Genomic DNA, 274,607 nt, shown 5'->3' with positions numbered 1-274,607 from the left:
GGAATTGCATTTCTTATGTCTCCTGCATTGGTAAGTGGGTTCTTTACCACTAGCGCCACCTGGAAAGCCCAGATGGGTGGTGTGTGTGTGTGTGCTAAGTTACTTCAGTTGTGTTTGACACTTTGAGACCCTATGGCTTGTAACTCACCAGGTTTCTCTGTCCATGGAGATTCTCCAGGCAAGAATACTGGAGGGGGTTGCCATGCCCTCCTCCAGGGGATCTTCCTAACCCAGGGACTGAACTCAAGCCTCCTGTGGCTCCAGCACTGCTAGCAGATTCTTTACTGCTGGGCCACCGGGGAAGTCCCAGATGGCTGATACATTTCTGAAAAGAGGAGGGTGGTTAAAAACACTTACATCAAAACAAATTTTCTGATGGAAAGTAGCAATATGACCTCTTGACATATTAGCCACAAACATAATATCCAGCAAGTTCTCATCGAGTCATGACACTGGTACAAATGCCCAATAGGATTTTTCTGTGATAATGGATATGTCCTAATCTGCGCTATCAATGCTTTAGCCACTAGCCACATACAGCCATCCAGGACTTGAAATAAGGCTAGTGAGAATGAGGAGTTGAATTTTTAATTTTATTTAATTTTTGTGAATTAAATTTAAACATGTGGTTAGTGGCTACCACACTGGACAGGAAAGACCAAGAAGATGGGAGTGGATTTCTTATCCAAGCAGGTTGATATGAAACAGAAAAGAATTTGCTCTTATGTTTGAGGAAGCTTAGAAACAGAGAGCAACTTCATAGAAGTAAGTCCTGATAACATGAAGGAATTGGGAGAAGTTTTGGAGAGAAGCTATCGCTGTTATTTCAGTCACTAAGTCATGTCCAACTCTTTGCGAACCCATGGACTACAGCACACCAGGCTTCTCTGCCCTTCACTATCTCCCAGAATTTGCTCAAATTCATGTCCATTGGGTTGTGATGCCATCCAACCATCTCATCCTCTGTTGCCCCCTTCTCCTCCTGCCCTCAATCTTTCTCAGCAGCAGGGTCTTTTCCAATGAGTCAAATTTAATTAGATCGCCAAGCTGACACCTAGGTTTCACTTTAGTAAGAAATCTTCATCATATCTGCAGGATGTTTTTTTGACTCCAGTTTCCCTGTTTGAAAGGTGAATGGCAGTGATCCCTTTGCCATCTTCTTCAAATGACCAGTGAACTCCATTTTGAGTTTGATAGTAAAGCTTTTTGCTGCTTCATCATTTGAGGTCAAGCAGAAATTGTCTTCAGCTTTAGTGTGACAGCAACTCACTTAATACCCACTTTAACTAATGAGCAGTTTCATACTTTACTCTTGGTGGAAGATTTTTTTTGAAAAGGTCAATTACTTTTTGACAGCTAAACAGTTCAGTACTAGTAGACTGGCTACTAGTCTATGAAAATAGAACCTCAGTCAGGCAGGGGCAGTGGAGTGGGGAACACCTAATTGAATGATCAGAGAAAGAGATGAATTGTTTTAAGGTGCTTTAGGAGAATGTGAAAAGGAAAGTCTGGTAGAGGGATCTGGAAAAATCTGAAGGGACTAACACATAATAAGAAGGTGAGTCTTGAAATGCTTTCCAATCCTACCTCCTAAGAAAACAGCATAAACCATTCATTATTTTAAGAAACTATCAGAATTCTTCCTTTCCCCCTAAGAAGCAAATTTTTACAACCTTGGACTTTGTGCTATTATATTTGACAGAGATGTTGACCGTGAATATTGCTGCAAGAAAGCCCTGTAATATCCCATGATATTGGAACAAATGGTATCAGTAGGAGAGAGGAAATGAGTCACCGCGGAGGTGCTCATTAACTTTTACAGCCAGTCTGGAGAAACTCTAGTCTTGACGACATAGAGTTTATGGCCACTCAGCCCCTGCTGTAGTGGACAGGTGGTACAGTGCAATCTCCTCTTCTCCACATTTCCTGGGCAAAATGTTGTCTATACTTGTGACAAGCTTTGCCAGCTACAAAGCATCAGTTGATTTGCCCAAGAAACACAATGGAAGTTATGCCACTGAATTGTAAATTGAAAAGTCTGTATATCATTAGCTCTCATCTTCATCCTTCAGTGTGTTCAATCCAGGCTTTATTTCCTCTGTGAACTCTACCCTAAATCAGCCTCTCTTTTGTAATAAGATTTCCCTTACTGTATAGAAATTATTTATTTGTGGGCACAGATGCCACTCTCAAGAACAGGAATGTGACTTGATTTCTATCTGTGTATCTGGCATTTGGATGGCGTTCAAAATGTGTTTGCTGGACCAAACTCAATATATTAAAGTCTCCAAGATTTTTGGCACATAAAAGATACACAACATACATTAGTTTCCATTTTCTATATTTTCTGAATAACGTATGCATACATAGATATGTGAAAAGATTATAATAATAGCAGGCACCCCCTGGTGGCTCAGATGTTATAGAGTCCACCTGCAATGCAGGAGACCTGGGTTTTCATCCCTGGGCTGGGAAGATCCCCTGAAAGGAAATGGCAACCCATTCCAGTATTCATGCCTGGAGAACTCCATGGACAGAAGAGCCTGGCAGACTACAGCTCATGCGGTGACAAAGAGTTGGTCACAGCTGAGTGAAAAGATAATTCATTTTTGAGGAGGGGAGGTTGTATTCAAACATATTAACTTGGGGCTTCCCCGGTGGTTCAATGGTGGCGAATCTGCCTGTCAATGCAGGAGACATGGGTTCGATCCCTGGTGTTGGAAGATCCTGGATGCTGCAGAGCAATGAAGCCTGTGCGCCACAGCTATTGAATGTCTGTTCTAGAGCCCAGGAACCACAACTACTAAACCCATTGCAGCAACTACTGAAGCCTGCACGCCTGAGCTCCACAGTAAGAGAAACCACCTCAGTGAGAAGCCTGCACACCACAGCTAGAGAGTAGCCCCTGCTCACTGCAACTGGAGAAAATAAACAACTAAAAAATATTAAAAATAGGCATTTCCTTGATAAGAAAACGGGGATGATAATTAAGACCCTTAGGATTTTATTTTTATTACACCCTTAGGTGTAAACATAAAACATATATAGGCATACCTTGGAGATATTGTGGAGATATTGGTTCCAGTCCATCACAATAAAAGCAAATATCACAATAAAGTGAGTCACGTGTTTTGCAGTGTATATAAAAGCTGTGTTTACACTACACTCTAGTTTATTAAGTGTACAATAGTATTATGTCTGGAGAACAATGGACAAACCTGAGTAAAAATACTTTATTGCTAAAAAATGCTCAACAGCATCTGAACGTTCAGAGAGTCATAATCTTTTTGCAGGTGGAGTGTCTTACCTCAATATTGAGGGCAGTAGACTGATCTGGATAATGGTTGCTGAAGACTGGGGCTTCTGGAGTAATTTCCTAAAATAAGAAAGAATGAAGTTTGCCACACTGATTGACTCTGTCTTTCATCAATCATTTCTCTGTAGCATGCAGTGTTGCTTGATAGTATTTTACCCACAGTAAAACTTCTTTCAAAATCGGAATCAATTGTCTTGAACCCTGCCACTGTTTTATCAACTAAGTTTATGTTACATCTGAATCCTTTGCTGTCATTTCAGCAATCTTCATAGCATCATCTTGAAGAGTAGATTCTATTTCAAGAAACTACTTTCCTTGCTCATCCAGAAGAAGCAACTCCTCATCCATTTTATCATGAAATCGCAGCAATTCAGTCTCATCTTCAGTCTCTACTTCTAGTTCTTCTGCTATTTCCACCACATATGCAGCTACTTCCTTCACTGAAGTCTTGAACCTCTCAAATTCATCCATAAAGATTGGAATCAACTTCTTTCAAACTTTCATTAATATTGATATTTAGGCCTTTTCCAATGAATCACAAATGTTCTTAATGGCATTTAGAATTGTGAATCCTTTTCAGAAGACTTTCAATTTACTCTGCCCAAATCCATCAGAGGAATCACTATTGATGGCAGCTATAGCCTTACAAAATGTATTTCTTAAATCATAAGATTTAAATGTTAAAATCACTTCTTGATCAATGGGCTACAGAATGGATTTTGTGTTAGCAGGCACAAAAACATCATTTATTTCATTGTATATTGCCATCAATGTTCTTGGGTGACCAGATGCTTTGTCAATAAGCAATAATATTTTGAAAGGAATCTTTTTCTCTGAGCAATAGTTTTCAACAGTGTGCTCAAAATATTCAGTAAACCATGTTATAAATAGGTCAACAGGCTCTTGACCTATCATCCAGGCTTTGAGGTTTCATTTATAAAGGAGAAGCAGTGGAGATTTAATATAATTCTTTTTTTAATTTAGTTTTTTATTGAAGGATAATTGCTTTATAGAATTTGTTGTTTTCTGTCAAACCTCAACATGAGTCAGCCATTGGTATACATATGTCCCCTCCCTTTTGAACCTCCCTCCCATCTCCCTCCCCATCCCACACCTCTAGATTGATACAGAGCCCCTGTTTGAGTTTTCTGAGCCATACAGCAAATTCCCATTGGCTATCTATTTTACATACAGTAATGTAAGTTTTCGTGTTACTCTTTCCATACATATCACCATCTCCTCCCCTCTCCCCATGTCCATAAGTCTATTCTCTATATCTGTTTCTCCATTGCTGCCCTGTAAATAAATTATTCAATACCATTTTTCTAGATTCTGTATATGTGCGTTAGAATATGATATTTATCTTTCTCTTTGACTCACTTCAATTTGTATAATAGGTTGTAGGTTCATCCACCTCATCAGAACCAGCTCAAATGCACTTTGTTTTATGGCTGTAATATTCCATTGTGTGTATGTACCACAACTTCTTAATCCATTCATGTGTCAGTGGGCATCTAGGTTGCTTCCATTTTCTAGCTATTGTACATAGTGCTGCAATGAACAATGGGATACATGTGTTTTTTTTCAACCCTGGTTTCTTCAGGGTATATGCCTAGGAGTGGGATTGCTGGGTCATATGATGGTTTTATTCCTAGCTTTTTAAGGAATCTCCATGCCATCTTCCATAGTAGCTATATCAGTTTACATTCCCACCAACAGTGCAAGAGCGTTCCCTTTTCTCCACACCCTCTCCAGCATTTAGTGTTTGTAGACTTTTTGATGAGGGCCATTCTGATTGGTGTGAGGTGATATCTCATTGTGGTTTTGATTTGCATTTCTCTAATAATAAGCAATGTTGAGCATTTTTTCATGTGTTTGTTAGCCACCTGTATGTCTTCTTTGGAGAAATATCTGTTTAGGTCTTTTTCTCACTTTTTGATTGGGTGGTTTGTTCTTCTGGCATTGAGTTGTATGAGCTACTTGTATATTTTGGAAATTAATCCTTTGTCAGTTGTTTCATTTGCTATTATTTTCTACCATTCCAAGGGTTGTCTTTTCACCTTGCTTATAGTTTCCTTTGCTGTGCAAAAGCTTTTAAGTTTAATCAGGCCCCACCTGTTTACTTTTGTTTTTATTTCCATTACTCTAGGAGGTGGTTCATAGAGGATCTTGCTTTGATTTATGTAATTGAGTGTTCTGCCTATGTTTTCCTCTAAGAGTTTTATAGTTTTCAGTCTTACATTTAGGTCTTTAATCCATTTTCAGTTTATCATTGTGTATGGTGTTAAGAAGTGTTCTAATTTCGTTCTTTTACATGTAGCTGTTCAGTTTTCCCAGCACCATTTATTGAAGAGGCTGTGTTTGCCCCATTGTATATTCTTGCCTCTTTTATCAAAAATAAGGTACCCATTGGTGCATGGGTTTATTTCCGGGCTTTCCATCTTGTTTCGTTGGTCTATATATCTGTTTTTGTGCCAGTACCATACTGTCTTGATGACTGTAGGTTTGTAGTATAACCTGAAGTCAGGAAAGTTGATTCCTCCAGTTCCATTCTTCTTTTTCAAGACTGCTTTGGCTATTCGGGGTCGTTTGTGTTTCCATATGAATTATGAAATTTTTTCTTCTAGTTCTGTGAAAAATGCCATTGGTAATTTGGTAGGGATCACATTGACTCTGTAGACTGTGTTTGGTAATACAGTCATTTTCACAATATTGATTCTTCTTACCCAGGAACATGGAATATCTCTCTGTCTATTTACGTTGTCTTTGATTTCTTTCCTCAGTGTCTTTTAATTTTCTGTGTACAGTTCTTTTGTCTCCTTAGGTAAGTTTATTCCTAGATATTTAATTCTTCTTGTTGCAATGGTGAATGGGATTGATTCCTTAATTTCTCTTTCTGAGTTTTCATTGTTAGTATATAGAAATGCAAGTGATTTCTGTGTATTGATTTTGTATCTGGCAACTTTGCTAAATTCACTTATAAGCTCTAGTAATTTTCTGATACTTTCTTTAGGGTTTCCTCTGTATTGTATCATGTCATCTGCAAACAGTGAGGGCTTTATTTTTTCTTTTCTGATCTGAATTCCTTTTATTTCTTTTTCTTCTCTGATTGCTGTAGCTAGGACTTCTAGAAACTATGTTGAATAATAGTGGGGAAAATGGACACCCTTGTCTTGTTCCTGATGTTAGGGGGAATGCCATCAGTTTTTTACCATTGAGGATAATCTTTGCTATAGGCTAATCATATATGGCTTTTACGATGTTGAGGTAGGTTCCTTCTATGCCCTTTTTTCTGAAGAGTTTTAATCATAAATAGGTGCTGAATTTTGTCAAAGGCTTTTTCTGCATCTATTGAGATCATCAGATGGCTTTTATCTTTCAATTCATTAATATGATAGATCACACTGATTGATTTGCCTATATTGAAGAATCCTTGCATTCCTGGAATAAATCTAACTTGATCATGGTGTATGAGCTTTTTGATGTGTTGCTGAATTCTGTTTGCTAAAATTTTGTTGAGGATTTTTGCATCTATGTTCATCAGTGATGTTGGCCTATAGTTTTCTTTTTTGTGTTGCCTTTGTCTGGTTTTGGTATCATGTGACGGTGGCCTGATAGAATGAGTTTGAAAGTGTTCCTTCCTCTGCAATTTTTTGAAAGAGTTTTAGAAAGATAGGCAATAGCTCTTCTCTAAATGCTTGATAGAATTCTCCTGTGAAGCCATCTGGTCCTGGGCTTTTGTTATTGGGGAGATTTTTCATCACAGCTTCAATTTCAGTGCTTGTAATTGGGTTGTTCACAATTTCTATTTCTTCCTGGTTCAGTCTTGGAAGATTGAACTTTTCTAAGAATCTGTCCATTTCTTCCAGGTTATCCATTTTATTGCCATATAATTATTCATAATGGGCTCTTATAATCCTTTGTATTTCTGCATTGTCTGTTGTAACCTCTCCTTTTTCATTTCTAATTTTGTTGATTTGATTCTTCTCTCTTTTTTTCTTGATGAGTCTGGCTAAAGGTTTGTCAATTTTGATTATCTTCTCAAAGAACCAGATTTTAGTTTTAGTAATCTTTACTATTGTTTCTTTCATTTCTTTTTCATTTATTTCTGCTTGGATCTTTATGATTTCTTGCCTTCTACTAATTTTGTTTTTTTTTTTTTTATTCTTCTTTTAACAGTTGTTTTAGGTGTAAAGTTAGCTGTCTATTTGATGTTTTTCTTGTTTTTTGAGGTAGAATTGTATTGCTATAATCTTCCCTCTTAGGACTGCTTTTGCTGCATCCCACAAGTTTTGAGTGGAGTATATCTCTCTCCACAGATACATCAGGAACACACCTTCAGACACAGAAGTGCTTGCAGAACACCAGCTTAGAGCAGACAGGAGTGACTGACCAGCAGAAAAAAATATATAGACCCAGGCAAAATTTGACGGAATCTTCGTTCCTGACCAGAGATCAAGCCCTGAGCCTTTGGAGTGGAAGCACTGACTCCAAGACCCTAGACTGCCAGAGAACCAACACTAGGGGGTATCAAATAGTGAGAACTTTTTGATAGGAAGAGTTCTTTGATATGTTTCCACAAAGGAAACCACCGGAATACAAGACCTGGTATTACCCAATCACCAATAGCTCCCTGTGCAGGATGTCTCATCTAAACAGCAAACAAAACAAAAATACAAACCCAATCATTAGCAGACAGGATTAGTACCTCACTCAGCCTTGCTCATTAGAGGAAAAACAAACAAAAGAAAACTCAGAACAAATCTCACCCTATAAGAAGCATACGCAAACCATTGGACCAACCATAGAAGGCAGAAAGCAAAAGGAAGAAAGAATTCAACCTCGAAGCCTGGGAAAAGGGGACCTCAAACACAATAAGTTAAAAAAAAATAATGAAAAGGCAGAGAAATAGTACACATATGAAGGAACAAACTAGAAATACAGAAGTCCAAATAAATGAAGAGGAAATAGGCAAACTACCTGAAAAAGAATTCAGAATAATGATAGTAAAGATTATCAAAAATGTTGAAAACAAAATGGAGGAAACACAAGAATCAATTAACAAAGACCTAGAAGAATTAAAGAATAAACATGCAGAGACAAACAACACAATTACTGAAATTAAAAATACTATAGAAGGAATCAATAACAGAATATCTGAAGCAGAAGAACAAATCAGTGAGCTGGAAAATAAAATGGTGGAAATAACTTCTGAAGAGCAGAATAAAGTAAAAGGAATGTAAAGAACTGAGGATAGTCTCAGAGACCTCTGGGACAATATCAAGTGCACCAACATTTGAATTATAGAGGTCGCAGAAGAAGAAGAGAAAAAAGAAAGTGTATGAGAAAATTTTTGAAGAGATTATTGTTGAAAATTTCCCCAACATGGAAAAGGAAATAGTCAATCAAATCCAAGAGGTACAAAGAATCCCATACAGGATAAACCCAAGGAGAAACAGGCCAAGACACATACTAATCAAACTAACAAAGACTAAACACAATGAAAGAATATTAAAAGCAGCAAGGGAGAAGCAACAAGTAACACACAAGGGAAACCCCATATAATTAACAGCTGATCTTTCAGAGAAACTCTGCAGGCCAGAGGGGAATGGCAGGATGTATTTAAAGTACTGAAAGGGAAAAATCTACAACCAAGATTACTGTACCCAGCAAGGATCTCATTCAAAACTGATGGAGAAATAAAAAGTTTTTCAGACAAGCAAAAGTTAAGAGAATTCAGTACCAGCAAATCAGCTTTACAACAAATGTTAAATGGACCTATATAGTCAAGAAATAGAAGAGAAGAAAAAAGATCTACAAAATCAACCCCAAACAATTAAGAAAATGGCAATAGGAACATATATATCAATAATTACTTTAAATGTAAATGGATTAAATGCTCCAACCAAAAGACACAGACTGGCTGAATGGATAGAATGAGAAGACCCATATACATTCTATCTACCAGAAACCCACTTCAGACCAAAGACACATATAGACTGAAAGTGAGAGGATGGAAAGATATATTCCATGCAAATGAGAAGCAAGAGAAAGCTGGAGTAGTAATCTTCACATTAGACAAAATAGACCTTAAAATAAAGAAGATTACAAGTGATAAGGAAGGATACTACACAATGATCGAAGGATCACTCCAAGACAAAGACATAACAATTGTAAATGTCTATGCACCCAACATAGGAGCACCTCAATACATCAGACAAACACTAACAGACATAAAAGGAGGAATTGACAATAACACCCCACTCACACCAATGGACAGATCATCAAAACAGAAAATTAATAAGGAATCACAAGTCTTAAATGATACATTAGATGAGATGGATCTCATTGATGTCTTCAGGACATTCCTTCCAAATGCAGAAGAATACACCTTCTTCTCAAGTGCACATGGAACATTCTCCAGGATAGACCACATCTTGGGTCACAAGTCAAACCTCAGTGAATTTAAGAAAATTGAAATCATATCAAGCATCTTCTCTGACCACAACACTATAAGACTAGATATCAATTACAAGAAAAAAAGTATAAGAAACACAAACACATGGATATTAAACAACACGTTTCTAAATAACCAATAGGTTACTGAAGAAGTCCAAAGAGAAATAAAAATATTTCTAGAAACAAATGACAATGAAAACACAATATAATTCTTAAGGGCCATAGGACTTTTTGAATGATAAATGAGTATTAGCTTCAACTTAAAGTCATCAGCTTCATTAGCCCCTAACAAGATTGAACTTATCCTTTGACGCTTTGGAGGCAGGCATTGACTTTTCCTCTGTAGCTATTAAAGTCCTATGTGGCATCTTTTTCCAATACAAGAAGATACAAATACAATACAAATCTTAATTGAAAACCTCCTGTTTAGTGTAGCCACCTTTATTAATGATCTTTTGCTAGATAACTTCTGGGTAACTTGTTGCAGCTTCTACGTCAGCACTTGCTGCTTCACCTTGCACTTTTATGTTATACAAATAGCTTCTTTCCTTAAACCTCATGAACCCACCTCTGCTAGCTTCAAACTTTTCTTTTGCAGAGAAGAAGGGAACATAGTTTTCTGTGCACGGCTTTGGCATGGGAGATTCAGGATCTCATTGGGCTCTGCTTTTGTATCAGCTGAGGGTCTTTGGGTAGGTACTTAGTCTCAAGAATACTGTTTTTTATTTAAAAAATAAGATATGAATTGTATATCTACCATAAGAAAGCTTTGAACATTAAATGAGATAAAGAATGCAAAGAGTATTGCACAGTGCTTGGTACATGGTAAGAACTTAACAAATATCAGATTTTTTTTTTAATGAACACCTTGTAAAATGTGTTCTGGGTGAGAATTATCTAATGAACAGTCAGTCCTTAGTGTGGCTGGCATGATGTGGATGGCAGTTTCCCTCATTGAGGGATCTCCAAACAATTGAAATACCTCACTATCACAAACTATTTCAAACATAAAACAAAGTGAAAGACTTTTACAAAGGTGGTATATTTCTACCAGCATGCTCATCACTTAGATTCTATCATTAGCATTTTACTAGTGGCTCAGTGTTAAAAAAAAAAAAAAATCCCCCTGCAATGCAGGAGACACAGGTTCGATCCCTGGGCTGGGAAGAATCCCTTGAGAAGGAAATGCCAACCCACTCCAGTGTTCTTGCCTGGGAAATCCCATGGACTGAGCAGCCTGGTGCACTATAGTCCATGAGGTCACAAAGAGTTGGACATGACTTAGACACTAAACAACAACAACAAAAAAAAAATTAAAGAAAAACCCTTGCTTTATCATATAGCTATACATTTATACATCTCCCAATTTAGCTATCAATTCACGGGTCTTTTGGGGTATATTTCACATCATTTTGCCAACAAAGGTTCGTATAGTCCAATCTAAGGTTTTTCTAGTAGCCATGTATGGATGTGAGAGTTGGACCATAAAGAAAGCTGAGCACTAAAGAATTGATGCTTTCGAACTGTGGTGTTGGAGAAGACTCTTGACAGTCCCTTGACTGCAAGGAGATCTAACCAGTCAATCCTAAAGGAAATCAATCCTGAATATTCATTGGAAGGACTGATGCTGAAGCTGAAGCTCTAATACTTTGGCCATCTGTTGTGAAGAACTGACTCATTGGAAAAGACCCTGATGCTGGGAAAGATTGAAGGCAGGAGGAGAAGGGGACAACAGAGGATGAGATGGTTAGATGGCATCACTGACTCAATATACATGAGTTTGAGCAGGCTCTGGGAGTTGGTGATGGACAGGGAAGACTGGATGGTGCAGTCCATGTGGTCACAGAGTCAGACATGGTTGAGTGTCTGAACTGAACTGAACAAAGTAGTTTGTAGACATCTGTATGCTTCCCTCTAAATATTTCAACATACATGATCAGTTACTAAAGTTTAATATTTATTTACATTTTTAAAAATTTTGAAGGAAAATTTATACACAACAAAGTGCACAAATATCTAGTGTACATTTGCAGAGTTTTGACAAGTGCATACAAACGTGAAAATCAAATCCCTCTGAAGCTCTAGAATATTTCCATCATCCTGGAAATTTCCTTGTGTCCCTTCCAAATCAATTCCTAACCCCATCCATAGGCAACTGTTGTTCCAATTTTTTTCCATCAAAGATCAATTTTAAATTCCAGAATTTCTATCAATGGAATTAAAGAGTATATATTCTTTTGTGAATGACTTTTTCAGCTCAATAAAATGCTAAGGTACATCCTTGTTGTTTTGTATAACTTATTCCTTTTTAGTATTCCATAGAATGAATGTATCATAGTTTATCTATCCTATTGATAGATAACAATGTTTTTAGTTTTTGTTATAATAATAAAGCTGCTATGAACATTCTCATATAAGTCATTTTGTGGGCATTTGTTTTAATTTTTCTTGTATAAATACCTAGGAATTATTGAGTCATAGAATCGGGAGTTATTTAGTTTTATAAGAAATCTTTCAAACTTCTTCCTGTAGAAGTTATATCATTTTACCTTCCTACCAATAATGTATGAATAGAAGGAAAGTTTTTGCTACTCTTGAAGGGATTTCTCTATGTATATGTGTGAATTTTTCTGTCTGGGGACATGGCTAGTGACTTCAGAGGCATAAGTATGGAATACAGGGTCACTTTCACCACCACCATCATCCTGGACTCCAAGGAGGAGGTCACTTGGATAAGAATCCAAGGACCAGCATGGGTTCCGGTCAAACCAAACAGCATTCAAGTGATTAGCACATAGGAGACCCTAGAGTCACTGGCACGGAAGCGTCTCAGGATAAATCATAATATCTGTGCCTATCAGGGCAGGTACACACAGTCTCTGTCCCTTCTTGGTGATCCTTGAAGATAATGATGGTCAAACAAAATAACATCATATCTGAAGAAACTCAGGTCTTGGGAAGATTTAAAAGAGGAATGTTTTTCCCCCCAGTTACATTTAAAAAAATAGAAGAGAAGAATGCAGGCTTAATGCCAAGAAGCAATGAATTGGCACCAAATTTAAGCCTCAAGGTCACAGTGTAGAGTCAGAAGGAGTGCTTTGGAAAAGGCCATCAGTTGTTTTTCCAGAGAAAATATAAGTTCTTTGTTTATTTTTCTCCCTGATATAGCCCATATGCTCACTTCAAACCCCTGAATGAGGTCCTTTGTTCAACCATTCCCTTAACATTCTTTAGATAAGAATTTTATGGCCATCCTTCATAGGGTTTGGCCTTAAAATCGATAAATCTATGGTTTTATTGCAATGTCTTGCCTTTGTTTCCTTTTTGTATGACAAAATCTATAATATGCACGTTTGCTATCTGCCTCCTCCCTTTATGCACACGTCAAATGAGCAAACATTTGGTCATAACACAGATGGTCATGGAGTTGCTTCAATGTTTGTGAGTACAGCAACCTGAGAACCTCCTATCTGAAACAGCCCTAGGAATGCCTGGGCACAGTAGAGAGAAGGTGTTCAACTGGCTACTTTAGGATATGCGCTTCCAAAATCAAAGTGATTGAAAAGGAACCAAACTTACAGAATGTCAAGGCCATAGGGGAATTTAGAGGTCATTGTTCCCTCCTCCTCATTTTATAAGGGAGATAGTGGAATCAAAGCAGGGATCAGACTTGATTCCTGCAGTCACAGTTCATTGGAGACTGTGTACAGTTGACGTTTTATTTATGATGGAGAAATCATCTCCAGCCAGTTCAAATTCAAGTGGGCTTATTGAAAGTACAGAGAGTATCTTGCATAAATAAAGCATGGCTAGGCCTTGTGGTGGAGAAGGCAATGGCACCCCACTCCAGTACTCTTGCCTGGAAAATCACATGGACGGAGGAGCCTGGTAGGCTGTAGTCCATGGGGTCGCTAAGGGTCAGACATGACTGAGCGACTTCACTTTCACTTTTCACTTTCATGCATTGGAGAAGGAAATGGCAACCCACTCCAGTGTTCTTGCCTGGAGAATCCCAGGGACGGCGGAGCCTGGTGGGCTGCTGTCTATGGGGTTGCACAGAGTCAGACACGACTGAAGTGACTTAGTAGCAGCAGCAGCAGCAGCAGGCCTTGTGGGCTCGCTGGGGAAATGAGGAGCCATTAGTGGCTGATGCAGATACTGACTCCAGGGTCGTCCAATGGTCTGCGGTTCCTTTGGGCATCTTTTGCTTCTTCTCTTAGCTTGACACTCTTTGTATGCTCCTCAACACATAATTGAACATGACTGCCCCAGGCCCAATGCTACCTGACCCTTCAGGGTCAAATCTGAAAATGGCTTGCATTTTATAACATGTCTGTTGGAATGACCATTGCAAACCCCAACACCCTGACTCCTGATTAGTGATTTATGCTGAATTTTCTTTTCTGAATGTGAGCACAGATGGTGGGAGAAATTGGACTCAGTCTTCTCAATGCTAAGTCAGGGATAGTACTCGTTCTACCCTACAGGGTTTGCTGATGACTAAACCCATCCAACACATGTAAAATGCATAGAACAATGCCTAGAACGTATATTAGTACTACCTAATGTATTAGCTGGTATTCTTCTGTTGTTTCACTCTCATCATCACCACCATTTGCTCTCCATGCATCTCTGTCCTGCTTTGTGACACTGAAGTCTGCTCTCCTTCAGGATGCATGCCCTGGACTCCCTTGTTTGCAGGCTCTCAGTTAGGTTTGGCCAATGGAAGGCACCAGAGGGAGGCTGGAAAGTGAGAAGAGAGTGAAATCAGTTTACCCCTCTCTTTCCCTGCTCTGGTACTGAGCATCTGACAGTAGCTGCATCCTTCTGTTATTACAGTGGCCCCTCTTCCCCAATCCCAACTCTCAGGAGGTCTGTGTAGCGGTATTTATCTGTTTCTTCGCCTCCCACCAGGGCATTAAGACATGCATGGATGAGAAGAGCACTGGTATCCAGAACAAGGCCTTGTGGTTGTATTGTCCGTAGTCTGGAGGTGATGGTGGGAGATGCTAGCACAGATCTGGCTTCCAACATCCATGATGTTGATGGGAATAATAGGGTTCTAGAGGAACACAAGACAGGTGGAGGCACTTAACTCCCTAGAGACAAGGTGGGAGTACCTGCCTGCAGGGACAGGGATATGTGGTGGTGATTAATCATCATACAGTCTCTAGGAGCGAAATAGACAAGAAGCCCGCTTCCAGGTAGCACTAGTTGTAAAGAACCCTCCTGCTAATGCAGGAGACATAAGAGATGTGGGTTGGATTCCTGGGCGGGGAAGATCCCCTAAAAGAGGGCATGGCAAACCACCTCAGTATTCTTGCCTGAGAATCCTGTGGACAGAGGAGCCTGGTGGGCTACTGGAGATCTATAGGGTCACAAAGAGTCAGACACAACTGAAGTGCCTAAGCAGGCAGGCACTACTTCAAAATGGTTTGATTTACATAATAATTAGAAAAACTCTGGCTGAGGAACAGCAACCTGATTGAGTCACTAAAGGGGAATCTGTGACCTCTCTTCCTGTTCTTGGACTTGGAACTCCTTGACTGAGAGGAGACAGTTTCTCTGAGAAGGAATGAACTCCATAATGCAGCCACAAATGTACACTGTAAATCTTCCTCCAGGCCTTCTGCCGAGGGCTGTGGCTGTTTAGTTGCTCAGTCACGTCCAACTCTTTGCGACCTCATGGACTGTAGCCGGCCAGGTTCCTCTGTCCATGGGGTTGTCTGGGCAATATTACTGAAGTGGGTTGCCATTTCCTCCTCCAGGGGATCTTTCCGACACAGGGATAGAACCTGCATCTCCACTTCTCCAGCGTTGTAGATGGATTCTTTACCGCTGAACCACCAGGGAAGTCCATCTGCGGCCATTTCCTGAGGTGAGTGAGGAAAGACAAATACCCAGACCTTCTAGGGTTTATTCAATTCTGGCTTTCAGTAATGCAAGCATAGGAGGATATGTGGTGGCTATGAAAATAAGCCACTCATGTTTCAAGCTGCAGAAAACATAACTAATCAGCAAGCCCAGCAAATGTCCTCTAAATCCAGAGCCCTGACGTCTTCCCAGGTTCAGCACTAGCCCATGGAAAGAAAGCATTTTACTTCTCTCCAACCGAGCACACATTATGAAGCTGTAAACTGTTTTCCTACGGTAACTCTGACTTTTCTCTCCAATCTCTTTTGTTTCTGTATATTAACTTATTAAGAAGAGAATAAATATTTAGACTCCCATGAATCTTTTATTGACTCTTGCAGTAAGAGAGTGATGTCAAACTTAAGGTGTTCCTATCTACTCTATATCATGTGATTGATTTTTCCACAGGAGCCACATGGTGCCAAATCTGTGTATACTTTCTCATCTTAATAAACCACACTAATTAGCTGAGGAAGAAACAGACCCAATTCAACTCAGCATAAAGGCATCCCTTCCCCATCATCTAGTACTTGTCACCACTCTAAGGTCTTTTTTATTTTATATTTGCTTCATTTCCTATTGTTGCATAACAAATTACCACAAACTTAAAGCTTAAGCAAAACTATTTATTATCTCACAGTTTTGATGGGTAAAAAGTCCAGAAATGGGTTAGCTGAGCCCTCTGCCTAAGGTCTCATAGGTTAAAACTAGGTTGTTATTCAGGTGTTGTTTCTTTCTGGATTTCTGGGAAAGAACTCATTCCCAAGATCATTTAGGTTGTCAGCTGAGTTTAATTCTTTGTGATTATGGAACTGAGATTTCCATTTTTATACTGGCCACCAGCCGGAGGCCTCTCTCAGCTCCTGGAAGCCTCCCACACCCTTTGCCGCATGCCCCCTCCCTCCAGCAAAGAAGGGGCCAAGAGGCTGTGCAGAGAGGTGGCCTCAAAATTCCATGCGGCTGTTTCGTGTAAATAGTTCACTGAGGGTTAGGCTGCCCCTGTACAGGAAAAGATGGGCTGAGGCTTAGCAGAGAGTGGCTGAGTATAGATCAGAGGTATTTGAGGTCCAGCAGTGTTGGTAAATAATTATTGGAGTTCCTGCCCATCCAGGGTGTGGGGAGATCTCATTAATACCTCATTTACACACCAGGTCGGAGAAGGCAATGGCACCCCACTCCAGTACTCTTGCCTGGAAAATCCCATGGACGGAGGAGCCTGGTGGGCTGCAGTCTATGGGGTCGCGAAGGGTCGGACATGACTGAGTGATCACTTTCACTTTTCACATTCATGCATTGGAGAAGGAAATGGCAACCCACTCCAGTATTCTTGCCTGGAGAATCCCAGGGACAGAGGAGCCTGGTGGGCTGCTATCTGTGGGGTCGCACAGAGTCGGACACGACTGAAGCGACTTAGCGGCAGCAACAGCAGCACACCAGGTACTCACCAGAAAGGCTGTACCTTAGTAATAAGCACCATGCTTTAGAATAAAACCCATTCTAGATTAGCCTTATCAAAGCTTAAAATAATATTCTGCTAAATTATACACTAGTCAAACAACAAATCACAAAAAAACTGAAAAATAATTCAAATTTAATGAAAATAAAAACACAATATACAAAAATTTGTGGGATCAACTAAAGAGGCACCTAGAAGGAAATATATAGCTTTAAATGTTTATGTTAAATATAAAAAATATAAACATAAATAAGAAAGCTTTAAAGACAGTGATGTAAATTTCCATCGTAAGAACATAGAAAAAGACAGTCAAGTTAAACACAAAGAGAGTGGAGCAAAAGAGATAATAAAGAGCAAAAATCAATGAAATCAGAAATAAACAATGGAAAAATCAAAAGTTTGGTTTTGGAAAAGATGAACAAAAGCTGGTAAACAGCTAGCAAATTAATCAAGAATTTAAAAGGTGATAGATTCTGTATATACTAAAAGGATAAAAATTACAATGAACAACTTTATGCCCATAAATGCAACAACAGATAAAATGGGCAAATCTCTTGAAAAATATAATTCACCAAAAATGACCAGAGAAATATATAATAATAATTTTCCTCTGTATATGAAAGAGGTTACATTTATAATAAGTAAAAACCTAAAACAAAATGAAATCCATGCCCAGATGATTTCTTGTTGAATTCTCCCATTTATTTAAGGAAGAAATGATATAAATATTATATAAATTATTTCAGAGAATAGAGAGAGAAGAAACTTCCTAACTCATCTATAAGAAAAAACATTATACACAATTATTTCTCAAACACACATATGAAAAATCCTTTACAATTATTAGCAAATCAAATCCAGACATATATGAAGGGTATAATAAGTACATCCAGAACAAGCCTGATTTATCCACTATTGCAAAGTTTGTTCAACATTTGAAAACTAATCAATATTATTCACTCTATTAACATAATGAAGTAAAATGTTACACAAATCATTTCAATAGATGAAGAAAAAGCATTCAAGAACATCAGAACTCATTGATACTTTTAGAAAGATACTCTCCACAACTAGGAATAAGGTGAACTTTCTTCAATCTGACAAAATGTACCTATGAAGAACATACAGATAATACCATGGCTAAAGATAAAGTGCTGCAAGCTTTCCACCAAAGACAGTGAACAATGTAAGGATGTCTGTGATCATCACATCTACTCAATACTATTCTGGGGACCTTAGCCAATGGGGAAAAGTAAAGAGAAATAAAGGGCTTCCCTGGTGGCTCAGATGGTAAAGAATCTGCCTGCAATGCAGGAGACCTGGATTTGATCCCTGGGTAGGGAAGATCCCTGGAGAAGGGAATGGCAACCTACTCCAGTATTTTTGCTGGAGAATTCCATGGACAAAGGAGCCCAGCAGGCTACAGTCCAGGCTGTTGCAGAGAGTCAGACATGACAGAGTAACTAATGCTTTCAAAGAGAAATAATATGAAATAAAGCGTGGGAAATGAAATAAAATTGTCTGTTTGCAGAAAACAGGTATATAGAAAACTCTAAGAAATCTTAAAATTATTAGTATTAATTTTTAAGTTTATCAAGGTCAGAAGATTCCAAGTCTATGTACAAAAAATAAAAATTCTCAACAAATAAAGAGATATAACATGTAGAATAAATGTAAGGGGACTTTCCTGGTGGTCCAGTGGTTTAGACTTCTCCTTCCAATGCAAGGGGTACAGGTTTGATCTCTGGTCAGGAAAATAAGAATCTAGATGCTTCAGAACCAAAATACCAAAAAATATAAAAGAGAAGCAGTTGTGTAATAAATTCAATAAAGACTTTAAAAATGGTCCACATCAAAAAAACAGAAAAACAAAATTAAACTAAACAAAAAGAAAACTTGAAAGGCTTAATTATTATCAAATTGTTGCTGTTGTTTAGTGGCTAAGTCGTGTCTGACTCTCCCCATGGTCTGCAGCCCAGTCTCCTCTGTCCATGGAATTCTCCAGGCAAGAATATACTAGAGTGCATAGCCATTCCTTTCTTTAGGGGATTTTCCTGACCCAGAAATCGAACCCAGGTCTCCTGCATTGCAGATAGATTCTTTACCCTTGAGCCAACTGTGAAGCCCAGTGTTATCAAATACATCCTTTTATTCTTTACATTTCCTGGGTGTCCAGTGTTAGTTGAAAAATGTGTTCCTAAGTCACCATCATAGATATACTTTCTTAAATTTTCTTGAAAGTTTAAAATTTTTAAATTAAAAAATTTATATTTAAGGTTTAAATCCATTAAGAAATTTTTTTCCTTTTGAGTGTGAAGAGGCAAAGCTCTCACATTATTTCCTTCCAGATAAATAGATATCTAATTGTGCCAGCATTGGTTATTTTTTCTAAATTATATTTTCTTACTGATTTGATATGTCATTATTACATATCAATTTTTATAGACTATGATCTACTTCTGAGTTCTCCATACACTTCCACTTACCTACTTATTTATATGCCAATACCATGCTATTGTTCTTTTTAGAAAACTAAAATATTGTTGATGTACAATATTATGTCACTTTCAGGTACACTACACAATGACTTGACATTTACAAACATAATGAAAAGATCACATGATAAGTCTAGTAACCCTCTGTCCCCGTACAAAGTTAGTACATTGATACAGACAATATTCCTTATGTTGTACATTGTATCCCTGTGACTTATATATTATATAATGGAGCTTTATACTTCTGAATTTCCTTCACCTATACTGTCCATCTCTCATTCCCTTCCTTCTGGCCACTACCCATTTGTCCTCTGTATCTATAGGTAATATTTTAATTTTGGTTTGTTCTCATGTTTTGTTTTTTAGACTCCACGTACAAGAGAGATCATGTGGTATTTGTCTTTCTCTGTCTGACTTATATCACTTAGCATATCCTCTATATCTGTCCATGTTGTTGCAAATGGCACGATCTCATTCTTTTTAGGGCTGAGTCATATTCCACTATATACATGTATATACATCTTTTCTTTTTTCCTATTCATCTATTGATGAATACTTAGATTGCTTCCATATCTAGGCTATTGTAAATGATGCTGCAATAAACATTAGAATCTATATATCTTTTTGAATTAGTGTTTTTGTCTTTTTTGGATATATATATATACCCAGAATGAAATTGCTGGATTACATGGCAGTTCAACTTTTAATATTTTGAGGAAGCTCCATCCTGTTTTTCACAGAAGCTGTATCAATTTACAATTCCACCAACAGTGCACAAGAGTACCCTTTTCTTCACATCATCATCATCAATACTTGTTATTTGTTGTCTTCATGATGATGGCCATTCTGATGGGTGTAAGGTGGTATCTCATTGTGGTTTTGATTTGCATTTCCTTGATGATTAGTGATGTTGAGTATCTTTTCTTGTGTCTGTTGGCCATCTTATGTCTTCTCTGTAAAAATGTCTATTTGAGTCCTCTGCCTGTCTTTTAATTGGGTTGTTTATTTTTATGTTGATTTGAATGAGTTCTTTGTATATTTGTTTACGTGTTTGTTTTTACTTGGAGGATAATTGCTTTCAATGCTGTGTTGGTTTTCGCTGTACAACACAAATTAGCTATAATTTTGTATATATACCCTCTCTCTGGAGCCTCTCTCTCTCTCCCTTCCCACCCCTCTAGGTCATTTCAGAGTGCCAGGCTGGGCTCCTTGTGTTATATATAGCAGCTTCCCACTAGCTCTCTATTTTACACATGATAGTGTATATATCGTGCGGTCATCCTCTCCTGCAAGAACACCAAAATCACAACTAGCTGAACAACCATCGACAGGAGGGTGTTGGAACCCACACACACACACACAAAGATATCCCACATCCAAGGACAAAGGAGAAGCTGAAACAAGAGATCTGCAGAGTTCAACAGAATAGCAAGGAGAGATAAGAAAGCTTTCTTAAGCCATATGACCCAGCAATCCCATTCCTGGGCATACACACTGAGGAAACCAGAACTGAAAGAGACACGTGTACCCCAATGTTCATCACAGCGCTGTTTATAACAGCCAGGACATGGAAGCAACCTAGATGCCCATCAGCAGATGAATGGATAAGAAAGCTGTGGTACATATACACAATGGAATATTACTCAGCCATTAAAAAGAATACATTTGAATCAGTTCTAATGAGGTGGATGAAACTGGAGCCCATTATACAGAGTGAAGTAAGCCAGAAAGAAAAACACCAATACAGTATACTAACGCATATATATGGAATTTAGAAAGATGGTAACGATAACCCTATATGCAAGACAGAAAAAGAGACACATATATAGAACAGACTTTTGGACTCTATGGGAGAAGGCGAGGGTGGGATGATCTGAGAGAACAGCATCGAAACATGTATATTATCAAGTGTGAAACAGGTCGCCAGTCCAGGTTGGATGCATGAGACAAGTGCTTGGGGCTGGTGCACTGGGGTGACCCAGAGGGATGGGATGGGTAGGGAGGTGGGAGGGGGGTTCAGGATGGGGAACACATGTAAATCCAAGGCTGATTCATGTCAATGTATGGCAAAAATCACTACAATATTGTAATTAGCCTCCAACTAATAAAAATAAATGAAAAAATAAATAAAAATAAAAAAAGAAAGTTTTCTTAAGTGAACAATGCAAAGAAAAACAGAGGAAAACAATAAAATGGGAAAGACTAGAGATCTTTTTAAGAAAATTGGAGATACCAAGGAAACATTTCATGCAAAGATGGGCATGATAAATGACAGAAATGGCAAAGACATAGGAGAAGCAAAGTAGATTAATAATAGGTGGCAAGAATACACAGAAGAACTATACATAAAAGGTATTAATGACCAGAAAACCACTTTGGTGTGGTCGTTCACCTAGAACCGGACATCCTAGAGTGTGAAGTCGAGTTGGCCTTAGGAAGCATTGCTATGAACATAGCCAGTGAATTTCTAGCTGAACTATTTCAAATCCTAAAAGATGATACTGTTAAAGTGCTGCACATAATATGTCAACAAATTTGGAAAACTCAGCAGTAGCCACAGGAATGGAAAAGATCAGTTTTCATTTCAATCCCAAAGAAAAGCAATGCCAAAGAATGTTCAAACTACCATACAGTTGTGCTCATTTCACATGCTAGCAAGGTAATGCTGAAAATCCTTCAAGCCAGGCTTCAGCAGTAAGGGAACTGAGAACTTTAGATGTACAAACTGGATTTAGAAAATGCAGAGGAAACAGAGATCAAATTGCCAACATCTGTTGGATCATAGCAAAAGCAAGGGAGTGCCAAAAAAATCTACTTCTGCTTCATTGATTATGCTAAAGCCTTTGATTGTATAGATCACAACCAACTGTGGAAAATTCTTAAAGAGATGAGAATACCAGACCACCTTACCCGTCTCCTGAGAAACTTGTATGCAGGTCAAGAAGCAACAGTTAGAACCAGACGTGGAACCAGACATGGTTAAAAATTGAGAAAGGAGTATGTCAAGGCTGTATATTATCACCCTGATTATTTAACTTATATGCAGAGTAAATCACGTGAAATGCTAGGCAGGATGACTCACAACCTGGAATCAAGATTGCTGGGAGAAATATCAACAGCCTCAGATATGCAGATGATGCGACTCTAATGGCAGAAAGCGAAGAGGAACTAAGAGAGCCTCTTGATGAAGGTGAAAGAGGAGAGTGAAAAAGCTGACTTAAAACTCAACATTCAAAAAACTGAGATCATGGGATCCAGCCCATCACTTCATGGCAAATAGATGGGGAAAAAATGGGAACAGTGACAGACTTTATTTTCTTGGGCTCCAAAATCACTGTGGACGGCAACTGCAGTCACAAAATTAAAAGACGCTTACTGCTTGGAAGAAAATCTATGACAAACCTAGACAGTATATTCAAAAGCAGAGACATCACTTTGCCAACAAAGGTCCATATAGTCAAATCTACAGTTTTTCCAGTAGTCATGTATGGATGTGAGACTTTGACCATAAAGAAGGCTGAGTGCCAAAGAATTGATGCTTTCAAACTGTGGTGTTGGAGAAGACTCTTGAGAGTCCCTTGGACAGCAAGGAGATCAAACTAGTCAATCCTAAAGGAAATTAACCCTGAATATTCATTGGAAGGACTTCAGCTAAAGCTGAAGCTCCAATACTTTGGTCACCTGATGTGAAGACCTAACTCATTGGAAAAGACCCTGGTGCTGGAAAAGATTAAGGGCAAGAGGAGAAGGGGACGACAGAGGATGAGATGGTTGGATGGCATCACAGACTCAATGGACATGAGTTTGAGAAAACTCTGGGAGATGGTGAAGGACAGGGAAGCCTGGTGTACTGCAGTTCATGGGGGTCACAAAGAGTTGGACACAATTGAACAGCTGAACAACTGCAACAAATACTACTTTGGGAATTGTTTTCCCAATTTGGCAATGTATATATGTATCTCTTACTATATTACTTGTCCTCATACTATAACTTACTATTAACACGATAAACCTCCTTATTTCTTACTTATTAAAGTGCAGATTGCTTATTTTTCCAGCCAATCCTCTGAGCCTGAAACTGAAAGTAAGTCTTTCCGCAGACTATAAATCTCTCAGCAGAACATGCAAATGTCAAATATTCATTTTTTATGGCCAAGCAATATTCTATTCTATCTATCTATATGTCTGTATACATATTATATTTATGTATATGTACCACATCCTCTTTATCTATATATCTGTTGATGGATACTTAAGTTGCTTTCATATATAGGTCCTTTTTAAATTTAAATTTACATTTAATAGCATTCATTCATTATAAATGTATGATTCAATGACTTTTAGTAAATTCATAGAGATGTGAAACCATCACCATGGTCCAGTTTTATAATATTTTCCTTACCTCCTCAATTTCCCTCATTTGATTCTTCTGCAGTCAATTTCTACTCCTTCCCCAAACCTCAAGCAACCTCTGCTTTCTGTCTATAAATCTTTTCTGTATGTTTTGTATAAATTGAATAAGATAATATAAATTCTATTACAAGTGGCTTCTTTCCCTTAGCATAATGTTTTTGAAGTTCATTTATGTTCTAACTTGTATTAGATTTTGTTGCTTTTTATTACTGAGAGGAATTCCTTTGTATGGAAATACCATATTTGCTTATCCATTGATCAGTTGATAGGTATTTGAGTTATTTACAGTTTTTGGCTCTTATGAATAATGCTTCTTTGAACATTCCCAAACAAATCTTGTGTGAACCTATATTTTCATTTCTCTTGAAGATATTCATAGGAGTGGAGATACTAGATCATTTGGTAAGGCTACATTTGACTTTTAAGAAACCGTCAAAGTGTTTTCCAAAGTGGATATATCATTTACATTCCAACCAGAAATGTATGAGGGTCCAGTTTCTCACATTCTTAGCTACACCTGGTATTGTCTGTCTGTTTTAAAAAACATAACCCCATTAGTTGATGTAAAGTGATATCTTAGTGTGATTTTAATTTGTACTTTCCTAATAACTAGTGCATCTGCAATGCAGAAGACATGGATTTGATCCTTGGATCAGGAAGATCCCCCGGAGAAGGAAATGGCAACCTGCTCCAGGAGTCTTGCCTGATAAATTCCATGGACAGAAGAGCCTGGCGGGCTACAGTCCATGTGGTTGCAAACGAGTCAGACATGACTTAGTGACTAAACAACAACAACTAATGACATTGAGTACCTTTTCATGTGTTTTTATCCAAGCCTTCTGCTGATCTTTAAAACTGGGTTGCTCCTTATTATTGAGTTAAAATAATTCTTTATATTTTGTACATAGAAGTGCTTTGTCAGATAAATGGTTTGCAAACATTTCCTGCCAGTCTGTCATTTGTATTTTCCTTCTTATAATGTTTTTTTGAAACATAAAAGTTTTTAATTCAATGAAGTTCAATTTTTTTTTTCTATTATGGCTTATGCTTTTGGTGTAGTGCCTTACAAATCTTTGCTTAACCCCAAATCACAAAGTTTTTCTCCTTTGTATTTGTTGTTGTTGTTTAGTTGGTAAGTCATGTCAGACTCTTTTCAGACCCCATGGACTGTAGCCCACCAGAATCCTCTGTCCTTGAGATTTCCCAGGCAAGGATACTGGAGTGGGTTGCCATTGCCTTCTCCAGTGTATCTTCCTGACCCAGGGAGCAAACCTGGGTCTCCTGCATTGCGGGTGGATTCTTTACCACCTAGCCACTTGGGATCCCTATTTGTATTTACTGGGACATTTTATACTTCTAAAAAAGAGTTATGTTTCTGTACACCAACAGTAAACTACTGGAAAGAGAAATCCTTCATTTGGAAAAACATGACTGAATCTAGGGGGCATTACACTAGGTGAAAAGAAACACAGAGATATACAAGCACTATACAGTATGACTAATTTGTGAAACATAAAACAAAATACCATAGTCATAGAAACCAAATAGCATGGTGGTTGCCAGGGGCAGGGTAGAGGGGAAAATGGGTAGATATAAGTCAAAGAGTATAATCTTTCAGTTATAATTAAAATAAGTTCTGAAGATCTAATGTACAGCATGGTGAACATACTTCATAATACAGTATTTTATACCTGATATTTGCTGAGTTGCTTGTAGGCATTCAGACTCCCTTAAAACAATTTAACTATGTGAGATGATGGATGTGTTAATTATTTGATCTTGGTAGTTATTCTAAAATGTTTATGCATACAAAAGCATCACATTGTACAACATAAATATATGTTAATATATTTGTCAATTATTCCTCAATATGGTAGGAAAAATGGTTAATATGATATATCACAGTTGAAAAATTTTTTTTAATTTACTAAGGTGTAGTGCTAAAGAATACACCTGCCAATGGCAGATATATGGTTCGATCCCTGAGTTGGGAATGGGGAAGGAACTGGCAACCCACTCCTCTTGCCTGGGAAACTCCATGATCAGAGGAATCTGGTGGGTTATAGTCCATGGTGTCACAAAGAGTCAGATACAACTTAACAATTAAAACAACAGCAATAAAATATCTTTATAGTTTCTAAATAAATCCTTCTCGCTAACTTCAATTTCCTGATATTCACATAATGCTCTTTTGATAATGTCATTACAGATCTGTAATATTTTAAAAAGTTCTTTTTTAAGTTAATTAGTTTATTTTTAATTGAAAGATAATTGCTTTACAAAATTGTGTTGGTTTCAGTCAAACATCAACATTGTTTCCCTCAATTTGTTTTTTGGAAAACTGTAAAATAATAATACCTACCTCACAGAGCTATATTCAGGACTATCCACATTAACACTGATGAAGTGCTAAGAACATTGCCTACCACACAGTCAAGTCACAATAAATGGTAACCACCATTATCAGTATTGCAGCTATAACTAAAAGTGCTTACTTTTTAAGGACAGTTTCTGATGGTCAAACTTGATAAATGTTAAAATTATAATCACAAGAATGGGGTTATCTTGGTCTTTCGCCCCTGAGTAAGAAGAATCCCCAAGTAGTCAGGACTCACTTTTTACCAAGAACCTGCCATGACATCTTTAGTCAGAAGAACTATGTGGCTAAGAAAAGAAGAGTCTGAAGTGGGGTATAGTTGAACTGCAGTGCTGCCTGGGGAAGGATGAGCCCCATGGAAGCTAAGGGAACAGCAGGAGGGTTCAGCCCAAAACAAGATCAAAACACTTCAGCTGTCAACGGGCTGGGATGATGACCAAGAGGTGGTCACTGACTCCTCTGAAGGGGCCACCCAGCCCTCCTCTCCTCCCAACCAAAGCACCAGGCAGAGGGGTGTTTGGAGGCAGACATGGGTGTACCTGGGATGAAAGGTGTTCCTCACTGCCCTCTGCTCTCTTTAGGGGTGTGGCAAACCTAAGGCCAGATATCCCCCAGCACATATTCACAAAAGTCTTGTCCCTGCAAGCAGAAACCCAAAGCACAGACTTCTGTTAAGGGTCTTGCCCATAGGATACTGCCAGGTCTTGTCATCATTTGTAGACTGTGGTACAATGCAGGAGTTATGATAGATTGAGATGTTATGGTTGAGATGTTATGTTATGGTTGAGATGGCCCTCAACCCAACTGAGGCCAATGCAAACACCGAGCCAGAAACCTGATTTCTAAAGAGCTACAGTGAACCACACACTCACTGTAACAGAGGAAGATCCTTAACTGAGGGACTCCCCTTGTAAACTATCACTTTATATATATATATAAAATATGGCAATCAATATTTATAGATCAGTGTGGAGCATAGACACAGATGATTTTTATTGATGACAGTGAGGGAGGCAGAGGGAAAGGGAGACAATGGCTTTGTTTGCTGGGATCTGAGAGACAGGATTTTGCCCTGATATCCACTGTAATTCTATGAAACTCACAATGCGAGTGTTCAGAAAAACTCCTAGGGCATTCTTTTAAGGATATTCAAAACCTGGACAGACACTAAAGGGAAAGTGAAATAGGAAAGCAAAATGCATTGATTTGATTCCAAATGAAGAATACAATTTATTTCCTTATCAAAACCTCAAAAAATTAGATAAGATAACTTGAAAGAGGAATGAAGATTGGTTTGGATAAATGAGAAGCTTGTTCAATTTATGACCATGTATAATAAAGGTAGAGTGTCAATTGCCTGATTACTTTTTTGGTGTTTTTCTCTTTTTCTGCCTTGTTCTACTCCAGGGTTAAAGGGTGGTATTTCTTTCTCTTTGGATTAGATTCATATGATTTTCCTATAGAACACAATAATCATTGAGATAATTAAGAAAATAAGGCGCATTAATATAAGAATCACAACCTGAAGAGAGATGGGCATGTTTGTCCTTAGTGGTCCTGGAGGCCCACTGTCAATGCTTCCTCCATATCCTGCCTCCTCACAGAGCGGAGGGGCCCAACCATACATGCAGTGGCAGTTTCTGTTACTGTTGCAAACTCCTCCGCGGTTGCACTTAGCAGGGAAACAGTAAAAATTCAGGACTGAGCTATTCACACAACTTCTATTAAAACATACCCGCTCCTTACCACAGGAGGTACCATCATTTATCACACCCAGGTCAGGTAACCCCATAGGTACCATGGCTAGATGATAGCCAATGCCCCAGCACATGAGATTTTCTTCATGCAGATGAGTGGATATTAGGATAGTATGATCTGGCATATCAGGGAGGGTTTTGACATTTATACACTGGAGCCTGCCACATAAAGACCTTTCTTAGGGACACTGCTCATACTCACGAACTCCTAAAATCCCACAGTTCCCATATTGATCACCTATTACATTAACTGCATCATAGCACTGATGAGGAGCCCCCAAAGCATCAGCCCCAAAAATGTTTTGGCACTGCATAGTCCTGGATCGGCAGCCCTTTCTGACACAACGGGACCTGTACTTGCAAGGGGTTCCGTCCTGCTTATAAGTATCATTTGGACAGAAAGCTGAGGTCCCATTGCAGTACTCTGCAAGGTCACATTCATTTTCTTCCATCCGACACATGTATCCAGATGGACGAAACTGACACTCATGACAGCAAAGTCCAGTGCTACAGTTGGCTCCTTCTTTGAATCTACAATCTGGTTGACAACACCTGTCTTCTTCACACTCCTCTGTTGAACCACAATCACATTCCTCATTCTCTTCCACAATTTTGTTTCCACATCTCTTAACCACAAAGCCTAGGCCTGGGAGATTATTTAGACAGTTTAATCCTGAACTTACATGTGAATAAAATTCGGCATAACTACAATTACTAAACCCACTTCGTCCAGTGCCCATGATACAACTATGCCTACCCTTACACTGGCAGTATTCATAATCATGGGTCATTCCCACACTATGGCCCAGAACATGAGCAGTCCAAGTGGCGGGTCCAAGGATGTTTCTATCTAGCATAGAACTTGTAGATCCTGAAGGCATCATACTACATACACTTCCCCAGTGATGAGCAAGTACATCCTTAAATGTTTTGTGAAGGTATAGGTGTGCCCAATCTGCTGGAATCCGAAGACGTAGGTCACGTGATCTGTACTGCACAAACTGGCCTAAAACTTGTGATAGGTGTCCGAAATTAAGTCTTATTTTGTCTCTGTCTGTCCATACTTCAACAGCTAATAGTTGTATTCTCATATGGACTTCTTGAAAGTAAGAGTCTGCAATTGAAGTCAGAAGAATGGCATCATTTATGACTTGAGTAAGATTGGAGTTCAAATATAAATACCTACTGTTATCAAAGACCAGGGCTAATTCCAAGTACTTTTGGTGCACATATGACTCAGTGAAATCTGGAGTCCTAGCCATGTTCTCATGCTGGGCCATCTGCTCTATTGTTTCATCATTAGTTAAGCCACAGATCTGATTAGGAAATTCCTCCTCTTTCTCCAGGAGGTATACCACGTGTTCAAAATTGGAAGGAGCCTTGCGGGGCTCAATTTGGTAATAATTGGCAGCAATTTTCAGGATGCCCCGGAGACCTCCCATGCATGTACTTATCGTAGTTTCAGAATCCTGATTTCCTTCAACCAAGCCCATATAGTTGCAGTCACTGGGTATATAAGGGTGATCTTCCAAGAGTCTCCCCTGTTCTGTGAAGGAGAAAACCTGCAGATTCCGAGGCAACAGAAACCTCTCGGGCCACAGGTGGAGGACGCGGTTCTCGCCTTTTACCTGCAGGAGGTAGGACACGTGCCTGGCCGTCCCCTGCACCCCTCCACTGAAGCTCAGCTTCTTGGGAATGGTGATTTCATAGGAGTCAAAGCCCCACTCCGGGTGAAAAATTAAATCCTTGCCAAGAGAGTCAACCAGGAGCACCGCCAGGAGTAGCGACCGGCCCGGGGAGAGGCAGGGCCTCACTGACCTCATGGCACAGCCTGTCCCTCCGTGAGTCAGTCCCTGCCACTGTGGCCTTGCGAGTCAGCCTTCCAGGGACCTCCGCTAGAGGCGCGGGCAGCAGTGCGTGGCGTGCGGAGCCCGCCGGTGCGTGGGAGCGCAGCCCTGGGCCAAGCTGGGTCAGGCTGAGGCTCGCTGATTTCCCCTGCAGGTGCACGCCCCGCCCAACGCATCTAGTTCATTTTCTGGGCGGTGCCGTTGGGCGCACGTGGACGAGTCCAAGGAAGGTGCGTGAGAATTACATGAGAAGCCAGGCTGCTTGCAGGCTGGTGGGAGAAGGCAGAGAGCAGCTTGAGAAAGGGAAAGGGACTAAAGAGTAAGAAGAACAACAGAGAACTTGACAAAGGCTCACCGTATCTTGGGCTATTTCTTTTGTTTCTATTGGCCTCAGGACACGCCTCATTTTTCCATGGGCTGATTCGGCTGTTTCACAGGTGCTGTGCCCACCTCACCGTTACACCATTTTCAGTGTTCACGGGGAGTCTCTTGCAGCAAAGAGGATATTTGGAGTCAACTAGAGGACCACCAGAGTCTGAGAAAATCAGATCTGACTCATGTCCCCCCTCCCCACCTGGCTTCAGGAAAGTGGATGTTTCTAAGTTCATTTTGCCAGGTGGTTCTTTCTGCTGTGTGTCCTTAGGATGCCAGGGATCGGCATGCTTTTTGGTGTGGGTGTGCTTTGGATATAGAATCTGGGAACAGTCAAATACTAGGAGAATCCGGAAGGACTAAAATCAATTCCAGCTGTATTACAGGGAAAGGTCAAAAAATAGGATGGGGCTTGTATCTGGGAGATTAGTTAAGATTATCTTGTAACAATCCACACAAGTGATGTTGTCTATGGAACAGAAAACGGCATGCAGTTCCATAAAATACACAGTATTTCCGAAAGGCTTATTGTGTACCCTCCACTCTTCTCAGCTCTTTTTATGAATCAGTTCATTAACTCTTCACGAAAATGCCTAGTGTGCACATAATGATAATGCTTATCATCCATACTTCACACATGAGGGAGCTGAAACTCTACTTTTGCTCTGATGGTGTTACTATGTGGCACTGTTCCACACACAGCCCCGTCCGCCTGATCCACACACAACCCGTAATGTTTACCAGTTGCCTTTGCTGTCACTCTGGGGAGGGACAGAAGTGGACAGCTTCAAAAAATAGGAATAAAGCAGCCTCTGCTTGATTTATATGATTGAATGAATTCTCCTAAATGAAAGAAGCAAGAATTAAAAAGAATATTCCCATTTCTGGCTTCTGTATTTTGGTCCTGACACTCAAGGAAGAAGAAAATGTCAAAACAAGTTGACTTACCTATGGAGGAGAAATATGACAAGCTCTTCTCAGGAAATGGAGATTTTTAAGGTGCCATTCTCCTGTGCTGTGAGAAAGCGCCAGAACACAGCCCTGCTTAGCTTCCAGCCGAGGATGGGGAATGCCTTGAAATGGCCTCCCTCAGGGTGTGGCAAAGGAGGAGGCCTGTGTACTGTGGAGATGACCTAGTTGGCAGGCAAAGCCCTGAGTATAATTAGCAGACAGTAAGGGAGGGCCCCTCTAAAGGTTTAGGTTCCCAGTCAAGTCAGTTGCTGAGCTGAGAGGCAGTGGAGGTAAAGGCCATGAAGAAGGGGAGAACTCAGCAGAGAACTGACTTGGGATAAATGAAAGTTTCACCTAGTGTGTTGAGCTCCTAATTCAGGTTGGGAACCAAAAATCACAGTTTCTTCAGCCTGTCAATCTGATTGATGTTCTTAAGTGCGCATCACCCTAAATTTTGGAGGACAGTTGAGATCTATCTTCTATATTCATTCTATTTTATCATTATTTTCATATGTATACCATTTACCTTTAGGCCACTGGAGTATTTCTTGATTGAAACACTAATTCTGAAGCTCCTATTGCTACAGTATTATCTTGGAGCTAAACTCTGAAACATCTGTTAACAAAAAGCTTTGTGGAAATAGCCTGCTTTGTCCTGTTTCTTCTTATTTACAAAATTGTACATATGTATTGTAAAAGGTGGAAACAATCCTAGGTGAAATAGAGTAGAAAATGCAAGCCTTTCCTTTATCTCCAACCTACATGTGATTTCAATAAACTTATTCTTTCCCTACAATACCAAGAAAAGTTGATAGTTGAGGGTTTTCTTCCAAATAGAAGACATCATGTGTATAAGCGTGGGGTTTGGTGTGGGGGCTGAGAATTTTGGAAGGATAAGCCCTCTGATGAGAGAACGTGAATAGTGATGAAACAAATCCCATTTTCATCTTCCATGCAGTTCACTTCATGTTCATTTGGGGAGCAGATGTTTTTAATTGTGTTCTGGAGTCCTCACAGAGGTATTTTGTTGGTTTGTAGTGGGAGAGGCAGTGTCAGGGCTTCCTAGTCTGACATCTCATTTATGACTATGGTCTCTTGGAGGGATCTTTTTGCAATGATAGAAATGTTACGACTGTTCAGTATTGTAGCCACTAACCACCTGTGTTTATTGACCACTTGAAATATGGCTATTGTGGCTGAACAGATGAATTTCAACTCAATTTGAAATTTTAGAGAATTTAAATTTAACTAGCCACATGTGGTTACTGGCTGCCATATTAGCACAGCTCAATAAGGCCTTATTTCTACAACCTTTCCAGTAGTGTTTATTATCCAGTTCATTTGTAGACTCACTTTAGAAAAAGACTATAGCTCAATTGCATTCTGGTTATTAGTGAGGTTGAACATATTATACTATCTCAACCAATCCACTTAAGTTTCTTTAATATTCAGCAAAAACTGCTGTATAACATTATAGTAGTTTCAGGCATACAACATAAAAATTCAATATATGTATATATTGTAAAACCATCACCACAGTAAATACAATTAACATCTATCACCACCCATAATTATAATATTTTGTCTTATGATCAGAACTTTTAAGATTTACTGTCTTAGCCACTTTCAATACACAATACATTATTCAATAATTCTCACATTTTTCTGTTCATATCCATTGCCCATTCTTCTATTACCAACTTTGCTCTGCTTTTCAATTTAATGGAGCTACTTATAAATTAGAAATCAATTCGGCCAATCTGTTATTTATCACTTCACTTTTTAGAGTGTCCTTTACTATACAGAACATTTTAAACTTTTCTAGCTTCTGAGTTTCTTGTCATTTTGCTTTCCTTCCTCACCCTCAGTTCAGTTCAGTTCAATCACTCAGTCATGTCCTACTCTTTGTGACCCAATGGACTGCAGCACGCCAGGCCTCCCTGTCCACCGCCAATTCCCAGAGCTTGTTCAAACTCATGTCCATTGAGTCAATGATGCCATCCAGACATCTCATCCTCTGCTATCCCCTTTCCCATGCTTTCAATCTTTCCTAGCATCAGGTCTTTTCTAATGAGTCAGTTCTTAGATTCAGGTGGCCAAAGTATTGGAGCTTCAGCTTCAATATCAGTCCTTCCAATGAGTATTCAGGACTGATTTCCTTTAGGATTGACTAGTTTGATCTCCTTGCTGTCCAAGGGACTCTCAAGAGTCTTCTCCAGCACCACAGTTCAAAAACATCAATTCTTTGGTGCTCAGCTTGGTTTATGGTCCTACTCTCACTTCTATACTGACTACTGGAAAAACCATAGCTTTTACTAGATGGACCTTTGTTGGCAAAGTAATGTCTCTGCTTTTTCATATGCTGTCTAGATTTATCTTCCAAGGAGCAAGCATCTTTTAATTTCATGGCTTCAGTCACCATCTGCAGTGATTTTGGAGCCCAAGAAAATAAAGTGTGCCACTATTTGCCATGAAGTGATGGGATCGGATGCCATGATCTTTGTTTTTTGAATGTTGAGTGTCAAGTCAGCTTTTTCATTCCCCTCTTTACTTTCATCAAGAGGCCCTTCAGTCCCTCTTTGCTTTCTGCCACAGGGTGGTGTCATCTGCATGTTGTGTATTGTGTTGTGCTTAGCCACTCAGTCATGTCTGACTCTGTGTGACCACACAGACTGTAGCCCACCAGGATCCTTGGTTCATGGGGATTCTCCAGGCAAGAATACTGGAGTGAGTTGCCATTCCCTCCTCCAGGGGATCTTCCCAACCCAGGGATTGAACCCAGGTCTCCCACATTGCAGGCAGATTCTTTACCATCTGTGCCACCAGGGAAGCCCAAGAATGCTGGAGTGGGTAGCCTATCCCTTCTCTGGGGATCTTCCTGAAATTGAACCAGGGTCTCCTGCATTGCAGGTGGATTCTTTGCCAGCTGAGTCACTAGGGAAGCATATCTGAGGTTACTGACATTTCTCCCATCAATCTTGATTCCAGCTTGTGCTTCATCCAGCCCAGCATTTTGCATGATGTACTCTGCATATAAGTTAAATAAACAAGGTGACAATATATAGCCTTGAAGTACTCCTTTCCCAATTTGGAACCATTGTTTCATGTCCATTTCTAACTGTTGCTTCTTGATTTGCATGCAGATTTCCCAGAAGGCAGGTAAGATAGTCTGGTATTTCCATCTCTTTAAGAATTTTCCAGTTTGTTGTGATCCACACAGTCAAAGGCTTTAGTGTAATCAATTAAGCAGTAGATGTTTTTCTGGAATCCTCTTGCTTTTTCTATTATCCACTGGATGTTTTCAGTTTGATCTCTGGCAATTTCCTCACCCTATGATTGTAAAAATATCTGTGCAATATGCACTTTAAAATTATTGTTTAGTACCTCTCTCTTTTTTGTAGGAAATACAATGCTGTCTTCCAAGTGTGCTATCTTTCTGTCCTATCACTGAATCAAATAGTAAGTAATCCTATAACCAACACAGGGCATTATAAATATTAATACTTCTGACAAATCAATGAGAAAAAGAAGGATAATCTTTAAAAAAAAAAATGAGCAGGTAACTTGTATAGATACATCACAGAAAATTCAGGGAGCCAAAAACATAAATGGAAAATTCTCAGCCACATTATTGAAAAGAGTATTGCCAGTTAAAGCTTCTATCTGAGGCTACACCTATCAGGTTAGCAAAGATTTAAGAAATTAATAATATGAAATCTTGATGAGGCTGTAGAATAGTAACTCTCTTACCTAGAGTGGCAATGTAAATCAGTAAAACCACTTTAGAACCATGTTTGTCATTAGCTTACATAGTTTAAAATAAGCACTATGATCCAGAAATTCCATTCCTAGGTATGTATCCAACAGAAATGTATACAATTGTACACAAGTATACATGGACATAGAAATACACTCCAAACTGGAAACAGTTCTAAATTCCACCAGGTGACTGTGGCAATGGAGATAATGAATCAGAGTTATATGCCACATCATGGATGAATATTACAAACAAAACCAAAAGAAAAAGGAAGAAATTAGGTAAAATTGAATTTTATTTTTTAGAGATACATACATAACTGATAAATATAATGAAAGGAAGTGATGATGAGAATTGTCAGGAGAGTTGATATTTCTAGCGTGAAGCCAAGGGGATATAATCAGGAATGGATGGTAGAGGGGAAGGTTATGATTTGTGTAGCTTCCAGGGGACTATGGTGCTGGTAATATAATTTTTAAGCACTAGTTTTGCTGTACATATTTGTTAAGCCATTCCAGGGCCCTTTATGCTCATTTCTGTACATACTATATTTCACAGTCAAAAAAGTAGAATCACAATTTTTTAAATCTATTTCTAAGATAAGACATCTGAACATGTTATGATTGATCTTTAAATTAAGAGATCAGCAGTTTAAAATGATCACATGTATATATAGATTGCTATATATTAACACCATGGTAATGACAAACCAAAAATCTATAACAGGTACATACACAAAACAACAACAATAAAAACCTAATACTAAATACAGTCATTGAATCACAAGACAACAAAAGAAGAAATGAACTAAAAAGACCAATAAGACAATCAAAAAACAATTACCTTCCCCAGTAGCTCAGCTGGTAAAGAATCCACCTGTAATGCAGAAGACGCTGGTTTGATTCCTGGGTCGAGAAGATCCCCTGGAGAAGGAATAGGCTACCCACTCCAGTATTCAATGGCCTTCCCTGGTGGCTCAGATGGTGAAGAATCCACCTGCAATGTGGGAAACCTGGGTTTGATCCCTGGGTTGGGAAGGTCCCCTGGAGGAGGGCCTGGCAACCCACTCCAGTATTTTTGCCTGGAGAATCCCCATGGACAGAGGAACCTGGCAGGCTATAGTCCATGAGTTCATAAAGAGTTGGACACAGCTGAGTGACTAAGCATGGCACAGCAAGATTGCAAGAAAACATACATATTAATAATTAAATAAAAATGAACTAAATCTTCTAATCAAAATCTATATAGTGGCTGAATAGATACAAAATTGAGAGCTGTATATATACCACCTACAGGAGATTCACTTCAGGTCTAAAGAAAGATGCACACACAGATTGAAAGTAGGGGGATGGAAAAGGTATTCCACACACATGGAAATCAAGAGAAAGCCAGATTACTTATATCAGACAAAATAGACTCAAATAAATTCTGTTAAAGAGACAAAGAAGGACATAACCTAATGATCAAGGGACCAATAAAAAGAACATACCATATTATGAATATATGAATATACAGTAAAGAAAAGACAATCTCATCAATAAGTGCTATTGGGAAAACTGGACAGTAACCTGTGAAAAAAGTGAAATTAGAGCATTCTCTAATACCATATGCAAAAATAAACTAAAAAAGGACTAAAAACCCCTTTTAATCTAAGGCCAGAAAGCATAAAACTCACAGGCATAACCCTCTTTGATATAAATCAGCAATATTTTTTAGTAACTGTCTCCTAAAGCAAAGACAATAAAAGCAAAAATAAGCAAATGGAATCTAATTAAACTTAGAAGCTTTTGCACAGCAAAGGAAACCATCAACAAGAAGACTACCTACTGAATGGGAGAAAATATTTGCAAATGAGAGACCGAGAAGAAGTTAATATCCAAAATACATAAACAAGTCATAAAATTCAACATCATAAAACCAACAACCCAATCAAAAAATGTCCAGAAGATCTGAACAGACAAATTTTTCCAAAGAAGACATGTAGATGGTCAATAGGCTCATGAAAAGTTACACACTATCATTAATCATCAGAGAAATTTCTTATTAAGACTATGTGAGATATCATGTCACACCTGTCAGATTTTCTGTAATTAGAAAAAGACCACAAATAACAAATATTAGCAAGGATAGGAGAAATGGGAACTCTCCTAAACAGTTGGTGGAAATGTAAATTGGTGCAGTCACTATGGAAAACATATGCAGGGTCTTCCAACAACTAAAAATAGAACTACCATATACTGTAGATTTCTATCCTGGGTATTTATTTTTTAAAAAAGAAGGAAAAGACTGAAGTCAAAAGATACAACCACCCCAATGTTTACAGCAGCAGTATTTACAAATGCCAAGATATGGAAGCAACCCAAGCATTCATCAACAGATGAATGGATAAAGAAGATGTGATGTACATAGTAATTTGGAAAATTCACCAATGGCCATAGGACTAGAAGAGGTCAGTTCTCATCACAATCTCAAAGAAAGGCAATGCCAAAGAATATTCAAACTCCCATACAATTGCACTCATTTCACATGCTAGCAAGGTAATGCTCAAAATCCTTCACCCTAGGCTTCAACAGTACATGAACCGAGAGCTTCCAGATGTACAAGCTGGATTTAGAAAGGTAGAGGAACCAGAGATCAATTGCCAACATCCATTGGATCATAGAAAAAGCAAGGGAATTCCAGAAAATCATCTGCTTCAGTGACTACAGGAAAGCCTTTGATTATGTAGATCACAACAAACTGTGGAAAATTCTTAAAGAGATGGAAATACCAGACCACCTTACTGAAAAAACTGTATGTAGGTCAACAAGCAACAGAATCAGACATAGAACAACAGACTGGTGAAAAATTGAGAAAGGATTACATCTAAGCTGTATATTGTCACCCTGCTTATTTAACTTCTATGCAAAGTACATCATGCAAAATGCTGGGCTAGGTGGATCACAAACTGGAATCAAGATTGATGGGAGAAATATCAATAATCTTAGATATGCAGATGATACCACTCTACTGGCACAAAGCAAAGAGTAACTAAAGAGCCACTTGCTGAGGGTGAAAGAGGAGAGTGAAAAAGATGGCTTGAAACAACTTTCAAAAAAATAAGGTCATGGCATCTGGTCCCATCATTTCATGGCAAACAGATAGGAAGAAAGTGGAAACTGGCAAATTTTATTTTGGGGGACTCCAAAATCACTGCAGATGGTGACTGCAGCCATAAACTTAGAAGACATTTGCTGCTTGGCAGAAAAATTATGACAAACCTAGACAGCATATCAAAAAACAGAGACATCACTTTGCCGACGAAGGTCTGTATAGTTAAAGCTATGGTTTTTCCTGTAGTCATGTATGGATGTGAGAGGTGGACCTTAAAGAAGGCTGAGTGCAGAAGAATTGATGCTTTTCAATTGCGGTGCTAGAGAAGACTCTTAAGAGTCCCTTGGTCTACAAAGAGATCAAATCAGTCAACCCTGATCAACCCTGAATACTCGTCAGAAGGACTGATGGTGAAACTGAAGCTCCAATACTTTGGCTGCCTGATGTGAAGAGCTAACTCATTGGAAAAGACCCTGATGCTGGGAAAGACTGAGGGTAGGAGGAGAAGAGGGTGACAGAGGGTGAGAAGGTTGGCTAGCATCACCAACTCAATGGACATGAGTTCTAGCAAACTCTGGGAGATAGTGAAGGACAGGGAAGCTTGACTTGCTGCAGTCCATGGGGTTGCCAAGAGTTGGACATGCTTAAGACTGAACACCAACAAAAGCAAAAATACATATTAAAATATACAATGGACTACTACTCAGCCATAAAAAGAATAAAATGTCATTTTCAACAACCTGAATAGACTTGGAGGGTAATATGCTAAGTGAAATAAGTCAGAAAAAGATGTTCTCTTATAGGTAGAATCTGAAAAATATACTTAGTGAATAAAACAAAGCAGAAATAGACTCACAGATAAAGAGAACAAACCAGAGATTATCACTGGGGGAAAGAAAAATTGGTGGTGTGGTGGGGGGTGAGACTGGGGACAGGGATTAAGAGGTAAAAACTACTATATATATAATAAATAAACTACAAGAATATGTAGTACAACAGAAGAAATATAGCCAACCTTTCTAATAACTACAAAAGACTGTAGCCCATGAGGCTCCTTTGTCCACAGAAATCTCCAGGCAAGAGTATTGGAGTGCATGGCCATTCCCTTCTCCAGGGGATCTTCCCAACCCGGGGATTGAATCTGGGTCTCCTGCATTATATAACTGTCTGAACCACCAGGGAAGCCCATAAATGTACTATAACCTTTAAAAATTGTGAATCTCTATGTTGTACACCTGAAACTTGCATAATATTTTAATCAAATACATAGCAGTTAAAAAGAAAGAAAAAAGGAAAAAATAATTACTAACTATAACAGGAGATTGAAATAACAAGAGATTAGCTATTAAAATATAAATAAAATCTAAATATTTTGTAGTAGTGTAAGCAGCTTTTGGTCAGAAAGAGCTCTTTGCAGGAAAGGGTTCTCTGAAAGAGGCCCCTCTCATCTTGTCACTATAACCTTAGCATATCTTTCCAATCTTTTGATCACAGATTGCTTTGCCTAACCTGTTGGTTCTTTCCATAGATCAAAGAAGTAGAAATAAAGAATAGGTAATTAGCATGACCAGATCTCTTCCCTAGTTTCTCTTCAGCAAACCTGTGAACAAACTGTGTGAACAAGCTCTCATCTAAGGAAAGATCACAAGAAGTCAACAAGCTTGCACGTACAAGGGGCTGGTGAGACTCTGAACCCCTACCTCAACGATTAAATGAGATTACTTCCCTTTTCCTCTTAAAAGCTTTCATGGCTGAGCAGACTCTTTGGAGTTGGTCTTGGGATGTGAATCCATCTTCTCCCAAGACTGCCAGCATTCTGATTAAAAGCAGTGTCCCTTTTTACCACCATTTGCTTCTCTTTCAGGTATTGACTTTTGAGCAGCAAGAAGCTGGACCTGAGTTCAGTAACAGTAGTGGGTACTGTTGATATAAAATGTATGATAAAATATATGATTTATGATATAGCCACCACCCGTAGGGGTGAATTTTAGCATCCATGGCCAGAAAAGTTAACCTCTGCTTAGGACTGAGATCCAGGTCTTCTTGGAGGGCACAGCCCAACTGAACAGCAGAGAAATCACTGAGAACCCCTCCAGTGGGTCTTGCCAGAAGTTCACCATCTAAGGTCCTGGGGAAAGCTGGTCACAGGAAGGTGTCTCACTGAGGCACTGCAGGGCACTAGAGAAAGTTGTTCATGGGAAGGTATATCCCTGGGGCATTCCAACATGCTCTACTACAGAACCACCTGGGGAAATGTGGGTTCCTGGAATTGCTATTAATGCTAGTTGCTGGATGCCTCTGGCTGCCTACACTGCAGACTCCAGACACTTTAGAGGCAGTCTACACTTCAGGTGCCTGGCACTTGGGAAACTACTTACTTGGCCAGAGGAGGCTGTGTAGGGAGTCACTGGAGCACAGAAAGCAAATCTCTCTTAAATTTTCTCTCTAGCACCTTCTCCTGAAAAAGGATAGCATAGTGCCAGCTAATAAAGCTAAGATATTTAAAAGCCCAGATCCATTTGCACAGAATAGGCAGAAAGGGTGATAGTAGAGCTAACTGGTAATAAATTGATAATCTACACAATCTGCTCTAAAGAGTTTTATATTTGCCAGTCAGGACAGGCAAGATTACAGAATTCAAGTTAGAGCTCAATTTGCTCTCACCAAAATATTTGAGGCTGGAATGAGGACTGCATGCTTTCAGGGTAGTTCTTCCTGAGGCACAAGTGGAATAGTTGAAACCCATTTTTTTTTCCTCCATCAATGTTCTTCCCTAGGTCAACAGAGATCTCCAAATCCATACCCCTCAAAAACCCAGTTTTTCTCACTTGACATGGGTAGACAGACTCCAGTACTCCACAGCCACATGTAATGTCCTTCAGATCTTACTTAGATTTATCTAAACACCATAAGATCACAATTTTTAAACTTTATCTTCTCCTTGTTAACGGCAGAAAGTTCTAATAGTCTATACTATCTCTTTGACTTTCTGTGTATATGACCAGATGGTCTATAAGTAGTGATTGTCATTGTTGTTGTTTTGTTTTCAGGGCTAAAACTAGGACTTCCAGGTCAAGTTGAATAGAACATATGTGGTTGGCATCTGTTTTATACCTATTTATAAGTTCATCATTATTATTTTGCTGTAGATGGTGGTAGATACCATTTATTAGTTTTGGCAGTTCCTCTCTTTTCTAAATTGATGTGAGATTTAATAATTTTTATCACGAAGATTTAATTTTACCTCTTACTGTCTTGAGTCTATTCACATGATTGTATCAATCTTCCAAAGGTGATGCCATCTATTCATTGATTTACTAATGTTAACCATTCTTATATTCCTGAGGAAGAAAAATCCTGTGGTCATGATGAGTTTATATAATATTCATTGCTAGTTTCAGCTTGGAAATGATTTATACATTTCCCTCTATGTTTATAGATAAGATGATATATAATTTTTCTTACTTGTGCTGTCCCACTAGGAATTTTACTAACAAAGTCATAATAGGTTCATAAATTGAACTGAGATGTATTTTCCTCATTTTTAATTTTCTGGGGGGTTTATGACAGGGACTATCCTATTGGTTCTTTCCAGGTGAGGTGATGGATGTGTTAATTAGCTTGATCTTAGTAGTAATGCTACAATCTATGCATATTAAATTTTCATGTAGTGTACTTTAAATATGTTTGTACATTCTATCACAATTAAAAATTTTAAAACATTTATGTATATTAAATTTCCATGTAGTACACTTTAAATTTATATATTTGTACATTTTTATCACAATTAAAAATTTAAAATTATGTTTAAACAACCTTATGTTTTTAAACAAACTCTCCTCCCTAAATTCAACTTCCTAATATTCATATAAAGCTATACTGAATAATGTCATTATTAGTTATGTGATCTTGAGCATTTTATTTAAATTCATTGTCCTCAAATGTGCTTTGAAAAATGAGAAAATGAAAAGGTAGGTACCTGAGGTAGGTACCTCACAGAGTTACTTTTAGGACTATGCACATTGACACTGGTGAAGTGTGTGGAGTATTGCCTGGCCAGATTGAACATTCAGTAAATGGTAGCCAACATTATCAGTATTATAGCCATAGTTTTATCAGTCCCAAACAGTCAAAGGGGACACTCTTTTTCATGAACCTCCTACAACTTCTTTCCTTAGAACTACGTGGCTAAGAAAAGAGTCTGAAGTGGGGTATAGTTGACCTGCAGTGCTGCCTGGGGAAGGAGGAGCCCTGCAGAAGCTAAAGGAACAGCAGGAGGGCTCAGCCCAGAACAAGGACAAAACACGGGCTGTCACAGGGCTGGGATGATGAACAAGATATGGTCACCGACTCTTCTGAAGGGGCCACTCAGTCCTCTCTTCCAGTGAAAGCACGAGGCAGAAGGGTACTTGGAAGCAGACATGGGTGTACTTGGGATGAATGGTATTCCTCACTGCCTTCTGCTCTCTTTAGGGGTGTGGCAAACCTAAGGCCAGATGTCCCCCAGCACATATTCACAAAAGACTTTTCCCTGCAAGCAGAAACCCAAAGCACAGGATTCTTCCACCAGGACCCTGCTGGGTCTTGTCATCCTTCGTAGACTGTGGTGCACTTCAGGAGTTATGGTAGATCAGAGTGCTGGGCTTAGTCGCTCAGTCATGTCTGACTCTCTGCAATCCCATGGACTGTAGCCTGCCAGGCTCCTCTGTCCATGGAATTTTCCAGATAGAACACTGGAGCAGGTTGCCATTTCCTTCTCGAGGTAATCTTCCCAACCCAGGGATCAAACCCACATCGCCTGCACTGCAGCCAGACTCTTTACCACAAGTGCCACCTGGGAAGCCCCCCACTGAACTGAGGTCAATCCAAACAATAAGTCAGAGACTACATGTAAACGGAGCTGCAGTGAACCACACAGTGACTATAGCAGGGGAAGATCCTGAACTGAGGTCCTTCCCTTGTAAACTGTGTGTGTGTTAGTTGCTCAGCTGTTTCTCTTTGCAACCCCATGGACTGTAGCCTGCCTGGGATTCTCCAGGCAAGAATACTGGAGTAGATAGCCAACCCTTCTCCAGGGGATCTTCCCGACCCAGGGACTGAACCTGGGTCTCCACATTGCAGGCAGATCCCTTACTGTCTGAGCCTTTTGAACTATGGCTTTCTATATATATTTTAAAAATGTGCTAGCCACCATTTATAGATCAGCATGGAGCACAGACACAGATGATGTCACTGATGATCCTGAGGGAGTCAGAGGGAAAGGGAGACTATGACTTTGTTTGCTGAAAACAGACACAGGACTCTACCCTGAAATCCACTGTAACTCTATAAAGCTCACAATACTAATATTCAGAAAGCCACTAGGGTGTTCTTTTCAGAATATTCAAAACTTGATCAAAAACAAGAAAGCTAAGAAAGTAAAATGCACTGATTTGTTTCTAAACTAAAAATACCTTTTATTTGCTGATCAAAACCTCAAAGAAAATTAGGTGAAGGAATAGTAGGAAGAAGGAAGAACTCTATGGATAAAGGAGAAGCTTGTTTCATTTATGACTCTGTGTAATAAATAGTGACTGTGTATTGCCTGAGTACTTTTTTTGTTTCTTGACATGTTTTTGTCTTGAATTATTCTGCTCCAGCATTAATTAGTGATGTTTCTTTTTAGATTCATAAGCTTTATAGGATTTTCCTGTAAAACACAACAATCACTGAGATAATTAAGAAAACAAGGCGTGTTAATATAAGAATCACAACCTCAAGTGAGGCAGACACCTCGTTCCGTAGTGGTCCTGGAGGCCCACTGTCAATGCTTCCTCCATATCCTACCTCCTCACAGAGCGGAGGGGCCCAACCATACATGCAGTGGCAGTTTCTGTTATTGTTGCAAACTCCTCGGCGGTTGCACTTCTCGGGGAAACAGTCAAATTTCAGGACTGAGCTATTCACACATCTTCTATTAAAACATACCCGTTCCTTACCACAGGAGGTACCATCATTTATCACACCCAGGTCAGGTAACCCCATAGGTACCATGGCTAGATGATAGCCAATGCCCCAGCACATGAGATTTTCTTCATGCAGATGAGTGGATATTAGGATAGTATGATCTGGCATATCAGGGAGGGTTTCAACATTTATGCACTGTAGCCTGCCACATATTGAATTTTGCTTGGTACACTTTCGAAATGCACGTAGTCCTGAAATCCCACAGTTCCCATATTGGTCACCTAATAAATTTGCTGCATCATAGCACTGATGAGGAGCATCTTTGGCATCAAGTCCAAAAATTTTTTGGCACTGCATATACCTGGATTGACAACTCTGTTTGAAACAACGGGCTTTGTACTTGCAAGGGGTTCCATCCTGCTTATAAGTATCACTTGGACAGAAAGCTGAGGTCCCATTGCAGTACTCTGCAAGGTCACATTCATTTTCTTCCACCCGACACATGTATCCAGATGGACGAAACTGACACTCATGACAGCAAAGTCCAGTGCTACAATTGGCTCCTTCTTTGAATTTACAATCTGGTTGACAACACCTGTCTTCTTCACACTCCTCTGATGAACCACAATCACATTCCTCATTCCCTTCCACAATTTTGTTTCCACATCTCTCAAGCACGTAGCCTAGGCCTGGGAGATTAGTTAGACACCTTGCACTTGAAGTTTTATATATGTGTGCAAAATAATGGGCATAACTACAATTACTAAACCCATATCGCCCAGTACCCATAATGCAACTATACCTTCCCTTACACTGGCAGTATGCTTCATCATGTAGCATTCCCACACCGTGTCCCAGTACATGAGCTGACCAAGTGGCAGGTGCAAGGATATTTACATCTTGAAAGACACTTACAGAGCCAGCATAAAACTGACTACACACATGTCCCCCAGACTGTGCAAGTAAATCTGAAAAACTTCTTTTAAGATATAGGTGTACCCAGTCTACTGGGATCCGAGTGTTTAGTACACTTGTTCGGTATACCAAAAACTGGCTTAAAACTTGCTCTATCTTTGTAAAATTAACTCTAATTTTGTCCTTATCTGTCCATACTTCAACACTAAATAGATGTATTCTCAGACGGATATCTTGGAAGTAAGAGTCCATAATAGAAGTCAGAAGAATGGCATCATTTATGACTTGAGTAAGATTGGAGTTTGAAAACAAATACCTACTGTTATCAAAGACCAGGGCTAATTCCAAGTACATTTGATGTGTATATAAGTCAGTTAAGTCGGGTGTCCTAGCCATGTTCTCATGCTGGGCCATCTGCTCTATTGTTTCATCATCAGTGAATCCACAGATCTGATTAGGAAATTCCTCCTCTTTCTCCAGGAGGTATACCACGTGTTCAAAATTGGAAGAAGCCTTGCGGGGCTCGATTTGGTAATAATTGGCATCAATTTTCAGGATGCCCCGGAGACCTCCCATGCATGTACTTATCGTAGCTTCAGAATCCTGATTTCCTTCAACCAAGCCCATATAGTTGCAGTCACTGGGTATATAAGGGTGATCTTCCAAGAGTCTCCCCTGTTCTGTGAAGGAGAAAACCTGCAGATTCCGAGGCAACAGAAACCTCTTGGGCCACAGGTGAAGGACGCGGTTCTCGCCTTTTACCTGCAGGAGGTAGGACACGTGCCTGGCCGTCCCCTGCTCCCCTCCACGGAAGCTCAGCTTCTTGGGAATGGTGATTTCATAGGAGTCAAAGCCCCACTCCGGGTGAAAAATTAAATCCTTGCCAAGAGAGTCAACCAGGAGCACCGCCAGGAGTAGCGACCGGCCCGGGGAGAGGCAGGGCCTCACTGACCTCATGGCACAGCCTGTCCCCCCGTGAGTCAGTCCCTGCCACTGTGGCCTTGCGAGTCAGCCTTCCAGGGACCTCTGCTAGAGGCGCGGGCAGCAGTGCGTGGCGTGCGGAGCCCGCCGGTGCGTGGGAGCGCAGCCCTGGGCCAAGCTGGGTCAGGCTGAGGCTCGCTGATTTCCCCTGCAGGTGCACGCCCCGCCCAACGCATCTAGTTCGTTTTCTGGGCGGTGCCGTTGGGCGCACGTGGACGAGTCCAAGGAAGGTGCGCGAGAATCACATGAAAAGCCAGGCTGCTTGCAGGCTGGTGGGAGAAGGCAGAGAGCAGCTTGAGAAAGGGAAAGGGACTAAAGAGTAAGAACAACAGAGAACTTGACAAAGGCTCACCGTATCTTGGGCTATTTCTTTTGTTTCTATTGGCCTCAGGACACGCCTCATTTTCCCATGGGCTGATTTGGCTGTTTCACAGGTGCTGTGCCCACCTCACCGTTACACCATTTTCAGTGTTCACGGGGAGTCTCTTCCGGCAAAGAGAAGGATCCCTGGAGTCAACTAGAGGACCACCAGAGCCTGAGAAAATCAGAGCTGACTCATGTCCCAACTCATGTCCCACCTGGCTTCAGGCAAGTGAACATTTCTAAGTTCATTTTTGCTGGGTGGTTCTTTCTGCTGTGTGTCCTTAGGGATCAGCGTGATTTTTGGTGTGGGTATGCTATTTGGATGGAGAGTCTAGGAATAGTCAAATACTAGGAGAATCCAGGAAGACTAAAATCAATTCCAGTTGTATTACAGGAAAACGTTAAAAAGTAGGACAGGCTTGCATCTGGGAGCCTAGTTAAGATGATCTTGTAACAATTCAGGCAAGTAATGTTGTTTGTGCACCAGAAAAGGACTATGGGCCCATAAAATACATAGTTATTGTGGAAGGTTTACGGTGTATCAGCCACTGTTCTCAGCTCTTTGCATGAATCAGCTCCTTAACTCATCACAGAGAAGCCTAGTTTGCAGATGTTATTGTCATGGATACTCCACACTTGAGAAAAATGAAACTCTACTTTTGTTCATGTGGTGATGTTAGGTGGCACAATTGCCACACACACTTAGGCAGTCACCCCTCCCCACAACCTGTAGTCTTTATCAGTTACCTCTGCCGTCTCTCTGGGGATGGACAGATGTGCACCCTGTGGACATATATGATTGAATGGCTTCTCCCAACATGAAAGAAGCAAGAATTAAAAAGAATATTCACATTTCTGGCTTCTGTATTGTGGTCCAGACACTTAGTGAAGCAGAAACACCAAAACAAGTAGATTTCGCCTACGGAGAATATGGCAAGATCGTCTCAGGAAATGGAGATTTTTAAGGTGCCATTCTCCTGTATTGTGAGAAAGCGCCAGAACACAGCCGTGCTCAGCTTCCAGCAGAGGATGGGGAATCCCTTCAAATGGTCCCCCTCAGGGGGCAGCGAAGGAAGAGGCCTGGGTACTGTGGAGATGACCTGGTTGGCAGGCAGGAGAAGCCCTGAGTGTAATTAGTAGACAGTAATGGTTAAGGTACTGATTCGTTGGAAAAGACCCTGATGCTGGGAAAGATTGAAGGCAGGAGGAGAAGGGGATGACAGAGGGTGAGATGATTGGATGGCATCACCAACTTGATGGACATGAGTTTGAGTAAGCTCCGGGAGTTGGTGATGGACAGGGAGGCCTGGCGTGCTGCATGGGGTCAGAAAGAGTCAGACACGGCTGAGCAACTGAACTGAACGGAAGGGTTAAGCACCAGTCTGAAGGTTCAGGTTCCCAGTCAAGTCAGTTGCTGAGCTGAGAGGCAGTGGAAGTAAAGAAATGAAAAAGGGGAGAAGTCAGAGAGCTGACTAGGAATAAATGAGAGTTTCAGCAAGTGTGCTGAGCTCATAGTTCAGCTTGAAAACCAGGAATTACAGTTTCCTCAGACTGGAAATCTGGTTGATGTTGTCAGTTCTCCAGCAGCGTAAATTGTAGAGGGCAGTTGGGATCTATCTTCTCCATTCATTCTGTTTTATTAACATTTTCATACCTATACCATTTTCATTTAGGCCATTGAAGTATTTCTTGATTAAAACACTAATTCTATAACTCCTATTGTTATAAAATTTTCTTTGGGCTAAACTCTGCAACAGCTGTTTGTTAACACAAAGCTTTATGGAAATAGTATGTTTTGATGTATTTTTCCTTATTTACAAAATTATGCATATATATTTTAAAAAGTGGAAATAGCCCTGAGTTACACAGAGTAGAAAATGCAAGCCATTCCTTTATTGTCAACTTGCATATGGCTCCAATAAACTCTTCCCACACTGAGACAGAAATCTTAGGTATGATTATTTTTCCATCTTAGAAAATTCCATGTAATATAAAAAGTAAATCATATTTTAAAATAGTACATACCATTCATATACTTTTGACATTGCCATTTTCATATACAATATATTGTAAATAATTTTCTAAGCCATTGATAAGAGATGTAGATAATTGCCCATAACAGATACATAATATTCTATACTATTCACATAATTATTTATTTAAACATTTCCTTTATGTATTCATGATACAACCATTGTTTCACATTTTTACATTTTTCTTGTTGATACATATATTCTATTCTGGTGATTAAGATAAATGATTGTGTAAATATATACAAGCACATACCTTCTTTGCCAGTTCTGATGGATTCTTAGAAATGTTAGATCAAAGAAAATGTGTTTCAATTAATTGAGGTCTCTAAAATCAAACAGAACTTAAAAAGTTCTGTATTGGTTTACCAACTATCTGTAAAGCAGTTTGTTCAATAACACAATTTAAACATCAAGGTTAAAAAAAGTAACATTAAATTTACCATCTTAACTGTTTTAAAATGTACGTTTCCATAGTGTTCAGCAGCAGCAGCAGCAGCAACATATATTCACATTTTTGTTTACCAAATCTCTAGATCTTTTCCATCTTGTAACACTGAAACTCTATACTTAAAAATCACTAATGTCATTCCTATTGCCTATTCATAGGAAGAATCTTTCTGTTGCTATGATTGTGATTACTTAAAGTATTGAATATGAGTACTGTCACACTGTGTTTTTTCTTTTGTGAATGGCTTATTGCACTTAGCATAATAGCCTTGAAGTTTCTTCATGTTGTAGCATGTGACAGAATTTTCTTCTTTTTAAGCATGCATGCTCATCTATGTATGTATGTACCACACTTCTTAGTCATTCATCTGTTGGTAGATATTTGGGTGAATAATGCTGTCTTGAAAATGGGTGTCCAACTATCTCCTGGAGATCCTGCTTTGAGTTCTTTAGGACATATACCCAGAAGTTGAATTGCTAGATACATTGTCAGTTCAGTTCAGTCACTCAGTTGTGTCCGACTCTTTGCGACCCCATGGACTGCAGCACGCCAGGATTCCCTGTCCTTCACAATCTTCCGGAGTTTGCTCAAACTCATGTCCATTGAGTCAGTGATGCCATCCAACCATCTCAGTGTCTGTTGCCTCCTCCTCCTCCTGCCCTCAATTTTTCCCAGCTCAATGTCTTTTCCAATGAGTTGACTCTTCACATCAGGTGGCTGAAGTATTGGAGTTTCAGCTTCAGCATCAGTCCTTCCAATGAATATTCAGGGTTGATTTCCTTTAGAATTGACTGGTTTGATCTCCTTGCAGTCCAAGAGTCTTCTCCAGCACCACAATTCAAAAGCACCAATTCTTTGGTGCTCAGCCTTCTTTAAGGTGCAGCTCTATCCATACATGACTGCTGGAAAAAACATAACCTTGACTATACAGATCTTTGTGGACAATGTGATGTCTTTGCTTTTTAATGTGCTGTCTAGGTTTGTCATACTTTTTCTTCCAAGGAGCAAGTTTCTTTTAATTTCATGGCTGCAGTCACTGTCCACAGTGATTCGGAGCCCAATAAAATAAAGTCTGTCACTGTTTGCATTGTTTGCTCATCTGTTTGCCATGAATTGATGGATCCAGATCCATGATCTTAGTTTTTTGAATGTTGAGTTTTAAGCCAGCTTTTTCACTCTCCTCTTTCACCTTTATCAAGAGGCTCTTTAGTTCCTCTTCTCTTTCTGCCGTTAGACTGGTGTCGTCTGCATATCTGAAGTTATTGGCATTTCTCCCAGAAATCTTGATTCCAGTTAAATCATCATCAGTTCAGTCACTCAGTCGTGTCCGAATCTTTGCAACCCCATGAATTGCAGCACACCAGGCCTCCCTGTCCATCACCCACTCCCAGAGTTTACTCAAACTCATGTTCATTGAGTAGGTGATGCCATCCAGCCATCTCATCCTCTGTTGATCCCTTCTCCTCCTGCCCCCAATCCCTCCCAGCATCAGGGTCTTTTCCAATGAGTCAACTCTTCGCATGAGGTGGCCAAAGTATTGGAGTTTCAGCTTCAGCATCAGTCCTTCCAATGAACACCCAGACTGATCTCCTTTAGGATGGACTGGTTGGATCTCCTTGCAGTCCAAGGGACTCTCAAGAGTCTTCTCCAACACCACAGTTCAAAAGCACCATTCTTTGGCTCTCATCTTTCTTCACAGTTCAACTGTCACTCCATACATGACCACTGGAAAAACCATAGCCTTGACTAGACGGACCTTTGTTGGCAAAGTTATGTCTCTGCTATTTAATATGCTATCCAGGTTGGTCATAACTTTCCTTCCAAGGAGTAAGTGTCTTTTAATTTCATGGCTGCAATCACCATCTGCAGTGATTTGGAGCCCCCCGAAATAAAGTCTGACACTGTTTCCACTGTTTCCCCATCTATTTCCCATGAAGTGATGGGACCGGATGCCATGATCTCAGTTTTCTGAATGATGAGCTTTAAACCAACTTTTTCACTCTCCTCTTTCACTTTCATCAAGAGGCTTTTTAGTTCCTCTTCACTTTCTGCCATAAGGGTGGTGTCATCTGCATATCTGAGGTTATTGATATTTCTCCTGGCGATCTTGATTCCAGCTTGTGCTCCCTCCAACCCAGTGTTTCTCATGATGTACTCTGCATATAAGTTAAAGAAGCAGGGTGACAATATACAGCCTTGACGTACTCCTTTTCCTATTTGGAACCAGTCTGTTGTTCTATATCCAGTTCTAACTGTTGCTTCCTGACCTGCCTATAGGTTTCTCAAGAGGCAGGTCAGGTGGTCTGGTATTCCCATCTCTTTCAGAATTTTCCACAGTTTATTGTGATCCACACAGTCAAAGGCTTTGGCATAGTCAATAAAGCAGAAATAGATGTTTTTCTGGAACTCTCTTGCTTTTTTGATGATCCAGCAGATGTTGGCAATTTGATCCCTGGTTCCTCTGCCTTTTCTAAAACCAGCTTGGACATCTGGAAGTTCACGGTTCACGTATTGCTGAAGCCTGGCTTGGCTGACTATCAATTATTATATCTTAACAACATTAAGTCTTCTATTGCATGACCTTGGTATACACCAAATCAGCTACAGCAGTTTGGTATGCCTTTCCATTAATTTGAAGCATCTACAAGTTTTGCTTTTGGGGGGGGAATGTTTTGCAGTTTTCTACTTCTTTTACTGCTTTGGTTCAGAACACTTCTAAGTGTTTTATACTTTTTAAGGCTGAAGTATTATAGTATTTTAGTATAATGGGATTGTCTTCTTAATTTCCATCTGTTTGCTTATTGTTAACATATAGGAATGTCCCTAATTTTTGAGTGTTGATTTTGTATTCTGTATTACCAACTCAATGGACATGAATCTCAGCCAAACCTGGCATGCTGCTGGTCATGGAATATGATCGCTTTAATGTGTCACTGAACTCATGGGGTCGCAAAGATTTGGATACAACTTGGTAACAACAACAACAACTTTGATGAATTGATTTCTTAGTTCTAATAGGTTTTCTTTTCTTTTTTTTTTTTTTTTTTGGCAGAATCCTTTGGTTTTTCTGTATATCAGACCATATCATCTGCAAACAGAGTTTATTTTAATTCTTCTTTTCCATTTTTCCATTTTATATGTCTTTTATTTCTTTTTTATGTCTGATTGCTCTGGCTAGAAAGTCGTATACTGTGGTGAATAGTAATGACAAGTGTGAACATCTTTGCTCAATTGTTCTTGATCTTAAAGGAAAAGTTTTTCCCATTGATTATGATGTTAGCTGCCAGCTTTTTATTTATGACTTTTATTATGCTGAGGGAGTCTTTTCCCTTCATAGTCTGCGAGGCATTTTTGTCATAAAAGTGTATTGAATTTTTTCAAATACTTTGTCTGTGTCTCTTGAGATGCTTATATGGGTTTTGTCCTTTGTTCTGTTAATAGGTATAGTACATTGAGTGATTTCTCATGTTTTGTACCATCCTTACATTCAGCATAAATCCCATTTGGTCATGGAATATGGTCTCTTTAATGTGCTGTTGAACTCAGTTTGCTAGTAGTTTCTTTAGGATTATTGTATCAATATTCATGAGAGATATTGCCCTGTGATTCTCTTTCCTTATCTTTCATCTGGTTTTGATATCATGGTAATGCTGGCCTCATAGAATGAGTTTAAGAATGTCACTACCTCTTCAATTCTTTGAATGAGTTTAAGAAGCCTGAATGTTAATTATTCCTTAAATGTTAGGTAGAATTCTCCAGTGAAACCCAATTTTCTGTGTTGACAGGCTGTTGATTAGTCTTCAGTATCTCACTAGTTATAGATCTGTTTGTATCTTTTATTTCTTTGTTATTCATCCTTGGTAGTTGTCTGTTTCTTTATCTATCTATCAGAAATTTATCTATTTCTGAGGTCATCCAATTTGTTAACATAGAATTATTCGTAGTAGTCTCTTGTAATTCTTTTTTTAAATGTGATGTTAGTTGTAATGTTTCCTCATTCATTTCTATTTTAGATATTTGAGTCTTCCTTTTTCTTACTTAGACTCATTAAAGGTTTGTCAATTTTGTTGATCTTTTATAAATCAACTCGTTCCATTGTTTTTTTTTTTTAAACTATCTTTTGCAACCACCAGTCTGTTCTCTATGTCTGTGAGTCTTTTCTGTCTTGTAGATAAGTTCACTGTGTAATTTTTAGATTCCACATATAAGTGATATTATACAGTTGTCTTTCTCTGACATATCTCATTGTGTTCTCTAGGTCCATCCACTTGTCACAAATAGCAGGATTTCATTTTTTTTTTTTATCAGCTTAGTAATATCCTATCTTCCTAAGCCAATCATCTGTTGCTTGGCAGTGAGTTAATGCCACACCTTGGCTATTGTAAATAGTGAAGTTATCAACATTGATGGGCATGTATCTTTTTTACTTAGTATTTACATTTATCTAGACATATGTCCAGGAGTAGAATTGATGGGTCATATGGTAGTTCTGTTTTTGGTTTATTGAGGTACCTCTATACTGTTTTCCACTGTGGCTATACCAATTTGCATTCCCATCAACACTGTAGGAGGGTACCCATTTCTCTACACCCTCTCCAGCATTTGTTATTTGTAGTCTTTTTAAATGATGGCATTGCTGACCAGTGTGATGTGTTACCTCATAATAGTTTTGATTTGCATTTCTCTAATAATTAGCAATGCTGAGCAGCTTTTCTCATGCCTATTAGTCATCTGTATATTGTCTTTGGAGGCATTTCTATTCAGATTTTCTGTCAGTTTATTGTTGGTTTTTTGTTGTTTTTTGTTTGTTTGTTTTTGATGTTTGAGACATTGGCAAATTTTGGATATTAACACTTGTCTGTTGCATCATTTACAAATATTTTCTTTCATTTTATAGGTTATCTTTTTGTAAACTGTGCAAAAGCTTTAGGTTTAATTAGATTCTATTTCTTTTTCTTTCTTTCTTTCTTTCTTTTTTTTTTTTTTTGACTTAGAAGGCCGATCAAAATTAAAAAATGCTAAGATTTATACCAAAGAGTATTCTGCCTATGTTCTATGGTTTCTGGTCTTATAACTAGGTCTTTTTTTTTTTTTTTTTGGCTTTTCAGATTTTTTTGGATTAGAGTTTTAAAAAGTCACATATTTAAAAATATAGAGTCCTGGTAGATATAGCTATGATAATAATACTAGATTCTTTTTTTTTTTTTTAATTCATCTGTATTTGTTACAACTTTTTAAAGCAGAATGTGACTTGAGCACTGCATTTCCACTCACAAAACTTGCTCCAAGTTACTTTTCCAGCGGCTTTACAACATGCCTGAGCAGGCTTATAAGTTTGCTACTCTAAACAATATTTTTCTTTGGAAAACAAGCCCTATGTACGGACAGCGAATCCAATCAAGTTGGTTCAGCTTAACACACTAACTTCTAGAGGCCTGGCACATGCAGTCATAACTACAGGGGATGGAAGTTTTAAAAAGTATATCCCAGAAGATGAAAACTTGCTTTAACAAGTGTTTCTTTTAAACATCACGGTATATACTTCAGAACACTTCAGTGACAGAAAATTTTGGTCTACTAAAGAATCCGCTTGATAGCTAAACACTTCAGACCACAAAGTTAACACAGGTTACACACACACCTTACAACAAACGTAACTACTTCCATCTGTTAAAATAAGCCAACATGAAACTAGGAAAAAACTAGCTCTGCTTTAGTGCTAAAAGTATCACAGTATCACACTTAGTATAAAGAAATCTTATCCTCCCCTTATGTAGTTACCATGCCATTAGATTCTTATGCTGTTATCTGATAAGAATGTTAATAGGCCCACATTTAGATCTTTAATCCTTTTTGAGCTTGTTTTATATATGGTGTGAGGTAATGTTCTAATCTCATTGTTCTGCATGTAACTGATCATTTTGATTAATAATTTTGACAGTTTGATTATTATATGCCTCAGTATGTCTCCTTGTATTTATCCTTATTAGAGTTTATTGAGCTTCCTAAATTTGTATGTCTATTTTTCTCCTCAGATTTGGGGCACTTTTGGCCATTTTTTTCCTTCAAACAGTTTCTCTGCCCCTACCTCTGTTCTTCACATCCTGGGGCTCCTATTTGGGGACATTGTTTCCATGGATCGTATCTCCTAAGTCCCTTGGACTCTTCATCTTTCTTCATTCTTTTTTTCTTCCTCTGTTTTACTAATGATAAAAGTTCTATCTTTTAATTTGCTGACTTTTGTTTCCTATCTGGTTATGCCCTCTAGTGAACTTTTCAATTAAGTATTGAATTCTTTCTTTCCAGAATTTCTGTTTGGTTTTTCCTCTCATGGTTTTTGTCTCTCTGTTGATATCATTTGTTCACGCATCATTTTCCTGATTTTATATAGCTGTCTATCTGTGATCTCAGTTAATTCATTGATCAGTAAATTTGAATTCTTTGTCTAGTGCCGGGGTCCAGCCCCAGCAGGATCCAGGGGAACCCTCAGGATGAACGGCGTCGGCGAATGAGAGAGAGTGTGAGACAAAGCTCGGGGCTAAGTCTGAAGTTTATGTTTGCACTGCCCCTTTATACCCTTAACAACATCTTTTTGGAGGAAGTGCATATTGCTTACACACAGGTCATCTCAAAACATTACAGCAACTTGACCTTCAACAGAAACAGGATGTCACCCACATACTTTTTCGTTCACAAGAGTCTTTCTTATCATTTGGCCTTCAGGCCTGCTAACATTTTATGGCTTGCACCTGGTGTGACTTAAGCAACTTCAGTAGCCGACCCTGTTTTTCTTATAATTAATCTATTTTCTTTCTAATAAGCGTCATCTCTATGGGAACTAGATAGGATTACATTTTTACAGAACAGAAATGCGAAGGACTGCAGAAACAGCAGATATGGCACAAAACAGGCTCTTAGTCTAAAAGTTAACCACCTGCAAGAAGTCGCCAGCTAATCTCTATCTAAACTATTTTCTATTAGGCACATTTGTGGCTATCATATTTGTGGAGCTTTTCTCACCCTGTGAAGGGGCCTATGCTTAATAGTTTCTTTTGTTAGCATATTGTGCTTAGGATGTTTAGAACAATCAAGAGCATTTTTTGCAATGAGAGCACATATTTATCACACGAGCCAGAATGCCAGCAAAAGGGTTTGAATTGAAGCATTTCCTTCATCGCTGGCCCCTTCATAGGGTACCAGCATCCAGGAGATTTATTAATTAGGGTTTTAAGTTGGTCCTCATTCAGTGAAAGAGGAGCAGGAGAGCTCTCGGCAGGCAACACAAGAATCTGCAACAGGGCAAACAAGAACAACAGCAGAAAAAGGGGGGAGGATACAGGGTGGGGTAGAGGCCGAGGCCAATCTGGAGGGTCCCTTATCCTAGACGGCCTTGCCTGCCCGCTATTTTCTTCATGACCTCGTCACAGGCGGGACCTCCCATAATGGCTCCCGGCAGTCTAGCAATTCATGTATCTCCATTTCTTTAGGTTTACTATCTAGAGATGAAATTCATTCCTTTAAACGTGTTATGGTTGCCTGTGTCTTTGTATGTCTTGTTTTGTTGCTATTGTTATTGTTCTGTTTAAGATTTTGACATCTAAAGCATCAGCCAACTCTCCCAGACTAGTGTTGACATCTAAAGCATCAGCCAACTCTCCCAGACTGGTGTCATACAGATGGATTTTTTTCCACACAGTCAGACAAGACGTTCTGGAGATTTCGTAAGTCTTTTCTCTGTGTGTGTGTTTGATGTATAATGTCTCTGTGCCCTTCTGGGCTTGTGTATGCAATATTGCTGATGAGATCCGGCAGTTTCCGTTTAGGAGCTGCCACTGCAGCACGGAAGCCTGTCTGTTGTGTTGTAGTCAGTGACCAACATGGGCTCCACCCAGTTTCTGCCTGTAGTGCTGCACACCCTGGGGCCTGGTTTATATCTTTGTTTGAACCCCCTTGAACCGGCACCCTTGTTACTGTCGGTATGGAAATACAGGCAAGACAGACATTTGTCCCTTGACCTACCCCCTTGAAAGTCACTTGTACTTACATACGACTCCTTTCCCTGCCCAGGGAGAACACGGGAGTTGAGGGTTTCCTCCGGGTTGTGCTGCGTATGTATGTCTGTGGATCAGGGGATAGTGGGGAGGCTCTCTGGTGAGAGGAAGTGGATCAAGTTGCAAATACTGTAGCCAAATGCCATGAAGATGGCTTCATGCTCACGTGGGGTGATAATCTTTTAACTGGTTTTGGATTTCTCATAGAGGTATTGTATCAGTTTATAGTAGAAGCAGGAGTGTCAGGGCTTCCTAGTCCACCATTTTGCCGATGTCTTTAGTCAGTTCAATGGAACTTTTTGTAATGGTAGAAATGTCATATAGTCTAATACTATAGCCACTAACCTTCTGCAGTTATTGACCTATCAAATGTGACTTTTGTGTCAAACCAACTGATTGTCAAACTTATTTTAATTATGGTTAAATTTAAATAGCCACATGTTCCTACTAGCCGCCATATTAGCCAGCACAGTTATGGAAGGCTCAATTTCCCACATTTCTAGCAGTATTTAATATCCAGCATTTTAATATGGGCTCATTAGAAAAAGATAGCTCATTATTTTAAATGACTTTCTTTGATTACTGAGAATGAACTTACTATAGTAGCTTAATGTCAATCTACTTCTAAACTGAGATATAACTGACAACATTATATAAGTTGTAAGTATGCAAGATATGTGGGTTTCCCAGGTGGCTCAGTAGTAAAGAATCCGCCTGCCAATGCAGGAGACATAAGAGACTCAGGTTCAGTTCCTGGGTCAGGAAGATCCCCTGGAGGAGGGCATGGCAGCCCACTCCAGTGTCCTTGCCTGGAGAATCCCATGGAGAGAGGAACTTGACAGTCTACAGTCTATAGGGTCACAAAGAGTTGGACACAGCTGAAGCAACTAAGCATGCATGCATGCATGCTAAATGTGCAAGTTTGTCCTTGAAGTACAAAATGAAGCAGGGCAAAGGCTAATAGAATTTTGCCAAGAGAATGCACTGGTCATAGTAAACACCCTTTTTCAACAACACAAGAGAGGACTTTATACTTGGACATCACCAAATGGTCAGTACCCAAATCAGATTTATTACATTCTTTACAGCCAAAGATGGAGAAGCTCCTGATAATCAGCAAAAACAAGACCTAAAGCTGATTGTTGCTCAGATTATCAGCTCCTTATAGCAAAATTCAGGATTACACTGAAGAAAGCAGGGAAAAACCACTAGGCCAGTCAGTGAAAGTGAAAGTTGCTCAGTTATGTCCAACTCTTTGTGACCCCTTGGACTGTATAGTCCATGGAATTATCCAGGCCAGAATACTGGAGTGGGTAGCCTTTCCCTCCTCCACGGCATCTTCCCAACCCAGGGATTGAACCCAGATCTCCCACGTTGCAGGCAGATTCTTTACCAGCTGAGCCACTAGGCCAGTCTAGTATGACCTAAATCGAATCCCCTATGATTACACAGAGGAGGTGATGAATAGATTCAAGGGATTACATCTAGTAAACAAAGTGCCTGAAGAATTATGGACAGAGGTTCCTAACACTGTACAGGAGTCACTGACAAAAATCATCCCAAAGAAAAAGAAATGCAAGAAAGCAAAGTGGTTGTCTGAGAAGGCTTTACAGATAGCTGAGGAAAGAAGAGAAGCAAAAAGTAAGTGAGAAAGGGAAAGATATACCCAATTGAATGCAGAGTTCCAGAGAATAGCAAGGAGAGATAAGAATGCCTTCTTAAATGAACAATGCAAAAAAATAGAGGCAAACAATAGAATGGGAAAGACTAGAAATTTCTTCAAAAAAAATTGTAGATATCAAAGGAACATTTCATGCAAAGATGGGCACAATAAAGGACAGAAACAGTAAAGACCTAATAGAAGCAGAAGAGATCAAGAAGAGATAACAAAAGTACATCAAAGAACTGTACAAAAAAAGATCTTAATGACCCAGACAGCCATGATGGGGTGGTCACTCACCTACAGCCAGACATTCTGGAGTGTGAAGTCAAGTGGGCCTTAGGAAGTACTGCTGCCAATAAAGCTAGGTGATGAAATTCCAGGAGAACTATTTAAGTTCCTAAAAGATGATGCTGTTAAAATGCTGCACTCAATGTGTCAGCAAATTTGGAAAACCCAGCAATGGGCACAGAACTGGAAAAGGTCAAGCTTCATCCCAATTCCCAAGAAGGCAGTACTAAAGAATGTTCAAACTGATAGTTGCACTCACTTTCCATGTTAATAAGGTTATGCTCAGAATCCTTCAAGCTAGGCTTTAGCAGTACATGAACTGAGAACTTCCAGACGTGTAAGCTGGGTTTAGAAAACAGAGGAACCAAAGATCAAATTGCCAACATTTGCTGGATCACAGAAAAAGCAAGGGAATTCCAGAAAAACATCTACTTCTGTTTCATTGACTATGCTAAAGCCTTTGACTATGTGGATCATAAAAAAATGTGGAAAACTCCTAAAGAGATGGGAACACCAGACCATCTTACCTGTCTCCTGAGAAACCTGTATCTGGGTCAAAAAGCAACAGTTAGAACCTTATGCAGAACTGACTGGTTCAAAATTGAAAAAGGAGTATAACAAGGCTGTATATTGTCACCCTGTTTATTTAAATTATATGTAGAGTACAACATGTGAAATGCTGGGCTGGATGAGTTACAAGCTGGAATCAAGATTTCTGAGAGAAATATCAATAACTTCAGATATGCAGATGATACTCTCATGGCAGAAAGTGAAGAGGAACTAAAGAGCCTCATGATGAAGGTGAAATAGGGCAGTGAAAAAGCCTGCTTAAAACTCAGTATTAAAAAACTAATATCAATGACATCCAGTCCCATCACTTCATGACAAATAGAAGGGGAAAAGGTGGAAACAGTAATAGATTTCTTCTTCTTGGGCTCTAAAGTCACTGCAGATGGTGACTGCAGCCATGAAATTAGAAAACGATTGTTTCTTGGAAGGAAAGCTATGACAAACCTATACCATATTAAAAAGCAGAGACATCACTTGGCTGACAAAAGTCCATATAGTCAAGGCTATGGTCTTTCCAATAGTCATGTACAGATGTGAGAGTTGGACCATAAAGAAGGCAGAGTGCCAAAGAACTGATCCTTTCAAACTGTGGTGCTGGAGAAGACTCTTGAGAGTCCCTTGGACAGCAAGGAGATCAAACCAGTCAATCCTAAAGGAAACCAACCCTGAATACTTATTGGAATGCCTGATGCTGATGTTGAAGCTCCAATACTTTGGCCACCAGATGCAAACAACCAATTCATTGGAAAAGACCCTGATGCTGGGAAAGATTGATGGCAGAAGAAGAGGGTGACAGAGGATGAGATGGTTGGATGGCATCGCTGAGTCAATGGACATGAACTTGGGCAAACTCTGGGAGATGGTGAGTGACAGGGAGGCCTGGCATACTGCACTCCATGGGGTCACAAAGAGTCAGACACGTTTGGTGACTGAACAACAACAAGTTGTGGGTGCACCACCTAATAATTCTCTACACAATACTCTTCGCAGGATTCCAAGGCCAACAGTGGATGCCTGAAACCACAGATGGTACCAAGCCATATATCTATTTATACTCTTCTTTACCCTGTACATGCATATCTATGGTAAATTTTAGTTCATGAATTGGCACAATAGAAGATTAACCAGAACAACTAATATTAAAATAATTGCAACAATATACTTTTAAGAAAGTTATGTGAATGTGGCCCCCCCTCAAAATATCTTACTCTTTTGTACTCACCTGAACATATGAGATATTGCAGTTCGACCCAATGAGATCAAGTGAGGTGAATGATGTAGGCACTGTGAAGGGAATTTTCCTTTATAGTTGACCGTTGAATGATATGTGTTTGAATTATTGCCTAATAGAAGATTTTTTAAAAATAAAGGCTGTATTGTGTGATCTTTGGTTGGTCAAATTCACAGATGCAACAGATGCAGGACTGGTTCATTCATAAATATTTAAGATTTTTCTTTTTTCATGAATTGATAGTTCATTTCTTTTTACCACTGTACAAAGTTGCAGTTATGTAGGATGAAGAACTAGAGATATAGTATACAACATGATGACTGTAAATAATACTGTATTGTATGCTGGAAATTTGTAAGAGAGTACATTTCATTGTGCTCTCACCACACTAACAAAAAAATGAGTGTGTGAGGAAATGGATTTCTTAATTAACTTGTTGGTAGTAATCATTCCACTGTGTATATGTATATCAAAGCACCGGATTGTTCACCATAAATATGTACAATTTTAATTTAAACAAAGAACACAATCAGCAGAGAGAAGAATCAACTGAAAGAAGAAAATATTTGTAAATCATACATTTGATAATGGGCAAAGAACCAGACTACATAGAGAACTCCTACTACCCAACAATAAGAGCAACAAAACCAAAAACAATCAAATTTAAAAATGAGCATTGTATTGTTGGAATTGGTTTGCCAATATTTTGTTGAGGAATTTTTGCATCTATGTTCATCAGTGATATTGGTCTAAAATTTTCTCTTTTCCATGGCATCATACTATCTTTGTCTGGTATTGGTATCAGGATGATGGTGGCCCCATAGAATGAGTTTGGGAATATTCCTTCCTCTGTGATTTTTTGGAAGTGTTTCAGAAGGATAGGTGTTAACTCTTCCCTAAATGCTTGACAGAATTTGCCTGTGAAGCCATATGGTCCTGGACTTTTGTTTGTTGGGAGTTTTTAATCATAGTTTCAATTTCAGTACTTGTGATAAGTCTGTTCATATTTTCTATTTCCTCCTCGTTCAGTCTTAGGAGATCATATCTTTCTAAGAATTTGTCTATTTCTTCTAGATTTTCCATTTTATTGGCATATAGTTGCTTGTAATAGTCTGTTATGATCCTTTTTATTTCAGTGGTGTCAGTTGTAACTTCTTTTCCATTTTTGATTTTATTGATTTGAGCCTGCTCCCTTTTTTTTCTTGATGAGTCTGGCTAAAGATTTATCAATTCTGTTTATCTTTTAAAGAAACAGCTTGTAGTTTCACTGACCTTTTGTACTGTTTTCTTCATCCCTATTTCATTTATTTATGCACTGATCTTTATGATTTCTCTCCTTCTACTAACTTTGGGTTTTGTTTGTTCTTCTTTATCTAGTTGCTTTAGGAGTAGGTTAGGTGGTTTATTTGGGATTTTTCTTGTTTCCTGAAGTGATATTATATTGTTGTAAACTTTCACTTGCAAACCAAATCCAACAATATATTAAAAGGATCATATACCATTATCAAGTGGGATATATCCCAGGGATACAAGGATTTTTCAATATTTGAAAATTAATCAGTATGATACATGACATTAACAAATTGAAGAATAAAAGCCACATGATCACCTCAATAGATGCAGAAAAATCTTTTGACAAAATTTAATATTGATTTATGATGAAAACTTTCAAGAAAGTGGGCATAGAGGGAACGTATCCCAACATAATACATGCCATTATTACAAACCTACAGCCAATACACTTAATGGTGAAAATCTGAAAGCATTTTCTCTAAGATCAGGAACAATACAAGGTTGTCCACTCTCACCACTTTTATTCAATAGTTTTGGAAGTCCTGGCAATGGCAATCGGAGAAGAAAAAGAAATAAAAGGAATCCAAATTGGAAAATAAGAAGTTAAACTGTCACCATTTGTGGCTGACATGATACTACACAGAAAATCCTAAAGATTCTACCAGAAAACTACTAGAGCTCATCAATCAATTTAGTAAAGTTACAGAATACAAAATTTACTCACAGAAATTGCTTGAATTTCTACACAGTAACAATGAAAGGTCAGAAAAGTAAATTAAAGAAACAATCCCATTTATCATCATATCAAAAAGAATAAAGTATCAGGGATAAACCTACACAAGGAAGCAAAAAACTTATACTGTAAAAGCTATAAGATGGTGATGAACGGAATAAAAGATGACACAAACAGATGGAAAGATATACCATATTCTTGTATTGGAAGAATCAATATTGTAAAAATAACTATACTACATAAGGCAATCTACAGATTCAGTGCAATCCCTATCAAATTACCAATGGCACTTTTCAAAGATCTAAAACAAACAAAAATCTTAAAATATCTATGGAGACACAAAAGGCCCTGAACAGCCAAAGCAAGCTTGAGAAAGAAAAACAGAGCTGGAAGAATCAGGCTCCCTGACTTCAGACTATGCTACAAAGCTATACTCATCAAAACAGTGTGGTACTCACACAAAAACACAAATATAGATCAATGAAACAGGATAGAAAGCCCAGAAATAAACCCATACACCTATGATCAATTAATCTGCAACAAACGAGGCAAGAATACACAGTGGAGAAAAAGCAATGTCTCTTAAATGAGTGGTGCTGGGCAAAGTGGACAGCTACACGTAAAAGAATGAAATTAGAATGTTCTCTAATACAATGTGTGTGTGCATGCTCACTCAGTTGTGTCCAACTCTTTGTGACCCCTTGGACTGTAGCTCACCATGCTCCTCTTTACATGGGATTCTCCAGGCAAGACTACTGGAGTGGGTTGCCATTTCTTCTTCCAAGGGAGCTCCCCAACCCAGGGATCAAACCCATGTTTCCTGTATCTCCTTGCATTGGCAGGCAATCCACTGGGAAGCCTGATCCACCTGGGAAGCCCCTCTAACACCACAATTCTAACACAAACATAAACTCAAAATGGATTAAAAACCTAAATGTAAGACCAGATACTATAAAACCCTTATAGGAAAACCTAGGCAGAACACTCTTTTACATAAATCACAGAAAAATCTTTTTTTCCCAAACTTTAAACTTTTTATTTTGTATTAGGGTGTAGCTAGTTAGCAAAGTTGTGGTAGTATCAGATGAACAGCAAAGGGATTCAGCCATACAAATACATGTATACATTCTCCTCCAACCCCCCCACTTCCCATCCAGGCTGGCACATGACAATGAGCAGAGTTCCATGTGCTACACAATAGATCCTTGTTGGTTATTCATTTGAAATATAGCAGTTTGTACATGACCTTCCCATAGTCCCTAACTACCCCTAAAAAGAAATGATACAAATGAACTTACTTACAAAACAAAAAGAGACACATAGACTTAGAAAATAAACTTAATGGTTACCAGGGGGGTGGGCAGGGGTGGGGTGGGAAAAGGATAGTTATTAGCAATATCTTTTTTGATCTGTCTCCTAGAGTAATGGAAATAAAAATGAAAATAAACAAATGGATCCTCAGTTCAGTTCAGTTCAGTTGCTCAGTCGTGTCCAACTCTTTGCAACCCCATGAATCGCAGCACGCCAGGCCTCCCTGTCCATCACCAACTCCCGGAATTCACCCAAACTCATGTCCATCAAGTCAGTGATGCCATCCAGCCATCTCATCCTCTGTCATCCCCTTCTTCTCCTGCCCCCAGTCCCTCCCAGCATCAGGGTCTTTTCCAATGAGTCAACTCTTCGCATGAGGTGGCCAAAGTATTGGAGTTTCAGCTTCAGCATCAGTCCTTCCAATGAACACCCAGGACTGATCTCCTTTAGGATGGACTGGTTCCTAATTAAACTAAAAAGTTTTTGCACAGCAAAGGAAACCATTAACAAGACGAAAAGACAACTCACAGAATGGGAGAAAACATTTGCAAATTATGCACTTGACAAGATATTAATCTTCAGAATTTATAAACAGCTCATGCAACTCAATACAAAAAAATAACCCAATCAAAAAATGAGCAGAAAACCTAAATAGACATTGCTCCAAAAACATACAAATGGACAAGAGGCACAGGAAAAGATGTACAACATTGCTAACTATGAGAAATGCAAATAAAAACTACAATGAAATACCACCTCATACTGGTCAGAATGGCCATTATAAAAAAATTTACAAACAATAAATGCTGGAGAGTATATAGAGAAGAAGGAACACTCCTAAACTATTGGTTGGAATGTAAATTGGTATAGCCACTTTGGAGAACAGTATAGAGGTTCCTTAAAAAACTAAAAATAGAGCTACCATGCATGCATGCATGCAAAGTCACTTCAGTCATGCCCAACTCTTTGCAACCCTGTGGGCTGTATCCCGCCAGGCTTCTCTGTCCATGGGATTCTCCAGGCAACAATACCAGAGTGGGTTGGCATGCCCTCCTCCAGGGGATCTTCTGATCCAGGGATCAAACCTGGATTTCCTGCATCCGCAGGCAGGTTCTTTACCACTAGTGCCACCTGGGAAGCGCAGAGCTACCATATGACCCAGCAATCCCACTCCTGGGCATATATCCAGAGAAAACCATGGTTCCAAAGGGGATATACACTCCAGTGGCATTGCTGCCTACAAGAGGCAAGTCATAGAAGCAACCTAAATGCCCACAGACAGATGAATGGATAAAGAACATGTGGTATATATAATTTTTTCAGGAACCAAAAAAAGAAAATATAACGCCATTTGCAGCAACATGGCATTTGCAACAACATGGACAGACATGAAGATTATCATACTAAGTGAAATTTTAGAGAAAGATATCATAAGATATCATTTATATGCAGAATCTAAAAACATGATAAAAATCAGTTTATTTACAAAACAGAAACATACTAACAGGCTTAGAAAACAAACTTACGGTTACAAAAAGGGGAAAGATGGAGGCAAGAGGGATAAGTTGAAAGTTTGGGAATGACAGATACACACTACTATATATGAAATAGCCTTCTCTGGTAGCTCAGTTGGTAAGAATCTGCCTGCAGTGAGGGAGACCTGTGTTTGATCCCTGGGTCAGGAAGATCCCGTGGAGAAAGAAATAGCAAATCAATCCAGTATTCTTGCCTGGAAAATCCCATGGACAGAGGATCCTGGTGGGCTACCCATGGGATTGCCAGAGTTGGACATGACTTAGCGACTAAACCACCATATATGAAACAGATAACCAAGAAGGACCTACTGGGTAGCACAGGGAACTCTGCTCAATAATCTGTAATAACCTTTATGGGAAAAGAATTTGAAAAAAATTGATATATACATGTGTATAACTGAACCACTTTGCTCTACACTTGAAACTAACACAACATTGTAAATCAATGATATTCCAATATAAAATAAAAATTGTTTAAAAATTGACAATGGACTTGGACAAAATTTGTCCAAAGGAAATATGCAAATGGCCAATAAGCCCACAAAAATATGCTCAACACCACTAATCATTAGAGAAAAGCAAATCAAAACTACAATAGATAACCACTTTATATCCACTAGAATGGCTATTATCTCTAAACTAGAAAATAGCAAGTGTTGGCAAGAGTGTGAAAAACTGGATTTCTGTGCACTGCTATTGGGAATGTGAAAGGGTGCAATTGCTATGACAAATAGTATGGTGTCTTCAAAAAATTAAAAATAGAATTACCAAAACACCTAGCAATTCCACTTCTGGGTATTTCTGCAAAGGGATAAGAAGCATGAACAGATTTTTGTACATTCATGTTCATAGCAGCATTAACACAATAAGTAAAAGATGGAAGCAACCCAACTTTCCATCAACAAATGAACAGATAAACAAAATGTGGTAATACATATAATACAAAGAAGGAAATGGCAACCTACTCCAGTATTCTTGCCTAGAAAATCCCTTGGAGAGAGGAGCCTGGCAGGCTACAGTTCATGGAGTCACAGAGTTGGACATGACTAAGTGACTGAGCATATATATAATAAAACATAATTCAGGCTTTAAATGGAAGGAAATTCTGTCACCTGCATAAGAATGGATGAATCTTGAAGACATTATGCTAAATTAAATAAGCCAGTAGCAAAAATTACTATGTGATTTCACTTAGATGAGGTACCTAGATAGAAACATAAATTCATAGAGACATAAAGTAAAATAGTGATTTTCACAGGCTGCAAGGAAAAGAGAACTGCTTTTATTTATTGTGTATGGTGGTTCAGTTTTGCAAGATGTAAAGAGTTCCAGAGACTGGTTTCACAACAATGTGAATGCATCTCTAACACTACTAAACTATACACTTAAGAATATAAAGCCTGAAAGTTTAAAACGCCTAGAAAAAAACTTAGGGAAAAGATTTTTGACATTGGTCTTGGCAATGGTTCCTTAGATAAGGCCTCCCAAAAACACAGGTAGCAAAAATCTAAAAAAATTAGAGGGATTACACCAAACTAAAATCCTCTGTACAGCAAAGAAAGCAATCAATAAATTAAAAAGGTAACTTACACAATAGGAAAAAATATTTATAAACCATATATCTGATAAGGGGTTAATATCCAAAATATATGTACTATTCTTAGAATTCAACAGCAAAAAAAGCAAATAGTCCAATTAAGAAATTGGCAAAGGACTTGAATAGATATTTTCTCAAAGAAGACATTCAGATGGCAATAAGTAGTTGAGAAGGTACTCAACATCACTAATTGTCAGGAAAATGCAAATCAAAACCACAATGCAATATCACCTCACATCTCATAGAATAGCTATGATCTTACAAACAAGAGAAAACAAAAACAAACGTTTGTGAGTAGTGAAAAAAAAGAACCCTTTAACACTGTTCTTTGAAACATAAATGGTACAGCCATTATGGAAAATACTATGGTGGTCTCTCAAAAAATTAAAAATAAACCTACTTTATAATCCAGGAATTCCACTCCTGGCTACATACCCAAAGCAAGTTAAATTAGTACCTTCAAGAGATATCTCATTCATTGCAGCATTGTTCACTATTACCTAGACTTAAAACAACCCAGATGTCCTTTAATGTATGGATGGATTAGTAAACCACACACATGTGTATACACAATGGAATATTATTTAGCCAAAAAAATCCTGCCATTTGAAAAATCATGAATGAATCAGGAAAGCATTAACTAAATATCTACACAGAAACAAAGTACTATATGGTATTACTTACAACTGAAAAAAATTTTTAAAGGGACCAATTTGGAGAAATAGAATAGAATGATGGTTGCTAGGGACTGGGGAGAGGGGAAAATGGGTAGATGTTAGACAAAGGGTACAAACTTTCAGTTGTAATTAAATAAGTTCTGAAGATCTAATATATAGCATGATAGATGGAGTTAAATGGTATTGTATATCTGAAATTAGTTGAGAGTTGCTGCTAAGTATCCTTACCCTCTGAGAATTGAAGTATGTAAGGTGATGGATGTGTTATTACCTTGATCTTGGTAGTCACTCTGCAATATATATGTATGTTAAATTATAACACTGCATGCTTTATGTAAATAATAATATTTATACATTTTATCACAACAGAAATGTTGAAAATATCTATGATGTATAAATAAGCTTAAGTTTTTAAATAAATCCTCCTCCCTGAATTGAATTTCCAAATATTCATATAAAGTTACATTGAATAATGGCATCAATTATTAGTTGTATAATCTTGAGCAGGTTATTTAACCTCACTGTCCTCCATTTCCTTTTTAGAAAACAGGAAAATAACAACACCTACCTCATAGACTTATATTCAGGACTATGCATATGCTACCCACTCCAGTATTCTTGGGCTTCCCTTGTGGCTCAGCTGGTAAAGAATCCACCTGCAATGCGGGAGACCTAGATTTTATCCCTGGATGGGGATGGTTCCCCTGGAGAAAGGAAAGGCTACCCACTCCAGTATTATGGCCTGAAGAATTCCATGGCCTGTATAGTCCATGGGGTTGCAAAGAGTTGGACAGGACGGAGCGACTTTCACTTTCAAGCATATTGGCACTGGTGAAGTGCTTAGAACGTTGTCTGCCACAGAGTAAACACAATAAGTGGTAGTTACCATTTTCAGTATTGTAGCTATATAACCACATGTCCTTGCTTTTTTAGGATGTTTTCTGATGATGGCTAAGTTTGATAAAAGTTAGAATTATGATGATCAAAAATTATCTTGATGTTCTTTCTACTCTAAGTTAAGAGGAGTCCCCAAACAGTCCAAGGGACACTCTTTATCATGAGTGTCTCACAACTTCTTTGTGTGTGCTCAGTCATGTCTGACTCTTTGTGACTCTCTGAACTGTAGCCCACCGGGCTCCTCTGTCCATGGGATTCTCCAGGCAAGAATAGTGGAGTGGGTAGTCATTCCCTTCTCCAGGGGATCTTCCCGAGCCAGGGATCGAACCTTGGTCTCCTGAATTGCAGGCAGATTCTTTACTGCCTGAGCCACTAGGAAAGCCCCACAACTTCTTTAGTTAGAAGAACTACATGGCTAAGAAAAGAGGAGATTGGAGTGGGGTATAGTTGACCTGCAGTGCTGCCTGGGGAAGAAGGAGCCCCAGGGAAGCTAAGGGAACAGGAGGAGGGTTCAGCCCAGAACAAAACCAAAACACTTCGGCTGTCACAGGGCTGGGATTATGAGCAAGAGGTGGTCATTGACTCCTCTGAAGGGGCCACTCAATCCTCTGAGCCCTCAACATGACCAAGGCCAACCCAAACACTGAATCAGAGACCAGATTTTTACAGAGCTACAGTGAACCACACAGTGAGGGACTCCCCTCATAAGCTATCACCTTCTATATATAAAATGTGGCAATCACCATTCATGGTTCAACATAGGGCACACAGACACTGTGCCCTATCATGTCCTTGATGACACTGAGGGAGACAGAGGGAAAAGTAGATGATGTCTTTGTTTGCTGGGACTGAAAGAAGCATGTTACCCTCAAATCCACTGTAATGCTATGCAACTAACAATAGGAGTGTTCAGAAAACCAGTAGGGCTTTTTTTTTTAAAGGAGATCCAAACTTCATCACAAACTAAGGGGAGAGCAAGATGCACTGATTTGTTTCCAAATCAAGAGTCCTTTTTATTTGCTGATCAAAAACTCAAAGAAAATTAGGTAAAATAAATTGAAGGAAGAAAGAGCTGTGTGGATAAATGAAAAGCTTATTCAATTTATGACCCTGTGTAGTAAACAGAGTTACTGTGGATTGCCTGATTACTTTTTTGGCTTCTTGATATATATATATATATATATATATATATATATATACACACACATGTGTGTGTGTGTCTGTCTGTCTGTGTGTCTGTGTGTATTTATTTATTTATTTATTGCATTGAATTGTTCTACTCCAGTGCTACTTGGGGGTGTTTTCTCTTTGGCTTCAGATGTGTTCTAGGACATTCCAAAATAACACAAGAATCACTGAGATAACTAAGAAAATAAGGCGCATTACCATAAGGGACACAACCTGAACTGAGATAGGCACCCCTTCCTTTAGTGGTCCTGGAGGCCCACTGTCAATGCTTCCTCCATATCCTGCCTCCTCACAGAATGGAGGGGCCCAACCATACATGCAGTGGCAGTTTCTGTTACTGTTGCAAACTCCTCGGCGGTTGCACTTCTCAGGGAAACAGTCAAATTTCAGGACTGAGCTATTCACACAACTTCTATTAAAACATACCCGCTCCTTACCACAGGAGGTACCATCATTTATCACACCCAGGTCAGGTAACCCCATAGGTACCATGGCTAGATGATAGCCAATGCCCCAGCACATGAGATTTTCTTCATGCAGATGAGTGGATATTAGGATAGTATGATCTGGCATATCAGGGAGGGTTTCGACATTTATACACTGGAGCCTGCCACATAAGGATCTTTCTTTGGGACACTTTTTATACTTACGAACTCCTGAAATCCCACAGTTCCCATATTGATCACCTATTACATTAACTGCATCATAGCACTGATGAGGAGCATCTTTGGCATCAAGTCCAAAAATTTTTTGGCACTGCATATACCTGGATTGACAACTCTGTTTGTAACAATGGGCTTCGTACTTGCAAGGGGTTCCGTCCTGCTTATAAGTATCATTTGGACAGAAAGCTGAGGTCCCATTGCAGTACTCTGCAAGGTCACATTCATTTTCTTCCATCCGACACATGTATCCAGATGGACGAAATCGACAGTTATGACAACAAAGTCCAATATTACAGCTGGCACCTCGTTTGAATTTACAATCTGGTTGACAACACCTGTCTTCTTCACACTCCTCTGTTGAACCACAATCACATTCCTCATTCTCTTCCACAATTTTGTTTCCACATCTCTTAACCACAAAGCCTAGGCCTGGGAGATTATTTAGACAGTTTAATCCTGAACTTACATGTGAATAAAATTCGGCATAACTACAATTACTAAACCCAGCTCGTCCAGTGCCCATGATACAACTATGCCTACCCTTACACTGGCAGTATTCATAATCATGGGTCATTCCCACACTATGGCCCAGAACATGAGCAGTCCAAGTGGCGGGTCTAAGGATGTTTCTATCTAGCATAGAACTTGTAGATCCTGAAGGCATCATACTACATACACTTCCCCAGTGATGAGCAAGTACATCCTTAAATGTTTTGTGAACATACAGGTGTGCCCAATCTGCTGGAATCCGAAGACGTAGGTCACGTGATCTGTACTGCACAAACTGGATTAAAACTTGTGATAGCTCTGGGAAATTAAGTGCTATTTTGTCTCTGTCTGTCCATACTTCAACAGCTAATAGTTGTATTCTCATATGGACTTCTTGAAAGTAAGAGTCTGCAATTGAAGTCAGAAGAATGGCATCATTTATGACTTGAGTAAGATTGGAGTTCAAATATAAATACCTACTATTATCAAAGACCAGGGCTAATTCCAAGTACTTTTGGTGCACATATGACTCAGTGAAATCTGGAGTCCTAGCCATGTTCTCATGCTGGGCCATCTGCTCTATTGTTTCATCATTAGTTAAGCCACAGATCTGATTAGGAAATTCCTCCTCTTTCTCCAGGGGATATACCATATGTTCAAAATTGGAAGAAGCCTTGAAGGGCTGGATTTGATAATGATTGGCAGCAATTTTCAGGATGCCTCGGAGACCTCCCATGCATGTACTTATCGTAGCTTCAGAATCCTGATTTCCTTCAACCAAGCCCATATAGTTGCAGTCACTGGGTATATAAGGGTGATCTTCCAAGAGTCTCCCCTGTTCTGTGAAGGAGAAAACCTGCAGATTCCGAGGCAACAGAAACCTCTTGGGCCACAGGTGAAGGACGCGGTTCTTGCCTTTTACCTGCAGGAGGTAGGACACGTGCCTGGCCGTCCCCTGCTCCCCTCCACTGAAGCTCAGCTTCTTGGGAATGGTGATTTCATAGGAGTCAAAGTCCCACTCCGGGTGAAAAATTAAATCCTTGCCAAGAGAGTCAACCAGGAGCACCGCCAGGAGTAGCGACCGGCCCGGGGAGAGGCAGGGCCTCACTGACCTCATGGCACAGCCTGTCCCCCCGTGAGTCAGTCCCTGCCACTGTGGCCTTGCGAGTCAGCCTTCCAGGGACCTCTGCTAGAGGCGCGGGCAGCAGTGCGTGGCGTGCGGAGCCCGCCGGTGCGTGGGAGCGCAGCCCTGGGCCAAGCTGGGTCAGGCTGAGGCTCGCTGATTTCCCCTGCAGGTGCACGCCCCGCCCAACGCATCTAGTTCGTTTTCTGGGCGGTGCGGTTGGGCGCACGTGGACGAGTCCAAGGAAGGTGCGCGAGAATCAAATGAGAAGCTAGACTGTCTGCCTGCGGGTTGGAGAAGACAGAGAGCGGCTTGAGAAAAGGAGAAGGACTAAAGAATAAGAGGAACAACAGAGAACTTGCTAAAGGCTCACTGTATCTTGGGCCATTTCTTGTTTCTATAGACTTTAGGATACACCCGATTTTCCCATGTGTTGATCTGTGTGTTTCATAGGCTGCTGTGCCCACTTCATCATTGCACTACTTCATCATTCCACTTTTCTGCTGGGCTCACTTGCGGCCAAGGGAAAGAGCATCTGAGGCGGCCAGAGTAGCACCGGAGCCTGAGAAAATAACCGGAGACACGAACTTCCCACCCTCAGCCGTGGTAGCACCTTTGGTCAACAGATGGAATATGAGCAGAGTTCAGGAAACGCTCCATTTAGCAAAAGGAAGTTATGGAGACTTTACTGAGAACTGTTGGAAGGAACTGCCGAGGATCCACATATCAAAAGGTTGTGACGTGAAATGGGGATTTGGAAGTCTAGACCACATTCAGGAAGTTTGATGTGAAAGAGGGGAAAGAAAGAGAAAAAGAGGCTGGAGAGTTCTGGGGAGTTTGGGATTGACTAGTACCCGTGGCTGTATATAAAACAGATAAGCAACAAGGACCTACAGTATAGCACAGGGAAAGGGAAAGTGAAAGTCGCTCAGTTGTGTCCAACTCTTTGTGACCACAGGGACTATACAGTCCATGGACTTCTCCAGGTCAGAATACTGGAGTGGGTAGCCTTTTCCCTTCTCTAGGGGATCTTCCCAACCCAGGGATCGAACCCAGGTCTCCGGGAACTCTGCTCAATATTATGTAACAACCTAAATGGTAAGAGAATTTGGAAAGAAAAATAGATACACGTATTTGTATAACTCACTCTGCTATATACCTGAAATTAACATGACATTCTTTTTTTTTTTTTTACCGTTCAGAATATTTTTTTTTCTTTCATTTTTTTTGCATTTATTTTTATTAGTTGGAGGCTAATTACTTTACAATATTGTAGTGGTTTTTGACATACATTGACATGAATCAGCCTTGGATTTACATGTGTTCCCCATCCCGATCCCCCCTCCCACCTCCCTACCCATCCCATCCCTCTGGGTCTTCCCAGTGCACCAGCCCCGAGCACTTGTCTCATGCATCCAACCTGGGCTGGTGATCTGTTTCACACTTGATAATATACGTTTTGATGTTGTTCTCTCGGAACATCCCACCCTCGCATTCTCCCAGAGTCCAAAAGTCTGTTCTGTACATCTGTGTCTCCTTTCCTGTTTTGCATATTTCTGTTTTGCATCATTACCATCTTTCTAAATTCCATATATATGTGTTAGTATACTGTATTGGTCTTTATCTTTCTGGCTTACTTCACTCTGTATTAAGGGCTCCAGTTTCATCCATCTCATTAGAACTGATTCAAACGAATTCTTTTTAATGGCTGAGTAATATTCCATGGTGTATATGTACCACAGCTTCCTTATCCATTTGTCTGCTGATGGACATCTAGGTTGCTTCCATGTCCTGGATATTGTAAACAGTGCTGCGATGAACATTGGGGTGCACGTGTCTCTTTCAGATCTTGTTTCCTCGGTGTGTATGCCCAGAAGTGTGATTGCTGGGTCATATGGCAGTTCTATTTCCAGTTTTTTAAGAAATCTCCACACTGTTCTCCATAGCGGCTATACTAGTTTGCATTCCCACCAATAGCAACACGACATTCTTAATCAACTGTACTCTGATATAATACAAAAAATTTTTTTTCATAAATAAAAATAATTTTTTTAAAAGAGAGATTGTTAGAGGGAAGGGTCCTGGCCATTCTCAAGCACTGGTATAAAGCTTCCCTCAGCCTCCAGCAGAGGATAGGGAATCCCTCAAAGAGAACCACCTCCAGGGGGCGGCAAAGAAGGAGGCCTGTGTACTGTGGAAATGACCTGGTTGGAGATCCTGCTTTGAGTTCTTTAGGACATATACCCAGAAGTTCAACTGCTGATGGATTCCTAGAATTGTGAGTGTAATTGGCAGACAGTAAGGAAGGGCCTGTCTGAAGATTCAGGTTCCTAGTCAAGTCAGTTACCGAGCCGAGAGGCAGTGGACATAAAGGACATGAAGGAGGGGAGAACCCAGCAGAGGGCTGACTAGGGCCCAGTGACGGTTTCACTGAGTGTGCTGAGCTCCTAGTTCAAGCCAGGAATGACAATTTCCTCAGTCTGTAAATCTGGCTAATGTTCTCGAGTCCCCAGCAGCCTAAACTGGGGAAGGCAGTTGGGATCTGTCTTCTGTATTCATTCTATTTTATCATCGTTTTCATACCTATACCATTTTCCTTTCCACCACTGCATTATTTCTTGATTAAAACATTAACTCTGAAGCTCCTATTGCTACAATTTTATCTTTGGGCTAAACTCTGCAGCATCTGTTTGTTAACACAAAACTCTATGGAAATAGCCTGCTTAGACCTGTTTCTCTTTATTTACAAAAATGAACAACAATGCATATGTATTATAAAAGGTGAGTTAAATAGAGTAGAAAATGCAAGGCTTTCCTTTATCTTTAGCCTGCATCTGTCTTTAATAAACTCTTCCCACACTGAAACAGAATTTTTAGGTATAATTCTTTCTCCATCTTAGGATATGCCATAAAATATAGACAGCATGTTATATTTAAAAATATTACATACTATTCATTTATTTAAGACACTACCTTTTTCAATACACAATATATTGTAAACAATTTTCTAAGTCATTGATAATAACAGATGTAGATCATTTCTTTTTAAGCATGCATGCTCTTCTGTGTATGTATATAACATACTTCTTAGTCATTCATCTGTTGGAAGACATTTGGGTTGACCGCTGTGAATAATGCTGCCTTAAAAATCGGTGTGCAACATGTACCCCAATGTTCATCACAGCACTGTTTATAATAGCCAGGACATGGAAGCAACCTAGATGCCCATCAGCAGATGAATGGATAAGGAAGCTGTGGTACATATACACAATAGAATATTACTCAGCCATTAAAAAGAATTCATTTGGATCAGTTCTAATGAGGTGGATGAAACTGGAGCCCATTATACAGAGTGAAGTAAGCCAGAAAGAAAAACACCAATACAGTATACTAACGCATATATATGGAATTTAGAAAGATGGTAACGATAACCCTATATGCAAGACAGAAAAAGAGACATATATAGAACAGACTTTTGGACTCTATGGGAGAAGGCGAGGGTAGGATGATCTGAGAGAACAACAGCATCAAAACATGTTGATGCTGTGTGTGAAACAGATCAAGTGTGAAACAGATCGCCAGTCCAGGTTGGATGCATGAGACAAGTGCTTGAGGCTGGTGCACTGGGGTGACCCAGAGGGATGGGATGGGTAGGGAGGTGGGAGGGGGGTTCAGGATGGGGAACACATGTAAATCCGTGGCTGATTCATGTCAATGTATGGCAAAAACCACTACAATATTGTAAAGTAATTAGCCTCCAACTAATAAAAATAATTGGGAAAAAATCAAATTAATTTTTTATTACTGAGTTGAAGAACTGTCCTATATATTCTGATAGATGTGCATCTATCAGACATATGATGTGCAATTATTTTTCTCCCATTCTGTAGATTACCTTTTCACTTTCTAGACTGTATCTTTTGGTTTGCAGATTTAAAATTTATCAATTTTTTATTTTGTTACCTGTGCTTTTTAGTGTCATAACCATGAAATCATCCCCAAATCTAGTGTCCTAAAGCTTTATTTCTATGCTTCATTCTAGGATTTTAATAGTTTTTGTTCTTCCAATTAGTTCTTTAATCCACCTTGTGTAAATTTTTGTATATGTATAAGGAAGGTAAGGGTTCAGTTTTATTCTTCTGCATGTGGATATCCAGTTTTCCCTACAACATTACTCAAGAGACTGTCTTCTCCTTGTTGTGTTCTTGACATTCTTGTTGAACATCATTTGGTCATATATGGAAGAGTTTATTTCTGGGTTCTCAATTCCGTATGGTGTATATATCTATCTTTATGCCAGGACTAAACCGTATGGTGTATATATCTATCTTTATGCCAGGACTAAACCGTATGGTGTATATATCTATCTTTATGCCAGGACTAAACCATCATAATGACTATCAATTATTATATTTTACCAATTAATATCTTTCCATTAATTTGAAGCATCTTTGGGGGATTTTTAGCAATGTTTTATGGTTTTATGGTTTCCCACTTTTTTCACCTTTTTCCTCAGTATATTCCTAAGTATTTTATACTTTTAAGGGCCATAGTATTATAGTATTTTAGTATAATGGGCTTGTTTTCTTACTTTCCATCTCAGTTTGCTCATTGATTTTTGAGTGTTGATTTTGTATCCCATAACTTTGATGAATTCATTTGTTAGTTCTAAGAAAGTTTTGTTTGGTCATTGTTGTTTTTTTTGGGTTTTTTTTGGTGAATCCTTAGGTTTTTCTGTACATAAGACCATATCATCTGCAAACAGAGATTATTTAAATTCTTCATTTCCATTTTATATGTCTTTTATTTCTTTTTCATGTCTGATTGCTCTGGCTAGAACTTCCTGTACTATGTTGAATAGTAATGACAAGAGTGAATATCTTTGCCCACTTGTACTTGATCTTGAAGGAAAAGGTTTCCCATTGAGTATGATGTTAACTTTTTATTTATGACTTTTATTATCTTGAGTTAGTCTTCTTTCCTTCCTAGTCTGTGAGCATTTTTGTCATGAAAGTGTATTGAATTTTTTCAAATACTTTGCATCAATTGATATGGTCATATGTATTTTATCCTTTGTTCTATTAATAAGGTATAGTACATTGATTGACTTCTCATGTTTTGAACCATCTTTTCATTCAGTATAAATCCCATTTGGTCATGGAATATGATCCCTTTAATGTGTTCTTGAATTCAGTTTGCTAGTATTTTCTTTAAGATTTTTGTATTAATATTCATGACGGATACTGCTCTGAGGTCTTCTTTCGTTGTTATTTTTTATCTGGTATTAATATCATGGTAATGCTTGCCTCATAGGATGAGTTTGGGAATGTCCCTGCCTGTTCAATTCTTTGGAAGACTTTAAGAAGTCTTGATGTTAATTATTCTTTAAATATTTGTAACACTTTTTAAGTGTTCACTTTTATAAATATTTAAAGAATTCTTCAGTGAAACCCTCTAATCCTGAGCTTTTCTTTGTTGACAGTCTTTTGATTAGTCCTCAATCTTCTCACTTGTTATAGGCATATGTATACATTTTATTTCTTTGTGATTCATCCTTGATAGGCTTTCTGTTTCTAAAAATTTATCCATTTCTGAAGTTATACAATTTGCTAGCGTATAATTATTCATAGTAGTCTTTTGTACTTCTTACTTATGTAACATTAATTGCAATGTTTTCTCATTCGTTTTTGATTTTAGATACTTGAGCCTTCCTTTTTTCTTACTTATTTTCATTCAAAGTTTGTCAATTTCATTGATCTTTTTTAAAAAAAGCTCAGTTTCATTGTTTTTTTAATATTATTTTTTATTCTCTTTCATTTATTTCTGCTCTAATCCTTATTTTCTACTTCTGTCTGCAGAATTTGGGTTTGGTTTTCTTTTTCTTAGTCTAGTTCCTTGAGGTATGAGGTACAGTTATTTATTTTAGACCTCACTTTCTTTTTAAGTGTTCACTTTTATAAATTTCTCTCTTTCTACACCTTTTGCTACATCCCATGAGATGGGATGGTGTGGCTTCATTTTCATTTACCTGCAGATATTTTCCAAATTCTCTTATAATGTTTTCTTTATCTTATTGGCTTTTAAAGAGTGCATGGTCTCATTTCCACATATTTGTGGATTTTCCTGTTTTCCTTCATATAGTTTAAATTTTTAATTGAAAAGTAGAGTTTATTTAAAATATTATATTAGTTTCAGGTATTTCAGCATGGTGATTCAGTGTTTTTATGCAATATACTCCATTAAAATTTATTACAAAATAACAGCTATAATTCCATGTGTTGTACAATATACACTTGTTGCTTATCTCCTTTTATATATAGTGTTTTGTAGCTCTGAATCTTCTACCCTTAACTTACCCCCTTCTCCCTTCTCTCTCCTCTTTGGTAAACAATAGTTTGTTTTCTATATCTATGAGTCTATTTTAAATGTATATTTATTTGTATTATATTTTAGATTTCATTTATAAGCGATAGCATACAGTGTTTGTCTTTCTCTGACTTATTTCACACAGAGTAATAATATCTTGATCTGTCCACATCACTGAAAATGGCAAGATTTCGTTCCTTTAACAAGTGAGTAATATTCCATGGCATATACATATCCCACATCTTCATAAGCCAACCATCTGTTAATGGGCACTTGGGTTGCTTCCGTGTCTTGACTATTGTAAATACTGAAGCCATGAACATTGAGGTCCATGTTTGTTTTGGAATTAGTGTTTTCATTTATTCCAGTTATATACCCAGGAATGGAATTGCTGGAGCATATAGTCATTCTATTTTTAGTTTATTGAGGCACATCTACACTGTTTCCTATAGTGTTTACACTAATTTACATTTCCACCAACAGTGTGTAAATGTTCCCTTTTCTCCACATCTTTGCCAACATTTGTTGCTTGTAGGCATTTTGATAACATCCTGATAGGTATGAGGTGATATCTTATGGCTTTGAATTGTATTTCTGTAATAATTAGCAATATTGAACATCTTTTCATGTGCCGGCGCACTTGCCAATAACGCGCTATCTGCAGGTGTCTACAACTCTTCTCAGACACAACTCAAGGTCGAGTCTTTTCCTCTGTTGTGGCTTTCCCAGACTTAGTGCATCATTGTGCCATGAAGTGGACAGGGTTGGAGTATTCCTTAACCTGGGCCTGGGGATACCAGTGTTGTAGTTAGAATTGAACCATCTGGGCTGCTGTCAGAAGTCAGGGCTGCTTTTATGATACTGTTTGAGTAAATACCAACAATGGCTGCTGCAATCCCAGCTGACCTCTCCCTGGGTCCTCTCTGTCTCCCTGAGTGAATGAGTGAATGTTGCATCCTCAGTTGTATCTGACTCTTTGTGACCCCATGGACTGTAGCCTGCCAGGCTCCTCTGTCCATGGGATTATTCAGGCAAGAATACGGAAGTGGGTTGCCATTTCCTTCTCCAGGGGATCTTCCCAACCCAGGGATTGAACCCACGTCTCTTGCACAGGCAGGTGGATTTTTTTTTTTAAACCACTGAGCTATCTGGGAAGCCCTAGGTGGAGTCTTTATATGTAGTCACTAACCCTCTACAGTTATTGACCTATTAAATGTAACTTTTGTGTCAGGGCAACTGATTGTCAAACTTATTTTAATTTTGGTTAATTTAAATAGCCACATGTTACTACTAGCTGCCATATCAGCCAGCACAGTTATAGAAGGCTCAATCTTCTACTTTCTAGCAGTATTTAATATCCAACTCTCTAATACTCATTAGAAAAAGATGAGTTTCCCAGGTGACTCAGTGGTAAAGAATATGATTCTCTAAATGATACTTTCCACTTACCTATGGGGGATAGATTCCAACACCAGCAGTGGATACTTGAAACCACAGATGGTAACAAGCCCTATATCTATATATACAATGCTTTTTCCTATACATTCCTCCTATGATTTTAATTCACAAATTAGGCACAATAAAAGATTAACCAAAACAAGTAATATTAAAATAAAATAATTACAACAATATACTTGTTGTAATATACAACACTTACAACAATATATGAAAGCTATGTGGTCCTCTCTCTCTCCTCTCTCAAAATATCTTACTCTCTTGTACTCAACTGAACATATGAGATGATGCAATACTGACCCAGTGAGATGAAGTGAGATTAATGATGTAGGCACTGTTAAGGGAATTTTCCTTTAGAGTTGAACCTTGAATACATGTTTTTGAATTGTTGACTAATACAAGATTTTTGAAATAAATGCAGTACTACATGATCTGTGACTGATTGAATCCACTGGTGCAACAGATGCAGAACCAAGGATCCAGAGAGTAGACTAAGGGACTTGAGCATCCAAGGATTTGGGTATCTGTAGTGGATCCTGGAAGTAACTCCCCATGGATCCTAAGGGACAAACTGTAGTGTTTTTGGACTGCAGTTGACCACAGGTAACTGAATCTATGGGAGGTGAAACTGTAAATAATGGAGGACTACTATATCTATATATTGCTAAATGATCACCATAAGTCTAGCTAATATTCATCACTATGCATAGCTATCCTTTTTTCCCATGTAAAAACTTTTTTAAATTTATTTATCTATTTTAATTGGAGGCTAATTACTTTACTATATCGTGGTGGTTTCTGCCATACATTGACATGAAACAGCTGTGGGTGTACATGTGTCCCCACATCCTGAAGCCCCCTCCCACCTCTCTCCCTATCCCATCCATCTGGGCTGTACCAGTGCGCTGGCTTTGAGTGCCCTGTTTCATGCATTGAACTTGGACTGGTCATCTATTTCACATATGGTAATATACATGTTTCAATGCTATTCTCTCAAATCATCTCACCCTTGCCTTCCCCCACAGAGTCCAAAAGTCTGTTCTTTATATCTGTGTGTCTTTTGCTGTCTTGCATATAGGGTTGTTGTTAGCATCTTTCTAAGTTCCAAATATATGTGTTAATATACAGTATTGGTGTTTTTCTTTCTGACTTACTTCACTCTGTATAATAGGCTCCAGTTTTATCCACCACACTTAAAGGTCTTCTACCTTCTGGGTTTCAAGCCATACTTTTGTCCTTCCTCATCCTATAATTGTAAAAATGTCTGTCTAATATGTGCTTTAACAAATTCTTTTAGTCCCTCTCTGATTTTTTTGTATGGAGTACAATACTGTATTTTAGGGGTTGTATAATTCTGTCTTATTATTGGAACAAGTATTGGATAATCCTATAACTGAAAAAGGGCATTATAAATGGTTTTAACAAATCAATTAGAAAAAGATAGATAATCTAATAGAAAAATGAGCAAAAGATTTCTACAGGCACATCACATAAGAGAACATTCAGCTAGCTAATAAACAATTGGAAAGGTTCTTAATCACCTTATTAAACAGAGTACTGCAAATTAAGGCTGCTTTCTGATGCTACACCCATCAGGTCTAGCAGTGACTCAAGAAATTAGTAACATGAAGCTTTGATGAGGATATAAAATGTTAAGAACTATCTTACACTTCAGTGGCAATGAATCAATAAAATCATTTTAGATACTGGTTTGGCATTGTCTTATATAGTTGAAAATATGCTCTATGGTCCAGAAGTTCCATTCCTGCCCTACAAAAATGTGTGCAAATGTACACTTAGGTTAATGGATATAGCAATACTCCCCAAAATGGAAAAAAAGCCTAATTTTCATCAGTGGTGACTGATGGGAAGAAGCTAATGAATCTGGGTTATATGCAACACCATGACCCAACCGTCTTGGGTGGCCCTACATGACATGGCTTATAGTTTCATTGAGATAGGCAAGGTTGTGGCCCATGTGATCAGTTTGGTTAGTTTTCTCTGATTGTGGTTTTCATTCTGTGTGCCCTCTGATAGTTGAGGATAAGAGGCTTGTGCAAGCTTCCTGATGGGTGAGACTGGCTGTGGGGAAATCATCCCTGAATATTCATTGGAAGGACTGATGTTGAAGCTGAAGCACCAATACTTTGACCACCTGATGCGAAGAGCTGACTCATTAGAAAAGACCTTAATGCTGGGAAAGATTGAAGGCAGGAGGAGAAGGGGATGACAGAAGATGAGAAGGTTGGATGGCAACACCAACTCAACAGACGTGATTTTGAGCAAGCTCCAGAAGGACAGGGAAGCCTGGTGTGCTTCAGTCCATGGGGCTGCAAAGAGTTGGACATGACTGAGCAACTGAACAAGTATTTTTACTTCCATTAAAAAATTATAACTCAATGTATTGTGTCCCTCCCTATCTTTTCTCCTAAAAGATAAAAAAAAAAAATAGTTTCAAGTTTTTGAGATGGCTCTTATGATTCCTTATGTCCCTTTGCTAATAATTAATGTAAGTGTTATTATGTGGGTTTTAAAATGCTTCTACATTATTCATATTTAGGATAAAACTAAGCACAACCAGAGCAACATTTATTGCTCTTAGAAGTTACCTTCTGGGACTTCCCTGATGATCCAGTGGTTAAGAATCCACCTGCCAATGCAGAGGGCGCAGGTTCCATCCCTGCTCCAGGAAGATTCCACGTGCCATCCGGCTTCTAAGTTCATGCGCCACAACTACTGAAGCCCGAATGCTCTAGAGCCTGTGAACTACAACTACTGAGCCTGCACCCTAGGGTCTGTGCTCTGCGACAAGAGAAGCCACAGCAATTAGAAGCACCGCATAATGCAGTGAAAAGTAACCCCCATTCACCACAACTAGAGAAAGCCCGTGTACAGCGTGAAGATCCGGCACAGCCAAAAATAATAAGTAAGTAAATAAATAAAAAGCTACCATCTGAGTCTATCAGTCTGGGTTCAGTCAGCGGAAAGAAACTCTACCATAACTGATAAAGGAAAATGTAATGTAAAAAAATTATTAACTGTAACAAGAGAATGGAATGACTAGAGACTGGCTATTAACATGTAAAGACAACTCTAAAGAATATTGATTGAAGAATATTGAGCTTCCCTGGTGGCTCAGATGGTTTAAAAAAAAAAATCTGCCTGTAATGCAGGAGACTTGGGTTCAATCCCTGGGTTGGGAAGATCCCCTGGAGCAGGGAATGGCAACCCACTCCAGTATTCTTTCCTGGAGAATTCCATGGACAGAGGAAGCTGGCAGGCTACAGTCCATGGGGTCACAAAGAGCTGGACAAGACTTAGTGACTGAACAACAACAAGTCAGTGAAGACAAAATTACAGAATTCAAGTTAAAGCTCTATTTGCTCTCATCCAGTTATTTGAGGCTGGGACTAGGTGTGAGGATGGCACTCTTCAAGGATGATTCTTCCTGAGACACAAATGAAAGAGCCAAACCCATTTTCCCCAATCAATGTTCTCCAGCTGGTCCACAGAGGTCTTCTCACCCATACCCTCAATTACCCAGTTTTTCCTCAGCTGACTTGGGTAGATAAACTCCTGAACCCTATAGCTAGAATACATGTAATTTCCTTCACCATTTGGTTGAATTCAACTAATCACTAATAGAAAACATTCTGATTTCTTTAAAAAGCTTTCTTGGTTTTTTAATGGCAACAAGCTTTAAAAATTTATATTAGCCTTTGGACATTTTTGGCTTCCCTTGTGGCTCAGCTGGTAAAGAATCCGCCTGCAATGCAGAAGACCTGGGTTCGATCCCTGGGTTGGGAAGATCCCCTGGAAAAGGGAAAGGCTACCCACTGCAGTATTCCAGCCTAAAGAATTCCAGTCCATGGGGTGGCAAAGAGTCACACTCGATTGAGCGACTTTCACTTTCACTTTGGACATTCTATGCGTATAATCAGGTGGTCTATAGGCAATAATAGTGGTTTTTTTCTTTCCTTGCTAGAATAGGATTTCCAGATTCACTTGAGGTTGAGACCGTATGAGAGCTGGCATCTGTATTATACTTTAAAGGAAATACATTTATACATTTATGATTAAGTATTATGTTTTCTGTATAATGTAGACACTATTAGTTTTAGGTCTCTATTTCTGTTTCTTAGTTTATTCTATCTTGGTTTCTAATTTGCTGTTATAGCCCGTAATTTTTATCATGAAGATTCAGTTTTACCAAATACTTTGTTAATTCTACTGAAATGATTGTATGAGTCTTCCTAAGGTGGTGACATCTAGCAATTGATTTACTAAGTGTTAACCATCCTTTCTTTCCTGAGGAAAAATTTAGTCATCGTGGACTTATATTCATCATTGTGAATTTGTTGCTAGTTTCAGTTTGTTAATAATTGATTTACAATTTTTGTCTCTATGTTTCTAGGTTAGTTAAATCTATAATTTTCCTCACTTGTACTATCCTTGTAGGGTTCTTCTATCAGAGTTATATTAGATGCATATATTGAGTTAAGAAATGTTTTTTAATTCTCTGGAAGGTTTATGAAGGCACTGTCTATTCTCTTAAAGTTTAGGTTATTGTTATAGCATCCAGGACTAATTATTTCAAAACATATTAGAATAGATTTGTTTGTATTCATGTTTATCTACTGTATCTGCCAAAAGATTCTACTTTTATTTCCCTAGTGCTTGTTAGTTGTGCTTTCTTATAATTTTATTTAACCCTCTTTAATATTTTCTTTTAGTTATTTCATTAATTTCTGCTTGCATCGATTATTTTTTACCTTGTATTTCTTTAGATTTAGTCTGTGGTTGTTGTCTAGTTTCTTAAACAAGATGCTATGCCAAAACAATCTTGAGAAAGAAGAATAGGTTTGGAGTGATCACACACCCTGACTTCAGAAATAAACCCATGCACTTATGGTCAGTTAATCTATGACAAATGAGGCAAGAAAGTTCAATGGAGAAATGACACTTTCTTAAATAAGTGGTGATGGGAAAACTAGACAGCTACATGTAACACATGTAATGGAGTAATGGAAATAAAAACAAAAATAAGCAAATGGGATCCCATAAAACCTTTTGCACAACAAAGAAACCAGCAACAAAATGAAAAGACAATCTCTAGAATGGAGCAAAGCATTTGTAAATGATGCTATAGACAAGGGATTAATTTTCAAAATTTACAAATAGCTCATACAGCTTAATATAAAAAAATTGAATCAATTCAAGAGCTTCCAAAAAAATTAAAAAAAAGAACTACAAGAAAAAAAATTGAATCAAAAAGTGGGCAGAAGACCTAATAAGAAATTTCTCTACAGGCCAGCAGACACATGTAAAGATGCTCAATATTGCTAGTTACTAGAGAAATGAAAATCAAAACACTTCACGCCAGTCAGAATGGTCATCATTTAAAAGTCTGCAAATAATAAATGCTGGAGAGCATGTGGGGCAAAGGGAACCCTCCTGAATTGTTGGTGGGAACGTAAATTGGTACAACCACTATGGAGAATAGAGTGGAGGTTTCCTTAAAAGACAAAAGATAGAGTTACCATGTGATCCTGCAGTCCCACTCTTGGGTATATATCTGGAGAAAACTCTAAAAGATACATGTACCCCAATGTTCATAGCATTATTTATCATAGCCAAGACATGGAAGCAATCTAAATGTCCATTGACAGATGAACAGATGAAGAAGATGTATATGTATAGATAGATCTCATGGAATATTAATCATAAATAAGAATGAAATAAGACCATTTGTAGCATCATGGGTGGACCTAGAGATTATGAAACTACTAAGTGAAGTAAGCCAGGCAGAGAAAGATGAATATGATGTGGTTATATGTGAAATATAAAAAAAAAATGACACAAATTAACTTATTTACAAAACTCACAGACACAGAAAATGAACTTAAGGTTACCAGGGAGGATAGATGGGTGGGGAAGGAGTGTAGGATTAACATATATACACTGTGTGTGTGCTCAGTCACTTCAGTCGTGTCTGACTCTGTGACCCAATGGACTGTAGCCCGATAGATTTTCTGTCCATGGGATTCTCCAGGCAAGAAGATTGGAGTGGGTTGCCATGCCCTCCCCAGGGGATCTTTCCGACCTAGGGATAGAACCCACATCTCTTGAATCTCCTGCATTGGAAGGTGGATTCTATACCACTTGCGTCACCTGGGAAGCCCAACAAGGAATACTATATAGCACAGGGAACTATTTTCAGTATCTTATAATAACCTACAACTGAAAAGAATCTAAAAAAGAGTATATATATATATATACATATATATATATGAACCACTTTGCTCTATACCTGAAACTAACACAACATTGTAAATTAACAATATTTCAACACAGTATTTTAAAAATGCTTAGGCTATTGATTCGGCCTTTCTGCTGTGATATAAATATTTAGACAAGAGTTTTTCTAGTTAAAAACTTTGGTTGCTTTCCCCTAAGTGTCCATCAGCAGAGGAATGGGTGAAGACGTGGTACATATATACAATGAAATATTACTGAGCCATAAAAAAAGAATGAAATAATGCCATTTGAAGCAACATGGATGGACCTAGAGATTATCATACTAAGTGAGGTTAAGTCATACAGAGAAAGACAAATATCATATGATATCACTTATATGTAGAATATAAAAAAAGTTTATAAAGTTTATAAAAAATATAAACTTATCTATAAACAGAAATGGAGTTACAGATGTAGAAAGCAAGCATATGTCTACCAGGGGGGAACATGTGTGTGCTCAATTGCTCTGTCGTGTTCAGCTCTTTATGACCCCGTGGACTACAGCCCATCAGGTTCCTCTGTCTGTGGGGTTATCCAGGCAAGAATACCATAGTGGGTTGCCATTGATTTCTCCAGGGGATCTTCCCAACACAGGGATTGAAACTGTATTTCTTGAGTCCCTTGCATTGGCAGGTGGATTCTTTACCACTGTGCCAGCTGGGAAGTCCTCATATGCACTCTACTATATATAAGATAAATAACTAATAAGGACCTACTGTATACCACAGGGAACTCTACCTGATATTCTGTAATGGACTATATGGGAGAAGAATCTAAAAAAGAGTGGATATATGTATAGCATAACTGATTCACTTTGCTGTATAGCTGAAACTAATATAACATTATAAATCAACTATACCCCAACAAAATTTTTTAAAAACATTGGTTTCTTTCCATGCTTCTAATAATTAGCATTTCAAAAATAGTAGTAGTGGGACTTACATGCTGGTCCACTGGCTGAGACTGTGCTCCCAATGCAGGGGGCCCAAATTCAGTCCCAGGTGAGGGAACTAGATCCCATAAGCCACCACTGAAGATTCCACTTGCCACACCTAAGACCTGGCACAGTATAATAAATAATAAAATAAATATCTTAAAAATTGTGGTAGTATTTGATAAGAATTTCTGTGTAGTTACTAAATACCTTCTAGCATATTTTATTAATAACTGATTTATTTGATAATTTTTCAAAGATACAAGGGTGTTGGTTAGATTTTAATTTTTGTTTCTAATTTGACAGATGTTTAGAGATAACTCTCTATATGCTACTGATTCTTTGAAACTATACTAAGATTTTATGATAGATTTATGTAGGTATAGTTTTTATGAATGTTCCGGATATTCTTGGGAAGTTCATTGACTATTATTTTGAGAGTCAGTGCTCAGTCATGTCTGACTCTTTGTGACCCCATGGACTTGTAGCCTGCCAGGCTTCTCTGTCCATGGGGATTCTCCAGGCAAGAAAACTGGAGTGGGTTGCCATGCCCCCCTCCAGGGGATCTTCCCGAGCCTCCAGGAATCAAACCCAGGTCTCCTGCATTGCAGGTGGATTCTTAGCCATCTGAGCAACCAGGGAAGTCCCACTCTGTATATGACACAGTGTTAAAAAGATGTTCTTCCTGTCTTGGAGTGTCAGCACAGGCCTCTGTTGATGTTCCTTAGTCAAACCACAAGGAGCATCCCAGTGAGTCAAACAAAGATGGATTCAATGATACTTTTTGCTGCAGGGAAAATTACACACTAAGGGGAGATGTGGTGTCTGTTAGTGAGTGTTAGGAAGGGCTTGCTTATTATGGGATTTGTTCTTGTGTTAGGGGATGATACTGGGTTTCCAAGCTGGCTCAGTGATAAAGAATTTGCCTGCCAATGCAAGACACACAGTTTCGACCCCTAGGTCAGGGAGATCCCCTGGAGAAGGAAATGGTAGCCCACGACAGTATTCTTGTCTGGGAAATCCCATGGACAGAGGAGCCTGGTGGGCTACATACAGTTCATGGGGTCACAAATAGTCAGACATGATTTAGCAACTGTTGCATGCACAAGCACATAGGTGATATTGAGATAGGTTTAAAAAATTCAGTGTATTAATGAACATTATCAAAGTTACAAGCATAATCAGATATACTCCTGATTTTTACTAGCAGGTGGGAAGAATAGGGCAGAACTAAGGCTTTAATTGATAAACAAGCAGCAGTGACTTCAGTTCAGGAGCCTGGGTATTTGTTACTATCTGCAGCTAGTAATTATTGTAAAGGTTGTTGCCGTGAGGTACGTGTGTGTGTGTTTGCTATTGTAAATGTGCTCTTCTCTTTAATTAAATCCTCAAATTGGATTTTGTTTACAACAAAGGTTTTTCTATAATTTTACACTGTTTTTATTCACTGACTTTCTAATGGTTTAGGTTAGGTTTTTAGTAAGTTTTCTTGGATTGTTTCGGTATACAGTCTTATTAATCTCAGAGGAAGATACTTTCTCTTCCTCCTTTCCAATTCTTCAATATAGTGTCCTGCAATAACTGTACTGATAAGATTCTGATGTAACATGATTATTATTTGGCGTCCATCCTCTGCAGGTCCTTGTTGTTAAATCTTTTCCAGGAATGAAGGGAAAGGGGTGATTGAGGAGAGAGAGAGGAGAAGGAGAGAGAAACATGGGACAATTATTGCAGAAAGATATAACCTGGGTCCTTACATCCCAGTATTTGCTGGCCCAAATTGTCTGAAATAGACATAAGAAGCAGATGATGATTTACAATGAAGAGCTTGCCAATCTCTAATTACAGAACCCAGACTCAACCCTAACAATTTATGCTAGGGCAGCCTGGCACCAGATGGTGTGCCAAATAGCAGTCAAGTTTTAATTATCCAGAATTCCTACCCCCTAGTCAACAGCTGACTTGCCTTGCTCACTTAAGTCATTTTGCAATTCTGCAGTTCCACAGTTTATATAACTGAATTTGAAACTATATTTGCTTCATGGAGTATCTATTGTAAATAACAATGTTGTTCAGCATGAAATAATCTCCACAAATTAAATTAATGAAAACCAGTAACTGAAAAAGGAAGGAGGGAGGAAGAACGGGAAGCAAATGGAATTAGTGAGGAAATATAGGCATATACTGTAAAATATAAAATATTAATGTTTTATAATTTTTAATGTAAAATTATATATAGTTACATATTATATTTATATTAGGTGTTTATACATTTCTGTCAGTATTGTAGATACATTTTACTAAAGTATAACTCACCATAGTAAAATTCACTAATCTTAAGTAAATTTTACATAAAATATTATATATGTATACATTCATGAAATTGCCACCAAAGTCAAGGTATTTCCAGTCTCCAAAACAGACTTTTCTTACTATCTTCTCAGCAAAGACCCCTGTCCCTCCAAAGTACCTTGGAGGTACCTCCAAAGTACCTCCAAAGTACCTATTCAGATCCTTATGAGCTGTTTGCTTTTCTGACTTATATCACGGAATCATACAGAATGTATTTTTAGTGTCTGGCTTATTTTGTTCAACTTTAAGTCAGTGACAGCTCTTCATATTGCTGCATGTTGTTCTTTTTCATTTCTGGGTAGTATTCCAATAAAGGGACAGCACCATAATTTATCCACCCTAACTGTCCTCAGTTTGGGTACTCAAAGACAAAGTGGTGAAGAAACACACTAGTTGATCAGGAAAAGAAGTTAAGTCAGGATTGTCAATACATGATTTTTTTACTTTGTGTTTCTTGCCTTCACATGTCAATGGCAGGCTGTCAGTAGAAGTATTTTAGAGACGTTATCATTGGAACATGGTATTTAATTCAATTACCAGGAAATCAGCTTCCACATGAGCGATAAATATATATTCTTCTTCCAACTTTTTATTTTGTATTGGGGGAGACCTGGGTTGGGAAGATACACTGGAGAAGGAAATGGCAACCCACTCCAGTATTCTTGCCTGGAGAATCCCATGGACAGAGGAGCGTGGTGAGCTACAGTCCAAGGGGTCACAAAGAGCTGGACACGACTGAGCAACAATAACATACATAGCCAATTAACAATGTGAGAATTTCAAGTGAACAGCGAAGGGATTCAGCCATACATACACATGTATTCATTCTCCCCAAATTCCCCTTCCATCCAGGCTGTCACATAACATTCAGTGGGGTTCCATGTGCTATACAGTAGGTCCTTGGTTACCCATTTTAAGTATAGCAGTGTGTACATGACCATCCCAAACACCCTAACTAACCCTTCCCTCCCATCCTTCTCCCCAGCAACCATAAATTCATTCTCTGTGTCTGTTTCTGTTTTGTAAGCAAATTCATTTGTATCATTTCATTTTAGATTCCACATATAAAAGATGTCATACAACAGTTCTCTTTCTCTGACTTCACTCAGTGTGACAATCTCTAGGCCCATCCATGTTGCTGCAAATGGCATTGTTTCACTTTTAAAGGCTGAGTAATTTTCCATTGTATGTTCTTATAAAAAATATAATCATTGGAGGGAAAATTTTTGGATACTGTTGTGTTTTCACCTTCCAGATCCACTCTCTTCCTTTCTTCTTTCTTCTTTTCTTCTTGAATTAAGAGATCTTTCTCCACCAAGATCTCTGCTCCAGGAAGCTGACCTGTATCAACAGTTCAATTCCAACAGACTCCTATATGTTCAGACTTCCACATGGATTCAGCAAATAGAAAGTCCGGGGTGGAAGTGTGGTGGGGAATGAGATCAGGGTGTTCATCTCTTGGCTTCCTTGTAGTGAGGGGGTCTGGGGCTCATGGTGCCCCTGGTAGAAGTCACAGCTTTCCTTGAGTTAGCTCATTCTATAGGACTCCTTCCTTCCAGTTTTCAGTAACCTCTCCCCGCCTTCTCCTGCTTTGGACCTGGGAGTAGTAACAGGTGCTGATGATAACCAGGACTTTTTGCACCACCCCTTAGGCTTCCCCAACACCCCACCCCACACACCCCTTAGGCTTCCCCAAACCCTACATGCATGCCATAATCACTTTGGTAAATAAGCCCTTCTTGAATTAAGTTTGCCTACACTTTGCCGTTGGGACCTGACTAGTGCAAACATTTCAAATGTGTTTTCTTAAGGTCCATTTCAAAAGAAGGAAAAGTTATATTCATTCTGTTTCACACACATTCACACTGCTACAAATACACACCACAACCACACATGCTTGCGCACGCACACAGACACACTTCACATGCACCATCTCTCTTTAGGACTTTTGCAAGCACTTGATTCATATTTCATTTAAAAAATACTGTCGCAAGGGAATTCCCTGGCAGTCCAGTGGTTAGGACTCTGCACTTTCATTGTCACTGGCCCGGATTCGACCCCTGGCCGGGGAACTAAAATTCTGCAAGCTACATGGCTCGACCTAAAAAAAGAGAAAAATACTGTCACCAAATGAGGTGAATTTCCCAACCACCACGCAGCAAGCCTGAGAAAGTGTTTATTGGGAGAACTTGGAAGCAGAAGCAGTAACAGGCTTGTAGATTGCCTAGTGCCCATCACATCACAGAAAGTGTGCAGACATTAAAGATGACTGTTCAGTTATGATGTTCTGAGAAAAGAACTCCTCGCCCCTCCTTTAGCTGTGAGGGCTTTTAGCTACCTGACAGGGAAGCCCAGTCCCTCCTCTGGTGTGACCATGGCCTGGGGTCCAAGTCTACTGGTCCAGCTGTGTGATAAAGCACCCCAAGATATCCAGCCCTCCTCTCCCTTCTTGCATTTCATGCCCAGGAAAGCCCTGGACAGTCCCTGCATGATCAAGCACTAGGTTTCTATACTACCAGCTGCAGGAACAGGATATGATGGACAGTCCAGATCCATGTGGTACAGCTCCATGGAGCAAGTTTTCATTGTCACAGAATCTGAAAGGCTCTGAGAAGCCAGCCTGCAGAGAACCAGACTTGGGCAAGACATTCCTTAGTTCTCAAATTCATTTTTCTTTTACATCATTTCAAATCCCAACATGAAGACTCAAGTGTATTTTATATAAAATTATAGCACTCTCAGGATAACCCCAATATGATACCAATTGTGTTTAAAATATAGTATCAATGTCAAATATTTGTGTTCAAACACCTCACTGGTTGCCTTTACAAGTAAATGTATGAAAGAACTTGGTAATGTGTGTATGTATACATGTGTGTGTATATATACAGATGTATATATGCAAAATATTTTATAGCTGCATATGTTAATCTATACAATATTTAAAGAGGAATAACATTGGAAACTAATGGTTTAGTTAACAGCACAATCAGTATTATTAGTTATAGCCCAAATCTCAATTCTTGCTTTAGCAGGTATTCTACATTTCCATCAGAGGGCACTTGTCCTGAGCCACTGTCCATTCAATGCATGGAAAAGTAACTTAGTCTTGTGATGCTTCCTATTTAGCAGAAGAGCATTTATTTATTCTCTGCCTAGAGAAATAATGAGTGAGTGAAGGTCGCTCAGTCATGTCTGACTGTTTGTGAACCCATGGACTATACAGTCCATGGAATTCTCCAGGCCAGAATACTGGAGTGGGTAGCCTTTCCCTTCTCCAGGGGATGTTCCCAACCCAGGGGTCAAACCAATGTCTCCTGCATTGCAGGCGGATTCTTTACCAGCTGAGTCACAGGTAAGCCCAAAAATACTGGAGTGGGTAGTCTATCCCTTCTCCAGTGGATCTTCACAACCCAGGAATTTAACTGGGTTTCCTGCATTGCAGGCAGATTCTTTACCAACTGAGCTATGAGGGAAGCCCCTTATGGCAGAAAGTGAAGAACTAAAGAGCCTCTCAATGAAGGTGAAAGAGGAGACTGGAAAAGTTGGTTTAAAATTCAACATTCAAAAAATGGAGATCATGGCATCAGGTCCCATCACTTCATGCAAATAGATGGGGAAACAATGGAAAGAGTTACAGACTTTATTTTTTGGGCTCCAAAATCACTGCAGATGGTGACTGCAGCCATGAAATGAAAAGATGCTTGCTCCTTGGAAGAAAAGCTATGACCTAGACAGCATATTAAAAAGTAGAGACATTACTTTGCTGACAAAGGTCCATCTAGTCAAAGCTATGGTTTTTCCAGCATATTAAGAAGTAGAGACATTACTTTGCTGACAAAGGTCCATCTAGACAGCATATTAAAAAGTAGAGACATTACTTTGCTGACAAAGTTCCATCTAGTCAAAGCTATGGTTTTTCCAGTAGTCATGTGTGGATGTGAGAGTCGGACTATAAAGAAAGCTGAGCGCTGAAGAATTGATGCTTTTGAACTGTGGTGTTAGAGAAGACTCTTGAGAGTCCCTTGGACTGCAAGGAGATCCAACCAGTCAATCCTAAAGGAAAACAGTCCTGAATATTCACTGGAAGGACTGATGCTGAAGTTGAAACTCCAATCCTTTGGCCACCTGATGTGAAGAACTGGCTCATTAGAAAAGACTCTGATGCTGGGAAAGACTGAAGGCAGGAGGAGAAGGGGACGATAGAGGATGGGATGGTTGCATGGCATCACTGGCTCGATGGATATGAGTTTGAGCAAACTCTGGGGGTTGGTGATGGACAGAGAGCCCTGGTGTGCTGCAGTCTGTGGATCACAAAGAGTCGGACACAACTGAGTGACTGAAGTACTACTACTTGTTGTGTCAGGGGATGTTTAGCTTTAAGGGATCCAATATGTTATTTTTTCCTTTTGTGTGCCATTTCTCAAGGATTTTCTGTTTCTTATCAGTTCCTGGAAAGCAGGAATGAGCAGAGCTGCATGCAGTTCTCAGGACTGAGATCATGAGAAGGGGCACCTGCTTGGATTCCTTTCAGGGACTCCCTTCAGTGACTGCCTTCAGTGACCTTACTTAAATGTAATCTATTCAGTTATGCCTCTCTTACTCAAGATATGGAATGCTTTCTGGCCCTTTAAAGATTCTTATTTCCTTGGCTCTGTTTTTGCTCAATTTTTTATTTACTGCCTAAAGCTGCCTTTTAAGAAGGTATATAAACATACATTTATGCAAATAAAGCACCCTTGTTTCACTAGAGACTTGGGTCCTCTGCGTCCCTCTTCTCATTGACTCCAGTCCCCAGGTTCCGGCCTACAAAGATCGTGACAAGTGGTGCCCAAACAGGGACCTGGTGAATGCCCTTGGCAAGCGGACAGAGAGACTGTTAGGACCTATGGAGGTTGGTAAGTGCAGGGTTATGGGACAAACGCTTAGAAAGCCCCACCACTTTTCTACTTTACTTCACCATTTGTTTAAGGTTCAAGGACTTTCGGTTTCACATCAATGGATAGAGGTTTGTCTCCAAACAGTGGTTGAATATAATCCCTGGTTCCCCGATGAAGGCAGTTTCAATTTAAAAATTTGGAACTGGGTTTAAAAACCAAAAAAATTAAACAAGCCACAAGACAGGGAAAAAATATTCCAATAGATTTCTGGCCCTTGTGGGCCCTCATTAAAACCATGATCTCTTGCCATTTCAAGGCAATTCTAGCCCTTCTGATATTTGTCAACAAGCAGAACGCTTATTATATGAACATAAATTAAATGATAAGACTTTACAAAAGGCCCAATTAGAGCAACATAAAATGTTTCAAAACTTTCCCACCATCCCTGCTCTGGCTATCCCAAGCGCTCCTCCTCCTCTTGTAATGGACACAAAACCAAAGGTCCCCTAGATTAGAGGACAAGGTAAATCTGATGGTGATTCTTCTGATGCTCTCTTTGACACTAAAGCCAACAATACTTTTTTTTATGGCAATGATAAGCCCCTAACACACACTCATATTTATAAATACAGACGATCCACTTATTCTCCTTCACAACAAAGGCTTTCTGATTTACTAGCTTTGTAATCTCGAGTCTCTGAGGCTGATGATCTTTTTGCCTTTCCTGTGTTAAAAAATGTTAATGCTCAAAGACAACTAATACCTCAATAGAAAGATATTGATTTTTCTCACATACAACAAATAAAAAAGGCTGTAACTATGTACGGCCCTCATTCACCTTTTACTAAAGAACTTCTAAACACTATGACATCTTCTATTGAAAAATTTGTTCCTTATAATTGACAAATTTTGATAAAAGCTCTTCTTAAACCAGGAAAATGTCTTCAATAGATACTATGGTTTCATGACGTGGCCCAAGATCTTGCCAATTCTAATGCTCAAGCTGGCACTCCCGAAAACCAAATTACTTTTAAAATGTTAACTGGTTCGGGACAATTTAATTCAATGGAAGCTCAGGTACAGTGCCCTTCTTTGTTACATGAGCAATTGAAAGAAGTTGTCCTTGAAGCTTGGGATCAAATTACTCCTCAAAGAAAACTTACAGATAACTACACAAAGATATCACAAAGGCCTAATAAAGCCTATGCTAATTTTTTAGCTAGACTGGGAGTTGCTATCTCCCATAATGTTGTCGAAAAAAAAGCCAAAATGCAGTTAGAAAAACTGCTTGCATATGAAAATACAAATCAGAAATACCAAAGAGCCATTGCTCCAATTCATGAGACTGGAAATATTATTGATTGTTTGAAGGTCAGCCTACAACATTACAACCTTATGTGACAGATGCACCCCTTAATTTAATAGGAAGAGATTTACTTATGCAATGACAAACTCAAATATATATTCCACATTTTTCCTAGGGGCCACTGCTCATTTAACAAACAATTATTAAAATAACTTGGAAAAATGACGAGCCTGTTTGGACAAAACAATGGCCCCTTACAAAAGAGAAATTAGAGGCTGCTAAAAAACTAGATCATGGCGTCCAGTCCCATCATTTCATGGCAATGGGGAAACAGTGGAAACAGTGGCTGACTTTATTTTTAGGGGCTCCAAAATCACTGCAGATGGTGACTGCAGCAATGAAATTAAAAGACACTCCTTTGAAGGAAAGTTATAACCAACCTAGACAGCATATTAAAAAGCAGAGACATTATTTTGCCAACCAAGGTTCATCTAGTCAAGGCTATGGTTTTTCCAGTGGTCATGTACGGATGTGAGAGTTGGACTATAAAGAAAGCTGAGCACCGAAGAATTGATGCTTTTGAACTATGGTGTTGGAGACGACTCTTGAGAGTCCCTTGGACTGCAAGAAGATCCAACCAGTCCATCCTACAGGAGATCAGTCCTGGGTGTTCATTGGAAGGGCTCATGTTGAAGCTGAAGCTCTAATACTTCGGCCACCTTGGAAAAGACCCTGATGCTGGGAAAGATTGAGGGCAGGAGGAGAAGGGGACGACAGAGGATGAGATGGTTGGATGGCATCATCGACTCGATGGACGTGGGTTTGGGTGGACTCCAGAAGTTGGTAATGGACAGGAAGGCCTGGTGTGCTGTGGTTCATGGGATCTCAAAGAATCGGACATGACTGAGCAACTGAACTAATCTGAAAAAACTTATAGATACACAATTAAAATTAAAACATATTGAGGAATCTTATTCCCCTTAGAATTCTCCCATTTTTGTAAAAAAAAAAAAAAAAGAAATCTGGCAAATGGCATCTTTTAACAGATCTTTTAAAAGTTAATGCATCTATGAAACTCATGGGTACATTGCAACCCAAAATTCCATCACCTACCACTATTCCTCAAAACTGACATATTGTTATTATAGATTTACAAGATTGCTTTTTTACTATACCTTTACACCCTCTGGACCAAGAGAGATTTGCTTTCTCTCTTCCTTATCTTAATCATGTCAGGCCTCATAAATGGTATCAATAGACTGTGTTGCCTCAAAAAATGATGAATTCTCCCACCATATGTCAATATTATGTAGCCAAAGCCCTTAAACCTATAAAGAAACAATTTCCTGACCTTCTTATTATTCATTACATGGATGATATATTGTTTTCAACTCCATCTGTTTTAAAAACTCAACAGATGTTTGACATAGCTCAACAATGCTTAAAAGCTTCTGGATTAATCATTGCCCCTAAAAAGATTCAAACCTCTTCACCTTACTATTACTTAAGATTTGTTGTTAATAGACAACATATCACTCCCCAACTAACACAGATTCATATTGATAAATTATCAACCTTGAATGATTTTCAAAAACTTTTAGGTGATATAAATTAGATTAGACCCTCTTTAGACATTACAAATTATCAACTGATTAATTTATTTAACACTTTAAAAGGAGATCCCGATTTAAATAGCCCTTGTTCACTTTCATAAGAGACACAAGAGAAACTGTCTGGTATAAAATAAATTGCAAAAACAGTTTCTTACTCATATTAGACTTGATTTACCTCTAGAGTTATTTATATTCCCCTCTCTCCATTCTCCCACAAGACTTCTTACTCAACAAGAACACCTGATAAAATGGATCTATACACATTTCAAGGAGATAAGGTCACTTATACCCTATCTTGATTTGATCGCTCTAATCATTATCAAGAAAAAAAATAGAGTTAAGATTCTAATTGGCTCTGATTCTCATAAAATTGTAGTACCTATTAATAAATCTCAATTCGAGAACATATTACAAACTTCTACCAATTTCCAAATAGCTTTTCTAGAATATTTTTTAAAAATTTCATTTCATTATCCTTCTAACAAACTCTGAAATTTCTTCAAAAATACTAAATTTATTATCTCTCACATTGTCACATCACAACCTATACCTCAAGCTGATGTTTTCTAGATAGATGAGACTAAAAACACCAAAGCCTCATTCTGGTGTCTCAAAGAATATAAAGTCTTTTATACTAAATTTCACTCTGCTCAACAAAACAAATTATATGCTCTCATTCAGGTTATTCACCTACATTCTTATCCTGTTAATATAGTTTCTGACTCCTTATATTCAATTTCTGTACTAAAAAATATAGAAACTTCTACCATAAATTCTAATCAATCTATTACCCAACAACTTTTTCTTGAACTACAACCTATTATTAGAAACCACACTTTCCCCATTTATATTACCATATTTGAACACATTCTTGTCTTCCTGGCCCTATGGCCCATGACAATGAACAAGCTGATAAACGTCTCTTTTGCTACTCCTGAAGAGCAGCATGCTCTGTTACACAATAATACTGGCTCATTACATCAAATTTAGAAAATTCCATACCGACATGCTAAAAAAAATCATTAATAATTGCTCTACTTGTAGGCCCCTACATCTTCAACCCATTACACAAAGTATCAATCCTCAAAGATTACAACCCAATGAACTATGACAAATAGATGTAACTCATTGCCCTGAACTTTCTCCCTCTTCCTTCTTACATGTCTCAGTTGATACAAATTCTTTTATATGGGCCACACCTCTCCAAGGTGAAGCCTCGACATGTTATAACCCACCTGTTATATATATAACACGGCATGTTATAACCCACCTGTTATAACCCACCTGTTAGCTTGCTTTGCAATAATAGAAACACCTAGTTGTATAAAAACAGACAATGGCCCTGCCTATATTTCTAGACAATTCAAACAATTTTTACAATCATTTTCTATTAAACATATTACAGACATTCCTTATAATCCACAAACACAAGACATAGTTAAACAAACTCATCACACATTAAAACTACAAATAAAAAAATTTAAAAAGGGGGAATACAAAGGAACACTTCTATCTTCCTTATCTTCCTTATCCAGAGCAGACTTTACTAGATTCCAATGCAATATGTTCTTTAAGCCTGTAACTATTGTTAATACAGCTTTATTTGTTTTAAATTCTTTTAACTTACCGCAAGGAGATATTTTGACAAAAACAGAAAAGCATTTCGAGGCATTGAAGGACACCTCCCTCCCTCTGACCATTTGGTATCAGGATGGGTTGACTCAACGATGGAAATCTGGAAATTAATATTACAGGGAAAGGGGTATGCTTGTATTTCTCCAGATGGATCCAGCGAAATCAGTTGGCTCCCTCTTCGTAAGATCTGCCCCAGGGGAGCCACTGGCGTTCAAGATAGAGAAGAAAGGGCGAAATCCCCAGGAGGAGTTTCCAGTATAAGCCATGGCGGCTTTAAAAATTTCCAAGAAACGCTGCACTCGACGCCATCGACCTTATGATCTCCCTATTTGGGGACAGATAAAAACCCTCACTAATCAAGCTGAAAATCTGGTTTCTCAACAGGGGATGCCTTGGAATCCTGAACATATTTTTGTCGCTATGCTTGCTTTGCTTGCTTTTGCTTCCCCAGCTCAGGCTGACTTGATTAATCACACTGGGCTCTAACTAACTGCCCTTTATTGAAGGTTATAAAATGGACAGACATAGAACAGATCATATCCACTAATGATTCAGTACATATACCTCCTCCTTGAACTTGGAGGGGCCCTCTCATCCTGAGAAAGAAGGAAGACTAATTAACATTTCTCTAGGCTATTAAATCCTTCCTTTGTGCAAGGACCCAACAGAATTATGTATTAATGTTCGTCAACAAACGTGGACTTTCGTCCTACCTCCGAAAAAGAACCTCCACACGTTGCTTCGACTGTTTACTGCCCTGTCCTTTCATGAGAACCATGTCAGGACTACCAAAACTCCAGGAAAAGGAAAAAAGTTGGAATGGAAGGGGTTTACTTACAAGGACTTTAAATATACTCCTGTTTATTGGGGTTGATGTCAAGCTAAATCAGGGAAATTAATGTTTGTGGCCAATTACACCATCGTTGATTGGGGACCCTGTGGTATGTGGTTATCTAACTGCTCAGATGATATTAACAGTACTATGTGCTATTATGTCACTCAAGTAACAGAGGGTTACCAACAGTTCGATGAAACGCTTCCATGACAAAGGACTCCTTGGCTGGCTTGACGGCGGAATAGCACCTCCTCGCCCTCGGATCGTCCTCAATAAACAGATTGGGCCTGAACAATGGGACATCTGGAAACTTGCTGCGAGTACTGAAAAACTTGAAACTTGGACTAGATATTTCACAGAGACCAGTCGTAATCATAGTAACTATTCCTTCCGTTATAATCATTCCTATTTTATACAAGCTTGTGTTCCCCTTCCTTTAACTGTTATAGTCACAGGAAACTTACAATTTAATAAGACTTTATGTTCTGTGACTTGTATAGATTACAGATTGTATACTTGTCTTAATTCGTCTATTCTTCTAAAAAACAAATCCCTTCTGATTCTTCGATCTCAACGTAGTCTGTATTTGCCAGTAGATCTCCAACAACCCTGGGAAGAGGGTCCCATGGCAGGACTTGCTCCCAGTTGCTCACTAAATTACTCCGACGATCTAAATGAGTCATTGGATGGCATTTTGAGATTAATAGCCATATGCACCACTGCTGCTGTCACAGACATTGCTTTACAAACTTCAATTCAAACACAAAACTTTATTCAAAATTGGACTAAAGATGCTCATACTATATGGGTCATTCAGGTTCAGATAGATGAAAAAGTTCAAGATAAAATTCAGAAATTAAAAACAGCCATCCAATGGGTTGGGATCAATTAATAGATTTACAAAAACAAATATTATTAAATTGTGATTGGAATTCTACTCAATTTTGTATCACTCCTGTTCGGTTCAACCATAATGCTTACAATTGGGAACAAATCAAATTTCATCTGCAAGATATACATAATAACGCTTCCTTAAATGTACAATTGTTGCAAAAGAAAATTTTTGAAACCTTCTCTAAGAGTCTACCCTCTTCCAACAATTTGGAAACCGTATCTGAACAGCTAACTGATCAATTATCTGGGCTGGACCCTCAAGGATGGTTTCAAAGCATTACACATAGTATTGGATCAGGAACTATAGCACTAACTGTCCTGATTATATTTGTAGTACACTGATGCCTTTCAACTAAAATTGTTCAAACTAAACAAACTCAATTGGTCAAGGCCTTTTTCACAAAAAGTATCTACAGTCACCCCCAATTGTGAAAAAATAAAAAAGGGGGAATTGTCAGGGGACGTTCAGCTTTAAGGGATCCAATATGTTATTTTTTTCCTTTTGTGTGCTGTTTCTCAAGGATTCTCTATTCCTTATCAGTTCCTGGAAAACAGGAATGAGCAGAGCTGCATGCAGTTCTCAGGACTGAGATCATGAGAAGGGGCACCTGCTTGGATTCCTTTCAGTGACTCCCTTCAGTGACTGCCTTCAGTGACCTTACTTAAATGTAATCTATTCAGTTATGCCCCTCTTACTCAAGATATGGAATGCTTTCTGGCCCTTTAAAGATTATTTGCTTGGCTCTGTTTTTGCTCAATTTTTTTTTACTGCCTAAAGCTGCCTTGTATGAAGGTATATAAACATACATTTCTGCAAATAAAACACCCTTGTTTCACTTGAGACTTGGGTCCCCTGCGTCCCTCTTCTCATTGACTCCAGTCCCCAGGTTCCGGTCTACAAAGACCGTGACATTGGAGAAAGAAAAAAAAGACTAGTGCTAGGCTATATGGGATTCAGAATGAAAAGAAAATGTTTTCTCTTTCAGCAAATTATGACATCATGAGTTAAATCATTGCAAAGTAGGGATTAAGAATGGAAAATAAAAACTGCAATGTCTGTTGAGCTTGACATGTAACTTTTTTATTTTATGATAAAAATGCTTCCATATAAATTTTGTCATAACTACTTTTAGAATGAAACTTTGAAAATTAAAAACAAATTGTGCATTTTCCTTACCATGTATAGTTAGGAATATGCAGTCATTTTATTGGTTATTGGGTTTCTCATACAAACAGATATCATATCACTTTTAAGAGAAATGTACACAAGTAAGAAGCCACAGTACCAAACAGTTATGAGTGGGAGCCTCTGGGCATATAAACTTGTCCTCTCAGTCATCATACATTCAGTATATTAGTTAAGGCCAAAATCCCCAAACCACTTGCCAACAGAATATTACACCTTTGGTTCTCTTTTATGCAAGAATTATGAACTAGCAAACTTAATAATGATGAGAATGGACTTGTGCATCATAGCTGATTGCTTACATAAAATCTTTAACTCTCACTCTCTCTTTCCCTCAAACCTCTCCCTTCCCTCACCAACATGTAAATCAGAAAATGATGCTTAATATAAAATAAAAGAAACAAACAAAAAATATACCCCCAAAGGCAGACAGAAGATGACTCAAAGGAAGAATTTATAAAGATAAAACAAGAATGCGAGGGGCAAAGAGGGTGACCTAGACCTGTCATAAAATATGTTTCCCATACAAACTTAAGTCTCTACTTCAGAACCCAAATGAGAAAGTGATTCTTCATCTTATTTTCTCTTTTACTCAATACAACTCACAAGTTCTTAACAATCTAAGTGACTGATAAATGCTTGAAAGGCAGTGTCTTCTTCCTTATCACTGAAGCCTGTTGTTTGTAATGGCAGCTTTCATATTTATTTCTGCAAAACCCAAAGGATCCCAAAGAGGAGCAAGCAAGTTAGGCCCACAGTGTGCTTACAGATGGAGGAAGCTATAAGGGGTCAAGCTGCTGGATCAGAGCTGACACTCTGAAGAAGGGGGGCCGGAATGGGATGACAGAGAAGTGTAGATGTGGTGAGGTCCACAGTGGTCCATGGAGACGGGTCCTCCCCATCTGTGAATCAACGAATAGGTCCAAGGATAAAGAATCACCATTCAGAATGATAAAATGCTTCACACTATGAAAGGGGTTGAGAGAGTTGCCACGTGAGAGAATAAAATACAGAGTGAAAAAATAATCTGCTTATATCAGGGAAAAATGAATTATATTTTTAGTTCAGTGAACTTGGGCAGGACTAGAAAAACTCTTTGTAGACTTCCATGCTAAAAGACACATAGGGTTTCCATATGAAGCCATGGACAGATAAATCTGGTAAATGGGAAGAACTGATGAACACTCTCAGGCAAGGCAGTAAGGAAAACTATCATTGAAGCCAACATGGAGTGGGCAGACCACGTATTAATAGCTACAAAATGCCCCCAGAAGAACCAATTTTCCATTGTCATGATATCATAGCACCGGGCAAAAGTGACAGTGTGGAGACAGAACCAGTTGTTAGCTAACTCAGGGAGAAGAGGAATTAAAACTACTTTTCTCCTCTTTCTAGTGTTGGATAGAATGCATGTCCTTGACAGAGGGTCAAAAAAGTTGCCAAGATCACAAACACAGGAAGCAGACTTGGGTGAGATGCAATCACACTCTGAACATTAAGATGACAAGACAGTAAGTCTATTTTTGTCCATTATCATCTAGAAGGTGACTCTATGAGAGGAAAACATCCCTGATAAGTGTCTATGTTACCTGCCTAATGGGAAATCTCATGACCGCCTGAAAGAAAAGGAACTGGGAACAGAAAATAGCAAAGGCTACCTCGTAATTCCTCCCTTTCCAACCTTCTTGTAAGACTGGCTTTGGCCACAGAAACTAGGCCAGGATTCTATTTCCCGCACTTGAACACAGAAAACCCAGGTGTTACTGGGTGCACCAGTAATCAGACCACGAAGTGTGGCAGGAAGATAGGCAAAGGGGCCTGGGATCAGAAAGAATGTCAGGAAGTAGAGACTGTGACCACCTGACTAGGGGAAGATGACTGTCAAAGGGGTTGGGGAGGAGGCCCTTGAGCAGATGAAAGTTCAGTTCTAAATGGCAAGGGAATGTTGTTTGAAGGCTCAACAATTACAACAGTCTCCATCTGCTGGATGTGTGAGTGAAGCAGGCCAAGGGTTCTAAGGCCTGTATCAATGTGTTTGATGTTGGCAGACAACAGAATGCTTGGCAGGGACCAGTTAGTGGGTAATCACTTCTTCAATGAGTTAGCTTCTCTCTTGGCTCTCTTGGTCATTCCAACATTCTAAACCTTGGTCTGTTTGGGTTTTGTTTTTTAAAGGGGTCATATTAGCTACACTGCCAAGGATAAACCTTCACACTTACTAGGCAGACAAATGGAAAAAAAGAAGATCCTTACTTTTCTTCCTGGTAAGGTTTGTAGGAACCCAGAATGTAGGCAAGAGAATTTAGGGGCAGCTTCTTGAAGGGGGTCCTGGTCCCCTAAATGGGTTCAAAGAAAAATATTTTGCTCCCCTTCTTTTAAGAATGATATGTAGGAGAAAGGACTATGTCCATTTTCTAAAGAAACATACTTGAAAGGTTTCTGCTGGGACCATAAAGGTAAACCCTGTGAGGCTCCTAGGGACACTGGGAAAACAGGAGGGAAAGGGGAGGCTGCAGGTGCCTCCAGAGCAGGCATGATTCAAAGCACAAAGGTCCTGCCCTGGAACATGCAGGTGGGGTTCCAGCCACAGAGAGGTGCACAATTAAAGCACCAAATGAAGTCAAAAGAATTTTCCAAGGATAAGAATAGGAGACAGGTCACTTCTGGAAGAATTCCAGGGCACAATTCCCAGTAGGAATCTACTGCAGAATCTTCTCATGGATATGGCAGAAGCCCCCAAGGCTGAAAAATGCACTCCAGGCTGCAAGAATGTCTACAACAGGCATCCATCTTATTCTCTGTCTTGAAGAGAGGAAATGTGGTCCCAAGTCTTGTATTCATCTTGCAGTTCCATGAACTCGGGGACTTGACGGGCAAGAGATTACAAGGAGCCTTGTCCCTTCCGTGTTCCACAGATGCACAGTGAAGCTAATGAACTCGCTTCTTCGCATTATCTACAAGATAAGAGCCTCTCCTCTCTCCTGCCTTCAGAAGCTGGTTCCAGAGATTTCTTCATTTCTTTCCCGGATGACCTTCATTTGTTCCTCAGCAGCATTTACAAGAGGAGTTCTGTGTCTAGGCTGGAGGCAGACTCTTTCATGCATAAACCTGCATGTTGCTGCGTGGTGGCTCAGACATGTGTGTCCCAGGTCCCCGTTGACCTCCTCCAGCGCCCCCAGGAGTGGGGCTGGTGGTCACATCTGACCAGTCAGAAGCAGAGTGGGGTGATGAACTTGACCACTGGTCAGGAGACTCTGGTGACGGTGTCAGGTAGGGATGCTCACCCTGGAGGTGACCACTGTGACTGGGCGTTCTCTCAGCAGCATTGGAGGAAGCATAGCTATGCTGTGACGGGGGTGTGGGATACTTGCCCACGGAGGCTGGGAAGGGGTGATAGGCTGGGAGAATGGTCTGAGCAACCTGCCCGTCCTGCTGGGGCATCATGGCAGTGGGAAAAGCCATACTGGGTAAGCGAGCCATTTCTGGAATCTGATACATGGTGGGCAGGGTGCCTGCAACGGCTGGAGGGCAGTTGGACGGAGGCTGGGCAGCCCCAGTTGGCTGGGCAATGCTGCCTTTGGGGATGAGCTGGAAAGTCACAATGGGGGGCAAGGGCTCTCGGGGGGTGGTTAAATGCTTCCCTTCGGGCGGCCTGCTCTGGGGAGCCATGCCAGGGTGGGTGCCCTCAGCTGGAGCCAGGACCATACCGAACATCTCGTTGTACTGGCTCTCATTCATCTCCACGCGGTTCATCCAGTCGGCCGGGACAGGGACTGGATGTAGCCTACCCAAGCTCCCTGCGGTGCTGCTGCCTGGGGGCACAATGTGGTGGTGGGACAGCAGCTGGCTCACCGAGGGAAGCACAGTGTTGGCCCCATGAGCCAGGGGCTGCATCTCATGAAGGTTAGAGAAAGACAGTGCATGCTGTGCATGGACTGGGGCAGCGGGGGCGGCAGTGGCCAGCATGGGGTTGGGGGAGGCCTGTAAGATTCCGGGAGATGTGATCATTGGCGAGGAGGTGGTGTCAGAAACATATGTGTGGGGAGATTCTAGGGAATCGACGGGGGACAGAGTCACTGAGCTCTCAGACAGCTGGCCCTTGTCACTCAGAGACTTCTTCCTCCTGTTCCCCTTGGCATCCTTGGCCTCCTTGGCAAGGTTAGGGAGGCTAGTGGGCACGGCACTCTTGGTGTTAGGCCGTCTAGACTTCTTGCCCATTGGGGTATGCTTCAGACTGAGAAAAGGTCTGTTGGGCCCACAGATGACGGGTGAGAGCGCAGAAGTCAGCACCGTGCCGGGAGGGCTGGGGGTCACGTTGTACTCGTCCAGCAGGCGCACGATGTCGTGGTGCATGCGGTCCCGGGCTACGTCCCGGGGAAGACGATCCATGTGGTCTGTGATGTCCCGATTGGCAAAATGGTCTAACAGGATCTTGGCTGCTTCATAGCTCCCCTCCCGGGCAGCAAGAAACAGGGGTGTCTCCTCCTACAGAAGAAAAAAGAAAAAGCCCATGCAGAGCGCATTTTAACAACACTCCTGAGGACACAGCCATATTTCTCAATCTTTTTATATCACTCCTTTAGACATTTTTTCCTAACTGCCTTCCCATATGAAAATTTAATGCCACAGATAAAAAGTGTGCACCTACCTATGTACAGAATGGCTATCTGTAATTTATACACAAAGAAAAATTATTTTACTCCTCCCCAAGAGCCAGCTTTGCCCTACTGAGGGCTACATCTACTTAGTGGGGAAAGTATGAAATAAAGCATGTCCCTGAGCCATAAATTCACCTGCAAGAGCACTGAGCTTATCAAAATAGGGTTCTAAAAGGAGTAACAGAAATAAAGGTATGAGGGGAAGAAGCTAAAGCAAGTAGAGAACTGAGAAAAATAAGGGAAAGTGAAAGAAAGAAAGACAAAACATCTGAGACAAAGGACAAAATAATGGAAAAGAGGAAATGAACAAGAGAAGAGAAGGTGAGCAAGAGAGGGAAGCATGACACAGAAGTCAGAGGAAGCAGGAAAACATCATGGAGCCCAAGAACAGGGCAGGGGTGGAGGACGCGGAGCATCAGGAAAACAAGTAAGAACAAACAAGTGAAAAGGAAGGAACTGTGTGTGAACAGAACAAAGACCAGGAGAAAGGGAAATGTAAAAGAAGGAAAGGCGGAAAGGTTACACCAAAGTTATGAAAGGGACAGCCTGGTGCAGACTGAGCAGGCCAAGGGTCAACCCTGACACTTCACTGGATAAGCCCAATGCAAGCACTCAGGCTCTCTGGACCCACTTCTTGCTCAGCCTGCTTCCATCATTGTCGGTCCTTCCTACAGAGCAGCTACAGGAGAAGAGGAATGGCCTCACACATAACCCAAGGCGCTGCTGAACCTGCCCCCCAGCTCAGGGCCCAGACTGTACCTTGTTGTCCTGCATGTCCCGGTTGGCCCCATTTTTCAACAGCAAAAGGGTTGCCTCCACATTATTCACAGCAGCTGCCCAGTGAAGGGCAGATTTTCCTGTGGGGGAAAATACATTTTTATAAGCAGACAGAGTAAGAGGTCATGTCCTACTCCTCCCATCAGAAGTGTCATGACTTGTACAAGGAAACCTTGAACTTCTCAGACAACAGCTGGAAGCCAGTTTTCTCTGGGGGCCCACAGGAAAAACCAATGTATTATCTTCATTTTCCCCTATTCTAGAAATACTTTGGTACAGGCTGCCTAGCTTTCAGAAGACCTCTAAGTAAAAGGATCATCTGTCTATGGTACCACATCCTTCGTGTGGCATAATCGACCCTGTCACACGCTTAAGACAACAGCCTGCTTATGTATTACATGCCAGGATATATAGTTAGAATATCTCACCACTGTACCCCTCCATGAAGTCAGCTCTCATATCCTCATAACAAGAGTGGTATACCTGAGAATCTACTCAGGGAAACCTCTCATAAACCTGCTCTGAGATCAAGAACTCTCACTAAAAATCCCTTCACAACTTCATCTGTGGACTTCGCACTGTCTCAGATCTCTGAACTCAATATTGCAAAACAAAGACAGAATGAATGAATGAATCTTCAGTGGATTTGGATCTGAGACAGCTCTTTAAGGATCATGCAACAATTTCTTTCCTTAGAGGCCTGCTTTGCAGGTAGGAATCTGAATCCCTGCTTCCCATCCCTACCATGGTCATCCACTGCGTTCACATCTGCTTGGCAGTTGATTAGTTCTGCCACCATTCCCTCCACAGCCAGGCGGGCAGCCAGGATCAGGGGTGTAGTGCCATCATTCATCCTGGCGTCTAGATCAGTTACTCGGTTGCGGATCAGAATCTAGAACACGAGAAAGTACAGAAAAGAGAGTCAGCCGAATACAAAAAATAATGAAGCTAAGATAAGACAGACATAAGAGCATCAGAGTTGAGGCAACACTGTAAGTTCCTGGAGGACAGGGAGTGTTTTGCTATCTTCGTGTCCAGGTTCTCCTAGGGTCAGTCAACTAATATTTGTTGAATGAATGAATAAAGGAATAGGATGAATGAATATACAAACAAACTCAAGCTCTACAGTGGCTTTGTAAATTAATGTACTTCTGCTTTCTAAAGAAAGAAGAGGGAATATGGGAAAATACCACAACCTCAATTATGGTGTACAAGTTAAGATGATACAGAATGCTTTCAATTTCCTCATAAGGCTAAAATAATAGGGCATCAGGTGTGCACTGTGAACTCATGTCAAGAAAATCACCAAGGAGCAGCTGGAAGCCTGTATAGTCAGATAAATGTAGAGGGAGAAGCTGACTGACTACTAGTCAGAGGCAGGTGTCATGCACCTGGTCTTTTCATCTGGGAGGTATTTTGCCTCATCAAAAACAAAACAAGCAAACAAAACCAAAGCACTGACTAACAATCAGAAGACTGGTGTTATCTGCTTTACCCTGAGCTGGCTGTATACGGTCAGCTTTGTCTCCTGCCTCCCTTTCCTGCTTTCCTATCCAGCAAGCATGGCTCTATCATCTGCCTTATTCTCTCAGAGAATCACTGAACAAATACAATGGGTTATTATGTGTCTTAATGACGGGAAAACATTCTAGACTCATCAGGAATCAACTCTTCACATGATCTCTACCTGGAAGACCCCCTGGGCGTCCGCGGCCACCGCGGCGTGGAGAGGGCAGCGGCCCATGTTGTCCTGGGCATTGGCATCTGCACCTGCATCCAGGAGACGCTTGGCAGCATCTGCCCTTGAGTATCGGGCTGCGAGATGCAGGGCCATCTCACCCGTCCGGTCTGTCTGTGCTTGGAGGCTGGCACCCTGGTACACTAAGTCCGTGATGATGTTGGCAGAAGAGTCCTCTGCATCTTCATCTTCATCACTCATGTCTGAGCTGCCTCCTCGGAGAGAAGCCAGCATCAGTGGGGTGCACCCATCTGGAGGAAAGGGAAATTCCAAATAGTATTCAAGGAGGGGAAGGACTTTCATGTTCATTTAACCCTACTGCTGGAAGAGCTCAATTTGAAGAAAATTATTAGTTTGGGAAAAAACCCTGTGCTTCTTGTAATAAGTGGCAATTGATTTTTCCTTGATAGTATCCTTTCTGTAAAGAGGAGCTAGTCTCTAAGTTAAACAAGCTTTTCTGTTCAAGTTTCTAAGTGCTATGCTTTTTTAAATTGGACATTTTAAAATATCCAGTATTAATAAACTATATACATTAAGGTACGAACTAAACAAATTCTCTATTCCTCTGCTTTGGGATATTATTTTTTTATCCCACTAAAATCTATCCCAAATAATCAGCTTTTTTGTTGCTGAACATGCATTATGTGAGGGCCTCCCTGGTGGTTCAGTGGTAAAGAATCTGCCTGCAATGCAGGAGAGGTGGGTTCGATCCCTCAGTCAGGAAGATCCCTTGGAGGAGGGCATGGCAACGCACTCCAGTATTCTTGCCTGGAGAATTCCATGGACAGAGGAGCCTGGCAGGCTACAGTCCATGGGGTCGCAGAGGCGGACACGACTGAAGCAACTTAGCATATATGCATACAGAAGGTGAAGCAAATGAAATCCTGCCTCTTTTCTCATACAAATTCATAATTTCTGCAAGCCTGTTTTCCTTAGACATTCATTTCCTCAAGCTGATTTCCAGTCTGATTTCCTCGATCATTGAGTGGGGCAAACAGAGGGATAAGGTGGAACCAGGGGGTGGGCACGGCACAGTGAAGAGAGAAGGCTCGCAGGCACTGACCTGGACCGCGGACGTTCACATCCAGCACATCCACCTCCTGCTCCGCCTGTGGAGGGGTGAGAGCCAGCGATGGTGTCCGACGGATGTCTGCAGCTTCCAGGTGCTGCTGTGTCCACGGACGCCGATCGATGGGGTCATCTTCTTCTGAAAGCAGAGCCTCATCTTCAGCCTGAAAGAAGACAACTCTCCTGATCACTCTGGCCCAGCCCCAGGATCTCTCCCAATTCTTTGATTGGCTAACTTCGAGTAGGAAGCAGACCTTAATTCCTCTTATGGGTCCTAAAGAGCACACGCTGCTCACTCCCCTTAACTACGCGTTGTGTTAGGTACTTACACAGCACTGCATGGCAGCTCCCACCGCTACCTGAAGGCTTCCTCAGCACAGGGAGCAAGCCGCGTTCAAGGCTGCCTCCTTGTACCCTGTCTCCACCCCAATGCCCAGCACAGAGCCAGCATTTAGGAAGTATTTGCTGAATAATTATTATACTTCTAAAAGCAGCTGACCTCTACAGAATATTCAGTACGTGACAGAAAACAGGTAAGGCAATTCACCTGTATTGAAAGAATCATTATTATTTTCCCTATCTTACAGATTAAGGATAAGTAAATACAAAGAGGTTAAATAATGTGCCGGAGTCTTGGACTTGAATCTAGTCCTGACTGTAGTAATTTTCTTAACCATCAAGCCTGTATTCCTCAAGCATTTATTTCCTCAGAATATCTGTGGGATACATGTATATCCCAGCCACGTATGTCTATGGGTGAATGGTCTCCTTTTTCAGGTCAGACTCAGCCCAATGTACCTCTTACTGCTATCTGGCTTTAGTTTCCAGGGATCAAGATTTAAAGCCTCCAAACTCAGTGATCACTGGCTTTCCTCCACTGACTAATTCTACCTTCCCTTGAAGTAGCCAGAGAATAAGGGAGAGATCTAGCCATGAAAGAAACTGGTGTTTACACATAATAGTCCTTATTCAAGTACCACCAACATGACATTTGAGGAAGGAAGCATGTTTGTTTTATTATTTTTAAAGAGCTCTTTCTGAAAAACTTACATAGTAGCCCAAGGCCATCAATAAATATTCCTGATTTTTGAGACAACCTAGGATAGTCAAGGCCTGGGCAACATGTACAGACTACCACCGTTCTCTCCCATTCATGATATTCTAGATACCCAAGGACAAAACTGTGAAATATGAGCAGACAATGGCTAATAATGGTGCTTCTACCATGGCCAGCTTACCTTGGCTTTCTTAGGCTGGGGCCCTTCATCGTCAACCCAGTGTTCACTTGTTCCAGAACCAATTAGGTTAGCCTCTGAGACTTGCACTGAGAGATTTCTGACATGACAGAATCATGAAGGTATAAAATAAGAGCAGGGTTAAACCATAAAAGAACGTAGAAATTTTCATAATTTTTCTACCATCACACATTCTCATGGCTACAGTCAGACTTTCAGGGACCTCGACCCAGGGGGAAAATGGGCAATATTACATCCCATTGCCTGAGTAAATATCATTTCCTTTCCCACTAAGCAAGAGCTTACAACAAAGGTGTGTCTCATCACAGAAGCTGAGCATCACTGTGATAATATGTACAGAACTGAAGCATCCAGATTCTTATTTTATAGCCACAAGCAGGCATTCAGCATCATGGTCAGGTATAGTAGCACGGCATGGCCAGAGCTCTGAATTTAAAATCACGATCCAACAAGATCTGATTTTCCACCTATCCGTACTTGTCATTACTGTGAACAGTAGCTTGTTGACAAGCTCTTACTTGAGGCCCACAGCATCCTGGCCCACTGGCTCACGACGTTTGTGGTTGCTGGAGTCACGGCGGAGGGTGAACCCTTCCGGCAGCCAGAGGGAGCCATGCTTGCGCTTTCGCTTTGCCATGATAACCCCCAGCAGGATAATAAACAAGATAATGACGACGGCAACGGCAAGCAGATAGAGAAGCTGAGTGGGTTTTGGGGTCAGAGATTCACCTGAAAGTGCAGAGACACAGGGAAAGTGATGAATACAACATCCACCTCTCAGTATCCCCACTATTCTCTCCTTCAGAGAACGACTCTGACCTCACGAGCCCCGAGAAACAGAGAGCTGCACATGGTAAGCTGTGCCCCGTTCTCTCTGCCTGCAAGTGACATTCCTCAGCACACCTTCCCCTTAATTTCAGAGCTACTCACTGACGACAGACACAAGTGGGTACGACAGGGTCCCCTGGATGGCGTGAGAAGCCAGAAGAGCTGCTGCCGCATCTGTGTTCTTAAAGCACTGGTCTGAGTCTTGAACACACTGGCGGTTGTCAATCTCCAGAAATACCTGAGAGCTGAGGGGAGCCAAGGAGAAATGGCGAGAAAATGTCAACCCAGGAATCTGAGGTAGACCCCTTTCCTCACCCTCAGCCTCGGGCTCTCTACCTCTGGGATGCTGTCTCCAGGAAGATCCCGGAAATTAAGCTATGGCTTACATCCTAAACACTAATTCTCACTTAGGGTGTGCTAAGAGTCACAAAGAGTCAGACACGACTGAGTGACTAACACTTTCACGTTCCTTGGTTTGGCTGCCTCTAAGTGTTCTGACTTTTAGGCAACAGAAGACAAATTGAGAAAATGGGGTGAAGTTGCCTTTGGTGGGCTGCTTCTACCCCTTCCCCCTTCCGGTGTACTCAACGGTACACATAGCTACTCTAAAAACACACCCTGCCTTTTATTTTTTGTTCCTTACTCTCCTTTCTCTCTGCATCTGTACTCGAGCTAGCTAGCAAGCTGAACATTGTGAGATACCAAAAAACCCTGAGTGTGGACGACATAATATATGCAGAACATCACCCCTGTTAAAGAGACAGAAATGAAGGGCCTTGAAAAGAAGCCCAGGATTAATACAAAGAGGAGTTATCACTAGAAGGATTTACTCCAACTCTGGCAAATGGTTAGAGATTCTAGCACATGAGGAGCCCTTTCTGACATCCTGCCACTTGACTCGCTTCAGCCCACTTTTCAGGAGTCCGAGATCAAGGCAAACCTTTAGCACCAACCGTAAAGATTGGGATTACAGGCTTGTGTTACTTGGTTGACTGTTCTGTTTTCTGACCTTTCATCTCTATAGGTGCAGTTGCAGTTATGACATCTGTGTATCAAAGTGCTCGGCTTGATAAAATTAAGCTTTAAGAAGTTCAGAAATTAAACACCTACCCAGCCACTTCCTGTTCTTGATCTCCAGGAAGGGACCTGCGTGTCAATCTCTGCTTCTTCATGGCGGCTGACTTCCCACCATAATAGGGGTAGACCATGAGCTCCCCCTGGGCGTCCCGTTTGATGCGGAGGTTGGTGTGGAGCAGGGTGCCCAGTGCCCGCAGGAATCTGCGGGCGTCCTGGAGCAGCTGCTCAGGCGGCATCAGCACCACGATGACCAGGGTGCCCTCGGCCAGGTTTTCCGGCCGGTCAGCAGCACAGTCCAGCCCATCCCAGCCACACTCCTCACTGTTGCAACCCTGGTCACAGTGGTTGTCTTCGTAGTGGTCTGCACAGTATTTGTCATATCTAGGCAGAGGGAGGCAGAGAATATGGTAAGACCACAGGGGAGCTCTATTTGTTTTCCACTTGGAATGAATGTGGATTTTCCTACCCATCTTCTGTGGCTCAGATTAGATCCTGAATGTCCTCTGACGCTTTCTGTGACTCTCTGTGCCTGACTTCTTAGAGTATTTACAGTCTATACACCTTAGCATCAGTAAGTGCTCTCTGAATGAGAAACAAAACTACTCACTAAACTCATGGGCCCCTAGGCAGCTTGTCATGTTAAATCAGATTTGTAAACAAATTTGAAGCAAAAAATTTACCTGGTTCATGTTCCCTTTATTTTTATATCCATTGCCTCTGGGTTTTCAGCAGTAAAACAAGACTCTAGAGACTGCTTCCAGAAACTGGAAAGTAGCCCCATGCTAACAAGAGATGCTGTACAGTTGACCTTTGGCCCATTTCTTTTCTAATCAAGATTGAATCTTCACTGTGGAAGGTAGGTGGCAAGAAGTGTGTCCCACAAAGGATACCAGATCTAATTTATATAGCATCTTTCAAACATTGGGAAATGGAAATTGACTCCCAAAGCCTGTTGATGCAAAAATCGTTTGATTTCCACTCACCCCTTCTCCCTCCTCACTCCCATCCCCTGATGGTTACACCACCCAGTCCAACTGGCCTCTCTAGCTCAGTGGGGAGATCAGGAGTCAGGAGGAGCTATATGTGCTCTGGCAAGTTCTTGAACCTCCCAAGACTCCCTTCCTTGGCCTGTTAAAGGCCACTGACAACACCTATGCCTCACAAGATTGTTGAGAATTAATCAGGGTTGAATCAAATGGGATGACTAAATGGAAAGCTATTATGTAACCCACAAAGCCCCCTATAATTGCAGCAGTGAAGACCAGGAGGGTTAAGCTGACTAATCTAGCAGATGCTTCCCGATAAATCTGGAGGGGAAACCTAGTCTTAGGGAAAGGCACGGGATGAATAGAGACGGGTATAGACCTTTGCAACCATGCTGCAGGCAGATTATGTGAGAGGCTGCCTGACAGCGGGTAACACTTCCAAAAGTCACTTCCCCTGGGAACTTGTGACAGCAGCAGGCGAGGAAGCAGAGAGAGGCAGAGAGAGAGTGGCTGTGCAGTGAGCACTCCTGCCCCTCGGTCAGCAAGGGAGAGCACAGGTGGCATGCGATGGGGCAGGGTGACACCAGGCAGAAGAGGGCAACTGGGTGCCAGTCCAAAAGGCAGAGGCGGCTTGGGCTGAAGTACTGGAGTGGCTAGGAGCAAAAGAACAAGAGACCGAGCGTGTCAGTGACAGCGCTGTCCCCCAGTTCTGGGGGCCCTGGGCACTTACTTGCATGTCTTGCTACTCTTCTGGCATTCAAAGTTGTCAAACAGGCACTCGGCCGTGTTGCACAGCTCGTCGCACTGGTTGTTGATGTACTCCCAGCAGGGCAGCGGGGAGGAGCAGTTGGCCCAGGGGTCCTCCATGGTGAGGGAACAGTCCCCCCCATCCCACTGGCAGGCATGGCTGTTGCACACGTCATCGCAGATGCCGTCCCGAGCTTTGTCGGCACAATACTGGCTCAGGCAGGTGGCGGGAGGGGTGCTGGTGGGCGCGGTGTAGAGTTCACAGTGGCTGCCCCGGAACGGCGGGGCACACTGGCACGAGTAGTACGGGGGCTGGCGCTGAGGGTAGCAGCTCCCCCCATGCTGGCAGGGGCTACTGGCGCAGCCCGAGTCACAGTCCTGGGGGTTGGGGCAGAAGCAGCGGGGGCCCGAGGCTGTGTGCACACACTGCTCCCCTCTTCTGCACTTCACCTGTCCGCAGCTGCTCTGGCACCGCACCCCAGAGAAGCCCTGTGGGAATCAGTGAACAAATGAGGATGGCAGGTGACTCGTGAGGGCAGGCCCCATTCTCCCCCCCAGCCCCCTCACCGCCACACCTCTAGGCAGGTAAAGACTAGGCTCTTGGCTAAGATCCCTCCAGGTAGTCTCCTGGACTGAGTTCTAGGAAGAGACTTCTTCAAGTCAACCTACAGGTCAGGGTGGTGGTTTCAGGGTGGTGGTTCCAGGATGAATACAGAACTTTTTTACTCTAAGAGCTTGCTTCTAGAAATGAAGTCCGGAGTTCACGTTAGGATAAGGTGACACTGAACCTATTAGCACCTTTCCAAATCATCAGTAGATCACTCATACAATGACTTTACAGGTGAAAAAACTCACTTTAGAGGATTTTAGACATCTGTCTAAAACATTTTCCTTTGTCATTTCATTCTTGGACTTTTTGCTCAGTCCAGGCCAAGGTTACTGGACAGGTTGCCTTTTGATATCCCTCCACTCATCTGTTAAGAAGCTTTTAGCCTCTGGCAGGAGCAAAAGTATTTGCACAGCAAATGGCTAACGTTAGACTTCCTTCTAGTTGAAGAAGCAGTCTGTTCCCAAATAACTGCTGTCAAGGGAGGTGAGCAGAGTAGCATTTCCAATAACTCTGTCCCAGTCTGGGCAGCAAGACCCAGAAGCCAAATACACTAGCTCTGTTCCCAAGGGAATATCCCATTGCCCTTAGTGCTTCTGAGGATTGACAGTCAGGGAGCTCACTGTTTCTGGGAGTATTTTAATAGTTCTAAATGGAAAACTGAAGCACTTTCTCCTAAAGAAGCTAACATTAAGAAACGTCCCCATCAAGAAAGTTCCCCCCAGAGCTCGGAAATGCCAGGTTTCGTCTCAGCTCTGTCACAGGCTATATGGAATTCAGTAGGCACAGTGGCACTCACCGGGGGACAACGGCAGATGAAACCATCGGGCATGTTGCTGGCCACAGCACAAGTGCCTCCATTCAGGCAAGGCATCTGGGGACACACGTCGACGAACGTTTCACAGTGACGACCTCAGAGTAGAAAATGAAAGGGGGTTTTAAAAGGTGGACGCAGTAACTCAGGTTATTGAACGGGACACTACTGGGATGTGAGCTAGTCAAAGGATTAGAGAGGGAGCAAGAGGTGTGAGAATTGAATTCTAAGCCTAAGGGGACAGGAGAGGATGAGGAAGGCACATGCTAGATCCCAGCATCCTTGGCCCATCACCCACTCAGGACAGTTCCCTCATCTGTCTTGTCTACGGTAATAAGTGCAAATGGCACATGACTGAACTGACTCACAAAACAAGATGTGTACAAAAAATGACTAATCCCTCAAAAAAAAAAAAAAAAGACACCTAAGATTTTTTGAAGGCACTTTAGCTTTCGTAAGTCAAAAACATTTGGCAAAAATTCACTGCATTTTGTTAACACTGTCTACTTCATAAAACAGGCTAAACCAGGCCAATACATCTAAAACAGTGATTAACATATACATGCTACTATAGATAAAACCGGTAACTAATAAGAACCTACTATATGGCACAGGGAACTTAACTCAGTAGTCTGCAATGACCTGTATGGGGAAATAATCTAAAATAGAGTGGACTGATAAAAACATGTAACTGACTCACTTTGCTGTAGAGCAGAAAATAACACAACATTGTAAATCAACTATACTGTAATAAACATTCAAAGGAAAAACTTTTGGGATGGGGGACACATGTACATCTGTGGCTGATTCATGTCACTGAATGGCAAGAAGCACCACAATATTGTAAAGTAATTAGCCTCCAATTAAAATAATTTTTTAAAATGTTGATTTGCAGTTTATATTGAATTTTCATCAGTGACATCTGTTTTCAATAATGTTCCAGCCTTTCCGTAACCTTACTGGCATTGTTTTAAAACACAGCTTATGTTAGTGTTACCTACACAGCTTGTGTTAGTAGGAACTAACACAACATTACAAAGCAATTACATTCCAATAAAAATTTAAAGCAAACATACAGAAAAGCCCCATAGCTTAATATTCCCACCATAATTGTGACTGAGAGTCAAAGGATTTTTTAATTCACAGGTGTGGAAAATGTAGAAACACCACTTCTGGCTACAGGACCCCAATTCAAGGTGGTCTCCACTCCTTTCACCTATTTCCTTCTTTCTTTGTAGGGCTCATCAGCACTTCCAGATAAAGGAAGCCTCAGATGTAATGAAAGGAACAGGAGTCAGTTGTCTCCTAGTTCTCAAGCACATCACGACCAGTATGAGACGACAGATTGTTTATAGTCCTTCTGTCCAGGGTTGCCTCAAACGTATGACGTTCATAATGGATTGTTTCTCGTTTGATGCTGTACCGACATGTTTTCCATATTTCAAAGTCCATCCCCCTCCCTTTTTAAAATAAAATTCCAAAGTTCTTAAAGGTAAAATATCTTTAAAATTGCAGGGGAGGGGGATGTCTGGATATAATAAGCCCAGAATGTAGCAAAGTTCAACTTTCCAGATTACTAGTAAGTAGACTAATGTAGACTCTCATCTGACTTCCAAAGAATACTTATATAGCAAAAGATTTGAACTGACTCTAGGAGTGCAAGACAGATTTCCGGGTAACTGATGGTACTGCCATATTTAGATATAAACAGCTATTTTAGCCCCCCAAAGTCAGCAAGTTGCCCTTCTCCAGAAATAATTAGTAACTGTCTATGATAAAAGCCCTATTTTGAGGCAGGACTCACTCATCTTTGTAATTTGTGATGAACACAGCCAAGTCTTAGTGTGCAGGCCCTGCTTGTGACCTCTGAAGTTTTCCTGTTCATACCCTCATCAGTTGATTTTTGGTTAAACATAGCCCAATTTGAATCTATTCCCTTTAAGTGTCTGAGAAGACCATAAGCTTCTTTGGATCCCAGAGATGTAGAAAGGTCACTATGGCAGCGACCACCCAGTCACTCAAGTCGCTACATGCCATAGGAGGCAGGGTGACAAAACCAGAGTTAGATGTAAGGTTCCTGAACATGAGATGTTATTTTGCTCAGATGAAATGAGTTCTAGAGATGGATGGTGGTGGTGGTAGCATAACAATGTGAATGTCCTCAATACCACTGAACTGTATACTTAAAAATGGTAAAGATGGTAAACTTTATTTATGTGTATTTTACATTAATTTAAAAATATTACTTTGCTCAACTACTCCCCAACATTCTATTTCTTTTTTTCATATTTCTGCTATGATATGATGTAATTAATGTATAACAAAAGAGATAGCATCTCTCAGGAGACACAAACACCTGTGGAGCACAGACCTAAGAAAATGTTGGGCCCTTGAATGAAGCTGGTCTAGATTTTCACCCTTGCAGCTCTAAGGGCAGCCTGGACTGCATACAGCTCAACAACGACTACCTGTGGGCTTGCCTGGTGGCTCAGACAGTAAGGAATCTACCTGCAGTGCAAGAGACCCAGGTCTGATCCCTGGGTCAGGAAGATCCCCTGGAGAAGGGAATGGCAACCCACTCCAGTACTCTTGCTTGGAGAATCCCACAGATAGAGGAGCCAGGCGGGCTCTATGGGCCAGAAAAGCTTCCCTGGGGTCTGGGGTGTGTCATGCAGGGCATAGTTTCCTCACTGAAAGCCCCACCCCAGCTCGAGGCAGAGTGGCTGGGGCAGCTGGAAAGGAGCTCGGCTCACCAGTGAAGGTGCTGCGGCAGACGCACAGGTAGTCGTTGGTGAGCTGTATGCAGTCCAGGCTGCCCTCGGAGCTGCAGGGGTTGGACAGGCACTCGTTGATGTCCCCCTCACAGCGTTCTCCAGCAAAGCCTGGCAAGCAGCGACAGCTGTAGCCCCCAATCCTGTCTACACACTGGCCACCATTAAGGCAGTGGGGGCCCCTGGCACAGTCGTCAATGTTCTCTTCACAAAGCAGGCCTGGAGGAGAAAGAGGAAGGAGAGAAAATTATGACAGTTCTTGGAACGCTGCCTTCCAGGAAGGGAAAACCAGCCCTGGTGGCATTTTCACAATTAGTCAGGCTACGTTCCTCAGCCTGTGGTGGGACCATTTCGGTCAGGCAGCGCATAATACACGCTTGACCCAGGATAGTGGCCATCCTCTTGGGCACCAGTAAGCAAAGAATGTACTCAGGGCTTCACATGCACTCCCCACACAACCCAGTGATGAAGCAATCCCTTAGGGCATAGTTAGTATTATTTTTAAACTTGAAAGGTGAGGAAACTGGAACTCAAGAGAGATTTGGTAACTTTTCATTAATTTATTCATTTTGATTTAAAATATAAAAAGTTAAAAAGAATATAACCATGAATAAATAGATTACAAGTAATCACTGGTAAGAATTGGGAGTAAATTTTGAATCACACAAATGACTTTTCCTGTAAAACAGTGTAAGTGCACAAATACCTTTTATCAAAAAAATAGAAGGGAAATATCCTGTTGAGAGCTCAAAGGTTATTCCATTTAAAACAGAATTCATTTAATGTGCTATAGATGTAAAAGAGCCATCAAGTATGAACATCTGTACATATTTTCGAGGAAGAAACAAAAGAAAGCAATGACTATTCTAGAAGTGATTTCATGATTAATTCAAAAAATTACAGAAGAAAGAAAAACAGTACTACTACCACTTGTAATAGCAAGACTATTGGAAAGAAAAGAAAAATGTTTTTAAAAAAAGACCTCAGTTTCAATAGCAATAGCAAAAGATAAAACATCTAAGAATAATCTTAACAAGAAATGTACTACACCTACATGAAGACTTTAAAGCAGACCTAAAAGACACAAAAGGAAACTTGAATAAACAGAAAGACACAATGGGTTGGTTAGGAAGACTCCTCATGCTAAAGATGTCAGTCTTTATATAAATTCATAACTTTAATGTGACCTCAATAAAAATATTAACAGGATTTTTAATGGATAATATTACCTCTAGAAGTAATTAAAATTAACCTCTGCTTCTCTTTCAAGTACTGAGCAGAAAACAACTCTCCTTTAATGGAACAAATCTTCAAATATTTAAAGGCTGTTTCTCCTTAGTTTTGTCTTCCCTGTTAATCTCACTGCTCAAATAACTAGCCTACTACTGGGGCACTTTTCCATTCTAATTTAGCCAACTCTGAACTCAAGAAGGAAACCCAAAATTCACTGACCCAATGGTTTAAGACAGTATAAATATTTCTCTAACATTCTATTCTCTTTGATGAGAATCAATTTTCCATCACTGTGGATAGCTTTTTCTTTTCACATGCTGCTCAGAGCAGGCACCACTATAACTACATCTCTTCTAAAAAATAATACTCCAAGCTTTTTCCAGGAGACTGTTTGCAGGCAGGGGAATGCCCCTGGTGGAATGATGGCTTCACCATCCACCGTCTAGGGCTGTATCTCCTTAGGTCTTATTGTAATTCTTACTTCATTCTTGGACCATCAACCTTCTCCCCTTGGGCTAAAGAAAATAGGCAAATGTTTTCATTTCATTCATTTTCCCACTTTATGGAGGCAAGGCTTGGAAGTTTAGAAAAATACACGAGCTGGTAAATACAAATAATTTTTTCAAGAGGCTACTGGTTGTTTTTCCTCAAAGCACCAAGAGATCTTGCTAGCCAGATTAACTATGCTGCAACATTATGTCATTTGCATATTCTGTGTTTCATGGGTTTCCACAACAACCAGACAGAATTGAGAACAGGTATCAGAACACCAGAGCTTGGCAAGAGAGCAATGAAATGGCTTGAATCTCTAAGATTAAAAATAATGCTGAATCTTGTTTTAAAAATCCCTTTACGAGACTAAAAATGCATTTATAACTTAGAGAATGCCCTGGATGGAAGACAGGTAAGGCTGATTTCATACCCCGAGTGCCTGGTGGGCAGGAGCACTTGAAGTGGTTCACAAGGTCAATACAGGTGCCTCCATTCTGGCATGGCTGGTTCTGGCACTCATCCACTTCATACTCGCAGTTGACACCCTGATATCCAGGGACACACTGCCAAGAGCAAAGCAAAAAGAACAAGAAATGTTGGACTATTTTTGGACGCATATCATGAGAGCAAATGAAATCGGGTAAGTTACTGTGACCCTTTCCTGCCAAACCCCACCCAGCTCTTGTATGCTTCTCTGGTATCATCACCACACTCCCGACTCACTATCTCACAGCTCACTGGCGTTTATCACTTCTAGCCAAAAAAGCCACTTGAAAAGGAAGGCAAGGACTGAATATTCTGAGGGATATCTCAAATGGTGCCTGTGTGAAAGCCATCCATCCCTTCTGTGTGTAGGTTTCCCATCTTTAAAACATTCGTTCCTTTATATGTGATGAGGACCCAGTGGCTCACAGAAATGGTACATGTGGATGGTAGTAAAGATAACGCGTGTATTTACTGATCCCCAGGTTCATAAAACTACATGTTTATGTGTGAGAAACTGGCTGATGTAGGGGTGGGGGCAGCAAAAGGTGGGCAAGCTAGCTGTGCTAGATGTAGGCATTCTAGGGCTTTCAGGGCTGATCAAGGAAAAAATACTGCCCATGAAATGGCTCTATTTGGGCAATGCTTTGATTCCCTCACAGCAAAATTACTGTAATTGATTGCTGTATGCTTCCCAGTATAGCTATAAAATTTTATAAGTAAGAAGTGCCACCTTCTGGTTTAAAACTATGCAACATCTCCTTATTTTGTTTTTAATGCCATTTTTGGTGAACCTATAAAGCAACAGCAGCAGTTACAAAACGTTGTCTGAGTACTTCTGAGAGCTCAAAACAAAGCTCTGTGTATAGGCTGAATAAAAAGATGTTCAATTAATAGTGCAAACTGCATATGAATAACTTAAACATCTTTCATTGGACTTGTCATGCAAACCTTAATAGAGATGTGACTCCTAGAGATATAAAAAAGGATAAGAAGAGGAGGGCAGATGAACTCAGAGGGAAGAGGGTAACAGAGAGGGGGCTTACACGTTTGGTGATATGACTCAGCAGCCAGGCCAGAGTCTCTGGGTCACAGAGCTCTGAAGGACAGCACTGCCTTGGTATCCTCACATCCTGGGGCTCATCTTACCTATGGCTAGCAGTGGCAGGTGCAGTTTTGCAGAACATACAAAGCAGGCAATCCCTAAGTGAATAAATTCTACTTCTTAGGGCTATGTTTAAAACAATTGGATGTGTAAAAATTTGAGTTTGGTGCCAGTGGCTTTTGAGCTAAAAATAAGAAACAGGGGCCAATATACTGAAGCCATCTTTGGCTCATGTATGAGAAGCAGAGAAGCAAGAGTTTTTCTTAGTGTTGCTTGGTGGCTTAAACTGGTATCAAATTCATGTCTCTGGTCTTTTGTCAACAGTTTGATCTAATTATTATCAGCCCAGACATTAAGAAGACAATGATTTTGTTGCTACTGTTGTTTAGTTGCTAAGTTGTGTCTGACTCTTTGTGAGCCCATGGACTGCAGCATGCAGAAGACAATGATACATCCCTTAAAAAATACATACACCCTCAAATATACACATGTAACAGTATGATGCTACACAGAACAGGGTGGGTAACATTTTTTTGAGAGAATTATTAGTCGATTGACCAATGACTGTTTACAAAGATGACATGGGTCAAAGGGCCACTCCTCAAAGTGGCTTGTCCTATCTCAACTGCTTGTTCAGGGAAGTACCAGGGGCCACTGGGCTGGGTAGGCTGGGAAATGCACCCTGGCAGAGTATGTTAGCTCTGGATTCTGGAAGCAATCCTGTGGAAGTAAGATGGTTCCAGACTTCTGTGAAAATAGCTTACCAGAGCTCTCCTAACTTAATGCACAGGGTACTGAAAGAAACAGTGATTAGAAAACAATGCAGTCATGATTGGTAAAAAGAAAAGAAATCTATAAATTGTGAAAAGTAGACATAGGCAGCTAAACTCAACATGTAAGAGGTATGCCATCTTCTGGAAGGTCTCTGACCTCTGCCTGCTCCTCTTACTCACCTCACATCTGTATCCACCAATGAAGTCCCGGCAGGTGGAGCCGTGCTGGCAGGGATTGGACGAGCACTCATCAAGCTGGTCCTCACAGTAGCTCCCGGTGTAGCCCAGGGGGCACTGGCAGTGATGCGAGTTGCCCGCACTGATGCAGACGCCTGAGTGCTGGCACAAGCGGTCAACGGGCACCCCTGGGAAACCCAAGAAGGAACATCACGGAACAGCACACAACACGTCAGGCTCAGGTGAACTAATCTAAGTTGGCTGACACGTCATATTTTATTCTTGTTAGTTCACAACCCTCAGGATCTGTTTTATGTTAAAAATGAATAAGTGCTGCATATATATGGAATTTATAAAGATGGTACTGATGAACCCAGCTGCAGGGCAGCAATGGAGATGCAGACACACAGAACAGGCTCATGGACCCGGAGCCAGGGGGCATTGGGAAAGGACAGGGTGGGACCAATGGAGAGAGAAGCATGGAAACATAAATACTACTATGTGTAAACCAGGTAGCCAGTGGGAATTTGCTGCATGACTCAGGAACTCAAAACGGGGCTTTGTGACAGCCTAGAGGGTGGGATGAGGTGGGAGTGGGCAGAGAGGTTCAAGAGGGAGGGGACCTATGTATACTTATGGCTGATTCATGTTGTTGTATGGCAGAAACCAATACAATACTGTAAAACAATTATCCTTCACCTAAAAATAAATATGTTAAAAAAAATAAGCCAGTGCTGAAACTGGAACAAGCCGTCCTTCCATGTCAAATACATTCTTTTTGGAATCTCTAGACTTGCCCCCCAGCCTTCACCTTCCATTTCAGACCCCTTCTCCAGAGGCTTGCCCATTCATTCCTGTCTGCCCTTCCCTCTCCTCCCACAATAACAGCTCGTGCCCTACAGTGCTGCTCGTTATTCAGTACTTCCCGGACTGACCCTTGAGCCTCCGGGCAGAGCTCACCTCTGTGGGAGGCTGCCACCTCACAGGAGACGCTGGGCACATCGCAGTAAGCGCCAGCCCACCCAGACGGACACAGACACCGCGACTCTGCTTTATCCTGAATGCAGGTGCCTTTGTTTTTACAGGGAGACCGACTACAGAGGTTCACCAAGGTCTGAAACAGAGGCAGACACATACATCAACATTCAGACACCAGGAAAGAAAAAAAGTTACACTGCACTTTAAGAACTCAAAGGAAAGCACACTAATTAATAAAAAAAAAAAAAAAAGAGCCCTCACCCAAGTCTTAAACTTAGATTCACTGTCCCCAGATAAGCCAATCATTTGACACAGTCTAATTCTTTTAGCTCTGCTATTCAAAAATTCTTACCAGATAAGTTTAAGAATTCGAGGAACTTAATTGGTTAAGTTATTCCCTACATCACGCTTATGTCTAGAAACATGGCCACCCTGTGGGGCTAGAAAAAGAGTTAAAGCTGTCAGATAGGTCTATAGCTTCTACGTGCTACTCCTGAGTGAGAAATCACATGGGCTTGATCAAATCTGTCTGTGGTGAATATGAATTCAGGATTTAAAGGCTTAAAGCCTATTAATAAACCTAAAAACTGTCAAAAAGCTTACTTTTTTTACTGTTAGTAAAAAATAAAAAATAAAAACTTTTTTATTGAAGTATAGTTGATTTATAATGCTGTGCTAATCTCTATTGTACAGCAAAGTTACTCAGTTATACACATACAGACATTCTTTTTTAATAATCTCCTCTATTATGGCTTATCACAGGATACTGACTATAGTTGCCTGTGCCACACAGCAGGACCCTGTTGTGTATCCGCCCCTGTATGTTGACAGTACTACTAGTAGCACTATTCACAGCAGCTGAGACATAGAAATAACCTAATGGAGAAGGCAATGGCACCCCACCCCAGTACTCTTGCCTGTAAAATCCCATGGACGGAGGAGCCTGGTAGGCTGCAGTCCATGGGGTCGCTAAGTCGGACACGACTGAGCGACTTCACTTTCACTTTTCACTTTCATGCACTGGAGAAGGAAATGGCAACCCACATCAGTGTTCTTGCCTGGAGAATCCCAGGGACAGCAGAGCCTGGCGGGCTGCCATCTCTGGGGTCTCACAGAGTTGGACATGACTGAAGTGACTTAGCAGCAGCAGAAATAACCTAAATGTCCATTGACACATGAATTAAGAAAATGTGGTACATACATAAAATGGACTCCTACTAGAATGAAAGAATGCCATTTGCAGCAATGTGGGTTGAACTAGAAATTATCATACTAAGTAAAGTCAAGTCAGAAAGAGAAAAACCATGCTATCACATGTGTGGAATCTAAAATATGACACAAAAGAACCTAGCCACAAAACAAAGAACTTATTTGGATGGGAGAAACTCAGGCTTCTGAAAAGCAAGAGGCAAAGGGTGCAAGTGGACTAGCACCTTCTCCAAAACTCACATGTGGTGGCCTGGCTCCTGGGGAGAGGAAGGCCAAACTCACAACACTGACCATTTGTGAAGGAAGGGGAAGGGCAGAGGGCCATCACTCTGTAAGAACAGCAGAAGCCCCATGAAGAAGAGCCAGAGAATCAGCAATAAGCTGTTTAATATGCAGAGGTGCTTATCTGCATGTCCAATACAGCCAAAGCTTCACTGAAGTATACTCTGAAAGGCTAGTTACATTTGGGCATTTATTTATAAATTCTCTGGATTGCTGGTATGACATTCTGTCATTCCACCATTGTTTGAGAGGTAAAACTGCATAAAATTAAACACAATGCTGTTTCATGTGAAACCTTAAAAAAGTTACTTTGACCCTCTCGGGCTCAATGTATTCTTTCATAAAATGAAAGGCTAGACTAGTAGGCTCTGAGGGGCCCTTCCATCCTAAGAGTCTATGAAAATGAATATTAAATATTTGAATTTGAAAGACATGTGAATACTTTGGTTTTGAGATTGTTAACATTGTAGGGCATAATTATCATTATCTCCCTAGATGTTGTATCTGAATTTTAAAAACTGTATTTTGATTGTTCTTTATTTCCCTTTTTGTTTTCCTAAATGATATCAATGTGCTTATTTCCCATACGCATTTTCTGCAGCTCTAGGTTAGCCTTCTGTAACAATTTTATGTGTGTTAACCCACATAATCTTACCAGTATCACCATTTCGGAATCTACCAGGTTAAGAAGTTGGTAGTTCTTAGATATTATCTAAGAACTTAGATTAACTTAGTTATCTTAGAAGTATAATTAAGAAGCTGTCCAGATTTATTTTGGGTACATTCCTAAGACCCAGAATTTTCTCTTTTAGGTGGGGCTTATTTTGCTTAGGAAAGAACAGGTGTAACATTCAACCATTCTGCAGGAGCTGAATTAATGGGATGAAATCTAACTACCTGACAGTTTTTTCCAGTGTAGCCCAATGGGCAGATGCAGCGGTAGGTACCCAGGCCATCAACACATACTCCTTCATTCTGGCATGGATGAGAGTTGCATTCATTGATCTCATGGAGGCAGAAGGAACCGGTGAAGCCCACAGGGCACAAGCAAGAGAAGGAGTTAATCCCATCGATACACGTGCCACCATTGAAACAGGAGCTGAGAAGCACACAGGAAGAACAACATCAGCTAGATAATCTGGATCCTCTGACCTGCTATTTTAAAAGTAAGGTTCCAGGAAACACTCTTGAGCACCCCAAACTCCTATATCCAGTAAACTTTACCTTTTTCCAAACTAGAATGGGCACCAATCAGCGTGAGTCTCAGCTTCCTTTCCACAACCAAAAAGATCTGAGGAGTATTTAAAAGTCTGAGCTTATTAGAGACTCCAAGAGAAATTGAAGGCTTCCAGGTTTTACCCAGACCTTCTGTAGCTCTCCATGTATCACATTTCATTTTATCTCTAAGTCAATTTAATTTATAAGGAACTTATTAAATAAATAGCTCTTGATTCTATATTTCTTTATGGAAGAGAAACAGAACAAATTTGTTGATAATAAAAAAAGAAATCAAACCTCCCAGAAATTACTTAAAGAGGGATGATAAATCTGTAAAGAAGTAGGATTTTTTTGTCAACTGAAATTAACGAGACCAAAAGGAGATGAAATAGAACTATAGCACTTTCTGTTGCCTATGTAAGAAATAAATGATGATTCATCTCACTAAGTTTTTCAACCTCTGCCTTGAACTTGTAACTAGATGTCTACAAGGAATGAGAAACCAGAAAATAGGAGATGATTGTGCGGTGGGATCCAAGGAGATGCCTTATGCGGCCCCTCAATCCCAGTAGAGTGCTCTGCAGGCTCCGCCCCTCCCTTTCCCCATAAGGCACTGCGGCCCGAGGACGCCGGCTGCTCACCTCTCGGTGCACTCGTCGATGTCGTCCTCACAGTGGACTCCGCCAAAGCCCGCCGGGCACTTGCAGGTGTAACTGTTGACGTAGTCAGAGCAGGTCCCTCCGTTCTTACAGGGCTCACTCAGACACTCATTCATGTCTGTCTGACACTTATCCCCAGTGAAGCCCGGAAGGCACAGGCAGGAGAACGTATTCACTCCATCTACACAGGAACCTCCATTCTGGCAAGGATCTAGGCCACGGCACACGAGAATCAGAACTCTGAACAGCAGCATCCATTTAACCTTAGACTCGTAAAGGTGAGTACCCTGAACTGAGCCACACTAACAGGAACAATTCTGACATTTCTTTACGTCTATTTTGCCCTGACTCCTCCATTTACGAAAATGAATGTAGTAACACTTGCCTGAGATTCTTAATAAGAATCTGTTTAATAGCTGGGAAGAACTTTACCTGCAACACTCACTGCTTTGCAAAATTAATACTCATAAAACTAGGGATGGGATAGATATCAACCCTTGTGCTGACCAACCTTTTCTTTTCCCTCCCTCTATTCCTTTCTTCCCTTTCTTGTTTTTGTTTGTTGTTTTTTAGATTTACATACAACTAGGAAACGAGCATTTTTAAATTTTAAACATCACATAGTTTGATCTTAGGGAACACTTTATAGCCATAGCAGTTAATCAAGAAATTCTGAGCTATTGTCATAGCACAGTCCTCTGCAACACAGATGGCACTCGAATCAGAACAAGGAAAGTAAGATGTGACTCCTGGTCTTAAGGAACTTGAAATATAATTACAAGACAGGTCATAAACATAAAGAGAAAACAAAATACCAGATGAGTAATGCAGTCCTTATTTTATAAGAGAGATATTTATACCTTAGTCATCTATTAGGCTAATTTCATTCTAAGGCTCATTTGCAGTCTCTACTGGAACAACTCTACAAGTCATATATCCCTGTTACACGTAACAGTACACAGCTACTGTAATTTCCATAGCACTTTTCAAGCAACTCACAGTAAGTTACTGAATAATTTTAAACTAGTTGCAAATATTGTTAGTCCTACTTCAAATAGGAAAAAATGTTCAAATAGTAGAAATTTGACTGATATACTAATTAATGTGGGAAAAGAATCCAAATAGTGTGATCCCACTCCCTTAAATTTCTCCATCAGTTGTACCTTGGCCATATTTTTTTCACCATTAGTCATATAATGTTGGAATTATTTGTCTATCCGTCTTTATTTCCTAAGAGACTATGAGTTTCATAAATGTAAGGTTTTAATTATACTGGTACTGTCAGCCCCTAGTATAGTGCCATCCATATGATAATCTGAAATGATATATGCTGTGAATTAAGATGCCATTATTCTGGATGCACTATGATAAGCTCGTTTGAATTTAATGATTTAATCACCACACAAGTAACTGAATACAAGCGGCCCCCCATATTCATGTGTTCCACAATCATGGATTCAACCAACCAAGAACAGAAAAAAAATTTTTTTTAAATCCAAGAACGTTCCAAAAGGCTAAACTTGAATTTGCCATGTACCAGCAAATATTTACATAGCACTTACATTGCATCAGGTATTACAAGTAATTAAGGAATGATTTAAAGTATACAAGAGGATGTGCATAGGTTATATGCAAATACTATACCGTTTTATATAAGGGACTTGAGCATCTTCAGAGTTTAGTATCCACGGGGGGTCCTAGAACCAGTACCCTCATATACTGAGAGATGACTGTACTGATAAGTACAGCACATTCATATGTTGAAACTACTGAAGCTGGGTAAAAAACCACTAGAAAGGAGTAGGCAGAACAATCCCTGAAGTGTACACTAGGCTGAGCACAGTTCACGTTCATACCAGTCAGAGTGAAAAGATTCCCCTAAGATGTACAGGGCCAAGTAGAGCTCTCAGAGAAGAATAAAATTGTAAAAAAATTCACACAAATCTACAGTAACGGAGGTAGATCCCTAGTTGCCTGAGACAGGAAAGTAGAAAGGAGGGTTAAGTTACAAGAGATGAAATACATTCAGGGGGATGAATGTGATCAGTATCTTAAATACTGGTTTTGGTTGTCGTATGTCAAAACTTACTGGACTGGTTCATTTTAATACTAGCAGTGTGTTGTATACTTAATTATACTTCAAGAGATCTGCTTTTTATTAGAAGCTTTCATAGCATTGTCCCCACTTTGTACAAAAATCAGTAAGGCAATGGTTAAAAGTGACTCCCGTGTATTAACTCCTAAAGCCACTAGCTTCAAAATGAAGATTTTTAAAATACGAAGATTAAAGACAGGTGATAAACTGTTGGATGGCCAGCCTCAGCACTGAGAGGCATGTGCCCCCACCAAGCCCTCCTCTGCTCTCCCCCAGGGGCTCAGGAGCAGGCTGGCGTACTCACTGGCAAGGCAGTCATCAATGTCCTCCTCACAGTCCATGCCACTGAAGCCTGGCGGACATTCACACATGTAGCTGCCCTGGGTGTTATGGCAGAGACCGTGGTTCATGCAGGGCTTGGAGACACACTCATCAATGTCGATGGTACACCGCTGACCTGGAAACAAAGGGGCAATGAATGGTCCAGTCCTTGGAAGTCGATTCCCACACAGAAATTTATGTGGGGGCTGGGCTTTAGCTGGGGTGGGTGGGGCTGCTGCAAGGATATTCTGTCTGGTCTCCCGCTTTGGGAAGTCCCTTCAGGTTTCTGTGCACCGAGCAAGTTGCCGTCCAGATGCTGAAATTCTACAGAGAACATCAAAGCTTCAGACTCTGGTTGGAGTCTTCCAGCCACTAGGGGGCAGCAAAGACATGTAAAATGGAAAGTCTAAAACATTCCAGTTAGCAGCTTCAACTTTTATACAAGGTCTGTGTTCTTGACAAAAAAAGGGCAAGCCTCAAAAGATAGATCCTCCATGTCATCAAATAACCAGATCACTCTGTTAAATGCTCTTGGTTTCTACATTCCGACACTGTTACCTTGCCAGCCAGGAGCACACAGGCAGGTGTAACTCTCAAAATTTGGTGCCTCTTTGCAAATACCAGCATTCTCACAAGGGTTTGGGGAACAGGGAGCCAATACGGTCTGACAGTTCTTGCCTGTAAATCAAATGACAGAGTTTATTATAGAGAAAAAGTCCAAGGAACTGAGGTTTCCCCAAATTCTACACCAAAGGATGCTTTCTGAATTCAGATCTAATGTAATGAATAAGTTTCAGGATCTGAGAGACCTATGGACCTTTGTGTCTTGGATCTGATGTGATAACACACAGTGTGATCTCAGGCAAGTTACATTCTCTGAGCTTCCACATAAATAAGATGGGAATTAGGATGCTATGTAACTCATAGAGGCTTTTTGTGGATTAAATGACAAAATGTTTACAAAGTCCTTACTAGCATAGGGCCCAGCATATGGAGTGAGTACTCAACAACCGCTGGCCTGCTGTCATCTTCATGTTGTTATCACAAGTGGTTATGTGGATTTAGAAACTGACATCAATCAGGTGTGAGAGTTTTTGCATCTTCGTAGCTAAGATTCAGCTACTCAGAAGCTTAGCCACATAGATCCATCTTGCAGAGAAGTAACAACACAGCCTCCTACTCTTAAAACCTCTGTAGGCCTGTTCCAAAAGGCAATGGGGTTGATCAAAGGGCCATCAGAGGTGGAAACCAGTGAAGTGATACTAACTGTCTAGTAACATCTCTCCTTATTTCAACATCAAAACATGACATTAATAGTTGCCCACCAACATTTCCTACCTGAGTATACTGAATATAAGATTCCAGGAAAAAATTAAAAGAATACTTTTATTAAAAGGGAGATGGGCTTTTTCCAAGATGGTGGAGGAGTAGAAGGACATGGAGTTTCTCTCTCCCCACAAATGTACCAAGGAGACATCTACACGTGAAGCAGTTACCACAGAGCACCTGCTGGACACTAGCAGAGGACCTTGGGCACCTAAAAGGACCAGAGAGACCCCCACGTGATGGGTAGGGTGAAAGGGAGAAGGCAAAGGCAGAGGAGAGGAAGCAGGATGACACCTGCACCCTCGTGGGGAGCCGAAGGCATGAAGAGGCCCCTGCGTCTGGGGAGGGCCTCTTACCAGCAGGGAGATGAGCTGGAGCAGAGGAGAGCCTTGGGGGTTCAGAGGGTAGTCCAGTAACTGGTCTGTCACAGACAGAACAGAGTGAGACCTGCACAGATGGTCCGGGCCACGGCCCTGCACGCCCCAGCCTGAGACAGGTGTTTGTTTGCCAGTGCGCATGGATGCTGGGTGCTGGAACGTGGGGTTTGGAGAGTAGACCCGGGGAGGGGCCTGCTGTTGGCTTGTTAGGGAAATTAAATGGAAGTAGTCTTGTCTTGTTCGGGCTTGAGAGACAAAGAAAGCAGAGCAAGCCTCTGACCTTGCTTCTGACCTGCCTGGACACTGCCTTGCCTACCTTCCTGTGGTGAGTGCAAGTTGCATGGTATCATAGATGAGAAGGGGGCAGATCCTGGAATTGTTGAGCCCCTGGAGGAGGTCTGGCCAACCATACCAGGGGCTTAATAACATTCCAAGATTTACAAGACAAAACAAATGGCACCGTAAAAAAAAAAAAAAAAAAGATTAAACCAGAGCTGCAATCTACTCTCAGACTGATGACAATATCAGTTTGTGGCCTGGGATTAAAAGCAGGAACCCCCAACCTACAATTCTGAAGTCTCACCCATGGAGCAGATGCACCACCCAGGACCTTTTCCCAATTGGGCCTCCAGACTGCTGTCACACAGGACTTCCCATCACTGTTTGAGTCTGGATATTAGTCAAAACCAAATTTGGTGATATATGGACTGTTACTTTTCTTTACTGTTCTATTTTTCTTTTTTTTAAATGATTGTTTATTGTAAGATAGGTAATTCTCTACTAGATATTGAAATTATTTATTTGTGTATAATGAGTCTTTCTTTTGTTAACAAATATTTTGAACCTAAGGCTATGGTTTTTCCAGTGGTCATGTATGGATGTGAGAGTTGGACTATGAGGAAAACTGAGTGCCGAAAAATTGATGCTTTTGAACTATGGTGTTGGAGAAGACTCTTGAGAGCCCCATGGACTGCAAGGAGATCCAACCAGTCCATCCTAAAGCAGATCAGCCCTGGGTGTTCATTGGAAGGACTGATGCTGAAGCTGAAACTCCAATGCTTTGGCCACCTCATGTGAAGAGTTGACTCACTGGAAAAGACCCTGATGCTGGGAGGGATCGCGGGCAGGAGGAGAAGGGGACGACAGAGGATGAGACGGCTGGATGGCATCACCAACTTGATGGGCATGAGTTTGAGTAAACTCCGGGAGTTGGTGATGGACAGGGAGGCCTGGTGTGCTGCGATTCATGGGGTCGCAAAGAGTTGGACACGACTGAGCGACTGAACTGAACTGAACTGAAGGTGAAATTTAAACTTTTGGCAAAACACGGCTGTGAGGAGACAGCCTGAGAGGATGGGGTTGCAGAGCTCTGCAGGTGAGAATGCTCGTGGAGGAAGCCTGGACGACCACAGAAATGAAGCGCCACTGGTGAGTAATGCACAAGGGGGAGGGGGTTGCCATTGTAAGCTCTCTCCTCATATACCAACCCCTGCCTCCAGAGCACTAGGAGGGCTCCTACCGGAGCTGGCTTGCACATCCCTGTCACTGCCTCCTCTGTTCCCCCTCCTCAAAATGTGTGACCAGCTCACCCCTATCGCCACCTGAAGGGTACCCATATTCCAATCCCTACCCCAGCACCCTCCTCCCTGGGCAGCGTGCAGAGAATACTGTACTTTGTGAGCCCACACAACAGGCAAGAAGGGACAAAACAGCACATTCGCAGGTGAACAGCCCCAGAGAAAGAATACGCAGTAGCTGCTCTCCAGTGGAAATGCTCCAACCCTCACACCACAAATCAGAAACACAGCTAAGAAACAGATCTAGGGGCTTCTACCTCCACAAACAGAGAGCAGATCCTGTCTCTAACAGGACAGTGACAACCACAGAGCAAGGGGTGGCCTTGCTTGATACCCAGCGCAGGCTCTAGTCACAACATCAGTCAAACTCCTTTCAAGGGGAGTCCACAAGCTTCTGGACCAACTTCACCCAATGGGGGGAAGACGCCAGAAACAAGAGGAATTATGATCCTGCTATCTGCAGAAAAGAGACCACAAACACAGTAAGTCTGACAAAATAAAAAGACAAAGAAACATCTAGCAGACGGAAGAGCAAAATAAAAATCTAAAAGAACAACTAAACAGATAGGCAATCTACCTGAAAAAGAATCCAGAATAATCATAGTAAAGATGACCCAAGATCTCAGAAAAAGAATGGAGGCACAGATCAAGAAGATACAAGAAATGTTCAACAAAGAGCCAGGAGAACTAATGAACACACAAATACAGATGAATACAAGAACTGAGATGAAAAATACACTAGAAGGAATCAACAACAGAAAAACTGAGGCAGAAGAAGGGATAAGTGACCTGGAAGACAGGGTAGTGGAAATCTCTGTGGTGAAACAGAAAAAAGAAAAAAGAATGAAAAGAAATGAGGACAGGGACTTGCCTGGAAGCCCAGTGGTTAAGACTCCACACTTCCACTGCAAGGGGCAAAGATTCAATCCCTGCTTGGGAAACTAAGATACTGCACGCTGCAGGGTGTGGACCAAAAAAATCTATATGAAATACATAAATAAGTAATTTTTTTTTTTAAAGAAATGAAGTCAGTCTCAGAGACCTCTGGGAAAACATTAAATGCACCAATATTTAAATTATAGGGGTCCAAAAAGAAGAAAAAGAGAAAGAACCTGAGAAAATATTTGAAGAGATTATAGTTGAAATCTTCCCTAAAATGAGAAGGAAAGTGGTCACCCAAGTCCAGGAAGTATAGACAGTTCCATAGAGGATAAACCCAAGGAGAAACATGTCAAGACACACATTAATCAAACTAACAAAAATTAAATACAAACAAAAAGTATTTAAAGCAACAAGGGAAAGACAACAAATAACATATAAGGGAATCCCCATCCCCATAAGCTGACTTTTTTAGCAAAAACTCTGCAGGCCAGAAGGGAGTGGCATGATATATTTAAAGTGATGAAAGGGAAAAACCTACAATCAAGAACATCCAGCAAGGTTCTCATTCCAATTTGACAGAGACTCAAAAGTTTTACAGACAAGCAAAAACTAAGAGAATTCAGCAACACCAAACCAGTTTTACAACAAATACTAAGGGAAATTAATTCTCTAGGCAGGAAACACAAGAGAAGAGAACAAAAGAGGAAAGAAAAAAAAAAAAAGGACCTAAAAAAACACCCCTCAAATTTAAAAAATGGCAATGGGAATATACATATCAAAACTTATGTAAATGGATTAAATGCTTCAGCCAAAAGCCACAGACTGGCTGAATGGCAGCAAAAACAAGACCCACATATATGCTGTCCACAAGAGACCCACTTCAGACCTAAGGACACACACAGAGTAAAAGTAATGGGATGAAGAAAGATATTACATGCAAATGTAAATCAAAAGAAAGCTAGGGCAGCAATCTTATATCAGACAAAACAGACTTTAAATAAAGACTGTTACAAAAGACAAGGAGGGACACTACATAATGATCAAGGGATCAATCCAAAATGATGTAACAATTGCAAATACATAGGCACCCAACATAGGAGCATCTCAGTATACAAAGCAAATGCTAACAGCCACAGAAGCAGAAATCGACAGTAACACAATAATGGTGGGGAACTTTAACATCCATTATGCCAATGGACAGATCATCCAGATAGAAAATTAATAAGTAAACATAAGCCTTAATTGGCACATTGGACCAGATAGACTTGATTGATATTTATAGGACATTCCATCCAAAAGCAGCAGAACACACTTTCTTCTCAAGTGCACAGGGAACATTCTCCAGGACAGATAGCAACTTAGGTCACAAATCAAACCTTAGTATATTTAAGAAAACAGAAATCATATCCAGCATCTTTTCCAAACACAATACAAAGCAACTAGAGAAAGAAGAACAGATAAAGTAAGTAGAAGGAAAGAAATCATAAAGATCAGACAAAAACCAAATGAAATAGAGACAAAGAAAAGAACAGCAAAGATCAACGAAACTAAAAGCTGGCTCTCTGAGAAGAGAAACAAAATTGATAAACCCTTAGAGTCATCAAGAAAAAAGAGGACTCAAATCAATGAAACAGAGATGAAAAAAGAGAAGTTATAACGAACACCATAGAAATGCAAAGGATCATAAAAGACTACTATAAGAAACTATACACCAATAAAATGAACAACCTAAAACAGAGGGATAAATTCAAAGGCACAAACTTCCAAGAATGAACCAAGGAGAAATAGAAAATATAAACAGACCAATCACAAGAACTGAAATTGAAACTGATTAAAAATCTTTCAACAAACAAAACTCCAGGACCAGATGGGATTTATCCCAGGAATGCAAGGATTTTTCAATATCTGCAAATCAATGTGATACTCCACATCAACAAACTGAAGAATAAAAGCCATAAGATTATCTCAATAGATGCAGAAAAAGCTTCTGACAAAATTCAACATTCCTTTATGACAAAAACTCTCCAGAAAGTGGGCATAACGGGAATCCACCTCAACACAATAAAAGCCATATACACCAAACCCATAGCAAGAATCATTCTCAATGGTGAAAAACTGAAAGCATCTCCTCTAAAATCAGGAATAAGACAAGGATGTCCTCTCACCACTTTTATTCAACATAGTTTTGGAAGTTCTAGCCACAGCAATCAGAGAAGAAAAAAAGGAACCAAAACTGAAAAAAGAGAAGTAAAACTGTCACTGTTTGCAGGTAACATGATATGATACATAAAGAAACCCTAAAGACACTATCAGAAAACTATTATAGCTCATCAATGAATCTGGTAAAGTTACAAGATCCAAAATTAATACACAGAAATATGTATTTCTAGACACTAACAAGAAAGCTCAGAAACATTATCAAGGAAACAATCCCATCTACCATTATATTAGAAAGAATAAAGTATCTAGGGATAAACCTACCTAAGGGGACAAAACACTTGTATGCAGAAAACTATAAATATTGATGAAAGAAATCAAAGATGACACAAACAGATGGAGAGATATACCATGTTCTTCAATTGGGAAATTAATATTTTACCCAAGGCAATCTACAAATTCAGTGCAATCCCTATCAAATTACCCATGGCATTTTTCACAGAACTAGAACAAAAAAATTTTACAATTTGCATGGAAACACAAAACACCACAAATAGCCAAAGCAATTGTTAGAATGAAAAATGGAGCTGGAGGAATCAGGTTCCCTGACTTCAGACTATACTACATAGCTACAGTTATCAAAACAGTATGGTACTGGCACAAAACCGGAAATATAGATCAATGGAACAGGATAGCAAGTCCAGAAATAAACCCACACACTACTGTCACCAAATCTATGACAAAGGAGGCAAGAATATACAATGGAGAAAAGACAGTCTCTTCAATACATGGTGCTGAGAAAACTGGACAGCTATATGTAAACAAATGAAATTAGAACACTCCTAGCATTATACATAAAAATAAACCCAACACGGATTAAAGACCTAAGTGTAAGGCCGGATACTATAAAACTCTCAGAGGAAAACATTGGAAGAACACCCTTTGACATAAATCACAGCAAGATTTTTTTGATCCACCTCCTAGAGTAAGGCTTCCCTGATAGCTCAGTTGGTAAAGAATCCACCTACAATGCAGGAGACCCTGTTTCAATTCCTGGGCCAGGAAGATCCGCTGGAGAAGGAATAGGCTACCCACTCCAGTATTCTTGGGTTTCCCTTGTGGCTCAGCTGGTAAAGAATCCACCTGCAATGTGGGAGACCTGGGTTCAATCCCTGGGTTGGGAAGATACCCTGAAGAAGGGAAAGGCTACCCACTCCAGTATTCTGGCCTGGAGAATTCCACAGACTGTATAGTCCATGGGGTCGCAAAAAGCCAGACACGACTGAGCAACTTTCACTTTTACTTTCCCAGAGTAATGAAACTGAAAGCAAAAACAAACAAATGGAACCTAATTAAACTTAAAAGCTTTTGCACAGCAAAGAAAACCAGTAAACAAAATGAAAAGACAACCCTCAGAATGGGAAAAAATATTTGCAAATGAAGCAACTGACAAGGGCAAATTTCCAAAATATACAGCTTATGCATCTCAATATAAAAAAAAAAAAAAAAAAAACCACTGCAATCAAAAAATGGGCAGAGGATCTGAACAGACATTTCTCTAAAGAAGATATATAGATGGCTAAAAAAGCACATGGAAAGATGCTCAACATCACTAATTATTAGAGAAATACAAATCAAAATTATAATGAGGCATCACCTCACACCTGTCAGAAAGGCTATCATCAAAAAATCTACAAACAATAAATGCTGGAGAGGGTATAGAGAAATGGAACGCTCCAACGCTGCTGGTGAGAGTGTGAGCTGGTACAGCCACTATCAAGAACAACATGGAGGTTCCTTAAAAAGTAAAAACAGAGCTACCATATGATCCAGCAACCTCACTCGTGGGCATTTAACCATGGAAAACCATAACTCTAAAAGATACATGTACCCCAGTGTTTACTGCATCAGTATTTGTAATAGCCAAGACGCTGAAGCAATTTAAATGCCCATCAACAGAGGAATGGATAAAAAAGACGTGGTATATATATGCAGTGGAATATTATTCAGCCTTAAAGATGAACAAAATAATGCCATTTGCAGCAACATAGATGGACCTAGAGACTGTCATACAGAGTGAAAGACAAATACCACATGAAATCACTTATAGCTAGCATCTAAAAAAAGCATACAAGTGAACTTAGTTACAAAACAGAAACAGAGTTACAGATGTGGAAATCAACCCTATGGTTACCAAGGGGAGGGGAGGGATGAATTAGAGACTGGGATTGATATATACACACTACTGTATATAAAATAGATAACCAGTAAGGACCTAGCACAGGGAATTCTATTCAATAATCTGTAATGGTCTATATGGAAAAAGAATCTAAAAAAGAGTTCACTTTGCTGTACACCTCCAACTAACACATTGTAAATCAACTATATTCCAATAAAAACTTTTTTTAAAAGGGAGATTAAGTTGTTTTGGAAGTCAAATTACAACTCACGCCTGTCAGAATGGCTACCACCAAAAAGTATACAAATAAAATATACTGGTAAAGATGTGAAGAAAAGGAAAACCTTGATGCTATTGGTTGGAATGTAAGCTAGTGCAGCCACCATAGAGAACAGTATGGATGTTACTTAAGCTAAAAACAGAACTACAATATGATCCAACAATTGCACTCCTTGGTATACATCTGAAGAAAATGAAAACAGTAATTCAAAAAGATACATGCACCTCAATGTTCAAATCAGCATTAGGTTATTTATAATAGCCAAGCTATGGAAGCAACCTAAGTATCCATCAACAAAGGAATGGATAAAGAAGATGTGATTTGTGACTCTTTCTCTCTCTCTGTCTCTCTCTCTCACACACACATACACATACACAGAAGAATATTAATCAGCAATAAAAAAGAATGAAATTCTGCCATCTGCATCACGGATGGACTTAGAGGGTATTATGATTAGTGAAACATATCAGACAGAAAAGACAAATACTATATGTTATTACTTATCTGTGGAGTCTAAAAAACAAAACAAATGAATATAATAAAATAGAAACAGCCTCACAGGTATAGAGAACAAACCGTGGTTACTAGCAGGAGCGGGAAGGGGGAGGGCCAAGGTAGAGGTGGGGGATTCAGAGACAGAAAGTACCAGGCATAAAATAAATACTCTACATGGATACAGAACAGGGAATACAGCTATTATTTCATAGTAACTTTACATGGAGTATAATAACTTGAATCACTATAGTGTACACCTGAAACTAATACAACGTTGCAACAAAATAAATAAGGTCAAGTAACAACTAACTCAATTTAAAATTTTATCCTAAAACTTTGCATTCAAAAAGAAAAAAATATTACCACAAATTTTCATCAATGTCCCTAACCATTTTTCCTTTTCTTAAAAGGTTCTTTTTGATGTGGACAATTTTTTGTGCTGCTGCTAAGTCACTTCAGTTGTGTCCAACTCTTTGCAACTCCATGGACTGTAGCCCACCAGGCTCCTCTGTTCATGGGATTCTCCAGCAAAGAATACTGGAGTGGGTTGCCTTTCTTCTTCTTTAGGGGATCTTCTCCATGCAGGGATCAAACCCATGTCTCTTATGTCTCCTTTACTGGCAGGCGGGTTCTTTACCACTGGCACCACCTGGGAGGTCCCAGGACCGTTTTTAGAATTAATTAATTTATTTTTGGGTGCTGCATACGGGCCTTGTGGCAAGTAGGGGCTACTCTCTAGTCGCAATGGGTAGTAGGCTTTTCATTGCAGGGCTTCTCCTGTTGGGGAGCATGGGCTCTAGGCGTATGGGCTTTAGAAGTTGTGGCATACGGGCTTAGCTGCCTCGAGGCATGTGAGATCTTCCCGGACCAAGGATCAAACTCATGTCCCCTGCATTGGCAAATGGATTCTTAACTGCTGGACCACCAGGGAAGTCCAATGTGGACCATTTTTAAAGGCTTTATTGAATTTGTTACAAAACTGCTTTTGTTTTTTGTTTTGGCTTTTTGGCCATGAGGCATGTTGGATCTTAGCTCCCAACCAGGGATCAAGACTGTTACCTCTGCACTGGAATATGAAGTTTTAACCACTGGATCACCAGGGAAGTTCCCCTAACAAGTTCTTAATGTGTCTGGTCAGAACAGTGGCTCATAAGGAAAGGCAACATTGCTTAGCTCCCTTCATGCTGGCCAAATTTAATGACACTCAGAACCCTTAGCAACACTCAGCACTGAAATTTTAAACTGTAATATCTAATATAATTTCCCAGAGGTCACACATAGTAAATTCTTTTAATAAGATCCTAATATGTAGAAAAACCAACAGCCAGCACATAGTCATATATTCTTACTGTGTTGAATAGCAAGAAAGCAAATATTTTCCCAATGAGCTATGTACCTTAGTCACATTCAGATAAGCCTATAATGTGTCAAAGCATAATGACACCTGCTTATATCTCCCTACTACCATCAGTTCTCAGTCTTTATGGTTGTAAATGATATGATCTGCTCAGTTCCAACAAGTGTGATTGCTATTGCTATGGAACGACATTATTTAGACTGTCTGGGGACAGCTATGGATCTCCAATAATTTTGATTTCTTCAATCAGGATGGCTAAATGCAGTTTCTCTGCATGAATGTTTCTTGTAAAGAGGTGACAAAGACAGCAATGTAGTACCAAGTCTTTCAGGTAAAAAAGTCATGCATCTGGCCACTCTAAACAGCCTAGAGTCACTAGCAATAGCTATTATCAACAGGCCAAGACTCCAGGGGAGTAAGAACTCAGCCATGCTCCTGCCTGCATGCAAGGCACTGGAGAAACATGCAAAGCCATTAAAGGGATGACATGAGGCAAGCGAGCCACACAAATACAACCAGTCACAAGACGGCAGTAATGAGGCAGGAGAATACAAAGAAATGTCCAAGCACACTCCTGTAACACCACCTGAAACAAAGTCACCTGATACGAAATGAAGTCACATCCATGTCTTCTGTGTGTGATCGCCATCCAAGGGGTAGTGCCTCTCTGCAGAGGACGCAGTGGCAATCAAAGTGAGGAGAGGAAGGACAGTTAAGAGGACAAGCTTCGGATTCAAAGACTTAGGGACAAATCCTAGATTTACTACTTACCTATGTGACCTTCAGCAAGTAACTTCTCTTTGCCTCAGCTTGCTCATGTATAAAACAGTGACAGGAATACGAACCTCTACTCTATAGAATTATCGTGAGCACTAGAGCAAATACTCCAAAATATATAAAGTGTCTGGCACATAGTAAATGACCAAAAAGTGGTAGCTGTTGAGTTGGCAAAACTAAGACCAAGAGCAGAGGCCATATAGTCCCTTCAGATAATGACTAAACCATTAGCTATGTGTCAATTCAAGACATGTATAATTAAAAAAAAATTTTCAAACCCTAAAAAATAAAGGCAAACAAGTATCCCCACCACTTGCATCTAGAGAGGCCACAGTGTTGTCTCTGAGCAGACGACCTAGACAGTGAGAGCAGGAAAGGTGGTCAGGCCGTGATTCCTCAGGGCAGCATCACTGCCCCCACAGACCCCATCTCTGAGACTCCGAGGTTTGGAATGACAAAGCAAGACTGAGCATCCCTTCTGGCCCCTGGACCCCGAGACTCACCTGTGTATGGCAGTACACAGTGGCAAGTATAACCGCTTACATCATCAAAGCAGGTTCCTTGGTTCAGACATGGATTCGAAGCACATTCATCAATATTCACCTGGCAGTTATAGCCTGCAGACAAAAAGGGGGAAAAATCAAAGACAGTGAAACTTTCTGTGAGCCTCCTCAAAATCTCAATTACTAAGCACTGCTCTCAGGGATAAACATTAAACACCTCAGAAACTGCATTAATTTCTTCAGGCCACTGAAACACCTGTTCATTCATTTCAGTGTAAAGTCCCTGACATACAGTCAGTCAGTAAAACTGCTTAATCAAAAAATGAATGGAAGAACAATATATTCTAATAGCTTTAAAGTTTAATGAATGTCCAAATACAAGTAATTTCTCTATAATGGACCAAGAAGTTCACTAGGGTAAAAAGCTACTGCTATATCTAAATAGAGGCTTCTATACAAAGTATCTGGTCAGGGCTTAAAAACAGGCTAGAAGTTATCAAGGGATAAAATATTTGAACAGTTACTCAAAGCTGCTTGATTTATGCCCACTTTTTCAAATGCACAGTATCTACCATCAATGTGGTGGTGCTCTCTGAAGTCACAAAGCTCCTCCCCCTGATCCAAGACACAAAATCTACTCCCACTAAGAAAAAAGAGAAAAGTAAGGAAGCATTCATGGGGGGACAGGACATTACCAAATGTCACCACCTTTATACCTGCAATAGAGCCTGACACAGAGTCTTAAAACTGAGGAAGTACAGCCGTGTATAAAAAGAAAATAATGGCCTAAAAGTATAGAGGTCTGAGTTCAAACTGTACTCTGTTAATCACTAGACATGTGATTATGAACTATCTTGATATTTATTTTGTTGATCAGCAAGTCTCAAAGAGACAAAGGAATAAAAGTGCTTTTAAATCTGTAAGTTTCTTTACAGATGTTATATATCTGAATGTCAAAAAGTTAATGACTTAAAACATGATCTTAGAAAAATGTCAAGTTATCAAATAAAGTGACACTGAAACATACTGACCTATCACAGTAGCCTGGCACATCTTTGAGTTGTGAAATAAATGACTATATGGATCAAGGAGTACAAATATGTATGATTTACCCACAGCTTTCTCTCTCAAGGGTTAAAGAAAAAAGTGACAGGAGAAATATAACAGAGACAACTCAAAAAGTGATTTTACACAGTACTCACTACTATGCATTTTTCCAGAAGCCCATAGGTGACTACATATCATCTAAGAATATCTCAATGTTTAAGAGAATTTGTTAGAAAGGTTTTAAATACATGGATTCTCCCATGATATTATTGCTACAATTACAGTAAAACAAGATTTTCATTCTCCTACCAATATCTCTTTTGAATTATCATAGAATCAAGCCTACACTGGAGCTTACAATTAGAATACCCAGTTAGAACATCCAAAGTTGTATGAGTGGAGCTCTAGTTGCGCACCTTAAATGGTACTGTTTCAATAGCTCACCTTTCTGCTAGTCTGAAAATAGAATCCATGTTTAAATTTATTTGTTTTTATTCTCCAACTGCCCTATAAATAATAAGTGCTCAAATTAAGTTTCCTATATGAATGAGTAGGAAAAAGGGGAAAGAAAGAAGTGAGTCAGGCTGTATGCACCAACAAAAAGGCAGAAAAAGGCCATAAAAATATGCACTTCTGCATCACCTTTAAAGCCTTTCTTGCAAGTGCACCTGTATCCATTCACCAGATTGTCACAAGTTCCCCCGTTCTGGCATGGATTAGAAAGACATTCATTTTTGTCCACTTCACAGTTGATGCCAACCCAGCCTGCATCACAGAGGCACTTGTATCTGAAAGAAGACAGAAATAAGTTACTGTTGTGGTATGAATGAACAATTAAGTCACAGTTGAAATACAAAATTCTGATGAAATGAAGGATCAAGGAGCTCCTGGGTAGGCTCATTTCTGTTCCTCTTCAAACCTACACTTGGATTACCTTGTGAATCATGTGGGCCCATCTGAAGTATTTAGTAAACACAGCCTCCTGGCCCACCAAAAATGCTGGGAAAATAAGTAAGTATAGTGGGCTTTCACACGTAAAGAGTGGTTGGTACAACAAATTGGGACAAACTGAAAGACTCATTGCCATTGGTAAATCTGCAGTTTCTTTTCTGCTAAATAAATGTAAAGAAACCTTAGATCACTTGTTTCCGGTGTAAAACAGATACTCAGAAAGTCGGGTAGTATCAGAGACTCTAAGTGACCCCAAAGGGCTCCTGGGATATCTGACTTCTGAGACATGCTTTGTTCTGACCTGAAACCCTGCCCCCAGAAAGCACCAAGGGTGCGGAGTGGGAAATGGAACAGAAATGAAGGCATCTGAAGTGCATGCATATTGTTCACAATCTGAGCACCATCAGCACTTAGAATGTGATGTCGGGAGATGACAGCCTCCTTGTCTGGTGATTCTTTTTTTAAAAAAGTAAATGGGTTGGGATGCTTTGAAGGCTGCCATACTCTGAAACAGGAATACTGAGTTAATTCATCTTGGAAATCACTTGATTGCCCATTTACCTCCAAATGTACTTTTCATTCTCTCACCTGCTGTGAGCATGGCAAATGCTAAGTCCTGGCCAGAGTCCCGTCCTCTGGCAAGCAAGGCAGGAGCACGGGGCTATCTCATGGAACCAAACGTCACACTCTGTGATTCTAGAAAACTACTTGCCAACACATTGCACAGCTCTCAGGGGCTTGCCAACTGTGAACACTTCATCAGGGCCAAGACTCTAGCTAGCTGAAACCAGCTCTACCTCAGAGGTACCCACTGGTATCATTATGAAACAGAGTTGGGTTTTCTTTAAGCAGGAGGTTAAGTCAAACAGAATATCCCTCAGAACTCAATCTTGCAGTTAGTACTAAAAGCACAACAGCTAAAGACTCAGAAAATAACCCTGGACTCCTCCCATGTGCTGACTACCCACAAGAGGAATGAAACATTCCTCCTTACTTTCCATCTACTCAGACATGGAAGGCAGGGAAGAAGTGGTGACTTGGAAGACTATGATGTGGATTACTGACCTCTTCAGCCTAGTCTCAGCTCAAGTCCTGACTGACTGCTACAGGGTATGGTCAGTACTAAAACTCAACTGGCTCAACACAGGTCAATAAGAAATGATGAATACATGACAGCTACTCACCCAGTGAGGCCCCCAGTGCAGTTTCCATGGACACAGGGATTGCTTAGGCACTCGTTCACCTGTGAGTAGCAGCTGGGATGGTGGGGCCCCTCAGGGCAGATACAGCGGAAGCCGTTCACATCATTGATGCACGTTGCACCCTTGCGACAGGGATTGGAGGCACACTCATCAATGTCAATGTTACATCTCTGCCCTGCAGAGAAGGGGGACAGTTTCTGTCAAATCCAAAATGCTTAGGGAACAGACCCAGGACCATGAGATCTATTGTGCAGGCACCTTTATCTGCCTAGGCTATAAAATGCCGTGGGCACCAAATGTCAAGATTGAGGAATAAGACATCCAGTAGCACTCACAGCCCTGCAAGGAAGGAGCAGAGAGCCTTGTGCTTCGGTAACTTAACAAAGTTAACAAAATACTGGAACGGTGTTGTAGTGTTTCGACATGTGTTTCTTCACTCCAGTTTAGAAATGGGGAAACTGTACATCAAACATTCAAAAAGAGAACATCACATGCTATCAAAGTTGCCTGCTCCTCTTGCTGCTGTTCGGAGAACTCTCAAGCTTCCCTTATCACTGCTGCCAGCTGGTTTACTGCATTCATTCTTGTAAGAGTTAGTCAATCTTTTACATTTCTATATATGGTAAGTCTCAATTAACAGGAAAGTTCAGTGAGTGGGCTATTAATGATTAAGTTGCTTAAAAAGAAAAGCCATTTGTTTTCACTTTCAGAATTGTATTAATCTATTTTCTGCCTCAGGAAGAAGAGAAACCTAAATATAATTTTATTGTTCTCTGATCATTGAGAAAACCATTCAGGGTCTCTCAATATAGACCAGTGGTTCTCAAATTTTAATGTGCAAGGATTGCTAAAAGTACTTGTTTTAAAAGAAGATCCTTACAGCTCCAAAGTAACATTTTAAATAATGTAGGTTTTTCAGATACTACATTTTGAGAAATTCTGATGTAGACAATTTTTATTTCATCAAGTTATAATATAAATGTTCAGAATATATAAAATTGAAATGAATATGTTCTTCCTCTAAAACACACCCAAGATTGCACTTTGAAAAGATGTCTGCTATAAAGTGGAATAAATGCCAGTTACATATGAGTTTTGCTTTGTTAAGTTTTGAATAAATGAGATTTAACTATATATTCCAAAATGATATAAAATTTTAAAATAACCCATAATTCTATAAATGACTGGTGACAAGCAACTGCTATGAAGGAATTATAAATTTCAAAGAATACAATTTTCTGATTCATATAAAACTAGGCATTTTTATTTAAGAAAGAGTAACCCTGCAATTAGAACAGGAAATTCCAAATGAAATAGATACACACCCTTTTAAAGTATGGGTATTAACATTTTTTCACTCTCTATTACTCTCTAAACCATTATTGGTGGTTGGTGTGGTAAAAAACCCACAATTTGATAGTAGTTGCTATTTTCCTTTTAAGTATTTTATTAATAACCAATTCTACAATACTACTTTCTTAGCTTCAACTTCTGATTTTTTTTTAGATGTTTGCCACTGGCAGAAAGATAAGAGCCACAACTCTTTAACTACAGCACTATCCTCTGTCTGAAATCCAGTGGAGAATGAGAAGAAAAAGCTTTTTCAATTCTGTCTTTTCTTGGGAAAAATCTTCTCAGAAGTCACACTTCTCACATTTTCTTTATTTGCTTTTAAAGCTCTCAGCAGAATCAATTTTCAAGTCATCTGTAGCTGAGAGGGTTAAGTGCCTCTTTGTGTGGTCTACCTGGTGAACTGACAGCTGCTTTGCTAGCAAATTCTCATCCTTTAAGCAGTATCGGAAATCCCAGCATTTCATGAATTTCCAGCACAAGGCTATGCACCTTGTTGGGCTCAGTAACTACTGAATGAGAATCAGCCAGTGTTTATCATCTTGTAGGTAGGTGCCTAACAAATCAGTATTTAATGAATGAAAGCATGGTATAGTCCAGACTCAAGAGTCTAGTGTTGGATGTCAGAGGTTCCATATGTGAGTGCTGGTCATTCATTCAGCAATATTTTCTAAGTGCTCCCTGAGTGCTATACAGTTTTAGAAAATGTTGGCTAAAAAGACAATTAGGGAGTTGCCTGCCTTCTGGGAACTCACAGTCCTAACAGTGAGACTCACTAGCTAAGACCACGGACATACCAAGCTCTTTCAGTTGCCTTATTTGTTAAATGAGGATAAGAAAAGTCCCTATCTACATTTTTTGTTAATTTTTAAATTAAGACATGATTGACATATAACATTGTGTAAGTTTAAGGTATATGAGGTGTTGGTTTGATATATTTTATATACTGTGATATGATTACCTCCACAGAGTTAGTTAACACTTCTATCATGTCACATACCATCATTTCTTTTTGTGGTAAAAACAATTGAGATCTACTCTCTTAGCAATTTGAAAGTTTATAATGCTATAGTATTGCTGACTATGCTATGCATTCAATCAGAACTTATTTATCTACTAGTTGCAAATTTGTACCCTTAAACAATATCTCTCCAATCCCCTACTCTTCTAGCCTAGACCCTGATAGACACCATTCTACTCCCTGCTTTCATGAGTTTGGCTTTTTAAATATTCTACATTAAGTGATACCATACAGTATTTGTCTTTCACTGTCTAATTTATCTCACTTAATGTCCTCAAGTTCCATTCATGTTGTCACAAATGTCAGGATTTCCCTCTCTCTCATGGCTGAATAATATTCCATTGTATACGTACAACGTATCTCCTTTACTCATTCATCCATTGATGGACACTTTGGTTGTTTTGATATCTTGACTATTGTGAATAATGCTGCTATGAACATGGGTGTGTGCAAATACCTCTTTGAAATATTGATTTCAATTCCTTTAGATACACAAGTGTAGAATTCCTGGACCTTATGGTAGTTCAATTTTTAATTTTTTGACAACTGCCATATTGTTTTCCCATAATAACTGTAACATTTTACATTCACATCAACAGTGCCTGAGAGTTCCCCTTTTCCCACACCCTCACCAACACCTGTTATCTCTTATCTTTTTGATAACAACTAATCTTTCAGGTGTGACATGATATTTCACTATGGTTTTGATTTTCATTTTCCCAATGATTAGTGATGCTGAGCATCTTTTCCTGTACCTGTTGGCCATCTGTATGTCTTCTTTGGAAGAAGAACGTCCTTTGTCCATTTTCCCCCTGATTCTAAACATTTGTTTTCCTTCATCGCTTATACTTTTTTGAATGTCTATACCTTGCTTTAAACTACTTCCCTTGTCTTCCGTCATTTTCTGATGTATGCAGTCTGTGTTCCTGATCATACTTTAAATCCCTTTAAAGGCATGAACTCATTGTCTACCATTTTTCCCATAACCCAGTGCTCCTCTGTGCTTAGCAGTGTGCCTTCACCAACGGCTGGAGAACCAAAAACAACTGCATGTTCAGCATTTACAAAGTTATAATTTATAAATATTTATTCACTTTACTCCTGATTAGAAAATCCTATAAGAGACTGAAAGAAAGATGAGATTGTAAACCTCGAATCTATTTTTTTTTTCATTGAATTTGGCGATTTTATACAGCTGCATAATGACACTGTGATGAGGATTAGCTATATTGGTAGCTACTCATCATCATTAGCATTTCAAATGCCATTTGAAAGTCACTAGGGTTTGGCAGATTGTAAAGCTTTTAAAACTTTACCTGTTTCAGTTGATACTGGATTTCAAAATACAAATAATGATTTACAGCCTAAAAATATAATCAGAATGTGGTTAAATCAGGTAGCTCTTGAGAATTAGAGTGAACATTATTAGTATCTTATGTCTGGAAATTATTGGGAATTTTCCAGTAATATTTTCTTAAATTGGGTTTCCCTACTCCTGACTAATGTGTTTTCATTTTTGAAGTGTTAGTCGCTCAGTCGTGTCCGACTCTTTGCGACCCCATGGGCTGTAGCCTGCCAGGCTCCTCTGTCCATGGAATTCTCCAGGCAAGAAGACTGGAGTGGGTTTTATAATTGACATATAACATTATATTAGTTTCAGGTGTAAAACAATGATGTAATATTTGTGTATGTTGAAAAATGATCACTACAATAAGTCTAGTTAACATCTGTCACTATATATAGTTACTGAATTTTTTTCTTATTATTTGTTCAATTTTTAATTGAATTATTTGCTTCTTTACTATTGAGTTGTATGAGTCTTTATATATTTTGGATATTAACTTTTTGGTAAACACATAGTTTGCATATATTTTTATCCGTCTCTGTAGGTTAGCTTTTCAACATATTGTTTTTTTGTCCCTCAGAAATTCATTTTAGTTTTTGTTACTTGTGCTTTTGGTTTCATTTACAACCTATCTACTTTTATGGACCATTCTAAGAAGTCAGCAAAATAATGGACATGAATGTGAAACTAAAAAGGTAGTTTATACAAGTGAAAAGTAGTCTACTGAAGTACCACATGATTTCTTACTTTTCCTATTCAATCAGTAAGTATAAAGTGGTCTGCGGAGAACAGAGAGTTTTGTCTGAAAAAAAATTCCCTTAAATCTGTTCAAGCTGTTATTAAAATTGCAATAAACAGTATTAAAATAAAGGCAAGACTAAAACACCTTATATTTATGGGTCATGAGTATATAACACAGTTGCCTCTGATATTTTCAGCAACTGACTTGAAAAAACAAATAGAAAAAACAGATGTAGAAAACAGTTCCAAGAACAGGGTACCACCCTGTAACCAAAACATTCCATTCCTTGGTTATGCAGTTTCATGCTACACCTTAAGTTTATTTTAGAATATTTTTAGCTTATGTCCTCCCTCCATGACCTTCCTGATTTGCTAAATGTTAAAAAGAGAGAGCATATGATTCACTGACATTTCCAAAAAATTTAAGTTGAGTCTATGCATTGGAGAAGGAAATGGCAACCCACTCCAGTGTTCTTGCCTGGAGAATCCCAGGGACAGGGGAGCCTGGTGGGCTGCCGTCTATGGGGTCAGACACGACTGAAGCAACTTAGCCGCAGCAGCAAGGCTTATATATCTAAAAAGAAACCACAGCAGGCACCCACTTACGCTGTCCAGTCAAGTGGCAGAGAGTATGAACTCTATTATAGAACCTCCCGGGGTGGAGTGCTGGCCCTAGTGCACTGGTACTGTTACTTAAGCTCTCTGAATTCAGGGTTTCTCATCAATACTGTAGAAATAATAATAGTAGTGACAATTAAATGAGACTAGGCACTTGCCTACCTCAAAACAAGGCCTTAAGAAATGGTAGCTATTCTCTTCTTATTACCCATGTAAAAGAAGTATATATGCCATTCCGTCTGAAAGGAATTCAGTCGGCTGTGAATGTTGGAGTAACATATTTCAGGATACAGAAGTACATCTGGCTCCACACCAGCAGTGCTGGGTACTAGATATAAGGGCTCTCATCATCCTGGTCTTCTGAGTGATATTCTACTGAAAAGAGATCACAGTGACCACACAGGCCACAAACGTTCCTCTCTTGTGTCCACAATCACACCAAGCAGTGCAAAGGACTGTGAAATACAGAGAGAGGTAAGTTCCCAGCAAGAAAGAGGCATCTTTTGGCTTTCTGACATTGTAGTTTAAAAAGTTCTGTGGGAAGTTTCTCACATTGGTTGCAAATGACCACATGGTATTTATGAAATGGTAACATCATTATGTAAGTGCCTTACTGTGTATGGCATTGTCTAGAAAGAATGGGATTGGCACATCACACACCCTCTGATGGTGCCTTTGACAAACAGATCTATCAAAAAGAGGCAGTTCCTAGTACTTTTTGATCAGGAAGGTAAAAGGTAAAGGTAATCTTATTAGTAACAAAAGAGATAAGAGAAAAGATGCACGCGAGTTTGTGTATAAATGTTCTAGCTGGGGGGGGGGGGGGCGTTAATTAAGAGGAATTTAAGAAGAATTATAACCAATTTTATTTTAGTCACTTACTTTCTCCCTCCTGGAGAGAAAATAAAACCCACTATGCTAGCCAAAAATAGGTTGCTTTGCTAAGTTTTGACCTTACCCAAGTACTTGTAAGAGGAAGTACTCAGAAAAAATCATGTAAGGTGTTCACAGAATTTTACCTTGGCCATGCCTTTATAGAAGGCATTCACTACTAAGTATAGAAAAACTTGAAAACTATATAATTTAAGCACAGTGATGGAAACTCATGGTCTGAAAAGAAACTCTTTTTAAGTAGCTATAAACACATGGCCTAAAAACCGTAACTAATGAAAAGTTTCATGTTACAGTTCAGGGAAGGCCTGTAAGTAGAAAAGTGGGCCAGAGAAGCACAGAAACAACCTTCTAACCTTCCAAGAGACAAAGAAGTCAGATATATTTGAAAGTAACTAACCTTTAGATGCCCTTTTCCCAAAGTGAGGGGGCTGAAGAAGGAGTCTCCCAACAAAAAGGACCATTACCTGTGAATCCTGGTGAGCAAACACAGCTGTAACGATTAACGCCATCCATACAGACTCCATGGACACATGGGTTACTTGCACAGTCATCAAAATTGATTTCACAATTAACGCCTGCAAAGATGAAAGCAAAGAGAAACCGTGCAATATTAGCACAGAAATACCAATGATCTTTGTTTGTAATGCTGGGTGTTAAGAAATCTGATGAGTATCTAGCCAACCCTGAATACAGGAGAGTAACATTTCTGAAAGTTCAGTCCTCCAGACCTAGTCAAAGGTATCATGAGGTCAAATGATTATATTAATCACACTAAGCCACTATTTGTCTTTTTTATTGTGTTGGCATTTGCACTGTTACAAAAGCAATGGAGGCAATTAAAATAAATTAATTGATTAAAAAAAAAAAAGTCCACCAGACCCTGTGACAGACAGAGTCTTCAGAACCTGGCAACAGTTCTTCATGATGTATGCTCCATCAAGGCAGAGATTTTTATCTCTTTTGCCTCAAGCATCCAGAGCAGTTTATAGCATATGTTGCCTCATTTTAAGTACAAATTAGGGATCCAAAGTTAATATACAGCTGCAATGACAATCAGATGAACTGATCCCTTTTACACACTGAACAATTCTCAGTCACAGGCAGCAAGGAGTCTGTCATCACTTCTGCCTTAATTCTGAGGCTGACAGTTTTCTACGACCTTGAACATAAGGTGCTTCCTAATTTCAGAAACACTGAAGATTTAAAAAAAAAAAAAAAAAAAAAGTGTGGCTCAGTATTGAAGAAATCTGCAAGGCAGCTGACAGCCAGCAGTGGGCACAGTAAGAGCCGCACTTTGATTTATTTAACCCCAGGGGTGGGACACATGGACAAATGGTGAGATGAGAAGCATAAATGAAGGGACCCCACTGAAGGGGCCCTGGTTAGCAAGCCAATGATTTGGAGTGGCATGAAAGGTCAACGTGAATGGTGTGGGATGGATTAATGTGAGAAGAACACTGGGCAGGCCATGACATGGAGTTGGTTTAAAGAAATGGTGCCCAAGGCCAAGGACATGCCAGTAGGAATGAAAGCAAAAGGATCAATGTGAGAGGTCATAAGAGTTATAGTCTTTATCACTTGGAAACTGAGTCAATGAAGAGAATAAGGGAGAAGTCATGGAAATTCAGTTACCATACCTGGATGTCTAGGAAAATATAATATTCTTGACAGACGTCGTGAATGAGGAAGAGGAGTTGGTGTTGGAAGACAAAAATCCTGGTTTTGGATCTTTGAATTTAAAACATTAACTACTTATATAGGTCTTATTAATTGATCTCCATGGACATGATTGCTTTAGAATATCAGACTGTACCCAACCAAATTATTACCCAGTTCCCACATCTCCATCTTGATGATAAAGCTATGGCTTTAGATTACAATAAATATCTTACTGGAAAAAAAAAAGAGCAATGGCGGCATGACTGCTGGCATCTCAGCAGGATCCAGAAGGTGCCGAACTGCACTGTACTGGTGTACTTTTTACTCTTCACCTCCATGTACTCAGTTAATACAAAAAAAGATAGTTTCGCTTAAGAATGACTTTGATGAAGCTTCCAAAATTATTAACTTTATGATTTGATTATACCTTGACCCTTGAGTATACCTCTATTGTTTTGTGTGATGAAATAGAAAATACACATAAAGCTATTCTGTGGCATGCCAACATACAGAGCAGTCTCCAGGAAAAGCAGTTGTGTGACTGAATACTGAACTGAAACTTTTTTCACAGAATCCCATTTTAATTGAAAGAGCAACTGACAGACGAACCAGGACTATTCAGACCTAAGTACTTAGCAAATAGTTAAGTGAAAGAAACAAGCCTGCCACTTCAAGGAGAACAACTGTGCTCCAGAGGTAAAATTTAAGCTTTCATTAGAATTTTGGAACTTGTATCTACTACTATAAGCTTGATACTGACTGTTACTATTAAGGGCTAAAGTTCACAACAAATCTTATGGAGTCATAGCTTTCTCCTGGGGTATGTTGCCTTCCTTCTGGCCTATTCCCCAGATGAATGGCAGAGTTTGACTATGTTCAGGAAAGTTTAATTATAGATATAGGTAACTAAATACTAGAGATATACCAATCCCTACTGTTACCACTATTCTGTAAAAATACTGTTATATTACTTAACATGAATTTAGTGATGAATTTGGATATCATAAAAGAATATCTTGGCAGTTTAAAAAGTCTAAAAATAATCAGTCTATGAAGCCTGATAATTAGGATATAAACTAACAAATGAAACTTCCTCAACAAAATGCCATAATATTTATTCAAACTTTATGTGAATATTTATTAATAATTATTATATTGAAAATGTATCGAGTCATTATTGTGAGCAAAATACTCTGCTTCCCACTTGATATAACTTTATTTTTCTCACTTCAGTGCCAAATCAATTTGTGTTACACCCATTTTATCATGCACTTGCACAATTACATCAGCACAGCTAGGACGTGAACCCAGCTCTCTGGATTCTATACACTTTACCGCACCACACTGGTCACTGTGATTAATGTGGCTATGCTGCCTTGCTAGCCACAGATAAGGCAAAGGTTTCAATATTCCTTAATTACAAATGGATACCTTTAGGAGATGTGTCTAGCCCTTGATTGACAATCCAATTAACCCACAATAGACCAAGGCAGGCCCCAGGAAGCCATGCAGTTTAATGGGACTCTGCCCCCAAATCCATGTTGTATTCTAGCAGGAACAGATACTCAGCTCAAGCTGGGCCAATGAAATTATCTCATTGGAACGTTGGAACATGAACTGGGTGACCTACAGTCTGCATGTGGCCCTACTTCCCGCTAATCCCCCCAAAGCCTCATTATTCAATTCTCACTTGGAATCTGTAAGATGCTTCTGTGTGCTTTCACAGAATTCCTTCTGCTTGTCTGTTTTGTAGTTGTTGTTTGCTGATGATTCTTTTAGCTAGTCAATGCAGTTTCTATAACTTGAAACTCCCCAAACTTTTAAGATCACAGGTGAAAAAAGGTATTAGAAGTGATTCTGGGTAGTGTACTGCGCTTTAAGTACTTAGTGAGTGAGAAACCACAATTATAACCTGCAGATTGAAAAAGTATCCCTTCTATCCATACACTCATCCAAACCCCAAGCTACCAACTTAGACTATATTATGAATGGGTTGTCGACTCTTAGATTACAACTCAAAAGTCTATTCATAATGGTTAATTGAATGACTCCTTTCACCGAGGCTCCTTGTACATGCCAGGTCCTTCTACACCCATTACAGACCAAGATGTCTTTATGCAGTCTGCATCTCTTTGCGTGAATTCTCCAAACAGTCACAGGAATGAATTTGTCAGTTTTATGAAAGAACCTGTGCCTTCCTCCTCTATGCTGCCTGCACACCACTGATATTTACTGCCTGCCTTTCTCACTGACAGCTACTTCCACCTTGATTTCTCTGTACTCCCCAGGTAACACACCTGATCCATCCCAGCATAATAATATAATCCCAAAGAAAACAAAATGCTTGCCAGCCCACCACTAACCCAGGTTTCCAGTACATTTTTATAATGGGAACGATAGCAAAGCCTAAAACAGCCCCACCATTCTAAAGGCATCCATTCAATTGCTTGTAAATCTCTCAAATTTCTTTTCGTACTGCAATTTCTCATGTCTGGGGACCAGCCCGGAAGCAAATTGCTTTTGGAAGGTTTCACAAAGATCTATTCAGCTCTTTTAGAAAGTTATCTAAACGTGGGGAGGGGGAAGGCATTTTCAACTGGGAAGGCATGGGATGTTTTTCGTATGCTTGAGCAACTCAAAAAGGACTTTGTTTTCAAACTTGGCATGTACGAGTTCCTGGATGAAGACCAGGGCCTTTGACAAGTTTGAAGAAATGGATTTGGAAATAACAAAATAAAATAAGGGCAGCTAACCGCCTCCCCCACCTTTGCCCCCTACACAGGCCATTTTCCTTAAATGGAGAATGAGTTCTCAATAAATCACTCCTTGTATTGGCAGGTTCCCTTCTAACAAAGGCACACACTAGTTAATCTTCCACTAATACATTTTCCTTTGATCTGAGACACAGAACTTCTCTGTCCATTAACCACAGTTGTGACCATAATTATTCCTCAAATAAGTAAAACAGAATCCACTGAAACCTGTGAAATGCTGCTGCCTGAGAAAACAGCTCAACATTTCCCCAGCAAGGAGTAGCATGCCCTCATGACTAACAAGCCGTCATTCAACTGGAGGCAGGAAACAGCCATGAACTGGGGATGGGAAACGACAGCTCTGCATTCTAATTGACAATGACCCAGACATGTTGCAGAGTCTCTCCTCTCCCTCTGAGTCCCCCCAAATGCCCAAAGCCCAGCAGAGAAAAACAGCAGAAGAAAGATGACACATTAAAGATAATGTGTTAGTTGCTTAGTAATGCCTGACTCTGCGACCCCATGGACTATAGCCTGCCAGGCTCCTCTGTCCATGGAATTCTCCAGGCAAGAATACTGGATTGGGTTGCCATTTCCTTTTCCATTACAGATACTGGACTCTAAAAGAGAGGAAAAACTACTGGAAGAACGGGAGGGATGGAGAGGGAAGGACCAACTTCATTAAACTGAATAAGGTGGAAGTTAAAACAAAAAAGACAATCCAATCGAGCCACAAAAGTAAGAAGGATTTCAATTTTCAATAATAATTTCAATTTTTTGAAGTGGTATGCCTCCTTTTGATGAGAAACACATACACAGAATCATCAGCTTTGTGAAGCTATTGTCTCTGACTTCCCTACTGGCTAGAGCTATCTGCCTCTGAGATGTTCCTGGCTGTGCTTCTCAGAATCAAGACTATATTTTTGGTATCTAAACATGTGCTGAGAAAGTCTGAGACATCTGTGTAAACTGTTTTAGAGAAACAGTGAAAACTCCAAAGGCAGTGAATAGTGGGCTTACCTGACGTGCCTGGCTGGCAGTTGCACTGGTAACCATTCACCAGGTCGATGCAGCGACCCTCATTCAGGCAAGGGCTGCTATAGCATTCATCTATCTGGTCACTGCAGATGGCACCCATGTAGCCCGGATTGCAGATGCAGGTGTAGGAATCAATGCCATCCTGACACTGGCCGTGGTGGCAGGGATCAGGGTCACAGTTGTCGATGTTTTCCTCACATAACACACCAGTGAATCCTTGGAAGGAATTGTACCCAAGATACTTAAACCCAAAGTGCACATTCCACACCTGAGCATACATGTAGCTCTAGCATCCTCTAGTCCTACACATCCCATATCTTAAACAATTCATACTGTGGGCCATAAGCAATTGGAACTGACTATCTGCACTGATGTACAAGGCAAGCCTAGCGAGTTTTGTTTAAAATGAAGTTCACATCAGATCTGTAGAATTCAAATAGCTTCTTCTAAATGATCAATAATTTCACTGCAGAGACATTTTAACTGCATCTTAATTGCATACTAGACTTCAGTGGGGAATAGCTCTCTATAATTTTCCTTAATATATTTATCTCTATATGCCTTTCCTCCCAAACCAGTCTGCAATATAGGTACTAAATTAATGACTTCATGTACCTTATCTTTCCAATTCTGACCTGAGAGGTCAGAGAACTTTTCTTTATTCCTCCCAACCTTCCAGGAATCTATGCAAATATAGTAAGTTTTTAACCAATACTTGTTAAATAAAATGACCACGTTAAGACAGTTAAAGGGGGCAAATAAGAGTTCCTTTATCCAACCTTAAATCCTTTTAAGAGACTTTAGAAGGACTCTCCTCCCTTTTAAACATGAGCTCAAAGTTTAAATTCTCTCCAGTGAAGGTTATACTCCATAAGCATAATCTAGCCAGAAGAAGACCTAACCTGAAACTTTTCCAACAGAGACCAGAGTTTGTGAAAAGAAAAGGAGGTTGAGTGGATCATCTGACAGGGCCCACTCTGAGAAGGCCTAATAAGTGATAATATTCTAATGCTATTGAAATACTAATTCTTTGTTTATTTTTATGACTTAGTTTGCTTTTCTGTGATCACAAAAAAAATCATGCACATGATGCTTAAAATCTTTTAAGAATCCATTTTCTAAAAAATAAGAAAAAATGTCTTGAATTATATTCGTAACTTCTTTCTTAAACAGTCAGATAAAAAAGAAACTGGGAAATCATCTTTTCTAATAATTTCTAGTCCTTCTCTACACAGTAATGGTCTGTGCAGAAGCAAATGTGTAACAAGAAATGTCTGGCTTATTCAAATCCACTCCCAAATTGGAAATGTTGCCACAGATCAGAAATGTAGAATCTCTGTGAGCATTCTTTTTGATTCTAGCAGCAGAGGCAGGAAAGAGGCCCCAAACCTTCCCCGACAGAGCGCTCTCCCATGCTCAGATACACGTTTGACTCTCAAAGCATCAATCATATTTATGCAGAAAACCTCTGCACTTGCCTACCGCTGCATTTCTGAGCCTTTGTTCAATCACGTGCCTCAAGAAACACAGAGACAGGCCTCCTGCTGAGAAGCCCCAATGACAACTGGAATTCTTCCCTTTTCCAGAGGAATAAGGCAAGCCAGCTGGAAACTCACCATTGCCAAAATCTGCCCTAGAAAGACGGGGACACCAAGTGGAAATGTCCAGGCCAGGCCATCATTGTGGTGAAGAAAGCAGGTGTTGTAGAAGGAACTGAGAGCAGCAAGAAAGAGCTGGAAGAAGCCCCTTCTAAACACAGAGCAGCCCACTAATAGACTGGCCTGGCAGGGCAGCTAGAAGAGGACAGTCTCCTATTTAGGGCGGATGGACCTACCAGGGGAATAAGAAGTGAAAAGTTCTTACCTGTGGCACACTGGCACTCATAACCATTCGGGTGATCTATACACTTTGCCCCATTCAGACATGGAGTACTAGAGCAGTCGTCAATATCGATCTGGCAAACGGGCCCCGTGAATCCTTAAAAGGGCACATGATGACACAAGTCAAAGGATTAGCTTATGTTTTCCTTACTATCAGAATGATGCCCAAGAGGAACTGGGTAGTTATTGGCAGGGTTTATACCCCTGGATCAGCACATGGAGAATTATTCTCCTGAACAGGTACCTGGGATAACTGGGTGAGGCTCAGGGCATCAGAGGCCCATGGGTGTCTCTCTCACCTCTTTTTCTTCTCAGTATAGATTTCACTTCAACTTAAAGTAGGAACTGAATGCATACAGGGAGAACCCCCTAAGAAGTGAATGTAGCTGCACAGGAACTGGGACCTTCTCTCTGAAGAAACAACAAGAGAGGCTACAGCCTAAGGCAGAAAATTCAGCACGTCTTCCATAAAGGCTGTAGGGGGCCAAAGGAGAGACTCAGCATTCTTTGGAAAGAACTGACTTGTTAATGTACCCATGGGTGAAATGTCTAAAAATAATCATCTCAGAGAAGGGTTTCAAGCATATGACTCACGGGAAAAAATAAAATCCTGAATAACCTAGAACTAAGGGCTTCCATGAGGTATGAACTTCCTGAAATGTACACACAGACGGCGAGGTCATGGGCCATTCAGAATAGACTTGGACTTCTGGCCACAAAGGATCTGGAAGATATACTAGCTGAAACCAATCCCCCACGTCTGTACACACACACTCCTATCCCGAAGCGCTCGCTTTAATGACTTCCTCATGGAGAGCCCACACACATTCTCTCCCTCCTCTCTTCCCTGCGGTCAGTCGGCTTTGTGCTTTCAAAGAAAACAGGGGCAGGTGGTGGGCACTTACCAGGCGGACACAGACACTGGAAGCGATTGACTTTATCCACACACTGTCCATTGTTCACACAAGGGTTGCTCTGACATTCATTTATCTCCAACTCACAATGCACACCTTTGAAACCTGAACAAAATGGACCACACAAGTGGCTTAGAAAAAGACAAAGGCGTATTCTAGCCAAGAAAGCACAAATTCATAAAGATGACTACATCCTCTATGAGTACGAACATTTCTGCAGAGGGAAAAGAGGACTATGCCGTGATTGAAAACAGTCACTGTGAGCATCAGTCAGACACGGGCATATCCTGGGATATCCATGTCACTGTGGAGACGGAGGAGAGGTTACCTCCAAAGACCTTGGTAAGACCTAGCATGGCAACAAAGACTGAACTACATTCTCGGATCAGTCCAGGCACTGCTTTCAGGACAGTGCCAGGCTCACGGGGTCCCCAGTCCTAAGGACCAGCTGAGTGAATCAGAGATGCTATTGTACTTGGGGTGCAAGTCAAAGTCAGGAGGGCCTGCCAAGGCTAGAGCGCTTAGCACCCGTAATCAGGCCAAGCAGCCCCTGATAGCTGTCATTTTAAGCTAAAGTTCAGCTGTGCTAAGGATTCAAGCAGAGGTCTCTGCAGAAGAGTTCCAAGATATAACACAGCATGTGTATCTCACCATGAGATAAACAGCAAGTTCCTATACAATTATGGGTAATATTATTTTCTATAAATGGAATGGTATGCTATTTGTAATATATCAGGGGATAAGGAAAGCTTGCTATTTAAAGAATTTTTATGATAAATACTTTATTAAATCAAAGTATACTTGCATTTTAAAAATCTTCTGAATTTTTCTCTCACAAGTATCTGGGTTTTGACATGATGGGATTGTTTTCCACAGTTCTAAGAAGTTTAACATGGGTCTTAGTCCTTAAGGGTCCCCTTGCATATGTGCATGCTAAGTTGCTTCAGGCGTGTTCGACTCTTTGCGACCCAATGGATTATAGCCCATCAGGCTCCTCTGTCCATGGGATTCTCCAGGCAAGAATACTGGAGTGGGTTGCCATGCCCGCCTCCAGGGGATCTTTCCAACCCAGGGATCAAACCCACGTCTCCAGCGGCTCCTGTACTGCAGGCAGATTCTTTGCCACTGAGGCACCAGGGAAGCCCTAAGGGTCCCGTGGCTAGGGATTAAATGCCAACAGAGCTTACGGAAACGCCACACTGTACTGAGTGCTCTGCCTAAGACAAGCACAGGGCAAGGTCTCCGGCCTAGACGCCACACACCGACGGCCCATGTACCTGGCATGCACAGACACGTGAAGCCTCCGATCTTATCCAGACAGGTGGCATCATTCTTGCAGGGGTCTGAGTGGCACTCATTGATGTCCATCTCACAACGAGGTCCTGCATAGCCCTTCAGACACTCACAGTGGAAGGCACCATCTGTGTTCACACATTTTCCTGCATGCTCACAAGGATTGCTGTTAGCTGGAAGACACAAGCACCCATAACCAGGATCAAAGCACTCGAAGGAGCTTCCACAAATGTGGACTACAGAAGTGGGTCAGATTAGTAGCATTAGGGCCAGTCCTTTTTTTTTTTTTTTTTTTTTTAGGGCCAGTCCTTTAATAATCTGATTCTCAATTTCTTATGTCCTTCTAATCAATCAATCAATCAGAAAGTAAGTAAATAAATAATTAAATGAAAAAGGAAGGATGGAAATAGGGAAAGAAAGACAAAAGAGGGCAATCTCAACTCTCATGTGTGTCTGCTGTTCTTATGCCCAGTCACTAAGGTAGGGATCCATGTTAAGAGTCAAGCACAAACCTTGTTATGTATTTGAATTCCCAGCATAGACTATGTGGTTACACTGAAAGGTCAGTTGTAAACAGAAGGCATATAACAGGTCTGAGGTTTGGATGAAATGGGCTCACAGAGTGAAATGTGCTTCAGCTGAAATGTCTGCTGAGTTCAGCTGACAGGAACAGGAAAGGTTCTGTGAACTCACCCATGGCACACTCATCCACATCTTCCGTACAGTCACTGCCTTTGTAGCCTTGTGGGCAGGTGCAAATATACTGTCCATTCAGAGGGTTGGTGTCGCACAGCGCCCCCTTGTGGCAGGGGTTGCTGATGCACGCATCATCCAGATGACATAAGAGACCTGTCACAGGGGTGAGGTAAGGAGAAGAAAGAGAAAATGTCCCTTACCTGGGGAATGAGTTTCTCTTTCATGGAGGACTGAACACCTTAGGAATGGCACATCAGAATCCAGTGAAGATTTAGAGGCAATTTCCCCTTTGCCTGATCCTGCCTTAGGGACATGCTGCAGCTAACTGCAAAGCAAGAAGCTTCTGCAGACACCTCCCTCTATACCCTGAATCTGAGCCTTCAGCTGGACCCCTCCTCAAGGGTAGAAAATGTGAGGGATTTGTGAGATGGTTAGGTGTTGCAGTCAGGAAAAGGGAGACATCCTTCCCACTGGGCTGTCATGTCTAACACATGAAAACCAAGGCTGCCCAGTTCAATCTGAATTTCAGATAAACAATGAATAATTATTTACTCTATGTCCCAAATATTACATACATCCTATATTTTATCTGGCAACACACTTTCCCAAGATCATGCTACCTGATGATCTTGGGGCCACCTGCATTTCATTAGTCTCAGAAGAAAAAAAAAAACCCAGCTGAACATCATCAGCCTATACTTGGGCAGCTTTTTAATAGTGTCAACATTCCTGGCTCAAGTGCCCTCAGGACTCTGAAGACATGACTAGGCCCAATGTTCTGCATAGTTCACATGGGAACTGGATTTTCCAGTCTGCAATTAGCTTAAGAAGAGGTGACTAAGGCTTCTTCTACAAAGCTGGAGGCGGGGCTTTTGAAAAGGCATAGATACAGGAACATTTCAAAACTGCTGGGCACCAAGTTCTATCGCTGAGCAATCTCCTTCTGTAACATTCCTCCTCTCACTGATTGATTCCTAGACCCAGAACTGTTAAACTGAGAGGCTAGAGCAATGTTAACTTTGCAGTTGGTGAAAACCTTCCGCTACAGGGCAATATTGAGAGCTGGAATACACTTCATTGTTTCCCTCTTGCTAACCTTTTCTGAGTAAATGGATTATTTCTTCTTAAAATTAAGTGCCTACCTCCATTTGTGAGTAATTTTGTCTTAATTTCTGAGAAATTTACCTTAATTTCTGAGCAGTCTTTTAGCTTAAAATCTTAAGGAGGTTACAGATGTTTCCAAGCAAGAGTTACTTTCATTTTGGGGGGATGAAACACTGAGGTACATGGAATTGAGAGCTAAAAGTCCTAAGGAAGAAGACTGACTTCACAGCACTCTGGCTACCAATTACACTTCCAGAAGAATGGCTTTGAGTGCCATGTTCCAAAGGATGAAACTTAAAAGGACATACCCCAAAAGAGATCAAAGAGATGGAGGCAGAAGTCCTGAATGCTCACCAGTCCTTTCCCCTTTCCAGCTCTGTTCTTCTGCCAGCCTTACCTGCCTTTCCTTCTGGGCACATACAAGAGAAGGAGGCCACACGATCGATGCAGGTAGAGCCCGGGGTGCAGGAGGCGAAGGCACAATCATCGATGTTCTCACTGCAGTCGTCCCCACTCCAGCCATTCACACACACACAGCCGTAGCCCCCATTGCGGTTGGTACAGGTGCCCCCGTTCTGACAGGCATTGGGTTGCAGCAGGCACTCATCCACATCCTCTGTGCAGAACTGTCCTTTGGGGGGAAAAGTGTCTTTGTTTAGGGCTCTGAGTCTCAGAGGATTAGTACCATACCAGCCTCCACACGTTCTTCACCCTCATGTGACCTGGGTGAACTTATGGCAAAATTAACTCACAAACAAACCCAGTTCTCACATGACTTTTAAGGCCACCTAGAGACATCCAAATTCTAGGCAAATAATTTAGGGAAGGCAAGTTCTATCCCTAGAAACTCTGACAGCATGAAGTCTAGCCAGCCTATCAGAGAGAAAATTGAGTCTTGTAAGAGCCTTAAATCAGGTTTGGTTAAATCCCCGGGACAATGAATGTGAGAAGAGCAAGGAAAGAAGGGTCTAAGAGATGAGTAAGGATGAGAAGCAACCTTAAAAATCAAAATGTTAAGGCTACCATTATGTATCTTGACTATATCAATGTCAATATCCTGATTATGATATTAGACAGTAATCTTGCAAGGTGATGATGTTACCATTGGGGAAGACTTGGTTAAAGGTAAACAGTATTTCTGTTAATACTTATAACTTTCTGCAAAACTGCAATTATCTCAAAATAGAAGGTTTCATTAAAAAATACATGCAAGAGCAAGAAAGGGCAGAGAGAAAAATCAAGGAGTTAAGAACAATAAAAGCCTTGGTAAAATATAAATGTGAAACACAAAGCCAAGATGAAGCGACTGGAGCCAAAGATGGAGCAGTGGAATAAGATGTAGAAAGTTAACCTCATGCAACAGAAGATGGAAAAGATATTCTGCCTGAGGAAGCAAACTAAAGGATGATAAACATGAGACCACCAATGGATATACCACAGGTCACTGCAACAGCAAAGGATAGGGACTATGGCAAACGCTCTCGGGCCTCATGACAGGGAACAGGACTTACTTATAAGCTACTTAAAAGCAAGGGATTTGTAATTAACCAGCAGTTAAGTGCTGGGTTACCTGAGTTGTAAAACAAGTTGATGAACCTGTCTTATAATAAGTTGTCTTTTAATAGCTTTAAGAAGCTACCATAGGGGATGAATATTCAGATCATATGAATTCTCTAAAACAACATGACAAGACCCTCAAGATATACTTAATTTTTCTTTGTAAAAAACTCACTGAATGATTCAAAAAGGCACTCTGATGTAGAGGCCTCTTAACGACAAAGCACAGGGCATTCATACTCAGAAAATGCCAGGGCTATACCTAGTCCCCAGATAATAAGTCAGCTGGCTCAAGGGCTTTCAGAGTCTGCAAGGTGCCCAACTGTGCAGCCATTATTGCCAACAGGGGCTTCTGTGTCTGAGCCAACCTAACTGACCACCTATTCTTTACTCCTATTTAACCAACGCATCCACTATTACAGAACCAACATCATTCTATTGCACTTCAATTGTACATCCATCTCCCATCACTGGGCTGCAAGCAAACTCGGTTCAAGAGCATTTTTTGTATTCCCAGCTAAGATCCCACTGCCTAAGATGGCAGTGTGTGGGCAGCTCTGGAACTCTGTGCTCAGGGCCCTCCTTCTGTGCTGCTCTTCTCACTCCACTTCATCCATATAATACCTGAAGGAGCCACCACGTATTTACATGATCACAGCTTCCTGATCCAGGATGGGCATCTGATACAAGCCGTGTCTCTTTTCCAAACTTTTGGACTAGGGACCCTTTGCCACATGGACTAAAAGAAAAATGTGACCAGTCTACACATAGTATGATAACAGTGAATCAGAAGTGCACAGAAAAGAAAAAACACAATCTGGTGACATTCAAGTTACTAGCTCCAGCTGTTCCCAAAGACTGACTGTTTCTAAGCCTATTTACAAGCATAGCCACTCTTCCAGCAGGTATCCCTAATTTGAGATGGGGATCTGTCTATTGCATCCGACAGTATTAACTAGTACAGAGGGAGGGAGGAAGTGCAGGAGCAATCATTTCCCCCAGGGTAGATGATGTCAGTATAGAAAGCTTTGCTCCCTTACTTTACTGGCAGAAATGCTACCTCACAGTAATGACAGATGTGTTGTTAAGATGCAGGTGGGATACAGAAATGAAAACATAACCAAGAAGCAGGTGAAGAGTTTCTGCAACCTGGGAATTCCTAAGTCTTGTCTCTTACACTAATGCTAACTCAAAATACCCATGCTAGCATCAAACTTAACTGACTTGCTGAATGTGAGAAATTTGGAAGTTGTTTTTCTTTCTTATTGGTTCTGAGTACAAGATTTTAAAAAATCTCATATATATTTCATATACATTATATAACACCCAGACACTTAAATATTATAGTGAAACAAACTAGGTTAACGAAATAATGTTTGGAATAAGAATTTTGTACTCTTGGGAAAGGAAATCAAGAGTCACTGATTGCTTACTGTGAACCACATATTGGGCTTGAGGTCTTGCGATCACTGTCTCATTGAGGAAACGGGCTCAGAGAGGTGACATAACTCACCTATCATGAGGCAGGGGGTACAGGAGGGCTGGGATTTGAACTAGAGCTGCTGACTCTAAAATCCTTAGCAAAGACTTAAGGTGTGAATCTCACCATATCAAAACAACCTCTCTGCATCTCAGTTTTCCCAAGCACACAGAGGCATGGGGAAGGAGAGAGGGTGGGGGAGGGGAGGATTAAAATCATGACCCATATGATGGGATTACTGGAAAAACTTATGACTCCAAATTACTATCCAAAAGTCAAATGTATTTTTTGAGTACAGTTGACCATTTTTCCAATGAGATTGATTTTTGAAGGTCAAATACCTAAGGCGTTTTGTGTTTGGTGTCAGATACTGTTAGAGAAATCAAATCTGGAGAGTCAAAAGAATCCTGGCTTATATGTAATCTTTCATAGAATAGATCATTTTCCTCTAAGACTCGGGCATATTTCTCCAGAACAAAACAAAACCCCTCCCAGGCATATTTATGCCAGAATTTTTTCCTCATTCCAATTCCAGCAACCAGTTATTACATTTGGAATGTTAGAACAGTGACCAGGGTGCCACAAAATTGCTTGTTCCAAAATTCCCAATGGAAAGTCTACTAACATACTGCACTTCTTTCATGTCACCTCCCTCTTGGCAAAGGAGGAAACCAATGCAGAAGCCTAAAAATAAGAAACATGAGGCTCAGAAAGGTTAAGTAACCACCAACCCTACCACCCCTGCCCAGGGTCATAAACTGGTAAGTCAGAGGCACTGTCATTCAAACCCAGATCAGTTTGACTCTAAAACTACTGTTCTTTCCACTACAGCAGAGTTAATTATCCAACTCTGGGTCTGATCAATAAGACCTACAGACTAAGTCCCTGATTCTAGGGTCTTAAAGCACACCTAAAAGGGATGGAAGCATGAGTCAGGGAAAGAAGACCTTGGTAGAAACTGACAAAGACAAAAAGTCACCAGATATTGAAACAGTAAAGTTTCCTGGTGATATTCTAGAGAGGCTGCATTCAGCTTTTCCCGCTACTCCATGGCCAAAAAGCATCAGCCTGGGCTGGAAGAAGAAGGTCCACTCAGGTTTGTGGGGTTAGATCTTGAACATATCAAAGGGACTGGAGTATATTCTTGAGTTGGGTTTAAAACAAGAAAAGGCTGGAGATCATTTGAGGCTCTGAATTCTTATATGAATTTTGAACTTGATATGACAAAGGAGAATTATTGCAGACTCACAGGTGAGGGAAGGTATGATCAAATCTGCATATGAACATTAGTCTGCCAGTAGAACACAGGGTGAACTAAAAGCAAATGACTTTGTGTTAGTTGGGAGAAAAGGAGAAGGCACTAAGTTAGGAGCTAGCTATCGAGCATATAAAAGCCCCTGGTGAAGACAGAGCTGCGTTCTTTCCACGCCCTACCTAGCTGCTACACCTTCGATCCAAGCAAGTCTCAGCCTGTACCACCATCTGTGCCAGCACACAAACCTTGCTGGTGAACTCCCAAAATATGTTGCACAAAGCTCGGCTGGGCAAGTTTGTGAGGGCATCAATTATCCCTCTTACTAATCTCACCTGCCAATTATTGCAGGCTACTGGTATCTAACATTGGGATTAAGGCAGTGGGCTACTAGGTTTTACCCATCTCCTATTAGAAAGGAAATAACTTGTTTCTAGAAACTACTTTATCTACTGCCATATAAACCTGGACTAACTTGGTATGAAGGCTGACACCTTAAACACTTAGCATGCTAAGTCGCTCAGTCATATCCAACTCTTTGCGACCTCATGGACTGTAGCCCACCAGACTCCTCTGTCCATGGGATTTTCCAGGCAAGAATACTGGAGTGGGTTGCCATTTCCTCCTCCAGGGGATATTCCCGACCTAGATCAAACCTATATCACTTAAACCCATATCTCTTGTCTCCTGAATTGGTAGGTGGGTTCTTTACTGTTAGCGCCACCTTAAACACTCAGAGCCACTAGTATATACTGATAATTCTCTGGGTGATAGCTTTTGCCTTCTAAATCTCAAGTCTCTATCTTTCCTTCATATATATTTTTTTCCCTTTTTTTTTTTTCCTTCATATATTTTATTCTAGCCACATGGCTTACTGTTGGTTCCTCAAACAAGTTCTTTCCTACCTCAGAGCCTCTGCATAACCTGTCCTCTCCACTTCAAATATTCTTCTTCCTCTTACTTATATGGCCAATTAACATCTCATACCTTGACCTTCAGCCTTCCCTCATAGCTCAGTTGATAAATCATCTGCCTGCAATGCAGAAGACCCAGGTTCAATTCTTGGGTCGGGAATATCCCCTGGAGAAGGAAATGGCAACCCACTCCAGTATCCTTGCCTGGAGAATCCCATGGACAGAGGAGCCCAGCAGGCTACAGTCCACAGGGTTGCAAGAGTCAGACACGACTTCATGACTACACCACCACCACCACCCTGACCTTCTATTCTTCATAACTTAGGTAGATCTTCAAGCTCACATTTCCTCTTTTTCCTCCTTCACTGCATCTACTCCATTCAGTCCATCTTGTCATTTATGAAATGGTATAATTTTATATTCACTTACATTTTACAGTCTCTGTCAAACTAAAAGTTCCATGAGAGCAGGAATTCTGTTGGTCATTCACCTCAGTTTATATATCAGCCACTGTACCAGACTTGGCATCACTGATGAAACAGACCTTAGATTCAATCTAATGTGCTCATTTTACAAACAAAACTATGACCAGAGCGGCATAGTGACTTACCCACGTTTACACAGCTAGTTAGAAAAAGAATCAGAAATGGACAAACTTGGGCTTCCCTGATGGCTCAGCGGTAAAGAATCCACCTGCCAATGTAGGAGACACAGGTTCAACCTCTGAACCGGGAGGATCCCACGTGCCGTAGAGCAACTAAGCCTGCGCACCACAACTGCTGAACACGTGCTCTAGAGATTGGGAGCTGCAACTACCGAGTCCACCGGCCACAGCTACTGAAGCCCATGTGCCCGAGAATCTGTGCTCTGGAACAAGAAGCCATGACAATGAGAAGCCCGCACACGGCAGCCAGAGAAAAGCCAGCACGGTGACAACGACCAAGCACAGTCAAAAATAAATAAATAAATAACTTTTTAAAAAGAAACAGACCCACTTAAAAGTGGAAATCAAGTGCTGAAAAGGAACACTGGGGTGTGTGATCACAACATTTCAAGTTAGTCTTCAAAACTATCTTGAGGGAAGAATAGGACTGAGAAATGTATAGGAAGAGCAAGTGCTTCAACTACAGACAATACTACTAACCCACTGTTAGAAAAATAAGCATGCTATTTTGTACATAGGAGCATGTGTATGTTAATCCCAACCTTCTAATTTATATATCCCCCATCCCCCTTTCCCCTTTGGTAGCCATAAGTTTGCTTTCTATGACTGTTCTACAAACAAGTTCATTCATACTTTTTTAGATTCTACATGTAATTAACATATATGATATTTGTCTTTCTCTGGCCACCTGACGTGAAGAGCCGACTTACTGGAAAAGACCCTGATGCTGGGAAAGATTGAGGGGAGGAGGAGAAGGGGCCAACAGAGGATGAGACAGTTGGATGGCATCACCAACTCAATGGACATGAGTTTGAGCCAGGAGACGGTGAGGGGCAGGGAAGCCTGGCGTGCTGCAGTCCGTGGGGTTGTAGAGTCAGACACGACTGAGCGACTAAACAACAACTGTCTGACAGACTGTGACAATCTCTAGATCCACCCATGTTGCTGCAAATGGCATTATTTCATTCTTTCTTATGGCTGAATAATATCCCATTGTATATATATGTGCCACATCCTCTTTGTCCATTCCTCTGCTGATGGACATTTAAGCTGCTTCCATGTCTTGGGTATAGTAAATAGTACTGCAATGAGCACTGGGGGGCATGTATCTTTTCAAATTATGGTTTTCTCTGAATATGTGGCCGGCAGTGGGACTGCTGGATCATATGGTAGCTCTAGTTTCAGTTCTTTAAGGAACCTCCATACTCGCCTCCACAGCAGTTGTACCAATTTACATTCCTACCAACAGTATAGGAGGTTCCTTTTCCTCCATACCCTCCCCAGCATTTATTATTTGTGGACTTTTTATGATGGCTATTCTGACTGGTGTGAGGTGGTACCTCACTATAGTTCGGACTTGCATTTCTCTAATAATTAGTGATGTCAAGGACCTACTGTATGGCACAAAGAACTGCACTCAATATTTTGTAATAACCTATAAGGAAAGAGAATCTGAAGAATATGTACATATGTGTGTGTGTATATATGTGTGTTTGTATATATATGTGTATGTGTGTGTGTGTATTATATATACACATATAACTGAATTGCTGTGCTCTATACCTGAAATCAAAATGATATTATAGGTCAACTACACTTTATAATTAAGACACAAATCAACCTACCTACAAACAAAAATGGACTCACAGACACAGAGAACAGACTTGCGATTGGCAAAGGGAAGGTGGGTGGGAAAGGGAGTCTGGGGTTAACAGATGCAAACTATTATACACAGGATGGATAAAAAACAAGGTTCTACTCTAATGCAGGGACTGTATTCAATTATCCTCTGATAAACCATAATGAGAAAGAATTTAGAAAAGAATGTATACATATGTACAACTGTAACACTTTGCTGCATAGCAGAAATTAACACAAAATTGTAAATGTACTATACATCAATCAAAAAATAAATTTATAAAAGGAAAACAAGAAAAAAGAGTACACTATATTGATTTTGTAGGAGTGGGGTCACTTTATAATGATCTTTTCTTACTGCGCCATCTAAGGTCTTAAAAGCAAAGGATGAATGAGTAAGATTATGAGCAGCACCTGTGGCAGAAAATATAACAGAGTGAACCCAACAGGACTGTACTGAAGTGGAAACTATGACCTGAGCCTCACTATCATCAAGTTCTGGCCATGTGAACTGAGGACCACTACACAAGACACCATTTTATGAGCTGCAACACATGAGGACACAGACAGTTCACTACGGTTTTCTCAAGGCACCACACACAAAACATCAATCTGACTTGAGTTGCAAGTGACTGGGAAACAAGAGGAGGAAGGGCGGAAAGGAAAGAGAAGAAATGATCAGTGAGCCTTAGCACTTCTGGAAGAAGCCCTGGCCCTTCATAGTCATCTCTCAAGTGTGAAGTGTGTGGGAAAAACTTTTACCACATCAGTGGCCCTGTTAAGGGTCAGCTCTCATTTGCAACAGTCACCACATGAACAACATGTAAAAAATGAGCTTGGCTGACCCTTGCCCTGACCCTCTACCTCCTCTTCTTTGGTTAAATCAAGAGAGTTTGGTCTCCAATATATCCTCCCAGCCAGCAGTCACCCAGGCTCCTGAGGTGTGGAGTTTCATCTTTTCCTATCATAGCAGGGCATTCTTTTAATCTCTGTCCTACAAACCTTCTCCTCTACACACAGAAGATTTTCTCTTCCTCTCCTGAAGTGAAAGGGCAGAGGACAAGCTTGACTATTCTTCAACCTCCCAGGGTTGAAATATTTTGTACAAACACTGGAGTCTACAGGGTCTGCCTGATGAGAGACTGTGTGCATGCACTAATGTACAAGCACACAAATGTGCCTATGAGGCTGGGGTTACAAGTGTCTAACAAGATCCTGTAGGTATAGTAGGCGTAGGAGATAAACATGCAGATAAATGCAAGAATCTCGGTGAATGTTCCTGCTAATCCTAGACACCATCATCTTTGCCAGACTCCTCAAAAGCGTGGTTTCCCTGCATCCTGATCAATATAGTATCTATCAATATAGTATCTAAAGAATCACCAGCTTGACCTCAGGAAATTGTGCCATTTCCCTGTTCAAACCCTCTGAGGCATGCTATTACTCTTAGGATAAAATTCTAAATCTTCTCTACATTTTCTGACTATCACTCCAGTCTTTCCCCTTGAAATATGAGTAGTGCTGGGCACTCTGGCTTTTTATCATTTATCAACATGATTACAATCTTTCCCCACTATGGATCTTTGCCCAGGACCCTGCACCTGGAGCATTTTAGGCTCAATGATCCCCTAATAATTCATACCCTCTATCCACAGCTGAAAGACAGTACATGCTGACGCCAAACTCAGATAGTTTTGCCTGTTAATATGTTCTCCAAATAACCTCTACTTTTCCCACTAGATATTCATTACAGTTCAAAATCTTACAGATAAGTACATGCTTTATGCCTATGTTCCTCACTAAACATATGCTAGACACATGCTCCAAGTTCCATGGAGAAATGGGTGGTACCATTTATTTCATCAGTGAACCTTTAGCACTTAGCATAGTGCCTAGCTAATAGTATTCCTTGAGAAGTAATCAAAATATTTGTTTAAACAAATTTTATTTGCTCTTTCCCCCCTCACTCAGATCATTCTAAACTTAACAGTCATCTTTCAACTCCTATTCCTAGTAGAACAGGGTGTCTCTATTCTACTCATACTGCCAAAGTTTTCATCATCCCCTTATCTACATCCCCCCATCAATATACATGTCTCTCATTCCACTCTCTTCCTTAGCTGCTAAACTCCATCTCATTTATACCACACCAAATTTATCTAGCCTTTTGACCTTAATCCTTCAACTATGTCTCGAGGTGACTCTACATTGTTGGAGTACCTTCTTCAATTGAAACCTAAGACTTCCCTAAAGACTACATCCCAGTTGGCAAGCAACCCTCCTCTTCCAGTTGCCTCCATCTGCATGAAGGTAAACAGGAAAAGAGCCACTCCTTTATTTCCTAGTGGTGCTACTGACTTCAAATAGTAAAAATAGACGTATTTAGCTATTTCTAGGTGTTAGACACTGTGATGAGTGCTTACAATGATAGACAAATGTAATCCTCTCATACAAAATTAGTCCAGATTTATAGACAACACAGACCTGGTCCACGATGAAGAAAGATATTAATGTATCTCAGGGAAATAAGAAGAAGAGACCCTGACAGGACCCAGTGATAGTCCTGAATTTGGAGGCATGATGTTGGGCCAGAACAATGAGAAAATTTAATGCTCCATTCATCATTCAACAAATATGTATAAATTATGTGCCAGGTCTGACCTATACACACTGGTAAACAAAAGAGTTGTGGATTCTACCCAGAATATACAGACAAAAGAGGGTTTTACAACCAATCAAATAATTATAATAGAGGGTGAGAAGTGCAGTAATACATGCATGTTGCCTTAGGACCACAGAGCAAGTGAACACAGAAGAACTATGTCCTGCAGGTCAAGTGGGGGATGATTAAGCCAAGATTATGGCCTAATGGCAGCCTGCATCAAGGCAGTATTTTTGTGTGTGTTTTGAAAATTCATATTCCTACAGATTCCACCTTCAAACCACCTAAAGTTGCATTTACAAGAATTTACCATCCAAATATTAAGAGTAATAGCAGCATATGTATTGATATTCTAAGATCACAATGTCCTCCTGCTTCAACTGTTTACGAAGTTCTTTTTTATCCATTGGTTCAATGCTATGTCTTCCAAACCCAGATGACCCCCGAGTGCCAGGGACTGCACAAATCTATAAAATGACAGAGATAAATACAAGAGTAACCTCAGGAATCTCTGGAATGGACCCAGAAGTATGCCATGTGATGCCACCTTAAAGTCAGAATAAGTACATTACAGTTGAATAAATCGTAAATTACTGTTGAAAGAGAGACAAAGACTCTACATGTTAACCAGTTTGTGTAGGAATGTAGGAGGATGGTGTGGGGGTACTTCAGGCAGAAGGAAGTGTATGTGTACAGGTAGGAATAGAAGGTAAAATATGGCTCACCTGAGGCAATGAAAAAACCCACTGTGGTTCATTATAAGGCACATATTAGTGGAGATAAGGTTGGACAGGTAGTTTGGTGCAGAGCCTTGGAACTCCATCCAAAGACAAGCGGGACCCACTGAATCATTTCAAGCAAAGAAATAACATGATCCAATTTGTGTTTCAGAAAGCTCACCCTGCTCCTGTAGGAAGAATGGACTGAACTCCATCCCACCATTCCAGGTCAATAGCAATTTAAAGCACTGAGGAGTCCCAGGGCTCCTGTGGTCTCTATAGCACCAAAAAAGTCTGTGGTGCTTTGGGGGCAAATTTCAGATGCAATAGCACCAAAGAGCAACCAGGCTCAGCCACTGTATGGAGAACTGACGCCTGGCACAGAAGCTTCTCTACCCAGAGGGAAAAATGGTACTAGGCTTCTGTATTCCAGCTAGGAGAAAAAATACACACTCTTGCTCTCTCCCACCTCTTTGGGCTGCTGAGCTGTTAACAGTTTACAGAAAGAGCCCCTCACCCCCCTGGAAGTAAAAACTAACTGTACCAGGGATTCCAAAGAGAATCAAACTACTCTATTTATAGGCAAGGCATTACTAATGAGCAGAATGAGTAAGCCAAACAAACAAACAACAACCTGGTGTTCATTAGAACATTTGCAATATAAAAGATGTAGATATACCATGTAAAATGTAGATGAAAAGCATACAAGAGAAAAATACACACTTCCTGAAACGAGTACATTATAGAAAGAATTGGTTCTATATTCTCAAAAATTTTATACACATGCAGTGTATGTGTACAATTTATACAATCTTTCAAAAGAAATGAAGATGCTGCTGCTGCTGCTAAGTTGCTTCAGTCATGTCCGACTCTGTGAGACCCCATAGACTGGTAAAATGGGGCAGGCTGAGAGAAAGGCAGAAATAGAGAGGACCTAGACAGAAGGAGTAAATATTATCAGAAAAAAAGAATGCAGTTCAAATACAAATCAGAATTGGCAACTATAAGCAACAGAACTGACAATGAAGAAAAACAAATCAGTTATGTAAAAAAAAAAAAAGCTTAAGAAGCTCTTATGAAATGCAAAGGAAAAAAAGATTAAAATATCGAGAGAAAAGATTTTAGCTCTGGGGAAGAATGAAGACCTAGTTTAACAGTATTCTTAAAGACACAAAAACAAATCAGAAACAATCTTTTCTGAGATGAGACTGAACCTAAGTTTGCAGATCCAAAGAACTCAAAAAAAGACTAGGAAAAAAAATGACAGGAAACATGCCTATACCAATATTGGTTAAAGTTCTGATTTTAAAGGAGGAGGAGAGAGAGAGAGACAGACAGAATAACTCAGAAGACACTGGACTTCTATCTATAATACTCACTACAAGAAGCAAAGGAATAATGTCTAGGAACTTCATAAGAATATAATTTGTGACCCAAGAGTTCAATATCTATACATGATGCCATTTGTGTATGAAGGCAACTAAATTAAAAAATATTTTTCAAATATTCGTGAGCTCTGTAAGAAGGCTGTGATATAAATGCACTACTAGTTAACACAGAACAAGTTACACATATAACTAAGTCTAAAGTCTTATAAATTGAATTTTAAAACAGTATGAATATCAGTAATGTTAAAGAACATGAGTAAGACTTTAGGTTTGAGTAATAATAATACTATAATATAAATTTTAAAATCCCAGATCCTATAACAAAATCTGGAGAGTTAAAAGAAGATTAAAAGAAGGGGTAAAATGAAAAGTGGAAGTGTTAGTTGCTCAGTCGTGTCAGACTCTTTTTGATCCCATGGACTGTAAACCACCAGGCTCCTCTGTCAATGGGATTCTCCAGGCAAGAATCCTGGGGTGTGGGTAGCCATCCCCTTCTCCAGGGGCTCTTCCTGACCCAGGGATTGAACCCAGGGTCTCCTGCATTGCAGGTGGATTCTTTACTGTCTGAGCCACCAGGAAAGCCCTGGGAAGAGTAAACCACTCCTAAATAACCCACCTCATTAACCCACCCCTCCTAGCTGCCTTAACTCCTAGTCTAGCCAAGGTTCTAGGGTTGGTCACATGAGTGAAGTTCCTGTCCCCTGAAGCGACTGCCCAGTACTCCTCTCTGTCTTCCTCCCTCCCCTCCCCTTTTTTCCTCTACAAACTCCTGAATAAGTGGCCCATCCCACTCCTCCCTTTATTCCTCCCTCAACGCCCACGTTTCTCTCTAACCTCTCGCAATCTGGCTTTCTTCTCTCCTTTACAGAGAAACTCCATTTTAGAAGATTTCTAAAGACCTCAAAAATTCTGACTAACTCTCTGCAATTAACATTAATATTTGAGTCTCCTGGTTGCCATTCTTTCAATTATCATCATTTGTTAAAATTCGTCTTGGAAATGCCAAAATAAGTAAGATAGGTTCCTAAGTCTCTAGAGGCTAAGAGTATATTATGTGAGGTAACTATATAAACAAGTAAGATCAGTATAATGTTGCAGGTGCTATAACAGAGGCACATAGAGCTGAGTCAAAGGCACAGTCTTAAAATGCACTCCTGACTCAGTGACGCTATGATGGCAGAGCTTCTTCTGAACTCTCAGTCCTCCCTCCTCTCACCTTCCTTCTTTAGATCCCCTTCCTCATTTCTGAAGCGTAGACTTAAGATCCAAACAGGTCCAAACCCTCTGGCCTTCTCAGCCCACACACTCTCCTTACAGACTTCCCAGGCAACCACAAGTAAGACTCAAAGTCTGAATCTCTAACCCCTACCTCTATTTTGATTGCCTAGGTCTTAGTGCTGAATATTTTCACTTGGAAAACTCATCTCAAACTCATCATCATCTCTAGCCTATTTCCTTATCTCTGTCAAAAGTCTCCATATTCTCCCATTACTCACATTTAAAAACAGATGTTAACTCTTCTCCATCTTCCCCCTCATCCAACCAAGTACTTAGATGGTCCATAAATCCTATCCATGCTTCTTTCAAACTCATGATCACTCCCACTTATTAACTTCTATTGTGGCTATGTGTAGACTTTCTTATTTCTTCCTAGTGAATGTGACCATTTATCAAAGAGAGGAATTGATTTATTTCTTCTTTGTGTCTCTTATAGCATCTAGCATAGTGTATTGGATATAACTGTTAATTATTCAACAAATATCTGTTATTGAAGCTACCTTACAATCATTGTGTAAGGGCTTGAAAAGTCACGAAGTAAGAACTGGATCTTTTCTGGGATAGAGCAAAAGTCAGAAAGTGAGTCATGGACACGAAGACAGAAAAGATTCCTCAGTCTCACCTCCTGCATCTTGTGTTGGGTCATAATAACTACTCACCCCTATTCCTACTAACATGACTATTAATCGGCTCTGAGACCTCTGGGATGAAAGTGCCTCAGGTTAGCACTCTTGGCACTCTGCCCAACTGACAGCACACTGAAATTGGGAGGGGAAGCAGAATTCCAAAAACCAGGCTTAATTCCAAGTCCCCACAATCAATTTGACAGCAGATAAATTGTAATGGGAGATGCATTTTTCCATTCCTCCATGCAGAATACAAATGAAAAAAAAAAAATGTCTGCAATCCCAGATATACTTAGTTTCCACTCTCAACCAAAAAGCTCCATTTCTATAATATTAAACACACAGAAAACTAGTTTAGAGAAAAGCCTTATTCTGGATAACAGCTTGAGAGCACTGAGTTCAAAATAAAAATATACCATGAAAAGACTCCATTCCCAGACACAATCTCTGGCAGTATATATACTTTCTGATTCATGCCAAAACTTTTTTGCTGAAGTTGGAGCAACTGACAGCAAAGGGAATCTTAACTAACACTTTAGGCTCATCATGCCATAAAGGAGAGCCGAAAGAAAATGTGGTCGGTTTTATTTGACTCGTGTCCACCTAACTTCCATTGTTCACTTCTGCTTAGTGTCCCAAAGCACAATTCCAAGCCCAAGTTGAAATTACATTTCTGAGTTAATAACAAGCACAGGAAAATAAATCACGTCTGCCCTAGGAGTGAACCCAAAACCAAAAGCTGCCAGAGAGGAATTTGTGAGTTGAGTTTAGAGTCAACTTTAATTCTGAAGGAAATGAACCTTTAAAAGGAAAATTCAAATAACAACCTATGTAGACAAAACATTAGTCTACACTGCTTCGATTAATTTGGGGGCCTTTTATAACTTTTTTTTTTCCCTTAAACGGATATCTGCCAGAGCAGAATTGCTCTTGTAAGATGGCTTGGAGCCAAATATGGTAACAGTATAGATATTTGTGCTCAGGCTTCATCAAATTCTTAGGTAAACTTCCACTTCCTAAAGAAAAATCTAACTACTGACTTGCCTCTATAACAAGAGGTAAGTTGCCTTACCTCTTATAAGTTGCCTATATAAGTTGCCTCTGTAACCATTTGCCCAACTCCCAACATCAATTTCTTTCTTCCACCTGGACTTCAGTTTGTCTGAAACAGTGGTAACCTTTGTAGGTACAAATAAGTGCTCTGAACAGAGCTTGGACACAGTTCTGTCCACACCTGACATGGAAACCAATATACTTTCCCCCAGTGAGGCCAATACAAGGGCCCCTGGAGGGCAATTTCATGTCCATCCCTCTGCCACTCAGGATCAAAGAGGATGCTTCTACATAGAACCTCTCTGCATCAAAGGAATGCTGTCCAATAGAACTATCACAAGAGATAGAGACATCATTTAAAATTTTCTGGTAGAACTTAAAGGAAAACAAGGTGAAATTAATTTAAATATTATATTTTATCTAACTCAATGTATTTGAAACATTATTATTTTAGCATCTAATCAATATTTAAAATTAGTGAAACATTCTACCTTTTTTTCATACTGAGTCTTCAAAATCAAGTGTTTTACAGTTGAGGCACTTCTCAGTCTGGACCAGTCAGATTTCAGATGCTCAACGGCAAGATGTGGCTAGTGGCTACCATATCAAACAGCATGGACCTGAAATGTCTTACATGATAACTGTCTGCTAAATAAATGAAAAGCTTGAAAAGCTTTTTAACTGCACCATTTATTTTCCTGATACCTCAATAAGAAACTAAGAGATAGCAGTTCTGTGAACAGTAAATAAAAGCTTCTGAAGAAAGGAAATGTGACTCATTTATTCCAAATCAAACCATGAGTAGACTTGGAAAAAATTTCTGGTCATCTTGAAGTCTAGAACTTGCTACAAAAGATCAAAGCCTTCTTTGTAGGTGGACTTATGAAAACAACATGGTACCTATCAGGCTCTTCTCATTAAAAATGTGGCCAATTCCCAAATCTCCGTTTACTTCAAACTGATACATAGGTTTTTTTAACTACACAATTCCATTCTCTTTTTTTTTTTTTTCCAGATAGCTGGCAACTAAATTTCCTCTCTTAGCTGGCTCCAACCCTTCCTTCTCAATTTTGTCAAAAGCCAGACAAACAGTTCATACCTCAACTCTATAGCTGAAAATTGTAAAAGGAATTCTGAATAAAGTTGCAATAAGCCTTTGAAATATAATGAAAAAACCACCAGATTGAATATAAAACATTTACTTAATATTAACTTCTAATCTCTAGTAACCAGGAACACACACACACAAAGAACAAACCAGAAGATCCTACCTAGAATAATAAAACTATAAATTAAATGTTCAATCTATTAAAAAAGACTCAAAGCCCTTAATAAAAATATTTTTAAAGATAACTCATAGAGTCAGTCGATCTGTAGTTTAAAAAAAAAAAGACCAAAGATTTGAGCACAGACTTGAAGTACAACAAGCCTAGATTCAAACCCTAATCCAACCACTATGAGCCATGAGTATACTGTTTAACCCTTCTGAGTATCTATCATCATCTGTAAAAAGAATAACTAAAACTCTACCCTTCATACAGTTATTGCAAAGATTACACAAAATAAAATATTGTAATCAGCACATTATTTAGGTGCTAATAAGCATTAGTTAACTCTCAGCCCCCAGCCACATTCATTTCTTTAATTTGGACAAAGCAGAAAATACTTCTGTGAATTTATTTATAGCTCTAATACCAATATAAATAGGAACCCTACAATCCCTAATTTTTCTACTCGTCTCAGAATGATGTTGGGGCTGGGATAAAGAGTAGCTCAGCTATATGCTACTGACAGCAAAGATCTGTAAAGAGCTCTAGTATCTGCTGTCATCAACAGTTCAATGACCTCATTCCATGACCTCAGGCCTATAATAATGCCAATATTAATGCAGTGAGCATTATCACAGAGAAATGTGTGGGGTAGTAAGGGAGCCCAGAAGATAACACTTGGCTTAGCCTGGAGAGAGGGCATGGGGGGCTTCCTGAAGAACGTAACCATTTGATTTGCTCCTGGCAGGCAAAACTGGTGAGGACTATAGGGAAAGGAGTGTAGAAGGAAATCTAGAGGCAAGAAATGGTGTGGGACTTCCCTGGCGACTCACTGGTAAAGAATCTGTTTGCCAATGCAGGAGACACAGTTCGATCCCTGGTCCGGGAAGATCCCACATGCCACAGAGCAACTAAGCCTGTGTGCCACAACTACTGAGCCAGTGCTCCAGAGCCTGAGAGCTGCAGCTACCGCACCCACACGCCCTAGAGTCTGTGCTCCATGACAAGAGAAACCACTGCAATGAAGAGCCCGTCACCGTAACTAGAGAGTAGATCCTGCTCGTCGCAACTAGAAAAAAGCCCATGCAACAACAAAGACCCAGCACAAGCAAAAATGAATAAATAAATAAATATTAAAAAAGAAATGGTACGAACGAAGGCATAGGATGTGGTACAAACAAAAAAAACAAGGTTGTCACTGGAAATCAAAGACTGACACCAGTGAAAAGAGGAAGGAAACGTGGGAAACCAAAGACTAGGTACCTTATATGACAGCAGGTCAAAGGAAATAAATACTGACACCCTGAACATATTTATCCTTTCTACCATCTAGAAAAACAATACAAAAATACATGAAACAAGAAACAGCTTTTAAGGACTTTCATAGGGGAAAAAGGTATCTATTAAACAACCTGGGGGAAGAAATTTTGGTAAAATATAATTTCACTGGGAAACCTTTCCCCATGATTGAGCTTTCCTAATTAATATCAAAGCAGGAAATCGATTGGTGTTTGTGTCATCGAAGAAAAATCAACAATGAAATCACAATTATCATTTAATCTTCACTGGCATCAGGAGTCTTGGTACCACACAGAGTCACTCTCTCCCAAGGAGAGACTTGGGAGAGACTTCAAATGAAGTCAGGTTCCTAACATGTATCTCATCCTGCCTAATACTTCTGGAAGGATCATTAAAAGAGAAAAATTAAATATTTCCAGTTACTATTTGTCACATAATTAACTTTACAGTAACCATTTCTATTTATTTTTTAATTAACTTTATTGGAGTATAGTATATTAGTTTCTGCCCCACAGCAAAGTGTGTGTGTATACATATGTGTGTGTGTATATATATACATATATATAAATCCCTCTCTTTTGGATTTCCCTCCCATTAGGTCATCACAGAGTAATCTTTTTAAGTTGAAAAAAAAATGGCCTATGAAAAAAAAATCACCACAGAAATGGCAAAATCTGAAGAGAAGAGAGAATATGACAGCAAGACCAGAGCGTTGGGAGTGAAGTCCTAGGATCAAGATACCAAGAAGAAATTCTAGGGGAAGTCCAACTTTAGGGAAACCCAGTGGGAAAGTATTTTTTTAAACAGTTTGGGGATTAAAAGCAGAAAAGCCCTTCCAGGAAATCATGTTACTGAAGTTCTAAACCCTTTTAGTCTTTTTCTATTCATAGGCTACAGCTCTAAAGAGTACTCTAAATAATTAGCTGCTGCAGATGAGGGAAGGTAATTTGGAGATGGTGAAGAATATCAGGTAGTAACAACAGCAATACAAGATCAGGACTTCTTTGCTGGGCACAATCCTTCGCTGGTACTATAGCTCCTTCCTAATAACATTAGCTTGTTCTTGGGTTTCCATATTAAATCAAACAACTTCTCTCCAAAAGGCCCAGTTCTTAATTGCTTAATCAGTTCTTACTTGCCTCCATTTTCAGTTAGATAAATAGATACAAACAGAAATTGGAACTAAAAGTCTACATAGACTCAATTTCAAAAATAAGAAGAAAAGAAGACAACATTATAAACTTCCAAATGGTTGTATGTTTAAGCAAATCTATTCTTCTAATGTAAGAGGCAGAAGAATCTATGTGCAAAAAAGGATACAAAAAAGGAAAATACAGAAACGTAGACATAAAAATAATGTCTTCAAGAGGACCTGCTCAAGCCTCTGCATAACTATGTCATAACAATAAGATGAGATAGATTTCTGTGTACAGACAAGAAGCTCTGAACTCTCCCAGTCTGTACAACTTATTTTCAGGGTTTTTTTAGCTTGATAACAGAAGAGCAGAAGGAAGAGTATTCTAATAATCTTTTCATATAATTTAGAATATTCATTGATACTACACTGGAACTTGACAAGTTGTAGTTTCTCTTCCTTTTCCAGCCTTATTGAGCTATATTTAACATACAACATATATGTAAGTTTAAGCAGTATATACATGATGATTTGACAGACATATTTAGTATGAAATGATTACCAAAATAAGATCAGTTAGCACATCTATTATCTCACACAGTTAACATTTTTTGTTTGTATATGGTAAGAATATTTATATTTTTGCATTTAACTATGTTCTTTTCCTCTCAAATATTTAATAAGCATGTACTATGTTCCAGGCAATGTGCTGCTTTTCCAGATAATAATTTCAGAGTCTTTCAGTAATGCTCTTTCTCTACAGTAGGGTCCCCAACCTCTGAGATTTGAGGTGGAGCTGATGTAATAATAACAGAAATAAAGTGCACAATAAATGTAATATGCTTAAATCATCCCAAAACCATCCTTCTCCCACTCCTGGTTCATGGAAAAAACTTCCACCAAAGATCTTCCAGTCTCTGGTGCCAGAAAGGTCGGGGACAGCTGTCCTACAGCACTTAGCAGGGTACTGAGTTCAGAACATCTGCCCAATAAATGTCCGTGAGAATATTTCTTTAAGTGAACAGAGGGGGAGGTATGGGGTTAGCACTATACCCAATGACGTAGCACAGACACTCTTGTAAAACGGGCCCACTTCAATAACAGCCTGCCTCTGCTTACTGACCCATGCCCCACCCTGACTGATTAGTCACACCATACATACCTGTCCACTGAGGGGGACAGCGGCAGTTGTACGTATTGACCCCATCCACACAAACCCCTCCATTCTGACACTTGTGGTTAGGACAGTCGTCTATGTTCCGCTCACAGGTGACTCCTTCAAAACCTAGGAAGAGAAGGATTAAAGGAAATGATAAATTCTCATAGAGATGATGTGATCTGTTCTTCTCCACAGGACATGGTCATCAGAACAGACTGACTTCATTATTACAGTTCAACAGACAGCAGATGGTCAACCCAAGACTCACTATATAAAAATCCCCCAAACTTCTGTCTTTTCTTGCCTCAGGCATAGACAGTTAAAACGAATCATTATGCCAATGACATGCCTTCATAGTTACCTCACAAGTATTTCAAAGTGTTTTCATGAAATAAAATCCCAGTGAAGATAAATGTCTACTCAGGACAGCTGGTTCTAAAAAAAAGGGTATTAGATTTTCCCCAGCTCCGTGCTAGATTAATGGGAAGAAAAAATAAAAGATTACCTAATTAAATTTAAATTCCTTTTTGTTTTTTTCTTGGGAAAATCATGGGGGAGAATATGAAGACATTAAAAAAATACTGAACTGAAAGTCTGAAGATAAGGGTCAAGTTCTAACCTCACTGTTTATAAGCCATTTAATACTTGGTAAATTACAAGCTCTAAAGTAGCTTCCTCATCTGTAAAATAAGTCTGGCTGCACCTGCCCAGCACGTCTTTCGAGGTTGTTATAAGTGCCACATTGTAAGCACAACACAATATAAATATAAAAAGCTATCTGAATATGGGGTGGCATGATTACTAACTAAACTTGCCAACTCTTCAAATTGTTCATCCTCCTTTTCACACAAACACTACTTCCTTCCTCTTGATTTTTCCTTTTTATGAAAAATGAAACTAGCACATCAAACTTCACCCTAATTGCCCATAGTATGTTTCCCTATATAATTTACACATTGGGCTTTTTTCTTTCTCTTTCCTTGCTACCAAATCTCTTAACTACTAAAATGGAAGACTATCAGCTTTAAGAATAAGAGAGGAAGTTTACTGAACATTCCCTTATTTGAAATACATATGACTAAGTATTTGGCCTCCTCAGAATGTCCCTTAAGTTTCTCCCTTTTACTCAAAACACATATTGGGTCTTATATTGGCACTGGTATAGTTAAGTAAAAGAAAGAGTTCCTGCTTTCAGGACACTGCAGTCTGGTGAGTGGGCAGACATCAATCACGCCTTTTCTTCATTCCTCAGCACAAACACTGAGGTGTTCTACATCTGCCCTGTTATACTGCAACATAGCTGGTTTCTCTGAATACAGTAGCAGTCATGTACATGAGTATGAACCACGTACCCAAAAATCTACCCAGAGACCAAAGGAAATCACTTTAGAAGATGGAGATAAATGAACGCTTCACTGAAGAGAATTCTATTTCTCCAGGTATTTGGTAAGAAGTCCATGCAAGCAGATGAGTCATTAAGTAAGCTTGAGAAAGACTACGAAAAAATTTATATAGACTCAGATTTTTAAAAAATTAATCATGTTACTCAAATATCTTCTGGGCTTCCCAGGTGATGCTAGTGGTAAAGTACCCGCCTGCCAGTGTAGGAGACATAAAAGATGAGGGTTTGATCCCTGGGTTGGAAAGATCACCTGGAGAAGGAAATGGCAACCCACTCCAGTATTCCTGCCTGGAAAATCCCATGGACAGAAAAGCCATGCGGGTTACAGTCAACAGGGTCACAAAGAGTCGGACACGACTGAAGTGACTTAGCATGCACTCATGTATCTGTTTAATCATATGACAATCTTACAAATGGATTGAGTCAGTAAATGCTGAACTGCTTAAGCCCACCCAAAATTATGATAAAGTGAGAGCAAATCTATAGATTCACAAAGTACAGTCCCTGAACAACAACTAAAGGCTCTGTTTCTAGTCTAGTGCTCTTAAATGGAAACATCCTTTGGAAAAGTTAAGACACTTTCAGAATGTGGGAGAGAAATAAGGAGTCCTGGCCCACCACAGCTAGAACCTGTGTGGTTTGGTGGTGTCCTAGAACTGATACTGGCCATCCTCCCCCAGCTTGATCTCCCTGGTGACTAAGACTAAATAAGGTTGACTAAGATGTCAAGGAGGTGATAAAGCCTTTGTAGCCAAACTATAAGGAACTGACTGTGAACTTGAATTTTTATTAGCCAGTGTTACAACGAATAGAATTTGCCAACCACAGACAAATTAAGAAAGCAGAAACATTTCAACATAACCATAACATATATAAGAAATAAAATGTTTTCTTTTCAAGACTATTTTTGAGATAGTTCTTACCTGTCACTATGTAGTTACTTAGGCAGAAAGGCAAATGGGTGAAAGAGTTAATTTATGGTTGAAGCATGGCCTCTGGGTTAAACTGCCTAGATTCAATTCTCAAACTTCCCATGCAGTAGCTAAGTGAACATGGGCAAGATATTATATATGCTTAATACTTAAACTCTCTTTCCTCTCTGGACTAATTAATAGGACCTACCTGAAAGGTTGTTTTAATGATTAAAATGAGTTAGACGGAAAAAAAAAATGTAATAAATTGTGCTGGAACAACTGAATATCTAGATGCAAAAGAATAAAGTTGGAGCCCTTCCTCATACCATAAACAAAAATGAACTCAAAAATGTATGAGTTAAAATTATAAGATTCTTAGGATAAAACATAGAAGGAAATCTTTGAGACTTGGGCTAGATAGAGATGTCTCACACATGACCAAAAGCACAAGTCACAAAAGAAAAAACTGACAGTTTGGAATTCATCAAAATTAAAACCACCTGGGTTTCAAAGGATACCAATCAAGAAAGTAAAAAGGCAGTCCACAGAAAGGGAGAAAATATTTGCAAATCATATATCTAGGAGATACAAAGAATTCTTACAACAAAATTAAAATATCCATAATACAATAATACAAATAACCCAGTTATAAAATGGGTAAAGAAGCTAAAGAGACATTTCTCCAAGGAAGATATACAAAAGGCCAATAAGCACATTAAATGATGCTCAGCATCAGCCATCAGGAAAATGCAAATCATGACCACAATAAGCCATCACTTCACACCCACTAGAATGGCTATAATTTAAAAGACAGATAGCAATAAATGCTGGTGAGGTAATGAAGAAACTGGGAATCCTCATACACTGCTGGTTGGAATGTATTAATAAAATAGTGCAGCCACTATGGGATATAGTCTGGGAGTCCTGAAAAGATTAAATAGGGTTACCATACCACCCAGCAATTCCTCTCATAAGTAAAACCAAAAAGAAATGAAAATATATGCCCATTCAAAAACTTATACAAGAATGTTCAGAGCAACATTATTCTTAATTCTCAAAAAAAAAAACAAGCAGAAGCACCCCAAATGTCTATTTTGTGATGAATGGATAAATACAAACTGGTAAATCCATATAATGGAATATAATGCATACACAAGAAGCATACTACTTGTTCCCATTTATATGAAATGTCCAGAATAAACAGCTCTATAGAGAGAGTAGATGAGTAATTGCCTAGTGCTGGGAGGGAGTTGGTGCAGGGGGTGTGGTGGGTGGGGGGAGAAGGTAGTGGGGGTGGGGGGCAGTTAGGGAGTGACTGCTAATGGGAACAAAGTTTCTTTCAAAGTCATATAAAAATGAGCTAAAATTTTATTGTGGTAATGGTTACATGTATCTGTAAATATACTCAAAACCACTGAATAGTGTGCTTCAAGAGAAAATTATATGGTATGTAAATTGTATCTCAATAAAACTGTTATATTATATTAGAAGGAAAAGCACTTACAACAATGCCTGATGCACTGTGTTTTATACATATTAGCTAATACTATTATATATCAATGGGATCAAAGCATCTCTTAGAGATTATCTACTCTAATCCTTTTATGTTACAGATGAAGAAGGGCCACATGGCTGACTTACTCTACATGGCTAGGAGGCAGGAAGCAGTCCTAAACCAGAAACTTTACCTAGATTCAGTCAGTATGGTCTCTGGGACCCCAAAGTTCTCTTCCAAAAATCTGAAAAACTGACCTTGGGTCAAAAGTTCCCAAAAGTTTGGCTGAGGAAACTCTAGCCAAATCAGTTCTCCTCGAAAATTAAGACAGGATTTATGCTTTAAAAATAGAGATACAGGCTCTTTTTGGAAATAACTAGCAAATTCTTATAAAAAGTCTACCCAAGATAGGGGTAAGGGGGTGCAGAGGATGGATATGGGTTAAATGAATAAGTTACAGTGCAATCTCTTCTTTAAAATGTTTTAAGGTTTTAAGGGAAAGGGAAGCAGACCAGTCTGCAGACCTGTGGGTGGGATGGGTGTAGCCGACTTATGGAAAGACTCACATGACTGTACTAAAAGGAGTTCGCTGCTTGAAGCCAACTCACATCCTTAAAAGGCCAAAAAGAAAGAAATTAAACTCAGAAGGAACATTTTTAAGACTGTGCTGTTATACACCATGGGCCACGTAACTGATAAACGATGACAGGGAGGGTGGGGAGCAGAAAAGTGTCTTTTGAACTTGTCATCCCACACAGATACCAGCATCTCTCAAGAGAGCTTCCATATCTTTTCATTTTCAGTCCCTAGGAGGTGTGACGGTGGAAAGACTTGGTGCAGAGGCTCAAAGAGGAGAGCAGAAAGGGGAAGCTGAGATGACACACCTGGGATTCTCCCAGGCCAGGCTGAAGGTCCTCAGGAACAGCTTCCGTGCAGAGGGATAAGAGAGTGAAGAAAACCCAGGGATACCTGGGACTGGACAAAGTACCAAAGGTAAACAGCTACAGGCTACCTTCTCTCCCTGCCCTCCGGAAAGAAGCCTGTTAAATGAGCAAATTGGTCCCAGTTCCATCCCACTGGTTTCCTTGGCACACTTTACCCATCCTCTGAATGGGCCCCAGTGAGCTCACTGACCCCATGGCTGGCCCCACCACCCACCCAGGCTGCTGCTCCTACCCACCTCCCTCTGTATCTCCCAAATGAGCTCTACTTTCCTTTCTAACTTTTCCTCCAAAGAAGTCAGAGAAATGAGTAAAGGGATTCAAAAGAAATAACTTCAGAGCTTTTTTTTTTTTAATTACAGAATACGGGAATGCTCTTCTCTATCACATCCAATTCATTCATTTGTCAAATATTCACTGAGTCTCAATTTGTGCCAGGCACGAGGTTGGATACTGGGGGCGAGGGTAGGGGGGCGGGTAGTTAAGATGAGAGTGTCTACTGGAAAGGATGAACAGGAAGGTTAGTAAGTGTTGCGCTAGAGGTAGGTAGGTTGCGAAAGATCTTAAGAGAGTCTCTAATCCCCCCAGGGGTGAGGAATACAGAAGGCATTGCAGTGAAATAGATGCCTTTGGCACATCACAAGGAATAAATTCTATACAAAAAGGCAGGGTGAGAAGGGGAGGTAACTGATAGAAGGCTGAGAAGATAGCAGGGGCAAAACTGTCAAGCATGGGAGGATAGGAAAAAACCTGAAGGAACATCAAGAAAAAACTGGAATCAGGGCCCAAACTAAAGGGGCTAAAAGAATGCGCACTGCAAAACGGTATGATAATTTCTGCATCTGCTTCAGAGAAATCTGCCAGAATATGATTAGTATAATACCCCAGAGAACGTCACATGCCTTGTGCATATGAGAATGCAAAAGGGAATTATTTCTAAGAGTTGTTAAGCCCAGCAACTGCAGAGCAGACACAAAAGCCATAGAATGTGGCTAAGCTTTATTTTAATGATACAGGGATATTACATATAATCAAGCCTGTAAAGTATAGGGGCGATTTACAAAGGATAAACCTTCTTTGTTTGGAGAGAACAGACTGGGCAGCTTTTTATGAAGTTTAAAAATCATAAAGGAATAAGGAGGTGCAGGAGAGAAAGAAAAAGGGAAAGTCCATCAGGGATTGTCCAGTCCACCTGTGAACTCGCAGGCAAAGCCAGGAGATGCAAACAGCACATGGCTGCTTCTTAATATATCCACAGACATACAACCAACTTAACTCATAAACCCCAAAATATTGGGAGTCAGTGATTCAAGAACGTATCGTCCATTTTGTTCTTTAGCTAAAATTATTCTAGCTGAGTACTCCTCCTTACAGTTTCTGCTAAAAACTTTACCTAATGGTAGTTTATGAAGGATCTGGGTTATTAACAGTTGCTGAACCAAGAAGAAGATGGAATACAGTTCCTTGGTTTCATTCTATCAGCTCCCTCTTGAATATATTCCTCTTTTCTTCCCTCTATTGAGAAACATTTCTTTCTTTATTACTCAGGATGAGTCATATTTACAGTTTTAATCGCCCCATCAATCTTAATACTAAAATCATCTCAGTAACTATAGTGCCCTTTGCAGGAAAAAAACTATATCATAACCATTCAAATATAATCACTAACTTATGTGGGGTTCACTGAGTCTTAGAGTTGAAAAGAATTCCAATTCTTTTTACTCAGTACTAGTGTAACCCAGTACAGAAGGAGAAGCTTAACTAAGTCTAACAGGTATGTTACCAGGAAGAAAATAAGACCAAAGTTATGCTCTCAGTACTACCGTACTATACTAAACTCAGCCTGTAAAGTCAGTAGGTGTGTGCCTATTATATACCTGTCACGGTTTCCATGTGCTTGGGATACATCACCAAACAAAAACAGAGATCCTAGCTTTTACTCTGGAGAGGAGAAGAGGCAGAAGAATTTGGAAAGACAGACAATAAACAATAGTCATAATGAGGTAAATTATATAGTGAAAATTATACAGTAAGATGATGACAAGTGTTACCAAAAAAGAAAAGAAAAGGTAGACCAAGGTCAGAGATGAAGGGGGAAGGGAAAGGTTACAATCTGAAATAGGGTGATCAGGGCAGACCTCAGTTAAAACTGCCAAGATTTGAAATGTGGTGGGAAGCAGCCACCTGAGAATTGCAGAACCTGGACAAAAGTGACTTTACCTGTCACTTGCTTGGTTTCCCCATCTTTAGAATGGAAATAATGATTCTCTTCAAGGGTGCTATTTACACTGAGATAGTGATTGCTATTTTAAGTGATATTTTAGTCTCTTGACGAGTGTTGGGGGCAATGCAGGAGGGACAGGGGAATGGTACTCCACTATAAAAAGGACTCTGTAAAAGGAAATCATCACCAGACATTATTTCCCTATGTGGAAATAAAGTTAATACTTTGCAAACTCCACCTGGGACATGAAAACCAATGAGCATAAAGTCTTACACATTGTATAAATATGTATTTATTCACAGTGTTATTGCATCATCTATTGTTTTTAAGTCTTTTTTAAATTTCCTTCTATATATTGTCCAAGCTGACATCATCTGTTTCAGATCATGGGACCCTGAAAGGCAGCAACTAGCCTACTTTACTATTTTTAGGTATCTGCATGATGCCATACACAGCCTGTAGGCATGTGCTCAGTCACTCAGGTTGTGTCCGACTCTTTGCAACCCCATGGACTGTAGCCCCCTAGGCTCCTCTGTCCATGGAATTTTCCAGGCAAGAATGCTGCAGCAGGTTGCCATTTCCGACTCCAGGGGATCAAACCCACATCTCTTGCATCTTCTTCATCAACAGGCAAATTCTGTACTACTGTGCTACCTGGGAAGCCCATACACAGGCTGGTAAGTAACAAGTACTATCGATCATAATTAGAAGTATCTCCTTTTTCTTTTAACATGAACCTACTTTTTTTAACCCGTACATCCCTAAACATTTAACAAAAAGTCTTAGACATTTCAAAGCACCTTCAGGGGCAGACAAGCAGTTAACAATTGGAAATAACCTGCCTGGATTTCAGGACTCGGCCTAACCACATGTCATCTGTACAACTTTGGGTAAATTGCTTCACATCTCAAAACTTGAGTTGCTTCACCTGGGAAAACTTGAACAATACTACTTATCCCCAAGGATTTTGTGTAATAGAGCTAATGGCTGCAGAAGTACCTGGCACAGTGCCTGACTTAATAAAAGGCATTAAATAAATGTTAGTTTGCTCTTTGCCAAATCTTCTGCCCCCAGCCTTGCACCCCAATCCCAATCCCAAACACACACACATACACACACTTCATCAGTATATTAAAGAAAAAAAAAAAAAAGTCTTGTTTTAAACTGTAAGCAGAGTGTAAGAGACAGCCAAGATGTCCTTACTCCATCCCACCAGCCCTGGCAGCCTCGAGCTGTGGAATCCCTGGTTATTTCCTTTCTCAAGGAGGAGATACTATTCTGGTTTGACAGATCCTTTCCTGGACACACTCTCAGAATTCCCTAAGGTTCTTATCGTGGCTAATGGATAACAATGCAGAGGCTATGGGAGTGAATAATCACTCTCTCCCAGCTAAAAACTTCCTTTATTGACTTCTCTAACTTCCCGTTAGTACTTTGCTGCCAAATCAACCTCCTGTCCTAGGCAACTATTAAAACTAATTTTCTTGAAACTAAAAGACACGTTTAGTGGTCAGCAATAAATTGCACTAACCTCAATTACTGGCCACTTAGGCTATTAGAATACCAGACTATTAGAATATTCACAAAATTAAATTGTTTACATTTCTGTTTCCTTCTTTTAACCCTTAAAATGCAAACAAAAGCAGGAGTGAAGAAAGATACCTTTTAGTTATTCCTTCTACAAGATAATGTGGATGACAATAATATTAGGTAAATAAATATTTAGTGTCTAAAATGACAGCATTAATTATCTATTCTTCACTGAAAGGGAAACTGAAAGAAAGGCAATTAAACAGCTTGTTTTTGTGGCTTATGGTTAAGTGGTATCTTTTCTATTATGAGGCAGTCTCTTGTATTGTGTATTCCAAGTACATAGGATGGTGCCTAGAACATAGCTGGCAGCCAAAAAATTTTAACTGAATGAAATGAATAAATTACCATTTACTTTTATCCTGAAGACCAACGTATGGCCTTTAATCCCCAAAAGAGAAAACACACGATCCCATTACGTGTGACCCATATCCACAACACCAGAATCTAAGATTCCTTCTCCAAAAGAGTGGCTACAACAGCTTTTTGAGGCAATTCTGCTTACTCAGCACATTATTCCCCCCTACGGTTTTTCCTTCTTTTGTTTTTGCACTAAGGATATTTGTATAAAAACAGAATCTTTGTTGCTTAGTAATTCATCTGCTCCAGCCACTTGGGCTCTGTTCTCAATCAAAATTCTCGGTTTTCGGCCTCCTCATCAGTTTTATAAGGAGTTTAGTGAACTGGCCAGCCTTGCTCCTTTTTCCATCCTACGGAACAAGGGGCCCCAAGCTCCCACACATTGCTCCTCTTTTGCTTCTATCTTGAGTTATGTGTCATTGTGCCATACATAATCTATCAGCGCTCACCAAAAAGTGCTCACTCATTAACAGAGCACTACCACCACACCAGTTGCAAAAGTCTCCAGCTTCAAGTCTGGGTAGGGTGACCCCAAAATCAGAGAGGCTACACAGAGAGGGTTCTAAGACCAGAATTTCAAGGAAAATTATAAAAGAGTAGGGGGTGCAACCAGGTAACTAGTAAAATAATCCATTATTCCATCAGAGGTAAAAGCATATAAGAAAGCTGATCATCTATTATTACTATCAATTCAGTTTAAAGCATTTTATTAATCACACATATAAATTTGTCAATGTCTAATTCTCCTTATGTTCCTTTCCATTCTATAGACTTATCAATCCTTTCCCAGGGCTCTGTTTCTCTTATTTCTCACTGTTCCTCCAAAAAGGACAATAAACAATTTCCAAGTCACTCATCATCATAAACTCTGACATGTTAAATTACCCCCTGCTCAGTTTATGGACCACACTGGGCCCATAAAACTCCTCTCTCACAAGCAAACCACCCCACACAACATTCTCACTTCCCCTTTTCCCTGCTGGGAAGGATACTTCCTCAAGGAACACTGAACCACACCCCATCCCCTTCCTTCCCACTGGAGGTGCATCCCCCAACCCAGGACACTAGGGGGACTCCTTACCTGGAAGGCAGCTGCACTCAAAGGTAAAGTCGCCGGTCTGGCGGCAGGTGCCCCCGTTGACACAGGGGGAGGGCGCACACGGCACGTAGGGACTGTCGCAATGCTGGCCTGTGAAGCCCTGGGGGCACTGGCACTGATAGGAACCCGGGAGGTTGAGGCAGGTGCCCCCGTGCTGGCACTGCCCTGGAACGTCACACTCATTGACGTCAGTCTCACACTTCTGCCCCGTGAAGCCTGCGAGGCATGTGCAGGAGAACTGGTTGGCCACAGTGGTGCAGGTACTTCCATTTGCACAGGGGTGGGACAGGCAGGCATCAGTCCACTGGCACAGTTTACCTACAGGAAAGATAACAGACATAAGCACTGCCCGCAGAAATGGGTGTCAGCCCCATCCCACCTCACATCTCCCACCCAACAGGTGATGTAAGGCAGCCACTGCGTGGAGGATCCCTAAGCTCTCCGAACTGTACAGGAGGCCCATATCAGAGCCTCCCCGAGTTCACCTGACAGGAGCACTCTCCAGGGCCCTTAGCTGAGACGCGAAGACTTGGCAAAGCACACGAGTGACTGTAGGGGAATCACGGGAAGCCCACAAGAACCCCTGCAGCACAGAAGGGTCTGGATCCATCTCGTGGCTCACCTCCTTGTTTCTCCCTAAGACACTCCTCTGTTTGGAGATATCTCCCTAAGATATTCCGATGTCTTCCTTGTTGTTCACCCAGTGGGCGCCACTGTTTGACAATTCTACTCCTAAGTCACCACGGCCACAAAGTCATCCTTAATGCTCCATGCAGGTACCCAAACCCCCAGCCCCTCTCTTTCCCTCACATACACACCCCTACACATGCAAACACATACCCCAGGTTTGCTGTTTCCTTTTATTATGTCACCTGTCACACCAGCAGGGCTCCGATCCCTAGAGTAGGCTCTCAAATCATGTCTTGTGAATGAAAATAAAGTGTACTGATATCTTCCACAATACACTGTGGCTAAACAAACCTCTTAGATGATAAAAACAAGTCAATATGACTTCTACTTCCCTTAAGCACAACACACATGCACACGTATTCCAGGAAACATTTTGTTAATTGTGGTCTTGACAAAAATAGTGCTGGATGTATTTGAAGAAGATTAAGAATCTCTGGCTTCTTAAACATGAAAAAAACCAGAAGCTGTCATAAGAATAAAGGCCTAGAAAGGTAATTCTTATGGACTCTCTCAGGTAGGAAAGCACTAGAAAGAATCAGGAAGACAGTAATTGATCTCAAGGAATCAAAACAGATTCTCTGAAGTAGAGAGAGAGGGGGGAAAAAATACTCCTATGCTACTAGTAAATTCAATATTCATGTGGCTTTCTATTTTCATGAGTTTGAGTTTTTTCAAAACTAAAGACCTGAGAATCTCCTGAATGTGTTAATACTCCAATTGGGTGTCTAGGTAAACATCCAAATCTTTGACCCCACCTCCCCATAGAAAAGCAAGTGAGAGTCATGACAGACTCTCTAAAAGGGAGAGAGAGGTGACACATGAGTACATAAACGTGCGCTCTGTCTACCAGGAATATCAAATCAAAGGGAAAAGGTGAAAAAAAAATCTAGGCACAGCATGTATACCTCAGGGAAGACAGAATGAAGGAGCCTTAATTTTTCTCCCTATTTTCCTTCATTCTACTGAGAGTACTTACCCACAGTGGAGAACAGATAAAAATGGTTACTTCTGCCAACAGTGTATATCAGAGTATTTGCCTACAACTGAAACAAAAAGGTTGCTGGCCTTGGTTTCCCATATATGTTTTCTACAAGCACTAACCTTCTGCCTCTGTTTTTTTCATCTATGAGTGAGGTGAGCTCATAAGGTCTGATGAGGTAAGGGAGTGAGTTATCCCAAAACTAAAAGAGCGAGCTTGACCTATGGTGGCCCCTAAAGTGGTAGATGAAAATGGCAGACGTATAAAGATGATTAGCACCCTGAGGACCACCAAGAAGAGACCTTTTTAATAGCAAGGAATCCGCTTTAATTTGAGGGTTATTTCAGAGTACATTTTAATTATGAAGAAGGTATCAGTGCCATTTCCACTAGTCAGGATTAAAATGTTTTAAGTGGACATGCCCTCCCTTGCCTTGTGAAGCAAAACAACTTGAAACTGACAATCAGGAAAAATTATTCTCTCAACCACCAAATCTCTTCAGTGACTCACAGTATCAATGCTGACATAGTCATGATACGGAGATATAACTGTAACAACACCTTTTAATGAAAAACCAATAGAACAAGCATTCCAAACTGAATGAGCCAGTCTAATTTTCTGAGTGTGTTTTTCATTTTCTAATTAGATTTACAGAATTGTTGATATACCGGAGGACAAAACAGTGAATAGTTCTCCTTTTCACAACTAAGTTAATAAACACTTATGGTTCATTTTGAATAAAGCTCAGACCCACCTTTGAAGAACCCATAATATGGTCAGATGAGAGACATGTAAAAATTAATTACGATAAACTATGACACATAAACTAACAGAACACAGAGACTAACTGTGTAAAGGAATCATGAGAGGGTCACTGAGAGGTTACAATAACATTAGGCAATCTCCAAATGTACAAAAAGGCATTCCAGCAAAGGGGTATGCAATAGCATGGAGGCAACAGGAAGTATGACATTTTCAGGAAATGATGAGAACGCTGGCGTCACTAAAGCGAGATGCTTGTGGGAAGGCGAGGCTATAAAAAGACGCAAGGCCTAGACTGTGAAGGGTTGTGAAAGTCAAGTAAAAGAGTCTGCAGTTTACTCTGCAGATGATGAAAAGTCACTAGGCATGGTAAGCAGGTGAGTTTGTGAGAAGATTTGCATGTATAATCAGATGTGGCAATGTGACAGGTAAACAAGACGGGGAGAAAGTAAAGGTAAGGAAAGCAATTAGGAAACAGCTGCAGGAGTCCGGGTGAGAGAGGACACGGACGTCGCTCCAGAGCAGAAGGGGAAATGGAGGGCAGCAGATGGGTGAGGAGTAATTCAGATTAAAAGGCATGCCTGAGTCCAAGTGGGGTACAGATAAATGAGAGGGAGTTTCTAGCCTGGGGTATTTGGAGGGTACACTGGTGTCACTATCTGTATCAACATGTTGAGTTTCAGGTACCTGTTGAATTTCCAAGCATAACATGCAATAGATAGTTAGAAATATGAGCCTGATTGTCAGAGTTCGTGTGAAGCAAAAAGGATGATCGTGAGAGTCATCAGCAGGGGATGAAGATGATGACAGCTGAAGAAACTGGAGATAGTGAGATTCCCTGGGGAAGGCTGTCATATGGCTCAAAAGAGGGCTCAAAACAGAGTTCCAAAGAACACAAAAATTAAATGCATAAGGACAAGGACAAGGCAATGGAGAAGCAGAAGAAACAATCGGTTTAGAAAACCAGAAAAGCCAGTGACCTGAATGTCTGGGGAGAGAAGTTTTTAAGGAATAAGTTATCAATAACACAAACAACTTTTCTTCCAGTGACAGGGAAGTGATTATGATCCCCAGTCCTGATATATACACTTCAGGCAGTCAACCACTGCTGAGCATTTGACCCTTTTGCTTTCTCTTTCCCCCCTTTCAAAAGCAAGTTAAGGATAGTTGACTGGAACATTCCAGTTCCTTCCCATAATGCTAAATATGTACTATAGAGGGGGACCCTAAAGAACCAGATGAGAGTATCTGAAAGGCACTAAATGGAAGTACCTGCTGAGAATAGGAAAGTATGGGCCTGAGTCCCACTTGTTACCTGTAAAGCCAACTTGGCAGGTGCACTCATAGGTGTCCCGGCCAAGCACGTGGCAGGTGCCTCCGTTCAGGCAGGGCTGAGACACGAAGCAGGGGTGAGTAGTGGAGTACTGGCAGTCCTCGCCCGTGAAGCCCAGGGCACATCGGCACGTGGCCTTCCCCAACATAGCCCGGGCCACACACGTCCCACCATTCTGGCAGCGATTCTTCTCACAGGGGTCTCGATGTTGACAATATTCTCCCAGGAAGCCCTCTGGACATCTATATGGAAAAGAGAGGAGTCCGTGAAAACATTTGACTTTTTATAAGTCCACAAACTTACAAGATAATGCAATTCACTCAAGAAAATACTAGACTGTGAATTGAGAAACCTGAAGGCACAATCTATAAGACATCTCACTTTAGGGGAAGTGTTTAGAGTACTTAACCACACACTCTCATGTCTTTCTAACCATGATCCTTATGCAGAGGCAAAGCACAACCATAGCTTTATTCACGCAGGCGCAGGCTGTGTGCTGTAACAGCGCTGTTTTGTGCAGCACGGTGGAGACTTGTCTTCAAATCCAGTAACTTTCTCCTTCTGACTAAGGCAATTGACAGAATTAAGACACACATGATAATGCATGGACTGATCCCCTTACCCTCTCAAATTTAAAATCTGTAAAATATCAGGTGGCTTCAATTAAGCACTGAGGAATAATAAGTTTTTCTTATTTCCACTGAGATGGCCTATATCTAGATTTCTGGATCATGTTCAAGGGGTTGAGACTGTGACAAGGGAAAAGGAGGTACAGGAATGGGGAAGAATTCAAAGAGACTTTTCAGAAACTTAAATCTGCAAAGATACTGGTAGCAAGCCGCTTTCCTAACCAAAAAAGTGCAGCATAACATCAAAATAACATTAAAAATATGTAAGGTACAATACAAATACCAAAGTGAAGAAGGGAAAACAATTCAAGAACAACAGTCTACAACATTTCCCAAATATTATGTTGAGAAATCTTTTTATATGCCACCACTGATTCGTAAGATGCACAACCATCCCAAAATGTGTGTAGTGTTTATAGCAATTTTCTCCACACACCATAAAAAATGCATAGAAAGTCGCTATTTTCATAATGAAGAGGTTGTTTAAACAGGATCTCTAAGAAGCATTTAAAAGGAACAAAGTCTTTGATTCTAACTATAAATCTTGCCATTTGGCTGTTGCCCCAGATACCTGGTACAACCTATCTCTTCATTTGACTTTTTGGAGGATAGAAAACTAACTACAAGGCTGTTCCACCATTACCTTGAAGATAATACATTTAAACCAAACCAAATTCTCCCCCTCAAAACCAACCCCTATTGCATCCTCTGAAGCTCAGCCACTGTGTCTTGACTCTCCCAACCACCCAGACTTTAAGCCCTGGGGTTCTGTTTCATTCCTTCTTGTCTTTGCCAACCTGTCCATAAAGTTTAGTAGCCAAGGTCTTTAGAGGTCATAGTTTTGAGGAAAGAAGGAGGACCAGATATCTGGGGACTAAGATAGAATGGAAGAGGAAACAGAACTAGTAAGTAGCTTCAGTGGCAGTGATGGAGGCAGCCCCAGCCTCCTCATCTTCTCTCAGAGCTCTGTACAGTAAGCACAGCAGAACCAGGAGCAGCTAGGGCTCTGAGCATCTTTGTGAACAGGTAAAGCTAGAGAATGAGAGGCGGTGAGGAGAGGGCACAGCACTGAAGCCAAAGGCTGGCTGACGTTTCCAATGAGGGGTGTCCACCTCATGTCGTCAGAAGGCCTATCTGGAGTCCTGGTGGGACGACCTTGAATAAATTACTTAACTTCACTATCAGCTCTTTCACATTTTAAATAGTTAATAAAGCTACTTCCATCATGAGGCTCTTGTTAGAATTGAACAAAGTATGTGAAAAACTTTATAAATCTTTTTAAAAGTTTTACAAATGAAAAACCTTTTTTTCTCTCTTTGTACTTACTGAGGAAAATATCATGCTTTATTCAAATCACAGCTTGATTTTATAATAGAATAGGTTATTTTCTAATTATTTTTTAAGTAAAGCAGCAAAAATTGCCAATGTAGTATAGCTAAAATTAACCATATTATTAAAAGCATTTGCAACTTATTCGAGAAATCTGTTATGGATGATGTTAAAACTGCAACACAATTCTCATTCACAGTAACAGTCCTCTGGGCATTAAGCTTGGCTGACAACTCCTGATTCTCCCATATGGGAATTATTTACCTTATAAATAATGACAAACTTTGAAGCCTGGGTGGGCTTTACCCAAGCTTTGCTACCATCATCACCACCTCCCCAACACTATCATGTGGAATCTGCTCAGAGAACACAAATTCACTTATATATTAGCTTCATAAACAAAATGAAAGAGTAAGGTTCCCAGGAAAACAAAAATGAAGCAATATGGAAGATTCTAAAGTAAACTGAAGTCACTCAGTCATGTCCAACTCTTTGCGACCCCATGGACTGTAGCCTGCCAGGCTCCTCTGTCCATGGGATTTTCCAGGCAAGAATACTGGAGTGGGTTGCCATTTCCTCCTCCAGGGGATCTTCCTGACCCAGGGATTGAACCGAGGTCTCCCGCACTGCAGGTAGACTCTTTACCATCTGAGCCACCAGGGAAGATTCTGGAGCCAAACAAAAGTATTCCTGAATTATCTGTTACTGAGGTTTAATCTACATTGTTGCTTCCCACCACTAAAGGAAAAATGTTTCTACTAAGATATGGTTAAGAAACCAGTAAAAATAGAGGTGACAACTACAACTTGTGAGTCTTGTTGTTTTTTTTTTATGGCCTGAGAGCTATAAATGATTTTTACATTTTTTAGCGATTGGGGGGGAAAAAATCAAAAGAAAATAATATTTTATGACATTTGAAAATTATGCAAAATCCAGATTTCAGTGTCCACACATGGACTCTTATTGGAATACAATCATACTCATACAGGGATTGTCTACGGCTACTTTTGCATTATAGTAACAGGGTGGAGTAGCTGTGATGAAACCATACGGTTCCAAAAAGTATTTATATCTGATGCTTAACAGAAAAAGTCTGCCAACTCCTGAATAATAGGATATATGAAGCCTAATTCTAGACATTGGAGAAGGAAATGGCAACCCACTCCAGTATTCTTGCCTGGAGAATCCCAGGGACAGAGGAGCCTGGTGGGCTGCCATCTATGGGGTCACACAGAGTCGGACACAAATGAAGCGACTTAGCAGCAGCAGAATTGTATATATAGCATCCAAAATGCTTATTAATAATGATGTTGATGATGAAGAAGAATATTTTTATATCAGTTTCCACAAAGAATATTACACTGGTTCATTCATGCAACAGTTAAGTTACTAAGTGCCTATTAAGTATCAGGCATTGTTCTAGAGCTAGGAAAATTCTTGAACTCACAGTTTAAATTCTAGTAGGAGAAGACAAAAAGCAAAATTAATAAATGAAATCTATAATTTGCTATGTGGAGTTAAGTGCTATGAAAAACAATAAAACAAGAAAGAGGCATAGGAAGGGAACGAATTGGGGATAACAGAGGTAGATAAATGAGGTATTTCAGTTAGAAATAGGAAAAGCAGAGAGGGCCTCACTGAAAGGCACATTTCAGTCAAGAGCTAAACGAAGGAAGAGATAGCTATGCAGGTATCTAGGGAAAGCATGTTAAAGGCAGAGAGAACAGCAAATGCAAAGGCCCTTAAATAGGGAACAGTCCTGGCATGGTTGAGGAATAGCCAGAAGACCTCTGTGGTTCCACCAAAGGCATTAAGAAAAAGAATAGCAGAATAGAGATTACAGTTACAAGTAGGAGGCAGATCATGAGGAGACTTTAGGCCACTGCAAAGAAGGAGTCAGGGTCTTACTCTAAATGAGATAATACTAAGATAGGATGTACAACTGATTTATTCTCCTGAAATCCATCTATAGAAACACAACTTATTTTTATGGGAAACTAGATTCACTGCTGATATAATAATAAAGACTTTCTTATTTAAAATGTTCTAGATAGCTAGACATCAGCCTATTCCTTTACCTTAAAACATGTACAAGTCTCTTTTAATCTACATTTTTCACTAAGCCTCATTTCCTTTTCCAAATACTTCCTTCACAAACAAACTTCTATAACTATAGCTCAACTTCACAGCTATTTTCCCTTTCTTTTCCATCTTATTTGTTCCTTTGCAGTAAAACTTGCATTCTTCTTATTGGCCAGAAACCATGTCCTAAGAGCAATGACTTTTCCCTTGTCAAGTTCAGTGGTCTCACCTGAGATTTTTTCATAAGGAAATTCTTAGAGGAGGCATTGCTGACCATACCTCCATCACTCTAATTGGTTTACATTTGGCTTCTATGACCCCCTCTGTACCTCAAAGCTTGGCAAATTCCTAATTCAGATTGTGGAATCCTTTTCGTCTTCCTCCCCATCAGTTTACGGCCACCTGAAGTTAAGTCTGGGTTGGGCTGCCCTTTCCTCCCTTGTGCACTTGCTGTTTTGGTGGTTGTTCACTGAGTTTAAAGCAACTACCTTCACGTATCCAGTGCCAGTTCCATGTGTTCAGTTTACTAAAAGTCATCTACTTACCCTAACATATCCTGCCAATACTTGAAATACACATTTCAAAAGTACTGTCATATTTCCATGAAACTTTGATTTCTCCATTTTTCTACAGCTTTCATTCACCATCTCAAAAGTTATTTTTGGTTCATCCTTTTACATTATATATAACTTATGACTACGTTCTGAAGTCTTGTTAAACTGAATTCCTATAGTACTTATCAAAGACACTCGCCATCTCCTTTCTGATAAATTCTGATCAATTAAAAAGCCTCAGGTCAGACATCTTGTTCCTGGCTTTTCCCCCCACTTCCATCCATCACTGTATAATAATAAGAGAACCATGGGATTCAAGACATCCTAATGTAATTTCTACCCAAAGAGATAATTCTTTCTAAAATATCCCTGAAAGATGATCACAGCCTCTATGTGAATAAAAGCAATTAAGTATGATGTCTAAGAAATAGAATTTAATAAATACTTGAAGTTATCTTCTTTCTACTATTAAAAGTGCAGACACTAGAATTAGATCACCTGGATTTCAATCCCATTTACTCTGAGAGTGATCCTGAGCAAGTTATTAAACCTCCTTGTTGTAAATTAAGTTAATAACAGTGCCTACCTTGTAGGGTTTTAAATAATTGTAAAGCACTTAGAACAGTTATCTAGTGCATAGTAAATGCCATGCGTTCGTTAAGTAAGATAAAATATTGGCTCACTACTTCAATAATAGAATTGTCTTCAGTATGGGTAGATCTCATTGTCCGGCAGCCTTTCTTTCTGATGTCTTCAAATTCTGCCTTCCTTCCTAGGTATGTATATACCAAGAAGGATAAAATGTAAATCAATGCAAAAATTTGTAAAGAATGTTCACAGTAGCATTATTTATAATAAAAAGTGGAAACAACCCAAACATCCATAGCTGATGAATGGGTAAATAAAATGTGGCATATCCATACAATGAAATATTATTTGCCATAAAAAGTAATGAAGATTTGATACATGCTGTGATATGTATCAAACCTTGAAAATATCATGCTAAGTGAAAGAAGCTTAACACAAAATGCCACATATTGTATAATTTCACTTTTGTGAAAGGTCAGAACAGGCAAATCTATAGAGATAGAAAGTAGATTAGTGTTACCAGGAGCTGGGAAGAGGAGAACTGGAGAGGGACTGCTAAAGAATAGGAGAGTCTCTGGAAGGTAATGAAAATGTTTTGAAACTATATAATGCTGATAGTTACACTTAACTGTGGATATACTAAAAACCACTGAATTGTACATTTCAAAAGGGTCAATGTAATAGTATATGAATTACTGTTGGTGGGAATGTAAATTGGCGTAACCATTATGGAAAACAGTATGGAGGTTCCTTAAAAAACTAACAACAGAGCAATATGATCCAGCAATCCTACTCCTTGGCATATATCCAGACAAAACTGTAATTAGAAAAGATACATGTACCTCTGTGTTCAGAGCAGCATTATTTACAATAGCAAGACATTGAAGCAACCTAAATGTCTAACAAGAGATGAATGGATAAAGAAGATGTGTTATACGCATAAGAGAGAATGAAATAATGCCATTTGCAGCAACATAGATGGACCTAGAGATTGTCATACTGAGTGAAGTCTGAGAAAGACAAATACCATGTGATATCACTTATATGTGGAGTCTATTATACAATACAAATAAACTTATTTACAGAACAGAAACAAACTCACAGACATAGAAAACAAATGAAAAGGGAAGAGAGTGGGGAAAGGATAAATTAAGAGTATAGAGTTCCTAGATACAAACTACTATATATAAAAATAGATAAATAATAGGTCCTACTGTGTAGCACAAGGAACTATACTCAATATCCTATAACAAGCCACAAGGTAAAATAAATATATTAATATATATATATAACTGAATCACTTTGCTGTACACCAGAGACTAACACAACATTGTAAATCAACTATATACTTCAATACAAAATCTTAATTAAAAAAATTTTAGTATGTGAGTTATATCTTATTTAAAAAAATAATTCTGCCTCCCTATAATCTCCATTTGCTGGCTATGCTTGTCCTCTAGAACAAAAAGGAACAAGCTTCTCTTACATATGGCCCTTCAAGAATTTACAGGTAATTATTTTGTTTTCTCTTTGTTTTCTTTTTCCAGGATTCCATGCTTTGGACTATTCCAGACTTCTTCGCCATTTTAGTGGCTCTCCTATGCTTCAGATAACAATAGTAACAATAATAAGAGTGACCAACATTTTTGAAGCACTTACTATGTATTATGTATTTGTTAAGCATTTTATTACTCCCTCTAACAGTTATGCTATATCATTATGTCCATTCTGTATGTGAGGACATTGAAGCTTAGAAAGATGAAGATTTCAGAGCTAGTAGATATTAGAGGCAGACCTCAAATCCAGGTATGATTCCAGAGCCCACATACTTCAAAACTGGGCTATCGGCCTACCCTCAACTAGATGATTCTAGTTTATCAAAAACCTCTTTGAAAGGTAGGACCCAAAATGGGAAAAATAAAAAACAAACCCACATAATACACATGTTCTTACCACTACAGCATAGAGTTGGACACTATTGTTTCTACTATTGCAGCTTAAAGCTGTGGTGGCTTTTATAAAAGTTACAAAATCCAGATTCAGTTAAAAAGTCCACACTTTTTTTTCCACATGAACTACTTTTATGCCATATTCAACCTACCCTATATTAGTACACCATGTTTTTTTAATGTAATAATTGGTCCTGTAATTTCTTTCTTTTCATCTCAACATGCTGAATCTTTACCCCAAGTTTCCTTTATTTAGATAACTTTACACTTTATTCATATAATCACAGAATTTCAACACTGCACCAAATCTCAGAAGTCAATTTGTCTGAACCTATGTTGTACTGATAAGGACACCAAACTGACCTGCCGCAAATTCGTCTGTAAATCCAGAAATTTCCCCTAGTTTTGGATCACCTACAACTGTATTTCTATCTTTACCTAGTCTTTATCAAAATATAAACCATCACTTAACTGAAAGTATTCTATGAAGTCTTACCCCAAGATTGGCTCCTATTCAGTCCGTTCTATTATCTCAATTACACCAGCATCCTGTCTACACCTCTTCATTAAATTCAGGGAGAAAATTGCCCCCTGAAAGTGAGCACACTACTTAAAGAATGATCCTTCTCAAGTATAATTTTGATCATGTCACTCACTTTTCTGCTCAGAAGCTAGTTTCAGCGCCCAGCCGTTCTTATGATCTATTTGTCTGTCCTGCTCCTATCATCCAACCTACTCCTTAGTGACCCATAACTTAAGCACTCCAGATTATTTCCACACTCAGGTCTACTGTTCCTTAATAAAAATCTTCTATCTAATCTCCAGTGAGAAGTACCACATTTTACCATCTGATATGTCTAATTTACTTTCCTTTCTTCTATCCTTGTTTCAAAGATCTGTTCAAAACCTATATCCTTTATTAAGCTTTCTCCAAACCATCTCACCCATCTCTGATCTAACAGTAGTTGTATTCCATGTTATATACTACATTATTTCTACCAATATGGCTCTTCTTCATTAAGCCATAGTGAGGTCTTCCCTGTGTCTCTCTCAAACTGATATTTTTGTGGGGAAGAGTAAGTCGTCAGACCCTGGGGTGGGTGGCTTGAAGACCATGACCACCTATGTTGCAAAATCCCCTCTCAACCTCATGTGGCTCTGCCTGGTAGAACACAAGGCAAGGCAACCAAAAAAGTCATCCTGGGGTACAAAATCATCCCTCACATCCCAGGGATGAATTATGGACACAGGAAGAAATTATGGACGTAGGAAGAAAGGGGAGAGATAGGTAAGTGAGACAGCCAGAAATAAAGGACCCCATCTCCTAATACAGGAGACCTTTCAACTTTGCAAATCCATGTTCAACTGTAATAGGAGTACACCATACGTCCTGTTAGCCTCAGTGGGAACCGGGACTCTCCGCTGAAAACAAGAGATTAAATAGCTCTCTTCTCGAGATGGCTCAAGTTGACTTTATCACCCAAGTTCCCTTACAAATCTACAGTTCTATTAAGTTACCCCAGTACCATTTTTGGAAAATAGCCTACATCTTGAACTAAAGGTGTATGTTAAAAATCTTCTAAAAATATAACAAAACAAAAACAAAAACAAACCTCTAAAAACTGCATTTGGTTCCTGAAACTATATGAATGCCCTCCTCCGGAGGAAATCTATAACTTATTTAAGTAGTTTTCTCAGTGACTTCCTCCTAGTCTCTTCCCTTCTCTGGCTTTGGATCTCTGAAAGAACATAGTTCACAGAGGATGCTCTGAGTACGGGGAAAGTTTTGCGGGAGGGGGCTTTTTCCCTGTAAAACAATTTCATAAACTAATCTGAACACTTTATCAGCTCCATACAGTAACGTATTTTTCTGAAAAAGTGTGCCATTTCTGACACGAAGAGGTCCACTCTTTCATTGTTACTATTCAAACACACACATGGGGAATGAAGTGAAGGGGGGGAACGAAGGGGAAAAAAGAGAGGGAAAAACAGGGGATTCCTTCTAACGGAACTAGAAAACATTCCAACTGAATGGATGCCCATAAGTCCCCTCTCAATAAAACAGATGAAAACCAGACCCCAACTCTCACATGTCACCAGCAGCCTGGATTCGTTTACATGTAGCCACTTTACAGATTTCAACGAAGCTGGGGTCTGAATAGCAATTCCAATCTATCTAGCAATGGCTGTGATTCAGGATCAGTCTCTGTAGCAATACAGGACAGAAAAATTTGTTCTTTCAAGTTTCCTAAGTGAATAGCCACTCGTCTAGAGAAAAGCTTAAAATACTGTAGTAGCTTGTGTCAGCTCCAAGATGACCAAAGTTTGAGCAGGAAATAAGCCCCTTTTCCAAATAAAAGCCAATGTTCTCTCTCCTTGTTTTCTCCACCGACTGTTCTGTATCAGCAGGGTGAGCCCAAATGGCACCCAGGGCTTCTCTGCAGCTCTGCCTTCAGCTTTTTTCTAGTGAGGATTTGGTCATTAAAAAAATAAAACAACAAAGCAAAACACCACCACATAGGAGAAGAAGAAAAAGAGAGGCGTGCTTTACAAAACAGCTATTTCAAAATCATGATTTTTTTAAAAACTACACAGAATGTGGAACGGAGGGGGGAAAAATGTCTCATGTGGGTTGCGTCGGCCCTGCAGCTGCTCCTCATTAAAGCTCCTCTTTACTCCCTCTGGGCTGGTTTCCAGCAGAAAATTCTTTAAACAGAACTCTGCTTTCAACCCACTTTCTTCTTGCTCTAGGCCTCTCGGCCCCCCAATCCGCAGTGGCAGCCTGCCCTAGCTGAGCTCGAGATGGGGGAGCTGTTGTTAAGGTAAATGAGGTAAGGGCAGAAGGAAAAAAAAGTACAAAACCCAGAAACCAAATTAAGCACTGGTCAGTAACAAAGGTCTGCATTCTGAAAAGGTCCCAAATCAGTCTGTTCTTTCCTGTGACCATAATGCCAGCTTAGTTTCCTGCCCCCTTCCCGCCCCCCGGGCCCCTGTTAGAGTAGATAAAAATGATTGCTAACAGCCAAAGCTAACTGTAACCAGTTAAAGTTCCTATATAATGCTTAATTCCCAAGGCTCTGGCTTACAAACTCCTAGATGCCCAAGAGTCTCCAGAATCAAGTCTAAACTCTCAGATTGGAATTCAAGAGGCCCAACCTACTAGTCCAACCTCACTGTCACCCTCCTCTCAGTAACTCCAGTTGAACATCTCATCAGGCTGTCAACATTTTGATTCTGTAACTCTGTGTAAAGGTAACCACTGGGTTATGCTAATTACTGACTTTAAAAAAAAAAAGCTACAGGAAGACGTCTTGCTAACTTCCTGGTAAGGAGGGAAAAAGGGAAGAGTTCTGTGATGTTGACTTCTGCTTGCCATTCCCACTCCCCTTCTCACCTCCCTTCCCCCAAAAAAGAAACAGAAAATTAAAAAAAAAAAAAAAAAAAGGAAATACTATAGCTTACTCAGCAAGAAGGAAAACAAAAAGAACTAAAAAAAGTATTCGTGTACAGAGTTAGGGCCCAGTTCTGGGCTGTCTGTGGTAAAACACACTTTCTAGGGCTTTGCTGGTTTGATGTAACGGAAACAAAGACCAATATACAATCAATTTCTCTCTCCTCTCTCTTTCTCTTTTTCTTTCTCTCTCTCTCTCTTCTCTCTCACACACATGCACAACTTTTTTTTTTTTTTACCACAACTAATAAAGACTACCAAATACTGTAGGACAGCCCATTTTTCTACTATGTAAATTCAGCTTCCTGAGCAGAACATTTCTGCTTTTCTTGTAGTATTTCAGAAAATGTTAATCTTGGTTCCCACATTAGGCTGAATGCTTCCAAATTAAAAGTTTCCCACAGGAAAAGAATTTCACGGGGAATTGTGAGGCTGGGAATTATCTTCTGAAGCTCCACCTCACTTGGTTTCCATGCATTTAGGTTTTTCAACACTACCCCCCATATGAATAAAGCAATAAACACACACTGATTTTAATAAATCCAAACCAGAAAGAAGCTGCCGTGGTATACACTTCAAAACTGTTAATTCATAGCACTGTTCATCTTCATCAGAAACTATGAAATCAGTAACCACTGCAATGGGAAACCATGCTTTATTTACACAAGAATTTGCAAACACCCTTATCTTCCAGTTTATAGTCTGGGCTCATTTATCAGAGCTCAAAAGCTGAACTGAGTGCCTGGCCTCTTCAGTCATCACTTGCAAGAGTGGACAAGGGCACACAGCATTGGAGACCTCTGCTGCTGCCATAACAGAAGGTGGTCTTTCCTGTCTTCTAGCATACAATCTGTACCTTTACCAGATTTCACTGAGTGGACCCTGAGAAAGCATCTACTTGTGATTAAAAGATGGCAAACGTATTCTAAACACATGACTTTACAAAAAGCACCCTTCAGAGTAATAGGCAAAAACAAATGAGTTAAGCCAGTTGTCCCCAAACATTGTACAGTTACTGCAAGGAGTTTGCAAATGCTTATAAATCACTTTCTAGACTATTAAGTAATGTCCTCTCCATATGAAATGGACTATAAATGCTGTTACAGTTATTAAAATGTGGAGACATTATAAAGGGTTATTGAATTCTCACTAGATTTTGACATTATGCATTGTATACAAACAAGAAACAGAACTGCCTGCATCTCAAGACCATCAACCCTTCATTCCTTACACCCTCGCTAGGCTCAGGGTCTTTAGCTCCTAGAACATGTTCTAATGCACCTCCAGAACTTTGTACATGCTGTTCATTCAGTCCAAACACTTTTCCCTGCCCTCTTCTCATAGTTAAGACCTAAAATTCCTTTAAGCTTCAGCTCAAATTTCATTTCCTTTGAGAAACAGGCTGATGCCCCCTGCTGTATATTCCCATAATCCTAACATATATCATTCATTATCTTATATTATGATTTATTTGTTTCTTCCCCAAGAGACCAAGAATTATTATCACTTTATTCATGGTGCCTAATACAGGAACTGGCATACAGAAGGCATTCAACTATTCAGTGCTCATATTCTTAACCAAAGCCAAAAGGCAAAATACAAGGGTCCACAGAATCCTTACACTGTCAAAAGACTTTAATTATACTCAAAGTTTGGGAACCACCAGGTTGAGCTATTTACCCAAAGGACTATCAGTACTAATTAAGATTCCTGATACATATAGGACTTTTTAACCTTCACTTACCTCTAAATCATTCAAAGTGAGTCAGTCAAACCTATATGGAGTAGACTTTTTAAATCATACTTTCTCCCCAAATAAGAACACTCTCTCCCCACCCCCCACTCACTCTCCCTCTCTCTCTCACACACACACAGAGTCTGCATTTTCTCTTGTACTTTTATTAATCTTTAATAAAACACTGATTACATGAACCATCAGGGTCCTGAGTGATAGAACATCCTACAAAGTGGCCTCAGTAGCATAAACTGCTAGATTATCCAGACACTGGGTGTAAAAATTAAACAAAATTTCAGAGAAAAAAAACTGAGTGTGTTTGCTTTCTGTTCTCTAACATGAGGAAATGACCACCTGTAAAATTCTGAAGTCCAAAAAATATCTGAAGGCAGACAGTTCCAAAAGCTTATGGTTTGGCCTAAAAGGATTCCTAGTTGAAAAATAACTGTACTCAAATCATATCAAACCAAGCCTGAATCCGAGAGTAGGCAGGAGAAAAACCTGCATTTTTTCGAACTTTGAGAGATAAGTTTGAAGAGAAATAAAAAATATTTCTTTGTAGATTCTGAATACATCATTCTCCCAAAAAATGTAATAATAACATGTATAGGTATGCAAGACCATTCAATAAATAATATATTGAAATATATATAATATATAGGAAAATATAATTTCAAAATGCCCTGAAACACTATAAAATCTCATTTAAATGGGCTTACTTAGACTAGAACAACAGGTAATAAAAATAATGGACAGCATGAGGAAATAAATAACAGTGCCTTGAATCCTACTTCAAGACCAAAACCACTAGTTCCCATAAAAGATAGGGCTGTGACCCAAAGCATAAAAATAATGGTTCCTGGGGGTTAAAGAAAAACCTTAGTTATTATAATGGTCTTCCAAAGGGCTACAATAGATAAACTGATACACAATATATCTATGGTATTAAAATTGCATGGGGTTGGGGTAGAGAGATTAGGGGAAAAAAACTCTAAAAATGCTCCTTTGGGGCAAGGGGGTGATAAAGATAAAAAGGTTGAGAAACACTGAGATAGCATATCCAAATAAAGTAGTTTTTAGCTTAGTATCTGGCACTCATAACACTCATAAATGTTAGCTGAATTAAACAGAAAGGTTTCCTACAAATGCTGCCTATGTTTGTATATATTCAAACTCACACACTTCTGAAAAATTGTTTCTCAGCTTTGGAGTTTCCTTCACCTATGCTTGATCTGCTGCATGAAATCAAAGTTTATGCTTCCACAGGGACAAAGTGGAAATCTTGCAAAGCTAAACAGTGGTCTAATGAGAAGATTTATATACCATACATCCAGATACCATAAAGATGATTTCTTTTAAAAATACAATGCTATCATTATTTTATGTACTCTTGCATTCTTATAACAAAAACAGCAAAACCTTCAATCCTTCACTACATGGCTGATGCTGGCAGTACATGTGAAAGTCTTAGCCTGCTGCTGCTGCTAAGTCACTTCAGTCGTGTCCGACTCTGTGCGACCCCATAGACGGCAGCCCACCAGGCTCCCCCATCCCTGGGATTCTCCAGGCAAGAACACTGGAGTGGGTTGCCATTTCCTTCTCCAATTCATGAAAGTGAAAAGTGAAAGTGAAGTTGCTCAGTCGTGTCTGACTCTTAGCGACCCCATGGACTGCAGCCTACCAGGCTCCCCTGTCCATGGGATTTTCCAGGCAAGAGTACTGGAGTGGGGTGCCATTGCCTTCTCTGAGTCTTAGCCTGGTGGTGTCTATACTTGGAAGCATGCTCTATCAACAACTACACAGTTGGGACTGGATTTGGTTTGTTATCTGTTTTCCTCTAGATTGTAAGCTTTTGAGAACAAAGATAATTATTGAAATCATCACTATCACTATAATCACCCCCAAAGGTTTTCCACACAAAACATAACTTTCATGAAGTTAATGACATCTCACAACACTTATTACTTTTATGACAATAAGAGAACAGTTACTGTCAAAGAAAAAATGTAATTTTTTATTTATTTTTTAAAAACATTCTTTATTTAACAGGATCTTGGCTTTGGTGCAGACCTCCAGTATAGATCATCTCAACTAGAAAAGTCGCATCAACTAAAAACTGATATAGGAAGATTCAGGTATAATTCTTTGTTCTAATTTCAGCAATAGCTGCTTAAAGAATTCCTTTTGTATATTTAAAAAAAAAAAAGCTTAGCACAAAGAATGGTTCTTCCATATCTCATGCCATCCAAGGACATGAAGCATTTCAAATGGCTACTATCCTCTAAGATAAAGGTCAGCAAATACTGCCCTGGGCAAAATCTACAGGCCACCTGTTTTTGTACCTCCAGCCCAGGGGCTAAAACTGGCTTTTACATGTTTTAATGGCTATGTTTTAAAGAGGTATATAGGTATGTACATCATATCCTTAATTTGTTTCTTGGCCAGCAAAGCTTAAAACCTTTATAATCTAGCACTTTAAGAAAAAGTTCACTGATGCCTGCTTTAAGGTCAGGACAGCATTAAAGTATACATAGGAGAGTCCCAGTCCATCCTAAAGGAAATCAGTCCTGAATATTCATTGGAAGCACTAATGCTGAAGCTGAAGCTCCAATACATTGGCCACCTAATGCAAAGAACTGACTCCTTGGAAAAGCCCCTGATGCTGGGAAAGATTGAAGGCAGGAGGAGAAGGGGACAACAGAGAATGAGATGGTTGGATGGCATCACCAACTCAATGCACCTAAGTTTGAGCAAGCTTCGGGAGTTGGTGATGGACAGGGAAGCCTGGCGTGCTGCAGTTCATGGGGTCGCAGAGTCAGACACGACTAAGGGACTGAACTGATCTGAGGCTAAAAACACCTTCAAAACATGTGCTTGCAATTTAGGTTACTTTTTTTGTTTATTGGAAGTCAGTCACTTTAGGAGCACTTGTTAAGAACCACGTTTAATTTCAGAAAGGCAACCCAATCATCAGAGAATCACCACTGTCAACTGTTATACCTCTGCATAATTAGAACCAATAATAATAAAAAGAACAGACATTAAGGAAAAGAATTAGAGTATATAAACTTAATGTGGTGACTCAAGACAAAAACTACTACTTCCCTTAAAAGATGGGATCAGGCCCAAACAGTCAAAAAAAAAATTTTTTTTTAAGCTAAAGATATTACAACGATTTGTGACCTTCCAAACCAAAGAAACTGAATATCAAAAGAATCCCCAAAGTATGCATTCAAGTTCACACAAAGTGAAGATAAATGCATCCTGAGAGGCACTTCACTTACTAAACGGAGGCAAGGCAAAGCCACACCTGATGTGCTATATTCTCCTACATCATTCTGCTTTAAAAACCCATGTCTACTGGTAGGTGAGACATACTCAGGGCATACTTAAAGACAGGTAGGTAGGTAGGTAGGTAGATATGTCCTGAGTCTGTTTCTTATCTGAATGAGACTAAAAATGTAGCTAAAATATTATTTTCCAAAACCCTCACCGGAGACTTGAGCATGTTCTCAGAGCTTTTGATTGAGTGGCTCTCCACAGACCTTTCCTCTAGATCAAGCCCTGGTTCTTCCACTAGGTGTGAATCTTGAAAAAGCCACTTTACTTCTCTGAGCCTCAGTCTCCTCATGTATTAAAACAAGATGCTAGGCCAAATAACCTCTCATAATACCTTTAACTCTAAAATTGTATGATTCCATTTAGGTATATTCTACAGCCCCTGTGGATATTAATATCCTTTAGGAGAATTAAAGACCTACTTTAGGAGGAACTCAAAAGAACTTCCACATTGTTTTGTTTCGTGGAATATTAAAAAATAAAACGTATAGCTAGAGTTAAGATTCTTGGTCTTTCAAACTGCCTCATAAGAGCCCTAGGTTGTTTGTTTTTAATTCTGCTTCTCTCTCTCTTCCCCTTCTCTGTTTTCACCCTGAACAGCAGTCCCTTGAGAGTTGGGACCAAGAATGAAGAGAAACAGTGCTGAGTCTTTAGGTCACCTAACGGGGCTGAGAGACAGCTTTTAGTCCCTCTCTAACATTCCAATCAGCTATGTAACACGGGACAAGTCACTTGGCCACATTAAGCCTTGGGTTCCTCATCTTATAAAACAAGATGAGTGGGAAAGGTGCTCGACAAAATCCCTTCCACCTCCTGAGTTTCATGACTCTACAATTTTGGTTTTTGAATTTCTTCAGCAATACTGCCCGAGAATGCAATGATGTTTGCTGATGGTAATGCTTGGGGTCAATGGTTGTGTATGTCTTGACCATCAACCCACTCTAAGCAGGGACTCCCTGGGGCAAGAACTGTGCATGTGTCTCTTCTTTTACATTCTTCATGCTACCTAACTCTCATCCTTCTAAGCACACAGACAATTCAATACACACTTGTATAAAGGAACTGTTGCACAACCCACACTTTCAGCTAACCCCTTGCAGGAAGCATAAGGAAGCAAAGAATAAGCAAAAGAGAAAGAGCGAATAATTTAAACAAGATATGGAGAATAAAGAGGAACCATGAGCCTAAAAGGGAAAGAAAGGCCTCTTCCCCAAGTCATATGGCCAACATGAAAGCCTGTTTTCCTCAGGACGGAATAGTGGTAGACACTGCAGTCCCTCCCTTTATGGACCCTGATCCACTAACAAATCACACAAGACTAAAAATGACTGTGTATGTCTGGGAAGAGATGCACCAAATTTAAGCTTGCAGGGAATCAACCACTTAATTAAATTCACGTAGGACCTTTTTCCAGACATAACTTTTATATATCATCTCAACACAGCATAAGTACCTATCTTACTCATTTTCCCAGCTCATAATGCTCTCATTAATTTTTATAAAATTTAGGAAAGAATAGGTGATGATGTCCCATAATTAGAGAGTATGCTTCTCTAAAAACTAACTATAAACTCTGATTATCAGTGTCAGCCTTTGCCTAAGAGGAAATGAGTCAACTTTTCATTAGTAATCAAGTTCTGTCCATTTTTTAAGAGTGACCCAGAAATTCAAGGCCATAAGTTTTAACAATATGAGACAGAAAATGAGACACCACAAATATTACTTACAAATGCAGCTAAGAGGAAAATTTAAGTCAAAAAGGTTCCTGAGGTACTTTTCAGGCTGAGTGAGATTTCAGAAGAGGCAAGTTGCCCAGTAAAATAATTCCTTAAGGAGATGTCTCTGGCTTACACAATAACCACCAGCATTTCAAAATTTTAAAGGGACAGGCGGTTAAATGGCCAAGTCACTGCCATGGTCTAGGCAAAGGAATCATAACCACTATCAAATGTTTTCCACACAGAATAGGCATCCCTGGTTTATTCTGTATAATTGAAGGTTTGGATATGTACTATATAATCAGAGGAAACAAGCAGAAAAGGACATGAGCTAATTTGGGGTAACCAGAGATGTGTCTAACAGACGCTTGCTTACTCTGGATCCCTGAAACAAACAGGATCAGGACAATGATATGCTGTACAAAAGAGATCTGAGGTTGGGATGCCTCAGATCAAGAATGCACTATGCCTTATATGAAGATTGATCCTGCTCCTGACATCTCTGTTTTTCCATCACTCCTCCTAACCCTTTTTTTTTTCTTGCCTCAGAGATTCGGAATTCTGAGTTTCCCTGTAAATGATGTCCACAAGCCTACCTGGCCACTCTGTTCTGGAAGCAGCACAAAACTCAACAGTCAAGGCCAAAAGGCAGAGGGAAGGAGAGATGATTGCTCCCAGCTGCTCCCTCTTCTTTGTCCTTGGTCTCCCCCCTCATCCCTTAATCCAGATCGCCTACCTCAGGCATTCAAGCCAACATGTGCTAAAGGAATGATTTTTCAAATCAGTTAGCTGTCATTGTGAAACAGATTAAAAATCCACAAGCTAGTTGAGCAAAACCTCACATAAACTGAAGTACAGACAGAGAACACCCGCGATGTAAAAAAAAAAGTTTTAAAACTATGTCATTAAGGAAACAACAATGACAATATTGGTAATGATTATTTCAGTTAATCATAGCCTTTTCTAGTTGCCTCAGTCTCTCTACTTCCATCCTTCTGCCTATCCATTTCCTAAGACACAGTCAATATTCTCAGATTTATTCTCAGGTTATAAGTGAACCACAAAAAATTCTCTGATTTTAGTCTTACATCCCATAGCAGTCGTTCCCTTGTCTCAATCTCCACAGTTCATATACATACATATATTATATATATGTATACATATATATGTATGTATATGCCTCATCCCCCCAATAAGATGGCAAGACATCAGAGAACTGCCACCATGTCTTATGCAAGAGAAACACAACATTCATTAACAGACACTCCCGAGGTATAGATACTTGTGAATAAGAAAGTCAGATAGCACAGGCCTCCTCAGCCTTTATGTTTGACTACAATACCCTGCACAGTGCTTAATCACAGTAGCCAGTTTAATAAACACCAGTTTGGTGAAAATTAAACTTTCCTTTGAAGAGGGCTATGGACTGAGTGCACCCCTTCAAAATCCTTATATTGAAACCTTCATCCCCAATGTGATGTTATTTGGAGCTGGGGACTTAGGGAAATAACTCAGCAGATGAAGTCAAGAGGGTGGGGTCCTCATGAGGGGATTAATGCCCTTAAAAGGAGTCAAAGGGACCAGAACTTTCTCTTCCCACCATGTGAGGATATAGTGAGAAGCTGGCTGGCTACAAAGCAGGAAGAAAGTCCTCACAGGGAATTGAGGAAGCCAGCACCTTGATCGTGGACTTCCCAGCCTCCAGAACTATGAGAAATAAATGTCTGTTGGTTAAGCCACCTGGTCTTTGGTAGTTTGTTATAGCAGCCTGAGTTGACTAAGACAAACAGTGATGATCCTAAAGTGTCTTAGAGTCTGTCTTTCAGTGTTGAGGATTCAGGATAATACATATAGTACCTGTTGGAAAGTAGCCTGAATCCACATAGACTCTGTGCCCTAAATGTTACTATTCTACAGAAGGTTTAATCAGCCTCTTTTCTCATTAACACCTACCTTCTCCTCAAACTTATGTAAAGAAAAAAAAAATGGATATAACATTCCAGTTGGATATGTATTCTGAGTAATGCCACCTGTTATTTAAATAACGCCTTTATTAGTTTTTGCTTTCACTTTCTTTCCATAAAGGCCTTTTTATTGGATACAAGTAGAAGATCGTTTAGGAGCAGAACATTTTAAACAGAAGGTAACTGCATTAATAAGAGAAGACTGAAGTCATCAGTATGAGAGTCAGTAATACATTTTCAGACACAGAGGATGAAGTGCTAGTGAAGATTACCGATAATGAGTGAATAGGGTATAGAAAACTTCGGGACTCCCCAGAGAAATTGTAAATGACACTGAGATGTAAAACAAAACATAACTAAAAAACTGAAAACAAAACACATAATACACACACACACACACATATACACTCACACAATGAGGGGATGGGGGTGGCAGAAACACTAAACTTCATTCCTAGCTACAAAATTCCTAGCTCAGGATGCTGAGAAGGAGGCTTAACGAAAAGCTTCATCACGCCCACACATTTAAGCTAGCTTAACAGAGAAAAAAGTACTTGGAAATTTTTAGATAATTACATTTTTATCACATTCTGACTTCCTCAAACCCTTTGTATTCAATCTTGCTAGCCTTGATAAAAGACAGCCAAAATTTTAAATGAAGGATTTAATTAAGTTACTCCAGATCATGAAAGAGAAATATTTCTCATCCTGCTTAGTCAAAAGAAAAGGGGGATAAAGGAATTACTACATGAAATTAATGGTGCTGACATGCCACAATGGAACAATGAGAAAGAAACTTTACTTAGGATTACAGTTAACCTGTGTTATGGGGACTGTGTTGAAAGAAGCCTAGCTAAACTCCTAACTATTTCTGCCAGGTTTGCAGGCCAAGATTAGCTGGTTTAACACACTGCTCTCTTCTTATATTTCATCTGCATTAACTGCACTGAGCTCTTATGGTCAAGGTCACTTCTCAGAAATGCAGCATTAGCCAAGCCTGGCCCATGTATTCAGCTGGCAAAAAACTTCACATGGGTTTTTCCATAAGATGGTACAGAAAAACCCTAACAAAATTTTGGCCAACCCAATATTATGAGCTACCCAGATCTACCTATGTCTCTACTTTAAAGGAAACTATATAGAATTTTAATCATAATCCTGATCTGAAAAGCTGCATTTCATGCACTTTCAAATGTTCCACACTGCCTTTTTAGAAGATCCTGTTTAAACTACCATTTAGGTAGTTTAAATAGGTAATTTTGTCCCATTTTACTGATAAGCAAACTGAGACTCAGAGAAACAGTACATTTTCAAAGAGCACACCTCAGGTCAGATACTTAAAGAGTTATGTGATATTGGGAAAAATATTTAACCTCTCTGAGTTTTCATATATTCACTGGTAAACAGGGATATTATCTACCTGAGGAGGCTTCCCAGGTGACTCAGTGGTAAAGAATCAACCTGCCAATGCAGGATACACAGGAGACACAGATTCAGTCCCTGGGCCAGGAAGATTCCCTGGAAGACGAAATGGCAACCCACTCCAGTATTCTTGCCTGGAGAATTCCATAGACAGAGGAGACTGGGGGGCTACAGCCCATGGGGTTGCGGAGTCAGACACAACTAAGTGACTGAGCACGCTCAACCTTACCTGAGGACTAGAAAAATACACGTAAAGAGCTTAATTGAGCACAGAGTACGTAATAAATGCTCAAAAAATGTTAGCTAGTATAATACTCTTCAACTTGCCAAAGATCTAATTATTGACAGTACTTGGGGCTCAACTTCAAGTCTATCTGACATGAAAACTTGTCCTTTCCATGTCACCAAACAGGGCTCTTCCAAATGTGTTATTTCACTCACCAGTGCCATACTAACTATACAGGGGCCTGGAGCAAAAGAAAAAAAAATCAACAGTACTGATTTCATCTTTTTTTTTAATGTGCATATTTCAATCATAATTTTTGTATTAATTTTGAACTACTGCCTTCAAATATTATTTATCAAGATTGAAGGAACCTTGCTGGCAAAACCAGTTTCAGCAGGAAAAGAGAAAGCGATTTAATAGTTGATATTTTTCCCAGGGCCTTTCTTTGATCTGATACTGCTCCTGAACAGCACGGAGTGCACCAGCAAGGTGAACAAAAGTGGAAAATGCTGAGTCAGGCATGACTTTTGAAAATGCCTTTCTAGGGCAGTACACCACAACACACTGGTGATGCACCCTACACTAACAAGTCAGGCTCTGGAGTATTTTGAGTATCTCTATTCCCAGTTGCTCAGTCATATCCGACTCTTCGCAACACAATGGACTGTAGCCCACCAGGTTCCTCTATCCGTGGGACTATCCTGCCAAGAATACTGGAGTGGGTTGCTATTTCCTTCTCTCTAGAGGATGAAGAAGGCAATGGCTCTGATTTTCTTGGATGGCTTTTGGAGGACTGGACCACCAATGCTACTTCCTAATCCTGGCAAGGAAAACTGTTAGTTGTTTAAGTTTATTGTTTCTTAGCATCAGTAGATAAATTTTAGGTGAAATGTGACAGTTATGCTTTATAAAATTTTTTATTTATAATAATTTACTTTAAAATGTTTCTACTTAGATACTTTGGCAAAAAGTAGAGATTCTCAAAAGGAATCAACCATTCACAGAAGCTATATAACTCATGGTGATTTTCTACTGTTTCACAAATACTGTGCTAGTTACCTCTTAAGTGGTATGCAGAAAATTTTGAAAGACTCTTAAAATTTTAATTTTTACTATTAAAAATAATGGCAGAGTTGCTGTTCAGTGGTTAAGTCATGTCTGACATTTTGCAACCCCATGGACTCCAGCAAGCCAGGGTCCCCTGTCCTTCATTATCTCCCAGAGTTTGCTCAGATTCATGTCAGTTGAGTCAGTAATGCTATGTAACCATCTCATCCTCTGCTGCCCCCTTCTCCTTTTGCCTTCAATCTTTCCCAGCATCAGGGTCTTTTCCAATGAGTAAGTCCTTCACATCAGGTGGCCAAAGTACTGAAGCTTCAGCTTCAGCATCAGTCCTTCCAATGAAGTAATGGGCAGAGTAACTTAGATCAACTCTCTCATTTATAATAATTATAAACTTCAGGCAAAATATTAAAAGGTACCAGAGAGCAATCAAAGCAGGTAAAAACTAGAAGGGATATGAACCTCAAAGGAAAAAACAAACTACATCTATGAAACCTACACTTATATACCTTTTTCCCTGAAGGTATTCCCCAGTTCATGAAGCACAAGTGAATGGAAGTCCTGTAAGAGCCAAGGAGTCAAAGGTATCTGGAACTGTCAAAATTCTTCTGAAAACTGAGGAAGAGAAACCCTGAACTAGACAGAACCAGTTTTGTAACCAGACGTGTTACAAAACATGTCATGTAACTCCACAACAAGATGATATGAGGAACACAACAGAAAGCAAGAGCTGGAAGGCTGAAAAGCTGAGCATGGTTCTGGGGAGTCAGACGTTTGAATTCAAGTCCTACCAAATTAGAGGGGCTTGAGATACATCCCAGTATGTGGTAAACACCTCATACTTTCCACTGAATTCACTGAAGGGTCATACCTTGGGAATAAGGAGTGTATCCAGCCTCCAAGTCTTGCCTAAAATACACCATCAGACTAAGAGCAAAACAGACCCACCATACCAGAACCGAAATACAAGCCTCCATAGCATCAAGCTGATCTTCCAGTAACATTCTTTAGTAGAAGATAAATTTTAAAACGCATCACTTATAACGTCCAGGGAACAATAAAAACTACCATAAACATGAAGTAAAGGGAAACTGAAAGAGCTGTTGATGGAAACACACCCAAAGACAACCCATATGTTAAAAACTGGCAGGCAAGGACTTTAAATAACTATGAAAAATGTGTCCTTAAAAATACGCATTTTGTGAATTTTGCAAATTGTAACCTCACCCACCCCCAACACTCTAGTGAACTTGAGTTGCCCACGAGTTTTAATCAAAGCGGGATTTGGAATGGTTTATATTTGAAAGCCTGAGAAAACAACTTGAAAGTGATTAATGACAGCCAAACTTAATTATATATTTACACCTCCCAGTAGGACAAGGGAGAGAATGAAATGTCTTACCTCTGTGTAGTGAGAGGGCTTTATTAAGAGCTGACAACAACTATTTAGGAGCAATAATTGAGTTTTATGCAAGATTACACAGGTTCTTCTTGTCTGGCTCCCAATCTAATCACAGACTGATAGAATACTTAACAGTTAGAAAAAAACAGTTGAGCTGTGTACAAAATTAACCTTTAAAAGTACTTGTCCTCATCTGTCAATGTGATCTTATCAAGGATTTCTATAATTTCCATAAACAACCACTATAATTTAGCTAAGTCAATAACATTATGCTCTTTAAAGAGACAGTCAGTTGCCTTCTACTTTAAAACATTTTCCATTAACTCCCACCCACTCACCCCAGTAAAAGAAATTTGGCCTCAGCTCTCTTTCCTTAATCCACTAAGCAATCTCATGAATAAAAAGACAGTCATTAAGTCCTGTATATCTGATGTGATTTTTATAAATCTTCTAAGCGTTCTAATAATCATATACCATTTTGTGAAAATAATATTTACTGAGCAAGCCAGAGTAACTTCTTTCCCTAGGGAAAAAAAATAAAGGTGGTGAAGATATACTGAAAGGTCTGCTAAGTAAATGTTATTTTTACTTAAATTTTGCTTAACATGCTGTGGATGTTGGCTGGCGTGCCACTGTAGGACGAGTGACCTGGCATCCCTGATATTGTTCTTGCTTTTCCTGTGTCCATTTATGTTGATTCTTCTACTCCTGAAGATGCTAATATTACTTTCACTGAAGTAGAGAAACAACCACTTTTTACAAGCTTTGTTATCCATGTTGGTCTCCCCAGAAGGTGGCCATGCCCATTTTTCCCCTTACTCTGCTTTTCAAAAGGTTGTTTCCCTCACAACAGGGTTGGAAGTCATCTGAGGGACGTCTAGGACTATATCTAGAACTATATCCATAAGCAATCCACCCCATCAATAATTAACACATATTCAGCAACAGAATTCTGGCAGCTCCATTTTTGTCAATCACAAAGTGAGTCCCCTGTTTCCTAGCAATGCTTCTTCTGAAAACTGGGGGCAACTTTGTCTCTCTCACCTTGGTTGGAGAGCCTGAGACTCACAGATCTGTTTTTCTCTCCTAAAATGACCCTTAGTGTCCATTCCTGGTATGTGCTCAGAGTTTAGTCTCCTCTAGAATCTTCTCTCCCCATGTCAGACCACAAATATGTAGGCTAAGACTTGGAATGTATTTGAAATTCTCCCTACATAAGTCACCAAGTTGAATTATCTCTAAATAATTTAGAACTAAATTGCCTCCCTGTATGGTACCGACCGCAGAAGGCAATGGCACCCCACTCCAGTACTCTTGCCTGGAGAATCCCAGGGATGGGGGAGCCCGGTGGGCTGCCGTCTATGGGGTCGCACAAAGTCGGACACAACTGAAGTGACCTAGCAGCAGCAGCATGGTACCGACATCCTGAATACTACATGAAGCAAACAAAATTCTCAGAGGAAAGGTCCAGTCTCTACTTATTTAAGACAAATAGATTTAAAAACATGTGACATGTATGGGAAGAGTACCATGGAAACTTACATTACATATAAAATAGCCAATGGGAATTTGCTGTTTGGCTCAGAAAACTCAAACAGGGGATCTGTATCAATCTAGAGGGGTGGGATGGGCAGGAGATGGCAGGGAGGTTCAAAAGGGAGGCGACATATGTATACCTATGGCTGATTCATGTCGAGGTTTGACAGAAAACAACAAAACTCTGTAAAGCAATTATCCTTCAAGTAAATAAATAAATAAACAAGTGAATGATGATACCTGTTGAGCATCTTTTGGTTCAAGAAACATATTGTTGAGCACTAGCTACATACCAGACTGAAAATGCACAAGACCAGGACCTCTCATACTCTAGTGGGAGAAACAACATTATCAACAAATGATCATAATATAATGGGTTAACTACCATGAGATAGCTAAATAATAGAATGAAGCAAGTAACTAAGACACCAGATGCCAAAAAGAGACTAAACAAGATTGCAGTGGCCAATTCTAACATATTAAGTTCCTTTCCCTATTATCTCCAGTTGTGCTTCCATTCTTAGAGGAGACTACATCACATGTTTTTGGTTGGATTTTTTTCCCAGCTAGAAAAACTAAGTGAACAGCCTATAATCAGCTACATAAAAAATTTCATTTCCAATGTTATTTTTATTCCAATCCAAATAACCTATTGTTAAGCTTTACTGTCATCACAGCTTAAAATATTTTCACTTTGGTGAAGAAAATTTTTTCTGACTTGGAAAAATTCTTGTTCATTACATTAAAGAACTTAAATCCCGGTGTCAGAATAGACTTGATTGGAACAAATGTAATTATTACAGTTAAGTTATTCAGCTAAATATCCAGAAAAGAAACAAAACTATGTTGCATAAACTCACTTAAAATGCTTATCAAGCACATACTTCTACCAAAGCAAAGAACAAATACACCCCAATACTTCTGTATTAAAGAAGATAAATGTCATACTACCAAATCTTATTTTCTATTAAAGAAATAGAATGGATACATGTTCCTATCAAAAATTTTCAATTGAGGTAGAATCGGGGGAAATTATCCATAGGAAACCTAGAGAAGCAATTTAAAAGATTACCTCACAGGCTTCCTCAAACAAAAAGTATGGCTACACTTCATGATCAGACAGGAAGAAAAGAAACACTCCTGAGAACTAGCCTATACTCCCTAGTCCTATTCCTCATCCTAATTCTTCTCTAGCGTGGCTAGTGTGTGCATGCTCAGCCATGTTCAATTCTCTGCAACCCCATGAACTGAAGCCACCAGGCTCTTCTGTCCATGGAATTTTCCAGGCAAGAAATACTGGAGTGGGCTGCCATTTCCTAACCCTAACCCTTATTCTTTTAAATCCATATAATGACCTTCACCCACAGCCCCTGCTCCCTACTCCATCCCTACAGGCAAGTGTGCATTTTCTTCTCTCACAGACTCTCCTTCAAAACTGGATATTTTACATTAGGAAAAAAAAAAAGTGTTACATGGCTATAATATTTACCTATGGTAGGCAGAATTAAAGTTAACATGCATTTGGTCTGACTTAAAAACAAGATCAGAGCTAACACATTGAGAATAGATTCTAACCTGAAAACTGAAATTTTCTTACCTGAAAGATTTCTTAACTTAACGATTAAACTGAAAAATGTTAAAGAATATACTCTCTGGGCTTCCCTGATGGTTCAGTGGGTAAAGAATCTGCTTGCAATGCAAGAGACACAGGAGACGTGGGTTTGATCCTTGGGTCAGGAAGATCCCCTGGAGGAGGAAATGGCAACCCACTCCAGTACTCTTGCCTGGAAAATCCCATGGACAGAGGGGCTTGGTGGGCTACAGTCCAAAGGGTCACAAAGAGTCAGACATGACTAAGCGACTAAGCACACAGGCAGGCAGACACACACACACACACAAGCTACGCACTGAAAGTCTTTATCATTATGAAAAAGATAAGGATAAGACAGTAAATTCTTATTAACCATTTATCTGACATCCAAATCCTCATCTTCCAAAAAACTACATCAGAAAAGTTAGTGAACCAGTAACATTTCACAGAGGTATTAAGTATACGATAGTAGAGCCAAATTTTGCCCAATTTTCTACTGAGGAAAAATAAGATACATGAAAAAAAAAACAGAGAAAAACTTACTTGCAGTATCCTGTACCATTGTGGTAGGTAACACATATTCCTTCATTTACACAGGGCTCATAGCCATCCCGACATTGCAATGCTAAAAATAAAAACAAATGCACATTAGAAATAAGTCACTAATCATAACCGTTAGACATTAAAGAAACATCCAATTCAGATCATCTTTTTATCTTTTGGCTTCTGGGGTCATAAAGTAGAAAAGCTCATCCCAAGAGTCTCTTCCCATAGCAACTGCTCTGTGGTCTTGAATGGCATTCTTAATTCTCTGTGCTTCTATCTCTCTAGGCTGCTACATCCCTTTCCCAATGACACTATGAAAATTAAAGTTATGCTATCCAATCCATGATATTCCACAAGCATCTTGGGATTTGGACACTTCAGATAAGCAATGTAAGGATTCATCAATGAATATTCAGGAAGACTGTAGATACTAGGTCACCATGATATCAATGAATTACTTAAGCCTTCACGTGAAGTTTCAAAACAGGCCACTTTAAGAAGTAAACAGAAACATAAATAATATTCATTCAATAAACTATATTTGAGAGCCTAATGTGTACTAGATGCTGTATTAGGATCCAGAAGAAAAGGCAGAATAAAAAACATAGAGAAATAAATAAAACATAATCTCTAACTAACTTCAAGGGGCTCAAACAAAGATGGGGAGTAGACCATGAATAGAGCTTGTAGAAGAGGGGGGATATCAAAGTAAAGAAAATGAAAAGTTAATTTTATATATATATAAATAAAATAATAATTCTCAAATTCTTGAATCCTCATTCCCATAGTAAAAAGGCACTTCACCATCCTAATTCCCTCCCAAAAGAGACTGCTCAGAAATAAACAGCAAAAGCAGAAACCTTCATTGAGTTCAGCCGAAAGAGTAGGAAGTCTACCCAAAGGCTGCCACTTGTATGCTGGATAGTTACAATACCCTGATAGTTTAGCTTTTAGAGTTAGAATTTTCATCACCAAAATGCTTATCAAGAATCCTAGTAACAATTAGAAAGGCAAGACAGAAAGAAACCTTGTCAAACAATAAAAACCAAAATGAAAGTCCATGAAACATTTTCTAGAAGATTATGAAGATATTCATCTCCTAGGATGGTTCATATAAAAATACCTGAAAGCAAAAAAAAAAAAAAAAAACACCTGAAAGCAAAATTGAGAAGGCCCTGGTTTTGAGTTTCCTCTGTGCTTATCACTCTACGAATAGAGTGTGCATATCACTCTATGAATAAATTACAACATTAGAGGCTCTAGGTCTGCCCTTCTGGGGCATACTAGCTTCTTCTCACAGCAGGGCCCATGTACAAGCTAGATATTAGAACAACTCCTCTACTAACAATTGCTGCATGAGAACCCTTTGCTTGTCCACTACTGTTAGCAACTGGTGAAAGTTTATAAAAATCTCATCTCTTAAGGTAATAATATTTTTTAAAACTAGTAACAATAGTTAACACACAGCAATATTGTTCTAAAGCACTTATATAGACTAATTAAATCTTCCCCACAACCCTAATGAAGTAGTTAATTTCATTAAACTCATTTCCACAGAAAGCATAAGTGACCTACCTATTGTCACAACCGTCAGTTAAAGAGCCAGGATTTGAACCTAGGGAGACTGGATCTCATGAGAGAGTCTGTCCTCTGAACACAGTAATATGCTGCTCCCCACTATGACACTTTTCTTCCCAAATTTGGCAGAATAGGTATTAATATACCCATATATTGGAAAGTGAAGGCCAAGGAGATTAAGAGACCACCTCATGGGGCATTCCACCCTAGCACTAGCTATGACACTGCAGGGCTTTACTGAGTCCAGCCCCATCTCCGTGACAGCTGTTGGGATCACACAAGCAGTCACTAGGTTGTAATCCGAATAGGCATATGCAGGAACAGGGTCATCTTGCTATCCATATCCCACTTCCCTGTAGGGCTCAAATGCTCCCTCTTCCCACACTGATAAGCCCAATGCAACAACTATAATTAAAACAGTTAATGTCAGGTTATTTCCTCCATACCAAAGTTCTCAAACTGATTTTTTTTATTCTCTTTAGACATTTTTATTAGTTTCAATGAGAACTTCCTGACTTTTTTTTTCCTATTTGCTTTTTTCTTTAAAAAAAAAAAAAAAGGCAGCCTCTCAGTAGGAAAGGAATGTCCTGCAGGCACAGAGCAAGCCACAGCTCTGTCCTCCCCCTGCAGGAATCCTGGTGCAGCAGAGGGAGTCAGAAGTCCTGAAATCCTGTCCTCACCACAAATGAGCTACACCCCTGCAAGAAAAGCAGAACCTTGTGGGGGATCAATCTCCCAACCTGTAAACCAAATGGGGGTGAACTAAATACTCCTGCAGGGTCCCCTGTGACCAACAGTGACAGCTCCCTCATTAACAGAACATGAGTGCCATGCCTGGTGCCTAGACAGCTTTATCCAGAAGGATATAAGAGGCCAGCCACCTGTGACTCAGAAAGCCATGGATGCAAAGGAAAAAAAAAAATCAGTCTGTTCCTATTAAGTGTCCTGGCAAATCATTACACTGACAGGTTCAGAGAAATATAAACAACCTAAAGTCAATATGTGGCAATCAATATAGAAAATAACTTTACAGCCTAGTCTCAGTGAACCAATCAAATTCAGTGACAAAAAGGAGGTGGGCTTACAAGGCTAATAATTAATGCTATGTGACTGATCTGCAGGATCATGCTACCTTGAACTTTTAACATTTAGTAAGCCACAGTTCTGGGTGTTCATTGGAAGGACTGATGCTGAAGCTGAAACTCCAATGCTTTGGCCACCTCATGCGAAGAGTTGACTCATTGGAAAAGACCCTGATGCTGGGAGGGATTGGGGGCAGGAGGAGAAGGGGACGACAGAGGATGAGATGGCTGGATGGCATCACTGACTCGATGGACATGAGTTTGAGTGAACTCTGGGAGTTGGTGATGGACAGGGAGGCCTGGCATGCTGCGATTCATGAGGTTGCAAAGAGTCGGACACGACTGAGTGACTGAACTGAACTGAACTGAAGCCACAGTTATCAAACTGGTGTGTATCAGAATCATCTGGAGGGCTTGCTAAAACACAAACTGCCCAACTGCATTCCCACAGTTTTTGAGGGAATCAGTCTAAAGGGGGCCTGGGAATTTGGATTCCTAACAAATTCCCAGGTGATGCTAATTCTGCTAATTTGAGGAACCACACTTGGAGACAACAGCTGTATTAAGGCATGATAGTCCACTTTAAGGAATCTCCTAAGGCTGTATAATACATTGGAAGTCTTGGATGATGTACATGACAATATAGTGCCTGAATGAATGAATGACCAATAAAAAAAAAAGTAAAATTTGGACACTACTTTGTTCAGGGGCTATTTCTAAAAGAATACTGTAATTATTTGTCATAAAAACAGAAGTTAAAACTTTGATAACTCAAAACCATGATAGTGAGATTATGAAAGACCTCATTTCAAAATTCAACTTACTGTTTCCCAATATAAAACAGTTAAACTTCATAAAATTTAAAGCAGCTTTATATCTGCAGAGTAGAAAGTGTTCAATCACACTAATCAAAGAAATGATGCTTAAAGTGTTGTTTTAAGAGACTCAGAAAAACTAGTCACTCACAAAAGGAGTGACTTTTTCCAGAATTTTCATCTTAAACTACAGATGTTACTCAATAACTACTGCTTGATAAATATCAATCTGATATACTGTGTATCTGTATGTGCATGCCCCTGCCCCCCAAAAGGGCAAAAACAAAAAGAAGCAGTAGATTCCAATTTCATCACTCCATCACTTGGCAATGTGACACAACATCTAGATGCTAAATTTCACACATTTTCTTTTTTTTTTTTTAATTTTGTGGCTCTTGGGCTTTTCTCTAGTTGCAGTGCAAGGGCTTAGTTGCCCTGCCGCATGTGGGATCTTAGTACCCTGACCAGGGATCGAACCTACATCCCCCATATTGGACGGTAGATTCTCAACCAGTGGACCACCAGCGAAGTCCCCACATTTTCTGTGTATTTGGGGACTAGTTTTTCAATATTCAGAAACATACAGAGGGAATTCCCTGGAGGCCAGCGGTTAGGACTCTGCACTTTCACTGCCCAGGGAATAGGTTCAATCCCTGGTCAGGGAACTAAGATCCTGAAAGCCACAAAAGCAAAAAGGAAAGGAAAGAAAGGAAGGAAGGAAGAATGAAGAAACAAACATAGTGCATCTACTATCTGAGATACAGGCCATGATGTCAGAAAAATCATGTTTTATTAGTCCCTGTCCACATGAACCTTATTTCTACTAGGCAAAGACATAATAAATGAATAAATAAAGTTAACTCACAGTGGTAAGTGATAGATTCTACTGGAAGCAGAACCCAGTTCTGGGATACAATATAACCAGGAAGGCCAGAGGTAGAGGGACCTACTTTAGATAGGGTGACGAGGCAAGGCCTCTCTCAGGTGATAAGACCAAGTATCATGATGATACGGGGAAAGAGTGATCCCGAAAAGAGGAAACCAAGTGTAAAAGCCCGAAGATGGAATGAGACTGGTATTCCATGTTTGTATGGCTAGAAATTATTAAACAAAGGGGAGACTAACAGGAGATAGCAAGGAAGGTGGGCAGGGGTTAGACTACAGCTTCTACTTTAGGGGTGAGCACAGACTACTGGGCTGCCCTAAGCAAGAAAAATAATACAACCAGATCTGTGTTTGAAAAACTCAGGACCATTAAATGCTCCAGTGTCAGGAAGGGTTTTTTTTTTTTCCTTTCTGATAAAAGCTTATGCAAGGTACTCCTTTTTAGACTAGGCTGAAGCTACCCATTTTTTCAGCTCCCCCCAAATGGTAAGGATTTTATTTTAATCACCTCTAACCTCCCAGAAGTATCACTTGCAACGTGTCCTTCCACCACTTGCCCGTCTACATATAGTGGCTTTCAGTTCTTATTCAATTCTCAAAAGTTATTTTCAGCTTGGCTTTAGAAGAACCAGCTGAAAGGTCAGTGCAGTTCCTTGGGTGGATACAGTGCCAAGCCTGGCACTTTTTCTTCCAGGGACAAGTTGCTTCTTAATTCTTCCAGTCTAAGCCCTCACCTGTGCCTTCAAGATCACAGCCCACAATGGGTCCAACATTACCAGGAACCGCTTTGAATGCAGCCTTTAGCTCAAATAGATCACCACAAACTCAGTTCCTTGCCTCCACTAGTATCTCAGCTTCCTCTTGATTGCTACTTCCCCTTTAGTATCTAAATTCTGCTCCTTCCTCCCAGCACAGCTTGCCTCCTGCCCAGCCCAGAAAGCTTCCCCTGGACCATTCTGTCCTCTCAGGCCAACCCCTACTCTTGTAACACTAATAACTCACTAATAAATGCTAAAAAGTTTAGCATTTAATTCTGTACTGTCTTCTAACTCTCTCAGCTTTTATACTTCTAAGTTTCTAGAGGATAGAAACTACTTCTCTTCTGTATAATTGAGGCAATCTAGTTCAGTGATTAAAGCATAAATGCTGCAATCAGGATCTCAGCTGGAATTCTAGCTCCCCCATTTACTATCTCTCATTCTCTTTGTGCTTTCATTTCTTACCAGAGCCCTGATAAGAATTAACTGAATTAATGCATTTTAAGAGCCTAGAACAATGTCTTACACATAGTAAGAACTCAAAAAAGGACTGCTCACATAGTAGGAGTCCTGCAATGCAGGGACACCCAAGTTTGATTCCTGGGTCGGGAAGATCCCCTGGAGAAGGGATAGGTTACCCACTCCAGTATTCTTGGGCTTCCCTTGTGGCTCAGCTGGTAAAGAATCTGCATGCAATGTGGGAGACCTGGGTTCAACACCTAGGTTGGGAAGATCCCCTGGAGAAGGGAAAGGCTACCCACTCCAGTATTCTAGCCTGGAGAATTCCATGGACTGTATAATCCAGGGGTGGCAAAGAGTTGGACATGACAGAGCAACTTTCACTTCACTTACTTTCACATAGTAGGTACCTGAATTCTTTATAAATTGATTTCATTGTAAATGGTGGCTTTAGAGGAACTTCTTGTATCAGTCAGACCCCACTTTACACAAACTGAGAAATCAAGAGTCCTAAGAAATTTAGGTCATATTATAAATAAATGGAATAAATGCTTTCCAGCTGTCACCAATAAAGGTCTAATAAAAGAGATACTAAACTGCTATCTAAAAAAAAATCAGTCACTCATTGCTTTAAAAAAAAAAAAAAGGTATAGCACTGCAAGCATAAGGAGAAGTAATTCATGAAAGGTAAAATAACACTATATATGAGCAAAAATGTCATTCAGGTTTAATATGACGCTTTTAATATTTGTTAAACAACTACTCTAGAGCACAGCCCATTACTAATCATTGCAAGAAAGTCAAACAGAGAAAAAACAATTCCTATCCTCAGGGCCCACACAGTCTAGGGAAGTTAGGAGTAGGGACAGATAGAATATGACCTGCCTCAATGACTCTAAGATAAATAGGAATGAAATAAAAATTGCTTTTATTGTATACCTTTGGCAGGCCTTCTCTCAATATCAATTTCAGAATCACTCCAGAAAGAACCTTTAAGAAATACAACACAAACCTTTGTTGTTTAAGTATAACTCAGTCCAGACAAGGTTCTAGTATTTATTCATGTTTATCAGCTTCACTTGTATATAAATACAGCAAACAACAAAATAAACTGTCATTGATTTTAACCAGTTCCAGTGCCTCAGGAATTTACCCATTTAGGGACAGACCTCAGGTATCCAACTTACTGGAATTGTCCTTAAAAATTTCTCTAGGCATTTACCTAAGTTTTTCCAAGGCTTTTCAGTATCATGTCAGGTACGTATCACTGGTCTAAAAGCCTCCCTTTGTTTTCGGAATCTCTAACATGAGTAATTAAGTCTGCACCCCAGCCAGTGTAATCTGAGCAGCCTTCAAATGTGTTTCACTTGTTGCATTAACATGTAATCGCTTTAAATTGGCATTACTTGCTGCTTTGTAGCCTCTTCAAATAAGCCTCTGTCTGCTGTCTGTCTCACATGATTTTTTTTTTCCCATATCCTGCTCCCTCTGTCTGCAGGATGGTATCTATTTGTGCTTTTATATCCACAGATGACTCAAAAGACATTTTACTGCCTTGAATGGCTGGGGTTCCTAAAATATGTGAAGAGGAGGTACAGAGGGCCCTTTTAATTTTCTTTTCAACATTTATGCAAATTTCAAGTGGCAGCATTTGAGAAAGATGAAGTCTCAGCTTACACCCTAGGACCTTGGCTGTGGCTGGCTGCTATTGCTTCAGGCACATGGTGTCTGGAAGAAGCTCAGTAAAATGAACAAAGCAAAGTTTTCTAAAATGACTGCTTGCATTATTACCAAAAATAGGAGAATTGAAGGCAGACAGGGAGACATTAGGGATTTGCAGTAAGTCTCACAGCACCCTGCAATTTCAAACAACAAAGCTTTCACTAAATTTTTCATTCCATTCTTTTGAGATCAAGCCATGAAAAAAAATCCAAACAAACAGAAGAAGTGCAGAAGCTTCAAATCCCAAGTAGTACATTTAAATAAAAACAAAGTGGAGAAACATCTGTCTTCCTCTTTGAAATCTGCCTTTATAAAAAGGCACATAAATGCAACAAGGGAGATACTACTTTTATTTCCCTGATATCATTTTGAGGATTTCTATGCCCCTTACAGGTATTATCTAATAGGACATTTGTTTTCTACTTAAGAGATACCAGACCCACAGAAATTGACTTAAGATATAATATTCATAGCAAAATATTTCCACTTTTTAAAAACTGGTATGCCTTGATCCTAAAGGAAATCAACCCTGAATATTCACTGGAAGGATGGATGCTGAGGCTGAAGCTCCAATACTTTGCGAAGTATTGACTTCGCGATATGACAGACACCTGATGCAAAGAACTGACTCACTGGGAAAGACCCTGATGTTGGGAAAGACTGAAGGCAGGAAAAGAAGGGGATGACGACAGAGGATGAAATGGTTGGATGGCATCACCCACTCAATGGACATGAGTTTCAGCAAGCTTTGGGAATTGATGATGGACAGGGAAGCCTGGCGTGCTACAGTCCATGGGGTCACAAAGAGTTGGACACGACTGAGCGACTGAACTGAACTGATTGATTTGGTTTCCCAGGTGGCACAGTGGTAAAGAATCTGCCTGCCTGCCAATGCAGGAGACACACAAGAGACTACAGTTTCAATTCCTGGGTCGGGAAGATCCCTTGGAGTAGGAAATGGCAACCTGCTCTAGTATTCTTGCCTGGAAAATTCCATGGACAGAGGAGCCCAGGGGTCCATGGGGTCACAAAGAGTCAGACACATTGAGCACAGGCATACACTCACATGTCTTGATTTAAGAAAATATAACCAACAAAAAACTGAATTTATAAATAAGGGTATTTTTTATATTATTTATAGCATTTTTGTTTTATAAAACATTCATCCCGGTGAGTTGATGAATCTTGAATAATCTTTGACTTTCCAGTTTTGTCCTATTTTATAATATTGGATTTACTGCAAAAACAAAATCCATTAACACTTGCTGTGCTATATTGATGTATGCTACATGCTATGTTTTTTCCTTTTTCTTTTGTTTTGCTGTATTTTTTAAGACTGTAGAAAAATTAATTTGTGAGTTAAATTTGAATTTCTTAGTTTGCAGGTGAAAATGGACTTACTCTTCCATATGAAATGCAAGATGTGAAAAGTACACATACACTTTTAATTCAGATGTCTTTGTATAACCAGAACCTAGAACAGTGCCTGGACCATAGGAGGTATATGCAATACTCGTAAGATATTCAATGAACTATCTATAACTCAGACAAAACCTATTTAAAAACTCAATCATCAGTTTATGTGTCTCAAACATTCTAAAGCTCCAATTTTAATAAGTGTAGGGATACCGTGCTTAATAATTCTGATTTCATATTGTGTAAAAGTAGAAAAGTAAAAGAAGAAGGAAAAAAGGATGTAAATTTTCTGACCTTTAACAGTGATGAAAAATTGAGAGAGATCTTCACAAATCTAAAACATCTTTGGAAGTTCCTGTCTTAAAATTTGCATGAATGAAGATACATCCTCACCCATGAATCTTTTTTTTTTTCCACCCATGAATCTTAAGCCATGTGTATTATGGTAAGAATTGATTTAAATGGTTTGAATAGAAGCCAAATAATTTACATCTAAATGACAAATGAAGAGAAACATAGTTATAAAAAATTCCAAGTGAATGCTAAGATAGCATGTACTACTTTCCAGTACCATTTTCCCCATGAGTAGATTCACTGATTTGCACGTGTGCTAGGTCACTTCAGTCATGTGCGACTCTTTGCAACCCTATGGACCATAGTCCGCTAGGCTCCTGTGTCCATGGGGGGTTCTCCAGGCAAGAAAACTAGAGTGAGTTGCCATGCCCTTCTCCAGGGGATCTTCCCAACTCAGGGATCGAACCACTGTCTCTTACACTTCCTGCATTGGCAGGTAGGTTCTTTACCACTAGCACCATCTGGGAAGCCCAGATTCACTGATAAACATCCACAAAACAATAAGCACCAATATGGTCCAAAGTAGCTCCAATGTATTTCTTCACTGTAAGTATCTGTGTGCTGTGTTCAGTTGCTCAGTCATGTCCAACTCTTTGCAACCCCATTCTGTCCATGGAATTTTCCTGGCAAGAATACTGGAGCAGGTTGCCATTTCCTACTCCAGAAGATCTTCCCACCCCAGGTATTGAAACCACATCTCTTGTGTCTGGCATTGGCAGGTGGATTCTTTCCCACTGGCACCATCTGGTATCTTTTTGTAAAGTGTCACTGACCAGAATAGTTAACAAGGTTTTCATGTCCAAAAGGGTCAGAATCTTGGTGTAATAAAACCCAACAGAGGGTAAGAAGTTATATCATATTTGGATTAAAATTATTCTCTACACAAAGGACTAAATAGTTTTGCATTCCTTGGTGGCAAAAAAGGCCAGTTGAGGTATAACTCCATTGTCTTATATCTTCTATTATCTTTCCTGTTCTATGGTCTCTATCTGTTCTGTTATCAGAGACAAATTCTGCCTGTCACCAATTTCCTGTACTTGCAGTAAACACTCCCATTTTAAAGTTTTTAAAAGACTATTTTGTTAAGCACAGTTCATTTTTCAAAAAGTCCTTAATTTTAAATACATGCTTTTAAGTACCCTTGATGGAAAAGAATTTTATAAATACATATAATCTTCTTGCTACCCACCCAAAAGAAACAAAGCATCCTTTTAGCTTAAATTGTTCAGAATGCTTTTCAAACAGAGCAGACAATTTCTACTGTTTGTTAATTTAGAGGTATATCCTAAAAAGAAAGAAATGAGGGACAAAATTATGTCAAAAATGAAAATTTAAAAACCTAAATTGTATATGTTATTATATAAAATTATGGAAACTTCCCCAAACCAAATAGGGAAAACCCAGAGAACAGCTTCAGATTTCCCCATGGGCATCCTTCCTCACAGGAAGGATTTTTAAAAATCGCTGGTTGGCAGCAATAAATGTTACTCCCAAGAATCAAGTCACTGGAACACCATAATCAGTGTATTATGCTAATACATAATAGGAGGTCTGAATCTTATAGAAAGTCCCATGAAACATCCTGTAGTTAGAGTTTGCAGAGGCTAAATTCCTAACATTTGGGTTATTTCTCTATTATTATCTGGCTCACAGAGGCCCTATATCTACAGCCAAAACTAAACCCTATTCACCTGTGGACAATATTCAACTCAAAATTCCTTCACACATCACTGAGAATTGTCTAAACCCAAGAGTTCAGAAGGTCCTGAACCATAGGTTCATACCCAGAATATTCCAGATAAGCCCACAAACCAGCACTGCAAGGAAAATATCTAAGTCTGGAGATAATAAGTGCATATAATTCCCATTTCCAGAGAACATGCCTGGGGCAACAATCTTGGAACAGGGACAGGTAACAGAAGGAAAATATAAAATCTTTATTAAATATCAAGGGGAAATGAAAACATGAAACATAGCCCCAAATTTCTACTTTTATTTAGTTTTATTTTCAGTCTCTCCCTTCTTTTGGTTCTTCAAACACAAATCTATGTCAACTCACACAAACAAAACTTTGGCCCCACAATCAACAGGAAAGAATAATAATGCATGTTTAAAAATATTTGATGAAGAGCTGCTAATTTCAAAGTTTAATCAATTTCTCTGAAAAATCCTAGTCCTTCAACTCCAAAAAACTTTCATCTACTCATATTCTTTCTTTACTGTGTCTATAAGCAAGAATTTACCTCTAAGATTACTTAGATTTCTGTGGAGTCACACCAGGCATTTTAATAAAAACAGCCCAGGACACTAACAGTCACAATTTGGCCTGCAAGTGCTTGTGTCCATTCTTGCTCTTCTAATTGTTTCTGCAAGAGCCAGAAAGACAGCAAACACAAAATTTTGTACACAGGCTTATCTCATTGTACTGTATTTTCCTTTATTGCACCTTATTGCATTTTTACAAGCTGAAAGTATATGGCAACCCTGCATGGAACCAATCTGTCAGTGCCATTTTTCCAAAGGCTACTCCTCACTCACATCTCTGTGCACCCTGAGACGTATTTTGGTAATTCTCACAACATTTCAAGTTTTTTCATTGTCATTTTCTTTGTTATGATGATCTGTGATCAGTGATCTGATGTTACTATTTTGTCTTGGAGTGCCATGTATTGTCCCATATAAGACAGTGAACTTAACCAATAAATATGTGTGGTCTGACTACTTCACCAACCAGCCACTCTCTTATCTTTCTCCCTCTCCTTGGGTTTCTATATTCCCTGAGACATAACAAAAGTGACATTAGGTCAGTTAATAACTCTACAATGACCTTTAAGAGTTCAAGTGAAAGGAAGAGTCACACATCTAGCTTTATATCAAAAGCTAAAAATGATTAAGCTTAGTGAGGAAGGCAAGTTGAAAGCTGAGAGAGGCTGAAAGCTGAGCCTCCTGCACTAAATGCTTAGCCAAATTGTGAATGCAAAGGAAAAGTTCTTGAAGGACATTAAAAGTGCTGCTCCAGTGAATACATGAGGAATAAGAAAGTAAAATTGCCTTGTTGCTGATATAGAGAAAGTTTCAGTGGTCTGGACAAGAAGAACAAACCAGTCACAACACTCCCTTAAGTCAAAGCTTAATCCAGAACAAGGCCCTAGCTCTCTTCATTTCTATGAAGCCTGAGAGAAGTGATGAAGCTGCAGAAACAAAGTCTGAAGCTCGCAGAGGTTGGTTCATGAGGTTTAAGGAAAGAAGTCATCTCCTTAACATAAAAACAGAGTGCTAAGTAGAAGCTGTCCTAAGTTATCCAGAAAATCTAGCTAAGAAAATTAATAAAAGTGCTTTTCAAAGTAGATGAAACATCCCTATATAGAAGATGCCCTCTACAACTTCCACGGTTAGAGAGAAGTCAATATCTGACTTCAGAGCTTCAAAAAACAGATTCTTCTGTTAGGGGCTAAAGTAGCTGCTAACTTTAAGTTGAATCCAATGTTTATTTACCACTCAAAAAATCCTAGGGCCATTAAAAATATGCTAAATCTACTCTGCCTATGCCCTATACATGGACCAAAGCCTAGATAAGAGTATACCTCTTTACAGCATGGCTTACTGAATATTCTAAGTCCACCATTGAGACCTACTACTCAGATAAAGAGTCCTTTCAAAATAACACTGCTCATTGACAATTCATCTGAAGTTACCCTAGGGCTCTGATGGACATGTACTATGAGATTAATGTTGTTTTCATGGCACCAACACAACATCCTTTCTGCAGCCCATGGATCAATATGTAATTTTGATTTTCAAGTCTTATTATTTAGGAAATACAGTTTGTAAGGCTACAGCTGCCTTAGATGGAGATTTCTCTGATGGATCTAGGCAAGGAAATTGAAAACCACCTAAGAAGGATTCACCATTTTTAAATATTATTGAGAACATTTGTGATTCATGGGAAAGAGGTCAAAATATCAACATTTAGGAGTTTGGAATAAACTGATTCAAACCCTCTTGGATGACTTTGGGAGGTTCAAGACTTCAGTGGAAGCCCTGCCCTCCAGCAAGCCAGTGCCAGCCCCAGAGCCCCCAGGTCACATGGTCAATTGCATGGGAACCCTAACCTGCCTTCAAGCTGGCCTACATCTACTGAATGAGACATGACCTGCAGTCAGCCAGGCCAGGAACCAGTCCGACTAATCAGCCTGCACACAAGAGTTACCCCTGATACAACAGTAGAGTGGACACGGCCTACACAGGCGATACCCTAGGATATATAGCTGCAGTGATCAGAGTAGAGCATGCTGTTGGGCCCAATGGCACATCTCTTACATAAGGCTACTTCTCTAAAATCAGGAAACATAACTGACATACTTAACACAGAGAAATAAACATGGCAAATCGGGCAAAATGAGGAGACAGGGGATATGTTCCAAATGATGGAACAAGACAAAAATCTTAGAAGAAGAATTAAACAAAGGGGAGATAAGCAATCTCCCCAATAAAGAGCTCAAGGTAATGACCATAAAGATGCTCAGCAAGCTCAGGAGAAGAATGGATGAACACAATGAGAATTTCACCAAAAAAGTTACATAATATAAAGAAGAACCAAGCAGAGTTGAATACAACTGAAATAAAAAAATACAATAGAAGGAATCAACACTGGATTAGATGATACAAAGGAAAAGATAAGCAATCTGGAAGACAGAGTAGTGGAAATCACTGAAGCTAAAGAGAAAAAAGAATAAACAACTTCTAAAAATGCAGTTTAAGAGACCTCTGAGACAACATCAAGGATACTGATATTTGCATTACAGGCATCCCAGAAGAAAGAGAGAGAAGAGCACAGAACTTATCTGAAGATTGATAGCAGAAGACTTCCCTAAACTGAGGGTGGAAACAGACATCCAAGTATAGGAAGCAGAGAGTCCCCAAACAAAATGAACCCAAAGAGTTCACACCAAGACACACCATAATTAAATGGCAAAAAAAAAAAAAAAAAAAGAATCTTAAAAGCAGGAAGAAAAAAGCAACTAATTAAATACAAGGAAACTCCCATAATACTATCAGCTGACTTTTCATCAGAAACTTTGCAGGCCAGAAGGGAGTGGCACACTATATTCAAAGTGATGAAAGGGGAAAACCTACAACAAAGAACACTCTACCCAAAAAAATTATCATTCAGATTTGAAGGAGAGATAAAGAGTTTTACATATAAGCAAAGGCTGAAAGAGTTCAGCACCATTGAACAGGCTTTCTGGAGAAGGAAATGACAACCCACTCCAGTATCCTTGCCTGGAGAATTTCAAGGACAAAGGAGCCTGGTGGGCTACAGTCCATGGAGTCACAAAGAGTCAGATACAACTGAGCAACTAACACACACAAATAGGCTTCACAGTATAAGGTTAAATGGACATCACCAAGCAGGAAAAAGACCACAACTAAAAATATAAAAATTATGTAAGAAAAAAATCTCACTGGTAAAGATAAAAATACAGTAAAGGTAGTAGATCAACCACTTATAAAGCTAGTATAAAGATTGAAAGACAAAAGAAGTGAAATATATAGATATCTATGTTGTTGTATATGAGCCTTAGGGTAACCACAAACCAAAAATCTATAATAGATGTACAACAAAAGAGAAAGGAGTCCAAATACAATACAAAAGATAGCTATCAAATTATAAGGGAAAAGAACAAAAAGAAAAACAACCAGAAAACAATTAACAAAGGGCAATAAGTACATATTTATCAATAATTACTTTAAATGTAACTAGACTAAACACTCTAATAAAAGACACAGCGTAGCTGAATGGATGCAGAAGCAAGACCCATATATATGCTGACTACAAGAGATTCACTTCAGATCTAAAGACACACAGAGACTGAAAGTGAGAGAGTGGAAAAAGATATTCCACACAAATGTAAATGAAAAGAAAGTTGGGGTAGCAATACTTATATGAGATAAAACAGACTCTAAAGACTAACAAGAGACAAATTAGAGCACTGCATAATGATAAAGGAAGCAATCTAAGAAGAAGGTATGACAACTGTAAACATGTGTGCACTTAGCAAAGAAGGACCTAAATACTTATGTATGTATTAGGTCCTTATGTATTAGGTCCCTGAAAATGAAAGTCACTCAGTCGTGTCCAACTCTTTGTGATCCCACGGCCTATACACTCCATGGAATTCTCCAGGCCAGAATACTGGATTGGGTAGCCTTTCCCTTCTCCAAGGAATCTTCCCAACCCAGGGACTGAACCCAGGTCTCCCACATTGCAGGCAGATTCTTTACCAGCTGAGCCACATTAGGTCCTTATGTATTCAGCAAATATTAACAAACAAAGTGAGAAAAAGACAGTAATACAATAATTGGGGACTTTTAACATTCCACTTACATCAATGCACAGATCACTAGACAGAAATAAGTAAGGAAATGCTGGCCTTAAATGACACATTATACCAATAGATTTAATAGATATATATAGAACACTTATTCCAAAACAGCAGAATATAATTCATTCCAAGTGCCCACAGAACATTCTCTAAGAAAGATCACATGCTAGGCCATAAAACAAGTCTCAATAAATTTAAGAAAACTGAAATCATATCAAGCATCTTTTCTAACCATGATAATATGAGACTAGAAATCCACTACAAAAAAAAAAAAAGACAGTAAGAAAGCATGCAAACACATGGTGTCTAAACAACATGCTACTAAACAATCAATTGGTTACTGAAAAAAATCAAAGAGAAAAATAAAAAAATACTGAGAGACAAATGAAAATGGAAACACAATGAGCAAAATCTATGAGATGCAGCAAAAACAGTTCAAAAAGGGAAGTTTACAGTAATACAACTCTACCTCAGAAAACAAGAAAAATTTCAAATAAACAATCTAACCTTATATTGAAAGGAACTAGAAAAAGAAGTACAAAATCTACAGTTAGTAGAGGGAAAGAAACAATAAAGATGAGAGTGAAAATAAATGAAATAGAAACTAAAAAACAACAGAAAAGATCAACGACACTAGGAGCTGGTTCTTTGAAAAAATAAATAAAATGGATAAACCTTTAGCCAGACTCATCAAGAAAAATACTGAAATCACTAAAATCAAAAATGAAAAAGAAGTTACAACAAACACCACAGAAAAACAAAGAACCATAACATATTACCACAAGTAATTACATCAATAAAATGGACAACCTAGAAAAAAATGGATAAATTCCTAAAACTGTAAAATTTCCCAAAAATTGAATCAGGAAGTACAAAATATAGCCAGACTAATTACCAGAATTTAAACTAAATCAGTAATTTAAAACTTCTCAACAAACAAAATTGAAGAATAGAAATCATATTATCATCTCGATAGGTGCAGAAAAAGTTTTAGACAAAATTCAACATCCATTTATGATAAAACAAACTCTCAATAAATGAATACAGAAGGAACATACCTCAACATACTAAAGGCCATATATGACAAGCCCTCAGCTTAATGGTGAAAAGCTGAAAGCATTTATTCCAAGAGTAGGAACAAGACAAAGATGCCCACTCTTGCCATTTTTATTCAATATAAATAGTATTGGATGTTCTAGCTACAGCAATCAGACAAGAATAAATAAATAAATAAAAGGAATTAAAATAAAAGAAATGTATAACTATCACTGTTTGCAGATACTGCTACATTATACTATATGTCTATATACTATACTATATATCATTGTTACTTTATACTGTATGTAGAAAATCCAAAGAGGCTACCAAAAAGAAGAAAAAAACTATTAGAATAAATTCAGTAAAGTTGAAGGATGCAAAATACAGAAAACTGTTGTAATTCCATACACTAATAATAATCGGAAAGAGAAATTAAGAAAACCATCTCATTTACAACTGTATCAAAAAGAATAAAACACCTAAGAATAATGCTAAAAGATAAAAGACTTGTACTGGGAAAACTATAAGACATTAATGAAAGGAACTAAAAATGACACCAACAAATGAAGAGATATACCATGCTCATGGATGTGAATCAATACTGTTTAAATGCCCTAACTGTAGAAAGAAATCTACAGACTCAAGGAAATCCCTATCAAAATATCAATGGTATTTTTCACAGAACCAGAATGAATAATCGTAAAAATTCTGTATGGAACCACAAAAGACCCTCAATAGCCAAATAATCTTGAGAAAGAGCAAAGATGGAGATATCATGTTCCCAAACTGAAACTATATTACAAACTGTAGCAATCAAAACAGTATGATATGGCACAAAAACAGATACACTGATCAATGGAATAAAACAGAAGGCCCAGAAGTAAACCCACATTTATATAGTCAATTAAAAGGAGATAAGAATATACAATAGGGGAAAGATAGTCTCTTCAATAACTGCTGTTGGGAAAGCTAAACAACTGCCTGCAAAATAATCAAACTGGACTACTTTCTCACACAATATACAAAAATAAATTCAAACTAAATGAAAGACTTAAATGTAAGACCTGAAACCATAAAATTCCTAGAAGAAAACATAGGTAGTATGGTCTCTGATACTGATCTCAGCAACATTTCTTTGGATTTGTTTCTTCAGGCAAGGGAAACAAAACAAAAACAAATGAATAAGACTATATCAAACTAAAATGCTTTTGCACAGCAAAGGAAACTATCAGCATAACAGAAAATGAAAGTGAAAGTCGCTCAGCCATGTCCAACTCTTTGGGACTCCACAGACTATACAGTCCATGAAATTCTCCAGGCCAGAATACTGGAGTGGGTAGCCTTTCCCTTCTCCGGGGGATCATCCCAACCCAGGGACTGAACCCAGGCCTCCCCACTGCAGGTGGATTCTTTACCAGCTGAGCCAAGAGGGAAGCCCAAGAATACTGGAGTGGGTAGCCTATCCCTTCTCCAGCAGATCTTCCCAACCCAGGAACTGAACCAGGGTCTCCTGCATTGCAGGCGGATTCTTTACGAACTGAGCTATCAGGGAAGCCCAGAATAATAACAGAATAATACTCAGAATAATAATAATAGTAACAACAGAATAATATTCAGCCATAAAAAAACTTGCCATTTGCAAACAACATAGATGAATCTGGAGAGTAGTATGCCAAGTGAAATGTTAGAGAGAGAAAAATACTGTAAGATCTCACTTTATATATGGAATGTAAAACACAAAACAAAATGAACAGGCTCACAGATACAGAGAACGGATGGTTGCCAGGGGAGAGAGTGTGATGAGGTAAAAGCAAAATAAGTGAAGGGGATTAAGAGGCATAAACATCCAGTTATAAAATAAATAAGGCACAGGAGTATAACATAAGGGATATGGTAAGTAACACTGCAAAAACTTTGTATGGGACATATGGTTACTAGACTTATCATGGTGACCATTCTATAATGTATGCAGATGTCAAATCTCTATGTATTAAACCTGAAACTAACAAAATATTGCATATTAACTATATTTCAATTTTTAAAAAAAGACCTCAGTGGACAAAACAACTACATATGTGGTCGATATAACAAGAGAACTTTCATTAGGAGTAGAGCCTGAAGATGTGGTTATATTGATCAATTTCATGATAAAACTTTAACTTAAGCATACCATGATTATGATATGCTTCTTACAGATGAGCAAAGAAAGCAGTTTCCTGAGACAGAATCTACTCCTAGTGAAGATACTGTGAAGACTGTTGAAATGACAACGAAGGATTTAGAGTATTTTATTGAACTTAATTGATAAAGCAACAGCAGAGTTTCTTCTCTTCTCGACTGATTTCAATTTTGAAAAAAGTTCTACTGTGGGTCAAATGCTATCAAACAGAATTGAGTGATACAGAGAAATCATTCACAAAAAGAAAAGTCAATCAATGCAGCAAAATTCATTATCTTATTTTAAGAAATTGCTGCAGCCATCCCAATCTTCAGCAACCACCACCCTGATCAGTCAGCAGCCACCAATATTGAGACAAGACTCTTCACCAGCAAAAAGAGATTACAATTTGATGAAGTTCTCAGATGGTGGTCAGCACTTTTAGCAACAAAGTATTTTTTAATTAAGTTATATATTTTTTTAAATAATGCTATTACACACATAGTAGACTACAGAATAGTGCAAATGTAACTTTTATATGCCCTGGGAATCCAAAAAATTCATGTAACTTGCTTTATTGGGATGGTCTGGTACTGAACTCACAATATCTCCAAGGTATATCTGTACATCAGTAAGTGACCATATCAAAATTTGTTTGTGTCTTCAAACAAGGGAAGGAAATCTAGGTTTCTCTATCTGCAGCAACATCTGATTTGGCGAAAGTTACATTGCCTTTAACAAAGGTTTTCTTGGTTCTAAAGAGGCTGAAAGACTCCCCTTGTCCCAGTTTCAATCCAGAGTTCTCAGAAAAAGCAAAAGCAATGATCTAAACTCCAATGTATTAAATTAAAATTTGAGGGGTAAATCCAGTAAGGGGTGTTGACTTTCTGGAGTTCAGTGCTTCCCCTACTCTCATAAATGAGTCATAAATTCCTAGAAGAATTTTTTTTTAAGCAGATGCCCTGGCCTACCACTCGTTTCATCTGCTTTGCTGCACTCCTCCTGCCTGGCAGCCAAGGGAGTTCCAGCAAAGGAGAGAGACTCCGGACTGGGCAACACCTGCAGCTTGTCTGCTCCACCTAGCTTCAGCCCAGCGACGATGCCAGGCACAGGGAAAATGCTTGGAAAATCTTTGCCAGCCAAACTGTTGAAGGAGCAGGCCGGTCACTTTCTATCTCCCTCAAAGAGAACATAAACAAGTCCTTAATTTCCCACAAAAGAAGACAAAACTAAAATCTGCAAAATGATAGTTTGTTCTGGCTTTCTAAGGTCACAATGACCTGACAGAGGAGATATTTTAATCTCTTTGTTTATCACTCTTAAAATGCTCTCCTCAATAAAAATTCATTCCATTTTGGGAACATGGGAGTGACACTCAGGTTGAACAAGAGAGATTTACAAAGGGAGTTTTACCAGTTATGCCACTCCAGGCCTAGTGGAAATGTCCTTCTCACCATCACCTCACCACATTAATAGGATTAAGTCTTTCGGGAAAATCAGCATTAAAGCAAGTAACCCTTAATTCAAGCACAGGCACAAAAGATTTAGTGAATGTAGTTATTAGTGTATTAGTGTTTGCTGGTGATTAAATAACATCTCTCCTCCTCCCCACCAAAGCACACATTACCTCATCAAAAACATTAAAACCAAGGCATTGTAATCACTTTGGCAGTAAGCCTAAATATAAGTTACCACACAAAATCTCAAATACTCTTAAGTTTTATACTAAAAACATCAAATGAGTCAAGTACCCTTTCCCTCAACGTAATCTGGCTTCAGAATTGTTAAGAAGAACAAGTTTATAAATTTAAGCACGTGAGTTTCCACCTCCCTCCACAGAAAATAACCCCAAATCATCAATCTTCCAAAGACACAATACCTTACCCCTCAAATTCTAAAGAAGTGAATTTCAGAAACTGGCCAATTGTATCCTAATTAAGTTAGCTGGTCAGTGTCCTCCCCAGCAAAATGAGACTAACAAGCAACTGTTGTGCTACAGTCCACAAGATCACAAAGAGTCGGACAGGACTCAGCATCAACAACGAGCACTTACAGATGGAGTTGGTACTGATTGGCAACACGGGCTTCCCTAATGGCTCAGACTATAAAGAATCTGCCTGCAATTCAGGAAATCCAGGTTTGAACCCTGGGTCAGGAAGATGCCCTGGAGAAGGAAGTGGCAACCCACTCCAGTATTCTTTCCTGGAGAATTCCAAGGACAGAGGAGCCTGGCAGGCTATATATAGTCCATGGGGTCAGAAAGAGCTGGACACAACTGAGGAACTAACGCCTTCACCCAGGATTAACATCTCAGCACAGCAATTTTCATCTTATTTCTACCTATGTCCTCCCACCCAAACCTACAAGCACTCTAAGGCCAATGTGAACACTGTGGCCAAACAAATCACAAAGTCAGCTCCCACCCTCAATTTCTCAGCCCTGAGAAGGCTGAATATACCCAGATCAACTGGCCAAAGATAATATATAATAAAAGAACGTTTCTACTTTACAAAACATTTTCATAAAAATGATCTCATTTGATCCCCAAAACAATCTTGTAAGTATGCAAATCATTATCAGCACCATTTTACAGAAGAGGAAACTGCAACTCAAAGAAATAAGGGACTTATTCAAAGTCATTCAACACAAGATGGCCAAACCAGGACTAAAATACAATTCTTTCACCTACTAGTTCGGCATCCTTTCACTCAGTACACCTGTTGCAATGCAGTCAGAAGAACTTGATGCCCACAAAACCCTGCAAGCCTCTATCATGCACATGTGTGACTGTAACATTTTCATGTATATAAGCACCCACATACCAGCTACATATACAAAAAACACTCATGCCAAAGATCAGCTAATGACCACAGGCTTGTCAAAAACAAAGGCAAGACTGAGTTCCCAGGGTAAGACAGGCCATCAATGCTGCCTTTCGGAACCACTCTTCATGCACATGCCCTAACAAGGACTGACATCTATTCACTAGTATCACTCCTACCTCCACAACAAAAGAAATACACTTTTGAAAACTTGCCAACTCTAGGATTCAATATGCTACTATGTATTATTTCTTAGGAAAAAGACAAAACAAACTTATCTATAAGAGAACAGGTGAAATTGTATAGAGTTCTTCCTTTGTAAAATTGTAACCAGATGCCACTTCTTAACAATACAGTAGCATCACAGAAGCAAAGGGAAATTACAGAATCAGATCATAAGAATGATCACACCTTATCTTGATGAGTTTTACTTCTACAAACGATGACCCAATTAAAAGCAGGCAACCTATCATCATTTGATGAAGCTACCCATAATTCAAGTGATCAGAAATAAATTCCTTCAAAGAACACATGTGTGGTGAAGTTAATAAAAACTGAACCACTGAACAGGAAAAGTGTGGCCTGCTACTCAGAGAAGATGGGTAATAACTAATGTGGTAAACCAAGAATCCATGAGAGAGAGAATATTTTCCTCATCTGGTCTGCTTCTCTCTAACTAAAGATATCCACTGAGAGGAAAAAAAGACAAAAACTCACCTTCCCAAACCAAGAAATAAACTATTCAGACACATACCCATAGTGATATTGGATCCCACTTGAGAAAACCTCAGAAAGCTAAGAGCACTGTTTTTCCTTAAGACTGAAAATATAAGACTCTTCTCTTCCAAAGCCAAAAGGATAAATTTCATTACTACAGTTTGATATTTTGTTCCATAAAATAGCACCTTACTTCATATCCATACCACTAAAGAACTGTAGAATATAATGACTTGGTAAAACAGGTTAATTTTCTGTTTCTCTTACTGTATTTTTTAAAGGATCTCTGACACCATATATACTAATACACCATATGCCAATCCTGGTCCATAAATTGGTGGAGAAATTAAAGTTTTAAACCAGAATTGGTCTATAACAAATAACATATTCTCTGTAAATAAGTGTTCCATCAAAATTCAGGAAATCTGATGACAAAAATCTAAGAAAAGGGTTTTTTTTAAAGGTTCAGGCAAAAGAGAACTAAACAGCTGTAATTGAGAGAGGAAATGGGCAAGTTTTTTGTTTTTTTTTTTCATCTAAGCCCTGTTTCTGAAATACCAGCTCTTTGCTCAGCTGGAGGAAAACCACAGCACTTGGAATAACTCACTTAATGTACTACCCCTCCTTATGTTAAAATGACACTGTTGACTCACCCTCAGTAGGACATGTGCTTGGTTTAACTCGTTTTTCCAGTAACAGTAGTGAACTGAGCTGCTCTAATTTTGAAATGATTTGCATCCTCACAACTGAAATAATATTAGGAAATACCTGCATGTACATAATACATGCCCCTGAGCTTGTCTGGCTCTGCCGTGTAGCCAGTGACTTTTCTCTCTCTCTCTAATTTGCTCTCCAGCATCTCTCCACAAATGACGACCAGTGTTATTCCTTTTTATTTCACTACAAAAATGGAGTTTCTTATTATCAACGTTAATTCTCACTGCATTTACTCAAAATATCTTTGTCTTTGATAATCTTCACAATCCTGAGCTTCCAAACTCTGAAATGAAATGAACTAATTTATTTCCTTTACTTCTAATTACAAATCTTGCACAACTGTAGGTAATATTGCAGGCCTAAAACAAATCAACAACCCTTTCATGCAACCAGTAGTATTCGACAGCATTCCACAGGAAAGTGTGGCATATTCTCCATCTTACTGCTCTGTCATTTCTAACTGGCTTTCTAGTTAAGGCTGAAAGTATTGTTTAAAAAAATCAGCAAACATTTATGGAGCCTTAATATGAACTATGTGCGTGTGCGTGTGCGTGCTCAGTTGTGTTGGACTCTTTGCAGCCCCATGGACTGGAGCCCGCCAGGCTCCTTTGCCCGTTGAATTTTCCAGGCAAGAATACTGGAGTGGAGTGCCATTGCCTACTCTAGGGGATCTTCTTTACCCAGGGATCAAACCCATGTCTCTTGCATCTCCAGCACTGGCCAGCGGATTCTTTACCACTAGCACCCCTGAAGAAGTCTCTATGGACTATGAAGCAGGTTAACAGCAATAGCAGTGAGGAGGGAAACCTTAATTAATGACATCAAAGAAGGGTTTTGCACCAACACAGACCATAAAAAGGAAAATTCTTCATTCTCCTTAGATCAAAAACAGCAATCTTTCTTAAGGAGAAATTCAACCTATACCCTCCATCCTTATCTCTTCTACTCTGAAAACATAGCTTTTTAATTCAAAACTTCAAAAGCTATTTTGTAGAGAGACATTCAAATTACCAGGAGTGAAAAATAATCTATCTAATGAAAGAACCAATAGTTTTGACATTGAACTGTTCAGTTTTCAGTCTGGACCAGTGGTCTACAAAATCAGATCTGTATATCCCAGAGGTAGAAGAGGTACAAGACCATCCACTGGGGTACCAGAAGAACTTTTAGAATGTGTACATATTCACAATATAAACACATATAACTGAACTCTAAGATTAACATGTGCACATATGGTTTAATAGTTGTACAGGCATATAATTTATAAATATTTACTTACATGGAGGAGAGGGTCCATACTCTAAAAAAAAAAAGAAGTTTTTCTTGGGGCATACATTTTTTTAAGTTTGGAGGTTCCTCTACCCCAGCATTTCACAAACTAGGACACACATAGCCCTGGGGGGATCACAGCATTTGGGGGAAAATGCAAAGAAACTAAATAAGCCTGGTACATGTTCCTGGTGTCTTTATTTCATTCACACTGGGGTAAGGAGAGTCACTCTTTTCTGTAATCAGGTGCTTCAGAAGACAAATCCAAAAAAAAAAAAAGAAGACAAATCCAGTAAATATATCTTAGGATGAAAGGGGCCACAGAATGAAGACCTAAGTTCCATGCCTGGCTCTCTACCATCTAAGTTGCCACTCACTTCACTCTTCCAGGCCTTTCAGACTCCTTCTAGTTCTAATTTTAAATTCATGATTGAAGGTTTTCACCTCATCCTTACTTACTTCTACATGTCATTCTTCTAACTGGAACGTGTTAGCCTCCCCTTCCTACGAGGGGTGGCCTTGACTTTGCATTCCTTCAACTTCCATGGATTGTTTGCTCGAAGAGTTTGTAAGCACTCTCAAGTGATTTCCAAGTGTTCCCCAGTACTCCTGGACAGACTGTAGTAAGCTCCTTCGTGCACAGTGCTGGGACAGCATTCTGCATGGGGGACCAATGTCTACCATCACCTGTTCACGCTGACAATCCACATCCCTGCCCCTGATGCAAATCAGTGATGCACTAATTTAAGTGGAAAAGTAACAGGAACCTAAATTATCCACCTACTAAAGGTAGGTGATCTGAAACCAGAAGATAAAGCTGAGATCATGCTCAGATAAGCTCAGCTATGAGAAGAATAGCTCTGAACTCAGCAGGAACAAAATGAGGAACTGGAGCCAGCATAGAGAAGTGTTAACTCATGCTGGTAGGATGCCCCTTCTCACTCAAAACAGCCGAGTTCATGACCCAGCCATGGCAACCCTGTCAAAATAATTACTACTGAAATTAGTTAATATATGAAACATGCTTACAGCCTGTAACTGTTAGTTAATATTATTATCCTCATTTCATTGAGTATACCAGAACTAACAGGAGAAATGTGAGAGCTTTATGTGTAGACTTCGGGGGCTCCATGGCAGAATTTTCACCTACCCAGAGGAGGCTGAGATTCAACTTCCCTTTTCAGATTTTGTCAACATCTCGGAAGGTTCCATGGCACATTTCCTATCACATGGAAAGATAAGCCCCAATTCCCAGGTAATACAGAGCACTTTTTTTTTTTTTTTTATAGAGCACTTTTAAGGAGGCAGCACGGTGTGAGGGATACAGCAGTAGACAAAGAGCTGAAATGGGCTACCCAGGTGGCTCAGCGGTAAAGAATCCACCTACCAATGTAGGAGACATGGGTTTGATCCCTGGGTCAGGAAGATCCCCTGAAGTAGGAGTGGAAACCCACTCCAGTATTCTTGCCTGGAAAACTCCATAAACAGAGAAGCATGATGGGCTACAGTCCATGGGGTCACAAAAGAGTCGGACAAGAGCACGCACACAGGGACTGAAAAGTCAGACATCTTGTCTTTGTACTGCCACTAAGGTTCGTGCTCCTGAAAAAGTTACTTTGCTAAGGCCTAAATTTTCTACTCTGTTTTTTAAAAAATTATTACATGACATAAAGTTCCATAGCCAAGAAGGCAGACGCATACAAACATGTTTACTGTGATCTACTATAACAAATATATTCTTGAGTCAGAACTCAATACTCACATATGTATATACCCAGCCAAAACAAGAATTTCAAGAAACAATGCTTATCCTACCTTGTGATTTTCTACTCTATTCAATTTTTTCCCCAAAAAAGTGCAGTTTGAGACCTAACAAACTGATTTCATGACCCACTAGTGGTCACAATCTGTAATTTAAAAAGCCTGGTAGTAAAGAGTATGGATGGCCTCGCAGTCAAACAGACCTAGCACTGCTGTTAACTAGCTGCATAATCTTGGGTAAGTTACCAGTCTTTTTAAAGTTCTTCATCTTTTACATCTAGATGAAAACAGCAGGATCGTTCTAAAGATTAAATGGGATAATGAACGAAAAGCACTTAGCTGCACAGTATCTGACATAGAACAAACACTCAAAAGTGATGGTGATAATTAATACCAATGTCCTTATTGCCAAATTTGAAAATTCCAAAAGACAGTAAAATAAGTAGAAGGAAACTAGGAGGAGAAATAGGCTCACCTGCAAGCATTGATAACCAGAAGAACTAACATCAGGTTAATCCCTGCCTATGCTCATAGAAGTTTCACAAATGGAGGTATTTTTTGTGTGCTTTCTCCACAGTATCCTCTAACAACTGAAACATTCACGCTTGCTGAATGAATTAATATACCTGGAAGCTCACCTCCACACACTGGAGGAATTATGTAAAGATCCCAACTAACCTTGCATAGCTCCCCAAACTCAGACACCTGAGGATGCTCTAAGCCAACGGTTCTCAAAGCGTTGTTCCCAAAACAGCAGCAACATCACCTGGGAACTTGACAGAAATGTAAATTATCAGGTCCCCACGTCAGGCCTGCACAATCAGAAACTCTGGAGGTGGTCCCAGCGATCTGTGCCCTCCAAAACTTGATGCCCATTCAAGCTGGACAACTACTATTTCAAACAGGGATGACCTGGAACTTACAGCAATCCCAGGGAGCTGTATGTACAACCAAAAGGACTCCTGCAAAGTTCGCCTGTCCTAGGAACTAGTTGCTCAGGTAGTTTAACCAAGACTCTGTAGAGCCAGTTATAACCTTCATGAAGCTCTCAAGAAATGCTTCTCCTCCTCTGCTTCTCCTTAGCTCACCAACAGGAATCTAAACTCAACAAAGAAGCAAAGGCCTCACCCTCAGAAGCAAAGAAAAACCTATTTCTTCATGGTCTCTTACCTAAGCACATTCCCCGGCCTCACGCTGTCCCATACCTGGACTTCTGTAGCAGAGCTCAGAGCGCTTCCTGAAACTGTGTGCATGTGTGCGCAGCGGTTCAGTCAGGTTTCACGCTTTGTAGCCTGGCAGGCTCCTCTGTCCATGGGATTCTCTAGGCAAGGATGCTGGAGTGGGCTGCCATTTCCTACTGCAAGGGATCTTCCCAACCTAGGGCTTGAACCCACGTCTCCTGCATCGGCTCTGAAGTGATAAGCTGGGTCTCAGCCAGTGTGCACGCAGCGACCGTGGCGTGCCTGACCACTTACCAGGTTAATGAGAACCTGCTAAGAATCCATTTTGTGCACAGATATACATGCTCCAAAAAGAAGTCAATCAAACATTGAATTAACACCAAAATCAACTCTGTCATCTGTGGATAAGTAAAAGAATACATCTGGGTCACTAGATTGAGTCCACTCCTTCAGAAAGTCATGGAAAAGCTCATTAATTTCTATAAAACTTTAATTTTCCAAAAGGCACCTTCAGTCAGAAGCTGTACAGTGCCATAAGACTCTAGTTAGTAACAAAAACATTTAGAGAAAACAGTGATTTTTATCAAAAAGCAGAAAAATATTAACTACTTTCTCTCTGCTCTAGAAAGAACTGCTAACATAACTTCCAAAGGTAAAAGGGTACCTTTTTAAAAAAAAAAAGATCCCATGTTTCTGTCAATAAAATAATGACCCAGTTACACACCAAAGAACAGACAGAAGACCAGATTTCGGTTCTCCAACTATCCCTGGTACCTACAGTATGACCTTAGGCTTGGTCTCACAAGGTCTCTGCCTCAGTCTCCACAAATGAACACGTGACCTTATAAAAGAGATAATGCACATGAAAATGCTTTGCCATCTATTAGATGTTATCTTCTCAACATGACAGTTTATTCCTATGAACTGATTCCTTCCCTCTGACTCACAGTGCCCAAAATGATTTATTTTAGAAAGTGCTCATAAGTGGTTTGACAACAGGTATAGCAAAGGTGTAAACCAGAAAAGATACTGAACACTTTCATACACATAAAGCAGCATGAACCCACTGATGTGAACTGTATCCCAAGGAAATGGGTTAGCAAAATGACCCACAGTACACTACCCTTCCTGGTTCTAGCAAAAATTTGAGCTGGGAAGACACAGTATCTAAAAAGGAAAGTTAATGACATACAAGAAATAAAGTGAATTGTTTCAAAGCGTCACAAAATGGTGGCTTGAGGGCAAAGGGTCAGGGAAGACTATGTTTCCGTCAGGTCTGACTTGCCCTCAGCTATGAGTACACTGTCTTTTCATGTGGCCCCAAAGACATAGTTGAGCCATTATTGTTGTTGATAATGATGAGCAGATGCTGATGAGATGACTGCACATCAACAGTTCTCAGACTCAGGTCTTGTGTAATTGGGTGTGTCCCTCTATGTCACCGTGCAGATGGTTATTAAACTCATTACAACTTCCCTAAACCTTTTCACTAGAACTGAATAGCATTCTGGATAATTATTCTCTGATGCCAATTGAGACTATGCACTATTTTAAAAGCTTTTAAAAAAAACAGTTTCAAAGTTTATCTCTTTTCCTTCCAACACACACACACACTTAAAGTCGGGATGTTTGTTTAAAAAATCCAAGTTATCAAACTACCAAGACCATAAATATTTCTTTACTACAGCAAATATAACAAGCTTATTCATTTCAATCTGACATAAATTAAAAAATATAATCAATTCCCAATATCCTACGAACAAATGATATGCATTTTGAATAATCTATGTGCCTCAGGAACAAAAACAGTGCTACTATCAACACCCTCCTCAGGATGATGGAGCATGGGGAATCCCAGCTCTCAAGATATACAACTGCCAAATTCTTCCTAGTGAAAGAGGTCCCTCCTAGTGAAAAAGGTGCATTCCCCATGTAGTTGGATGACAGTGGCTCTTATTGAGGAAGCTCTCAGCTGACCACAGGGCATGGCCAAATGTCCAATCGGACTGCTAGAAGAGACAAAACGGTCATTTGGCAGTCTGTTGACACTGACATGTCAAAACTTCAACTAACTCGCCCCTCCTGGCAGTAAGCTTTCCTGCACTATACACATGAAAGAGCAATTGCCGAGACGATTCCCTTGACTGAGAAGTACAACTTGTGAAATGCATTTTTGTGGAAAACCCAGCATACTTTCATATCCAAATGTATGTAAACAAGTCGCAGACTCATATGTTTTTAGCCTCAGAATTAGTAAGCTAAACTGAAGTGCAGTATGTGTTTCATCATTTTGCTTTCTTTCCCCATGACCATTTGGCAGAGTTAAAATTTTAGCTATCATGCATTTTCTTCCCTAAAATGTATCAGTTACAGTTCCCACAGAAGCTAGCTATGCATTTCCTTGTGGGTGTATGCATAAAACTACCATAACAAAACATTTTCTATTTCCTCATTTTGATCAAAAGGAAAAAAGAAATGCTAAAACACACTTACATAAGTGACAGTGCAAGACCGACACACCTATCTGTATACACAATTTACATTCTGTTTAAATTTAAGGTTATGATGATTAAGGAGAGAAAAGCCAAGGGCGATAAAATTACACAAAGGAGAAGCCCATGCTGTAAGGAACAACAAGGAGAAAGGCATGGCAACCCACTCCAGTATTCTTGCCTGGAGAATCCCATGGACAGAGGAGCCTGGTGGGCTACAGTCCACAGGGTCGCAAAGAGTTGGACACGATTAAAGTGACTTAGCAGGCAAGGAACAACAAAGACACTTCAGGCCATTCAAGGAGAACTAAACTAAGGTTTGAGACATTAAAAACAGCTGAGGAAAAAATACTATGAAACAGACACCGGAACACATAAAATGCATGAAAAGGAACACAATATGTACTCACTGGCAGAATATACGGAAGTTGTGATGGGTTGAGATGAGTTAGCCACACTCTCCAGCCCGTTTCACTTTGGATCAACATCCTTTCCAGGCAACAGGGACAAATGGTTACTGCAGGCACAGGACAGCTTTAAGAAAAGCTAACTGATCCGCCTGGGGAAAGAATCCTCAACCTCTGCTTCACTGCTGTCAAGCTCTAACTGACACAACTAATCAAACAAGAGAAGAGGATCCTTTCAAATCACGGGGGACAGAACTCAGAGTTAGTGACATTACAGAGCAAGCAACGTGATATAATGAAACAAGAGCTGCCTTAGAAATCAGACGTGGGTTCCAATCACGGCTCTGCCATATACTCAGCGTGTGACTGAGAGGCGTTCCCTTAAGCTATGAGACTTAATTGTTCTCATCTGTAAAAATCAATAGCCCTTCCTCCTCAGTTGATTTCATTGGTGGCTCAAATAAGATCATGTTTACAAAAGTGATGATAAGCCAGGAAGCACTACTTAATGTAAAATATTATTGTATGTAAATCCAAAATTCTATGAAACAAAAAATCTTTACCATCTGGCCCCAAAATGATAAACAATTAAGAGATTAAATTAGATCACATAAACCTATATAATGAGACCAGCCTAAATGGGGATGGGATATATTATGTGTGTTAGGCTGGTGTAGCCAACTTCAAAATTTTTTTAAATGTTTCCCCACTGCTCTCCTAGTGTCTCAACAATGCCCAGGAATTACAAGCAGGAGCGATAATCTCCTAAACCTCCCCTAGCCTTCTCTGGCACAGAAATCTGACATAGGCCACTTCACATGCCTGATTAGATAAGCTTTCCCAATGCTGAAAGCCACTGCTTCTAACATTTCAAACCTGATTTCCATGAAGACTCCGGGGTGAAAGATGGAAACAAACAAGCCAACCAAGTAGATCCTCCTTATTGAAAGAGTTCCCTGACTCTGACTTGAAGTATTAAACAATTTTTTTCTATGAACCAATTCCTTCTGAGGTGAAAGGAGTAAGATGCTGTAAACTGGGCAGATACAAGTATTAGAAAGGCTTTTAATTTACACAATTAATCCTGTAAACCTTACATTACCAGATGATAGTGCTTTAGTCTGTTCTTCAGTTGGTCCATAATCCTGCCTTGGCAATGAAGCAGTGCAAAGGGAATCATTAAAAGAAATTAAAACAAGACAAGTATTCCCAGACTCATCTTCCAAATGAGGAACTGACAAGATGCTAATCAAGTTTAAACTCTGGGGCCACCTGTACTTGAGCACCTATTTTTGTACCCAGAACCAAGCAATTAAGTATGCTGTTTCCAATACATACAAACAATCCTGCAAGTTAGTTATTATTACCATTCCTGTTACATAAAACTGGGAACTGAGACTTAACAGAAACGAAGTGACTCGCATGATACTCTTAGCTGAGACTCAGAGCAAGGCCTAACTGGCTCCAAAACTCAGCAGCTATGCTAAAGTGAACATCAAAATGGAGTTGGAAGGGCATCTAAAGTCATAAATAATCAGCCCTTACTGTCACTATTCTCTCATCATCCTTCATATCCTGGGCATTCTGTCCTTTACCATTCAACAGGCTGCTAAACACAACTGAATCTGAAGGAGAAAGTCAACTGTGTCTGAAAAGACCCACACGTCTGAGCACGCGTGTTTAGGAGTGCATTTTAAAACAGAAGGCATTATCTGGGATTATCTGTTGATGTCAAACATACTTCTCTCATCTGTTATTATAGATGACCACCAATTTTCAGTGACAAAGGAGATAATATGGAAAAAGATTCACAGAAAAGAAGAAAAGCCAAGGTTATCTCCATGCTTTTTCTGTAATAACATATGTAGAAACACTACACACAGTTAATTTCAAAGTTCCCAGGCCAAGATAGGTTAGTCCTGGGCAGTTTTAGTAATTGGTTACGTCCACTTTCATATGCTGAGGCATTCCAATCATTTTATTAATACATGGTTTTTTATATCCCTTTCAGAAAGATACAATAAGAATACAAGTGCCCAGTCAAGAAAAAGCTATCTGCAATTTAAAAGGCTGGCACACATAGGACTCTGAATTGCTATTCTAAGTCTTCCAAAATGTTTTTTTTTCTTTGAAAAAAAAAAAAAAGAGCTACACATTCATTCCTAGTCTTAATCTACTAAAGAATTTCTTTTAAGATCAAGAAGTAATCAGGAGGGCAATTCTAAACCACTTTCCTTGGTTTACAACAAATATAAATCTATCCTTCCCATTTTCAAGAAGATTTAGAAAGAACTGCAACTCCTCAGAATGCAATTTTGACATTTAAATTGTTTCCACATTATGCAAGTGTCCATTCAGAGGTAGGATGGTAAGAAGAGTAAAACTTAAGTCAATTTAATGCAGAAAATATTACTAAACCCAAAGTTACATTATCTGTAGGGCTACAGGATTCCACCTAAGAGACAACGGCATCTCTTACAGTGAGTAAATGTGTCAGCTTTGGGGTCAGGCAAAGGGGGTTCCCGCTCCTGGTCCACATCACCTACTGGCCTATATCACTAACTAGGCGAGCTGGATGACCATGCCTTAATCTTTCACTAAGCAGGAATTATAACACCTACTGTGCAGTCTAAAGCCAAACAGGTGTAGCACTTTTTCCCCCAAGCATCTGTCACATAATAAACCCTCAATATATGGAAACTACCATTACTTCTTATAAGCTCCAGGAAGGCAGTTTTTTGTTTTGTTCACTCTATTAATGAAGAAGCATGCTCCAGTCAGCTTTGATGCAAATACTCCAGTTCCTCCAAAGTGACATTCCCATTTATCTACATTAATTATATTCAAATAACTGTTACCCTTAGTATATACCTCCTCTCTTTTAATGTAAGTGGCTGCAGCTGCCCTTGGGGGGAGATTTAAGTTATTGGAAAATATTTTAAGTGTTTTAAGGGTATTTGAGTTAACATATGCACCACTTAGATTTTCTGTAAACAGTGTGCTTACACAAAATTATAAATATCTCAGACTATAAAAGAAAACCTTTCATAGTACTTCCACAACTGAAAAACAAAGTTTGAGAAATAATTACAGAGGGGGCAGAAAGGAGTGGTAGGTAGAATACCATTTACTAAATTGGCAAAATAAAATTTGGAGTTTTGTCTTAAAACAAAACAAAACAAAACAAAAAAACCTGACAACCATTTGCTCGTGGCTGCCAAAACTTGAGAATAAGCAAACTGTCATGGGAAACAAATGTTAAAATATGAAACCATTTTCTGAGAAAGTAATTCCACCAGTCCCGGCTAATCCAATTCTGAATCACTAACGACTCCAGCCCCATTGGGTTGTCTTAACCACTACAAAGAAGTCCAAAGAGACAGGCAGGGTCTCACAGGCAAATATTTTCTCTGCTATCACTGACATTTTCAACATAGCCACACTTTTCCCCCACCCCACCCTTCCCACTGCTTCACTGGTCCCTTCTCAGATTTCAAAAACAGAGGGTCAACATACTGATACATCATTTGACTAATGAGTTTGGAGGCTTTGCTTTCCTCATCTGTAAATCAAGGATGGACTAGATGGGCGGTTCCCAGTCTGAGATTCCAAAATCTCCGGGAGCCCTTAAAGCTGTAATAACAGACCATGAGGTACTTCTGTTATTTCAAAGAGATAGTTCATTTGGTGCTATAAGTCTAATTAAAGCATCAAATGCATGGTGACACCAGATGGCACGTGATGATGTTTATCATGTCATAGGAAAGGGGGGAACAAGAGTGTCCCTCTGATATTCTCCTCAAAGCTATATCTCAGACAAAAAAAAAAAAAAAATCATAGTTTCTGTACTAAACTAATCCAACCACAAATGTCTGGTTAATAAATAAGGGGAAATGATTCAGCACCTATCAATACAATTTGTATGGTAGACAAATTCTCCAAATTGGAAGTATACCCCATTAAAGGAACAGACTTAAATACAATACCCCTAAATATTTATAGGCTCACAGGAAACCAGTGAACAATCTACATGCTGCAAACATGAAGCTCCTATTTCTCACCAAGGATCTGAATCACTCATCCACTTTTGATTAAAAAGAAGTGAAAGCAACAAAAAGCCAGTCTATACTGCAACACAAAACATCACCACCAGTAACTACTACTTACTGCACTCTCACTACATGCCATGAATGTAACACTTACTGACTTACTGAATCCTCCTAACAAGCCGAGCAACTACATGCTCCTATTACCTTCACTTTAAAAATAATGAAATCTTGGCACAGAGTGCTTAAGAAACAGGGACACAGGGCAGTGAGTTAAGAGCCTGGGGTATCCCCACCCTTTCTCCCTCTGAGCTGACAACTCCCTCTCAAAAGAAGTCTCTCAAAACACAAACAGAAAATGTCCCCCAGCAGAGCCCTCAGGAGCTGGGCCACTGATCTTGAGAGCAGGCTTCTGAAGAGCTCATAACTGTGGCCCTTTCTGGCTTAAAGACCCCCTTCATTGGAACTCCCTGCCTCTCAACCCAAATTCAATCTGCTAGTCCCGGTGACAGAAATCAACTGAGAAAAGGCCAGAGCCATTAGCCAACTAAAATCAATCCTTTTATTCAGAATATACCAATGATTTCTAACAGCTGGCTCCCATGTTCAATGAACTGACAATCTTATCAATATACAATGATTAAAAACATGTATTTTGAGTGTATAGAAAGAGTAAGGGTTATGGAGACAAGTAGGCTAAACCAATCATTCAATCAGTCCCAACTCTGCCACTTACTAATTCCATTATCCTGAGCACGTTACAGGTCTGTTTCCCCTACTCTCAATCTCAAAGGTTGTCATGAGGCATGATTGTATGAATGGGAACAAAGTGCCATGGTTGACTACAGAGGCCCAAGAGCCAGAGGTCTGAATCCTGGCTCCATCCTTTAACCACCTTATTATTCGCCCCAAGACCCAAAGCTATGAGTCTAAGCTCCTATTTCCTTACCTGTAGTATAGCTAAGAATCCCAGGAACCAAGGAGCCTGGTGGGCTGCCGTCTATGGGGTCGCACAGAGTTGGACACGACTGAAGCGACTTAGCAGCAGCAGCAGCAGCAGTATAGCTAATTACTGTCTACCTCAAAGGACAGCCATGTGAATTAAATGAGAAAATATATATATAAAGCCCTAAGAGAATGACACATAGTAAGAATTAAACATTTAAAAAGAAAAAAAAAAAAAAGCTGAGGTTTTAAAAGTCAAACCACAAGTTTAAGTCCCAGCTCTGTCACTTATTATCTAGGGTTAAACAATGGTATACAAGCCAACTAACCCCTCAGAGGCTCAGTTTCAACCAAGATTTTGTGAGATTAAAGGAGGCAATTGTGTAAGAGTGTTCTGTAAACTCCACATTGCTATGTAAATGTTAGGGTCGTTTTATGTTTTATGTTAATTGCACTGAGTGGTCCTTTCAAATACTATCTTCATCTTTAAAATGGAAAAACTGAGGCAGAGAAATTTTAAGCCACAGAGAGAAGGCTGATAATTTCAAAAGTAGGAGGGAGAAAAGGATTGGGCCAAAATAAATTCAGATCATGACAAAGCAGAAAAGTAATAAGGCTTCAAGAAGAAACATAAAACTGTTTTTTAACCTGTTTTTAAGCAACAACTTCACCTGCTGATTAAGCCTCTCGGTGCAGTCTATGAGTAAGAATTCTCTAATTTCCTCCCAGAAACAGTATAAATAGACTTCAGGGTGAGAAAAAGCTTCACCATCAAACCTCTTTTCCCATCCATAAGTTAATTTTGTGGATGGGGCAGAATATCAAAGACCAGGGGACACAAACTGGAATCTCACTCTAGCAATTCTCTTAACCTATACCTTAAAAAAAAAAAAAAGGTGCAATCCTTCAGAGAGGTTTCCTTCTTTGGTTGGTCAGAAATGTCCTTGTTCTCCAGGTCTCCTCATGCTAAATATGGTAATAGCTGGCAAACAACCAGCCCAGTAAATTCCAATGATACTTAAGAAAGCATTCATATTGCCTGAAATTACTCTGAATCAAACACTTAAGACCCACAGAGCTGCCACATACAGCAGTTCAGCTGGAACTCTTATGTCAAAAGCAGCAGGATGCCTTAAGAACATACAAGCGTGGGGAAAAAAAGCAATCTACTCTTCTTTATTGCAACATTCTTCAGCAACAACAAGGATCTCCTACCCACTGTGCACACAGCACTGAGCTAGGTCAGTGGGAGGCTGGAGGGAGAAATCTAAGAAACAGGTGGTGTTCCTGGGGTGCCAAAACAACAGGTTGATTGAGTCAGTTCTATCCCACAACTAATCAATTTGGTGAAGAGAGAGGAGAAAGAATCTTAGTCATCCTGCTGGCTAACCAAATGGATCAGCTAGACCACTGCACAACTATAAATTAGGTCAGAATGCCAGATTTAGCAGTGAATATCAGGTCCACCTTCCAGGGATGTTCCAAGATCCTGGATATCTAAAAAGACAAGACAGAAGCAGGTTACCCTCCACCCACCACCCAAAAACAGAGCTTGCTTCAGAATAGACTGTTTTTTTTTTTTCTTCCTCCAGTATCTTTTTATAAGATACTAAAGTAAACGTGTATTTTCTGAGCACACACAACTGACAGCTTGTTGATTTATGATACAGTCAGATTAGAATTTTAAAGTAATTACAGAAAATACCAGTTAACAAATACACAGAAAATTGACAAAGCGCATTAGAAATCAAAGGATTTTTTAAAAGCTATTCAAAGGATTTTTTAAAAGCTATTAAGTAATTTTTGATATATCAATACTGGTAGCAATTTGATATTATGTAGTTTAATGTATCCATGTGTGTTTTGACACATTTAAGATAAAAAGAATACCTTTAATATTTAAAGAAGTATTCCAAATCAGTAACCAAAAACTAAGAACCTTGATGAATAAAAGACACAGTTTACCAAAATAAATAAAAAGAAAAGGCAATAGAAACGGCCACTGATCACATGAAAAACATTCAAGATCACTGCAAGCAGAGAGACCAATTAAGATGAGGTAGCATTTACCACTTACCAAATTGTTAAAGAGTTGTAAAAATAAAACCAGTGTTGATGATGGTTAGAAACATGGACAGTCTCATATTCAACTAATACAGTATAACTTGGTCAAACTATATGAAAAGAAATTTGGCAGTGTGTATCAAAAGCCACACAAAGGTCCATCATCTTTGATAAAATAATTTGACTTCTTGGAATTTATGTTAAGAAAATATATATTCCTACCATTATTTACACATGAGACTGTTCATCACAACATTATTTATAATTATGAAAGCTGGAAACCAAGACTTGATCTCAGTTTAAATAAAATATAATAGAATCTTCAGATAAAACAGTAGGCAGACTTTAAAACCATGTTTTTAAAAAATATTTATACACAGGAAATATATATATATTTAACATCTTATAATAAACTATAATGGAAAAGAATGAGAGTATATATATTCTCTTTTAATTATTTTGCTGTACACCAAAAGTGTTAGTTGCTCAGCTGTGTCAGATTCTTTGTGACCTCATGGACTGTAGCCCACCAAGCAACTCTGTCCATGGAATTCTTCAGGGAAGAATATGGTGGGTAGCCAATCCCTTCTCAGGGGATCTTCCTGACACAGGAATCAAACCCGGGTCTCCTGCACTGCAGGCAGATTCTTTACCAATGAGCCACCAGGGAAGCCCTACTAATACAATATTGTAAATCAACTATACTTCAATAAAAAGAAAGAAACATAAAGAAAAAAATTATTTACATATATAGGAAAGTGTTCACAATACTTTCAGTGGTACAGAAGTATATTGTAAAACTATAATATGCTAAAATCTTAATTACAGTAAGAGGCACAGAAAAACAACTGTATGAAACGTAACAAAATATTAAGTGAGGGTTTTGATGGAAGGTGATGGGATTATTGGAGATTTTAATTTTCTCTTATGTTTTTCTGCTTATTTCCCAATTTTTAAAAATCACTCTTTGGCATAGTAATTTCTCTTCTGGAAATCCAGCTTAATAGAAATATCCTAAAGAGGGGAATTTCTGTATAAAGATCATCTATACAGAATGGCATTTAAATGCCAGATTTAAAATCTGGCATTTATAAAGTGTCATTTATGCAGGGAAAAAAATGATGGAGACAAATATGTAACCAAAGCAAAGGAGAAATCAAAGAAAGGCAGAACAGAAAACTGTATATACATTATAAATCTACAATTTTTAAGAGTTGATAAAAAGACCAAATGATGTACACCAGAATATTAACAGTGGTGTGACTGTGGATTTTTCTTATACTTTTCAAAGGTCCTTCAGTTTAGTCGCTCAGTTGTGTCCGACTCTTTGTGACCCCATGGACTGCAGCACGCCGGGCTTCCCTGTCCATCACCAACTCCCAGAGCTTGCTCAAACTCATATTTATCAAGCTGGTGATGAACTCCTAAACCACCTTTAAATATAATTACTTGAAAAATTGTTGTTTAATTGCTAAGTTGTGTCCGACTCTTTTGTGACTCCATGTATGTAGCCCGCCAGGCTCCTCTGTCCGTGGGATTACCCAGGCAGGAATCCTGGAGTGGGTTGCCATTTCATTCTCTGGGGGATCTTCCCGACCCAAGGATCTAACTAGTCTCCTGCACTGGCAGGCAGGTTCTTTACCAATGAGCCACCAGTGAAGCCCAATACCTCCTGGCCAAAAAAATTCTTGTAGAGATGCCAGAGAAAATCAACAAAGCATAAATATGAGTTAATTACATGTAAACATAAGGAATAATTCTGTTGCTATGTAAACCTACCTTTAAATGTTACAATGTTTGTTTTCAGTTACAACCAAATTTTCCTTAAATCTCTTAAAAGTTTATGTCACAGGAACCATGACATATTGTTACTACTTTATATAGTAACATCTCAAACCTGCATGATTTACAGACATTTTTTTTCTCTAATAATCCTCATAAAGATTAGAGAGTGCTTTAAATGTTGTAATAAAGTAAATGTCCTTCATGTTCCAATTTAAAAAGATCTAGCAAATAAAGGCATATTCTCAGCAAAGAAAACAGTAAAAAGTAATAATCAAAATATACATGTCCTCTAACTTCAGTGAGTCTCTGCACTTTATAGACAAAAACACATGAAAGCAGAGAATTAAACAAAAGTTTCTTTGCAGCATACCACTTTACCATTTAGAGAAGTTAACAATTTAACACTATCTAGTGTTCTGACTATTCATATTCAGAAACTCACCACAACGTATTAGTGCTTAAACAGTATCAATTTTTCTCTTATTGGAATGTTGAATAAGTAAGCCAGCATAGCAACCTCTCCCTGTTAGGTACTAGTTAAAATAGATTATTTAATCTTTGAGGCTTAAAAGCCTCCCAGAATCTCCTCACAAAACAGAGATGAGAGTGAAAAGAGACGAAAAAGGAGCAAATACCAATGTTAAAGTGCACCTGTCTCTGAATGAGCTAGTATACTTTAGAATGTAACCACAGCTTCTTGTATACACTTCAGTCAGCAAGCAAAACTGTATTTTAAAGGGATACTATTTGTTAAAAGATATCACATTATTAGGAAGACAATATCTGAGTCCAACCAAAATATTATCATCATGTTTTCCTTACCTCACAAAATACACCAAGGCTTTCTTCCTATAAATAAATATATGAGGTGAGAGCACTACTCTTAACCCAGAAACAGGTTTCACAATGCCCATGGATACAACCCGCCTTTGTGAGATGATGACTCCATCTTGGCATGATGTTTGGTTGATACAAAGAACTAGAGTCACTGCCAATATCCTGCAGACAGAACTGACTTGAAGACCAGAAACTGCCCTAGAGGTCTCTGGGGAAGGTCCTTCAGTCCAATGGGAAGAGAGACACAGCCCCCTCACCGCCTGATTGGGAGATCAAGGGAACCAGAGCTGGACTGTGGTAACTGGCCTACAGTTCAAGAGTGGCAAGAGACAGTAAAATGAACCCCTTAAGAGTTCATTCAATCATCCAGTAAAGCCCAAACTCTGAAGAGCCGGTAGGACAGGGTTTTGCCAAGACAAGCACAAGAGGGTGAGGGAGATGTTGGCATGATTAATCAATGCCACCTGAGGCAGCAACTCGGGGTGTGTCCACACTGCACTTCAGTCACTGCCTGACTGTGACCAGAAGTTCCTTCAGCGACTGCCACTGAGAACCACATCTTCCAAAGGAGATACTTCCACCTTAACTTGTCCAAGATCAGGCTAGGCATCCAAGTCTGAGAACACAGCCCTCTCTCTTGCCACAAACCCACTAACAGACATAATAGACACCACAACATGTGCCAAATTTATATTTACACCCCCACCAAACAAAGCGCTCTTTGTCTTTCCCCCAAGTCAAGTTTTGATACTTTTAAATTCCAACAGAGAAAGAGGAGAATAGCAGACAAGCCCAGCAGGGGTGAGCTGGGGGTGGCTGTTCCCTGGTGCTTCTAGATTTACTCCCCCCAGACCCTAGAGCTCTTAGTCACTCTGACTGCAGGAAACAGCTCTCAGCCATTACAGATAAGTTACTAAGTAACTGTACTTCATGCTCCTAACTGTGTGTGCTCATCTGTCTTGTCTGCATGATGATGTCAGCTCCTTGGGGGCAGGTCTCTATCTTCCATTTGGTCAAAGACTCCTACACAGCTAGAAAAGTAGAATCCCCTTACTGCCTACCATGTGATGCTAGGGGAAACACAGAAATTAAGGTTGACAACACACCACAGTCCTCCCTAACACACCACTAAGACAGCACAGCTTCACAGATAATAAATCTTATAGCTCAGGGCTTAGAGCTAAGTAAGGCTCCTACTAGAGTATTATATAGAAATTTATATATTTATATATATAAACAAATTAATACAATAATTGCTTTGTTTTGCTCACTCCTAGCTATGGCTTGTACCATTCCCCGCTTCTTGGCTTTACTATTCTTTTTAATGTCACAGTGTATTTTCTGCCACACAGCTGGTTCTCCAGGGGAGGAGAAAAGAAAGAACAGACCTACAGCCAACTTCCTACCACTGCCAACGAACACTGCTATTTGTCCCATCTAGAGGCCATGAGCGTATCCTTTCAGATCTGAAGCCACTTCCTTCTTCCTATCACGAACAGCAAGACCAAGTGTCTTTGTTAGAGGCGCATTTCTGAGCCCCTTCTTGCAGACTGCTCAATTCTGCTCAAGAAGTCCTCCAGACCCCCTTTATCTTACCTTCCTTATTGTATTTGCTGCAGCAGCCCAGACACCCCAAAAGCAGGACTGCCTGAGAGGAATGACCTTTATATCTTTTTCACTAACATATCTGAGGGAAATCCCTGACACCAGATATGTGTTCATGGGTTAACAAGACAGACATCCTCAAAGACAGCATCATTCACAAGGGCTAAGGAAAGAATTCCTTAACAGACACCAAGAAAACTGGAACTTTTATGTATTCTGGCATCTCAGGTAATATCCTGATGGAGGGATAAGGAGGCATCCACCAAAGTCATACATGATACACACATGGCAGTCCTAAGACTGCCAAAAAACCCCACTTTTTTACAACTAAATAATTTTATTAGCCTTTTGAGGATACCAGAGTGGCTTTCTTCTCCCTAGTGAGCTAGGCATTCAATAAGAAGCAGGCACTTTCAAGGGAAAAAAAAGTGACCACAGGACCCACAGTCAAAGCAACCCATCTCTAGCACTTTCAAAGACTAAACAAACAAAAACAAAACAAAAAAGCCCTTAGCTTTCCTAGATTCTCTGCAGTGATTCCAAAACATCCCTAGTATAAAAGTTACCTGGCCATTTCTTAAATATACAAATTCACAGACACTATTCCAGACTCACTGAATCAGAATCTCCAGGAGAAGACCCCAGGTGTTCTTTTATAAGAGAGGTTGGGGACACACTGCTCAACAAATACTGCCCTCCCACCACTGCCATCTGGGAAGGGAGGTACAAAACGCACAGGGCTCCAATGATTAACCCAAGCAATCACCTCTGATGGGATCATCTTCAAGGTCCTCACTGGGTTTAACTCCTTTTACGGAAGGCTGGGTGTCAGTTCAGTAAAGGGTACCTCTGGATCCCTAACACAAAAGGCTCAGGACTCTTTGAGACAAATTCCTGAGAAGATGCCAATGGGTGCAAGTCATAAGGAGGAAGATTACAACTGAGTATAAGAAGATCTTTCAAAGAATTACAGCTGTCCAAATCCAGACTCATCTGCCTCCAGAAGGAGGGAGCTGTCTGTCAGAAGAGGTGATCAAGGAGAAAAAAGGTAGGCTACACCTTAACCAGGATATTCTAAGAGGGTCAGAATCACCATGGGACAGATGGAAGGACTATGTGAATTTTTTAAGTTCCTCCCAACAAACAAGTCAACAAAGAGGAAACTTTCAACTACCCATTAATTAATAAAAAGAGAGAGCATAAGAAGTATAGGTGGGGTCCACCTTTAACTGATCTTTTCAAAGCAGAAAGGACTGTAAAGACACATCTCTGACTCACCATCACCTGTCTTCCAGGATGTCCCAAAGCTGGGGCGGGCAGAGCAGGAGTCACAGGTGCCATGACCAGGAAGGACCTGCTGCCCGGCTGACCACATGCTGGGCACAGGCCAGGGAAGGGATGCGTGTGACATGGTCTCTGCCCTCAAGGAACAAATTTCATTCTGGAGATAACTCACCCTCTGTGGTTCTCTGAAAAATGTACTTACCATGTGTCACCTTTTGCTTTTTATTGGTGATGGTGATTTTCAATGGAACCCTCTTGGAGGGAAAAAAACAAATATACTAAATGTAAATATCTGCTCGGTCTAGTTCAAGTTTACAATATGCAGCTCACAAGGAAATAAATCTCAAAAAAAAAAATCATCTAAACAAATTATCCTCAATTTGGGAATGACATGTACATACTACTAAAGTAGATAACCAATAAGGACCTACTGTAAAGCTCAGGGAAACTTGGATCAATATTCTATAATAACCTAAATGGGAAAGGAATCTGAAAAACAAAAGATATTTGTATGGGTATAACTGAATCACTTTACTGTATGCCTGTAACTAGATCATTTTTTATACAATTTTATTTATTAAGTTTTGGCTGTGCTGGGTCTTCATTGCTACACAGACTTTTCTCTAGTTGCAGAGAACGGGGGCTACTCTCCAGTTGTGATGCATGGGCTTCTCACTGTGATGGCTGCTCTTGTGGAGCACAGGCTCTGGGGCGCACCAGCTTCAGCAGCTGCAGCACATGGGCTCAGTAGTTGTGGCTCCCAGGTTCTAGAGCAGAGAGGCTCGATAGTTGGGGTGCACAGGCTTAGTTGCTCTGCAGCATGTAGGATCTTCCTGATCAGGGATCAAACCCATGTCTCCATTGCATTGGCAGGTGAATTCTTTACCACTGAGCCACCAGGGAAGCCCTATACATCATTGTTAATCAGCTATACTCCAGTATAAAAAAGGGTCTTTTTAATTGTAATTTTAAAAATAATATAATCCAAGAGTCCTCAAAATGTCCAAATTACAATAAGGCGTGGCAATTCTGGACAAAATAATAGAAATTGCTGCCATAATAATACAGTAATACAGGAAGCAGTAGAGGCAACTCAAGTGAGAGGCAGAGGGTGGATGCCAGCATCTTTGAGGTTAAATTCCAAAGTAAAAGTGACCTTTATGAATTGCAGAAGTGATCAGAAAAAAAAAGAGAGAGAAGAAACCAGCACACACACACACACACACACACACACAGAAATTCAAAATGGCAAATTTAAATAAAACATCTGGGGAAGGGAAAAATGAGCTCATTTGTACAAAAGATGGAAGAGGTGTGGAGAGTGGACAGGGCACTAGACTGAGGACCACAGGAGAGAGATTCTTGTCTCAACTTGTCCATAATGGGCTCAGTGATTATGAACAAAGTGCCTAAGCAAATGGAGGACCAAAGTAGTGGCCCTCCCACAGGATCACAAGACTAATTAACAGCTGACCTAGAGGAAAAATTTTGGTCTTCTGGCTCCTAGACCAGTGAACTTCCCAAAATACAATGCATATGGCAGACAGATAGAGAAAGAAAAGTAGAGAAGAAAACCCTTTGGCTTCAAGTCATCTGCAGAGAAAGGAAAGAAGGAGAATAAGGAAAGAGTGGGAGTGAAATAAAAGGTTCAAGTCATGGTTCAAGAGATGTCAAGAAAGAAGGACTTAAAAGTGTATGCCTCAGGATAATGTAAAATCTGATTATATTCTTATTCAAATCATAGCTTAGAATTTTTTGCTCTAAAACCATTAAGGACCAAGTGTCCAAAAATGATACATGTGAATGAAACTTGAAGAAAAAGAGATAACAGAGAGGAAAGGGAGGGGGTAGTTTATAATAATATCATGCAAATATATACGAAGCCCTTCTAAAGAGACAATGTGGACCCACTGTGCTCAGATGAACAAGAAGAAATAGTACTTATTATTTCCTATGTATTATAACATATTATTTACTCTACAGCTTTTATGTCACCAATTTCAAAAATCTTTGGGAGTCAGAAGGGTTAAAAACTGGAATGGCTGATTAAGGATAATATGTTAATAATTTGTTAATATGTTAATATTAATAATTATAATATTATATTATATATTATATTATTAATATAATTTGTTAACATGTTAATAATTTCTGGAAATCATTAACATTATTAACATTAAAAAGGAAAGTATCCCAGGTACACACCTGAGGGAGAATAATGAAATATCACTGGGCTCCAACCAAGTTACTGCATTAGAATCACCTATAAACCTTGAAAAATACAGAATCTCAAAATACGGAATCTCAGACCTACTGTGCCAGAATCCCTGAGTGTTGAGGCAAGAGGCAGCCCGGGTGTTGTAGATACAGCCAGGATGTGGAGCTTTGCTCTATCACAGTGGACCAGGTAAGGAGTGAGACCACTAGGAATGGCATCAGAGAGTGGGAACTAGATCAATGCAAATTTTGTGGGCAAAATAGAATTTCTGCGGGTGTGATATTTTTTAAATGCATTGTAAGGCTGGTCTGAAGCATCCAAGCATATCCCACTGAATTCAAACATTTTCTAAAGGTCCTAAAGTCAGTGACTACAGTTCAGGTGAACCAAAAGTTACTGTTCTAGGCTATAAGCAGCTCACAGAAGAGGCAGCAGAGTGGGAATGGCACAGAGATACCAAGAATGTGGGTAGATATTTTTTAAAAAATCAAAAACATCAGGAAAAAGAGAGACTAAAAAAAAAAAATCACTCTCATCCTCCCTCCCCAAAAAGAAATAATAATAAAACAGAAAGAACAAGAAGAAATAAGTTCTAGGGTAAATTTTATCTTCATCTGAAAGAAAAAACAATTACTCTTTGTGATTTTTTTTAAAAGAAAGAGAAGAATTCAACTGAGAAATCATCTAGCAGGCAGCAAAACCAGGGAGTGACTTCCCACTGCAAAGCAAAAGAAAACAACGAGCAAGGGGTGGTCTTGGGTAGCTGTTTAGACAATCAGACAGATGGGCTGACAGCTCCTTGCTTCAGGAACTCAGTGATGTTTAAATTAACAACTGGCCACTAGCCAAATACAGGAACACTCAAAAGTTTAAAAGGGTGTGTTATAATTGATACCTTGGCAAAGCACAATGATAATAAATTGAGAAGATTCAAGAAGCTTTCACTACTAGACTCTGAAAAGTTTCAAGATCTGTACCAAGAAAAGGACTTTTTAATCTCTTCTATTCCCATGTAGTTTAGCTTCTGAAGAACACCTGTCTAGAAATCAAAATATCTAAATCCTGTCTTTGAGCTAACACTAACACTCGACTTGTCCATCTGAAAGCTAGCTAGTAAGAGCAGTGCCTCATCGGGGCAGAAGTATAGGTCCTAGAATGAGAGAAGCCCTGTGTGTCAGAGTAATCCTATTCCTGACATGTCTTATCATTAAACACTTAATTTAGCAAATCACTTTGCAAACATATTTATTATTCCCTCCAACTCTCTAAAATAAGTGATTTCTGGTTCTCTTTGATAGGTGAGGAGATGACAGAACATGAAGATAATTTACTAAAACTAAAGCTAATGGTAGACCAAGGATTACAATGTTCAGACTAGCCCATTGTTTATACTCCTCTATCCTAAATTTACACTTTACTAAAGCTTTCGCTCAAAGAAAAAGGAAAGGCAAAAATATTACCATGTGTTTTGATTCATCATCATACAGCATCTTGGTCCACTTCTGAAATTCTTAGGGACCCGGAGGTGTATGGACTTTGAACTTTCCAAGAAAGGTTTGGTGTTGAACAACCCAGCACTGTGATAAATAACTTTGGTGTCTTTTCAACATCTGTGATTGGCATGTCAACTGCCTGTTAACAATGTACAAAGAGCAAATCTTTCTAAAGCCCAGCATCTTCATTACTTTCTCTATTTGCAAAGAGTCATAGCTCAAGTACCAGGTTTTTTGGTAAAGGAAAAACTCTTTCTTCAAATTAGGCTAGGAAAAAAAAGGGGCCACTTCCAGTTCAACAAACATGCACAAGCCACCATCCCACTGGAAGCAGAGAGTTCACCAAACACACACACACACACACACACACACACACACACACACAATCCTGCCTGCAAAGGACTTTCTGAATACCTTTTGACTGCCACCAGTGTAATATACATTCTCGTAATTAATCCTATTAGTTGGGTAATTTCATTCCCATTTTATTGGTGAGCTCATACAACAGAGCTGGATTTGAACCCAGGATTACAGCGCAGAGCTCCAAAGCCCAGGTTCTTTCCACGAAACAGTATGGAAAGAAATTCGGATCCTACGATTGTGGGTGGGATGGGTAAGATACGATTGGATTTCCTTTCCTCGATCCAACCGTGTTCTGAAAGACTGTTGCAGATATCCAACCAAAAAGAAGCTCTGGAAGGCACCACTTTGAATTAACGTATCCACTCTTCTTCACCCGCCCCTGCCCCACCCCCAACCATGCCAAAAGAACAGCCTTAGCTGCTGCCAGGTTGGAGGAGTTGGTGATCGTCACACCACATTCCTGAGTCTGGACACAGACTGAAACTGCGCCCGAGCTCTGCGCCTCGGAAAGAATAACAGCAGTAGAGATTTTTAAATCATGTGGCTCAGCATGCAGCCACACCAGTTTTCCCACTGCTCCTGCCTCCACCTTTCAAAGACTCCAGCCAAACTTTACACATCGGATTCGTGGCGAACCGGGGAACTCAGAGCGTCAGAACTCGGGCGCGCCTCAAAAGCCCGTCCCCATCCAAACCAAACCCACCCATTCACACCGTGGGCCTTCCTTCAGCATTGCTGAGTCTGGCTGTGAAGGTGCAAGCCGCTGGGTTGGGACGCCCTGCCCCCGCTCCCTCCACGACAGAATCTGGCATTCCTGCGCTCAGCCCATCTGCGGTCCGCGGCCGGCGATGGTTGTCCCAGGCAGCCCGCCCCCGGCTCTCCCCCAACCCCAGGAAACACGAAGCCAAACGGGCGAAGTTTCCCAAATCCCCGAACTCAAGTGCTCCAAGAAAGGGAGTTCCTGAGGCTTGCTGCCCGGCGTCCCTCCGGCAGAGGAGGCGTGTGTGGGACCCAAAGGCGGAGGGGAGCTGCAGGCGGCGAGGGGCGAGGGGGAGGGGGCGCACCCAGGGAGCGGTCCGAGGCTGTCCAAACTTTAGGAACTAAGTGGCCTCACTCCACGCCGACGGCCGAGCCCGGCCTTCTCGCAAAGTGGAGGACGGAAGGGTGGCAATGGTCGCCCCAGGTGGCCGGCCGGGCCAGAGGGGCGTGAGCCGGGGCGCCGGGGACAGCACCCTTCGGTCGGATACTCACCACGCGCCGGGGCCGCGCGGCACAGCCACAGTGCCAGCAGCGCCCACAGCGGAGCGGGGCGCAGGGCGGGCATCTTCTCGGTCGCCTCCTCCTCCGCCGCCGCCGCCTGGGCAGATCCACATGGGGAGGGGGTCCCGACAGGGGAGCCCCCGCTTTCTCCTCCCCTCCTCCTACTTCCGCGGCTCACGGCCTCGCGCGGCGCCCCGAAGCTCAGGCTTCAGTGTCTCCACTCCCTGCACCCCGAGTCCGCCGTTCCTGGGCCGCCGCCACAGCCGCCGCCCGAAGTTTGGCTGAAACTTTCTCGGGTGTGCAGCGAAGCAGCCTCGTGTGTCCTTCCGCCTCGGCCGCCTCCTCCCACCGCAAACCCCGCCCCGCTGTCGCCGCGGCCAGGCCCCGCCGCCTTCGGCACCCAGGGGTTTCCCGCAGGAAGAAGCGCCGGCCCGGGCTGCGCGCGGAGGGATCTACTATGAGTCCTCAGACACCCCTCCAGCCTTGCCAACCCGCGTCGAGTCCGGACGCGCCTTAACTCACTCGGCGCTGGAGAGTCTCCCCGGGCCGGGCCTCTGCCAGGGGTGGTGTTAGGGCTCTGAACTTGAATCTCTAGGGTAGTGAACTTTCCGGGAGAGACAGACATCATCCAGCGAGATGGGTATCGCCCACATACATCCACACACTCCCCGGCTAGCTGGAGGAATGCGACAGTGAAGGACCAGTGCTGTCAAAGAAGGCTATGGGAGCAAAAGCGCCAAAGTCCATTTAAAATGAACAGAGTCATCGAATGGGTTGTGTTGCACCCTTCATTCATTCAGTCAGTCATTCATTTAGCAAACATTTCTTAAGCGCCCTTTTTCGTGTAGCAGTGTGCCTAGTACAGTGGACTGATACTAAAGACACATGATGCACAAGCTAGTTTTGAGGACCGAGACTGCCGCTTCTTTCATAGAGGAGCTGGGATGAAAGCCGAATCTTAAAAAGTTAGTAAAATTTGCATAGGATAAGGAGATCAGCTAAGGATATCCCGTTGTAAGATGAAAATATCTGAAACTTGGAAACAAACTAAATGCCCACCCATGAAGAAATGCATGAATAATGCATGGTATATTTTAAAAATGAAATGCAATACAATTGAAAAGACTATATTCATATATAGAGATAAATATGAGGTTTATCTAGAGAGATAGAGATAAATTGTGAAGTGATAGTTTAAAAAAGCTAACTGCAGAAGGAGATATAAAGAAAAACTATATTATTTATGGATGCATACCACACAGTGTATAGTAAAAGAAAATAACCAAAATAATGCTTTCGTGACAGGAAAGTGGGGGATGTGATCAGGTATGGGTACAAGTGGGCTTGTTATTGTAAGAAAAGAACTGAAATAAACAAAAAGTTTGTGTGAGCATAGCATTCCAGGGGAGAGCCATCATGAAAGCAAATAAGATAAGAGAATCAGTAGATGAGTCTGGCATTATTAGCAATGACCAGAGTCAAGGAGGGAGAGGAGGTTGGGACCAGATTATGCAGGTGCCTGACTGACAAGCGGGGGATGGAGGGTACGGTTATCTCTCAGGTCATAGAAAACCACTGAAGGTTTTTGAACAGGAGTGAGACTTGAAGGAAAGAAAGGTTGCTTGATAATCCTGTGCAAAATTGACTGTCAGGAGCAAAAGGTGAACCGGTCCAAGGACCAGTCAGGAGCTTGTGAAACAGTCCAGGCACGGGGTGGTGAAGGCCTGCAGTAAGGAGGTAAATGCCAGAATGGAAAAGAAGGGGGGAAAATGGGGGCGGGGGTGGGGGGAGGCAAACCTCTATTACTAATTGGATGTGGGAGTTTATATCCTGTTGGGAAGGGGAATCTTACTCACAGAGCCTCTCCCTGGCTCCTATAGGGAGCCAAACTTCTAAAAATGGTAAATATAAGGCCCTTACTTGACTGGTCTCCAAATCTTGTTCTCCCAGCCCCACTGTGAACTTTACACATTAACAGTATTGAATGACTTGAGATTCCCCCAAACATAACTTCTTCTTTCAGTCTCTGCACCTTCTGTCCCCAGATTTGGAATGACTCTTGTAGCCCCCTTCCCTCTTCCTCTTGGTGAACTTCTAATCATTCATCCTTCAGTTCTAAGAAGGATCTACAGACACTGTAATGAATTTGTACCCCGCAGACAGTCCCTCCACTGCACTGCTTCTTTATCTTCCACTGTTATCTATTTTTTCACACAAGATCATTTGTATTTCTATCTTCTCAACCAGATCAGGAAGTTCTTATGGGCAAGGACCACGGCCTTATTCATTCCCAGTATCTATCACATGCAACCCCATGAACTGTATCCCACCAGGCTCCTCTGTCCATGAAATCCTCCAGGCAAGAACACTGGAGTGGGTAGCCATTCCCTTCTCCAGGAGGTCTTCCCAACCCAGGGATCTAACCCGGGTCTCCTGCACTGTAGGTATATTCTTTACTGTCTGAGCCATCAGGGAAGCCCCACATAAGAACTAGAATGTACAATAAAACAATGCCAAACAAGTGTAAGTCAGTGTAATCACAGGTCTGTGAAGTTCCAAACTGGATTTTAATAAGCACTTTATAATAGAGAAGTGAGTGCTGTTATTGAAAGTAGTCAGCTTGAGATGCTAGAAACTCTTTTCAAAAATAACATAATTAGTCAAAATAGTTTTGGAATTTCCCTTTTACAAATGTGTTCAGAAAGAGTCAATAACATTACTTTTTAGTTGTTGACCTGTGGGGTTACCAGCTTGATCGTTTGTCTTACTCACTAAATACCATTCCTAATGACTTGGCTGTATACAAATTTTCAAAAGCACCTGCAAAGATTACATTTGTTACTATTAAAATATACCCAGAAGAATGTAAAATAATCACCTCCAAAGGGCAGCTCCAGAAATGACTGTAGCTATGACAACATTATTAAAATAGATATGTGATTTCTCAAGGTGACTGTTTCAA

General features: G+C 39.8%; 4 protein-coding genes and 1 long non-coding RNA gene across 6 annotated transcripts; all 5 read right to left on the bottom strand.

The window, feature by feature from the left end:
* Nucleotides 1-27,744: 27,744 nt before the first annotated feature.
* LOC122676729 (disintegrin and metalloproteinase domain-containing protein 30-like) lies at nucleotides 27,745-31,447 on the bottom strand. The gene is given in 2 exon segments (XM_043876321.1): nucleotides 27,745-30,302; nucleotides 31,354-31,447. A coding segment is annotated over 1 exon segment (2,265 nt). The 5' UTR covers nucleotides 30,010-30,302; nucleotides 31,354-31,447.
* Nucleotides 31,448-43,882: 12,435 nt separating this feature from the next.
* On the bottom strand, nucleotides 43,883-46,077 carry LOC122676460 (disintegrin and metalloproteinase domain-containing protein 30-like). Its single transcript, XM_043875702.1, has one exon. It carries the CDS (start codon nucleotides 46,022-46,024, stop codon nucleotides 43,883-43,885), a length of 2,142 nt encoding a protein of 713 aa, XP_043731637.1. The 5' UTR covers nucleotides 46,025-46,077.
* Nucleotides 46,078-70,052: 23,975 nt separating this feature from the next.
* On the bottom strand, nucleotides 70,053-72,197 carry LOC122676728 (disintegrin and metalloproteinase domain-containing protein 30-like). The gene has a single exon (XM_043876320.1). It carries the CDS (start codon nucleotides 72,195-72,197, stop codon nucleotides 70,053-70,055), a length of 2,145 nt encoding a protein of 714 aa, XP_043732255.1.
* A 24,992-nt stretch (nucleotides 72,198-97,189) lies between these two features.
* On the bottom strand, nucleotides 97,190-99,497 carry LOC122677312. The gene is made up of 2 exons (XR_006335750.1): nucleotides 98,677-99,497; nucleotides 97,190-98,641 (listed from the first exon to the last, which is right to left on the bottom strand). It is a non-coding gene; the product is annotated as an uncharacterized LOC122677312 (long non-coding RNA).
* Nucleotides 99,498-101,829: 2,332 nt separating this feature from the next.
* On the bottom strand, nucleotides 101,830-271,961 carry NOTCH2 (notch receptor 2). 2 transcript variants are annotated; one of them, XM_043877037.1, is made up of 34 exons: nucleotides 271,637-271,961; nucleotides 223,726-223,807; nucleotides 196,588-196,847; nucleotides 192,824-193,159; nucleotides 182,820-182,942; nucleotides 163,122-163,355; nucleotides 161,618-161,773; nucleotides 160,909-161,097; nucleotides 159,623-159,736; nucleotides 158,701-158,814; nucleotides 156,820-157,053; nucleotides 151,852-151,962; nucleotides 145,401-145,593; nucleotides 143,908-144,053; nucleotides 142,219-142,332; nucleotides 130,867-130,986; nucleotides 130,292-130,444; nucleotides 127,875-128,103; nucleotides 126,913-127,114; nucleotides 124,507-124,660; nucleotides 123,550-123,734; nucleotides 121,439-121,571; nucleotides 119,266-119,502; nucleotides 116,498-116,610; nucleotides 115,075-115,580; nucleotides 113,392-113,739; nucleotides 112,384-112,526; nucleotides 111,972-112,182; nucleotides 111,436-111,532; nucleotides 110,193-110,361; nucleotides 109,079-109,380; nucleotides 108,136-108,283; nucleotides 107,374-107,471; nucleotides 101,830-106,441 (listed from the first exon to the last, which is right to left on the bottom strand). In XM_043877037.1, exons 1-34 carry the CDS (start codon nucleotides 271,707-271,709, stop codon nucleotides 105,053-105,055), a joined length of 7,416 nt encoding a protein of 2,471 aa, XP_043732972.1. In that variant the 5' UTR covers nucleotides 271,710-271,961; the 3' UTR covers nucleotides 101,830-105,052. The 2 variants fall into 2 exon arrangements, with proteins under 2 accessions (XP_043732972.1, XP_043732973.1); XM_043877038.1 differs by lacking the exons at nucleotides 223,726-223,807; nucleotides 271,637-271,961 and adding exons at nucleotides 201,093-201,095; nucleotides 204,279-204,283.
* Between the last annotated feature and the right edge of the window lie 2,646 nt (nucleotides 271,962-274,607).

The sequence above is a fragment of the Cervus elaphus genome, chromosome 20, assembly GCF_910594005.1.
Source record: "Cervus elaphus chromosome 20, mCerEla1.1, whole genome shotgun sequence".
In the NCBI taxonomy this organism is placed as follows: Eukaryota; Metazoa; Chordata; class Mammalia; order Artiodactyla; family Cervidae; genus Cervus; species Cervus elaphus.
This window is presented reverse-complemented; position numbering and strand designations above follow the sequence as displayed.

Bases quoted from the DNA above. Each gene is read 5' to 3' on its own strand.
- NOTCH2 (XM_043877037.1), bottom strand. From the start codon at position 271,709: ATGCCCGCCCTGCGCCCCGCTCCGCTGTGGGCGCTGCTGGCACTGTGG. The intron at 161,098-161,617 runs GTGAGTTCACAG...TGTGTCTTCCAG, and splicing joins TGTGGATGAGTGTGCCATGG to CTAACAGCAATCCTTGTGAG. The intron at 158,815-159,622 runs GTAAGTGCCCAC...TGCCCTTTTAAG, and splicing joins CCAGTGTCTGTGTCCGCCTG to GATTCACGGGGCCCGTTTGC.
- LOC122676728 (XM_043876320.1), bottom strand. From the start codon at position 72,197: ATGAGGTCAGTGAGGCCCTGCCTCTCCCCGGGCCGGTCGCTACTCCTG.
- LOC122676460 (XM_043875702.1), bottom strand. From the start codon at position 46,024: ATGAGGTCAGTGAGGCCCTGCCTCTCCCCGGGCCGGTCGCTACTCCTG.